Source organism: Trematomus bernacchii, unplaced genomic scaffold (genome assembly GCF_902827165.1).
Source record: "Trematomus bernacchii unplaced genomic scaffold, fTreBer1.1, whole genome shotgun sequence".
In the NCBI taxonomy this organism is placed as follows: domain Eukaryota; kingdom Metazoa; phylum Chordata; class Actinopteri; order Perciformes; family Nototheniidae; genus Trematomus; species Trematomus bernacchii.
The window spans coordinates 1,113,026-1,401,383 of record NW_022987709.1 but is presented as its reverse complement, the minus strand read 5'-3'; the positions used below and the strand labels follow the sequence as shown (position 1 = coordinate 1,401,383).

The 288,358-nt window shown below is 41.5% G+C and overlaps 1 protein-coding gene across 7 annotated transcripts; it reads right to left on the bottom strand.

Annotated features, from left to right (window-relative positions):
* Nucleotides 1–110,478: 110,478 nt before the first annotated feature.
* lpp (LIM domain containing preferred translocation partner in lipoma) lies at nucleotides 110,479–279,639 on the bottom strand. Of its 7 annotated transcripts, XM_034140864.1 has the most exons (13): nucleotides 279,522–279,634; nucleotides 276,371–276,443; nucleotides 272,778–272,845; nucleotides 252,840–252,879; nucleotides 220,482–220,666; nucleotides 204,207–204,310; nucleotides 200,379–200,501; nucleotides 174,240–174,836; nucleotides 154,540–154,636; nucleotides 137,872–138,041; nucleotides 118,870–119,048; nucleotides 115,447–115,567; nucleotides 110,479–114,350 (listed from the first exon to the last, which is right to left on the bottom strand). In XM_034140864.1, the coding sequence occupies exons 5-13, from the start codon at nucleotides 220,660–220,662 to the stop codon at nucleotides 114,222–114,224; spliced, it is 1,701 nt and encodes a 566-aa protein (XP_033996755.1). In that variant the 5' UTR covers nucleotides 220,663–220,666; nucleotides 252,840–252,879; nucleotides 272,778–272,845; nucleotides 276,371–276,443; nucleotides 279,522–279,634; the 3' UTR covers nucleotides 110,479–114,221. The 7 variants fall into 7 exon arrangements, with proteins under 7 accessions (XP_033996755.1, XP_033996754.1, XP_033996759.1 ...); XM_034140863.1 differs by lacking the exon at nucleotides 272,778–272,845; XM_034140868.1 differs by lacking the exons at nucleotides 272,778–272,845; nucleotides 276,371–276,443.
* Nucleotides 279,640–288,358: the final 8,719 nt, after the last annotated feature.

Below are 288,358 nucleotides of genomic sequence, written 5' to 3'. Positions count from 1 at the left end.
ACCTATGGATCCAATAAATATTATTATGAATATAGTTAGATTCCACCTTCATGATTATGGATCTGTGAGTGAATTGTTTTCTAACACGACCCTTTTATTTATATTAGGTCTTAAAGTTGTTGCATAAATTAGGGCGTGGTCACATTGAGTGACAGCTCTGTCAGGTGACTGCTGCTGTTAGCTTTTTGTCTCTCTGCTAGCTGCTCCGTCCGTGAAGCTACAGGGACTCTGCCTGGTCAGTTCATCCAGGGAACACAACTTGATCCCGGCCGTGTTTGTTTGTTCTTCATGCTTATATATCGGACTATTGTGACTCGCTCTGCGGTTAAAACAGACGGTGCATGAATGCCGTTTTGCGGTAAGTGAAATTCGAGTACTTTATTTATGTGTTTATGATTTTAATCAGCTACGTAATGAATGTTAAGGCTTGCGTTAGCGTGTAAGCGAGTGGTAGCTACATCGGTGCTAACGATGCTAATCGTATCCTCCAAGTTAACTTAAAACCATAGACTGTATATATAAAGGTTAAAATGAAATAGACAAGTGTTAAGCGTTAAGTGAGATAGTACTGTAGAACAAAAGGCTTCTGTTTGAGGTTGATAAAATAAGGTCATCCTTGTAACTTAGAGAGATATTTTATTATGTAGGTAGGAACTGTATGCATCGCTAAGGTTAATTTAAATTGGCTATGCACAAGTATGTAGACAAGCTAACGTCGAAGTAGTGTATGTGAAATCAACCTCACAATAAGATGTGTGTATATTACAATTATTAATGTCATATTTCAAGATGATTACTTAGATATTACAATATGGTTGGTTGAGCTGGAGTTCATTATTGAGCTTACACATTAACGTCACAGTCATCTGAAGAACGAACCCAAACGTTGTTGTTTTTATTAATTGCATTACCAAATTGGTATCAAATAAACAGTAAGCATTGGTAACACAACTTCCAAAGTTACAGTAAAATAAAAAGGAACCTGACTCGGACAATACACAATCCAACATGTTCAACAGAAGAGAATAAGTTATATTGTTTGTACACATGGTTCTTTACATATATATCTGTTTGTTTAAAGTTTCCAGGTGATGCAGACAGGATGGACCAGAGACTGAGAGACAGAACTGGACTCCTCACAGCAGTGAACTTCAGCACAGGTACAAATACTCTTTTTTCATACTGTACAAAGAATCAAGAAAGATATTGGTTTAAATAAATGAAGTATTGACTTTAATACACTGATATACATTCCATTAAACAATACTAAATACTAGATCACCTACACATCAGTGAAGTTGAGGGGTTTTTCCATGCAAAGGGTTACATGTTAACAAGTTAACTAATTTAAGGTATTGAAGGCAAAGCTATTAGTGACAACTGCTATTTATCTCTCAATATTGTCTGTAAAAAACGTGGTAAAAGTTATGATTTCAGTGAGAGAACAGAGCAAGCTTCTACAGTTGCACTAAGTTTTGATAACAGTTAAATATTATTTTGATAATAAAATATATTTCAATGTTGATGAATGTCATACTGTTCATTCATAATCTGATTGTCTTTGTAGCTCACTGTTGAAATAAAATAAAACATTACAATTACAAAATAATTATATCTACAGCCCCTACTGACAGACAAGGCCTGTGCAGTTGGTATCAGCTATGCCCAGCATGGGCTCCTCCATCAGGCCTGGTCCTCTTCTCAGTCCTCTCCAAACCAACAGACTGGACGTCCATCACACGGAGGTTTCTCCCTGAAGTCTCTGCAGCTCTCTGGACACCACGCTGTCTCAATCCGTCCACACTGAATATGAGTGGGGGAAAATGAAAATAATAAATGCTTTAGACAATAAGAAATATAAAGTTGACTGTTGAGTTGCTCAGTTTTTTTAGATTGTCAATACTATTACTGTATAACTAATATCTCAGGTTAAGAGGCACCTTCAAATAAAGATTGGTCTTTAAATACATTTTGTCTTTTGAATTGTTTGTCTAAAGTCAAGGATCTAGAACTGGTACTTGTAGTTTTAATGATACAGTCTGGTTATAATGCTGTTTGGAGGAGGCCTCACAGGTAAGAGCACTAACTAGCTATCATCACATCAAGGTTCAAGGTTCAAGGTTCTTTATTGTCAATCTGACATAGCTACAGAGTAATTATGCAGTTGAAAATCTTATGTCACAGGCTTCTCCAACAATGCAACATAATAACATAACATAATAACAATAAGAGCATGAGCAATACAAAAATAATAATAGTTATAAAAATGAAATAAAGTTATGATGTGGAATAGTGCAGTATGAGTCTATATACAAGTTATTGGAATGATATATATATATATTAGGTATTAGATACATACTACTGAGTAGCAGATGAATGTTTGATGTTGTTTCAACAGTTCAATTTTTTAACAGTCTCACTGCCCGCGGGAAGAAACTGTCTCAGAATCTTCTTGTCCTTGCCAGGATGCTGCGGTAACGTCTGCCAGACGGCAACAGAAAGAACAGTTTGTGGCTGGGGTGATGGGGGTCTTTGATAATCCATAGTGATTTCTTCCTGAGCCGCTGGGAGTAAAGGTCCTCCATGGATGGCAGCTCCGTCCTGGTGATGTGCTGTGCAGTTTTCACCACCCTCTGTAAAGCCTTACGATCGAGGTCGGTGCAGCTGCCGTACCAGGCCGTCATGCTGCCAGTGAGGATACTCTCTATCGTGCACCTGTAGAAGTTGCAGAGTATCCTGGAATCCATTTTGAACCTCCTCAACCTGCGGAGGAAGAAGAGCCGCTGTCGAGCTTTCTTGGTGATGGTGGTGGTGTGAAGAGACCATGTCAGGTCCTCAGTGATGTGGACCCCAAGGAACCTGAAGCTTTTGACTCTCTCCACCGTAGTCCCATTGATGGCGATGGGGGCGTGTCCCTCTCCCTGCTGCTTCCTGTAGTCCACAATCAGCTCCTTTGTTTTGCTGATGTTGAGATGGAGGTTGTTTTCCTGGCACCAAGATGTCAGGTTTTCGACCTCCTCTCTGTACGCCGTCTCGTCATCGTCTGTGATCTGGCCGATGACGGTCGTGTCATCAGCAAACTTCGCGATGGTGTTGGAGCTGTGTGTGGCCACGCAGTCGTGGGTGAACAGGGAGTAGAGGAGAGGGCTGAGCATGCAGCCTTGAGGGGCACCGGTGTTGAGAATCAGGGTGGAGGATGTGATATTTCCCACCCGCACTGCCTGGGGTCTGCCCGTCAGGAAGTTCAGGATCCAGTCACAGAGGGCGCTGTTGAGCCCGAGGTCTCTGAGCTTGATGGCCAGCTTGGAGGGCACAATGGTGTTGAATGCTGAACTGTAGTCAATGAACAGCATTCTCACATATGTGTTCCTGTTCTTCGGGTCCAGGTGTGAGAGGGCAGTGTGGAGGGTGAGGGCTATGGCGTCGTCTGTGGACCTGTTTGCTCTGTAGGCAAACTGCAGGGGGTCCAGAGATTCAGGGAGGGAGGAGGTGATGAATAATTTGACTAACCGCTCAAAGCACTTCATTATGATGGAGGTGAGTGCTACTGGGCGGTAGTCGTTGGGGCAGGTGATGATTGTCTTTTTGGGGACAGGAGTGATGGTGGAGTGTTTAAAACATGTGGGGACTACAGACTGCAGCAGGGACCTGTTGAAGATGTCTGTGAACACCTCTGCCAGCTGAACTGCACACACCCTGAGAACACGGCCAGGGATGCCATCAGGTCCAGGAGCCTTGTGTGGGTTAACCCTTTTAAAGGATTTACACACATCTGCCCTATTTAAAACAAAAGGGCAGTGTAGCTCCTGGTCCCTCTGTACCTCCACAGCCTGGCTGCTCTCAAAGCGTGCAAAAAAACTGTTTAGCTCATCTGGGAGAGATGCGCACGCAGACACTCCCGTAGCACACCCCGCTGCTCCTTTGTAGTCAGTCATTGTCCTTAGTCCCGCCCACATATTCCTAGTGTTACAGCCTTTGAAGTCAGATTCCACCTTGTCTTTGTACTGTCTCTTTGCATTTTTAATTGCTCTCCGGAGATCATACCTAGACTTCCTGTACTCCTCCAAATCTCCCGCTGTGTGCGCGAGAGTGCGCGCTTTCAGTTTGCCGCGCACCTCACCGTTTACCCAGGGCTTTTGATTTGGGAATGTCCGTACAGAAACCTTCGGTACCACGTCATCGATGCATTTCCCAATGTAGCAGATGACAGTGTCCGTGTGTGTGTTGATGTTATTGTCCTCAAACACACTCCAATCCGTAGATGCAAAGCAATCCTGCAGTGCCTCATCTGACTCCACGCTCCATCGTTGTACTGTCCTTGTTATCGGTCTGTCCCTTTTAAGTTTCTGCTTGTACGCAGGCAACAACAGTAGTGAGATATGGTCTGATTTGCCGAAGGGAGGGCGAGGGAGAGCCTTATATCCATTCCGGAAAGGGGAATAAACATGGTCCAGTATGTTTCCCCCGCGCGTCGGGAAGTTGATGTGTTGGTAATATTTTGGCAAAACCTTCTTCATGTTGGCGGTGTTGAAATCTCCGGCCACAACGAACGCCGCATCTGGCCGTGAAGTCTCATGTACCTTAGCTTAACTTAAATGTATTAAACGTATAATTAAGTGATAGCAAAATATAAATAACTAATGTCATGCAAACATATTAATATGTGCTTGATTCCAGTGTTGCATTTAGCACAATTGCATACAAACGTCAAGGGATTTTAAGATTCTGAAGTCTTCGTTCAAAATAGAAAATAGCATGGATAATTTACAAAGGCTTTAAAAACACAGCAGGAGCTCAAGACAATTATAAAACTTGTCATTTTTTCAGTACAGTTCAATTGGTTTTATTTTCATAAACGGTTATCAACCGTTAGTGCCAAAGCAGTAGGCTATAATATATTAATTACTGCTGTATAGACTACAACCACTACTTGTTTAGCTAGCATAAATTCAACAAAGCCAGCGTTAGCTGGCTAACTGACGTTATTTTGCCGCTAAACTGCACGATATAAAACGGTGGTCTTCATAGCGGATTTCATCCTCAATCACAATAATAGGGCAAAATGTACCGTTGATTGACGCGCCATGTCAGCGGACTGGTAGCGACACGGACCGTTGGTCCCGCAGTCATCTGGTTCGACCTGACCAGAGCCGTATAATAGAAGAGTTACGACATCTCCGTTCACTCCAATGGACCAGTTTTTTTACAGCAATGGCGGATCGTGGAGCCGTCAATAGTTCCCCGGAAGTTAGCTTGCCGCTGACTTCCGGGGGACTATTGACGATCTGTGGCTGGCAGCGCAGTAGAGTTGCAGCGTTCGTGATGGACTTTTAAAGGTAAGAAGACGTTTAAAGATTTATATTGCGGATATTATCAGCACATCTGAGTCAAATTAACATGTGTATTAAAGGATGTTAGTGGATTATCCCATAATCTACTGATTTAGGGAACGTTTACAGATAACAGATTAGGCTAGGATACCGGATAAAGTTAGCAACACACGTGAACCATGAACAGCCTATTAATCCGTTCTCCTAATGTTATTTCATCCAACGTTGTGGAATTAGAGAAAAAGGGCTTCAAAAGGTGATTTTTTTGTGGGGTGGAGGAATATAATATTAGTTAAATATAACATTGGGGTACGTGTGATTGTAATGAGTGGAGGTGGAGAAATTATGATCTCCATTTTGGAGTAGGCCTACAAGCTACAAGAGTGCATATTTGAGACTTCCAAACGGTAAACAAAAACGTAACTTATGGGTGAGTGTTTTTAGTGTATTCTGTTGATTATTACCTGTCTGTATGATGTTGCAGCTCAGCTGATTTTGAAATGATGGCAAAGGGAGAGTGAAAACACAAGGTACATTTAATACTACTGTATTATATAAGTAAGCATACTAAACATGTATTCTATCACTGTATTATATAAGTAATCTTGTTAGTGTATATTAGTAACCTACTGTATGGCAGGTGGAGGGGCAGTGATGTTACAGGTGGAGGAGCAGGGATGTTACAGGTGGAGGAGCAGGGATGTTGGCTGGGTGCTGGCAGGTGGAGGGGCAGTGATGTTACAGGTGGAGGAGCAGGGATGTTACAGGTGGAGGAGCAGGGATGTTGGCTGGGTGCTGGCAGGTGGAGGGGCAGTGATGTTACAGGTGGAGGGGCAGTGATGTTACAGGTGGAGGAGCAGGGATGTTGGCTGGGTGCTGGCAGGTGGAGGGGCAGTGATGTTACAGGTGGAGGAGCAGGGATGTTGGCTGGGTGCTGGCAGGTGGAGGGGCAGTGATGTTACAGGTGGAGGGGCAGATTCAAATTCATATCACATCCATTACTGATGCCATTTGTCATACTTTGTTAAACTCACAAATAATAAAGTTCCATAATTTCAGTTGGAAACAAAGACCACACCTTATCTCCCCAAGGCAATTTCCCATCCAATAGGTGTGCTATATAGTATGGAATGCCATTTAAGCCAAAATTAAATAAATACATAAATAATTAAATAAATACATATATAGATAAATATGCCTATGAAATACATTCTGAAATAAATAAATGAGGCAATAAATATGTATACATGTACATTTAAATACACATTTATTTATTTCATGGGACTTTTATTTCATGACACATTTATTTATTTCAAGAGACTTTTATTTCATAATGAGACATTTATTTATTTCAAGAGACTGTTATTTCATAATGACACATTTATTTATTTCAAGAAACTTTTATTTCATAATGACACATTGATTTATTTCAAGGAACTTGTATTTCATAATGACACATTTATTTATTTCAGGGGACTTGTATTTCATAATGACACATTTCCATTTCTTATATGCAAATGAACGGGGCGTGGTTAGCTCACAGATCCAGACCAAAGCAACAGCACCGCAACACTGACTCAATAGGCTTGTTTCACACTCAGCCTGATTTAGCTCTGGTTCTTCCTGTTTCAGCCGCAGCGGAGCCGACTCTAAACACCGAACACCGGTTCTTAGCTGACCCCACTTGGCTGCCCGGCAAGAACCAAGAACCACGCTCACGTCGGAAGGGGGCGAGATTAACCTGAGCCATAATAACAGTTTATGGCGAGTACTGTTGGAGCAGAACACTTATTGTGGTGGCTGATAGCCACCCCCTCTGCTACGCGCCGTTCGTTGGATGAGGCTGAAATCTCTATTAAAATAAAGAAAGGAATTGAAAACACCGGAATCAAAAGTTATCACAAATTATCTGAGTTTACTTCTGGTAGGAAACCAAACACATATACAAGTTATACAGAGTACTCCGGACTTCAGGTCTGTGATGCGATGCGGACACAGATGTCAGGACCAACCACTCACATACAAGTTATACAGAGTACTCCGGACTTCAGGTTTGTGATGCGATGCGGACACAGATGTCAGGACCAACCAACTCACCAAACCAAAAAGCATTTTTACATACAAAAACATCAGTATTCATATCTATTTTTGGGGCGGAGATGGGTCGACTCTTCCTTCCCATTTTCCTCCCAAGCGAATCAGAGAGTCCGTGAGGAGGAGCTGTGTAAGCTGATCACCTCCCCCAAGTGTCCTGACTGGCTGGATTCACTTCTGGTCGGGTTCAATAGTTCTTCACCAGAACTTGAAATTCCAAAGTTCCATAAGGTCAAAAGTCAATCTTTATCTCTGCCTCGATCTTAACTCCATCAGGGGATGGAGTTAAGATCGAGGCAGAGATAAAGAAGGGTCCTATGGGAGTTTTTCACATAAAGTATCCCTTTTCAGACATTTAAACTTTTCTGCACCTATTTAATGAGGTCTTTAACGACTTAAAAAACAACATCTGTTCTTAGGGGTGATAAGGAGCGGTGTAATGTTGTCTTTAACGACCTTAATGACGACATCTGCTTTTAGGGGTGAAACAGGCAAGGTGTGTGTATGACACAGAATCTCTGGGTCAGTGAGTTGTAAGAGAGAATATCCTTTCTATATATATGATTACCCAAAACCGTTGTGATTACCTATAACAGTTGTGATTACTTAAAACAGTTCAAACAATACATGTTCACTAAAATACAATTCAAAATAATACATGTTTACTTCAATACAGTGTAGAATCATATCTTTTTACTTCAGTACGGAAAATGAAAGTAACAAGCAGTAGCGCTGAGCAAAGTGACTAGAACGCAACCACACACTTATAAACAAACACACTTTATAAAGTCAGGCAACACTAACCAGGCTTAGTGTGATTCTGTTTATTTGTATCTTACTTTGACCATCCGTTCGCTGTCATTGATCATTGTGGAGAGCAGGCAGAAGTTTTGTTTTGTATTATTATAGCAGCTATCAGATGGAATCAATACATGGGCTGTACAGGTTGTCATGTCCGAGTCCGACTATCACGTATAATCATAATGAAAAGGTCAAATGTGCCTGTAGAAAACGGCTTAAGCCACAATAGGATAGCAACAAGTAGTCAAGATAGTCAGTTTAGCTTCGGTTGCTGTTGCATAACTGCGGTCAACTCAGCCGTCTCTCGCGTTCGCTTGGTCAAATCAGCAGCTATTCATTTTTGAGTGCGCAATTAATAGCGCCTTTACGGTAATCGCTGTACAAGAGTAAAATAATGCATGTTTTTTTCTGCTTTATTAGTGCGAATGCTGTTTACAGCATTCCACTATAGTACTTCAAATCTTTATTCTTCCCCTTAATATTATTATTATTTCAGCCAATACTTTGGCACTCCATAACTTCAGCTTATTTTCAGCTACAGAAACCATTCAAATATGAAACTATTCAGCCTGTTCAGGAATCGATGGGAAACCTTCAACTTTTAAAAAATATTTTATACTTTTTGAAATATTCAGCTTTTTAAACTCTTTTTTTAACATGTAAGTCAATGGGAGATGCCTTCAAATCCTCTTTCCCTACACCTTGCGCCAAATGCTACTCCTTCCACATACTTTCAGCTAGACACTTCATTCCAACTTTATAATGATCACAAGACCTTCAGCTATTCAAAATTGACTTTTATTTTTGATATCTTTTACGGTTTTTGACTTATCAACGTTTGAGTTTTGGTAAATGTACAGGCTGTTTTAGATTTTAGAGTGCGTGACATCATCACTTAGGCGCCGTTTACACGAGGAGAAAACTGCTTGTATCTGCATAGTTTCGCGTGCGTATAGCCCTATTATTTACACGAGGCCGATAGAAACTGACCCCACAAACAATAACGGGTCCCAAGGTGGATAGATTTGCAAACGAAACGCTCTGGGGGGTCAACCGAGTCCGTGTAATCACCTCTATACGAATATTTCCTGAAAACATTGCGATAGCCCCACCTCTCCCCACCTCTCCTGCTTACTGCTGTAGCAACTATCAAAAATAGCTGTGTTAATTAAACGCACAAGGGGTTCTTGAATGAAATAATATTATAAAAGGCAAACCAGAATTGTTAACGCCCAATATACTCCTTAAACAAAATAAACAGAGTCAGATTTCATGCATTGATCCATTATATTGACAAAGGTGCGATCTCACCCGGTGTTTGTAGAGAATATCTCTCTTTCTGAGCCGTCCTCTCCACAGAGACGTGCTTCTGGTCGATGCAATATCCACAGATTCGGTTTCTTTCAGTTTCAGTTTCAGTTTCGGGGCTTAAACAGAAGGGTAGCCATGGCAACATTGCAGCGGGCTGCTCGGGTTGCTCTTCTTTGCGGCTTTTGGTGTATTTTGGCGGAAGTTACAGCGCCACTTACAGTCCCAGCATATGTACTACAGCGTTTCCAGCGGCCTCGTTTGAACAGACACGTTAAATGAAACAAATGCATGTGAACGGAAGACTTTTTTGAATACGCATACTGTGCATAAACGCAAACGGTCCCGTGTGAGCGGGGCCTTAGAGTGTAGAGGGTCTTAAAGATCTTCGGAAAAAATATTTTAAAACTGCTCTCAGAGCCAAAATATACAATCTGTTCAAATAATTTCAAAAGATTTCAGGAGCATTATTAGTCTGGCCTGCTCAATTGCCTTCATCATATCAAACGGACATACCGTTCTGGCCCAATAGTGATCAGAGTGACAAAAAGTCCACCTAGCTCCCAATAGACTCCCATGTTAAATATTTCCGGAACTTTCTTCAGAACAGAGAGAAGTACACTTTAGACAAACTGCTCCCATCTCCACATTTTACACACAAAACCAAAAAAAACAACATACAGATGAAGCGTCTTATTTTGGACAGTTTAAAATGCGAGGGTCGTGATCGGTTCGTGCACGTTCCGTGATGGCCGGCCGGCCCCCAGTCTGACTTGATACCGCCCCTGTGATAAATAAATTTAATTATTGTGAAGCCAGCTGCAATGGATCATTGATCCACCAGGGGGTGCAGTGGGGTTCCACACTGGAGTCATGTGTGGAGTCTTGTACAGTATGTCTGGTACTAATGTATAGCGGATCTTTGTTAAGATCCATATGTCACGGATAGGATCATAGTCTGTGCTAAATAAGACATGTAATCATTTACAAAACATCACCATGTTGTTATTTAACAAAATAATGTTGTTTAGTCGAAAAAAACGAACAGTAGCCGGCTCTCGATTTTTAATCCTAATTTAATCGTTTATGTTCGCCGAATTGACATGAAATCACTGACAAATATGAATATACTGTATTCAACTTCATTAAAATGTTATTAACGTAGGGTAAGATCTCCGCAGGTCTCCCTTGTAAAAGAGATCGTTGATCTCAATGGGATTTTTAACCTGGATAAATAAAGGCTACAAAACAAACAAAACAAAACAACGTGCCTAAACTCAGTAATTCACTAAAAATTACTGATCCCTGGGTGTTATTTTTCCCCATAATGACCTAGTCGCTGCAAATTATCCCGCTTATTACATGGCCACATTCTCAACAAAGTAACGACATGACTCCCAATATTAATTAAAATGCTTTTATGGATTTAGAAAATATTTTTATTGATTTAAAAAATAGTTGTATGTATTGATTTAAATTTACATGCATCCGCTAAGAAAAATAGTCCGTTGTTACCGTTTTTTAAACAGTCAGAATGAAACGGCAGCTCTCAGCTGTGTGTTTACACTCCTAATGGCCCATCACAGCTCTCTCCCCCCCTGATCTTTCTTTTCCAACAGTTAAGTTAACTGTAGGTTACTCTGAGTGACAAGCTTACAGTTAGTGAAGTAACACTTTTTTTTTGTGAGTCACGACCTCGCTGTTTCATTCTAACATAACGCTCCAAATATGACTGTTTCCACTCGGACTTCAATACAGCAACACCATTGTTTGGTTTCCATGGTAGCGTGTCTCTTTAGTAGCGTGCACTCCTTTCCTGTAAATTACAGGTCCAGCCAGGCAAAACAGTAATATGAAATATGAACGTTAGTTTTTAACTGAAATGATCAAATAAAGTCAAAATGTCACAGTGTTTACAAACATTGACCATACCGTTCACCAGCCCCCACCCCACTATGTTGAGTATAGCCTACTCTTTGTTTAAAACGAATTGGCCATCGGAATGTGTGTGTCCCAACCCCCCCCCTGTGATATCTCTTCTCCAGCAGTCTGTAGTTTGTGTTCGCAGATCATCACCCTTAGCTATTTCAATTACCTCTCAAACAACCTAAACTAGTTATAAATGTTTATTTTAAATAAAGTATGTTTCTTCACATGTTAGGTCTATATTGAAGGTTCATTGAAAGTAAAGCTTACTTTGGTTCTTGTGCTCTAGTTCTTCAAGGAATCTTACTTGAGAATGTTATGTTTCCTCTGACTGCTTATGCCAAAAGCAACGACAAATTATCTGTTTTAAATACCTTTTTAGACCGTAAACTTTAGAATGAAATGTAATACTGGTTAGTTTTTTGTGTTCATACTGACAGAAGAAGAAATAAATTAAGTATGAATGAGAATAAGACTTATGTAATGTATTGACATTTGATCAGTATAAATGTATTACTAACTTTATCCACTGTGGTACCGAAGCTTGGATCACCGCCAAAGACATGGCCGAGGGCAGCTGGCAGCTTTCAATATTTTTCATGTGCGATTCTAACGCTTTCAGAAAGTGAAACATACAGCATCATTTGAGAAAAATAAATCAAAATAAGCGTTATAAATGAACCCTGACTACTTGTGTTTAGGACTCACTGTATTTTGGTACTCTCTAGGTCTGTGGGCCAAATCCGGCCCCCGACTTCATTTGATTTGGCCTGCAAGAGCTTCAAAACATATAATATGTTTATTATACGGTTTCATGCCACTTTACAGAAGCACAATGTCCATAAACTACATGTACCACAATGCATCTTGTGACATGCGCACTGAAGAGACTTGCAATTATTTGAAATTATTTGCCCTAAACTTCTGCTCTCAGACATAGTTAATTATGAAGTTATTACCTTATCCGATAATAATCCAATGCAGAGGCAATAATGTTATATAAAACATTATTTATATATATAGTCTTAAAGTTACAACCCTTTGAGTGCAACCTTAATGCTGATGTGGCCCGCGATGAAATTGAGTTTGACACCCCCTGCTCCAGGTAATGGAAATGTGAACATGGAGGTGTAAAGATGCGGTTGCAGGTCAACACAAGACAACACATTAACTATTTAAATGGTCATAAGACATACACTGAGCACTTCCTTGGCATCAAGGTAATCACTAGAGAGAATACATTTGTGGAATAATAATCTTTTCTAATACTGTGGACATGAAATAGAAATTGAGGAGCTACATTCCTGGAATATGTGTACTGAGTCATGCTTTGTTGCGAACACAACAGTGGGGAGCCTTTGTTGCAGTCGCCTCAAAAGACAGAAAAGAGGGAGCCATGCGCCAGTCTTTGAAGCTGTCAATCTCTTCTGTCAAAGACCATTGCAAGACTATTTATGTTTGGATTCTCACTTGAGGAATCTTAACCTGAGCCACAATAAATTGTCTATAAATAGATTCCCAACATCTCAGTTGTATTAAAAATGAATAAGGCCATCTTCACGAAAAGTTCAAAAGCAGCCCCTTGCCATTCTGTCTAATGTTATCTCTGTGCTTTTGCTGTGCTGTCCCTCCTAACCAAACTCGGGGTGTGTGTGTGTGTGTGTGTGTGTGTGTGTGTGTCTTTATGACTCAGAATATGAATAAATTGGGATTTGATATGGGGGGGGGTTCTGTTAGAAGGTGCGGCGGGGGAGGGGGGAGAGAGTTAGACGCTCGTGAATTGTCAACGGGGGGGGCCTCTCTGCACGGAGGAGCCGCGGAGAAGTGAATCACAGTGCTATTTTAAAGTAAATTCAACACATATCGACCCTAAATATAGCATATATTAAGAACGAGAAAGTGTTAACATCGTTTTTTGTAAACATATGACCAATGTGCGAGGGTGATGACATCAGAGCATCGTCCTATGGGCTTAGCCCCGGACAGGTACAACAGGTATTCACTCAGAGGGGGGTAGTTAACCATTTACATGTCAAAAAGCAACATACAGTAGGCGGGTGGGGGATGGTGAACGTTTACATTTCTCTACAGAATACATTTAATTTAAGGGGAGCAGTTACTGAGAAGTATATAATGAGAACTGCTACCAATGGTGGCCTATTTAGTTTATTAAGAAATACATATTTGTAGCTTTTTTTTTATCTGCAGTAGGAAATGCAGAGAGTAGCGACAGGGCTGGTCCAACCTGATCTGTAAAGTGATCTAACTAAGTGCTATTCATTTCTTGATGGGGAAGTGCAGTGTAAATGGGGGGCTTATATGCATTTGAAAAGCAATATAAATCACACAGTTCGTATACAATAGGCATTAAAAGCACCATTGATAACCATTGCCCTTCTCCTATTCAAACCAAAAGAGAAAATGCAGATATTACACTCTGAAAAGAAAGGGTAGACATATCTGTACTCTTAGTGCCAAGTAGCTAAGCTATTCATTCGCAGAAATGTAAAGTGATCTATCTAAGTTCTATTCATATTCTTGACGGGAAGAGTTAGTATACAATAGAGTTAGAGTTAGTATACTTTAAAAGCCTTCTCCAAATCAAACCAAGATATCTTGGGTATTCACTCAGAGGGGGGTCGGTGAACCGGGCAGAGTTTTTTCGCCGGTCAACGTGTGTGAAAGTTTAAAGTTCAATCTTCCTTATTGAGCTTTATAACAAATGAATAACGACTATATATTATATAAAACTATATATTGAGCTTTAAAACAAATGAATAACGAATGAATAACGACTATATATTATAGGAAATGAATAACGACTATATATTATAATAAAACTATATATTATTATAAAACTACATATATAGTTATATAATAAAACGACTATATATTATAATAAAATAAACACCGGCTGTTGTTATGCCTGCTGTAACGTTTACTTACTCCGTTCTCCGCTTAAGTAATTATGCCGTTACAAGCTTCATAGTTGTATTTATCATCTAAATTTGCCGAAACAAGTTTAATATTCTGAAAGCCAAGACTTTGTTTATTTGAAATCAGATGAAAACAAACTGTAACGGACCCATGTTATTCATATTCCGAGTCATAAAGACTTTATTTAAAATAAACATTTATAACTAGTTTAGGTTGTTTGAGAGGTACAGCTACCATTCTTTAATTAGATGTTTGATAAGTGCAGATCACATAGTAAAACACGTACACAGATACATTATTTTGTATTTTTATTAAATTCGACAATGTCAATTTCACTTTCCACTATGTCCACCGTTGTTTTTCACAACCAATGGCAGAACTTTATTGAGGCCTGTAATTAGTCAACTACAGGTCTCTTGGGTCAGTCTTTTTCTTCCAAAAAGCTTGTGACAAGATGTTATTGCTCTTGGGGCATTAAAAACAAGATTTTAACTTTAGTTTTTTATATAATATCTGCATTTTCTATTGTGAAAAACTAAGTCTTAGTTATTTAATATATAGCGCCATCTCCTGGTTAAACCCTGAAATTGGAGAATAGTGGGAGGGCCTAACATTCCTGGATACTGGTCTTTGGCAGGTCTTAGGCAGGTAACTGGCTGGCAGTAGGCAGGAAGCTGTATGCTGGCGTCCAAAATAAGAGGCTCCATCTGTATATCAGTTCATTGGGGTTCCCTGATGCTCACGGTCTGGTCATTTTTTGATAGGAGCCATAGTTTTTGAACAGGTGACAAAATTGTCAGATTTTTTTATTTTTTTTTATTTAACCTTTATTTAACCAGATAAAAAACATTGAGATATAATCCTCAATGCATTCTTAATGGGACTCAGTGCTGCAGTTGGTAAATCGTCATAAGTCGTCACCATGGTAACCTTTCATCTCTGGGTTTACACACACAGGTGTTTGTAAACATTCATTAACTACTACTTACATTTCATATCTTTATTTAACTCCTTGAGCCTAATTTCAGCTGCAGGAACCATTCAAATATCAAACTATTCAGCCTTTTCAGCACATGATGGGGAAACTTTCAACTTTTTCAAAATATGTTATACTTTTTAAAACATTCAGCTTTTTAAGTCTTTTTTTAACATGGAAGTCATTGCAATGCATTTGAGCTGTAACAATTCACACACACACTCACACTCACACTCACACTCTCTCTCTCACAGACAGACAGACACACACTCTCTCTCTCTCTCTCTCTCTCTCACACACACACACACACACACACACACTCTCCCTCTCTCTCACAGACACATCAAGAGAAGAGAGAGAGGGCGATCAAGAGAAGTGAGAGAGGGTGATAGAAGAGTGAAAGGTTGATCAAGAGAAGAGAGAGGGCGATCAAGAGGAGAGAGAGAGAGGGCGATCCAGAGAAGAGAGAGAGAGGGCGATCAAGAGAAGAGAGGGCGATCAAGAGGAGAGAGAGAGGGCGATCAAGAGAAGAGAGAGGGCGATCAAGAGAAGAGAGAGAGGGCGAGCAAGAGAAGAGAGAGAGGGCGATCAAGAGAAGAGAGAGAGGGCGAGAAGAGAGAAGAGAGAGAGGGCGATCAAGAGAAGAGAGAGAGAAGAGAGAGAGGGCGATAGAAGATTGAGAGGGTGATCAAGAGAAGAGAGAGGGCGATCAAGAGAAGATAGAGAGTAATGTAACCTCCTAATGTAATGTATAACTCCTATGAAAATGTTCAAAAAGTGCTCAAACTTCACATGTGTGCTAACAGTCCAGCCGTGAAGACATCTACGGGACAGTTTTGAGATTTCTTCAAATGCTGTTGCCATGGCAACACAATGCTCACCATGAAACACGGTTTTCTCATAACTTCAGTGAAAATGCTCGAAATGGCCCAAAACTTCACAGGTTTGGTAATGATGCAGCCATCAACACATCTAAGCGTATTATGGGGTGTCATCAAATGCCGTTGCCATGGCGACAGATAATTCACCATCAAGTTAGTTCAAAAGTTTGTAGTTCAAATATTATGCTGCTTTCCCAAGCCTTTTTACTTTCTTTTCTCATCTTAAAGGGCCCATGTCATGGCCATTTCCACTGATCATAATTACATTGTTGAGGTATACTAAAATAGATTTATACTCTGCAATTTTCCAAACTCACATTGGTTTCGCATACAGCATCTCTGTCAAGCATGTGTATTCAGCAGTATTCACTTTCTCCACTAAACGACTCGTTGGAGCTCTTGCCCCCCCCTCCCTGTGAGCCTAGTGTGCTCCGATTGGTCAGCTCGGCCACTCTGTTCTGATTAGTCAACCACCAGAGAGGCTGCGCCCATGTCTAAACGGCTGCTCTCAGCCGAACATCAGTCTTATCATGCCGTCGGTACAGCCGTATATTTTATACGCCAACTAACCGAACTGAACCTACAACTGTTGTTATAGAAGAGTGTGACGGCCCCAGGGCCTTTGTGCAGGTGTGTTGCAGGGCTTACGGTGGGGTGGAGCTGAAGAGGGTAATCAGCGCGATCACGGACACCTCCGTAGCCGGTGCTATTAATCCCAGCGGCCCGGAGTCTCTCTCCAAAGCGGCTGCAGAAGGACGAAATGAGCGACCCTCTCCCCTCGACCACCTATCTCTGCATTTACCACAATAAATGTGCCGTGGTTTTGTAAACTCGTGTATGTCTCCTTGCCTTTGCGTTGTGGCCTACGAGCCGGTCGTAACAAAGAGTAAGTTATTTTTACCTGTAATAAACTACTACTGTTTGATGAGAAATCAAATCATGGTTTGCTATATATGAATTCAGGGAAGAAAGGATAGGCCTACTAAGTATTTCCATTAAACTTTATTTTTAGAAATGTACAAAATGAACATAAATATACATATATACACACGGTATATCATCCATTCCTCCTCGCATCTTGCCTGCGCACAGCCGGTGCGGTGCGGTGCGGTGCCTTTTAGCACGAGGCCTCAGTAGTAGTAGAAGTCCCGTCCCCGTCATGGAATGTCCGCCAGGATCTGGCTGGACGAAATCAAATGCAAATCACAAAATATTAGAGAAACTTAGTTGTTTTAGATTCGTTAGTAGTAGTTGTGTAATGAACAGCTTGCCTGCTAATATGCTAACCTAGCTTTGTTTACCTTGGTAGCTAACACGATATGAACGTTAGCTTGGAGGAAAGGCAACTATAATGCAGTGTAATAAAACTACTATGAACAAAAGCTAGTGGTTCATATTAGGCTAGCAATAACGTGTTTATAATTGCAATCGTATACGGGTATTCCAACCCTGTCTCCTAGAAATTACGTTCCCACAAAACTAAACTGCATTCTCAAATACGTTTTGCAAGAAACGTATTTCCTTCCACGTTACGTTTGTTATGAACATATCTTAAATACGTTTATTTTCTACATATCTTCTAGAAACCTATTTTCTCTCACATGACGTTTGTTATGAACGTATCTTAAATACGTTTGCTTTCTACCTATATTTGCCATTTCTTTTCTAGCTTATAATAATGATAATAGTCATTTATTAATATCATTTTAGAGCAAACTTATTTTCGCGCTGGCTGGCGGCTGACTTTTCAGTTGACCAAATCCGTTATTATGCTGGTTAATGGTTAATAATCACAATATTGTTTGTAGTCGTTTCATACAGCATTCTCAATTACGTTTAATTTTGTCCCACGTTACGTTTGTTCTGAACATATCTTAAATACGTTTATTTTCTACATATCTTCTAGAAACCTATTTTCTCTCACATGACGTTTGTTATGAACGTATCTTAAATACGTTTGCTTTCTACCTATATTTGACATTTCTTTTCTAGCTTATAATAATGATAATAGTAATTTATTAATATCATTTTAGAGCACACATTTGAAATCGACGATCGGGCTTGATATCCTATGGTTAAATTAAAATCAGTAGGCGAGGCTGTAATTTCGCCAGCTGCGAGGCAGAGTTTTAACATGCCAAAAAGCTGCTGTGTCGTTTATTGCACCTCAAACACCTCAAACTTCCTCTAAGGACAGCAGAAGAGCTCTGTGGCTTCAGGCTTGATCGCCGTTCAAATGACAGCGTTGGTTTCCCCAAAAGTGGGTGGGGCTGTGACGTAGATTTTACTCTCATCTATTATTCAAAACCATTCTATTTAATCCAAACGTAAATTACATGCCAGTGTTTTATCTTTTTATTAAGCGATTTGTTTATGTTGTTTAACTCATAGATATATATAAACATATGTTTTTATATATATCTATGGTTTAACTGGGAATGTTTTCACATTGAACCGGAAGTACGTCACTTCACTTTGTCTTCTTCGTCCCTTTTACGTTCCAGACAATGCATGGCTCAGCGTAACAGACTGAACAGCGACCCCAGGTGTGTCTACATTGGAATTACATCTTCATTACTGAAGGAAAAATACTTTACCTTGTGTTTGTTAACTGGGTTTTTAATGCAGTTGGCTTTTCTTAATGGTTACAATATTGCTATGAGTTACAGTATATATCTGAAGCAAATTATGTTTCTGAAGATGTGTAGTCAATTCCACCCTTCAATGTAGCATAAATGTGAACTCTCATTACAGGAACAATACCGGAAACAGACGTAGGAAAGATCCTCAGCTCGCTGATTGGATGTTTTAGCCGCAATGCACGTTGGGATATGGTGTTTATGCGATGTGAAATCCGAAAACATTAAAAAAAAAAATAATAATACTTTATTCTGAGTGTTCTTGCTTTTCTCTTTGAAAGTCATCACATAACGGCATTGTAATACACGGTTCGGCTACATTAAATATTACACATCTGCCATAGTTCTTTATTTATAGAGCCCTGATGAGAAGACTTCTGGACTGAAGTTCTGGAAGAACTGCCGCCGAAACTGAATACGTCACGTGGATCATAAATATATCAACAATTAAACAACATCTTACATTTCTTTTCACAAAATACGTCTCCTTGCAGTATCAATACTAATACGGCTGACTTTTATATTTGATCCAATTGGTAGATGGGTTATATTTACACCATAACGGTGCACAGCTGATAGAAAAGGACTTGTAGTTTTTAAAGATATTACTGATTTTCTTTGAATATAAGAATGTAAATACTGAGTTGAGAGAATAGTCAGGGGATTTGGGTGATGGGAGACACATCTATGGAATCACAATTTCAATAGCTTACCATTAAATGACGGATATACCTTTCTGTCTGTGATGTTTTACAAAATAGATATTAATGTGTAGAAGTAAACATGAGAAATAATATAGCAATATCCTGTACAATTATGTAAAAACATGAATAAAACTACACATCTTCAGATGTTATACATACATAAGTGTCCTACACTAATAATACAAAGTTATTATTAGTATACTGTGTGTACCTTGTGTGCACCGCCTAGTGGTTAAAGCACGTTATTTAATCATTTTTGTTGAATAATGTTATTTTTGTTGAATAATGTTATTTGATGAATAAAATATTAAGAGTACATACTTTCATAGGGGGAAAGTAGAAGGTCAATGATAGAAATATAGAATATAAAAAATCAAGAAGATACTGTAAGTGATCTCTACAATAAAACAGTTTAGTGCCTGATGTACAAAGATATTAATATGAGGATGTGCAAAACAGACAAACTAATTAACCTTTATTAACACATTAAAGAATACTTTAGGTTTTCTTTCAAATAAGAAAAAAGCTTTGGGGGTATCTATCTACAGATAAATATTAAGCCTGACAAAGTACTTAGCGTCTAATATATTGCTTTCCTGCAATGTTAACTGTGTTGAAGCACTTATTTTAACTGATATTATATATATATTAATTATACTCTTATGTATGTAGATAGTATAAGACATGTGCAGAATTTGAGTTTAATGGTGGAGGAATACACACATATTGATAGATGTCTTGTAATGCACTGTTGAGGAACCTGTGACCCAAGTTTTTCATTAATTGCATAACTTCAACATCGTGGTGTATATGATATGTCAATAAACCTTAGAAAATCTTGAAAGGGATGTGCAAAATAGTTATTATATACAGTTTTTAATTAACTATTAGTAGAGAATAACGAGTAATGAATATACTTTATAGAGATCTGCAGATAAATGTTTAGTCTTCTCAAGCACCAACTAATATCTCTCCTGATTGTTGGCACTTGACAATCACCTTTCCCTGAATTTTACTCAGGTGTAACTAAAGTCTGCTTTAAGGGTTGTTTATATTTCACATCATTAATCAGAATCTGCAAAGTAACTAAAATAAATGTAGTGGAGTAAAAATACCAGGTTAACCTCTGAATTGTAGTGGAGTAGAATTCCAAAGTAACAATGAGCTGGCATGTGGGTATATATTAATGCTTCCCATTATGGACACAAGCGATTTTCACCCATTTATTAATTACATGTTTTACATTTGTACACACCAATTTGTTTCCTATCCTCTAAACATCCAGGGCTGTACACAGTTTAATACAATCAACTTCTAATTTTGGGAAAAACGAAAACGTCTTTTAAAACTACAATTCCCAGTAGAGACGGCATAGAACATGCGAAACACAATAGCCAGCATTTGTAGTTCTGGGGGGGGCGTTCGAGTCCAGTTTTGGAAAGTCTGCCGTGGTTTCGTTCCATTTCAAAGAGCTGTTTGGCGCTCGGCGTAACCTTGGCGCACTGCCACTCCAACATCCAATCCCAGAGCTTGAAGATTAATCACGGGGTTTGTCAACGGGACTGTAGTCCCAAACGATAGCTGGGGATTATGGGTAGTGTAGTGTCTTCGGCCATCCTAAATTCGGATTTTTTTTCGGATTTCATATCGCATTAACACCATATCCCGACGTGCATTGCGGCTAAAACATCCAATCAGCGAGCTGAGGATCTTTCCTACGTCACTTTACAGCCCTGCCCACTTTTGGGGAAACCAGCTGTCATTTGAACGGCGATCAGCCTGAAGCCACAGAGCTCTTCTGTTGTATACTGTCCTTTCTTCTTAGAGGAAGTACAGAAACACGTAACTCTGGATTTGTTTTAATGTTTGAGGTGCAATAAACGACACAGCAGCTTTTTGGCATGTTAAAACTATTATTTTCTGCCTCGCAGCTGGCGAAATTACAGCCTCGCCTACTGATTTTAATTTAACCATAGGATATCAAGACCGATCGTCGATTTCAAATGTGTGCTCTAAAATGATATTTATAAATGACTATTATCATTATTATAAGCTAGAAAAGAAATGTCAAAGATAGGTAGAAAGCAAACGTATTTAAGATATGTTCAGAACAAACGTAACGTGGGACAAAAGACGTTTCTTGTTAAACGTAATTGAGAATGCTGTATGAAACGACTACAAACAATATTGTGATTATTAACCATTAACCAGCATAATAACGGATTTGGTCAACTGAAAAGTCAGCCGCCAGCCAGCGCGAAAATAAGTTTGCTCTAAAATGATATTAATAAATGACTATTATCAATATTATAAGCTAGAAAAGAAATGGCAAATATAGGTAGAAAGCAAACGTATTTAAGATACGTTCATAACAAACGTCATGTGAGAGAAAATAGGTTTCTAGAAGATATGTAGAAAATAAACGTATTTAAGATATGTTCATAACAAACGTAACGTGGAAAGAAATACGTTTCTTGCAAAACGTATTTGAGAATGCAGTTTAGTTTTGTGGGAACGTAATTTCTAGGAGACAGGGTTGGGTATTCTGCTACCATACAATGTAACTTGCATGAATACATTGTTTTGCGCTAGCATACAGCTAGCCTCGTTAGCTACATGCAGTATATGTACTGTCACAATGTACGGTAAATCACCCGGAGTATACTGTATGAGTATTCCGTGTGTGTGACTGCAGACATTCTCCTGCCATGACAAACATGTAAGGCCATCTGCTGACATTGTAGTTGATATATTTAAACGCTAGCAACGTAGCATCACAAAAATGTTTTTCCGACCAAAACTAGCTCTAGCTCCGTGTGTTAGATCGGTTGCATACACGCTACGCCAGCTATAATGTAATTACATTTCGCGACTGACCGCACGGCAAATCACCCGGAGTATACTGTCAATAGGTATTTTGTGTGTGAATGCAGACATTCTCCTGCTATGAGATACATGTATGCAAGGCCATCTGCTGATATTAGAGTTGATATATGGAAACTCTAGCAACTTAGTTAGCACAGTTAGCACTGTGTCAATGGCTTAGCAGTCCAACACAGTTTACACATTTAAACAGTCTTGTTTGATAAATACACAAATAACAATGCAAACTTACAGGTTGTATACCCAGATCTTCCCCTGCTCCAAACGGTCCAAACAAGCTGTGCATATCCGGCCTCAAACTGGGCAATGTTTTGGAAGCTTTCGTCTGTGAAATGCCGGTTCTTCGAACCTCTGGAGGAGGAACACGCCGCTGCTGGTGTGGCCATAGCTCTTCGGGATTGGTCCATTTCGTTCCGGGTACCGCATGACATCAGGCGGTACCCGGAAGAATCAAATGGGCAGTGACGTATCTCCAATGAGGCGTTTTGGGGAGGTATTTTCTGTGTTAGAGTTTTACTCGCTGCAGGGTGTACTTTGAGGGTTTTGACTCTGCACACCGTTTACATGCATAAAAACCTTCATAACACACAAGGGGACGGGTAATAACCGGAAAAGCATGACATGGGAGCTTTAATACAAATTCATTCACTACTACTTACATCTGATATTTAACTCCTTCAGCCTATTTTCAGCTGCAGAAACCATTCAACTATTACATTATTCAGCTATTTCAGGACATCAAGGCTATACATGTTGTTGTTTATACCTTTTTTTAAACCTTTTCTTTTAAATATTAAGCTTTTTCTGCATTTTTGTAGCTATAGCAGCTACCATTCAGCTAATAACATATTCAGCTTTTTCTGCATTTTCAGCTAAATTCAGCCACAAATGTTCACAGTTTACAGCATTCGCACGCATTTTCTGCAGGAAATGCATTTTCTAGTTTGCAATACAAGTCATTTGTACCATAAGTTCTTAATAAAACTGACACTGTTTGACTCAGTCCTAGTTTGACTGCTACAATAAAATGAAGTAGGCTACTTTTACTGTGTACTTTTTGGGTAATACTCTCTCAAAGTCCCTGAGAACAAACTCATGCCACTTCTGCTATATTTGATGAGATAAAATGATTTGTATCCATAAGTTCTTAATAAAATTGGTAGTGTTGGACTCAGTACTTGTTAGACTACTACCACAAATACAATGAAGTGGCCTACTTTTATTGTGTACTTGTTGAGTAATACTCTGTCAAACTCCCTTCCAGAGTACAATCATGCATGTTTTTAGCTATCTTTGATGAGAGATAAAATGATATTTTGCCATAAGTTCTTAATACAATTGGGACTGTTGGACTCAGTACTACTTGGACTACTCCCACAAGTACAATAAAGTATTTTTACTGTGTACTTCTTGAGTAATCCTTTGTCAAACTCCCCTCCTGAGTACAATAATTAATGTATTCTGCTATATTTGATGAGGGATAAAATGATTTTTTGCAACAAGTTCTACATGAAATTGATACTGTTGGAGTCAGTACTACTTGGACTACTCCCACAAGTACAATCAAGTGTTTGAGTAATCCCCTGTCAAACTCCCCTCCTGAGTAGAATAATGCATGTTTTCTGCTATATTTAATAAGCGTTAAAAGCGTTCACAATACTGGGAGGCTGTGGCTCAGTGGGTAGTGTGCTGGACTTTGAATCAGGGGAGGACACTTCACCCCAAATTGCTCCTGTGGGGATTGTCCACAGTACTGAATACTGGACTAGTAAGTCGCTTTGGATAAAAGCGACATGTAATGTAATGTCATGTAATGTACAGATAATGTTAGACAGAGTATTTTAAGAGGATAAGGTAGACCGATGACATCAACACTAGAACCACTAGATCAGTACTCCAGCAGCAGCATTGTTACCCCTTGGAAAGTCTTTAGAGACTATCCTGGATAGCTGTTCACAACCTTCCTTCAGCACAGTGACACACCCCTGTCACTCTTGTTGGCCTCTTATGATGCTGCTAAAGTCCTTCTACTGCACCTTTTGACTCCAATACAGGCATTTGTATATGTTTGGAGAAATTACACAATAAATGGCCCAGATGTGCACATCGAAATCTTGTAGTGCAGGAAGAAATACACACTGGCTAAGCCTGCAGGTGATATCGGCTTTGTTTTGCAATATTTATTCAAAGGTCACTTCTTATTTAAATAAATACCTGAAATATAGATATTATCTCTTATCAAAGATAGCAGAATACATGAAAGAATGTACTCAGGACAGGAGTTTGACCTAGTATTACTCAAAAAGTACACAGTAAAAGTACTTGATTGTACTTGTGGTAGTAGTCCAAGTAGTACTGAGTCCAACAGTAGGCTATCAATTTAACTAAGAACTTTTGGCAAAATACCATTTTATCTCTCATCAAAGATAGCTAAAAACATGCATTATTGTACTCGGGAAGGGAGTTTGACAGAGTATTACTCAAAAAGTACACAATAAAAGTAGGCCTACTTCATTGTATTTGTGGTAGTAGTCTAACAAGTACTGAGTCCAACACTACCAATTTTATTAAGAACTTATGGCTAAAAATTATTTTATCTCTCATCAAATATAGCAGAAGTGGCATGATGTTGTTCTCAGGAGGGGACTTTGAGAGAGTATTACCCAAAAAGTACACAGTAAAAGTAGCCTACTTCATTTTATTGTAGCAGTCAAACTAGGACTGAGTCAAACAGTGTCAGTTTTATTAAGAACTTAAGGTACAAATGACTTGTATTGCAAATAAAGCAGAACAAAACATGCATTATTTTACTCTTGTACAGCGATTACCGTAAAGGCGCTATTAATTGCGCACTCAAAAATGAATAGCTGCTGATTTGACCAAGCGAACGCGAGAGACGGCTGAGTTGACCGCAGTTATGCAACAGCAACCGAAGCTAAATTGACTATCATGACTACTTGTTGCTATCCTATTGTGGCATAAGCCGTTTTCTACAGGCACATTTGACCTTTTCATTATGATTCTACTTGTGATAGTCGGACATGACAACCTGTGCAGCCCATGTATTGATTCCATCTGATAGCTGCTATAATACAAAACAAAACTTCTGCCTGCTCTCCACAATGATCAATGACAGTGAACGGATGGTCAAAGTAAGGTACAAATAAACAGAATCACACTAAGCCTGGTTAGTGTTGCCTGACTTTATAAAGTGTGTTTTTTTATAAGTGTGTGGTTGCGTTCTAGTCACTTTGCTCAGCGCTACTGCTTGTTACAACTTTCATTTTCCGTACTCGCCATAAACTGTTATTATGGCTCAGGTTAATCTCGCCCCCTTCCGACGTGAGCGTGGTTCTTGGTTCTTGCCGGGCAGCCAAGTGGGGTCAGCTAAGAACCGGTGTTCGGTGTTTAGAGCCGGCTCCGCTGTGGCTGAAACAGGAAGAACCAGAGCTAAATCAGGCTGAGTGTGAAACAAGAGCTATTGAGTCAGTGTTGCGGTGCTGTTGCTTTGGTCTGGATCTGTGAGCTAACCACGCCCCGTTCATTTGCATATAAGAAATGGAAATGTGTCATTATGAAATACAAGTCCCCTGAAATAAATAAATGTGTCATTATGAAATACAAGTCCCCTGAAATAAATAAATGTGTCATTATGAAATACAAGTCTCTTGAAATAAATAAATGTGTCATTATGAAATAAAAGTCTCTTGAAATAAATAAATGTCTCATTATGAAATAAAAGTCTCTTGAAATAAATAAATGTGTCATTATGAAATAAAAGTCCCATGAAATAAATAAATGTGTATTTAAATGTACATGTATACATATTTATTGCCTCATTTATTTATTTCAGAATTTATTTCATAGGCATATTTATATATATGTATTTATTTAATTATTTATGTATTTATTTAATTTAGGCTTAAATGGCATTCCATAATATAGGTGTGTTTAACCCTTTCTCCTGTCTGTGTCTCCCTCTTTCAGCACAAGAACCAGAGGGGGATTCAATAGAGCCTGAATACCTGCACTGAGACCCTCACCCTGCACCCTGAGTCTCAACTCTCAGAGTTTTTCAAGCCTTTCCCTGTTATTTGTATTAAACCAAACATTAAGCTTCCCAATGGTGTGGTCTTCGTTTTGTGAAAAAGTGCAAATGCAGTGTTTGAATATGATTACCTCACATATTTTGTTGCGGCTGTCTGTTTTGATTGGCTCAAGTCAGCAGGAGCAATTTAACAGCCATTTTTCTCTCCTCTCTGTGTCAGTGGGGAAGCCGTACATTCTGATTCTTACTCCTTTTTCGGAGCGATTGGATCATCCCCAGGCAGCACAGCAAACCATGGTGGAGACTATATGCCAGGACAACACGGAGGAAAAGGCACAGACAAACTGCATGACATGCTATTCAATGTTTATTGAATTCCATGTATTTACAATGGATGTTCCTAAAACAACACTTTTAACGTCATAATCATGTTGCTGCTAGTCCATTGATAGTCACCTGTTGGTCTCCTGTCCTTTCTGAAAGTCATAAAGATGACATTAGTCATTTAGATTACTTATGTCCTCAAGTACCATGGGATTACTGAAACCACCATGAATTTAAAAAATGGTAGAAATTAATCTAATCTAAATTTTGAAGCATTCCTTGCCATCCCCTCTCTCTAAATATATCAATAAACATTAGGAAGTGATGCTCCTGACTACCATACCTGTTTAAGAAGATAATATTTGTTTTAAATAATTCAAAGCAATACACAACAGCAACAGGCTCTTTAACCAAGGCAACAGCCTAACATGTATAGTAAACTAGCTGTTCACACTATTCCTAATATTACCCATAAATATTAGCAGATTCTATTTATTTTTTAAAACATATTGATGTAAATACATACACATATCGGTATGTTGTATAAATATTGCAAATCAAGACCTTTATTCACTACTTATTACCAAAAATCGTAGTTCTATCTCCGGTAATCCAACCCAGTCTCACGGCATTTCGTGTTATAGTCACGAAATTAATTTAATCTATTGATTCGTGTTCACCAACACGTTTTTCGCATTTTTTTCGTGTCACACAGAACGATTTTAAAAGCAATGTATTTCTATTGGTAGTATGTTTCGTGCCCGCACCACGTCTTTTTGTCCGATTGGGTCTTGGAATACCAGAAGCTGTGTGGTTCATAAAAACATATTCTTACTCAATATCTTACCCTAAGCCTAACCCTATCCATTTTATTTTTAATTGTATAACGTCTGAGTTTTTTTGCCGTCCGCGAGGAAAAGAAATGGGGCTCAGAGCCTCAGAATACTGAGATCTGTATTTTTTGTCATCTTTTTTTCCTTCTAATTTGTTATTATTTGGTGCAGGCACGAAACATACTACCAATATAAATACATTGCTTCTAAAATCGTTCTGTGTCAGAATACTGACATCTGTATTTTTTTTAATCTGTGTTTGCTTCTAATTTGTTATTATTTACATTGCTTTTAAAATCGTTCTGTGTGACACGAAAAAAATGGCGAAACCGTGTTGGTGAACACGAATCAATAGATTCATTTCGTGACTATAACACGAAATGCCGTGAGACTGTGTTGGGTAATCATGCATTCATATGTCCCGCCACGAACTTCCGGGGAACTATTGACTCTCCCTGAACCACGTGACGATCAAGCATTTTGGACTTCCGCTGTCGTAACTCTTCTATCTATATGGCGCTGGACCTGACTATGGCTGTTTCGTTGTGATAGCTCCGCCCCTTCGCTCCAACCCCCCTCCCTCCCCCACATCTACAGGTGAAAATTACTTTTGCGACACATTCATCGCAAGAAGTGTAGCAAAAGTCAAGGCCGCAGATTTGTCGACTTATACTGCCACAGAGCAGATTCGTGAAGTTGTAATGACTGATTTGAGAGGTTGTAATAACCAAGTTGCAGTTGTAATGGAAAATATATTTTAAAAATATATATTTTTCTGCAAGTGAACATTTCATCACTAAGTTAATTTTTTTTCTACAAGCTACAAAACTTTTTTTTTTCTTCTGTGACTTCAAATGTGGTTCACAGATACGTGGATATTTTATACAAGTGTAAATGTATGCACACAAGCTCAGATTTCTGTTCTGCAAGTGCTCACATCAGGTTTTACACGCTCTCGCATTTTGCACCATATCTACCTTCATAAAAATCTCTCCGCCCGGGACGAGAGGGCGAATCCCGCCTCCTCCCTGTATAATGCACAGATCACTACGTTTTCTAATAAGAATGAGGTTGATCTGTGTTGAAGTAAAAAGATATGATTCTACACTGTATTGAAGTAAACATGTATTGTTTGAACTGTTTTAGGTAATCACAAACGGGTTTTGATAATCACTTAGAAAAGAATGTTATTCTCACTTTCAAGCTCACTGACCCAGAGATTCTGTGTCATAAACACACCTTGCCTGTATCACCCCTAAAAGCCAGATGTTGTTTTTAAGTCGTTAAAGACATCATTAAATAGGTGAAGGAAAGTTTAAATGTCTGAAGGAGAATAGTTTATGGGAGGCCCCCATGGGAAGGGAATGTGGGGTAGATAGGGTGGAGATAAACGTTGACTTTTGACCTGGTGTAACTTAGGATCTCACATGCTGGTCAGACCTCTGATTGAACCCGGCCAGAAGCGAATCCAGCCAGTCAGGACACTTGGGGGAGGTAATCAGCTTACACAGCTCCTCCTCACGGACTCTCTGATTCGCTTGGGAGGAAAATGGGAAGGAAGAGTCGACTGATCTCCGCCCCAAAAATAGATACGAATACTGATGTTTTTGAGTGTAAAAATGCTTTTTGGTTTGGTGAGTTGGTTTGATCCCGATATCTGTGTCCGCATCGCATCACAAACCTGAAGTCACTTTCATCTCGTTTGATGAGTTGGTTTGATCCCGTCGCATTTATCTGCATCGCATCACAAACCTGAAAGCCCGGAGTGCTCGAGTACTCTGTATAACTTGTATATGTGTTTGGTTTCCTACTAGAAGTAAACTCAGATAATTTGTTATAACTTTGATTCCGGTGTTTTCAATTCCTTTCTTAATTTAATAGAGATCCAGCCTCATCCAACGAACGGCGCGTAGCAGAGGTGTTCTGCTCCAACAGTGTCCAAATCTAAGTGTCTTTTGTTTCCACAAATGCTACACACAATGTTAACCGTACAAATTCCCCATTCGCTGCCCCAGCTGTAGCTCCTGTAAAGGAGGTGGCTAGTGGGCATGCGCAGAAGAGAGGGATGAACCGCAGGGAGTGCTATCTAAAGGAAAGCGCTATGCGGGGTACAGGGACATTATGGCCGGCGTATTGCTGTCAGAGAACACACTACGAGCAAAGACTCCAGTTAATGCAGTTTACCGTAGTGGTAAAGGCTGCATTATGGCGGAGCCCGCACTCACACAAGAGCGCGTGGCGGTGCGTTCAGGGACCTTAGTAAAAACACACTACGCCTATTAGGGCTGTGCATCTTGAAGTAAAAAGATATGATTCTAAACTGTATTGAAGTGAACATGTATTGTTTGAACTGTTTTAAGTAATCCCATATATAATGTCTTCTCACTTACAACTCACTGACACAGAGATCCTGTTTCACACACACACAGCTCCTTTTCACCAGAGCGCACACACATGTTCTTTTCAAGGTTCTTTATGGGCATCATTATATCTGTGTACAAGGTTTAATTGTATGAGAAAGAATAGTTTATGTGAAAAATCCCATGGGAAAGTAAGGGAGTGGATATCGGGGCAGAGATAAGATTGACTTTGACCTTGTGAAACTTTAGAATCTTACATTCTGGTCAGAACTCTGATTCGCTGTATTGAACCCGACCAGAAGTGAATCCAACCAGTAAAAACACCTGGGGGATGTGAGCAGCTCACACAGCTCCTCCCCACGGACTCTCTAATTCGCTTCGGAGTAAAATGGGAAGGAAAAAGTGAACACATCTCCGCCCCAAAATATGGATATGAATACTGTTGTTTTTGTATGTAAAATGCTTCTGGTTTGTTGAAGGCTGGTCTAGAGACGTGTAAACCGCATCCCAAACCTGAAGTCTGTACTTCTCGTTTCCTGAAGGCTGGTCTGTCTACCTGTAAACCGCATCACAAGCCTGAAGTCCGGAGTACTCTGTAAAACTAGTATACGTGTTCTATTTCCTACCAGTAAACTCAGATAATTGTTAGAACTTTTGATTCCGGTGTTTTCAATTCCTTTCTTTATTAAATAGAGATCAGCCTCATTCAACGAACGGCGCGCAGCAGAGGGGGGGCTCTCAGCCACCCAGATAGGTGTTCTGATCCAACAATCTTCACTGGTCTAACGATTCGATTCAATTCGATATCTCGATGCATCACGATGCATCACGATTCATACCAATGCGTTGCATCCTCAATTTTCTATATTACTGCACATGGCTTATTTTTCATTAATGCATACATGCAGTAAATACATATGAACTCTCTTTTTATTATTTAGAAAGTGCTTCAGAAATCAATAACATAAATGTCTTGACATTAATTTATAAACCAAAATAAATTAATTGTATAGGTCTAGCCTCCCTATATCTGTGTGTGAAGTTGTTCCATCCTCAAAAACAAAAAACTAATGCTTCTGCAGTCTAGCTGCAGCTTCTAGCAACGATCTTCTGTTAAAAAAAGGACACTGAATGTCCTGAATGTGGCATCACACACAGGACTTGAGTCTGAACACAGCAGACAACAGGAGTAGTTACAATAGCATATACAAACAAAAATACTGCATGTGGGTGCACACTTACATTCTCTGTCTTACTGTTACATAAATCCCATGCATGTATGAGATTCATTATATCTCAATCAGTGATTAAGTGAATAATAAAGTTTCTATCGGGTCACTATCAGCCTGTCACTCATTATTTTCAGGGAGGGGGCGGGGTTTGGAGGAACGGAGAGGAGACGGTGATTGCGGAAGCTTTTTTCCTCCTGCCTTCACAAACTTTACACACGTATATATCGTCTGAAAATTGCTAGAGGACATTCATACTCTGCTATCCAAGACTTAATTAAATCCACCAAAAACCTGAATATGATTGTAACGCGATTATTTTTGAAAACATAAATCCTTGTGTCTCTGAGCCGCAGCGACACGGAGTGATTCAGAGCGGGTCCTTCTGCTGTTGGTTCTGGACTGGTGTTCTTGTGTTGGTGGATAAAGCAGACTGCTCCGTGTTTGGTGTGCTGTGCCGCTGTCACGTCTGTTCCCTGATCTCTGCGTCACCGACCGATTTGATATTAAAGTGACAGAAAAAAAAACGTTATAGTAAAGCTGCGGCCGGAAAATCAGGAAGCAACGTTACTACGCTATAATCGATTATCTTCCGTCACTGCATCGATACCGAATTGTCCACGTCCGCATCGCAATGCATCGTAGAAACGATTATTTTCAACACCCCTAACGCCTATAGAGAACCGCAGTGACGCATCCTAAAACCCGGAATAAGTTAGCATTTTTACCACGTGTCTGAAAAACGATGGTTGTTAACATGTGGCTGAATAGGACTACAGAAGTTGTCCAGGCCGTTTTACGTCATTACACCGAACACGTAAAACACTCGCTAAGTTTGTTTGCCCTGTTCTGCTTGAAAGCAAGTACCTGCCTCCTGCAAACTGTTCAAAGAAACGCTTCAACTTGTACCATTTAGAATCTGTATGTTTGAATATGGATCTTAAGTTGGCGTGACGTTGAAGCAGCGACTGTAGTTCGTTTATAGCATAACGTTAGCATTTTGCTTCTGGCGACTAGATTTATGATTCGAAAATTATAAAAGTAGGGTAGACATGTGGATATTATCCGGCTGAACAAAACGTGATCCGTCTCTTAAATGTGTGTCAACCACAGACCTTATTTTCCAAAATCCTATGGAGAAATTGCATTGCTTTTTTGACGAAGGAACCGGAAGGACTTTACATCCGGGTTTTAGGACGCGTCACTGCGGTTCTCTATAAAGACTCTGATTAATGCTGTTTACCGTAGTGGTGAGAACAGCATTATGGTGGTGCGCGCGCTCACACAAGAGCGTGAGGCGGTGCGTTCAGGTACCTCAGTAAATAATCGGCCCTTTCTGTGTCCACCCTCCATGGGCAAATCTTCCATTCATGGGGAGTTTTGCGGCGGAACGGGTCACCAGAGAGTATCACAGCTTCATAGCTGCGGCCCCACAGCTGACAATGTTATGGGGAATGGAAACTCAGCTGTTGCTAATAAGGTGGATGGACAGGATGCTGAAAAGGGGCTATTCACTCCAGTTTTGCAGCGTCCCACCTCCTTTTATGGGCATGCGAGAGGTAAATCGGTCTTCCCAGGAGGAGATGGGTTTCCTCTCAGCAGAGATTCAGGCTCTGGTGCAGAAACAGGCTGTGTCTGTTGTGCATCCTCAGCACAGAGAGAAGGGTCTTTATTCCATGTACAGGGGGACAGGGGAATTCAGACCTATTCTAGATCTCCGCAGCCTGAATCGCCACATTTCCTGCAGGAAATTCCGCATGTTAACTATGAAACAGTTACTGGGGCTTGTGCAGCCAGGCGATTGGTTCACCACCATCGACCTGAAAGACGCGTACTTTCATGTAGAAATTGCTCCAGAGCACAGAAAGTATCTGCGTTTTGCCTTCCAGGGAATAGCCTACGAGTACAACAGGCAGCCGTTCGGCTATTCCCTATCTCAACGCACATTCAACAAATGTGTGGCCACAGCGCTTCAACCGCTGCGCGCCCACGGCATGAGTTTTCTTTTACCTAGACAACCTCATAGTCATGGCTGGGTCCCGGGAACAGGCAATGTTTTGCACAGCACGATTGATCACACACCTAACCAAATTAGGCTTTGCGATCAATTGGAAAAAGAGCACCCCCATACCTCACCAACAGGCGTTGTATTTGGGAGTGGTGCTCGATGCAGACGCGCTACGCGCCACCCTGTCAGAGAGCAGACGTGCGTCCCTTCTCTGGGCGGTGCACAGGCTGCGACAGGGGGGATTGTCTGACAGCGTTATTCAGTCTATCCAAGCAGCTAGAGCTGGATCCACCACAGGCTGTTACAGGACAAAGTGGATAGGATTCCAGCGATGGTGTGAGGAGCGGAGAATAGAGCCCCTATCTTGTGAGCAGAGTTGGGTGTAACGCGTTACAAAGTAACGCGTTACTGTAATAATATTACTTTTGTCGGTAACGGAGTAGTGTAACGCGTTACTTTTATAATTTAGTAATCACACTACAGTTACTAACATTGCCCCGACACGCGTTACTTCGTTACTTTTATAAAATCAGTCATAATCACACTGACAGACAAGAGGGGTTTCCGCCGCAGGTTTATATGTACGTAATCTGCGCGACTTGCGCGTCCACATCTCCACGTGCAGTGCTGCATAAACATGGCTGAGTCAGCGATAACTTTCGAGGGGTGGAGGTATGCCCATTATTTTGAGTTCGTCCGAAGAATAGACAGGAATGTGACGGTGAGGTGCAAACTGTGTCCAGGCCAGAAGCTGTTATCCACTGCTGTAAACACCACGTCAAACCTCAACAAACACCTGCAAAGAACACATGCTAAGGTGAAGCTAATAGCTAAGGACCGGACCCCCGAACCCAGAGTGAGGATGTTGTGAGTCGCCGCCGCCGACTCTGAAGCGGCACAAAGTAGAATTTGGAGGACCGGTAACCAAAGCAGAGATGGACAGGCTTGTAGCATCCTTCATAGTAGAGGTAATGTTGCCCATTTGCACAGTGGAATCACCATCGCATCGTTCAGAGATATACTGCGCAAAATACAGATAGCAGGAGACAGAGGACAGCCATGGTCAGAGCTATCTGGATCAGTCTTATGCGACAATGGAAACTGAACTAAAGAGAACATTTGAAACTTTAGCAGTCTGCGTGATCTGCCTGTAGGGAGGGGCTGGCCGGCCCTGCGAGTAAAGTAACGAGTAAAGTAACGAGTAAAGTAACGAGTTACTTTATGTAGAGAGTAACGAAGTAGTGTAATATATTACTTTTTTTTAAAGTAATATGTAATATATTACTTTTTTTTAGTAACGACCCCATCTCTGCTTGTGAGTTAGGCTCTATTTTATCCTTCTTACAGTTACTGGTGGACAGAGGGCTTGCGCATTCAACAGTGAAAGTGTATGCAGCAGCCATCTCGTCCTGCCATGAGGGATTTGGCGGCAGGTCAGCCTTTAGTCAACCACTGATGTCGCGGTTTTTACAGGGGGTCAGGAGGCTGCGCCCAGTAGTGCACGCCTCCACCCCGCAGTGGGACCTGCCGCTGGTGCTTGAGGCTCTGGTCTCAGAACCATTTGAGCCTCTGGAGTTCTCCTCTCTAAAAGCATTGTTGTGGAAAACAGCTTTGCTTCTTGCCTTAACGTCAGCCAAAAGAGTGTCCGAGTTAACCGCTCTGTCGGTGCACCCGAGCTGTTTACTGATTCGGGGTGACCGGAGCGGCGCGACACTCAGACCGAACGCCTCCTTTGTGCCCAAGAGCCTAAGGAGTGCGTTCAGGTCGAGGGCTATTCAGTTAGGGGGTTTTAGTCTTCCCCCCCATGGTGGGACCAGGGAAGCTTAACTGCACCTCCTCTGCCCGGTGCGTGCGCTAGCATGTTATGTGGAGCGCACGGCTGCCCTTAGACGCACCGAACAGCTGTTCGTGTGCTTCGGGGGCGGGGTGATCGGGAAAGCTCTGTCCAAGAAACGCCTGGCAGGCTGGCTCTGCGAGTGCATTGCACATGCCTACGGACAGGCAGGGAGAGCTTGCCCCACGGGGATTCGTGCGCACTCCACACGGGCTGTAGCTGTGTCAACAGCCTTATTCAACGGTGTGAGTGTGGAGGATATATGCACTCTCCCTGTGATCCTTAGGGACTCAGAGAGGTATGTGCACAGTGAGCCCATACAGGGCTGGGGATTCTCCCCATCTGCCTATGGGCGGAGGGGCCCCCAGCACTGTTTTTTGAGCACACTTTCTGCGAGGTAAGCGCAGCAGAGTCAAGTCAAAGTCAAAGTCAGCTTTATTGTCAAGAATTCTACATGTTGTACATCCACAAATCTCGAAATATCGTTTCCCGCAGTCCTACAGTGTGACATATATACATCAAACAAAAAACAAAAAGGGCCTAGATAACCGGGGTATACAGTTTAAAATGTTAATAATATAATTTAAGTGTTCAAAGTACTGTTTCAGTGCAGTAGCAGCGGAGATGGGCAGAAAAGTGAGTTAGGGGGGTTAGAGTCCAGGACCATTTGGGGCAGGGGAGAAAGGTGGGAGGCAGGGTGGAGAGTTCAGGGAGAGATGTCAGAGAGGGGGAGAGAGGGAGGGAGGGGAGAGAGTTCAGCATCCTGACCGCCTGGTGGAGGAAGCTGTTGCCCAGCCTGGAGGTGCGCGAGCTGAGGCTGAGGAACCTTCTTCCTGAAGGCAGGAGGCTGCAGAGGCTGTTGGAGGGGTGGGTGGAGTCACCCACAATGCTGAGTGCTTTGCGGGTGGGGCGGGTGTTGTATATGTCCTGTAGTGAGGGGAGTGAGGCACCGATGATCCTCTGGGCAGAGTTCACTATGCGCTGCAGGCTCTTGCGGTCGGCGGCGGTGCAGCTTCCGAACCACAGCGTGATGCAGCTGCTGAGGATGCTCTCGGTGGCGCCTCGGTAGAAGGACAGCATGATGGGGGGTGATGCTCCGGCTTGCTTGAGCTTCCGGATGAAGTACAGGCGCTGCTGGGCTTTCCTCGCTAGTGCGGTGGTGTTGTTTTTTTTTTAAACTTTATTTTAAATTATTAGGGCAGTACATTATATACAAGTTACATCAATAATACACACATCACACTAAGTATAAATATATAAATAACATAAGGAGAGCACGTTTTACTTATGAGGCTCAGTTAGGTCACAGACTCAAGACGCCCCATGGCAGAGTCTGGGATTTGTCCAGGATCTTTTTTCTCCTTAGTTCAGTAAGTATCTGTTTCACTATGGTGTTACTGCCGATTACTGTCTGGTTCAGTATCATTTTATACCTTGTTTTCCACATTTTCATACATGCGATACAAATTATCATCTGAAAAAGTTCCCTCTGCTTTATGCCCATCCCCTCATCTAGAATACAAAACATAATTGAGGCATATCTTACATTGAATACTAAACCGATGCCCCGCAGGAGCGACCACACCTCCTCGGCTCTGTAGCAGTCCATGAGGAGGTGCTGTAAGGTCTCGTCTTCCTCACAGTTAATCATGGGGCATGTTTTAGTTTTGACATAACAGCTCCATGAGACCACAGCTCTGACCGCAAGTCTGTTGGCAGATATCAGCCACCTCACGTCTCTCATGCTCTCCGACAATTGTTTACATTTGATTAATTTTAAAACTTCGTTGCCTTCGACAGGTGTGAGGTTTTTATACATTACATTACCTCCATATTTAAAATCGTTTACTATTTTAAAAATTACTCTATTCGGGAGTCCGATCCAATCAATCGCTAAATGCTTGAGTTCCGTTGTGAAGTCCCCGTACACTAGTTTATAATAGGGTCCGTTTATAGCGCGGCCTCTTCTCTTGTTCCATCCCATTCTTCCCTCTTCAACCCAAGGTGCTTTCCTGTGAATTGCAGCAGAGATGTTTTTTACAAAGGTAATCTGTAGTTTAATGCCCAGGTCTACGGCTCCCAGGCCTCCATATTCCCTACTTTTAAACAATAAATTCCGTTTTGCAACCTCCCTGGTTGTACCCCACACCAAATTGACGCACTGTTTGTTTAATTGCATAATTATTTGGGTAGGTGGGGGGAAAATGTTTGCCAGAAAAAGGATCTTGCTAAGAATGAAAGATTTGATTATATTTATTCTTGATTTATAATTTGTATTTTTATTCTCCCATTGTTTAACTTGTTCTTTGACTTCACTTAGTTTGTTCTCCCAATTGAGTTCGGCACAATTGTCGCTACAAATAGTTATTCCTAGTATTTTAATTTCTTTTTTCACTTGAATGTTTATGTCGCATTTGGCATCGTCGGTGCCGATCCAAACACCTTCAGTTTTGTTGTGGTTTAATTTAGCTCCTGATGCCAATTCGTATAAGTTTAGGTGGTTTGTTAAAACATCCATTTCCTGTTGGTTTTTTATAATAACAGTGACATCGTCTGCATAGGCGATGGCAGTTATCTTGGGCGCATGGCCAACTGGTGTTCCTGATATTAACCTGTCGTTGTTTATTATTTTAATTAATGGACTTATGGCTAGCACGTACAGAGCTGCGCTTAAAGGGCAGCCCCAGGGGCGTTGCCTGGACCTGAAAACATTCGGGGCTTAGCCCACAGTGGCGGCGGCACTACAGTGGTATTTTTCACTGCAACACTCCCCACACGCACACACACAGTACACCCGCGACTGTTACAATGAAGGCTCGATAATCAGCTCACGGCATATAGGCAGGGGTAAAGTGCTCTTTTTTATGAGTGGGGGGCTCACCTCCTCTAGGGGGTCCGGGGGGATGCTCCCCCGGGAAGATTTATTTTTAAATATTGAAGTTAAATGCATCAATCTGGTGCACTTTGAGAGCAAAATGAAGAGATCTATGGATACCTCTCTCAACACCCATATGAAGCAGAACTGTAAACAGATGTACTTTTTCTTTATGGATATTTTACTAATCACTCCCCTTTTAAACTCTATTCTTGTTTTACTGCCATATAGTATTTCATAACTGTTTTTCCTTTATTCTCTTTTTTTTAATAACTATAATGATCATATGAATGTGTGCCACGGAAATAATCTTTTGAATAATTTGTGACCAAACCGTTTGAGACCCACTGAGATAACTTAGACTAAAGTTATGTATCTAAACACTCAGAGAGTCCTTTAGCTCACCTGAGTCTCTCAGTCTGAGAGGAGAGGACTCTCCTCCAGCTTCTTGTGGAACAAACAGCTCCTTATGTCCGTTAGTGCAGCTAGCTAACCAGATGCTAACAACACGGTCCATGCTGACACCGGTCTCTCCCTCCCCCTCTCTCCCTCTCTCCCCCTCTCCCCCTCTCTCTCTCTCTCACATGCGCTATTGCCACACACACACACAGAGCCGAGCTTGAATGACACAAGCACACGTTTATTTCCATGCAACTCTCTGATTGGTCTGGTGTCATGCCTCTGTTGCATTCACTGAACACGGGAAATTACAGTGCTGCCGTCCTCTCTTGTGTCATGATGAGGTTCACGTAAAACACGGTTAATGTATTATATTATTGAGGGAGAATTGTCCGGGGCTACAGAAAAAACATTCGGGGCTAAAGCCCCGGATGCCCAGGCCAGGCGACGCCACTGGGCAGCCCTGTTTAACCCCTCTTTCAACATTAAATGCATTTGTTAACACACCGTTTACATTTACACAAACACAAGATTTAAAATACAGACACTTAATCATGTTTATGAAGGCTTCAGGAAATCCGTAGGCCTTCATCACCGACCATAAGTAATCTCTGGATAAATAGTCGAAGGCTTTTTTTTTATCAAGTCCAATAATAAAAAAAACTTTTTCTTCTTTTGGTTTATTTATGATTTCTCTTAAAATTGATAAGTTGTCCCACATAAGGCGACCTTTTATAGCACATGTTTGCTCTTTATCTATTATTTTATCTAATATATCTGTTAATCTATTCATTATTATTTTTGCTAGTATCTTATAATCAGTATTCATAATAGTTAAATGTCTGTAATTATCTATATCAGTTTCATCGTTTTTTATATATAGTAGAGACAAGACACCTTCATAAAATGAGTCACCCATACAACCACTGCTGAGACCTTCATTAAACATAGAGGTCAGTAAGTTTAAAACATCATCAGATAATAATTGATAAAACTCAGTGGGCAGGCCATCAGGACCGGGGCTCTTACCGACATTCAGCTCTTTCACCGCCTGGATCACCTCGTCTTTTCTAATTTCACCGAGAAGGAAATCAAATTCTTGGATGTTGTACGGAGGGATTATTCCCAACAGAATTTCAACACAGTCCGTTTCAATGTCTATTTTTTTATATGCTTCAGAACATGAATCTCTTATCACTTCCCGTTTCTGTTTTTCATTATACACAATACAACCTTCTTGATTTTTTATACATTTGATGAATTTACTTTGGATTTTCTTTTGGTTGGTTTTAATGGCTTGAGCCAAGTTGCCTCTTTGATCTATTTCAGATGTATGTATATTATATGATTCCTGGTTTAATTGATCAATTTCAGTTTTTAATTTAGATATATTTTCTTTTACCGTTTTAGTTTTAACTTTCATCTGCTTTAAATGAATGTATTGTTTGATTAATGATTCATATTTAATATTTTTTGCTTTATTGAGTTCCCTACATTTAAATTTGAAAAAACATTTTAACCTACTTTTTAATGTTTCCCATAATTTGATGTCAGAGTTTGTTAAGCATCTCAATTGTATCATTTTTTGTATTTCCAGTTTTAATTCTGTTGAAACACAAGTATTTTTTAGGCACTGTGTGTTCAGTTTCCAGAAGCCTCTAGTGGAAGGGGCTCCGGAGGACAACGACGTTTGGACCAAAAGATGATCCGAAAAGTCACTAAAAATGGTTTTATAGGTTGTAACAGAGAAGTGATTAGATACATACATCCTGTCTATACGAGTTTTTGTCGTTTTATCGTATCTCGTAAAATCTATTCCTGCGGGGTTAAGTGAGCGACAGACATCGATGAGGCCTGCATCGCTGCAGATTTCTTTCAGCAGTTTTCCTTCCGCCCTCAGTTTAAAAACAGCTGTACTACACCTATCTATATCTTCCGTTACTGTATTCAAATCTCCACCTAATATAATTTTATAACCCACTGTTAAAATTTCTCTAAGTTTTCTAAATATTTGTAACTTATTTGTTGCGTCAGGGGCAGTATAAATATTAATAAGTCGATATTTTTCATTTTTATAAAAACAATCCACCATAAGCAGCCTTCCTGGAATTATGTCCCTTCTTCTAATAATAGTAATGTCCCTTTCCTTGAAGAAAATGCCAACTCCATCAGCTCTGCTATCTCCGATGGAGATAATACATTCTCCTTTGTGCCACATTTTACATACATCGTCAACATCCCCGGTGGTATTCAGTCTAAGTTCCTGCGTAAAGAGGAAATCATAGTTAGTGTCCAATAAATATTTCATTTTCCTCTCTCGAAAGTTCTTAGACTGAATACCACGTACATTCCAAGTAGCGACGTTTATGAAGCTCATGTTGGTTTTATATTGTCTCTAAATTAGCCCGTTTTTCTATTTCGTTCAAGTTTCTGCTTGCAGGTCTCTTTTTTTTAGAGACCTCAAACGGGGCTTCCCTCTGAGCCTCACTCGGGGGGTCTGGATAATCCGGAGTCGGTGAAAAAGACCCCGAGTGACTCTCAGGGGGCGAGTAGAGGGGCATGTTGACTCGCTGTCCAGCTGTAAGGCTGTCAGGGCTAGAGTCAGATCCTGGGCTTTCGCTCACACTCTCATAGTATTTATCATCTTCAATCTCACTGTTAGAGCTGTACTCACTCTCTACATCACTGTCAATGGTTAGTTTGCCTTCACCTGACAGGGGTGGAGAGTCGTCTTCAGGAGATGTTTTTCCAGGTGAGGTCATCAGTGATGGTCACACCAAGGAATTTGGTGCTGGTCACCTGCGTCACAGCAGCGCCGTTGATGGTCAGGGGGAGAGGGGGTCAACGGTGGGTTCTCCTGAAGTCAACAACTATCTCCTTTGTTTTCTCCAGGTTGAGGAAGAGGTTGTTGTTTTGGCACCACAGGGCCAGCTGGTTCACTTCCTTCCTGTAGTTAGTCTCATCGTTGTTGCTGATGAGACCCACCACAGTAGTGTCGTCTGCAAACTTCACGATGTGGTTGGTGCTGAAGATGGGTTTGCAGTCGTGGGTCAGCAGAGTGAAGAGAAGGGGGCTGAGCACACATCCTTGGGGGGCCCCCGTGCTCAGTATGAGGGTGTCTGAGGTGTTATTGTTGACCCGTACAGCTTATGGTCTCTCTGTGAGGAAGACCAGTTGCAGAGAGAGGGGCTGAGGCCCAGGTCTGTAAGTTTTTGTACAAGCTGCTGGGGGATGATGGTGTTGAATGCTGAGCTGAAGTCTATGAATAGCATTCTGACATATGGGTCCTTAGTCTTAGTCTTAGCCTTAGTGTTAGTGTCCAGGTGTGTGAGGGCTGGGTGGAGAGCGGAGGAGATTGCATCCTCTGTGGACCGTTTAGCTCGGTAGGCAAACTGAAACGGGTCCAGCGATGGGGGGAGGGTGGATTTGATGTGCTTCAGAGTGTGCTCTGTCAGCCGCAGCCCAGACTTCTCCACGGTCACAACCGGGTTAAAGGAGAATGTGGGGCAGCAGCTGCTGACCAGAAAAGCCGGTGCATATGGGTCAGTAGGCATCTGACCCCCTCCCCGGACGTAATGCGCCTTCACCTTTCCCGGGCCCTCTGAGGTCCCGGGATGGGCGAGGTGCGCACTGGCCCATTACGGGGCGGATGGGGTAGCCCTCCACACTTTAGTCCACACACACTCTGCACGGGGTCAGTGTTTGAGTGTGGGGCATGGGCACTTGCACTCTCCCTGTGATCCTTAGGGACTCAGAGAGGCAGGTGCACAGTGAGCCCATACAGGGCTGGGGATTCTCCCCATCTGCCTATGGGCGGAGGGGGGGGGCCCCCAGCACTGTTTTTTGAGCACACTTTCTGCGAGGTAAGCGCAGCTGAGTGTGCTCTGTCAGCCGCAGCCCAGACTTCTCCACGGTCACAACCGGGTTAAAGGAGAAGGTGGGGCAGCAGCTGCTGACCAGAAAAGCCGGTCAGGGGCAGTAGGGTGGAATGATGTTGTTGGACGACAGTGCGCGTATACATCAGGGCTCCACCCACTGTACCCATGAAGTCCAGTAGAGGGCGGAGCCTGTGAGAGATATAACGCTGGGTTACGTAACCCTTGTTATATTAACACAGGCGGAGCCCTCTACTCAGGGCACTGTCTGTCCTATATCGCTCGCTGAAGAGAGGTGTAGGATGATAGTTAGGAGGCGAGGCCTCTTTTTATACGGTGAGATGCGCGCGCATTCAGGTAGGCCCGCCTACCTGAATGGTAGGCGGGCTGCGTCTATAGAAATCTCAGTAGGTGAATGCTTGCATAGAGGGTAGTACCCATAGAGTCCAGTAGAGGGCTCCGCCTGTGTTAATATAACAAGGGTTACAATACGTAACCCAGCGTTTCCAGCTATTTTCCAAAATCCTATGGAGAAATCCCATTGACTCTGAGACGAGGGAACCAGTAGTGGTAAAATGCTAACTCACTTCCGGGTTTTAGGACTCGTCACGGCACCACTCTATACCAGGGTTCATGTCCTGTGTTAAGTCAAGGTTTATTTATTAGTAATAGCCACTTCTAGTTTCATAGAATGCACAGGAACTAACTGTTTAATATATCATACGAAAGTTGAATGAGAATATGTTGCTATGTGTAAAGTGAAAGGGCTCGCTTAAACCGATGATCCAACAGAGAATGATTACCTGACCTTACAGTTTCCTAAAACTTTACGGAGTGTTTTAGCATCTTTCAGCTTTGGTTCTCTTCCCAACAATTCACTGTTTTGGTTCACTCTTATTGCTTTCTAAGTGTAAAGGCCCTGACACACCAGGCCGTATTCGGCCGTCTTCGGTTGTCTGGCGACAACGCGTTCCTTGTCGCCCATAGTCAATTTGGTGTGTCCTGAACCCTCGGCCGTGACACGCCTTATTTGGCCTTTCACGGTCGACACACGGCCGATTCAACATGTTGAATCGGCCAAAATACGGACACAAGCTATCGGGCCAAGAAACCACTCTGATCAGCTGTTCAGCTAGCAAATGAGAAGCGAAACGGAAGGGAGGGACGTAAACAAACGATTTAAAAAGGCACAGGACAGCAGCTAAACCCCAGCAGGTGATACTTAAAAGACATCAAACATAGCCCTTAAATGTCCTCTCTTACCTCCCACACATAGCAGGGACATCTCTGATATCGGCGGGAGCGTCCCCGGCTGTCCTCTGCTGAGAGCTCCGTGATTTGTTTGATCAAGTCCGGTTTTTCATCTCATCGGTTTATTTGTCAGTATAAAGTTGCAGGATTAGTCTCAAGTACCTCAACATTGTCCTTAAGTACAGTGTCTAAGTAAATGAGATACTGTCTACTGCTGTTCATTTACCTATTGTGAGTCGCCTCGGATAAAAGCATCACATGGAAATGTAAATTTAGCAAGAAGTGGCCATTATTACATTACATACATTACTACATTGCTGACTCAATAAACTACACACCCGCCAGAACACTGCGATCATCAGATGCAGGTCTATTAACTGTGATTTTATAGTATGTCTGCACTTTATGTGCTCATTTCATCATTCATGTATTTTTATATTCTAAAACATGTTTTCGATGGACGAGAGTGAAAATGGAACGCACACGCTATTTGTTTGTTTATATCAGTCTGTTCTTCTTCTCTGTCTTCCGGTTGTTGCCTATTTTGAATGATGAATACACACTACCGCCGCCTGCTGGTAAGGAGAGTTATTGCCACTCACGCATGCGCAGTTCGTACGTGCTCGGCTGAAGTCTTTGCGGTGTGTTCCAGTGCGACACATGGCCAAGACGCAGGAGAACTCGTCGATGGAACTGTCGGTGTCGGCGAGTTCTCTGGTGACTGCCTGGTGTGTCAGGGCCTTAAGAGGCAGCTGCTTTTAACAAGAAAAAGCACTCAAAACACAATGTGCACTACCTCCACGGCTCCAACAGCACACAGACAAAATAATCACCCTGTAGCTTGTGAACATTAAGCAACTTCACTCAGGAGTTGGTGGAGGCTAAAGCATAGTAGAGAGCGAATATAGGATTAACATTCCTCCGTTGGCAAGAATCGTGACTTCATGATTAAATTGGTCCACATTTTTAAGTGTAAATAGACAAATGTCTGTTGTTTTCTAAAACAACTTTTAAGGTTCACTGTTGGTATTAATTAGCAATGTTCACAACATTCAGTACTCATTGAGCCAAATCCTACACATTTTTGTAAAGCAAGAAAATGCTGCCTGGTCTGCAAACACTACTTACCGTACACTGTCTTAACCTACTAGCCCATCATAATATCCTGATTACTTGGAGACTTACCTTTCTTAAGTGCAAGATGTTTAAATATATTTATGTTTTGTTTAAAACAAGCTGAACATCTGCTTATTTCCAGAGAATAATGATACCTTTTGTATCCAATTTCCTGTATTCAACACTACGGAAACCAGGGGTCACTAAAAAGTGACGCACACAGCTGGGACCTGAGTGCTTGGTGACGTTCAAGATATAAAGTTGGCCAACTGTCACTAAAAAGGTACCCAAAATGTTTTATGGTCTTATTTTAACAATGTGATCACATGACTCCTTCTGATGTTACTGCAGATCTGCTGTTAGCTAACGTAGCTAACCTAGTCATTTCAGATATAGGCCTACTGACAAACACTTACAGTTAAGAGACAGACTAACTCTGCAACAGAGACAGTTGTCCAGCTTTATAATCCTGAACGTCAACCAGCCCTTCCTTTGCATGTGTTTTGGCGCTTTTGTGTTTTTATACTTGCATAGTTTATGAAAGTGCAGCATGTTTCTTCTAATGTAAGTGTTTTGGACAGTTGTAGCACGTTTGCCCCTGTCAGTCACACCCCTGCCTCCTGTCTCAGTGCTAAGCTAAGATAAGTAGGCTATTAGAAGTACAAGCATTTACAAAAAAAACTAAAATAACTCCTTCAATGTCTTGTGAAGGTGCTATATCCATTTAGGATGTTTATGAGTTTCTGTTATAATGTTTCTGAAAGAAGCATTTTTTGTGAAATAAATCAAGTAATCTTTTCTGCCTGCTGGGATACTTTTATTTGTATATAACTTGGAAAAATGACATAAATATATTACATTCGAAATCTATTTCAGAATCAAGTGTATTGCCAGGTAGGTTTACACATACAAGGAATTTGCTTTGGTTTCTGATGGTGCGAACATGAACAATCTAAGAAATAAGTTGCAATAGTAGGTAAAAACAACTGAATACATTTAAATATACAAAGAACCTTAAAAGCTAAAAAAACAAATCAGATCCCCCTCTCCGCAGAGCGGATGACACGCTGCAGCCTTCCCTTATCCTTGGCTGTAGCTGCAGCATACCAGATGGTGATGGAAGAGGTGAGGATGGACTCCATGATGGAGGTGTAGAAGTTCACTATCATCGTCTTTGGCAATATCACAAATGTTACATTTGTCTCAGTGGACTTTACCGTTTGTACAGAATATGAATACGACACCCTCTGTCCTTAGACCCTCACACCGGACAAGGAAACCCTCCCAAAGAAACCCCCCAGTTTATGGGCAAAAACGGAAGAAACCTCGAGGAGAGAAACAGAGGAGGATCCATCTCCCAGGACGGACAAACGTGAAATAGATGTTGTGTGTAAATTAAAAAGATAATACATTTACAATATATGTAGTCCAAATGCTTGAAAAAGCATGTGTCTACTCCCTGTTCACTCACGACTGCGTGGCCACACACAGGGCTAGCCTAAGAGCAGATACTTTTTCGATAAAAAATGTAAGAAATGTATCACAGAGAGTAGTCGATGGCACAATTGGAGAAGCATCACAGGGATTAATGATCGAGTTGAGGACATTAAAAAGAACCTGAGGTTTATGGCTGTTTTTGGAGATTAACAGAGAAATGTGCTCTGTTTTGGCTGCTTTGACTGCCGTCTGGTAGTCGGAAAGGCAAGCACGAAGGATTTCTAAGGAGACATGGAGTTTATCCTTTTTCCATTTTCTCTCTGCAGGTGCTTCTAAGAGCGCGAGTACTGTCATTAGGCGCGTTCACACCAAGTACTTTGCCGTATTTAGTGCCGACACTCAGTGCCCCGGCACTTATTACCCCAGGGCATTTAGTACAGATCGCGTTCACACCGGAGTACTTTTCCCTGAGGGAAGATTACGCAAATGAGCCGCTGACGTCACTTCGTCTTCTTCTGCTTTGGGTTTACTGGCAGGCCGCAAACAACTTCACGGCGTATACTGCCACCCGGAGTCCCCGGCCGGAAGTCCCTGGAGTTGGGGACTGGCTTCAGTAGAAGCTGCTGGGACTCCCAGCAGCTTCTACTGAAGCCTTCAGAGTAAATCACCAGAACGCCGACACCTCCTCATCTCCACCGCTCCCATGTTTTATAAGTTAGTCTCTCTCCGTTTGTGCACTGGGCGAATGCTAATGCTAATAATGCTAATGCCAGGATAATAAAATGGCGGCTCTACAAAACATTTCACAGTTGTACGGGGCGTGGTTTGCAATTCGCCCAGCCAACCAGAACTGGGGCACTTTATTCCCCCAGGAAAGTACCATCTCTCAGCAGGCACTAAAAATGGGGGTAAAAGTTCCCGAGATTAAGTGCTCTTTTTGGTGTGAACGCGACATAAGGGGTACTAATGGAACTAAACGCGAAAAGTACGGTGAAAAGTACTCCGGTGTGAACGCGGCTATTGAGCCACGGCTCTGAGAGAACTTTGGTGCGTCTAAGCGTAAAAGGAGCAACGGAATCCAGTATTAGTGTACATGTCGAGTCAAACATGGAGATAAGCTCATCCGCACTAAGAGCACAGTTCACTTCTAATTTACAGATTGGAGAAGTATTAAAAACATCTGAAAACTGTGAGGCAGTCAAGGGGTTAATCGAACGCAGACGACGCGTAGGGGCACGTGATTCGACTCCTGCGGAAGGGATCGAGGTTGTAAACAGAACCGGTAAATGGTCTGAGATACGCGTTGCTGCACAGATTTCATCCACAGATACAGACAGTCCAAACGATAATACTAAATCTAAAGTGTGTCCTTTATCGTGTGTTGGGCCAGCCACGGACTGAACGAGACCAAAAGAATCAAGGAGATTTAAAAAGTCCCTAACCAGAGGTTTGGACTCGCAGCACACATGGACATTGAAGTCTCCGCAAATCAAAACACGATCATATTTCACCATGATCCCGGACAGAAAGTCAGAAAAGTCAGTGATGAAATCCTTATTGCACTTTGGCGGACGATACACGACTGCACAGAGCACAGGCGAGGCCGGGTTCAGTTCAAAAAGCTGCAACTCAAAGCTAGCATAGCTAGTTACAGGGTGAAGCAATCGGCATTGGAGGCTAGCTCTAAACGCTGATGCTATGCCCCCACCATGGCCGGTGGCACGGGGGGAGCTGAAGAAAGTACAGTCAGGAGGAAGAAGTTCAGAGAACGGTGTATACTCGCCAGCGTGGACCCAGGTCTCCGTCAGGAACATCAAATCCAGATCACGAGAGGTGAAGAAGTCATTTAGCAGGAACGTCTTGTTTGCTATTGACCTAGCATTTAGCAAAGCCATGCAAAGTTTTCTCTCCGGGCTAGCCGAAGGTGTAGGGGTTAAATGCAGAGAACAAATGTCACTGTGTGCTGTGTGCTCTGCATGTGTGACCATTAAAGAGGGTTTCATCCCTCCCAATTCTATAGTAGGTGGGTTCGAAACCCGAGCCCGCCAAAGTTTTCAGGCAATGTCTTCCCCTCTATCTCTCAATTTAACACCCTCTCTGGATTAAAGGCACTCTTTAAAAAAGATTAAAATAAAAAAAATAAAAGTAGATTACTTTTTAACATTATACTCCAAGGGCCAGTAAATATCACCCCGGGGCCGTATTTGGCCCGCGGGCCGCCAATTGAATAGCCCTGGTGTAGTGCGTCTTAGCGGACGAAGATGTGCGTGTTGAACGCCGCGCGGGCCGGGAGCAGTCAGTCGGGCAGGGGGAGCTGCCAGCGGGCCCAGCAGAGGCCGCAACTCCGGAAAGACAGGGCGAATCCACCGAACCCTCAGATGGCGTGCAGCGGGAGGGCCATGACATCTGATGCGTGGATAAGTCCCAGAAGAAGCCGTCAGGTGTGCTTTTTGATGGACAAGCGCACCACCACGCTTTCCCCGTTGTCTAAAGCGCTTTCGGTGAGGCAGGATGCAGGGCAACCGGCGCAGGTAGGTGGGAATATCCGACAGTAAAGGGGGGGAGTCGATTTACGGTTGCCAGATGTAGGTTTGGGCAGCAGTATAAACTCCAGTGAGGGTCTGAGGTAGAGGAGAGCTTGGCGATCATAGACGAGCAGAGCAGAGACATTTTGAGAACAAGCAGGATAGCTAAAGGCAGAGAGCTGAGGGAGCATGCCGACACAGGCGCCATCTTGAAATCTGAATGACTTTGTATACTGCAGGGTAGCTTGTGAATTTACTCCAGGTGGAACTAAAGTCTGATTTAACACTTGATTATATTTCACATCATTCATCCACATCTGTAAAGTAACTAAAGGTATTAAATACATGTAGTGGAGGAAAAGTACACCATTTACCTCTGAACTGTAGAGGAGAAGAAGAACAAAGTATCTCAAAGTTGTACCCAAGTATAGTACTTGTTGAGTTTATGAACTTAGTTACTTTACACCAGTGGCTATACAGATAGAAAGACTAAGCCTTGCACAGAGGCATGAAAATACATTTTCAAAATGCTCAACAGTGCTGCCAAAATTATAAACTGACTGCTACACAATTCAAATAAATGCTTTTATACATTTCTATTAGATGTGACTCTTTAGCGTTTCTGTTATTATTAACTGCTGCTTTAGTTGTTCTGACTGCTAAAATCCTCTGTTATTCCTCGTTTTAAAGCCGATATTCCGTGGGGTCGGGGGGCTCGGGCCTCAGATCCTTGTCACCTTTTTCATACCTGATGAATTTGCATCCCTGTTATCTATTATCTAATACAGTATATCATTCCAATAACTTGTATATAGACTCGTATTGCACTATTCCACTTTTTTTTTCTCACTTTTTAAAAACTATTTTTCTTTTTGTATTACATATTATATAGTATATTTTAATATTGTTTTAATATTGTCTGCTTATCTGTATTATTGTGTTGCATTGTTGGAGAAGCCTGTGACCTAAGAACGACATAATTACTCTGTAGCTTTGTTAGTTTGACAATAAAGAGCCTTGAACCTTGAAGAAGATGAATCCAGGAGGATGTCAACAATCCTGTGGTAGCCATCAGAGAAGTAGTATGGTGAGAATCAGGCAGGACCACAGTGACAGGCTCAGGATCCAGGACTCAGGAACCAGGTGCTGATGGTCCGGAGGTCAGAGACGTGTTTCCCCAGCCTCACGTGCTGCTTCCTGTCAGACAGGAAGTCTGTGATCCACCTGCAGGTGGAGTCGGGCACGTCCAGCTGGGAGAGCTTGTCCTCTCTCAAATCAAATCAAGGTTTATTTATAAAGCACATTTAAAAGCGATTTTTGGTCGGGCCAAAGTGCTGTACATGTAATAACTACAATCACATAAAAACACATTTCTATAATCAGGGGTGCACATAACTGGTACGCAGGTACGCATGCGCGGCAACAATCTGAAATGCGTAACGTCACTTGTGTCACAACGCGCCTTTGCGTACCTGATAGGTCATCAAAACAAAACACATATTTCGCCTACACATGAGTAAATTATTAGACATGTCCAAAAAAAACAAAGACATTAAGCAGCCACTTTGCCGTTTCGCTCCCTGCTAAAATCTTCAGACTTTCTATGACTGATTGAACTGGGTGCTGGCCGTGCCGCGCAGGACATAACCGACGGACCTGTGAAGCTTCACAGGAGGCAGAGGCTTAGATCACTGGACGACAGAGTTGGTCGCCGTGTGCACAGACGGAGCTGCTGTTAACGTCGGTGTGTACAACAGAATTGTACCAAAACTACGTCAACTGGCTGCGGTGGGAGACTCCCCTGTGCACATTCTGTGCCCCGCGCACACACTGGAGAACTGCGCAAAATCAGCTGATCACAACGTTCACGCTCTGTGGTCAAGCTGCTGCAGTTTTATTTACAACAAAGTGGAGTAAAACACACAGCTGCAAACTTACTCAGGCTGTTAATGGAAGAGTTTGAAATCAGACAGAGGTGGAAGAAGTGTTACTCAAGTAAAATTAGAAAAGTATTATCATCAAAATCTAGTTAAAGTAGCGACAGTAAAAGTAGTCATTTTGCAGATTGGTCCATTTCATAATAATGTATATGATATGTTTTATAATTATTGATCATTAAAGTGTTTACAAATTAGTTTGAATGACTTTGTATACTGCAAGGTAGCTTGTGGATTTACTCCAGGTGGAACTAAAGTCTGATTTAACACTTGATTATATTTTCACATCATTCATCCACATCTGTAAAGTAACTAAAGGTATTAAATAAATGTAGTGGAAGAAAAGTACATGATTTACCTCTGAACTGTAGTGGAGTAGAAGTACAAAGTAGCATAAAATAGAAATACTCAAGTAAACTACAAGTATCTTAAATTGTACCTAAGTACAGTACTTGAATAAGTGTACTTTGTTACTTCCCACCTCTGAAATCAGATATGACTTCAAGTCATGTGATAATTTCTTAGTATGTGATCCTTCAACTTGGCCTCAGGAAATGCAAGGACTTCACAGTTTTGGCAACAAGTTTTGGAGAAAGCAAATCGGCGGCTTACAAAGAGACAGGGAGGTGCATCTTCATCATCTTCATCATCTAGCATGCAAGAAGTGTAAATAGAGGACAGTGAAGGAGACACTGAGGAGGACAGTGAGGAAGACTGCACTTATTAACACCACGCTTCATGTGGGGTGAGTACCAAACGCTGTCTCCTGGTACTCATCTGAGTAACTCACTCAAAAAGTTATGTGCACACCTGTCTATAATCACAATAAAAGACAATAAATTACAACAGATATTTAAAAAGAAAACACAGGGAAAAGTCAGGAGTCGTGCTCCGCTCTGACTAAAAGGCCAGGGAGAAGAAGTGTGTTTTAAGAGTAGATTTAAAAACCCCTAGGGTCTGGGCCGACCTCACATGCAGCTTTAACATACACACAAACATGGCCAGGGGCATCCACCCTTCAACTGCAATATTCTTGGTGGATGGAAGTAATTCAATTAAGCTCCAGCATGTTTGTGTTTGTTTATCCATATCCCAACAAAGCCTGATTAAACTCTCCTGAGATATCACACAGGATCAGCAGATGTTGCATCGACCTCTGTGACCCTGTGTGTGTGTGTGTGTGTGTGTGTGTGTGTGTGTGTGTGTGTGTGTGTGTGTGTGTGTGTGTGTGTGTGTGTGTGTGTGTGTGTGTGTTGGCCTGCTGAGGCGTAGCAACACTGGCAGCTTCTGTTTCCCCTGCTTGCCCTGTGAGTAATGCTCAGACCGGAGTGCGGGGGCTGGGCCATGCGGGGTTCATTAACTCAGCTGAAGCCTGATGAGCTGGAAAACTCCTAACCTTCAATGTTTTAGCCCAACAAAAGCTCCACGGAGGACTTCTATTTGGCCCAGCATGGCAAATTGATTGAGTTTATGTTAACAGCTTTTTCATTTTTGACAATACATACACAGATTATTCAAAAACAAGCCAAAAACAAATATGCATTGTTGTCAGAGCATCAGTATTAGTGCCATGATTTGGATATTATGCCATAACTCTATGAGCTGACGTGACATGAAAATAGTATTTCTAATATACTCGTATAAAGACAACACTTTAAATGTTCTGTTGCAAAAAACAGACACATTTATTGTTTTTGGTCCAGGTACAAGACATATCCAGAGTGAATCCATCTGAAGTTAACTTTTGCATAATAACTGAACTACACTTAATTCTTTCAGACATCTTTGTGCATCTTGGGACCGGTGTGTTGTCTTGATTTGACAATGATGTGGCGTGGGAGAGCTGCACAAACTGACCGTGAGCTGACCGCAGTGTTTACTGCCCAGAGGCTCCACTTCCAGATGACTGCAGACAACTGTTCCACTTGACCTTGGTGGGTATGACCGGCAGGCCCAGACCTGACCCGACTGCTCCGGTTCACAGGGACGTGTGAGGTCAATGATGGAGAGATTCAGGACAGTCTGCTGGGTGCCTGCTGAGCCTGAAAGTTATAGTACATTCTTATATCAGTGTGACTTGTGGCTGTCCTTTCTCAAAGATAAATGGTTCAAGGTCATGACCCTCTTCGTCCAGACCCGAGACAGTTTTACATGAATGGTTTGTGGTTCATTGCTAGCATTTGGGGTTACTAGATGATGAGATGATATGTTTGGCAAACTGGCAAGGCACTGAAATTGTAAAAGTTTTAAAAAGTTTGTTTAAAGGGGAAGTTAAACATTTCGACATTCTGCTTATTTTCTTGCTTGTTGAGAGTTTGATCAGAAGATTTATACCGTCTCATGTCGTCTGTTAATTGAAAACTGGACGTGTTAGATAGAACAACGAGCCGGTGAGTATTAAGATGGGGACTGCCAATTGTTACAAAGACACATTGCTCCAAAACTGCAATAGTTTGTAAAAGCTCATATAGGCCTGTCATACGGAATACTAAATGAGCGGTGGTGGCGAAGTCCATAGGGACTTGGCTTGGGAACCAGTTCAAGTCCCCAAAAGCCCAAGTGCTACCGAGGTGTCCCTGAGCAAGGCACCGTTCCCTACACTGCTCCCCCGGTGCCGTACATATGGCGGCCCACTGCTCCTAACACTAGGATGGGTCAAATGCAGAATGTAAATGTCCCCTCTGTGGGACGATTAAGGGTATATAAACATTTAATAAAATAAAATAATAAAAGCCCACTGCTCTGAAAGTCAATCCTGGAGTTCGAGTCAAGTCACGGCCGGCCTGCGTACTTCCCATACTTCTTAACATGCTGCACAATTGACCAGATTATTATACTTACAAAATGAAATCCTTAAATCTTAAGGAAGACTTTGGTTTGGGATGATATTAAACTTGAATTTAATATTTCACTTTTTAGGTGCGTCGTTCCCTACACTGCTCCCCGAGCGCCATACATAATGGCAGCCCTCTGCTCCTAACTCTAGGATGGGTCGAATGCAGAGACTGGGGCGGCTTTGGCTCGGTCTGTAAGGACTCGGTCTGTAGGGACTCTGTCTGTAGGGACTCGGTCTGTAGGGACTCGGTCTGTTGGGACTCGGTCTGTTGGGACTCGGTCTGTTGGGACTCGGTCTGTTGGGACTCGGTCTGTTGGGACTCGGTCTGTTGGGACTCGGTCTGTTGGGACTCGGTCTGTTGGGACTTGGTCTTTGAACCGAAGGTTCGCCAGTTCACGTCCTAATATACCGGACCAAAACAAAATAAATACAGAGTGTGGATTGGTTGCTGGAGAGGTGACAGTTCGTCTCCTGGGCCCTGCAGAGGTGCGCTTGAGCAAGTCACCGAAACTCCAACTGCTCCCTGGCGCCGACGAGATTGGCAGCTAACTGTAAAAACTGTATTGCAGACATGTCAAAGGTCTGGCTGGCCCGCGGTCAGATTTAATACAGTCCTATAATGTATTATTTATGGCCCGCTAGCACTGTCAAACAGAATACATCTTTAAAGTGTAATTTATCCTTTCACCGTATGGCGGCAGCACACACTCTAAGCCAGGGGTGCCCAACCTTTTTTGAACCAAGAGCTACTTTTAAAGTTGCCAGTCTGCCGAGATCTACCAGTCCAAATAGAGAGGGGGGGGGGGGGGGGGGGGTGCTAGCGAACTGTCAACTAGGGGGGAGCCTCGCTGCGGGGAAACGCCGAAATCTGTCGGTGCAACTTCAATGATGCCTTTTAAAAACATAAAAAATTAAGGGCGGTGACGGCTGTTCTCTGATTCTACAGATGGCCAGTCCGCGGAGGGTGGAAAATACATACCGGAAGTAAAAAAAGATGTGCAACGGTAAACAAAACTTAAAATATTAAATGAAACAATCTCATCTCTTAAAATTCACAACTTATTATGAATTAAACATTCACAAACTTATAATTATGTATTCACATGTTTAACTCTGTTACATATGCATGCAACGAACAGAAGAGCGTAGGGCAGAATTAGGAGGGAATTCCGTCTCGTAGCGTGTGTGCACCGTTTTAAAATGCCGCTCTATATTACCCTTCTTCGGTAAAGCCACGCTCACATTGCAGATGAGACAGATGGACTTTGAATTGGAATAAACTAAAAAATAATCATCCTCCCACTCGGAGTGAAAATGATATATTTTGGGCTTTTTTGCTTCTGCCATAATTGCGGTCTTGTGTGTGTGCGGACTGTCACTCCTGTTGACACGGACAACGTCAGCTAACTAGTGCCCACTGCCCACCAGCCACGCCCCGACACATGGGGTCACGCCGGCCAATCACAAAGCTTTGATGCGTTCAAGTGCATTATTCTGGCACAAGAAGATTATGTTATAGGACATTAACGATAAAACTGAATATTGTTGTTCTATTTTTAGACGTCGATCGCGATCGACTGGTTGGGCAACCCTGCTCGTTTTGCGCCGTCCCGTTCAAATGACAATCACATTTCCGGGGGAGGGGTTACAAGGCTCGCGTCTTGTGCTGCATTCACTTGCACTCGGACATGTTTGTCAATGTTTTGACTGAACTTTGTTACTGTTCACATATAAGTAAACATTACGTTTGAATGATTTAGTGAGCTGGTGTAATTTTTTTCAAACCACAAACCGCATGTTGGCTATTTCAGCACCATGCGCTGTCCACCTACTTATTGATCCACTATCAGCGTCAGTGCACCCCGCTGCCAGATTGTGCCTGTGCTGTGTGTCATTCACTCTCAACATGGATAAAAGTACAATAAGCATTCTTCAGGTGTAGGTAGATTCTCTATTCGGACATTATAGCCTATATGTGCGACTGTCGGTCCGATATTGTAAAAAAACGGAGCAGACTTTTTATTTGCCCTGTGTTTGTGGGCGTATGACGTGGATCGAACTTATTTTATTTCTTTTAGTCAATTTATTGAACATGTCAGAAACAAAACATACAACAATAATAATAATATATATATATTCTTTTTTTTTCTCACTTATAATAATAATTATAACAAAGTACAAAAAAAATAAAATACAAACAAAAAAAATAAAAATAATTCTCAAATAGTCTCTGTCATGTTCAACAGGGGCAAGAAGAAGCTTAAAAAAAACGTTTCTGGTCCTAGCATACATTTTCCTTATAAATAAAATATTAGGTGATCGTCATCAGCGACGTGTTTGTCTTCAGCGACATGTTTTAACTTATGTTGGGTTGTAACCAACTGGACTCCTTGCTAAAGCGGATTGAACTGTATATATTGACTCTTTTCACCACACACACTGCACACACACTGATCTTACATGTCTGGTTTCTCCCCATGAAATATATCTGACCAAAATGGAAATTGATTTGTGATTTAATTTGTATTGCATTTCGGTGATAGAGGAGATATTTCCCAAATTAATTAATTTGTGTATGGTTTGACTGAACAATTTATTTTGAATATTTTAGATTATTTGTCAGACCTGATTCTGACTGGCACCCCACTTCAGGGGGTCAAACCCGCTACAAAGTTCAAGGTATTCCATATAATCTGTTCAATGTTATCTGACAGAAATGTTTTTTTAGAGATGTTCACGTCTGCCTTAGTGGCTTATATTTAGTTATATTGCCATTTGAAAAATAAACACAATTGTGAAAAAGGAAATTGTTATTTAACAGTGTATTCGTATTTTACTCTTATGTTTAAAAAATGTCAGGAGGGACTTTTTGCCCCCGGGCATATTCACATTATCAAATCTGGCCCTCTTTGAAAAAAGACACCCCTGCTGTGTAGAGTGTAAAACTATGTGTACTAAAAATGCATGTGCATGTTTGCACCTACCTGTGTACTGTGTGGTTAAACTATGTATGTAAAAACTGAATAAATAAATCATCTTCTTATCTCCTTATGTAACAGCTTTTCTATATACTTAAAACTAAATATAGAAAAAAGGCTGTTTGTTTTTGTTCAAATATGAGCTTTCAGTCCAACAGGACATTATTCGCACCAATAGGAAAGCATGCAACGGGGAGAATAAAAAGCTTGGCTCAGTCTAGAGTTCAAAAGGACACCGGCACCTCAGGTCAGGTGGCTCACAGAAACAGTCATAACATCTAGGTTTTTTTTCTTCTTTAGTTTGTTTACAAATTCTACATTCCTTCATTTATTTCAAATGAAATGACCATGCAGTGAATGTGGGACAGTGTCTAGGAACACCGATGTCAGCTGAGGCCCCCCAGCAAGGTTAATTCAGCCCAGGCTGGCCCTGATACTGCAGCGTCAACTCGAGACTGATTGTTCCAGCAGAGCTATGTCAGAGAACAGACAGTTACAAAATAGTATTTTGAAAATGTTTACATAGTTCCAGCTGAAACCTAGCAACAGTAAAGTTGGAAAAGCTTGAAAATAGGCTTAGCAGGAACTGTGTAAACACGTGGGTAATAATAGATGGCATGTTATTAAATCATAACAGCAGAATGGGGTATACATGCAGCTCAAACAAGTATTTCGCGACAAATTCCTTCCCCATGCCCCACATTTAAGAATGCAAAGTTTTTCCCTCACGGCCAAAAACCTCAAGTGATCCTCATGAGTTCAGTTATGGTGCAAATATCACACAGGGCTGAGAGCTGTGTGAGTGTGCTTCAGCCAAGAGGGAGAGGGGGTGCAGCCACTGAGGGGCAGTGTTGTTCCAGTGATGACAACCCCAGCAGAACAGAGTGGACCACAGGGAGCACACTCATGTTACATGTGTGATTACAAGATGTTTAACATGGATCCACTCTCCAGCCAAACTGTTGATATTGATCCTAACACTACAGCTCACTGTGCATTTGTGTCAATATGCCTTCACTGTCTTTCCTCCCTCTCTGCCATCCTGATTCTGTCTCATCTTCATCACATCACCTCTGACTGTAAAGCAGACAAGCCCTCCTGGCAGATGTCATTACCAATCCAAACTGTTCTCTTTGAAAAAGTGTCACGCGGGACTGACTGCTCCCACTTGGCCCATCACTGAAATAGGAGGCACCAATATCTGATAATTCATGATAAATATTGTGATGTTTCTGAGTCATCTGAGGAGCACTTTAGCCTTGAGCTCAGAGTGAGACTGGCACTGAGAAATCACTAGGAAACGATTGCTTTGATATGTGCTACTAACAGGAGGATGAAAGCCAAATCTGAGTTGATGAATTAAGGGTGGCAAGTAACACATTTATTCTTAACTGCTGCCTTTGAGCAAGGCATTCTGTATTGGGCTTTATTAGTGTCCTGCCACGCTCTTTACATAACCTCAGCTCTATGGGAAACGTGAATGCAATACAAGCATCATATTATTTAACATTTACTCCTCAAACGACAGAAATGTGAGGTTTACCAGATATCACAGGGTTTTCCTCGAGGTGAGGAATATAGGTAGAGATTCCTGGAAACATACCACCTCTGCCACTAGAAGAATGAAGGTTTTAGACTGTGGAGATGATGAAACAATAGGCGCGTTCACACCAAATACTTTTCCCACAATAGTTCATGAGAACTCAGTTCATGAGAACTCTTTTAGTTCTGATGAACTAAAGCAGATCGCGTTCACACCGAAATGAGTTCCTGGGGGTGGATTAGGCAAATGAAGCCGCTGACGTCACTTCTTCTTCTTCTGCTTTGGGTTTACTGGCAGGCCGCAAACAACTTCACGGCGAGTACAGTAGGTGGCGGTATGCACCTTAAAGTTGCAATCCGCCAAAAAACCGAGAGAAGAAGAAGAACCTCCCGCGTATACTGCCACGCCCACCTGCTGTATATGAGGCGTCTGTTTACCTTCCGACCTCAGACATGAGCTTCGTCTGAGTTATTTAAGCAAACACAAATACAGATCGTCGACCAGTCAAATGCAATAGCAATGCTGATTCGGAAGCGAAGGCGGTTAAGAAGGATTGACAAAAGGATTGGACGACGACATGCACGCGCTATGGATTGCGTAACCTGTGTGAAATGAATAAACTGTGCCAGGTGTGTCGTATGCACACTAAATAGGCTCAGCAGTTAACACACCTTTATTATATATCCTCCTGAGAGCAACTGCATCCGTCTGCCATGAACCCTACAGAAACCTACGTGTTAGTTTTGGCCCATAGTGGCCTCCATTTGTGTCGTGTAAAATGGGGGAAATAAAAAGTTAGCAAATCCCCATGTCCTCCTCAGAGGACATTCATAAAAACATTTAGTTTTAGGTCAAATAATTATTACACTGCTCTGAAACTCACTACACTAACTCCTAAGATGTTCCCTTACTGTAATCAATTAAAATATTGAACTGACAACACTGGTAATTACAAACTTAACCATTTCTCTTTCTATAAATAGTGCTTGTGTTGATGGACGCCATTTTGAAATACAATGAAATTATCTTTTTCAAAGCCACATATTTGGGGTGGGACACAATAAATAAAGCTTCGCCAGTTTATAACCGATGAAACATGATGGTATCAGAATAATCACTTACATGTGATGTATAGGATGCTACACAGGTCACTGTAAAGATAAAGTGTCAGAGGAGAAATAAGCAAGATGCAGGATCTGTTGAATCGCCATGTAGGTTCTCTTTTATTGCACACTCAAGACAATATCAATAACGGCATCACGCTGTCCCAGGTGTGTTGTATGCATGTAAATACAAGTTAAAAGTTTTAATGTAAATAGAAGTTAACATTTTCAATATAAAAGAAAGTGTCAGTAGTATCAAAACAATATAATAAGAGTGGCAATATATATATAATAACAATATACAATAGCTCAGCAGCAGACACACCTTAGTGCAAAGTGAAGTGTCAGTATTAATAACAGTGGCATATATATAATCCCAATAATACAAAATTAACTGTCCCAGGTGTAGGCAATTTGGGGTGAAGTGTCTTGCCCAGGGACACAACGACATGCTGACTGCAGTAGGGTTTGAACCTGTGCCACACGCCTCCGAACAAGTCATTGTACAGTTTATCAACGACGACAATTTTTTTCATTTTTAAGGCCTGTTGGATTTAATCAGCTCGCTTAGCACTGCCAGAAGCCCAGCCTGAAAGGTATTTTGTTGCTCCACCTGGCGCGCCGACACCTCCACCTGGCACGCCGCCGAGTCAGCATGGCGCGGCATCACCATGAGCAGCTGGTCGTCCGATTCCTGGGCCTTGTGTGAATGCAGCAGCCGTTCGTCGTGCATCTCCTTGGCACGCAGGTCCTCATTCTCCTTGCTGACCATGGCACGGCAGTCCTCCATCGCCATTATGGTGTCAAGGAAGTTGTCACCACAGTTTGCACCTCACCGTCACATTCCTGTCTATTCTTCAGACGAACTCAAAATAATGGGCATACCTCCACCCCTCGAAAGTTATCGCTGACTCTGCCATGTTTATGCAGCACTGCACGTGGAAATGTGGACGCGCAAGTCACGCAGATTACGTACATATAAACCTGCGGCGGAAACCCCTCTTGTCTGTCAGTGTGATTATGACTGATTTTATAAAAGTAACGAAGTAACGCGTGTCGGGGCAATGTTAGTAACTGTAGTGTGATTACTGAATTATAAAAGTAACGAAGTAACGCGTGTCGGGGCAATGTTAGTAACTGTAGTGTGATTACTGAATTATAAAAGTAACGCGTTACACTACTCCGTTACCGACAAAAGTAATATTATTACAGTAACGCGTTACTTTGTAACGCGTTACACCCAACTCTGGCCATAGCTGCTTTCACTAAAGTAATCTCTTCGTTGGTGCGCTGCGCTGAGATTTTAATGCGAGCAAATAAAATGGCGGCTTCACAAAAGTTTTTGGGAGTTTTACAGGGCGTGGTTTGCATTCCGCCCAGCCAATCAGACATATGAACCTTTTTCTGAAAATCGGGTAAAAATGGTTCTGATGAACTAATTTAGTTCCTGGGGCTTTTTGGTGTGAACGCAAATATATCGTAGTTCTGAACTATTGTGGGAAAAGTACTCCGGTGTGAACGCGCCAAATGGGCCCCTGGGAAGAGACATGCAGAAGGCCCCACCACCTCAGGAGCAGGACACAGACTTTAAAGGGTTTAGAAATGTAAAGTGGACCTATCATGCTATATTTAAATGATATATTGTAGGGCTATACCTATATAAGGTATATTTATACGTTTCTGTTTTCAAAATACCAAACGGATCATGCATTTTAGCCATGCCTCATTTCGCTCTATGTGCTGTCTACGGGTCTGATTCTGCTGACCACGCCCCCCTGCAGGAGAGGGGAGACGTGCTCTGATCAGCTGCTGGGCTGTCAGAAGAGCATAGGCGGATTTTGCGGGGGGGGCATTGCCCCCCCTAGTGGCTGAAATATGTTATAGCATTATTACGTCGAAAACTGTTCCAATACAAATATTTCGTTTGCAAGTGCCACCTCTTTCTTTAAGCATCAGCAACATTTCACCTTATTTTGATGTCAAAGTTAAACTTCAGGCCTTCATTTCTTAATGTTTCCTTTCTTTGCCTGAGGTGAAGCAGCCATTCAGGAATTCCTGCAAACAATGCTCCACCTCTACTTAGTGGAAGTTCACAGATTTGTCATGCAATGCCTGTAGGAATACAGTGCATTTTCTGCTCCGCTGCAAAATCCCTTTCTGCTCCACTGACATTCTCTTGCCGTGTGTTGGGGCAGTGCACAGCCTCATATGATTTATTGAGTTTGATCGCAATATGAGCAGCAATTCATTGCTGCCCCCGCCATAATTAACACTGTATAATCCTGAAACAAACCTAATTTGTATTTTTCATCCTTGCGTTCCTTCCTGAATAAATAGGGTTTTCTGCTCAGATTTAGTTCCAACATATGCCACTTCATGCTCTGTTTGGTTGACAAACTTTTTTGCGCAATTGTGGAACATTAATCCTGTAAGGTGCATGTGAGGATGTTGTCTCTGGAACGCCTCCATCACATCATCGCCCACAGTGTCACTTCTAACACAGGAGAAGGCAGCAAACACTTCCCTTTCAAGTTGTTCCTATCAGAATGAAAGGAGAGACAGAAACCGGGAAAATGAGGAGGAATTACAACAAGGTAGCTACGCAAGGTAGCCACGCAAGGCAGCGGGACTTGAGATGATGAAACAGAAGCCCACTTTAGAACAGAGAGCCCAAGTTTATAAAAGCCAATCCAGGAGGCAAAGCACCCCACCACCCATCCCCCCCTCAGTCACTCCCTGCCCTCACTCTGCCTCTCATCTCCACCGGGAGGTGAACTTTGAATCCAGATAAATAGTTCACCCCATTTACTGGCAAGATGAACACATTCATTCCTCTGCATATTTGTTTTCAGTGAGACGTTTCATCCAGAATTTGTGCCTTTGCTTGTTTGTGAAAAGGGGTTTGCAATGGCTACTAAAAATAGCTCCATTGACCCACTTTTTAATAGGACTCACTGGCATTGTTGAAAGGGATAGATCGGATCACACAAGACCTATAATAGAAACATCAAGTCATCCTCTTCTCAGTATAATGTTGAGGAGACAATGACATCACCTGCAGCATGTTTTCCTGCTATGTAAAGTCAGCAAGGCTCTGGTTTCATTTGGTTTGCTACAAAGGTCATTCTTCAGTGTGGTCTCTCCACTGTCAATCATCTTTAAACACAGATATGACTGCCTTGCAAAGTAGCTGTTATTAAAGGCAGCTACCATTGGGCTGTGGAAAAGACCATTTTAATACAGATTGACGTCCAGCAGTGGCTCAGTCAGTAGGGGCTTGGACTGGGAGCTGTAGGGTCGCCGGTTCAAGTCCCCGACCAGACCTAAAATATGGAGTGTGGACTGCTACTTGGAGAGGTCCCAGTTCACCTCCTGCACTGCCGTGGTGCCCATGAGCAAGGCACCGGACACCCCTCTTCCCCCCTCACTCCCATTGCTCCCCGGGCGCTGTACAATAGCTGCCCACTGCTCCTAGTACTAGACTCCCGGTACTAGGATGGGTTAAATGCAGAGAACAAATTTCACTGTGTGTGCTGTGTGCTCTGCATGTGTGACCATTAAAGAGGGTTTCATCCCTCTCTATTCTATTCTATTCTACCAAGGAAATGCTTTTAGTTTCTTTTGTCTGTTTGTCTGCAGGTTTATGGGAAACTCCTGGCCGATTTTCATGAAACTTGATGAGAGGTTGAAGCCTGGGACAAAAAAGGAGCCATTACATGTTGGAGCAAAACCACATAACAAGGTAGATCCAGGCAGAGCGTCATGCTCTCAGAGCGGCCTGGTTCTGCTCTTCTTTTCTATCAGTTAACCACAGGCATGATTCAGGGGGTTCGTAGAAATATTGTTGAGGAGCTTAACTATAAAAAAAAAAAGATTTCTATGTTTGTCCAAATATTTGTGTAATGGAGAGAAACATCAATCTAATAAAAGAAACTAGCTGTCATAAACACTTAACACTAGGAACCAGGCTGGAGCGTTGAGCAAGAATGAGGCGTGAGGACACAAGGAGAGTGCATGAAAAAGAGTTAGCAAGCTAGCAGAGAAGTCTACACCCCTGAAGAATAGTGAGCAATAAAGGGATAAACAGGTGAAAGCATGTTGGTTGATATTTGCTAAAAGTAATTAATACATAGTTAAAGAAAATAGCTAAAAGTATTGGGTGTTAGCTAAAAGTAAAAACTTTGTTTGAATACTAAGCTCAAAGTATAAGAGAGCTATGTAAATCAAACCGACACAAGCTGATAGACAAATGCTTGGTGTACTTTCTGTTATTCTTAACGGTTGATGTCGTGCTAACTTGTCGAAACACTGAATATTGAGTAGTACAAAAATAAAATACTTACTTTTGTGATGTCACTTATCACCCATGATATCAAGCTGAAAAGAAAACATTTGTAAAATGAACATGTTGGAGATCAGATGATCTGACGGTACCGCTGAGCCTCAGGGATTCACTTCACAGGTCAGTGACCGGCACATCCAGGAGAGTCCTGATTTATTTATTTTGATTGTCTTTGAGCTCTACTCTGGTGGTGCAACAAATTAAAAAGAACAACAGGGAGCTGGGAAATATTCCAAAAGAAATCAAGGCATGTAGATGACAAACAAAAAGGCTATCAAATCCTTAATTTGCACTTTAACATGAACACAGGAGATGCGTCTTCTCTTCCTACATGCTGTAGAACGTATATGCTGTTTTATTAAGATCTGCTAAATCCACATCACTTTGTACTCTTGAATGGATGTGCAGTAATAAAGACATTCTGAACAAAACATTTTCTCCAAAGTGAGCGGCAAGTCATCTAATGGAAGCGATGATAAGCGTAAAATCCTGGACAACTCCCCTGACACCTTCTTGTAGATCTGAATCCAGACAGTGCGCTCTGAAGTGCTGCACTTTGATGGGAGAAAAAAAGATGCCTGCTCCTATGGCAACAGAAAATCAGTTAAATGAAGACAAACAGGAGGCCTCTGAACCTCCACCTACGCGCGCACTAAAAAACACAACCTCCTTTCACAAATCCATCACTGCGGTAACTTTGTAGACTCGCTGAATGCTACGAGCCATTAGCATTCAGCGAGTCTGCACCGTTTAAATAGGTCACGACTGGGAATAATTGTATTAACTGCTGTAAATAGAAATAAACAGGGGAAAGTGAAGAGCAGTAATGGCTTGTCAGGATCTTTTTTGAGGATTTCCCAGAAAATAGCAGAGAGGTCTTGAGGGAGGCACTCAGTGTCACAATTTGGCTTTTTTTTAAAAACCTGCTATCTCCTTAAGAAAGGCCAATTATGAACACAGAGACGGGAGAGCAAAAAAAAATTATATTTAAGACTAGAAGCTTACACCTGATAAAATTCTTCAGAAATGAGTTTCAATGGTGTTCGTTTATATCTGAAAAACACAGATAATATGACTTTGGAGCTTTTATTCTACTTTAGCCTATCTCTGAACAATTACACTGGATGCATTAAACAATGATTAACGCCATGTTATTCAGAGTGGGACATTAGGAGAATATGAACTGAAAAATGTAGCTGTTTCAGTCAAGGTCTTTTTTTCTTCTGCTTCCTCCCTGAATGTTCTGTCTGGTCTTGAGACACAATGCCAAGAACAAGCTGTTCCCTGAGTGGCCCACAAAGATGTGCAGCAGAGGCTGGTGCAGTGAAAACAGCAGGAAGTGGATCAATTCTTCAATCAGCCAAAAGGACTCAGCTGGTCAGATGCACACAATTAAATCAGACACGCTCTTCAGTAATATCCTCAGGTCCTCCGTGTTTTCTAGTAGTAGTTGCCTTTGATTTCCTGGTTTTGTCTCAAAACAGATTTCTTTACCCCTTCACTTGGGAGCTACATTTTCTGGACAGCAAATTCTTAATGTTTGCTGGTCAAGCTGCGTTACGGTCCTGTGTGTCCTGATTACTTGTGTAATCAAGGGTTTTGGTCAAAGGTAAAGCATTGCCTTGTGTCTATTTCCTGAGGTGCAAGTCCGCAGATGGAGTTGTCGGTCCTTTGTCTCCTTTAAACATCTAATTTAATATAAATAACAATATTTAAACAGACCACCTCGCCACATTGGACATCACATATTTTCTTTGACTAATTTAAAGGTCCCATGTCATGGCCATTTCTACTGATCATAATTCCATTGTTGAGGTCTACTAGAATAGATTTACATTGTGCAATGTTCCAAACTCACATTGGTTTCTCATACAGCATCTCTGTATAGTATGTGTATTCACTCTCTGTCCTAAACGGCTTGTTGGAACTCCTGCCCCCCCCCCTCCCTATGAGCCAACTGTGCTCTGATGTGTGTTTATGTGTTACAATGGCGTTTGTTAGTAACCAGAAAATGACACCAGTAATGACAAACAGATGAGAATGCTGCGTGGGGTCTGGGTGCCGTGTTAGCGGGACGTTGCAGGGCTCGCTGCTGGAGCGGACAGTGTGAGCTGGATTACTGGTGTCGTTTCCTGGTTGCTGCGTGGGGTCTGCGAGACAGCAAGACACCACGGAGCTTAGTCTGAGCACACACACACACACACCCACAGACTGAGTGTGTGTGCGGAGCACCGCGGCTGAGAAAAGATAAGGCTGAGTGAGTGTGTGTGCGTGCGGAGCTCCGCGGATTGGTCCATTTGGACCAATTGGTCCATTTGGTCTAATGACGTCAACCTTCCCCGGAAGAAGAAAATGGAAAAAGAAAAATCTCCAACGAGGCGTTCTGGGGCAGCACAGACAGGTATTTTCTGTTTTAGAGTTTTACTCGCTACAGGGTGTACTTTGAGGGTTTGTGACTTTGCAGACCCTTTACATGCAGAAAAAGCGACATAACACACAAGGGGTTAAAAGTTCAGTATTATAAAATGCAGATTAAAACTTGTTCAGCTTCCCCAGTCGACACACCTAAGTCCCACGATTGAAGGCTGGCTCTGACAAGGAGAGAATAACTAGAAGGATTATAATATCACACATATAGTTAAATAGTTAAAAGTGATTCTTCTGGCCAACTGCTGAGGGTTTCCCCAAAATCACAATATCACCACGTGTAGCTGCATTCAATTAACACTCACTGCAAATCACCCATATACCTATCTGCATGCAAAAAGTGCCCAGCAAACCACATGCTCCACTCCACAGTATGGCCAGGATCGTCACTGAAGAAGGATAAACACAGAGACAGTATTAGACCTTGTGGGACAGGGTGGGTCGTTACAAGGAGGGTGCTGTAGCTTTAAAGACTTAATCACTAGTTTGTACACAATACAACAAACTAGTCTATAAGCAAAACATAGAAGGCAGGCAAATCAATACTTAGGCAACAAATAGCCTTTAGGCATGGTAAAATACAGCTAAAACCTAAGATAAAGAAAAGGAAAGGCAAAAAAGTAGCAAACTAATCCTAAAATAAATGGAGAAAGGAGATTAGAAATTGTATAAAGACTTATACAATTTAATCTCCTACCTCTGGTCGCCCCTACCCCTGATGCAAACGCATCCACTCAAATATCACCTCACTGGACACCTCCGCAGCGGTGATTCTCTACACAGTCTCTGCTGGGGCTGTCAAGAAGCCTGGCGTTTACAGGCCACATGTTAACATTTTAGTGGTACACTGAATGTTACAAGTCCTAACAGCAGCTTCACATACCTCGTATAGGGGGAATACACGCCTATCAGCCAGACAACGATGACCGGAACAAGAACACACTCGTAATAGTCACAGCTGATTTGGGTGAGGTGTCAGTGGGCATTTAAAGTGTAGCGGGAGATGCTGAACTACGTACAGCTGCGGCGTTTTCCTTATATGGAAAGGCCAGCTGACTAAAGAAGGGGGGGGTGTGTGTCTTAAAGGGGCAGTGGCGGCCCAGCAACGTGAAAAAATGATCTGACAGCTAATCCAGAAAACAGTAGCGCCGGCTACATATGTGAGCATTCACCTACTGAGATATCTATAAACGTAGCCGGCCCCTTGGGGCGGGCCTACCTGAATGCGTGCGCAAACCCACCGTATAAAAGGCGGCCGCGCCTCCTGACTGTCATCCTACACCCTCTTCAGCGAGCGGCATAGGACAGACAGGGCCCCAAGTAGAGGACTCCGCCTGTGCTTATATAACTAGGGTTACAATACGTAACCCCCCGTTATATCTTACACAGGCTCCGCCCTCTACTGGACTCTATGGGTACAGTGGGTGGAGCCCTGATGCATAAACGCCTTGCCATCCAACAACATCGACCCATCACACTGCCCCTGACCGGCTTTTGGTTAACAGCCACTGCACCTCTTCTCCTCCGGCTGTGACCTCGTGAAGAGTGTGGATGAGAAGGAGCCAGACATGTCCAAGAGATAAAACCTTATGAAGGGGCCTGGTGTGGACCAAGACGCCGCCGTGCATATGTCCTCCACACTCACGCCGTTGAATAAGGCTGTTGAAACAGCCATACCCCGTGTAGAGTGTGCACGGACCCCCGTGGGGAAGGCTCTCCCCGCCTGTCCGTAGGCATGTGAAATGCACTCGCAGAGCCATCCTGCCAGGTGTTTCTTGGACAGAGCTTTACCGGCCACACCACCCCCAAAGCACACAAACAGCTGTTCAGTGCACCTAAAGGCAGCCGTGCGCTCCACATAACATGCTAGCGCGGGCACCGGGCAGAGGAGGTGCAATTTAGCCTCCTTGGCCCCAATATGGGGTGGAAGATTAAAGCCACCTAACTGAATAGCCCTTGACCTGAACGAACTCCTTAGGCTCTTGGGAACAAAGGAGGGGTTCGGTCTGAGTGTCGCCCCACTACGGTCACCCTGGATCAACAAGCAACTTGGGTGCACCGACAGAGCGGTCAGCTCGGACACTCTCTTGGCTGAAGTCAAGGCAAGTAGCAACGCTGTCTTCCATGACAGTGCTTTCAGGGAGGAGAGCTCCAGAGCCTCGAACACCAACGGCAGGTCCCATTGCGGGGGAGGAGGCGTGCACTACTGGGCGCTGCCTCCTGACCCCCTGCAAAAACCGCGACATAAGCGGCTGACTGAAGGCTGACCTGCCGCCAAATCCCTCATGGCAGGACGAAATGGCTGCTCCATTCACTTTAACTGTGGAATGAGCAAGCCCCCTGTCCACCAGTAACTGTAAGTAGGACAGAATAGAGCCCAACGTACAAGATAGGGGCTCTAGATTCCGCTCTTCACACCATCGCTGGAATCCCAACCACTTTGGCCTGTAACAGGCTGTGGTGGATCCTGCTCTTGCTGCCTGGATAGTCTGAATAACTTTGTCAGACAATCCCCCCTGTCTCAGCCTGTCCCTCTCAGGAGCCAAGCCTGGAGAAGCACCTGCTTCCTGAGTCATCGCCCCCCAGAACTGAGGAATCGCCCAGGGCTGACCCACCATCATCTGTGTCACCTCTGCGAACCACGGTGCCCCGCGGCGATCTGGGGCCACTAGGATGACTGACAGACGTTCTCATCTCACCCTCCCCAGGAGGGGGAAAATGAGGCGCAGCGGTGGAAAGGCGTAGAGCAGCTTTCTTGGCCATAGCTCGTGTGCAAACGCGTTCACCCTCAAGGGCGCCGAGCCATGGAAAACCACAGGGTACATTGGCTGTTGCGCCGGCTGGCGAACAGGTCCACCTCCGCTCTCCCGAACTGGGCCCAGATCTGCTTCACCACCTCCGGGTGAAGCACCCACTCGCCTGGCAGTCGGCCCCCCTGTTCTCCAGTCCCGGGATGTGGAGGGCTCTCAGAGACAACACAATCTCTGAAGCCCACAACCACAGTTTCTCCGCTGTGGTCAACAAGGCGGCGGAGCGGACTCCGCCCTGCCTGTTGATCGGTTGTCGCTCCTCACCAGCACGTTTGCCCTGTATTAAGGGTTTGAAATGCTGGAGGACCAACACTACTGCCCACAGCTCTAGAAGGTTGCTGTGCCGCGTCTCTGTCAGAGACCAGCGACCACCTATAGCTCTCTCTAGGCAGGTCCCCCCCCCATCGTGTCACGGATGCGTCTGTGAACACCGTGATGTAGGAGGTCAGTCGCCCCAGTGGAGTTCCCCTCCGGAGATGCTCTGGGGACCCCCAGTATCGGAGGTTGCCCCCCACTGAGGGGGGGGATGGTCACCAGACGTTGTTTGTGCCTCTTGGGATCTAAACGAAGGCCGGCAAACCACCTCTGCAGGCGGTGCATATGCAGCAACCCCAGCGGCACCACAAAGTAAGCAGCCGCCATGAGACCCAGAGTCTGCATGATCAAGTTTCAAATCAAATCAAGTTTTATTTATATAGCACATTTTTAAACGATTTTTGGTCGAGCCAAAGTGCTGTACATATAATAATTACCTTACAGTAAGGACACTTTACAGCAAATACAACAGCACAGTTTGTGCAGAATATCAGTATGAGAAAAACGACACCCTCTGTCCTTAGACCCTCACATCGTACAAGGAAAAACTTCTGGAGAAAAAACCCACAGTTTAAGGGGAAAAATGGGAGAAACCTCAGGGAGAGCAGCAGAGGAGGGATCCCTCTCCCAGGACGGACAGACGTGCAATAGATGCCGTGTGTAAGAGATAATACATTTTACAGCGTAGGCAGAACGAATGTTTGGAAATGGTTGTGTCTATAATAAGAAGATGAATCCACGAAGATGTCAAGAACAATCCTGTGGGGAAGCAGCATGACGAGACCCAGGCAGGACCGCAGAGACAGGCCCAGCCACGACCCGAAGTCTACGACTTAATCCAGAACTCAGGATAGAGGATCCAGGGCACAGGACCACAGCAAGAGGATCAGCCTCGACTCCGGATCCCGGCGTAGATATAGACACAAAAAAAAAGACACAGACAGGCACACGCAGGGAGCAAGGTCCCCGGGGCCTTAGTTGGAATTGGTGAGAGGTAAGGAGGTATGCAGTGACTACGGCATAACACTCCCCGGCTGGAATAAGCCCCTCTGCAAACCTGTTTCCCTCTAATAAAACCTCGTGAGGTCATAGAGGGAAAAGGTTTTGGATGAAGAGAAAATAGAAAGAGTAGTAATAACCTTAGTTTTAAATATAAGATCCAAGTTTTTAGGATTTAAGTGAAAGAGCAAGAACCAAAATGTAGGTGAAGAGGCACAGCGTATCTGCGTCAAAGAACTCTCATTAGGTTATTTTATCAACTATAAGCTTTATCAAAAGGAAGGTCTTAAGCGTACTCTTAAAACGGATAGGCTGTCTGCCGCCCGAACACAAACTGGAAGCTAATTCCACAAAAGTTGAGCTTGATAAGAAAAGGCTAGAAGGCCAGAGAGAAGAAGTGAGTTTTAAGTGTTGATTTAAAAACCCCTAATGTCTGGGCCGACCTCACGTGGAGGGTCAGAGTGTTCCAGAGCCTAGGGCTCTGGAACTCTGACTTCGCAGTCACTCTGACTGCGAATGCTCGGTGCCCTCGGGTTTTGAGCCTGGTCTTGGGCACTATCAGCAGCAGCTGGTCAGCCGACCTTAAAGGGCCCATGTCATGCTTTACCGGTTATTACCCGTCCCCTTGTGTGTTATGAAGGTTTTTATGCATGTAAACGGTCTGCAGAGTCAAAAACCCTCAAAGTACACCCTGTAGGGAGTAAAACTCGAACACAGAAAAGACCTCCCCAAAACGCCTCGTTGGAGATTTCTCATGTTCTTCCTGGGCATCGTGACGTCTGGATACCCAGTAGCCATGCCCAGAGCTATGACGCACCCTCTGCCAGCCAAGCATATATACTGTTGGAATCTCAGGTTCAGTTCAAAACAGTGCTAACTGGGCTAACGAAGTTGCTAGCGTTTACATATCAACTACAATGACAGCAGATGGCCTTACATGTTTCTCATAGCAGGAGAATGTCTGCATTCACACACAAAATACTCATAGACAGTATACTCCGGGTGATTTACCCTACGGTCAGTACATTATAGTTGGCGTTCCTAACCGAGCTACCGTTCATAGCGTGTATGCTACCGAGATAAATAACGACGCTACCGAGAGGTAGACATGCTAGGCGAAAACATTGTTTTCATGCCAGCTACAATGAATGACCGAACGTAGCAGACTACCCGTATAAGATTGCAATTGTAAACACGTTCTTCCTAGCCTAATATGAACCACTAGCTTTTGTTCATAGTGGTTTTATTACACAGAACAAGCCATTGACACAGTGCTAACTGGGCTAACGAAGTTTACATATATCAACTACAATGTCAGCAGATGGCCTTACATGTTTCTCATAGCAGGAGAATGTCTGCATTCACACACAAAATACTCATAGACAGTATACTCCGGGTGATTTACCGTACGGTCAGTCGCAAAACTTAATTACATTATAGTTGGCTTTCCTAGCATGTATGCTACAAAGCTAAACAACAAGGCTACCTATAGCTAGACATGCTAGGAAAAACATAGTTTTTATGCAAGCTAAAAAGAATGACCGACACGTAGCAGACTACCGTATAAGATTGCAATTGTAAACACGTTATTGCTAGCCTAATATGAACCACTAGCTTTTGTTCATAGTAGGTTGGCATATTACACTGAACAACTAGCAAACGTAGGTTAGCTTATACAAAAACTGATGCTCCGCTCAGAGCCGAAAAAACACTTTGTTAGACATGGGCGGAGCCTCTCTGGTGGTTGACTAATCAGAACAGAGTGGCCGAGCTGACAAATCGGAGCACACTGGGCTCACAGGGAGGGGGGGGGGGCAGGAGCTCAAACAAGCCGTTTAGGGCAGAGAGTGAATACCGGTGAATACACATACTTTACAGAGATGCTGTATGCGAAACCAATGTGAGTTTGGAAAATTGCACGGTATAAATCTATTTTAGTATACCTCAACAATGGAATTATGATCAGTGGAAATGGCCATGACATGGGACCTTTAAGGCTCTGGCTGGGGTGTAGCGATGGAGGAGTTTGGCTATATAGGCCGGAGCCAGCCCATTTAGGGCTTTGAAAACAAATAAAAGGAGTTTAAAATCAATTCTGAACCGAACTGGAAGCCAGTGTAGTGAGGCCAGAATTGGGGTGATGTGGTCACGCTTTTTATGGCTAGTGAGAAGACGTGCAGCTGCGTTCTGAACTAGCTGCAGGTGTCTAATTGATGCCTGGTCCATACCCACATACAGAGCATTGCAGTAATCCAGTCTCGAGATAACAAAGGCGTTAATAACCCTTTCTAGGTCTTTAAAAGATAAAAACGACTTGGTCTTGGCCAATAATTTTGAAAAAGCAGGTCTTGACTACGGTGCTGACCTGCTTATCACATTTAAAAGCGCTAGTGAAGGTCACTCCAAGGTTCGTGACAGAGGGGAGGATGTTTTTATTGAGGGAGCCCAGAATATCAACCGGAGAGGCTGGAGGTTGGGGTCCAAAAAAGATGACCTCAGTCTTGCTCTCGTTGAGGTTGAGGAAGTTTTGGCTCAGCCAGGATTTGATCTCTGTTAAGCAGTCCATCAGCTGCTGTAGTGAGTTGACATTTGGATTGAGAGGCAGATAGATCTGTACATCATCAGCGTAACAATGGAAGGGGATATTGTGTTTTGTGAGAATTGAGCCTAGGGGCAGTATGTACAGTAGAAAAAGGATGGGGTCCAGGATCGAACCTTGGGGAACCCCACAGGTAAGAGGGGCTTTAGCAGAGGAGAAGGTACCTAGCTGCACTGAGAAGCTACGGTCTGTCAGGTAGGACCTGAACCATGCAAGGGCAGAGCCTGTGATGCCTGCGGACTGTTCAAGCCGTGACAACAGGATGCTATGGTCCACAGTGTCAAAGGCAGCTGTCAGGTCTAACAGCACCAAGACAGCTGGGCTACTTGAGTCGGCGGCCAGGAGCAGATCATTAAAAACTCTTAAAAGGGCTGTTTCAGTACTGTGCATAGGTTTGAAGCCAGACTGAAACTTTTCGTGGATGCCATGCGTGGTTAACCTGTTAAGCTGCCAGCGGGCCCAGCAGAGGCCGCAACTCCGGAAAGACAGGGCGAATCCACCGATCCCTCAGATGGCGTGCAGCGGGAGGGCCATGGCATCTGATGCGTGGATAAGTCCCAGAAAAAGCCGTCAGGTGTGCTTTTTGATGGACAAGCGCACCAGCACGCTTTCCCCGTCGTCTAAAGCGCTTTCGGTGAGGCAGGATGCAGTGCAACCGGCGCAGGTAGGTGGGAATATCCGACAGTAGAGGGGGGGGAGTCGATTTACGGTTGCCAGATGTAGGTTTGGGCAGCAGTATAAACTCCAGTGAGGGTCTGAGGTGGAGGAGAGCTTGGCGATCATAGACGAGCAGAGCAGAGACATTTTGACATACATAGAACAAAAGCAGGATAGCTAAAGGCAGAGAGCTGAGGGAGCGGCATGCCGACACAGGCGCCATCTTGTTTCTTTGACGGTCAAAGCTGTCACCGTTGCCCCCTGTCGCAGTCTGCAAACTGCCTGAAGCAGGGATGCCTGTCTGCCCTCTGACAGGGTGGCACCAGAGCCCTATAATAGAAGAGTTGCGACATCTACGTTTACAGATAACAGATTAGGCTAGGATACCGGATAAAGTTAGCAACACACGTTAACCATGATCAGCCTTTTAATTGTAAATTCCGTTCTCTTAATGTCATTTCGTCCAACGTTGTGGAATTAGAGAAAAGGGGCTTCTAAACGTGATTTTATGCGGGGTGGAGGGAGTTAAATATTAGTGAAATATAACATTGGGGCGTGTGTTTGTAGTGGGTGGAGGTGGTGAAATGAGGATATCCATTTTGGAGTTCAAGCTAGTATATTATAGTTAACGTTACATAATAATAAGGAAGAGAGCAATTTTTGTGATAAATCGCAATAATACATCTATTGATATGGATTTAGAGTGCATATTTGAGACTTCTAAACAGTAAACAAAAAGGTAATTTATGAGTGAGTGTTTTTAGCAGAGCCATATTATGTCCTTGTGATTCTGTTGATTATTACCTGTCTGTATTATGTTGCAGCTCAGCTGATTTTGGATTGATGGCAAAGGGAGAGGGACTTAAGTGAGAGTGAAAACACAAGGTAAGTTTAAAATAGGTCAGCAATTTCCCATCCTATAGGTCAGGGGTGCCCAACCTTTTTTGAACCGAGAGCTACTTTTAAAGTTGCCAGTCTGCCGAGATCTACCAGTCCAAATAGAGAGGCGTAGCCATTACTGACAGCCTACTACCAGGTAAATACACACTTCTACTTGTATAAAACTGACCTTTGTACGATTAATACTTCATAAAATACTGCAGATCCTTTATCTTACCTCTTTCTAATCTACACACATACAAGTATTTAACTGAAGTTACACAACAGTGTTGTTGATACAGAGTTGGAGTTTATTCACACGTCACATACTACAGTGGGTAATGTTTTCAAGAAACATTGAACAGTGCTGCCACATATGATACAGGAAAAAAAGAAAAGACTCTGAACCCTTTCTTCGCCATTATATAAAAATAGTGTTGTTACAAAAGTATAAATTAGGCTTACTAATAAGACAACTCAGATCTGAAGCTACACAGGAATCTGCTGCAAAAGTGCAATAAAAGACAAAATTAATAGAATCAAACCCTTTTTTTGTTGAATTTTAGTAGAGTATAAAAAGAAATGCCTTTTAAAATAGGATGCAAGCAACACTAGTTTCTTAACCTGAATTGATAATAGACTATAATCAATTTAAGTTTGCATTCTTATACCATTTTGTACAATAATTATAATGAATAAGTTCAAACAAACTAAAACTTACAGCTGATTAATAACGGTATCTAACTTGAGTTTTTATTATATCAAAAACCTGTTGAAATGTGTTATTTTTACTGTCCCCAAAAAGCGCGTCGGCAGCCTCCAGGAATGCTTCTTTCACAACTTCGCCGTCTTTGAAAGACTTCATGTGTTTCGCAAGAACGTGACTGACACGATAAGATGCTATTGTAGCAGCCTTGCTCTTGTTGTTGGGCCTGGTGAAAATGGACTGCTGTGCATTTAGCTGTCCTTTCAGGTCCCTCACCTTTTGTGACCGTAGGGCAGAATTACGGCCCCTACACACGGCGGCGTGCGTTGACGCTTCAACGCTTCTGCCCATTCACTTTGAATGGGGTGACGTCACGATTCGCCGAACTGCATTCTGGGAGCAAAGCGTAGCTTTTCTCGCGGTGCTCGCTGCAAAAGTAGAGCAATGTTCTACTTTTGAAGCTGAGGCGGAGGCGTCAGCCAATCAAATCCCGCGTATGCAAATCTGACAGTTCAAGCGTTAGTAGCCAATCAAACCGTGTGTATGCTGGGAGAGCCAGACCGCAGTTCATTTCCTCATATGCCAAAAAATTGAGGAGAAAATAATCGTAGCGGTAGGGAATCACCCGGTGCTTTCAGTCCCTGTTCACCTACCGGGATACAAACCGGAGGAGCCAGGCATGGAGGGAGGTGGCAGAGACAGTGGGTGAAACTGGTAGGTTTTCGCCTGTTTGGGGAGTTTATATCCAGTGTACTTCGTTTGAATGGACAGCAGGCATAGACAGTATATTTAGCCACCATGCAATGTTGCATAAAATAGCACTATAGACATTAATTAAAAATCGCTTTTTAGACATTAATGTCTATGGTGAGATTCATACACGGGAGCCTTTTTAAAGCCTTTTTACCCCGCTGCAAACAGAACCCCCCCCCCCCCTTCCCATCACAAACTTTACACAGACCCCCCCTTCCAATTATCAACTCCTGTCTTGTTTCTGCAAACTCTTGTGTCCTGCAGCAGCTAAACGTTTTGCAAGCCCCCGTTCGTTTAGTACCTAAAATAATAGACATCGCTTTTTCCAGCTGACAAACCCGACTTTCTGGTCACTTCTTCAATTTTCCAGCCCTTGGGGAGAGACACGGGAGATTCATGTGATTGGTTGTTGCTCGCGTTGCTCGCGTAAACTCCCCAAGCTCAAGACACGCCCACCGCCAAGCGGCAACGCACGCCGCCGTGTGTAGGCTGCGTTAGGAGGGAATTCCGTCTCGTATCGTTTGTACACTGTTTTGAAATGCCGCTCCTAAATTACCATTCTTCGATAAAGCCACGCTCGCATTGCAGATGAGACAGATGGACTTTGAATTGGAATAGATACAAAAATAATCATCCTCCCACTCGGAGTGAAAATTATATATTATGGGCTTTTTTGCTTCTGCCATAATTGCGGTCTTGTGTGTGTGTGCGGCCCATATATACAGTCTATAGGCGCGTTCGCACCAAGTACTTTCCCCACAATAGTTCATGAGAATTCTTTTAGTTCTCATGAACTAAAGCAGATCGCGTTCACACCAAAATGAGTTCCTGGGGGTGGATTAGACAAATGAAGCCGCTGACATCACTTCTTCTGCTTTGGGTTTCCTGGCAGGCCGCAAACAACTTCACGGCGAGTACAGTAGGTGGCGGTATGCACCTTAAAGTTGCAATCCGCCAAAAAACCGAGAGAAGAAGAAGAAGAAAAACCTCCCGCGTTTACTGCCACGCCCACCTGCTGTATATGAGGCGTCTGTTTACCTTCCGACCTCAGACATGAGCTTCGTCTGAGTTATTTAAGCAAACACAAATACAGATCGTCGACCAGTCAAATGCAATAGCAATGCTGATTCGGAGGCGACGGCGGTTAAGAAGGATTGACAAAAGGATTGGACAACGACATGCACGCGCTATGGATTGCGTAACGTGTGTGAAATGAATAAACTGTGCCAGGTGTGTCGTATGCACACTAAATAGGCTCAGCAGCTAACAGACCTTTATTATATATCCTCCTGAGAGCAACTGCATCCGTCTGCCATGAACCCTACAGAAACCTACGTGTTAGTTTTGGCCCATAGTGGCCTCCATTTGTGTCGTGCAAAATGGGGGAAATCAAAAGTTAGCAAATCCCCATGTCATGTTCATAAAAACATTTAGTTTTAGGTCAAATAATTATTACACTGCTCTGAAACTCACTACACTAACTCCTAAGATGTTCCCTTACTATAATTAATTAAAGATATTGAACTCACAACACTGGTAATAACAAACCTGAAAGCCACAATAAATAAAGCTTCGCCAGTTTATAACCGATGAAACATGATGGTATCAGAATAATCACTTACATGTGATGTATAGGATGCTACACAGGTCACTGTAAAGATAAAGTGTCAGAGGAGAAATAAGCAAGCTTAGTTACATGAAATGTAATGAAAAATGTAAGATACAGGCTCCGTTTAATCGCCATGTAGGTTCTCTTTTATTGCACACTCAAGACAATATCAATAACAGCATCACAGTACTGAGACTGCCCTCATTAAAATCACTAATGACCTCCTCATCGCATCTGATTCTGGCCTCATCAGTATTCTCATCCTCCTGGACCTCTCCGCTGCCTTTGACACAATATCCCATAGCATCCTCCTCAGCCGCCTGTCAGACTACCTTGGCCTCAGTCACACAGCTCTTACCTGGTTCGAGTCCTACCTCTCTAACAGGACTCACTCAGTTTCCATCAGTGACTGCAGTTCGCCTCTGGCCCCAGTTAACCAAGGTGTACCTCAAGGCTCTGTGCTTGGACCCCTCCTATTCACCATCTACATGCTCCCACTTGGTCAAATCATCCGCCAACATGGTCTCAGCTTCCACTCGTATGCCGATGACACACAGCTCTATTTCTGCACCAAACCGTCCACACAGCTCCCACCTCTTTCCCTTGTCAACTGCCTCCAGGACATCAAAAACTGGATGTCATCAAACCTGCTAAAAATAAACAGCAACAAAACTGAGCTCATCATTGTGGCTCCCAAGGCGCAGCTCCAGAAGGTTGGTGACCTGCTTCTCACCATTGACGGCTGCTCCATCTCCCCATCCACTGAAGTCTGCAACCTGGGAGTCATCCTGGACTCCACCCTCTCTTTCCAGGCGCATATCAAACCCATTACCAAATCTGCCTTCTACCATCTCAAAAACATTGCCAGACTCCGCCCCTCACTCTCTGACTCTGTGGCAGAAACACTCATACACGCCTTCATCACATCCCGTCTGGACTACTGCAATGGAGTCCTGTCCGGGGTTCCCAGCAAAACCCTGGCCAGGCTCCAATATGTCCAGAACTCTGCCGCCAGGCTTCCCACCGCACTAAGCCATGGCAACATATCACCCCCACCCTCATCCACCTCCACTGGCTGCCGGTCAAGTCCTGGATTCACTATAAAACACTCCTCCTCACGTACAAGTCCCTCCATACCCTCGCCCCCCAGTACTTAACAGACCTCCTACATCCCTACACCCCTTCTCGGAGTCTGCGGTCCTCCGACACGGGCCTGCTCTCCATCCCCCGCTCTCGCCTTCGTACTGTGGGTGACAGGGCGTTCAGTGTTGCGGCCCCCACCCTCTGGAATGCACTTCCTCCTGAGATCCGGAACGCTGCCTCACTGGACATCTTCAAATCCTCACTAAAAACGCACCTGTTCACCATGGCCTTCGGACCCTAGTCCTTTCCTGGTCCCCTGGCTTCCTTTATTTTATTTTATTTTGTTCTTGTTTTGTTCGCTCCTCATTGTCTGTTTTGTTTTGTCTGTCCACCATGTACAGCGACCTTGGGTCCCGTGAAAGGCGCTTTATATATTCCATTTATTATTATTATTATTATTATTATCACGCTGTCCCAGAGGCCTGTACTATGAAGCCGGATTTTCCTAACCTGGATATGTTTGAGTTAGCCGGTTGGCCCAATCCAAAACATACGCGCTCTGGCTAAACTGTACTACGACGCTGGTTATCAAGTGGATCGCTCAAGCCAGCCGTGTCCTATCTAGTTAGGTGCGCGTTCACATGAAAGGGGTGGTATTTGGAGCATTCGACCAATCTCAAACATGGACAAGCGTACTGACAGCGCAGCGTCATACTTCCTGAATGAAAAGTGAACTTTAATATTAGTCAAATATGAAGAAGTTAAACTTTAAACATCCATGACTTAAACACTTTATCCAGGATAAAAGCCACATAGCTGCACCTGCAAGGTGAATACAGCTGGTAAAAGAAAAAGTGTTTGAATGCGTACATTAACAGGTTTATGATATCACTGCCCCGTCTAAGACACGATCTGACTTTAATTACATTTGACTCGAGTGTTTCGTCAACTTAATGTGTTGCTTAAAATAATACTTCTGCATACAGTATGTGACACTGTGAGTGTTGCACGGCCAGATACGGCTCAAGAAGCTGACTCAAATAAGGAAATATATGATACATTATGATGTGATATGATATGAATGATAATGGGACACATCGACGTCTGCACTCACAGTGCCGCGGACTGTACTTAATGTTACTCTGATCCGGTTACTTATGTCGTGGCAGATATTTAAGTAAGCTTTCTTAACGCTAATGTTATAATAGTCAGATTGCTCTGAAGATAGGAGGGGATATTCTATTAATTTTCACGTTCACACAGTCAGTTGATTTTTGCCGGCCGTCTTTCCTGCAACGGCAGTTTTTCTGTATTTCCTCTATCCTGTAATATGACTTGATAGCTTTAAACTCCGCACACGGAGCTCTGATTGGTCAGCAGGCGGTGCTTTCACTGAGTTGATCTCTTAGCCTGCAACCTAACCTCCTCCCGAGGAGGTTAGCCGCTCAGCATAAGTTACCATGGAGATCTAGCCCGCTAAAAAGAGAACCAGCGTCGTAGGACCGGAAAGCCCGAGTTTTCCCTGAAGTCAGCCGGCTAAGCGAAAATCCGGCTTCGTAGTACAGGCCTCTGGTGTGTCGTATGCATGTAAATAGAAGTTAACATTTTCAATATAAAATAAAGTGTGAGACGAAAGTATCAAAACATATATATATATAATAACAATAGGTAGGCTCAGCAGCAGACACACCTTAGTGCAAAGTGAAGTGTCAGTATTAATAACAGTGGCATATATATAATCACAATAATACAAAATTAACTGTCCCAGGTGTAGGCAATTTGGGGTGAAGTGTCTTGCCCAGGGACACAACGACATGCTGACTGCAGTGGGGTTTGAACCTGTGCTCTCCTGATCCGAACACCAACGCACCAGACCACTTCACCACACGCCTCCCAACAAGTCATTGTACAGTTTAACAACGACGACAAGTTTTTCTTCATTTTTTTATTGAAGGCCTGTTGGATTTAATCACCTCGCTTAGCACTGCCAGAAGCCCAGCCTGAAAGGTATTTTGTTCCTCCACCTGGCGCGCCGCCGAGTCAGCATGGCGCGGCATCACCATGAGTAGCTGGTCGTCCGATTCCTGGGCCTTGTGTGAATGCAGCAGCCGTTCTTCGTGCATCTCCTTGGCACGCAGGTCCTCATTCTCCTTGCTGACCATGGCACGGCAGTCCTCCATCGCCATGATGGTGTCAAGGAAGCTGTCATCCCGTGCCCGCTTTCCTAAGGAGAAATAAGCAAGATACAAGATCAGTTTAATCACCTAGTAGGTTGTCAACAGAGACAACATTGGACATGGTGCAGGCAGGGACAGTGTACAAAATGCAGGTGTAAAGTAGAAGATAAGATAGGATCAAATAATATCAAATAAAAAATAAATATCAAAGTGCCCTTATTTATTGTTTTGTGCTTAATATATGCTTGAACTTTGTTTTATAGGGATTAGTGGACATCAGTTAGATGCGTAACCTTCAAGGCTAGAGTAGTTACAGTGTAAGTGGATTGACATCTAACATAACATGGCTGAGTACAATTATAACAATCAATAAAAAAAAGGAAAAATAAATTGAATTTCAATTACATTTTTACTTAAATGTGCAAAATATTAGAACATCAGTCTTTGTGGCATGCAGGTAATCAACTGTTTAAGCTTTTACCATTAACATGTAGAATGAATGTTGCAAATGACACATGAAATTATAGCAACTACAATGTATTGTTAGAGGTAGCATTATGTCCAGCTAGCATGCTAATTGCTATCGTTTTATTATCGTTTTATCCTGGAGGGAAAAGCTAACTAGTTTCCAATCCAGAGTGAAACACCTCGCCTGAAACACACGATTAGTGCCATGAGTTAGTGAAGCAAATTACAGAACATTGCACACTTATTCACAAGTCAAAACGTGTTCATAGCGGGCACGGCTGAGAATAGCTAGCTAGCTAGCTAGATGTTGTTAGCCAGCTTGGACCTATGATAGCCAGTTCTAGCATGGCGAGCTCGATCTACTGAGCAAATAAAAGTACATCTAAGACCAGTATTGTGCAGATTAAAACAGTGCAGTGCATGTATTTTATTTTACCTTCGTTGTCGTCCCGACATGACTTTGCCAGGTCTGCTAACTTTGCTGAGCCTGTTGGAGTAGAATACCTCTGCTACGCGCCGTTCGTTGGATGAGGCTGGATCTCTATTAAATTAAGAAAGGAATTGAAAACACCGGAATCAAAGTTATAACAAATTATCTGAGTTTACTTCTAGTAGGAAACCAAACACATATACAAGTTATACAGAGTACTCGAGTACTCCGGACTTTTAGATTTGTGATGCGATGCGGATAAATGCGTCAGGACCCGCCAACTCATCAAACCAAAAAGAAATTGGACTTCAGGTTTGTGATGCGATACGGACACAGTTCTCAGGACCTGCCACTCACCAAACCCAAAAGCAATTTTACACACACAAACATCAGTATTTCTATCTACTTTTGGGGCGGAGATTTGTCGAGTCTTCCTTCCCATTTTTCTCCCAAGCGAATTAGAGAACCCCTGGGGAGGAGCTGTTTAAACTGACCACCTCCTCCAAGTGTCCTGATTGGCTGGATTCGCTTCTGGCCGAGGTCAATCAGAGTTTCGAACAGAGTGAGACCCCAAACCACACTAGGTCAAAAGTCAATGTTTATCTTTACCTTATCTTACTCTACATTCCTTCCCAGGGGATATTTTCACCTAAACCATTCTCCCACAGACATTTAAACTTTTCCTCACCTATTTAACGATGTGTCTTTAACGACTTGAAAACAACATCTGTTCTTAGGGATGATAAGAAGCAATGTAATGTTGTCTTTAACGACCTTAATGACGACATCTGCTTTTAGGGGTGAGCCCAGGCCAGGTTGGTGTATGAAACACAGAATCTCTGAGTCAGTGAGTTTGAAAGTGAGAATAACATTCCTATTCTATATATAATTACCCAAACCGTTGTGATTACATAAAACAGTTCAAACAATACATGTTTACTTCAATACAGTGTAGAATCATATCTTCTTACTTCAAGCCACGGAAACTGCATTCAGTAGAAGCTTCTAAATGCGGCGCTTCGCGTCCTCCGAGTAAATCGCCAGAAGCGCCGACACATCCTCATCACTCCACCGCTCCGATGATTTATTTAGTGTTGCCATAATAACTGCTTTCACAAAAGTAATCTACTCGTTGGTGCGCTGTGCTGAGCTTAATGCGAGCAAATACAATGGCGGCCTTCAAAATAAATTCTAGAGCTTCACGGGGCGTGGTTTGCATTCCGCACAGCCAATCAGACGTATGAACTTTTTTCTCCCACGAAAGTCCCTGCTCTCTAGCAGGTACTGAAAACGGGGTAAAAATGGTTCTGATGAACTAATTTAGTTCCTGGGGCTTTTTGGTGTGAACGCAAATATATCGTAGTTCTGATGAACTATTGTGGGAAAAGTACTCCGGTGTGAACGCGCTATATGGTGCGGACTGTCACTCCTGTTGACACGGACAACGTCAGCAAAATAGTGCCCACTGCCCACCAGCCACGCCCCGACACATGAGGTCACGCCGGCCAATCACAAAGCTTTGATGCGTTCAAGTGCATTATTCTGGCACAGGAAGATTATGTTATAGGACATTAACGATAAAACAGAATATTGTTGTTCTATTTTTAGACACATCTCGCGATCGACTGTGAATCTCCCCGCGATCCACCTGCTATAGGTTGTTATATAGATGTATCTAACCCATTCTCCTGTCTTTGTCTCCCTCTTTCAGCACAAGAACCCCAGGGGGATTCAATGGAGCCTGAAGACCTGCAATAGCCGCTTTCACACCAAGTACTTTGCTGTACTTAGTGCCCAGCACTTAGTGCCAGCACTTAGTACCCCATGGAACTAAGTACATATCGCGTTCACACCGGAATAAGTTCCCTGAGGGAAGATTACGCAAATGAAGCCGCTGACGTCACTTCTTCTTCTTTGGCAGGCCGCAAACCACTTCACGGCGTATACTGCCACCCGAAGTCCCCGGCCGGAAGTCCCCGGAATTGGGGACTGGCTTCAGTAGAAGCTGCTGGGACTCCCAGCAGCTTCTACTGAAGCCTTCCGAGTAAATCGCCAGAACGCCGACACCTCCTCATCACTCCACCGCTCCCATGTTTTTTTTTGTGTTGCCATAAGTTATTCTCTTTCCGTTGGTGCGCGGGGCTAATGCTAATAATGCTAATGCCAGCAAATACAATGGCGGCTTCACAAAACTTTTCAGAGTTTTACGGGGCGTGGTTTGCAATTCGCCCAGCCAATCGAAATTGGTACTTTTTTCTCCGCAGGATAGTACCACCTCTCTAGCAGGCACTAAAAATGGGGGTAAAAGTTCTCGGAACTAAGTACTCTTTTTGGTGTGAACGCAAAATTCCAGGCACTAACGGAACTAAACGGGAAAAGTACGGGTAAAAGTATTCCGGTGTGAACGCGCCTAATGAGACCCTCACCCTGAGCCTGAGTCTCAACTCCCAGAGTTGTGCAAGCCTCTCCCTGTTCTTTATTTTTATTAAACAGACATTAAGCTTCTCAATGGTGTGGTCTTCGTTTTATGAAAAATATAATGACCTCACATATTTTGTTGCTGTTGTTGTCTTTTGTGATAGTTAAATTGCTCCTGCTGACTTGAGCCAGCCATTCTTTCCTCCTCTCTGTGTCAGTGGGGAAACTTTAATTTTTTTTAAATAATCATCATTTAAAATCACGATTTTCATTTAAAATCGATTAATCGTTCAGCCCTACTATCTATGTATATTTTCTACTTTTTTTAATGCTATTTTATTTCTATTTAAGATGTTTACATTTTCGATTGTTTAATTCTAGTCTTTTAACTGTCTAATGTACAATGCCTTGTCTTTTGCTGCTGAAATGCAAACATTTCCCCAATTGGTATCAATAAAGTACTTCTTATCTTATCTTAATCCTCTAATATTAGCTAATTTTACTTAAAAAAAACAAAAAGCATATTGATGTACTGTAGCTACATACACATATCGATATGTTGTATAAATATTGCAAATCGCCCGGCTGCCCTACTTCCAGTAATTGGTTTACATATGGAACTTTTCCAGGCAATATATATGGATTTTAACCTGCTTTATTTGGGCGTGGACCTCTCCTCCTCTCGGGGGGTCTGGGGGCATACAACCCCGGGAAGATTTTTTTTTAAATGTTGAAGTGAAATGCATCAATCTGGTGCACTTTGAGCACAACATGAATTGATGGATACAGCTCTCAACACTCAGATGAAAGGGAGCTGTATACTTTTCAATAATCCAAACATCTTTAGAATATGATCACAACCAATAACAAATCATTTAAACTGGTTTATTCCTATCTTATGTTACAGTTAGCATTCTTTCTTTCTATTTATGCATATTTTTACTAATCACTCCCCTTTTAAACTGTTTTTTTTTATTTTTACTGTCCTATAGTACACATTGGAATGATTTCTTACTTTATTTTTTACAACCAGGCTATATTAAATAGATAAAGGTGTGCTCTCTCGCTCTCTCTCTGTCTCTGTCTCTCTCTCGGTCTCTGTCTGTCTCTCTCTGTCTCGCTCGCTCACAGAGGCTGTGTGCTCCTCCGTGGCGATGACGGCTTGCGCTAAAAAATAATAATAAACATAGACCTATTTGTAAAGTGGGGGGACACAAACGGGATTTCGAAAAGTGTCATGGTTAAACTCCTTATGAAGTGGTGAGGTGCCGCTCCACATTGCTTTTCTTCCCGACTGCAACGCTGTTGTGTGTGTGTGTGTGTTTTTGTGTGTGTGTGTGTGTGTGTGTGTGTGTGTGTGTGTGTGTGTGTGTGTGTGTGTGTGTGTGTGTGTGTGTGTGTGTGTGTGTGTGTGTGTGTGTGTGTGTGTGAGCGGGCTCGGATTGGCCATCGGGAGATTCGGGACTTTTCCAGGTGGGCTGCTGCTTTCGGTGGGCCGCTGGCCGTGGACTTTCACAGCGCCGGTACCGCCGCCGCAAACACCCGCCGTTGTGAGAATTAATTAAAAACATTTTTTTATTTTTAAATCTCCCGTTCATCACGTCCACTCGCGACCCACCTATCACATCTCTGCGCCCCACACTTTGAGAAACGCTGGTTTAGGGGAACCTGCAAGCAGCTGTGGAGTCGCAGCTAAGAAGCTGTAGCACTCTCTGGCGGCCCACTCCGCCACCAAACCTTCCATAAAAGGAAGATTGGCTCATGGGGGGCTGACACAGAAAGGGCAGATTTTCTACAGAGGTCCTTGAACGCACCGCCGCACGCCCTCGGGGGGCCGTGCGCCCCGTCATAACGCCGTCTTCACACAGACGGTGAAATGCATCAATCGGAGCTAGGAGAGGTGTGTTTTCTGCAACACGCCGGCCATAATGTCCCTGCACCGGCACAGCGCTTTGACAGCACTTCCTGCGGTTAATCACACTCACATGCGCGCGCCCACTGGCTGCCTCCTTTACTGGAGTTACAACTGGGGCGGCGAGTGGGGAATTATGTCTCATAATGGGTGCCCAATTAACATCGTATGAAACGGATCTTGCCGATTTCAACAAGACATTATGGGGAAATTTGGAATTGTGGAGAGAGATGACTTTACTCTGGGATGAATGCAATCATTTTTATTGAATGCATTTTTCACACACACATCACTCTAGAACTAGGGTTACACTACGTAACCCACCGTTCTTGCAACAGGGCCTGCATTTCTACCCACTGACACAGAAAGGGCAGATTTTCTACAGAGGTCCTTGAACGCACCGCGGCACGCTCTCGTGGGGCCGCGGCTCTGTCATAATGCCGTCTCTTTGAAACGGACATTATGGGGAAATGTGGAATTGTGGAGAGAGATGACTACCCCTAGATTCCACCGGGGCCGTCTGCGTCGCGTTACGGCCGCGTTACGGCTGCCCGGCGCCTCTGCAACGCGTCGCGTCTAAAAATAGACTTGAATCCTATTTTGAGCGGAGCCCAGCGCCGAGACGCTTCTGGGACGCTTCTGAGCCGTAACGCGGCGCGTCTGGTGGAATAGCACCCATTGACTAGAGTGGCCGCGATCTTTGCGAACGCCGCGGCGCAGCCGTAACGCGGCCGTAACGCGGCCGTAACGCGACGCAGACGGACCCGGTGGAATCTAGGGGTCAGAATAGGATGCACGTCTATTTTCGACGCGACGCGAGGCGTTGCAGAGGCACCGGGCAGGAAGTGGAACGGTCAGAGCATCCGGCCCATTCCCAAAATAAACTAACATTTTGCAGACCCTATCCCTCTGTAGTCTTTCAAGTAGGAGGAGAAATGCCAGCGTTCTCCTCCGGTTTACAGGCACTGTGTAAATTATATATATAGAATAATTATGATGATGAATGCATTTTTTTACCACTAAAATACAGCAACACATCTTTGATTCATGTCGTTTATAACTGGAATATTACAATTATTATTAACTTTGTCTGTAGAAAGTAGCCTGTCCAGGAAATATGCCCAAATCAACAAAAACTGCGAGCCGGCAGGCAAGACGCTCCGCTTCTGAAATGCTTCTGAAACGCGCCCGGTAGGGTATGACGCCGGAGGAGGCTGGACCAAAACCGCGGCGCAGCCGTGACGCGACGCAGACAGACCCGGTGGAATCGAGGGGTTACTCTGGGATACATGCAATCGCTTTTACTGAATGCATTTTTCACACACACATCACTCTAGAACTAGGGTTACAATACATAACCCACCGTTCTTCTGCGGAGGTACCTGAACGCACCGCGGCCACTCTCCCGGGGCCGCGCGCCCTCGTATTAACGCTGTGTTTCACATTCAACGGTGAAATGCATTAATCGGAGCTATTATACCAGGCAAAGTGTGTTTTCTGACAACAGCACGCCGGCAATAGCGTCTCTTGAACTTTGACAGCACTTTCTGCGGAAGCAGCATACGCCAAACTGCGACAACTCCTCATCCACGTGACCAAGGAAATCGATCCAAAGAGCCCTTCCGTAAACACGGGGGCTCCCCGGAGATCATCACGGTCTTTTTGGAAAGTGCCATGCGGCGTGATCCCCCAGGGATGTCACACGGCAAGCAGCGGCGGCCACACCGCAGTCGCACTGTCACGCGGCAGCTGTGAAGAGGCTCTCTGCCCAGCCTGCTGGCTGCTGTGAGCAGATGGGCGCTCCGCCGCCATGGTCATTACCTAGGGGGAAGTACAGACCTGGGCGATGGACTTCCATGGACGCCGGACCCGGAAGTGCCCGACAACGAGAAGTCCTCGTCATCCTCCTCCCCGGCAAACGGAGTCATCCTCCCCGCTGGAATGGCGAGCGTGAATGGCACCGCCTCGGCCATATCCTGGTCCCCCAAACACTCGAAGCAGAGGTGGTGGGGATCGGCGCCCGCTATTAAGCCAGGGCACGAAGGACAGACCCGGGTCTCCAGAAGTGGCGACTCCATGAAGGTATGATAACTCTTTCTTCTTCTTTCAAACGTTTTACTTTCAATGCTTCAGTTGTTTCTCGCTCGCTGAAGAGAAAAGGATGACAGTCAGGAGGCGTGGCCGCCTTTTATACGGTGGGATTGCGCACGCATTCAGGTAGGCCCGCCCCGAGGGGCCGGCTACGTTTATAGATATCTCAGTAGGTGAATGCTCGCATAGTATGGTTAAGAGGTAGTACCCATATGCCCCTTTCACACCAACGCATTTTCAGGGCCGGCTCGGAGCTAGAGCCTGAAAAGTACCGGTTTTTCCTCTTCACACCGCAGCGGCGCCGCCTCTTAGCTCCGGAATCCGGTTCGTTTCCAGCTCCAAAAAATTGTCGGTCTAGAAGCAATATTCCGGATCTAAGAGGCGGCGCCGCTTACGTCTCTCTTACGTCGAGGCGTGCAGGAAACTAAACCCACCTCCCCTGAACATGGGTCGACTGAAGAGTCTCGTCATGCCTGCCTACAAGCAGTAGTGCTGAGCAAAGTAACTAGAAGGCAACCACACACTTATAAAAAAAAACACACTCTATAAAGTCAGGCAACACTAACCAGGCTTCGTGTGATTCTGTTTATTTGTACCTTACTTTGACCATCCGTTCACTGTTATTGATCATTGTGGAGAGCAGGCAGACGTTTTTGTTTTGTATTATAGCAGCTATCGGATGGAATCAATACATGGGCTGCACAGGTTGCGGCTTATGCCACAATAGGATAGCAATAGCAAGTAGTCAGTTTAGCTTCGGTTTCTATGCTAGCATCACCCATTTTATACCAGAGAAACTTTCATAACAGCGTTGTGATGCCAAACAGCGTCAATTCAGACTGACACACATTCACTTAAGGGGAACTGGGGATATGTATCAGCTGCTTGTGTGACAGTCAGACAGTGAATACTTTAGAGCCGTGTGAGCTAACCCGGAGCTAACGGGAGAATAAACTCCCGTGGAAGAGCAGCCAGCACTGCAGCGGTCGGTAAATGCCGCTGAAACACATTAATAAACAATGAACCACGGCACTCTGGAGAAAAGTATAAAGTTGGAGAAGTCGTTATTTAATTTAATCTGGCTTCGTATGATTAAAAGCAACACGATCATCGACCCGACGCAGTCCCCCGTTGTTGTTGTTGTTGTTGTTGTTGTTGTTGTTGTAGTGAGCGCCATAACGCCGTTGGGGAGCAAATCAGCGATGTAAACGGTGACGTCATGACGTAGCAGCGGCAGCACCAGTCGGGCTCTGGGCGGTGTGAACAAAACGGGGGCTGAAAAGGGAAACTGGAGCTGAACCAGAAAAGCTCTAGCACGGAGCTAGAACGGGAAAAGCGCTGGTGTGAAAGCCGCAATAGAGTCCAGTAGAGGGCGGAGCCTGTGTAAGATATAACCAGAAAAGCATATGATGGGACCTTTAACCTGTTACGCACCGCCCCCCCGATACCGGGCGGATAAACGCGTCATTTGCAGGAAACAACGTCTAAGGAATCTTAATATTTAATAAACTATGAATGTTTTATATCCATGTAACGGGAAGAAACTCAGCTAACTGATCTTTTTAATTTTTTTTTCCCAAAAAAAACCCCACAATGCTAACACTCAGCCTCTGAATTAGCCACGAGCGAAAAAATGTAACCTATCTCTGCACCTAAACTCACTCCTAACTCCCTTATTACTTATCCTAGATGCACAGCCAACCCCTCGATTAGCATCTCCTGGAGACACAGAATCTGGGGGTGCCCACCTCAACACTCAGTGATAAACATTTGCGACGCTATAAACAAAAGCGTACATCATAACATGTGGAGCTAGGTAGCTAGAAACGCTAACATGGCTTACCTTGGTCAAAACTGGTCTTCAATGGCATTAAAACGATGCTGCAGTGAATCCATAGGTTCATCCAATGTGTCTGTGTCCTCTTTGAAATGATTTCTGATAATCCATAAGCAATAAAACTGCTTTTTCGTTTCCAAATGTCAGAGCGAGAGATCGGTCCACTCTGCTGCAAAATTACATGCGCGAAGCCTCCACCTCTTCTCTTCACAACGTGTGTGTGGGGGCCTCCCCCTTCGATTCTATTGGCTCTAACGGTCAGAAAGAGGTGTCAACCATCAAAATCGACCAAAGGGGGCCAGAGATATGGAGAAAAAAAAACATTTTCACCCAAATCACCTCAGAGGTGGGGTGGTTTTGGCTAAACCTCTCTTAAAAAGGTCAAATGTCACTTGTTTTGCATCAATCTTGATACAGGGTACTTATTATATGTTGTACTTTGGATTCCTAAAGCTTTTAGTCTACTAACCCATCATCCAAGGGTAGTTTTCACTATCTGTAAAAAAGAATTTTTGGACAGACACTATAATTTACAGTTTTTTACTATGTAAAATCTGAAATTTCTTTAAAATGAAAAACATCTATATTGATTCTGACACTTCTACATCCAACTCACAGATGTAACCTTGCTTTGATAAAAGGAATTATTCATATAACCCTTTTAGAAGTTAAGTTGTAGTCATTTGTTTTGGGCATGTCATTTTCGAGCCTGAAACATGAAAAACAGGCTTGGTGCTTAACAGGTTAATAAAAATATGCCAGGAACGACTAGTATTTTGACAGTCTTACAGGAATTTGAACATGTATGTAACAAACCCATGACTAAGTTTGGTTCAAATACTGCATGACAGTGATTTAAATGCAAAGAAATGTATTTCCTGGGTTTGTCTCAAACTGATTTCTTTACTCTTCCACTTGGGAGCTACATTTTCTCGAGAGCACATTCTTAATGTTTGCTGGTTACGCTCTCTGGCTGGCGAGAGCAAGGTATTCTTTAAATGTTTGAACAGATGGCTCCCAAGAAGTCTGGAGGTAAAAATAAAAACATGTGCGTGAGTCTTGAGAGCTCAGAATGCCATCTATTCTTCATCCCTTATCTCCTCTGGGATCCCGGCCTGGGGGCTGATGGTTTTGGAAGCACATGCACACTTGGCCAAAAACAACAGCCAACCGGTAATATATCATTTTGAGGTCGCCTACAGTATGAAAGCATTCCACTATAAGAACTGTTGGATGCAAAAAGCATGACTTAAAAATGTCTCTCTTTCTCATATCCCAAATCGTCAGGCTGCCCAAACTCTGCCCCGGAGAAAAACATTTGACAGAAACTAAACATAGATCCCTCCCATTTTTCCATGTTTGCCTGGGGAACATGCAAGATGAAGACACAGTGTGAAGGGTGCCATGTATAAAACATCAGCAGATTGTGAGAGAGAGGTGAGCACTGCGCACTGCCTTGGAGGAAAGACTAAATAGAAAGTGATTTATGACCCCTAACCTTTTAACCTGAAGATTTTGAGATGTGACTGTATATTTCAAACAAAAGAGATGTCAGTTGTCTTCCATCCTAATGTTCTCTCTGCTTCTTTCTCCTAAAAGAAGAAACAGTACATTAGTTATCACAGCAGAACCTCTTATGTACAGCCAGCACATCATGTTAGCAGATAGACAAGCTCCTAGTTCTATTGAATCTATGAGGAGGGTTTTTTAATGCAAATGTGGAATAACATAGGAATGACATTTGTGAATTCCATGTTAGGATGGATTTTTTCCATTAACTGTTTCTGTGAGTAGCAACAGAACATTATCTGCATTGTTGGAATGCCACGTCAAGCCTTTGCCACTCAAAGGATATGAGATAAGAGAGCCGACAGCTACACAGGAAAACACATTACTATTTCAGTTGGCGTTGCTGCTTCCGTGCAGATCTGCTACCATTTTGAGTCATCCCGTTCTCCCGCTCTTAATTGTTAATGATTTACGCAAATGCGAGCCGGCATCGCTAACACTTTCCCTCGGAAGGTGCCTCATTTCCAAGATGTAAATCTGAGGGTAATCCACAAATTAGGTTTCTGCTCGGAGCGTGCTTGGATACTGTGAGAATGGGAGATCGTGCCAGCAGCATGAGTGTGCTGTCTACCATGTAAACCTGAACCACTGACTAGATCTTAAAAAGGAATTTGTTTATGTAATTCAGAAAAATACACCACTGAATGGAGTGCATGTGAAACACTCATGGCCAGTGAGGGATGAGGAGGCTAATGCTAAAAACATGGAAATAATGGTTATCCTCAGAAGGGCTTATTAAAATGTAAGAATTTGGTGGGGGAAGGGATCTTCTTATGTGACATATCTGAAGGAATTCTTCTTCGGTGGCTGCTAATTCCAGGATATAGTCATCAACATACCGTCAAACAACTTACATGAAGGCCTACACCTGAGGCTTAATGTCTAAAACCCTTTTTAGGAACATAGAGCTACATTTTATGCAGCCTGCAAAACTACTACTACTAATCAAGGCCGCCCCTCCCTACACGCAGATCACGCAGACTGCGTGGGGCCTCATCTTGCGGAGGGTACCTCATTTTATGCGCAAATGCGGCACAATTTTGCGATCCACAGTTTCCCGGCTGTGAGGCTCCGGCGCTAACAGCTCACGAGCATGCTCCACTAGCTAAAGGATTCAGTGAGTTTCACGTTGTACATGATGATGATGTCGTGTCAGAAGCGTATGCAGTGAAAACACACCGTGTGTTTACTAGGTAGTTGCTAGTTTTGGGTCTTAGTGAGTTGGATTAGAAAAAGTGTTAGTTTAGCTAGTTGGCAGAAATACTGAAATCACTTCCTTTACTCTAGGAACAAAACTTTAGATCCTGATTTCAGATGTCAGTTTTTAAACACTGCACCAACACAGGAGAGCTGTCTTATAATTTACAGACTCTCCTCAGCTGGCCACAGCGTCTTCTTCACTGTAATTACCTGGAATAAAGACAGTCAAAAAGCAACAGGTTGCTAGGAGACTGTTGCAGAAAGAGCCCAAGGAAGGCAGTAATGCTGACGTTTAGCTATCACAAGGCAAGAACATGAGAATGGTGTATCATGTATTTCATGCCATTGATTAGATATGTCTAAAAAGTGACATTATAGATATAAATCTAACAACATTCATAAATATTTGAAGATCAAAATCAAATTGAAATTAATATTGAAGGATGCTGTGTGGTACTATCATCAGATGCTTGACTCACTGTTGCCATGCTATAAACAACACTCAACCCTGTGCTCCTAATATAAAGTGTTGTTACCGATGCATAAAGATGGATTACGTTCCCTGAATTCTGGGATGAATCTAAAATGCGCCTCAGACACACTGACTGTGGCTGCAGACAACACACACATCCTCATATTGGAAATAGCAGGAGATTTTCCACTAATCCACCAGTCGTGTGTGCGTTCCTTTAGCTCAAATGTGTGCAGATGGACTTAGGCCTTGAAGTTAGAATTCTAGAAGAATGTTGGTTTTGGAAATAGATAATTACTTGCATTTATATTCTTGTGTTCTTTTTAGACTGGCATGTTACAAGCATTGGCTGTGTTTGTATGTCATGCACAGCTCTAGGTGTTACACCAGTAGAGTATCTCGTATACTGTCAATTGTCTTTTGTTAGTGCACGTTGCCTAATGTTATTTCTGGGTGTCTTACAGTAGCCTATAGGTATCCAATCCTGTTCAGGTGTCATCAACACTTGATGCCTGACAAGTCAAGCGCACAAGATGTATGGTATTTTGGTGAAGAATGGAAACGTAATGTATTAAAGAAACATGTTAATTTTCTCCTTGATTTAAGCCCTGTGTGCTTCAAACATGATCACTCATTTGGTGAGACCCACAGTGTCAAAGTCTGGTCACATAATGTACAAGAGTGGATCCAGATCAGGTGATTTTGCAGCACTCAGCTGAGAGGGAGCGCTGCAGGGCTGCTGTTGTGTTCCTGTGAGAAGAAAGGAGTCTCAGAAGGATGTCTTAATGGAATGATGGTGAACGAAACAAGTAGGATTAACTTTTTAAGACAGCAGCTTTGCAACAGTGAGGGTGTCATTACTTTACTGACAAGTGGTCTGAATATCTCAAATGGCCTGTATTCAGGTGATGGTTGCCATGGCTGCATTTACTTTACTGCTTCCAGGAATCTGTTCATCTCCTGGGAAACGTGATATTTTAATACATTCACAAAATACCACACTTTCATTTTAACTTTTTTCTTTTTTAGCTATCACACAAACAGGTTATAACATGAGTTTTAGACATGCATAAAGGCGTTTTGTTTATCCTTTGGAAGAACCATGCAATCTGTATCCACCTGCTTCCATTCGGTGTGCTAAGCTAAGCTAACTGGCAGATGGCTTTAGTTTGTAATGCACAGACACGTGAGAGATATCAATCTTCTCATCCAACTCAGCACAAAGGTACATTTCCTAAAATGTCAAACTATTTAATTAGCTTTAAGAAATGATTGCTGCTATGGTAAAAAAAAAGAAAAGCCAACTCAGATGATAAAAATGAGATTACATGTTTAAACTGAGACATTTGTGACATAGTTCCCAAGTGTTGTGAGAGGGGGAACAAGAACATGTAATCAAGACATGAATTATGCATTCAAATGATCTCTAAGAAGGCTTTCATTATGGGCAATACATGTACAACTGGCAATGTCACTTTGTTAGAGGAACCACCATATGATGTTCTAATTCCTGAGAGAACAATCATAATCCCAAATACTTCTTTTAAAATAAAGGATAACACAAATAAGATATCATATAAACATATGAATATACAAAGTAAAATGTCCAATAAAGCTCAAATAAAAATAAAAATAAGAACATAGTTTAATGGCAGCATATTGACACAGAGTGCTCTGAGAGAGGAGTTGAAGAACATCTTCTCCACAGACTCAGAGTCAGTGCCGTCTGCTGTAGTGAATCTTCCAATCAAATATCAGAGAGCACAAACGGCCGTTCATTAAGTAGTGATGCATTCATGGCTACTAAACTCTGCCATGTAGACATAATCAATTATGTTGAGTGCTCCAAAAGAGCAGAAGAGCAAGGAGATAAAGACAGAGTCAATCATATCCTATGCAATGGACAAAGCATTGTAAGAACAAGCATGCTGTGTCTGTCATTGATTGAGCCAATTTCTTGCTTTTTGTTGCTTTTTTATAATTGCACTGAACCACATTTTTCTACAACTCTTTTAAAAAGAACCAACAAAAAACATGTGCACAATTTGAATTAGCAGCTGTTTTCTGTGGCAGTAGCAATGTGCTAACACTTCTTCACTTAATCCACTCTGTGAAGTGAATGGACTCGGTCATGAGAGCACACAAAACCTGTGACATTCAGCTGTTTATACACAAATGTTGAAGTGGTAATCCATAAAATCCCCCCCACAAATCCCCTTAATCACAGCTGGCTGATCCTGAACAAAAACACTGAATCACTCACTCAAAGCGTTTGATAAAGTGGAGGCCTCAGCCTGACAGAGGGTGCAGGTTAATGGAGCGGCTTAGCACTGTTTACTGTAACTGTGAAGCACAGCTGAATCATCAAAGTACTGTAACACGTCAGATCTTTGTGTCATATACATGTATGTTGTGTATAAGTCATGTTGTGTTATTGTAATGTCACTATATAAGCCAGGGGTGTCCAATTATTTTTTTAAGAGGGCCAGATTTGATATTGTGAATATGCCCGTGAGCCAATAGTCCCTTCTGACATTTTTTAAACATAAAAGTAACATACAAATACACTGTTAAATAACCATTTATATTGTCACAATTATCTTTATTTTTCAAATGGCAAAATAACTAAATACAAGCCACTCAGGATTGCGTGAACAACTCACAATAAAAACACAATTCTGCCTTTCATTCATATCTGGAGAGTCAGATAATATTCAACAGACTATATGGAATACCTTAAACTTTGTAGCGGGTTTGACCTGTTTTAATGTCAGAATCAGGTCGAACAAAAAGTAACAGAAATTGTTCAGTCAAACCATACACAAATGATTTAATTCTGGAAATATCACCGAAATGCAATACAAATGAAATCACAAATCAATTTCCATTTTGGTCAGATATATTTCATGGGGGAAAACCAGACATGTAAGATGAGTGTGTGTGCAGCGTGTGTGTGGTGAAAAGAGTCAATATATACAGTTCAATCCGCTTTAGCAAGGAGTCTTGCATCCACCCAAATCAAAAGAAAACAGGAAATACCAAAAACCAGCGTCTTCAACAGAAAATGCAAATTGTGGCATGTGAAAGGCCACAATTTGTGTGGCCCTTGGAGTGGGACGGATAGAGCAGCAGTGATAATATGCCCTGTGTAGCACACATCACACAGAGGGCCATCCCACAGCTCTCTGTGACAGAAGGGTTATTTATGCGTTAGCTAAGTGTCGGAAATGTGTTGGACTTACATGCCAATAACTGAGAAATCCTGTTATGTGCTACTATGTGATTTCCCTGCCCAGTTTGTCATATGTTTCTTCATTTCAAAACCACACATGTCTTTTTATTATCTCCCCCCCCAAAATACAAGTCAATACTAATATTTTACACGTGATAAATCATGATTAATAACAGATTCTTATTGTAATAAACGCGATTATTTTTTTTAGCTGATTGACAGCACATATATAGATGTACCACTAGTCTACATTTCCTCCCACTCTACAAAAGTGAAATCTAAATATCCCTGAAAGTGTCACAGTCTGCAGTCTCTCTGTATGTCCACTCTCCTGCCCTCCCCTGGTCTCAGCTACCTGGTAATGGCGCTTGATGAATAATCAGGGGATGCAGTAATCGTTCATTCTGTAGAGAAATATGAAACATTTCACCTACTACCATGAGACATTTCCCTGAATACTAGAACATGATCAACTCATGGTGGTGTCAGAGGAAAAGTCAGAAAAGCACCAAAGTTATTACAATAAATCATCTGGGAACCCTGAATCTCTGTACTGAATTATGCAAGAAGTTTTCCTATTTTCATATTTCATAGATACGTGAAATCTTTAAGCTGCATGTGGTGCTATAGAGAAGTTAGAGAACACCATAGTAGGAAAGGCATCATGAACATGTGCTCCACCTTTAAAAGTTCCATCTAACATCTGTTCAAACTAAATCTAAGTATGTGGTGGAATGAGCTGCCTAGAGCTACGCCAACACTCCATACTATATAACTGATGCAAACTGGAAACTTGTTGTTATGAGTTGTGCATCCGGCCAAGAAAATGTAAATACATGGAGAAGGCACAGACGACAGCATGTGAACTTTCTGACAGAGCAGAAGTGCAGAAGTTCAGGCGTCTCCAGTCCCTTCTCCACTAATTCAAGCCAAACAGGCTGGAGTTGAGTGCATTAGTTTAGAGTGTCTGGGCAAACAGTGATGGGGGAAGGAGGGGCGACAAGTTTGATGTGAATCATTTATCACTGATGTTTCCACTGCCTTTGTTCTGGGTCCAAAGGATTCATTTTTTTTACTTTTGTGGCTTGACTTATTATGTGTGATCAAAAAAAAAGTCCTGCGATTAAGAAAATAATTATTCTTTCATTATTTGTTTTAGAATTGAGGCCACATGGTTACAGCCCTTTCTCTCTACCCATCACCCTCTGCTTTAAATAATTCAAACCATGCAGATGTGACTCTGGTGTTCCAATGACTACACACTCATCAAAGTTGTTGAATCATTCATGGTTTCAAACATTTACTTTTGTAAAAGTGGACATTATTAAGCCTAACTGGAAACAACAGATGGATCCAGTAAGACAGTAAGTTACACTTATTAATTCTTAATCTGTCTCACAAGACTCTGTGTTTAATGCTGTGGTGAAAGTAGTGCATCCAAACCAGAAATGCTATCCTTATGCAACCTTCTTGCAAAGATGTTGTATCTGTTGTATTTGTAAAGAGTAAAGACTGTGGAGCTGGCATTTGAGATAATTCTTAGAACTGATTATCACATGAGTGATGAGTTAAGAGAGAAATGTAAATGCACAATACAAAATCTGTTGTGATGTTGCAAGAAGCACCTTTTTTAATCATAATCTGGGTTAACATTTGAACTCTGAAATCTTTATAACTCTATCTGAATTCTGCACTTTAGAGATACTTCAGGGACCTCAAACTAACTGCCACTAAAAACTCATGAGCTGAGAACATTTGCAAAATTTGAATATTACAACGTCTTCTTAAGAATAAAAATGAATCTTATCAGAGATAGTGTGAGGTTTAGATGCTGATGGCCAAATCTAAATCAGTTCAGGTATGATTGACCGGAATAAGCACCGGCTGTCTATGGATTCTTTAGCAGGGGAACTTCTGTAATTGCCGCAGGCTACATGATAACATTGAGAAGCTCAATTAAAAAGAAAGTAAATAAATTTAGATTTTATCTAAATAAATATCCAAAGTTTGTTTAGGGTTAGGGAAACGTTTGTGTTGTCAAACGTCCCAGTAGGCTACCTGCTAACAGGCTGACAGCACGTTACCTTCCAGCACCTGAACTCCATGTGGTCATCGGGGATGCATAGAGAGAAGTGGATACAGCTTTCAATATCTATCAGCTTTCACCTGTCAGATTCATAACCAGTTTATAATCAGAAATGATTTAAAGAAGCTCTGGACAGAGGCAGAGGAGTGTGGTTTTGGAATGAATGAATAGAAGAATGGTCAAAGGATCTTAACAACTTGCCACAGATCACTGTTACTGATGTTGGCGCGTATCTGCTGTTTGAAGTTCGTGCCTAGACCTGTCGCAGATTTTAAAAATGGTTCATCTTTGGAGGATGCTGTCTAATTTACAATCGGGTGGGAACACAACCGTAAACTCTACAGCCTCAATGATATTAAATTACTGGGACAAAGGCAAGATAGCTAATGTTGTGCTAACAGAATGCTAACAACTGGTGGTTTATACATCATTAATCTAGTCAGCATGTCGTTGTGTTCCTGAAGACGCTTCACCCCAGATTGCTCCTGTGGGGATTGCCCTCAGAACTGAGTGTATGTAAGTCGCTTTGGATAAAAGCGTCTAACTATGGCAGTTTAACAAGTGTTCACCATCCCTGTTTCAATCAGTGGATCAGTTAGCATTCATTATTTCATCCTGATGGCTGCAGCTGGCTCTTTAGTAGATGATGCTCACAGGAGTGCAAGCTGTTACTCCAACACACGCTGGACAACAGTTTTAATGAATGTTACTCTTCTTTATGTATTTTGTCTTTAGGTATTTCCACAACAAATGGTATCGTATTGTGTAACAGAAGCTCTAAGCTGCAAGTGATCTCGGATCAGGGGAGATCAGGGGAGCACAGGTTCAAACCCCACTGCAGTCAGCATGTCGTTGTGTCCCTGAGACACTTCACCCCAAATTGCTCCTGTGGTGATTCTCCACAGTATTGAGTATGTAAGTCGCTTTGGATAAAAGCGTCTAACAAGTAACATGTAATAATAATAATAATAAAAGTGACATTTTATTCTGATGATCCAATTTCTAATCTGATAAAAAAAAGTATTTTCTTATACTTTTAGAAAAAGCCTGAAAATAGTATTGGAGCAATTCATCTTCTAAATATTTTTTTTTAATATATGTAATTCAGGTGAAGTACATATAATAAGACATGACAGTAATCTTAACTCGCTAAAGCACACTAATGCATAAAAGCAGCTCACAACTTCAAAACCATCATATTTAAATGATATTAAATGACTGGGACAAAGGCAAGATAGCTAATGTTGTGCTAACAGAATGCTAACAACTGGTGGTTTATACATCATTAATCTACAGTTAGTGTTTGTAATCTCATGTCCTGTGTAGTTTGTGTTTGTTTCAGAATTCTTCTTGACACTTGCAGTGAACAGAGGCTGACACCGGCCCAGTCTGCCTCTCTGCTGATGTTGGCTGCGTCCCACTCCTAACTCCCCCTGTTGTAAAAGAATAGAACGTAATCCCATGAACCTTTATTTTCTTTAGTTTGATGGTTGTGGGATTGGCTGTGTTCAACAGCATAACAGTGCTTACCACCTATGTTTAAAAGGTTTGAATTGGAAGCATAGTACTACTTCGCTGGCCGTACAGGTTAGTCATCAGGCTGGTACCCTTCAAAGATGGCGGACTTGCTGTTGATGACGTCACATTACCGTTCACTATAGAGAGTAAAATAATAGAGTCTAATATAATGATCAATAGTAGTAAAAATGATTAGCTATAAGTAACATTAAACCGTTGAAACTGTTTTGCTTATAAACAATTAGCCAAAAGCAATAGATAAACAGTTGTTACAGTTAACTGCTAGCAACTGTTCAGTTTTTGGACTGTTGAAAATATACCACCTATGTTGAAAATATCAAGAGCCAAAAAACAATATTAGCTGTAAATTGAGGATAAAACCATTCGATAGGTTTCCATAATGTGTCACAGGAAGAGGACATGCTGCACACAGACACGCTCCCCTCCTGCAGTCAGAATGCAACTTTGACCAAACTGACCTGAAAGTTGACAGTACAATAGCTTGAAAAGATTTTGGTGACAGTATCCTTCTAATGTTACATATATCCACTTTAAAATGACGGGTGGTGTTGAAGGGGGATTAGTTTCCTCTGGTAGGGGGTCAATCAGACAAATGTAATAGGTAACGAGTTGTCCAACCATATTAATAGGATATTACCCCATTTAAAATGGTTCTTGTTTGCACTATGATATAACAGCTACATTCCTGTTTGTGAAAAAGCAGTCTTGTTCACATTATTCACCATTAAAAATGTATCCGTGGAGGTTCAGGTATAATTGATCGCACTCAACAATCCCACCAACTGTCAAGGAAACGAGAAAGTGGTATTCACTTTGCGACTACTGTTCTAGCATTCAGATACCTTCAGCTGGTTTAATCTGCCGGCCTGCTTTAGTGTGAGAATGAGAGATGAAGGTGAAACACAAGGTTTTGCATTAAATCCAGGGACGACTCTCTGCCTCTTACCCTTAGGTCAAGAGGTGACAGCTCAAAGAGCCTTAAATCATGAGAACTGCTTTACCTTTCAGTGGAGCTGCAGAGACGCACCTACACTAAGTCAGTAAAGTCTGAGGATTTATCCGGCTCTGAACCCCCCCTGTGCTGCATATAAATCAGCTGTGGATGCTGTGTGAGCCTGACAGTCAGGATGTGGCAAGAGGGGTTGTGGAGAGACACAGGGCAACCATCAGCTGTATTGCCCTTTAACAGTGTAAAACATATATCAAGTAAAAGAAACAAATAGCCCAGGATCAAACCTCTGACATCATGCGGGAGTTCAAAGTAATTATGATGAAATCCTCTCGTAGCCACAGTTTCAAACTACATTATTTACCTACACTGTGTGGTGTGAATGTGTGTGCTTCGTTAAGCCTTGGGTTGGACGGATCAGAATAATTCCGTTTTATTTCCATTAACATTACGAGATAAGGATATCTGCTGCATTCATTTTGTGTTCAAATAATTGGATTATACAGACCAGGAAACATTCTTGTGAATGTCAAAAAAAAAGTAGGAACAACATGAAAACATGTTGTTTAAACACACTGAGCAATCAAATACACACATTGACTTCTGCAGAGGTGTGTGCTCTGTGCCATTGTGCTTCATTTGGGATCACATGTTCGCCATCTTTGTTCTTCCAGTGGCTTGTTGTTGTGTTTCTACAGAGCATACATTAGAGGTATTTAATATCAGATGTGTATTCAATAAGTCATTTTAGCTGTGGGAGTGTGTTACATGATTCCTCTGTGAGCATTAGTAAGTGATACTGGAGCGTCTCTATAGGATCTCAGTGATGACAGGAGACATATTATCAGCATTGTGTAACATATAGGAGACTGTGGCTCAGTGGACTAGTGCGTTGATCAGGGATCAGGGAGCACTGGTTCAATCCCCCCTGCAGTCAGCATGTCGTTATGTTCCTGAAGACACTTCACCCCAGATTGCTCCTGTGGGGATTGCCCTCAGAACTGAGTGTATGTAAGTCGCTTTGGATAAAAGCGTCTAACTATGGCAGTTTAACAAGTGTTCACCATCCCTGTTTCAATCAGTGGATCAGTTAGCACTCATTATTTCATCCTGATGGCTGCAGCTGGCTCTTTAGTAGATGATGCTCACAGGAGTGCAAGCTGTTACTCCAACACACGCTGGACAACAGTTTTAATGAATGTTACTCTTCTTTATGTATTTTGTCTTTAGGTATTTCCACAACAAATGGTATCGTATTGTGTAACAGAAGCTCTAAGCTGCAAGTGACATTTTATTCTGATGATCCAATTTCTAATCTGATAAAAAAAAGTATTTTCTTATAATTTTAGAAAAAGCCTGAAAATAGTATTGGAGCAATTAATCTTCTAAATACATCTTTTTAATATATGTAATTCAGGTGAAGTACATAAACATTGATATGTTTATAATAAGACATGACAGTAATCTTAACTTGCTAACGCACACTAATGCATAAAAGCAGCTCACAACTTCAAAACCATCATATTTAAATGATCATGGCTGTAGGAGCCATTTTATGGGTGTTGTTGGTGTCTCAGTTTACTTTATTTATATGTATAGTGCAATGCTATTTTGAACACTTGGTGGCGGGGTTTAGCTGCACCGGGTGTATAAAAGGGGTCATAGGTGACAGGAGAGGAAGAGGACACAGGAGGAAAGAGCATACCGATTCCACCAGCCCGGCAGATGCTAACCACAACTATTGACTGTAATTAAACCTTGGTATGTAAACGCTAAATAAAACATCAATAGGCGCGTTCACACCGCAGTACTTTTCCCACTTTAGTTCCGATATAGTTCCGAAATGTCGCGTTCACACCAAAAAGAGCCGGAACTCAAATGATTTCATGAGAACCTTTTTACCCCCTTTTCCGTCAGTTTTCCGTCCCTGCTAGAAAGCAGGGACTTTCGTGGGAGAAAAAGGTTCCTATGTCTGATTGGCTGGGCGGATTGCAAACCACGCCCCGTAAAACTCCCAAAAGGTTTTATGAAGCCGCCATTTTATTATCCTCGCATTAGCATTATTAGCATTAGCATTAGCCCAGTGCAGAAACGCAGAGAGACTAACTTATGGCAACACAAAAGAAAACATGGGAGCGGTAGAGATGAGGAGGTGTCGGCGTTCTGGCGATTTACTCTGAAGGCTTCAGTAGAAGCTGCTGGGAGTCCCAGCAGCTTCTACTGAAGCCAGTCCCCGGAGTTGGGGACTGGCTTCAGTAGAAGCCAGTCCCCAACTCCGGGGACTTCCGGTCGGGGACTTTGGGTGGCAGTATACGCCGTGAAGTTGTTTGCGGCCTGCCAGTAAACCCAAAGCAGAAGAAGAAGAAGTGACGTCAGCGGCTTCATTTGCCTAATCCTCCCCCAGGGACTTATTCCGGTGTGAACGTGATCTGTACTTAGTTCATGAGAACTAAAGAGTTCTGATGAACTAAGTTCTGATGAACCTTTGTGGGAAAAGTACTGCGGTGTGAAAGCGCCTCTTATAAACTGCACCAAAGGACCGGAAATTCATCTGTTTGTGTCTGCGTCTGGATCACTCTCCAACCCTCCTGTGAAGTAATGGCAAAAGGATATAGGACATTGGAACATTAAAATTGCCATTATAATGGTAACACTTTCATTTACAGTACACCTGTTTCATATATGAAATGCTTTTAAGTCATAAAAACAGGAGAGAAACCTTTAGATCAGACTCTGGACAAAGCATCTGTAGTTTGTATTCTATTTTTCAGGTTTGAAAGTTCAGGATGCATGAACCCTTTATAAAGTAAATACGCTGTCAAATGTGATCCTAACTTTAGATTTGGAGCATCACTAATTCATAGTTGGCACATTCAAACAAAACAAAAGTTAAAAGGTAAGAAAAGGTTTGTTCTTATACAGATGTACTGTAACAACACATGTGTTCCCTCTGATCTGACAAGTTTGCACAAAGAAGTCTCTGGAACTTTAAGGAACACATCTGTAACAGTCCAGTCTGAATTACAGTTCCTGAAGTTATTCCAGGTGGCGCTGTAGGTAAGGCCTGGGTGGCAGGAGGATTTGTTCAGTTTTACGTGACAAGCTAACAGTCGAGCTAGCGGATGTATGAAGCTGTGTTAAGCAGAGCAGTGTGTTGAGCTACATGTTAAAGAGAGCATGCTACCCAGTCTCACGGCATTTCGTGTTATAGTCACAAAATCTATTGATTCGTGTTCACCAACACGATTTTAAAAGCAATGTATTTCTATTGGTAGTATGTTTCGTGCCTGCACCACGTCTTTTTGTCCGGTCGGGTCTTAGAATACCAGAAGCTGTGTGGTTCATAAAAACATTTTCTTACTCAATATCTTACCCTAAGCCTAACCCTATCCCTTTTTATTTTAAATGGTATAATGTCGGAGTTTTTTTGCCGTCCGCGAGGAAAAGAAATGGGGCTCAGAGCCTCAGAATACTGACATCTGTATTTTTTGTCATCTTTTTTCCTTCTAATTTGATATTATTTTGTGCAGGCACGAAACATACTACCAATAGAAATACATTGCTTCTAAAATCGTTCTGTGTCAGAATACTTAAATCTGTATTTTTTTGTATCTGTTTTTCCTTCTAATTTGTTATTATTTACATTGAAAACTGCAGTCATTAAACCGCTCTTAAAAAATAATAATCTAGATGCTTCAGTAATGAACAATTACAGGCCCATATCAAACCTGCCATTTCTAGGTAAAATCATTGAAAAAGTTGTTTTTCAACAGTTGAGTAATTAATTGCATTTAAATAACTGTTTGGATGTGTTCCAGTCAGGCTTTCGTCCAAACCACAGCACTGAGACTGCTCTTGTAAAGGTCTTCAATGACATCCACTTAAGCACAGACAGTGGCAGAACTTCAGTGTTAGTATTATTAGATCTCAGTGCTGCATTTGACACTGTTGACCACAACATATTACTAGACCGACTAGAAAACTGGGTGGGACTTTCGGAAACAGTTCTAAATTGGTTTGAATCCTACTTAAAGGACAGAAAAAACGTTGTTTCTATAGGTAAATACACATCTGAGTTGACAAATAAGACATGTGGGGTTCCTCAAGGCTCCATCTTGGGGCCTCTTCTCTTTAACATCTACATGCTACCACTGGCTCAGATAATGAAAAACAACAAAATAAGTTACCATAGCTATGCGGATGACACACACATTTACGTAACCATTTCACCAGGAGACTATGCTCCAATTCAAACACTGAGCAAGTGCATTGAACAAATCAATGACTGGATGTGTCAGAACTTTCTCCAATTAAACAAAGATAAAACTGAGGTAATGGTTTTTGGAGCCAAGGCAGAACGTATAAAAGTTAGCGCTGAGCTTCAGTCTGCAATGTTCAAAACAACAGATGAAGCCAGAAACCTAGGTGTAGTCATGGACTCTGACCTGAGTTTCAACAGTCACATTAAAACAGTTACTAAGTCAGCATACTATCACCTAAAGAACATATATAGGATTAAAAGACTAATGTCACAGCAGGATTTGAAAAAACTTGTCCATGCTTTTATCTTCAGTAGACTCGACTACTGTAATGGTGTCTTGACAGGTCTCACTAAAAAATCCATTAGAAAGCTGCAGCTGATTCAGAACGCTACTGCTCGAGTCCTCACTGACACTAAGAAAGTGGATCAGTCCAGTTCTGAAGTCTTTACACTGGCTTCCTGTGTGTCAAATAATAGATTTCAAAATACTGCTGCTGGTTTATAAAGCATCGAATGGTTTAGGCCCAAAATACATTTCTGACCTACTGCTAAATTATGAACCATCCAGAACTCTCAGGTCTTCTGGGACTGGTCAGCTTTCTGTCCCCAGAGTCAGAACTAAACATGGAGAAGTTCAGTTATTGTGCTCCAAATATCTGGAACAAACTACCAGGAACCTGCAGGTTCGCTGCAACTCTTACTACTTTTAAACCCAGGCTGAAGACTCTTCTTTTTGCCGCTGCTTTTAATTGAACTATTCACATCTTAAACTGCACTGTAACTTTTATCCATGTATTTTTTCTTTTAGTGTTTATTTTATTATCTTTGCTTTTTAATGACTGATTTTAAATGCCATTTTCTTAATGTCTTTCATTTTTTGTAAAGCACTTTGAATTGCCTTGTGTTGAAAGGTGCTATATCAATAAACTTGCCTTGCCTTGCATTGCTTTTAAAATCGTTCTGTGTGACACGAAAAAAATGGCGAAATCGTGTTGGTGAACACAAATCAATAGATTAATTTCGTGACTATAACACGAAATGCCGTGAGACTGGGTTGCTTCCTTCACATTGAAGCTAACATGTTTATCATGTACACTTCCTTGAGTTAGCATGCTAACTCAGCCATGCCACCAGCGACGTTAAATACTCACACTGCTCTTCATATTGAAGGTACGTTTTGTTAAGGTTCAAGGCTTTTATTGGTCATCATGCGTACATAGCTACAGTGTAGTTATGACGATGAAAATCTTAGGTCTCAGGCTCCTCCAACAGCGCAACACAATAAAACTGAAAAACAGAAAAAATAGTGCAAGTAAATACAAAAAGAAAAATAGTAAAATAGTGCAATAAGAGTCTATATACAAGTGATTGGAATATGATATATTAGATAAATAATTTGTAAGTAGCAGCCAGATGATTGTTATGGATGTTCTTTACAGAGTTCAGGTGTTTAATAGTCTTATGGCCTGTGGGATGAAACGGTCCCTGAGTCTGGTGGTTTTAGTCCTGATGCTGCGGTACCGCCTGCCAGACGGCAGCAGACAGAACAGTTTGTGGCTGGGGTGATGGGGGTCTTTGATAATCCTGAGGGCTTTCTTCCTGAGCCGCTGGGAGTAGAGGTCCTCCATGGATGGCAGCTCCGTCCTGGTGATGTGCTGTGCAGTTTTCAGAGTCTTACGGTTGAGGGCGGTGCAGCTGCCATACCAGGCCGTGATGCAGCCAGTCAGGATCCTCTCTATGGTGCACCTGTAGAAGGTCAGGGTCCTCTCTATGGTGCACCTGTAGAAGGTCAGGATGCTCTCTATGGTGCACCTGTAGAAGGTCAGGATCCTCTCTATGGTGCACCTGTAGAAGGTCAGGATACTCTCTATGGTGCACCTGTAGAAGGTCAGGGTCCTCTCTATGGTGCACCTGTAGAAGGTCAGGATGCTCTCTATGGTGCACCTGTAGAAGGTCAGGATCCTCTCTATGGTGCACCTTTAGAAGGTCAGGATACTCTCTATGGTGCACCTGTAGAAGGTCAGGGTCCTCTCTATGGTGCACCTGTAGAAGGTCAGGATACTCTCTATGGTGCACCTGTAGAAGGTCAGGATCCTCTCTATGGTGCACCTGTAGAAGGTCAGGATGCTCTCTATGGTGCACCTGTAGAAGGTCAGGATGCTCTCTATGGTGCACCTGTAGAAGGTCAGGATGCTCTCTATGGTGCACCTGTAGAAGGTCAGGATGCTCTCTATGGTGCACCTGTAGAAGGTCAGGACGCTCTCTATGGTGCACCTGTAGAAGGTCAGGATGCTCTCTATCACCTGTAGAAGGTCAGGATGCTCTCTATGGTGCACCTGTAGAAGGTCAGGATGCTCTCTATGGTGCACCTGTAGAAGGTCAGGATGCTCTCTATGGTGCACCTGTAGAAGGTCAGGATGCTCTCTATCACCTGTAGAAGGTCAGGATGCTCTCTATGGTGCACCTGTAGAAGGTCAGGATGCTCTCTATGGTGCACCTGTAGAAGGTCAGGATGCTCTCTATGGTGCACCTGTAGAAGGTCAGGATGCTCTCTATGGTGCACCTGTAGAAGGTCAGGATCCTCTCTATGGTGCACCTGTAGAAGGTCAGGATGCTCTCTATGGTGCACCTGTAGAAGGTCAGGATGCTCTCTATCACCTGTAGAAGGTCAGGATGCTCTCTATGGTGCACCTGTAGAAGGTCAGGATGCTTTCTATGGTGCACCTGTAGAAGGTCAGGATGCTCTCTATGGTGCACCTGTAGAAGGTCAGGATCCTCTCTATGGTGCACCTGTAGGAGGTCAGGATGCTCTCTATGGTGCACCTGTAGAAGGTCAGGATGCTCTCTATGGTGCACCTGTAGAAGGTCAGGATGCTCTCTATGGTGCACCTGTAGAAGGTCAGGATGCTCTCTATGGTGCACCTGTAGAAGGTCAGGATGCTCTCTTTGGTGCACCTGTAGAAAGTCAGGATGCTCTCTTTGGTGATGGTGTTTGTGTGAAGAGTCCATGTCAGGTCCTCAGTGATGTGGACACAGAGGAACCTGAAGCTACTGACTCTCTCCACCGTAGTCCCATTGATGGCGATGGGGGCGTGTCCCTCTCTCTGCTGCTTACTGTAATCCACAATCAGCTCCTTTGTTTTGCTGATGTTGAGATGGAGGTTATTATCCTGGCACCAAGATGTCAGGGTTTCGACCTCCTCTCTGTACGCCGTCTCGTCATCGTCTGTGATCAGGCCGATGACGGTCGTGTTAACTTGACGCACATAATTTTACTTTTGAAAATATAAACTGTACAAAATGCAGATTTAAAGATTCTAAAACTGGACACATTTGAGGATTCAGTTTTTTATTTAAAGTAAATTAGTTTCAATCTATTGCATATGTTATAATGCAGACATAAAAAAGGAAAGTGTTCAGTTCAGTATAATAGTGATTTCATTGTCATTCTTTACATGAACAACATGCTTCAAACATTATCTAACCAACAAATCATTGTGTTTTTATTAAATAACTAGTTGAACATTTTAATGCAAGAAAAAAGGTTTGGTCTATATTCATTATAGAAGTAGATTATGTTTTCGTTTTGTCGGCAGGATAATATAAAAACTACTCGCTTGATTTCCATTAAACTTGGTAAAAGGGTGTAGCGTGGGCCAAGGAAGAACAGATTTGATTTGAGGCATTAGCACATTATGTTTTATTCTCTGAGTAAAGAGGGCCCTTTAGTAATACATGTTGATGGACTAACAGGCTAAAAACAGTCTGCAGTTCAGTAGCTCCGCTAGCAGAAATTCAGAGGGAACACTTGTTTGACAGAGTGATCCCCAGAGGTAGGATTAACATTTTAAATGATTGTAGTTATTTTAGACACTATGCTCAATGGATAATGACACTTCAAATTTCTCATTGCAAATAGGTGATGCCACTTTGAGCATTAGGGTGTAAGGAGAAGTATGGCTTTTGAGTGACCTCTACATGAGTCACTTTTTACTGAATCAGAAATGTTCACATAGGAAGTATCACAAACATTTAGTCATAAAGACGGGCATCCTTGAACTCTGTGGGCAGCTCGGATGCTCACACAACAAGTAAAGGCACTAAAGAAGCTTTCATAAAAGGTACACATTGGAATGGTTTGGATTTGTGTCTCAGAGTGATCTGTCTCAGTTCTTCCGAGAGCAACACTGACTCAGTGATTACATCACTGCCTTCAGCCAACTCAAGGACGCACAAAATCAATGCTCTTGATGCAAATGCACAGTGGGAATTAACTTTAAAGCTAATAACATTAAGCTGGGAGCGCTGCGATGTCGGCCCACATTGTAATGTTATGTAAATCTGACCATATGACAGCTTCATTTAAATGGGAGTGTGCCAGATTATGCACAATAGTGGCCCATTTTGCTCCCTCGTGCTCATCCCTGCAACCCGGTAAATAGCTCAGCCACTCATTCTAATAAAAAGACAACAAATAAATACAAACATTCAACAAATTTAGAAGCAGGGCCCTGGAGACTCGACGCTGGAATATTATGCAGAGGAAGAAATTGGAGAGTACACAATGTTGGCTGGAGGGCCCATCAGTCAATTTGTTGGTAAACACCAGATTTATGTTCAGTAAGTCCTCGGCTAAACTGCTGAAGGGCTCCTCTCTCCCTGTGTGTGTGACACACACACACACACACACCCACACACACACACACACGCCTCCAGCATATTTTGAAAAAAATGACTAGGAAATCTTGATGTTGCTTCTAGCAGAGTACTAGGGTGTGAGAATACGCTGTACTCTGAGGATTAGGCACTGTACTGTAAGCATCAGGTCGGCCATAGTTAAATATTTGTGTTTGATTTTGAATTCCATCCAACAGCGCTGGTGCTGATTGTTTTTTCCGACAAACAAAAGTGTTCCTTGTTTTGTCCACAGACATTATTTGCGCGCTATAACATTTCAGAAGGCTGTTTTAATTTAGCAATCTGCAGGGGAGAACATGCTCAGTGACTTACTGCTGATATGCAGCACACAAGTAAAGATGATTAAGTTAAGCTGGCCTTTGGAAGGCAACAGTAGGAAAAAAAACTTTCAGGAGGTCTTTAAATTATTCTAACAACTCCATCAGGCTGATCCCAGCAGTAAGCATACTTGAGTGCATTTGCTGAACATGGCCACAAGAAGAGGAGAGTGCACACTGTGTGTCTGTGTAATTAAAGCGTCGTCCCAGAGCGGTGTAGGATTTCTATTAAGCAGGTGATTCTCCTGTATAGAGTGTTTGGGGAGCCGCAGCCTGACAGGGGCAATGAATGGAGGTGTGTGAGCGCGGGGCGTTCACTGCCACTGAAGGGCTTTTAAATGACTGTTGAAGAGAGGGAAGCAGCCATGGGTTACTTGTTGGGAATAAATCCCTCTCATCTGCAGGTAGGCCGCTCTGGAGGTCACATCGAGGTTTCAGGGAAGCAGGAGGGGAAGTCAGAGAGAAGGAGGCGGATTACCTTGGCATTTCTGTAACTTGATGCACATCAAGTTACAGAAATGAACCAGCCACAAGGGGAGGGGCTGGACACATACAGGGCAGGGCTAAATAAGAAAGGGATGCGTTTTTAATATGCTCTCACATAATTGTATAAATATACTGCAAAAGACAGAAAAAGTACATAGAGACATGACGCTACTGCAAAGGCTTTATTGAAGAAAGAAAAAAGAAACACCAGTTGACTACAGGCCCCTTCCAATGACCCCCAACAGATGCTTCACCAACACCACAGGGTCCAGCTTCTCATTCAGACTCTGCTGCTGCAGCCTCACACCGCGGCTGAAACATCTTCAACTTCGGTAAAGAGTCATGGCACCATCTTTGAGGGAGGCAACATATGGAGCACACAGCAACAGTATGGTGACTGCACAGACACGGGCAGAAACAAAGACCGTAGACCACCCAAATACATCAAACTAAATAAAAAAAACAGTACGGTCTTTATACTTCTTTAAGTCAGATGTGTTCACAGACTGTCCATAATAATATACTGTAGCAACAGGAGAGTTTAAAACAGCTTTTATGGCACATGAGGTTTAACTCTGTGAACGAGTACACTTTGTACAAACATGCTAATAAGCCAATAATAAAATATATAACAATAAAAAAATGTCTAAAACACGAGAGTGCTGCCCCCTACAGTTTCCCAGCTAGCTGTTAACAGCCTGCCTGCCGTGATAATTCTCCGTGGGTTTGACCTGATGAGTGACATACATTTCCATCACACATTTGAGTGTGCGGCTTTAGAACAACGTCACATCCTTTACCAAGCCACAGCTCTTTCATCTGGACTTTAACACAGCACAGGGTGTTGTTAGCATGTGCTGCTAACAACACTTCTGATTGGTCCAACGTTAAATAAGAATTGTATATAAGCACTACTGCATGGCTTTTGTTCACCTGAATGTTTAGTCACTCCGAAATCTTTATTGTGACACACCTAACCCTGTGTGATTACCCCAGCCCGTCAGGAGGGGCGCTGTCAATGCTAACTGAGCCGGATCCCCAGCCTCTCCCTGAGCGCTGAAAACCAACAAACAAATGTGACATCATGTTATAAAGAAGGTCTTCTTGACCTTTGTTGCCTAACAACCAGTCCCCATCATATGGCTTACTGAGTCAGCTGCCAAACATCCAACCTCATGGCTCTGTACCTGAAAAAGAAAACCTGAAAAAAGTGTTTTCTGTACTAGAGAATATCTTTGTCCTCAAACTAATTATAGTAATCTATTTTAATAACTAGTTATATGAGATAAAAGGTGTTATAACAAGCCTTTAAGATCCATTACAATGCACTGGTGAGTTGCACTGAGTTCAGTTCGCCCAGCCTTGGATGGTGAAACAGTGTTTTCATCCTCATGTAGAAGATGTGTCCTGGCAAAGGTCTGATGAATGTTTATTTATGAATTATTTATATTATTGGGCTTATTAGCAAAGTTATGCACAGAGTGTAACCGTGGGTAAAACATGGCTCACAAAGCTTTGTAACCAGAGTAACTGATTACAGTACACATACATGTTGGTATAACCATCTGCTATCCTAATGGCACTAAACAGATAACACGACAACACATCTGTTATCGGGGCTGAGGAACACTGTAAACCAACAGCAGACCTTAATACTACTCAGATGTTGTTGTTTAAAGGCACCCTGTGGAGTTTTCCTGTAAACACCCAAATGCAAACAAAATGACTGAATTTCCTTTGTAAATAAACATTTGCAGAGTTGACTGTTTGCACACTTTAGCTGTTACCTTCCGTTACATGTTAACAGCTAACCTGTAGTCCTCTGCCTTTGCTGCTCCTTTTCAAACATGGCTTTCACCAACTGAGGATCAGTGGAGTAGCAACAAACCATTTCTAAATGTTTGCATCAGATCACCCCCGATCTGAGAGCCTGCAGCCAGGAACAGATTACAACACAATGTCTAAACCAAGACCCTGAGACCTAAAGAGACACAACATGTCCACACACTAACCCGTGTTTTCAAAGAGACGTTTTTGAGTTTGTTTGTTTTGAGTGTATTTTTAAATTGTTGTGACTATGTGTCTTTTTTTTGCCCGCTTGCGTCTGTGCTAAGTGATACACACAGTCACTTCCTGCAGAGGTTCTCAGGGCTGCACATTATGTTGTTCTTCATCGGTTATTCTGTGAAAAACTCATTGTTAAAATGAGACTGCACTCGGCCAGGCCTTTGCTCAATGAGAACCTAATCATGAAAACATGGTTCCACAGCTAGCGGTGAAAACTCCACAGGGTTCCTTTAACTCACAAACATCACATTGCTCTAGTAATTAAAAAAGTAACTATCAAATCAAACAGTGCTTGTCAAACGACTGACTCTTGGATGGAAAAAATAATAAAATCACTTTGTGGGAAACAAATGTCATGGTCCCTTCTTCGCCCATTACCTTTACACACACTAAATATAAAAGACAAGTGTCACTGGTACGACAACACGGACACACAGCACAGTGACACAAAGTCACACAGTACCCTATTAAAGCATCATTATACTGTAAGGACACTTGTGCTTTAATCTGTACAGGTAAAATATTTCCTTATTCATAAAATGTCTTATAAAGTGTCGATGCAATTAACATCAAAAATTGCATAGCCATTCCTAATCAGTTATTTCTATCAGACTTACAAAACAATCACTAATGTAATCTATGTCATGTCAATGAGAGAAAAAGTGACATCATTCTCTGCTCAAAAACCATATCATAAAACTCAGATAATAGGCCCTTTCTATTTGAATGGAATGCCCTGATTGTACTGTTCAGGCCAACAGAAAATAATAAAACATAACAGCAAGTTCAATTAGAAAGTCAAAGATGTATGTTTGTTAAAAAGGGAATGGCACTCAGCTGCTGCCTACTGAGGGTTTGTCTTTGACACACACTACTATGAGGATGACTGTGGTCCCGTTATGTTTCAAATAGTTGCACACAGAATATGTACACAGTGAATACGGCAGTTTAGATTCTTTGGTGTTCAGTTAAGTGTTTTGAAGTAATAAGCTCCTGTGATAATATGTTCCCTATTAGTGTACCGTATGTCTGTGAGACAAACACTAGAATGAAAAAAATGCTCTGACCAAAAAATGCTCCTAAATACTGATAAAGCTACAGTCATACACATATCTGCACCTGTCATCCATGTCACATGTTGGAGTCAGACTCCCTTCAGATCCAAAGAACCCATCGGCAGGACATTTAAATACATACGCACTCGGGTGAGGACATGCTGGAGGATTATGATACAAGATAATAACACTGAGTGAAGATATATTGTTTTACTGTTAACTGCTTCGTTTAAAGATTTGAGATTTTGGGAAATATTCGTTTTTTCTTTTGAGAGTCAGAACAGAAGATTGAAGTCGCTTTTTTATATGCACGCTGAGCACATGTGGACATATTAAACTGAGTTTAGCATAAAGAGTGGAACCAGTGAACCAGGGGAACATAGAGTTTTGGTGAGTAAAAACATTTTTAAGGAACTTAAAAAGTGAATTTTTATTTCACCTGTTCTTACGTCATAAACACAGAAGAGATAAATATCTAGATCTGAATAGGATTTTTCTTTGGCAGCAGGCTATCTGTATCACGGTTTTATTCTTGTCTGAACGCCTGCTGTATATCGTATAAAACATAGTGACATAGTGCATCAGATCAAAACCATTTCCCAAAATCTCGAACCACTCCTTAACACAGTTAAACATCTCACAGCCTCTCCTGCTGTGATGTACCGAGTCAATAGATACATGTGATGCTATGTACTGAGGGTGTGTGTGTGTGCTGAGGAATGCAAGCTTCTGTGGATGGGTACGTTTGTGAGAGAGCGAGCGGTGTGTGTTATCACAGGGGGGGGTGTTCAGAGGTCGGTGGTGGCCTTGGCGGTCAGGTCCTGGATGCGGCTGCTGTTACAGTTCTTGCAGAGGACGTGTCCGTCCAGAGGGTAGCAGCCCTGGTTGTCCCCCTCTGACAGCAGAGAGCCACAGTCCTGCAGGACACACACACACACACACACACACACACACACACACACACACACACACACACACACACACACACACACACACACACACACACACACACACACACACACACACACACACACACACACACACACACACACACACACACACACACACACACACACACACACACACACACACACACACACACACACACACACACACACACACACACTCATTATGCACGCTCACAGCTGAGACACAGTCCCTCTCTCTGTGCTCACACCCTAAATGAGACATTTAGTGCGTTTAAACCCAGCCAGTGTGTTTCAGGAGGCTCTCTGTGAGGCGGGACCAGAGTTTAGTTTCTACCAGCTGCTGATTCTCGAATATAACTTACGTAAAGTTATGAAATAGACGATATAAATATATGATAAATAATCTCTGAGATTAAAAAGTTATAAATTCACAGGGAAAAAACTGAAGGAACCACGTCGCTTAAATGTTCAAGGTTGTTATCTAGCTGTGCTCTGATTCCACCAATACAAATATCACAGACAGACCTGTGGAGGTGACTGTCTGCTGATGGTTACCTGGCAGAGCCCACAGAAGCTTTAGAGATGAGAGAAGGGGAAATGTTTCTCTGCTAAAGCAGTGTGTGCCAAACAGAGAAATATACACACACTTCTTTTTACATAATTCTTTCTCGATGGCTGTGCGCACGCACGCACGCACGCACGCACGCACGCACGCGCGCACACTCTGAGAATTACAAATGCATCTACTCATGTCTCCGTGGTGACGAGATGCCTCTGTTGGTGCTGAACTAATCTGCTCTGCTTTCCTTTGACCTTTGTGTCTGCCAGGCTCTGTACACACACGGCTCTTTGACAACGTGACACGTTACTTCTCTTTTCGCCAGCACGTCGTGTCGCAGCGCCGCTTATCAGCCAGCGCTGCTGACAGAGTGCTTACTGTGTGAGCCTGAACTTTGCAGAGGAGAGATGGAGGGAGGATTCAGACCTGGCTGCAAAGGTGACCCGGGAGACGAGCACGATATGCATCCAGACCATAATGACTGTCGACTACAGAGCTCAAACAGAGCTCACACACAGAACACACCTCGCAGCGGTAACACTGCACGTGGAAGTCTCGGTCCAGGGCCACGATCCGGACGGTCTCCTCCTGGCCCGGCGCCGGCATGATGGGCTCAGAGCACACACAGCAGCGCGGAGCAAACTTCCTGCAACACACAAGCAGGAAGAACAGGACTGAGCTCACAAATGTCATTTATAATAACTTATCATATTGATGCTGTTTGAGACTGTGCACACACAGCTAACGATGCTTTTATTATTGATTAGTCAGCCTGATACTCTCTTGAGTAATCGGTTACAACTGATGGGTACATATTACTTGACAAAAGAGAGCAGCAGAACTAACTAGAGAATGCAATTCCTGAAGAAATTGCTAGTGGGAATGCTTTATGCTGAAAAGCTGACGCTAAACTGCTATGCTGAAATGTAATGTGTAAGAAGAAAGTGAAGAATTTAGATTTAAATGATACATGAACACTGGGGGCTTGAATGTGTGATGAGAGAAGAAAAGAAAGTAAAAAGGCTTGGAAAAGCAGCAGAATATTTGAACTGCAAACTTTTGAACTAACTTGATGGCGAATGATCTGTCGCCATGGCAACAGCATTTGATGACACCCCATAATACGCTTAGATGCGTTGATGGCTGCATCGTTACCAAACCTGTGAAGTTTTGGGCCGTTTGGAACATTGTGTGTGTGTGTGAGAGAGAGAGAGAGAGAGAGAGAGAGAGAGAGAGAGAGAGAGAGAGAGAGAGAGAGAGAGAGAGAGAGAGAGAGAATGAAATGAACAGTTAGAACTGACTCTTGATCGCCCTCTCTCTCTTCTCTTAAACGGCATATGATGACACCCCATAATTGACGTAGAGCTGTTGAGGGCACGACCATTAACCATTATCTGAAGTCTGCTGCTCTGAGCATGTCAGTTGGAGTGATGACATCATCGTGTTCCATTACACAGGTGTTTATAGTTGAGCTAACGAGCTCTGTAGAGATCAAAGGTTTCATTGTTCTGAATGAGAGATGAACCTCTTACATGTGAACGTTTTGTGAACGATAACAGATATCTGTGAAATTTCAAAACGTGAAGCATGTCAAGGAAGTTGAGTATCTGAAGTGTAATTTTTGTGTACTTTCGGGTTAATAATGTGGCCTTTTTGGCAGTTTAAGAAAGGTGTGCGGCTGCTGCTGTGAGGAAATATCAGGCTGAAATTACAATGGGTTTTAATGGAGACATGTTGAACGTTTTTGTCACTTCATGCCCTCAAGAGGCATTTTGTTTAATTATTTTGCTTAATTATTTGTCATTTTTCAAGCTACGAGATGTTTTCCTACGTTTGTCATGAAAAATTATGTCTCAGGAATGTAGGGTTTGGGAATTATGTCAGTTTTAAAAAAAGATATGAAGGCAAATTTCAAGATTTCCTACCCTCTAGCTGTGACATCACGCACTCTGCCTTAACGAGCTGCGCAATGTTAAAGTTAAAATGTTAAAAATGTGATGAATTATGGGATGTATCTCTGGAATAATGAAAGTTATGAATGATAAAAGTAATAGCCTGCGATTCCCGACCGAGCTGAACATTTTGATGTTTGAACGGAGTTTCTGCGATGTTGAATGTGGGAGGAGAAGAGGGCCAAAATAAGTCGGTGGAATAATAAACTTTTTGTCCGTAGCATAACATATAGTTGGAATCAGCATTCCCACTAAATAATACGTTACTGCTGTAGTAAAGAAGCTATTGCCTTTCTTGTCAAATAATCAACTCCATCTACACAATGGAGAAAATGACTTGAACTTATTCCACTTTAAAAGTTGTAATGATACATTCTGGGATACACAGAGGTGTTAAAATGATTTGGATTTAGCTTTATGTTCTGGCAAAAAATACTACTATCAACCATCATATGTTATATATGTTTAATCTTTGGATGTCTAAAAACGTTAATGTATGGAGGAGTTAACAAGTAAATTAATCAAAGTTATAATGAAATAAATAAACATACATTGTTGTATTGTTGATTACGTAATGACTGTTCAGGTTTATCTTGTGACCCCTATAAGTATGGTACCACTGGCCAACCAATCGGTTAAAGCAGGGTCTCAGCTCTTCACACCAGAGTAAACATAGCACAAATGATTAACACCAATATTGCCCACACATGATTAAAGAGGTTTTCAAACAAAGGCACAGCCTGTGCATGTTTCTCTGTTTCATTATGCATGCACCTCACCACTAGAGGCTAAACTGTCTCTCCTCTGAAACGCTGCATATAAATGGTGTATTTGAGGAAAAGCTAAACATAGTAGGACCTTTACAAATACCAGAAGTGACTTTGAAATGAGTATGTGTGGGAATGCCTTCAGCAGGAAGAGGTGTGTCTAACAATAGGATCAGAGAGGATATGAAAGCAGGCTCAGACCTCAGGTCAGCTGACTGACGGCTGTGGACTCTACCTGAGACATTGACTGCATGCTGGGAATCAGGAAGTGAAGGAGCTTTGAGAAACCACAGTACAGTATTCTCAGAGCGAGATTATTCCTCGACACAAAGAGGCGCGCGGCTCAGGTCACACCTGTCATGTGGAATTAAACGACGGCCCAGTGCAGCTCCTCTAAAGCGAAAAGCTGAGCACTCACACCAAGAGCCCGCTGTTTACTTCTGTTTCCCTTCTGGTCACTGACTAAAGCAACATTTCTGGGAAGGTTAGGGTTATGCAATGGGTGGAGTGAGACACAATGACAGGAATTTACTATTACATTCATGTTAGCCACATCTTATAAGGTCATTGTGCTTGTGGCATTGCTGGCAATATTTCCCTGAAAAGAAAGCCCCATGATGTGATATCTAACTGAATGTGTCAGTAAGTAAATGATTTAAAAGCATTAGTTGATTTGGAATTGAGTTCTTAAGTAAAAGCATTCTTGTTGATATTTGTTGTTGTTGTACTTTTTAGTGCTGCATTTGATATTGAGGTTATCCAAAGGTCATGGAAATGTATCAGGTTACATTACTTTAGATTGTGATACTTAGGTTCAAACACACATCATATTTTATTGTAATGATTAGATTAGAGTTATTGTCCCCTGGGGGAAATTCCTGTACACAATAAATATATAATATATATAAACAACAACAATAACACAGACAACAACAGACAGCGCCACACTATATATAAATACATATTCAAAGGAACCCTCCAAACCAGTATTTTTGTTTTAAATGTATTGGACTGGTAGGGTACAGACTATTATCTTTTCCTGTCAACATGTATATATTTAACTTTTTAGTTTGGTATTTTTTTCTGTTAGGAGATGTTTATATTTTAAGTTTGTTTATTTTCTACTTTTCATATTTTCACATTTTGTGCAATGCCTTGTTTTAACATGCTGATGTGACATAAAAACTGGCCAATGTGGGAGTAAATCTTATCTTATCTGAACTACGTACTTGTGGAAGTCCTCGATGCAGTGGATGTGGTTGGAGGCGTCCACGGTGAAGGGCACTCCGTCCAGGCTGCGGCTGCACACCACGCAGGTGAAGCAGTGGGGGTGGTACGCCTTCCCCGTGGCCCGCAGGATGCGCTCCATGATGGGCTTACTGCAGATGGTGCAGGTCTCAAGGGTGTTCTGCACACACACACACACACACACACACACACACACACACACACACACACACACACACACACACACACACACACACACACACACACACACACACACACACACACACACACACACACACACACACACACACACACACACACACACACACACACACACACACACACACACACACACACACACACACACACACACACACACACACACACACACACACACACACACACACACACACACACCAACACACCACACACACACACACACACACATTACACAACACATCTCATGATGAATGTAATGGATCACTTACAATGAGCACTTGTCTGCTGATAGAGTTGAACCAGCACGATAACCGAAGAAAAGTTTTTCTGCATTTCCTGAAGTTTTGTGCCTTTGAACTTCCTGTTGCCAGTGTTTCACTTCAGGGGGCACAGCTACCATTCTCTCCCGTGCTACATATAAATCCACGCCCAGGACCTTTGGCTCTGCTGTCCTCAAATACCTCTGTATCTGAAGGAATCTGATTAGCACTCCTCTGGAAACACAAACACGCTCATTTCTCAGTGGCCCTCGCCCACACTTCATCCTCCCATATGCAAGAATGAGAGCAGTAAATATTTCCACTTTGTGATGACTGCAGGTTTTCTGCAGCCAGGCGACTGGGCAAGCGGCCTGGGGGGAGGGACGTGGTGGCCGCCTGCCTCTGACTTATCTGTGGCATCTCTCTTCCTTATATCTGCCGGGAGACGCCGTTTGTTATTTCAATATTTCATAAATAACGACCGCCTCTCTAAACAGCAATGCAATTACTGGGGATGGATATATCATGTGAGGGTGATCAATGTGCGGCCTGAGAGAGCTGATGGGCCTCGCTGCCTCTCGCTCAGGCATTTCCTGGATCTCTGTGTCTCTCTGCCCCCCGCCCCCCTCTCTGCGCTTGGCTGGGCTAAACAGTGCACGGTTCAGCTGCTCCATTGGTAGCAGAGCTGCTCAGTGTTTCCAAACACAGCTCGGGGTGTGTAGCAACACTGCGCTGCGTCATCGGCTGCCTCCAGAGTTTCAGATGACACTTGTGTGACCGCTCGGCTGAGGTGAACCCCCCCCCAGTCTGGCTGCCGAGCACGTGCACTGACATTTATAGTCGCTATGCTAATGAGCACAGCAGCTCAACAGGACGGGGTTCAGTGTCCCTGACATACCTCCATGTGGTGACTCCTCACAGCACTGATCCTGGGTCAGGCTAAGAGGGCAACATGAGACAGGCTGATGTATGACTCCAGGCTGTAGAAAAAGGTGGTTTGAAAAATGGCCGTTTCTTCAAAGCACTCCTGGAGAGGCATTATTTCCTGAAAAGCAATTTGTGCAGACAAGCTCTGCATTCTGATTCCTCTCTCTTTTTTTCTCCCCTCCAAGAAGGTAATAGAAATAAACATTATTCCCAGGGCAACATTTGTGTATAAACAATGTCCATATCGCAATCCTGCTCGATCCTGGAAGTGGAATGAAGCTTTTAATGAGCTCGCTGCACTAAGCCCCAGAGGTTTGACACACACACACACACACACACACACACACACACACACACACACACACACACACACACACACACACACACACACACACACACACACACACACACACACACACACACACACACACACACACACACACACACACACACACACACACACACACACACACACACACACACACACACACACACACACACACACACACACACACACACACACACACACACACACACACACACAGAGAGAGGTAGAGAGAGAGAATATGAGACGTGAGAATGAGAGTGGGGTACCGGCCCAAACAGCACTAAACCGTCCTCAACTCTTCCTCATCTGTCTACAATCCCACTTCCTTATTCTCATCTGCCCTTCATGTGGGAATACCTTGCCCTTGTTTAGCTTAACTAGAGCATATGATTTCACAGCACACAGTTCCTCCGGGCCATTGTAATGAGTACAGTACTCAAAAGACAAAATTCCTCTCTTTTTCTCCGATGGTAAGATTCTATGACCTCAATTCATTCATTCTGCTCAGCTTCTATTGTGTTTGTATTCACTCGTGACTGCTTTTATTTGGTGTAACCTAACATTTAGCATGCCTGTTACACAAATCTAATTTCAAAACAAAAAATGTACACGTCTTCTGCTCTGTGTTTGGGTCCGACCTCCACAGATGGTTCAGGATATTCTGCATGAATCACTTCATGCCCTTTCTGTCAGACACCCAGGTCCTCTGCAGTTTGCCACTAGAGGGCTGTATATGTCTGCGGATGTCCGGGTTTTGCTTCTCCCCTGACTAAATGTGATGTATTCAAGCATATGTACCCCCCCCACCCCCCCTTCCCCTCTGCCTCATACATTTCTCTAAGTGTTTGCCCAGAAGGCTAAACAAATGTCTAGGCAGATGAGGTAAAAGTGAATCTGGGTCAGACAGCCTCTTGCTGAACTGAGGGGTGAGTAGAGTGCGTTAAAGTCAATTGTGGCCCCCTTTCTTCAAAAAAAGTGATATGATGATCTCACAAAGAGCAGCGCAGTCCGGCACAGCTCCCCACTATTTAGCAACAATTTACCTGTCAGAGGGCTGAGTGAGCATGTGGGGGGGGGGGGGGGGTCCCCATGTGCTGGGAGACACCGGCCTGACAGCGTGAGACAGAGAGGAAAACCTCTCACATCACTAACTCTCATTCTGATGTCAATGGAGTGAGATCATTTAATTTATGTCTGTTTTCAATCCACTTGAATTCATTTGTTATTTCATTAGATCAAATGACACTGCCTTAGAGTGACTTTCATTTTAAACAAGATAAGTACAACTAAAAACCAGTAAAAGATATTACTGAGAATGTCTATGCTAGTATTTGAACACACACCCATTAGTTGACTAAATGACATGAGACAAGAAGAAGGCCGACAGCTCTGAAGATCATTTTCTTCATTCATTGATTATTCTCACAGAGCCTGTAATATGCAGTTTCCTGTATTCCCCCAGGACAGACATTACACAGTAGCCAATGCAGGAAGAAACAGCGATACAACATGTCCACATTTATACTAACCAGCGAGAAAAACCATATGAATAGGATAAACACAGGCACATTTAGTCACTTCCCACTTGACGATTAAAACAAGCTTGAAAACCATGTTGCAAATAAAGAATGCCCAATGAGGCCAGCTCATTTTAAGGTGAATAAACAATAAGTCAGACTCAAGAGATTTTTTAAATTGCTTCGTGTTACTGGTAAGTTGCATTGTAATTATGTTTCATGCTATTTGTAACCTTTCACAAGGCAAAGCCAAACACATTAGTCATATCAAAAACAATGCATGCAAACTCCTCATTATTATTGATGATATTTCATATTTGGCAAATGTTTAAGTTTATAATATACATACATTCATCACTGGTTCACACATAATAGGGTCCAGGATTCATCCCCAATATTTAAAATCTTCCAGAGGATTCAGCTACAGGTGCAACAAAGCTGGAACAAAGACTATTGTCCATGTTTTCAGATGAAACAGTTGGAATCTGCTGTGGCATATTGTTAAGTTGAAGCTGTTTACCATCTCTTCGGACCGTATCAACACACATTTCACACCTATCTGCTCTTTTTGTCTTCACATGGCAAAGTGGAGCTGACAGGAGGGAGGCAGGAGTTCAGAGGGACCGCACGCGATTTATGACCTGGCAGTCAGAGCGGGCCAAATGTACAGATGATCTGATTCAGTGTGTGTGTGTGTGTGAATGTGCTGGTCAGTGCCAGGCCATGCTGTGTGGATTAACTCCACACTACTGAAGGCAGCACGGTGATTTCTAACAAAGCGGGTTCAAAGGGAAGGCCCGCTCGCTGCTGCTGTGTTTGCGTTTCTCTGGACAGGAACACACACTGTGGAGAGTCAAATCCCTGCCTGACTGCTTCCTGAGGGAAGGAGTCTGCTGACCTAATGAACCTTGACAAGCAGCATGTCGCCTTTTTATCACTTAATATGGCTCATTCAAGCAAGACAACAGAAATAATCTTGCCAACAAATACATAACTAGAAGGGCACTCTGAGAGCGCAGAGCGCCACCAAGGCCCTTTGCATATGGGAAAATAATAAGCACATCCGCCCTGTGTTTTGAATCTGCTTCAAAACGTAATGAGTTCTTCCTTGGCCAATGCTGCACAATATGACCAAGTATTAGGAAGAAAACAGGCCAACAGCTTTTTCCATACTTAACAAACCAACCAACAAACATACAAACAAACTAACAAAGAAACCAGGAGTTCAATCTGTTCTGAAGTAGTGTATCTCTCAACAGGAAGTACTATCGAACACCCACATCAGGAAGAAGTATTGAATAATGGAGATGAAGAAATTGTGACTCATAGGTAGTTGATACTAAATAGAAAGTTACAAACTGCATGGGTCATCAAACATAAAGTCGCAATATACTGCAGTTTTTTTAAAGATATGTTTGACCAGAGAGGGCCTTTATTGAGAGACACAGTTTTGAATGGGGGGAGACCGGGTGGGCAATGCCGGAACATTCTGCAAGCCGGATTCTGCATATGGTCCGCCAGCTTTAACCACCAACTTTAATAATATTTAGTTTAGCCAAAGTTGTGAATACCTGGTGCTTTGATTGGCACCACCTTCAAACCGGCTGATCCCTTTTTAGTGGGTGGAGTAATGACACCGCTGACCACTGATTGGCAAAAGAGATGAACATCGCAGAGGAAGTATTTATTTTAATGTTATTTGATTGAATTGCATTTAAATTGAAAGGTGTTCCTGTTATTTTGTCCATGCAATAAAACACTTTACACCTGCTGCCCATCCAAAAAAAACCACTTACAGTAAGATGGCTGTAATGCACTAGAGATTTTAAATGTTATTTGAAAGTCATCTATTTATTTACAAAGCCATCCAATGCACCACTCCCTTACAACTCCACAAGTAGTAGAGTATGTGTGTGAGTTACCTCACTCACAGCTGACTTGGCATCAGCTTCAGTCCATGCATATTTAAAAAGCACAATTGGCTGCCCGCATGCCAGTGTTTACAGAGGCTCTTGCTGCTGTGTGGATCCTAATGCAGACCCCAACCTAGTCTTTCTGTCACAGTGGTATTTGTTGAAGGGAGACTGCAGCTTTTTTGAGGTGGGGTTGTTAGCGGTTGTAAACCAAAATCAGTGTCTTACCTAAAGTACACGGTACAGGCAGAGAAGTAAAACACTGTACTGCTGTAGACAGGGGGGGCAGTAACATGTTATTATTATTCAAATATTTGTATTGATTTTCCACATATAACAAACAGCAGCGCTCAACATTCAAAAATACAGTACACACAGAAAGTATACAAAATACCAATTGACATCCAGAAGAGATACAACATGTGTATATAGAAAATAAACATAAACATAAATTATTAAATTAAAAACTACATGGTTAAATAGCCAAAAGTAAAAAGTAAAACATAAATGAATAAAAAACAATGTGGGGGGGGGGGGGGGTTGGCTACGTTGTTTTAATGTTAGAGAATTCGTTCTCAAAGTAGGACAGAAATGGTTGCCAGACCTTATAGTACTTTGCGATAGAGCCCGGGGTAGTGTGCTTTAGCTGCTCAAGTTTAAGATGGGACATTACTTCCTCTACCCAGCGCTTGTGAGACGGCGGTGCAGCCTTCTTCCAGTATCAGATGTCTAGCAAGTAGGGTAGAGAATGCCACAGCCTCAGCCTGATCAATTGTTATTCGTGTCTCCTGTGTGACCACGCCAAATAATGCAGTCAATGGGTTAGCATCCACAGCCGTGTTACACATGTACGAAAAGGGTTTCAATATACCAGTCCAAAAAGGGGCCAGTTTTGGACAGAGCCAAAACATGTGACTTAGGCTGGCCGGGTCCCGACTGCACCTGATGCAGGTTGGGTCTAAACCTGGGTAAAATCTGGCCAGTTTACTTGCAGATAGATGTAACCTATGCAAAACCTTAAATTGTAGCAGCCTATGTCTAATGCACATTGAGGATGAGTGGACAAACCGAATTGCTGCCTGCCAAATAGTATCTGATATAGTTATTCCCAGCTCTTCCTCCCATTGCCTCATTAAGTGATTAAGCGACGGAGCGGGGACCCTCTGAATATTGTCATATAATACAGACACCAGACCCCTGTCATAGGGATCCATATTTAAACAGTCATTAATCCAGGTACTCTGTGGGGCTGCTAGAGAGAAGTGGGTCCTGACATAACTACGTATCTGCAGATATCTGAAGAAACATGAAATCTTTAACTGCTCAAAAGAAATAAAGTGTCCATTTTTAAAAAGATCTTTAACACACCTAATCCCTCTCCCATGCCATAACCCCAAAGATGGATCAGTGAGAGATGGAGAGAAATTTACATTTGCCAGAATTGGGGAAGCAATAAGTGCCTGTTTGTGTTGAGTCCATATCTTTAGAGAGCCTTGGATGACTGGGTTATTCGTCCAGTAGTTTTTACTCAAGGGTAGTGGAGCGCAAAGTAAAGAGCCAAGTGACACTGGATTACTTGAATGCTGCTCCATTACAGACCAAACTGGGGAGTTGTCCGTCACATCAACCCAAAACATCAGCTTGTGGATGTTGGCAGCCCAATAGTAATACAAATAATTGGGTAAGGACAAACCACCCTCCCCCTTTGGCCTTTCCAAATACTCTTTCCTAATTCGAGGTACAGCTTTATTCCAAATAAAAGTGGAAGTGTATTCATTTAATTCCCTAAAGAAGGATTTAGGGATGAAGATTGGGATTGCCTGAAACAGAAATAAGAACCTGGGCATGATCGTCATTTTAACAGAATGAACCCTGCCAGCTAGTGACAGGGGGGGGGGGTCGACCATCTCTCCATGTCCAGTTTAGCCTTACCAAGCACTATTTTAAAATGATTGTCCATCAGATCTTTGTAAGTGACACAGACACCTAGGTATGTAAAGCTGTCCTTACACACAGAGAAAGGGAAGTTCTGAAATGACATTTGACGTGCTTTATCATTTATGGGGAATAGAACATTTTTACTCAGGTTCAATTTATAGCCCGACACCCGGCCAAACTCGGCGATAAGTTCCAAGGCAATAGGTATAGTGGCATGGGGATCCGAAAGAGAAAGAAGAAGATCATCCGCATAGAGCGACAGTTTATGCAATTCTCCCCCCGTTGCACTCCAATTAGACTGGCGGTCTCTTAACATTATTGCCAGGGGCTCTATAGCAATATCGAATATCTGGGGGCTCAGTGGACAACCTTGTCGTGTCCCACGGAAAAGTGGGAAATAATGAGATATTATCCCATTAGTTCGAATTGAAGCTTTAGGCGCTGTATAAAGGATCTTCATCAGCCAACAAAAAGTAGGGCCGAAGCCGAACTTCTCGAGCGCAGTGAACAGGTAATTGTATTCAATCCTATCAAACGCCTTCTGTGCATCCAAGGATATAATAAGTTCAGGTTCGACATTGTTGGGCTGGTAGATAACATTGAACACACGGCGGAGGTTACTTGATAGTTGTCTACCCACAATGAAACCAGTCTGATCTGGATGTATCAAGTGAGGCATCATTTTCTCAAGCCCCCCTGCTAGGACCTTGGTTCGAATGTTATAGTCGCAACATAAAAGACTAATGGGGCGATATGATTCACACAACTACGGATCTTTATTCTTTTGAGTAATAGTGAGATAGAGGCCTGCGTCATAGTTGGGGGAAGAGCCTTCCTAACCAGGACCTCCTCGAATACCTTTACTAATAGCGGCAGTATAGTTTAGGGGCAAACTTCTTAAAACAGTCACTTGGATAACCATCAGGGCCTGGTGCTTTTCCAGGCTTCATTCTTTTCATTGCGTTGTCTATCTCTGTTAAAGTTATATTTCTCTCCAGTCCAGATTTGTCTGATTCATCCAAGGAGGGCATTTACATTTGACTAAAGAAGTCATCTACATAAGGCTAATGCCTTGCTACTTGCCCCCGAGGTGCACAGATTCTCATAGAAAGACTGGAACTGGGCATTCATGTTTTTTTGGTCTGTGACAATATTACCTTGCTCATCTTTTCTTGCAGATATAAAAGCTGCTGCTGACTGTTTCAGTTGATGGCACTAAAGCTTGCTGGCACGCTCCCCATGTTCGTAGAAATTAAAGCGTGATTTTAAATGAAGATCTACAGCGTCCCTATTGGACAGAGAATCAAAATCTGTCTGAAGCGAAATTCTCTCCTTGTAAAGATTCTCCGAAGGCGATACTGAATGTAATCGGTCAATCACTTTAATCCTATCAATCAATTCTGTGGCTCCTTTGGATTTCCTTTTAGTTTCACCAGCGTTATAAGATATCACTTGCCCCCTTACATATAGGCAGCAACATGTTCATGTTTAAAAGGCCCACCTAGAAAATCAATATCAGTTTAAGTGTATGCTATATTTAAATTGTATTCCATATCAGAAAGCCCTTTCCAACAGGGTACGGTCTGAACTACCCCTTTAATGTCAGAGAAATTAAGCAAATCTATTCCATCACAGGAAAAGAGAGCTTCTCTGGGACACCTTATTGTGATCAGAGTTAAAGAGGAAACATTTGCTTTCCACTTTCTTTAGCCCCATCATGTTGTTCTCGGCCTGCAAACAATGCCAGAATTCAGCTTTGATTGAAGGCAGTTGGGTTCTCATTTGTAGCCTTTATTTAACCAGGTTAAAATATCCCATTGAGATCAACGATCTCTTTTTCAAGGGAGACCTGCGGATTTAAATCTTCACACATCAGCGAAGGGATTGAGGGAGCCCCCCCCTCTGATCTGTGGTCTGCTCAGGCCGCCGAAGTGTGTGTAACTCTGTTTGTGTGTTTCACTTCAGCGGCTCATGATCATCTTTCCCACCATATCCTACGAAGGTTAACAAGTGAGAAACCCCCTGCCATTTCCCCTCCCTTTGGCCCCTCTCCCCCACCACCCCAACATGATCCCCTCCCCAGCTCCTTGACATTCAACTCAATGTTATTTGACATATCAGTGATGGATCCACCCTGCCTGTGCATCTGTCTGTGCAGAGTGTAAGCATGATTTGCACATTGTGGAGCACATACAGATATATAAACATGACCTGACTCCTTTATAATTCCTGTCATATTTACCCTGTTATGTAAATCACCCACTCGCTCTTCTTTTGCTGCCTGGATGCAGAAGACTGAGGTGTGTGTTTACGTGTGTGTGTGAGGGAGCATGTCATGCCACGGAGAGCGATTCTCTTAATGGTTTGGTAACTCGTGAGGATCAGTGACCTTGAAACTATCAGCTGTATAATTCACACACGGAGCGTTTGTGACACTCATCTGTGCACACGCCAGTCAGTGAGTGTGTCTGTCTGTGTGATACATTCACACCGGGTATGGATGACCTGCATCCTGTCAGAGCCTCAGTCCTGATTTGTTTTTAACATTTTGTTTTTATCTCTGCCTGGACGCGTCCTGAGCAGCTTCCGCCTGCAGGTTTCCACACACGAGTTTCAACAAAGTAACAACAACTGCACGTGTCAAATGAGATTTAAATATTCATCCGTTCCGTTACGCTCAGTTGTGTCACAGATTGTTCCAACACAGTTCTTATTTTAGCTGAGTGATAATATCAGGCTGTAACCAGCGAGAGGGGACGGGGCGACACGCAGGCCAGGCCTGGCTCAGGCCTTTCTTTAAGGAATACAAGGTGGCAGTGGGGACCCTCTCCCTCTCTGCAGCTCAGGAAGCGGCCGGCCTGTCTGCCTCTCTGCCTTAAATTCAGCTCTGCAGCAGAATGTGACCCCTCTGGACTTTCGGCAATGTCTCCTGCTCTGGTTACAGAGAGAAACTGACAAAGACCCCGGCAGTAGTTCTCTCATGCCATGAGTTAGAGTGACATTGTGGTGGGTCAGCACTGGGTCACGGATATATTTCTCCTGCTCGCTCCTGGGGGTGGGGATGTGCTTAGACAAAAAGCATGAGGGAGAATTAGAGGGCCCGGTGTTTGTATTCCTCTATCTTCTCTTGTCCAAACAGTGTCTTCTAAGTTCATTGACTTGCTGGTAATGGATAGGACTGCTGCATTTCCTGTAGTTCGGATCACTAACAATAAATAATGACCTGCTAGAGTTTCGGGGGCTCACGCCCACTGTACAGCGGGATTATACACACATATAATTGTCTTGCCAAGACTGGAGACGTACTAAGATGTGAAATGCTATTCATGCAAGTGCTATCTAATTGGCTCACTCCTTTGAGGAATTAGACCGAGTTAATCACGTCTGAATATACAGAACTCAATTAGAACTCTGCAAGCTAATGCAGACAGCCATGAATATTTGATGACGAAGTCAGCAGAGAGCCGGGTCGCTGCTGTGTTGGTAAGTACAGCAGGAGTGTGTTTACCTGCCGCTCCGCAGACATGCAGAGCCAACAGTGAGCTGCAGCGGCACAGCGGCCAGCATGTGGGGGCCCTGGACCCCCCCACGCTAGCTGCAAGCCTCTGGATCTGACTACCTGGATATCCATCACAGAGAGAGACAGGTGTGTGGGTGGTGTGCAGTCATTTCTAATTTGAGCCTTATTACTGTGAAGCAGCAGCACTAACCTCATGTGTTCCATGTTGTGCTTGTTTACATCTCTGTGACTGGATGTATTGTATGGTGTATCCCCTCTCTCAATAACATCAAGGGCTTCAGGGGAGTTCTTGGGGATATCCCCAATTGTTAGGTGGGAGCGGGGTCTGCTATGATGTGCTGTGGAGGACATCCATCACCAGGGGCCCCGATACAGCTGGCACCATGCCTGTGGTCTCTGGGGACCGCCCTTTGGAAATGTGCCCTTACTTTCTTAATTCATTTGGTGCAGTTGAAATCAATTGTAAACTCAAATACAGGACGGACACACACACACACACACACACACACACACACACACACACACACACACACACACACACACACACACACACACACACACACACACACACACACACACACACACACACACACACACACACACACACACACACACACACACACACACACACACACACACACACACACACACACACACACACACACACACACACACACACACACACACACACACACACACACACACACACACACACACACACACACACACGTTTGAAAGCCATAAAAGAATGCATGTTGAATGGCTTTCCAAGACAGACCCACAGACTCACTGTGAGCTCATCAGGCCATCATGCAGGTCTCCTGGTGACGGGCAGGTCAGGGCTGTGTGTGCAGCTCGCTCTTTACAATAGCACAATGGAACATCTTTGGAAAAGTGTAGCCAATGAGACCAAAGCCCATTTATTTTAAATAACAGAGCCATAGTAGAACAGCAGATAATGAACGTAATTACATTCAAGCAACTTGGCGTCCGTGACCTTGGTGGTCTCTGAAATTATGTCAAAAGAAGAAGAAATAGATTAGGGTTTTTGTGTGGGCAAGTCGCTATCTCTTTATTACTGCTTTTTCAATATGAAGCTCCGCTCCTGGCATGACCTTGTGTTACTGAAATCAGGCTCATTACAGAACACTTAAATTGGCCTGCTCTTTGGATGATCTACATTCACAGCAAGTGCTGGTATAAACAGTAAAAGTGGGGATTTGATTCTGCTTCAAACAGGAAGCCGAGAATTGTCCACAACCCCTTTGCCACTGGCTGGTGTCAGAAAGCAGACTGAATGGATCTGTTTACTGTATGCTCTACACAAAGCAGGCGCAGCGTAAGAGCCTGTTCAAGTCAGTTAACTGGGCAAAACCAGCAGCAATGTGTAAGAACCAGTAACAATGCACATAGGGATGACATCAAATGTGCTTAAGGACAGTCGGCATGGTAAGCAATTAACCTCAGTGACACTGTATTCCTCTGCTGGACTTCTTCAAAGAGAGAGCTATCAGTACAGGAAGAGTCCCTGTGTCCCTCTGCTCTCTTAACTAATATGCTCTCGTGGTTAAAGCAGACTTCCGTAAGTGAAAGGAAACGGAGAATTACTCTTCATTTCTCAGACCATGATTTCAAAAAGATGTGCTGACATTTTGGCTTGAATTGAATTGTGTTATGACTGCTGGAACATAATGACTTCATTTGCTTCACTTTCTTTTTGTGTCAAGTTGTGAAAAATTAGCCTATAAAAACTGCCATGGTCCTTTTAGTTTAGTGAATATATATATATATATATATATATATATATATATATATAAAATATATTTATTTTTTGTAGATGAATGTTAAAAAGGCAAAAAAACACAGCAAATATGCAAGAGGTTAGTCAAGATGATGGTACGTTGGGAAAAGGCTTTCTTTGACCATCCTTTTTCTTTTTAAAATGTCATTCGCACCTATTTAGAAAATCTTTATTGCCTCTATAGATAGATGTTTTTTTAAACATGCTTGTTTATGTTTGAATACATAAATAGCAGGCAAGATCTCCGACATACATTTAATGAATTCTTTAATTTATCTTCAGACGTTTTGTTTTCCATTTCAAGGTTCTTAATGTCACTAGCATTAGGTCATGTTAGCTTAGCATAAACAGACAACTAATACAGCTCTGACATTGCTGAAGCCAAGTGAACGGTGAGCAGTGAGCCTCCCTTTTTCCAGGGAGAAAAAATGGGATTACATGAAGCAGTGTTTCCTGTGACTCCCTGAACGGATCCAGCGACATGACTGTCTTTGACACTAACAACTACAATTACAATACAGAGAAAGGTCAAACAGAAGTACCATTAATAGCATTAAAAATGAATGTTATATCACGATAATCTAAAATAATTTACCTAGCCTTTTTGTCATTATGACAACAGACCTGAGAAACCGCCAGAAACACTGGTCCAAGAGAAAATACAGCACATACAAACACACTCACCACAACCTGCAGATTTTGCTCTTGTTGTTGAAAACTACATTTCATTTCACCTTGCAGATAAGACAAACCGGCAGCAGCCATAGGCCAACAACTCACATCTTTTTCAAAAGACATTTGGTGATTTTTAAGAAAAAGCATATGGATATGAATAGCTTCAGTTCCTATCAGAAAGGGCTTTCCTACAGCATGGTAAATCAGTTTAAATGATTTTAAATAAAGCAATACATTTGAATTGATATAGATTTTTTGTAGGCGTCTTCAATATGTTTTAGTGCTGCCACCATCCACAGCAGAACATGACTTGGCCTCCGTGCTAGTTCTTTTGTCTGCTTGATCCACCATCTACTGTAGGTAATACTCTGACTATGGATATGTAGCTAACACAACCCCACCTCAAACAATATGAACTATCCCTTTAATATGCATTTAACTGTAAGATGACTAAATCAATGAACATCTTCAAAGGTTTACAGCAGGGCTATTCAATTAGTTTGGAATGGGGGCCGGTTGATGAAAATGATCCAAAGCAAGGGGCCGGGAAAAAGATGGCTTGAAATATGATCAATCATATTAAGAGCTTCAGATACAGTAAATACTACAACAGCATAGTGGAGTGCATATATTGTGTTTAATTCAATCAAACAACATAGCCCCAAGGCCTTTATAGATCTAAATGGCAAGTTCAGAACTCAGTAGGCCTACATGTGAAGCTAATTTAACCATCAACATAATTTCATTTGATTTCATTTAGGTGAAATGATCTAATCATTCACGCAGAGATGCAATAAATGACAGGAGTTGTCACTACAGTAGCTAGTAGGTGGGTTCGAAACCCTAGCCCGCCGAAGTTTTCAGGCAATGTCTTCCCCCCTATCTCTCAATTTAACACCCTCTCTGGAATAAAGGCACTCTGGCACAAAAAATTATCTTAAATGATCTTAAAAAAAATAAAAAGTAGATTACTTTTTAACATTATACTCAAAGGGCCAGTAAATATCACCCCGGGGCCGGATTTGGCCCGCGGGCCGCCAATTGAATAGCCCTGGTTTACAGTATTTTAAACCAAACATACTGCCATGGTAGATCTGATTACATTATTGGATGTCCAGTTATGAGAGCCCTGCTAAGACCCCGGCTGCAGGGTAACACTGTTGTTATAAGGTCCAGCCCCACTGCTTTCCTCTCATATTTGTGCATTTCCAGATGCACTGTGATTAATTGTTAGAGAAAACACACAGTCAGCGATACTTGTCAATCTGCTGGAAAATGCTTCACATGAGAGCTTTCTTGGAAAACACTTAGTGGCACTAAAACTCAAAACTGCCGTCTCTCAGTGACACTGATGGACTGCTCGCACACACACAAATACTTGAAATCTAATCATGTGTGCAAACATGGAATGAGGGAAGCTGTGGGACACCTCAGGCAGAGACACATCAGACAAGAAAAAAAATAAAAGCCCAATGGCAACCCGATGTTGTCACATTAACACGATTACAGTACACCCCATGCAAAACGAGACATTAATTGAACGTCTGTTCAGTTTATCAACCTGGTTGTGTATTCAAATAGACAGCGATAAGTCCTCTTTGGAGGAAAGCCATGGCAGTGCCAGGGACAAAGGCGGATCACTGGCCTGGTGTCTGTGGGCCGGCGGTGTGACTGAGGTTGTTGAGGCACAGAGATAGCAGCTTGTAAAATCAGGAAGTAGCTGGGCGATGATAACAGATGTGGGAGAGTTCCTGCACATTACTAAAAGGAATTAACGATATCTACACAAACAGTTTGAATGAGGCAAATCACCCAGCGGAAGAGATGGATGTCGCTAACACAAATGTGGCTATTGTTCCACAGAATATGCAAAGTCTGAGCCTAGATAAGGGGGCTGCTGATCGCCTACTTTGATACATGGCAGAAACTTTATTGGATGGCAATCAGCTTGCCGTGCAAAATGTATTCCTGCAATTCCTGGCCAAGGGATTAATGGATATTTGCATACTATTACACCAATTTTACACACAGTGAGTTTCCTCAGGCCCCTGCAAGATAGATATATGTCATACTTTCTGTACATATGGGATCAATACAAACTATGCAAAATGAGTTCATACACATAACTGTTCCACTTTCTACAGTTGAATATAACCCTGTGTGTTTGTGATCTCAGCAGAGGAGATGAATCAGAGTGTGTGGCCCCTGAACATCCTATACAACAAGATAAACATCAGAATAAAGTTTCCTTTAAACAAAAACGAAAAAGACAAGTAAACGATGCTACGAGTCTTGGTTATTTTGGTAAATTGGATTACAATTTTAATATGATTTATTTTTTAATGTAACATTATGTAATATATTATTCAGTTATTTATGGAGCTATTTCTTCAATCTCCTTTGTACAGTCATTCTAAGCATTTGAGCTACTTTGGCTAAAGGGTTTTATAGAATGTTTGGATGCTGCACCATAGCTCTGTGGAAGAATATTTACATATGTATCTTTACATATAGCATATGGTTGTTTGCTGACATAATATTTTCAAAGCATAATTTGAGAAAAAATACAGAAGCATTTTAGATACCTGTAACACATGCAGTCTGAATTTAAAGGCAACTTCATGGATCAAGTTAAGATAGGAATAGGGCAGGTTGAGAACACAATCTGAATCTACAGTAAAATAAATACACATTCATTTTCATTTGCTCAGAGAGATTCCTAGACTGACTGACCCGGAGGTTAACGTGAAGTTTTCTCTTCCTCTTTGGGTTTTAACATTTCCCTTCAGAGACTCAACTCTCACGTTCATTCTCTAATCTTACAGAGGCGTATGACCCTGAGGATGGGAATAAAAGAAGAAGAAATTACTTTCATTAAGAAATTCAGATTTCCCCCATCCTTTTGATCTTGTGCCAGAAGAACATTTATGCTGATGAAATGCATAAATAAGGTTCCTAAATTATCCCGTTCCTCTTTAGCGCATGTATCAGAGTTGGAGAACTTCCAGACAAGACAACTACAATCACAGAGAGTGCCTCTGAAAAGGGAAGATTTAGAAGATGTCCTGCCACTGCTTTAAACGTCATGTAGCTCAACTCCAGACTTCACTGCACATTCATCCATTTCCTGCAAGCCATGTGAAGGAAATATTTATGTTTGTGTTAATGTGCTGTGTCAGGAGAATCAAGGATATCAGTGTGTTTTTAAATGTATTTCTTTAGGAACAATAATTATCATTCCATTTTCATTTCATAAAAAGCAAATACTGTATATATCAGTAGTAATATATAAATGGCCCTGGTCTTCAAGATGTATCTTCTATCAAAAACAATGCCCTCACCTTTTCATTAGCTAGCATGCTACAAAGGTTTAGACAGAGGGTGTTTCTCAATCGCGAGTAAAGCTGCTTCAGAGCCACTATTTCAAGCATACTACGTCATCGAGTGCCGCCGAAGTACTGTTCCAATCTCCAGCATACTTGGAAATCTACCGAGCCCGGCGTACTCCGTTTGGAGAAATATCGAGGCTGCACATGAGTAGACTCCGCGGTCTTAAAATCCCCACAATGCTTTGCGCACGGACCAATTTCCCCAAATCTGTGGCGGAAGATGTAAGGCGGGGCCTCTCATATGACGCACACCTGCACACTTGCTAGCGTGTTCCTCTCTTTGTTTTCCAAATGCCAGGAAGTATTCTTGACTCGCTTCTGAAGCAAGATGCTCGGCAGACATGTGCTACCAAGCAAGCGTACTCGACATTGAGAAACACCCACAGACCCATCATCTCGATGTAAAGAGTCTTAACTAGAATCTGCATAGTGGAACAATTTGTGGTCTTTGGCAAACTATTGCCTGACAACATGTCTAAGGGCGTTTATGTGCCGCAGGCTGAAGAAAAAGTGTTGTCTTACAAAAGCTACAGCAATGAAGATACAAAACAAATACTCGAAAAGTCAGATCCTGAGTTTTGCACTTCTGTACAGTATGCTTTAGCAACACAAATAACATTGTTGGAGAAGTGCATTGTTAAACTGTAAGTGCACTAAGTTAGCGCAGAACTGCGCTAAGAACAATGCGTGTACCCGCCCAGTGAGTCCAAAATGAAATAGGTTTGTCTTTGGCTCGTGCCACACCCTTCCATCAATCTACATCGACATCAGTCCAGTAGTTCTTTTATAACCCTGCTGACAAAACAACAATCAAACCAACAAATCAAAAACTGATCAAATTCGATGCACAACCAGAGATCTGTTTTATTGAATTTTTTGTTTTAAAAATCTGTTGCCTACATTGCCCACAGTGCAACTCAGCAACTTGAAACTGCTGGCCTCAAGCAGAGATGAGGAGGGGTGGAGTCAGAAAAGAGTGATATACCAGATCACTTCTTTCTCACTCCTGCAGATCTTTTTCATTTTTCACAATTCCTTTTGTTTTACAAATCGCGTCCATTAATCTGATACACATAGCTCTTAATGAGAAGGAAAGCTGAATACATAACACAGCTATTTCCCTTCTCAGTTTCCAGAAATGACCTACAAACTTACCCACACTATTGCTGGCAAAAGAAAAACCTGGACCACGTCATTTCCAGGAACTGGACATAGGCTGAACCTTAGTCGAATGAAACTGAATGAGGCAAACACTTCTGCACTGAACGGTTTCCTGGTGGCTTTGCGAGATGACGTGTCTTTCCTGACAAGATTGTGAAAGATGAGATGAGACAGAACCCTCTGTTTAATGTCATCCGCAAAGTAAGGTACACTGTGTTACATTCTAACATGATTTTAATAAGTGCATTTAAACCACAACTGAGTGCTTATCAGCTGGAACTGGAGATAGCTATGGATCAGCTCACTGAAAGATGTGCGAGTGAAAACAATATAATCATCATCTAATTCACCAAGGAAGAGATGTGTGAAATTCCTCCATTGTAAAAAGACAACGATGACATCGCTGATATCATTATTGAGCGAGAGAATATTAATAATCTAGCAGGTTGTGTGTGGCAGGAAGAAAAGGTAGTGGGTAGCCAAGAAACATCTGAAGATGAGCTACTACTATCATGCTCTGCTAGCTAACAGGAGTAACAGGTGTCTACAACCTGCATTCATTGATTTTTGCCACAAAAAAAACAACAATATTCACCACACAATGACATGTTATAGGCTTTGTGTCTGACATTAATAAATATGATATGCTTAATGTAGCTGGTAGAGCTGAGGCAGAAGTGGCACAGTACTAATTTTATTTTATTCGATAGGGCCCCTGCTAATTTAAATATATTTGAATATACCCCAAAGAAAATGTGCTTATATGTTTAGGCACTTTGATTGGGCCTGGTACTGAATGGAGCGGAGGAGGGGGGGGGGCAGCAGGGCCAGATTACTGTTGAGTTCTCTGACTATAGAGAGGCTCACCCAGCCCTAGTCAGTAGCTTGCTGGCTAGCACCTACTGGTACTGAGCCAATAATACAAGTCTGCTAACAGATTCAAGAGCTAACCTTTTGATATCAAACAAACGGCACTGAACACTTTAAGAGACTGAGCTTGTTTCATTATCTTCAGCATATTCTCATGTAATTCAACAGTATTGGTCATTATAAGTTGAATAACTTCAAAACATCCCTTTCAGGGGAAGACACCATGAAATAAAGTTGAATTAAGTGACCAAAAACTAAACAAAGGGAAAGAAAAAGAGGAAATGAAGATATGTGTGGCGAGGGTTTGGAGCCTGCCGGGCATTGATGATGAAATGTAGTTGTCTGAGGTAAAAATATGTGAACATTCCAGCACAGAGCTACCAACATGCCCGTTCTGATATCATAAAGTGCTTACTTGCAACATGAGACATGAGTAACTAGAGTTAGCCCAAACTATGTGGTGAGGCAGAACAAAAAGTGACTTACAATATAGCAAGGCTCACAGTACGCCTTCTTCTCCACAGCGTAGAAAGGCTTGCCGCGCAGCTTGCTGCTGCAGGTCATGCAGACGAAGCAGTCCACATGGAAGACCTGGTCCATGGCGGTGCAGCCGGTGCCCTCACCCACCACGTTGTCCCCACAGCTGGCACAGCGCCCTGGGCACAGCAAGAGGAGGGGAGGCTGAGAACATGTTCAGTAGAAAACCACAGATATTTGAGGTCAGATAACATCCGTCAGGAAACCAACAGTCACATCCCACTCACTGGAAACACATCGAGCTGCAAACACATGATCACACCATGGATACTGTTATGAGCTGGAGAGTGAGACTGTTTACCAGGCCTGTCAGACACAATGATCCTATAATCAGCTAGTGATGATACAGGGCATCCTGCAGTGTGCAGAGAATCTCTGTCAGGACAGTGATACAACCAGGTCAAAAATATATATTATCTTAAAAATGTTTTGTTTACTGAATAGTTTCATGATACTGATAAGAGAGTATATATATAATATAATATATACGTATATAATATGGCTTTAAAAAAAATCACGCAGTGTCTTAATTGAACCTGAATAGTTTTTGTGAAACCGAAACCTGGGCCTGGATCAGGGCAGCAGTTATTGGCCTAAGACAATTAAAAACTATAGGGTACTAGCGTAACCCTGGTTCTCAGAGTAACATGAGTCATAAGCATCAATCTCATTACGCCAATCCTGATTGGCTGGTGATCTTGAAGACCATGTCAGCAAATCGACCCACCCTTAAAGTAGCTTGCGCTACGACGCAGCATCATTCCAAATAAGCACCTCTTCTCGCTTTGCCTCAGCAAGAAGGGCTTTCTGGTGAGATATCTCACTCATGTTACTCTGAGAGCCGGGGTTACGCTAGTAACCTATAGTGCTCATTCATAACATTCGTTCCGATGTCTCACTATGGGATATGGAGACTCCCGTACTGCCAGCGATGCTTATTTCGAAAAACCACCAGTACTCAATAGGAAGAACTCTGTCCCACGCGGACCCTGAGCCCAGCACTGCATGGGCCACGCTTGGAGCAGACACATCCAATCTGTAAAAACGGACGAAGTGAGCGGTGAAGACCAGCTCGCTGCCGCACAAATGTCCTGGATGGAAACCCCCTTAACCAAAGCCCAGGACGTAGCCAGGCCACGAGTAGAATGAGCACGCAGACCCTATAGGCCAGAGCTGTCCCTCCCACAATCCAGTGGGAGAGCCGCTGCCTGGTAACAGTGGGACAATTGCTGGACTTCATGCCAATAAAACAGCCATTAAGGCCTTTTTTTATCCGCAAACTTCCAAGCATATCCGAGATCTTATTTTTTGTTAAAATTATTAACCTTTAAAACAAAAATGCTGATCACAAGTACTGGAAAGGAAATGTTTAGGATTTTTACGCAAAAATGGGAATGGGCTAAATGATTTTAAACATAGTTATCGATGACCTTTCTGCTGGTTAATCTGTGTTAATCCTGTTACCTGCTGCTGTTCATGTCTGTCAGACAGGCTCCTTGCATCCACTGCTGTGTTCCAAACACTTGGAGCTATCCCTTTAAATGCTTCACTTCCTGATGTCAGTGCATAATCTTTATTTCTATTTCAAAGGCTGGATAAAGAAGGATTAAATACTATAATTATGCCACATTAAAGAAACCATACACATCACCAAAGTGTGACATGGGCGATATCTATTAAAAAAAAATCAGGCTTTAAATGATAAAAAAAGGAAACTTTAAGCTTTTGTCAAAGGGGCACGAGTGAACTGATACTGTTGCGCCAGAAAGAGCCTGATTGCATATTGCGGGACATGGCATTTGGATATCTTTAATTGAGTTGCAGATATCTTTAATTGAGTTTAAGATGTCCTCGACTCAATGCAAGTTATCTTCAACCAAATTAATAACACTGTCAATTTAATTAATGGTATCTTACAATAACAGGGTTTAAAAAGATATCTGAGAATGTTTTATTTTTTACACATCTGAGGACAGATGCAATCTCTCAGAGGAAGCATGATACAGTATATTTAATTAATTCAAGTTTAGTTGTATGGATCTTTTCTTGTTCCTTTTTTGCTTCATCTAAAGGCTGATTTGGGCGATGATTGACACTGTATGTTCTGAACAGAGCGGTTCAAGCGTGTTACAGACAGTGGATAGACACTAACCGGGGGAGATAGAGTATCTGATGCTCGCATTTTCACAGTTCCACTCGCTGTTCTCCTATCGAAAAATTCAAACGGAGAGTAAAGCGGAATCTGTCTCAGGTATCAGCACAACTTTTGGAAGTCATATGTTGTTGAGATCAAATATCTGCTTGACTGCGTGGCCTGCTTAATGGTATTCTAATCTCAGATAACTCATTATCAGCCTCAGTGAAAAAAAAGTTTAACATATGATTGGATGCACAACTTTTCCCTGGCAACAGATCCTTATGGAAACGCTGATATTTGTGCCTCTATCATGAGGCGACTCATCGTTTATTGACTGGGGACACAATCACAAACAGAGGGCTGACAGATCACTGCTGAAGACATTTAGCTGCTAACGGTTTGACTTCTTATCACAGCAGCATTTTGTTCGTTAATTTAGCAACTGCTGACATCCAGAGAGAAAGCCTGCTATTGGTTTCATCTGCTCCCACAGCTCTATCCACACCTCAATTATGGCTGCGTTACCTACTGTACAGGGAGGCAGATTAAACAAACTAGTGAAGGCATGTCTCCGGGGGACATGTGGGTGTCAGTGGAATCACAAGCAGGGTAATCACTTCAGAGAGCCAGAGGGGGAGAGAAAGGGAGAGAGCGAGCGAGAAACGGAGCGCCGAGCCTGTTAGTGGCTTCAGATCACAGGCCATCTTCAGTGAGTGGATGAGAATGCCAAACATGTCCCACAGGGCTCCCACTTTAAATAGCGAGAAGGAAACCTCTCGGAAATCCTTTTCCTTTTGGCAGTCTGTGATCGGAGGGCCCTCAGGAGCTATTTGTGAGCGACTGTCTTAGCCCAACACACACACACACACACACACACACACACACACACACACACACACACACACACACACACACACACACACACACACACACACACACACACACACACACACACACACACACACACACACACACACACACACACACACACACACACACCACACACACACACACACACACACACACACACACACACACACACACACACACACACACACACACACACACACACACACACACACACACACACCTCTTTGCAGCAGACATGCCACACATGTAGACGGGTATATACAAACACACACACGTATCATATAGTGTGTGCAGACATGTCGTGCCAGGCTGCGTGCCTCAGCAGCCCACACTGAATCCACAGGGAACAAAGAGCAGGGCCTACTGTAAGCCTCTATCATACAAAGTTGAAAGGATGTAAACAGAGTACATAATGAATAAGACACATGGTTACATGACACTGCCATTACTATGGATTCATTCATTCATCTTTTAGACAACAAAACATACATAAAATGTAATATAATTGATACATTCAGACAGCATTCAGTCCAAAATGTTAATTATAATATTTAAGCTGTAAATAGAGTTTTTTTGCCTTTTTGCTTTAAGAATAATTGACAATTTATTCTGTCATTTACCTAATCCATTAAATCAACTACAAGTATCTGCTTTGATCTCTCCAGTTTGACAGAAAATAAAAAAGTTATTTTAATCGCACGTCCCGGCTCACTCTCCCATCATGCCAAGCATTTTTATGAATGTGATTATTGACTTCAATGGAGATGTGGAGCGTATACAGTAAGTTACTTTTATGATGAACAATGTCTGCAACTAATTATAATCAATGAATGTGTTCATTATTTCCCTAAACCGTCATTAATGAAATGTGGGGCACAAAATCTCAGAGCCAAAGGTGAAGTGGTCAAAATATTTAAAATAAAGGAGATCTAAGAAGGATCAAGCACCAAAGCTCTTCTAAATTGACAGAACCTTTGCGTAAAGAATGACCTGAACATATCCAAATGATGGCTGATGGATTAAGCTCCATTTTCAGTCGATTTGTTTTTCAAATATTTGATTCATAGAGTACTGAAAAAAGTTCATTACAATTTCCATGAGCCAAAGGTCATCCTTCAAAGTGCTTGTTTTGACTGACCAAAGATATTCAATTCACACTGATATAAACATAGATAAGAGGCTCATTATTGTATTTGTAAGAGGAGAACTTGTGAATGTTGGAAATGTTTGCTGATAATTACCTAAATTGTTAACCTTGTAAAGCCCAAAAATAGAAAAACATTAGAATTAATTTTTTTTAACTAAATATGTACATGTTCTAGACATTGTAATAATCACAATAACATTTATTTGAGGCATTTAACTTACTTGAATCTGACAAATCCAGTCCAATAAAACAAAGAGATGTTGCTCGTCTGAAGATTCTGAAGTTTTGTGAGTGTATGGCCAGAGGGCAGGACCTATAAACACATGTACTAACCAATAGCATTGTGAGGCTGAACAAAAGGACCTTTTGACTATGTAAATGTAGTCTTTAAAAAAACAAAACATTTACTGACTTTTTTAGGATAGCTTAAAGTAATGTTGTAAAATTACAACAGTGGGCCTTACAGGGTTAATAATTGACTAACCAAATTGTTGTCCTGGTACTACTTTGTTGACATCCACTTCACATATTAAGACTCAGGCTTTCCCACTTGAGCAAAACAAATTCAACATTGTGTTTCATGAAATATACCACAGAACATTCAGCTCCAAAGCATCCTTCTGCTCTCTTTCATTCTGAGGTGAGAACATTATTCAACAAAGTGTACAAATGTAAAGCTTTTCAGGGCGTCTGGAACTTTCTTCCTCTGACACTCTTACAGTATAAAAGACAATGTTTTACAATGCTTCACATCAATTATTTCACACGTCTGTGTCGGAAGTGAGCATTTTCAATTTTGGAGACACTACTTCAATTGACTTCTTGAATAATACAGGACAGCAATTGAAACATCGTATTTACCCCCGTGGAGATGATCGCAAATACTTTCAAACTATTTCAGCTGGGCATAAAGGAATCATGAAAGGCCTCGCCGCTCCCCAGCGTCCCTTTGCGCAGGGAATGAAACCAGAGTCTTAATATCAAAACTTCAAATAGTTCCTGTAGAACTAATGCAATGGTGACGGGGCGGGAGGGGGAGTTCATTTACACTTTACTCACTTTCTTTCCTTTCATTCCTCAAGCCTCAGAAGTGTCTCTCCTCTGTTACATCGAAAGTCAAAAGAAGGACTGAAGAGAAAAATCTTTTCTTCTTTTCTTTTTAAAGAAGCACATTCCCTGTGAGCTAGAGAGGCTGAGAATGGTTAGACAATTTAATTGGATAAAAGGAAAAGATTAAAGGGGCCCTGACTCTGTTCCATAAATAATTGATTTCTAATGTATTTGTAGTGGCAGTGAGACGCTGTTGTTTGGGAATGGGGGATGTTGAGTGGCAGAACGCTTCAGATTTCCCTCAGTCTGTGCCTTCTTTGTTTTTTCACGCCGTGATATTGAAGCAGCATGAAAGGCAGAGAGGGAGCATACTTGCAGCTCAATTTGATCTTACATCGTCAGAAATCAAAGATCGTGCATGTAAAGAAGATCGCAAGGAACTTTTTTGTGGGAGACCAAAACTTTTCACACTATGTTACTAAAGAATACAATGCTGCTGGTGCAACCCTTGCAAACCCCAAAGGCAAAGCCAGCAACTGTAGCTCGTATCTAAAACTAATAAAAGAACCACAAAATCCATTTTGGGACTTCCACTAAAGTTTTGTTCTTGTATTAAAAATATCTGATAGATATGGTGGTAAGAACACATTCCACGACTGCATGCTGTGGTCCAAACGCACTGGAACAACAGTGGTTCAAAAGAACTAATAGAGATGCCGCTATAACTAATTATCTTGCTCTACTTCACATTTTTATTAGGTGTAATTAAGTTTCCACCTGCTAATGCAGCTTTAATTTATTGTGACACGTTACAAAAGATGGGCCAAACAAAGGTACAAAGTTGTGATACATTTTTCACACTTAATTAAAGACATAAACAATAGGTCAGCGCGTGGTTAACAGCAGAAAATAGACTCAGTGGAACACGTTTGGAGTGTAACTGCCAGCTACTGAAGTGCCACAGGCCGAGTTGTGTGCCGTTTCATCTCTTTCCCCTCTAGGTTAATCTACTTTGTTGCTTCAGATGGCCGTCCGTGCAGCCTGACAACGCGCTGGCCTTCAGTCGCCTCAGCATGACAAGAGAAATAGCTGTCGTCGCTGCATTTCAATCTGGGAAAATGCCTCGTTCCTAACCCCTGCCTTTAATCTCATTCCCAATGTCAGCAAACAGCGATTTGCAGAACTGCTGCGGACACGGTGGAGGAGGAGGAGAGCGAGCCGCTGCCACTGAGCATTACACTGAGCATCACTGCCGTCAGGCCGGGGGCCGCACGGGGGGGCCAGGGTAGCTTACATGTTTGGGAAGCAGGTTGGCAGGAGCGACATGGAGGGGAGCGAGTGGGGCTCAATGGGGTGAGAGAGAGGGAGAGAGAGAGAGAGGAACAGGTGAGTGTGTGCGCTGCACAATATGTGGGCAAGCTGCGAGTTCAAAGACGTCTGTTTGTTTGTACGCTATTTATCCGTGCGCACCCGTGTGTGCTGGAAACTGTGTCTGTGTTTGCGTGCATGAACATGCGGACGTCTACTCATTCCTGAGGTCAAACGCTCACTCACAAATGAAATCTAGCAACGTGAGTGCCCGGGAGCCTCAGCTGGGCTCGCACGGCAGCTGATCTTGCAAGCCTCAGTGGAGCTGTCTCAACGAGGCAGGATAGCAAGCGCCGAGCCTGGGGGGGAGGAAGGGAGGGGAGGAGGAGGGAAAGGGAGGGGGGGTGGATCACCTCACATGAACTGCAGCCAAAAGTGGGCTTCTGTCGCCGAGGAGAGAAGCCCCATGCTGGCACTGTGCATCAGCTGAGAAACTAGAAAGCAGCACAGCGAGGTCAGCTGGGACGGATAATGAGAGGACACAAATGGCAGAGAGGACCCATAAACTATGCTGCAGAAACATGTTTTATGGAACTGCTCCCGCTGCCCAAAACAGAAATGGATATGACGAAGTACTGAAAACAAAATGTGTGATCAATTACAAGATGATGACATTGCAAAAAACTGCTTGGATCTAATTCATAAAAGAACAGTATTCTAAAGGGTTTAAACAGAAAGAGCAGGAGATTTTTGTAGAATTTCTTCATTTTGATACATTTGTAGATTTACCATCAACATTATTTACATGAGAAAGAGGGGTCTTGGAAGTCAAATCGGCAGCCTCACACTGACATACATACTGCGTTTCTCTTATAAAGGCAGCTATGATGGATCATCCGAGGCTATTGTGTTGTATAATCTGCTGTTTTGCATTGGTACATTATAATACACTGTAGGAGGTATAGTGATGCATAGGATTTAGACGAGTTGCCATGTCACCAGACCGCCTCACATGACGCCCCTGCCCCTGGGTGGTTGCTGACCTCCTTCCAGCAGCATTATGCTCCTCTGTCTCATTGCGGAGGCTTCAACATACACAGAGTAGAGCAACGAAGACAAACTCTTACATAGGGGTGTAACGGTTCACATAATTCACGGTTCGGTACGTACCTCAGTTTGGGGGTCACCGTTCGGTACAACAAGAAAAAGCAAAACAAAAGTCCCAGATGCATAATTCCAGGTTTGTTGTTATTTATTTTTGAACAGTAGTGCAAGTTTCAGTTTAAAAATAAGGAACTCTAACATTTTGAATAATGAACTGTATTACACAGCTAAAAACAAACCACAAGCAGTACCACACACACTCAGATGGCCATAGTATCTATAATGGCTGATGTCAAACAAAAAGGTTTCACCAAGCTGTAAAACTAAAAAGAATGTCTTGAAAATATTACAAAATAAATAATAAGAAGGTGTTTCAAGGGCACATAGCTGTTGAAATATATATGCCAATAGCTTCCGTCATTTATTTTGGTCTCTCGGCTTTCATGTCTATTGGCTTCTTAAAAACAGCGGGGAGAAGCTGTTGAACTGCTGTTGTCTTTTGCCGGGCTCCGGTGATTGGCAAATCTGGGTGATGCCTTCTGATATGATTCAGCATGTTTGGCGTGTGTTAGCATACCGCACCGCTGTCGAACAACGCCGACACACCGTCCTCGTCCGATCCACCACTCGCACTCCATCGTTAGCAGGTGGGTTCTAGCTCCTGTGTGTTATCTGAAATCGCCATACTAACTTTTCTTCTTCTTGTATTTTGTTCGTTTTGTTGTTGTGTTTCTTCTTGTTCTTCATTTGTTGTTTAAGGGCGGCTGGCAAACAGCTTTTAGGCACAATACCGCCCCCTGGATTATATATAGTGTAATGGATACTGAGTGACAGACTTTTCTCCCACTCGTTAAAAAAGGCGTATTCGTCGTGTGACTGCATGTGCCGAACCGTGACGTCCGAACCTTGACGGTACGGGACGAATACGGATACCGTTACACCCCTACAGGCTCTGCAAACTAAAGGGCCTTTGAGGCAGATGACTGTGGCAAGGAAGGAAAAGGACATCTATTTCATTGCTTTTTTTCTATTTTTATGAAAGCAAAATTAAGTACATGTAATTGTGCAATGTAATTACTTCTTGCTCTTTGTATTTAAAGGTATAATACGTTACATTTTCACATTAGAAATGTCTAAAAAAGGCCAAAGCTATTAGGACTATGTGGTTGAGTTGTTTACTAACATTATCCTAAATGTAATCTGTTATTTTAATCAGGGAAACGGTGCGTTTCATTTGGTGGCCTTTGTGCAAGTGTCTGACAGAAGCTGTCATAATCCAGTTTAGGACACAGTTGTGGATTCTACAGCAATGGATGCTACCAAACTCAATCTAATGTTATTGTTTTGTACATTTCAGTACATCTGAAATTGCAATGTATTTACTGTATTATTATTTGTAAACACCTAAAATCATGTCACTAATATCATGTTGTTGTTTTTAACATTTTGGTTTGGTTTGTTACTGCAGCAACCTTGGTTTCACACTAAAGTACTGAGATGAATAGAGTGAATGTGTATGTTTACACAGCAGCCAGACAAACAGTCAGTCAAATGAAATGTCAACGATGGTGTGCCTCGTGCAGCGTGCTGTTGTGGAGAAAAGCTCCAATGTGAAGCAGGAAGTGAACTGTTCACACTGAGGCAATGAGATGAAATAAGAGTAATGAACAGTGACAATGGTCATCCAACACGTACGACAAACACATACCTGTAGGCATGATGGGTAATGGTTATTAGAATCCTCGGTGGGCATGGTGGTCCCGCCACAAACAACTACATTAAACTACTGTAGAGGTGTTTGAAGGATGTAAATATGTTGAGAGGATTTAGCTGAAAAAACACCGACAATAGATAGAATCAAATACTGGGTGTGAATAAATGAAAATCCTAAGGAATAAAACTTTTAAGCCCCCCCTTTTTTACAATTTAATGTAAAGTAGTTCAAACTGCATTAATGTACGAAGGTGTCTATACATCTAAATGTGTTATCATATTGTACCTGCATATTTGCAAGACCCTTTGATTTTCTCTGAGTTTACACACGGAACGAAGATGACTTTAAAGGTACACCTTCACACTAAATAGAAACAGTGAGCTGTTTTTGGGGAGATGGTTGGCCAAAGGCATTCAGAGACTGTGGAGGTGGAGTGTGTGTGGGGGGGGGGGCGTCTTTTTAAACCAGCAGAAAGGTTTCACTCTGACACACATCCCACTTGTTATGACATGTAGAGGCACATCTAAAAGCAAACTCCTGAGAGGTTGCTGAGGGCGACCTCAGTAATATGCTAATGAACTCCACCAGAGTATCTTAGACAATGCACAAAGCTGTCTAAACTGGAAGCCTATTAATACATTAAGTTATGATGCTCAGATGTGTTGTAAAGAAACATAAGAAGCTCCACAACAGCGCACTCTGTGAACCTAAACTTTTTCTGACCCAATTACCTCGGCTGATCTGTACTCTCCGGCCTGCGCTGCCATTTGGATCTCTTCCAAGATTCCTCATGAACATTTCATGTGAGGTGTCTTATAAATTATGAGGATTCCTCCAGCTGACATTATGAGGGAGAATGGCAAAGCCTGCCTTTTCTTCTTTGGCTCTTATCATAAAACAAAGGCTAGCTCAAACAGCAGGAAAGGCTTTCCGACAGCTCAGGGTCCTGAGCGCAGTACAGTATGCCCAAATGATCTCGTTTCCAATGAATATCTCTCTACTATCTGATCAAAACATTACAAAAACATTTATGCCAATGCTCACCGTAAAATCCCATCAATATTGATCAGATATTAACATTTCACATCTTCTTAATTCTATACAGTGGAATACTGAGAGTCTGGGAATGCATGAAGGAATTCTTAACTTGTCATTTTGTTTTAAAGGAGGAGATAAAAACAGGTTCTCTGCGGCAGTGTGAACTACACTGCATAAGTATCATCATAGCTAATTGTAAATAATGCAAAGCATCTCATCCTTTCAATTATTCAGCTTTATGTCCTGGTTTTGGTTGACAGGAATGTAGCGATGACAAAATGTTGTAAGTTCCTTCGATGCACAAATGCCAAAGCATGTGTACTGCGAGCTGAGTAGCTGTGTCTTATTAGATTTCCACAAACACAGTACACCTACGCACAACCTAAGTGGATTAAATATGACGGATGATGACATTTGGAGAAAAGGCTCTTTCAGATTACTCAAATCTAATCTGGAACTCTAAATCAGGACTAATCAGTTGCTTTTCAAAGAAGCTTCAATCATAGGAGGAATGTTTGGCTTGCAAACTGGGTTTCTTGCAAGACAAGCCGTTCTTTTATAGCGCATCATTTTCAGGTTTTTACAGTTTGAGGTGTCGCCTGTTTGGCCACAAAAAAGACTTGGATTCTGTAAAAACGGTTCTGATGGTGAAGTCAATAAAACTCTATTTTCTAATGTAATTTACTTGCCCTAAATTAATTAATGTGCGTTTAAATAAGTAACACTTAAGTAACAATGAGAACATTTTTTAAGAACTCATTCATTTATAAATTAATAGTCACATTTTATGAACTTTCTTATAAATACGTTTTGGAAAACTTCATAAAAATGCTTTTGTCAACGCCACGGTCATGACACGCCCTCAAACGAGAATACCGCGGTGCGAGAATTCCTGTTCCTCTTTGCAGCGATTCATCGGCAGCTGCACATGTGCTTGCTTCTGAACTACTTCAAATAATCGTAAAACAACCTGAGTTACTAATTACTGCTTTTTAACTAGCAAGTGTTATTGACTTTTCTTGTATCCACTGTTTCGAATGGAACATCGTCATTTTAATGCATGCAGCGCCATTACTGCTGTTAAAGTTACACTCAGCCCTGTCGTGCTCATGTAGTCTTATTATTTCGCGCAAATGGTGTTGGGCAAAGTTTGCATCAAGTGCTTACCGACACAATTCTGTTAAAAGTGGTTAAGTTAAGAGTACGTATTAAGAATCAACTCCGCAAACTGTTCCCCTATGCCGCTCTAAGCGTTGGCCCGGGCACCGTGATGCGGCCGCGGGGCTCAGAGGCTCTCCTGCCGTGCATGTTGTGCGATAAAATACCTCCGTTAAAACTATTCCCTACTACTTTATAACCCAGCGGTTATGTAAGAGTAAGTTACTAATGCGCCTATTTGATATTAATTCCTCTATATGTATTTCACCGTTTGTTTTACTGTGAGCAATGAATTATCTTTCTACAATCTTAGTGTACCCAATTTAAACTCATAGTCTGCAGTTACAGCATCGAGTTGTTGTTATACAAAATGAAGTGCAAACTATATTTTTCATGCTTTTGCAACGCTATAGATGCATCTGCATCTGCAGGAGAGAACGTTAGCTCTCTTCAGTTAAGGTGCATTCAGGCGCAATTCAGTAAAAGTGTGTATTGGTCGAGGAGGCATTTATAACGTCAGCAGGATGTGTTCAATGTAGTACAGTAAAATGCAGTCTTTAGCGAGAAATATCAATAAATACAGTTGTATTAAGGAGATGTTTTACTACAACATAAAGTAGATATTAGACAGTATGCAAACGAGATAAAGGAGTGTATATTGAAGTAATTAGGATCTGCTGTGTAGAGAATCATGGAATTGTACTGGTATCTACCAATACCATCCTTAATAAATGCCATCCTTATAAATGTATATAAATACAATACCGTTTTAAATTATACTTATATTTTAATTATGTTTGATTCTATTAATTGAATTAAAGATGTTTTAATGAATTCTACTGAAATGATTGTTACATTGTCATCATGTAACTATTTTGTTCTTTCATTTGCCTCCCCAGAAAACAGTCACACCTCCTCTTGAAGACATTTTGCCTCCTGCTATGGACTTCAGGTTCACATTAGATAAGCCCTTGAGTGTGTCAGAGTTGTTGTTTCAGAGGTTAATTCAAGACGTGTTATGTTTACATACTAATATAATGAGCATCAGGTAAACGTACCCATTTCTATTTTTTGAATCACAGATGGGATGGAGATGTAAACTATGCAGCACTAGTGTCACCACTCAAAGTGATATTTTAAAACATTATCGACTCCATCATGGAACCTTTGGACAGAAACGTGCCTTGCCCTGCATTCATGTAGACTGGCCTGCGCTCTCACTTATCAAGATAAAAGTTGAAATAATCGTCTGTTCTTTTTATTCTAGGACCCATGTGCCACTTTATGTAAATCTCTGAGCATGAGGTGGGGTTAAAAAGAAGTAGTTGGACATGTTATGAACTATATCAATATCATGACTATTTGGTTCATTTTCTTGCAAACCAGCCTTTTTGTTGATGGCTTGAACCCCTTGTAATGCATGTGAATAGCACCTCTGTTACCGTCTGTTAACAGCTAATGTAAACTGGCTCGTTATGTTTTCAAGACGGATTTGATTTTTGTTGTTGAGGAAAACACATGGTGTGTCCTGATTTGTACTCAATTTAGTGTTTTATTTGTATTTACAGGGAACAGCAGAGGTCGAAGTGCACCAGGCTCGTGATGCACAGCATGAAGTGATACGTTGCCCAAGAGCCAGATGCAGTTATAACCATCAAGTAATAACCATGTGTCTCCATGTATGTTAATGAGTTGTGCTTTTAAACAAACTTGTTACTGTTTTATGAAAACTGTTTTGAAATAATCACATTTTAATGAAATGTATTGTATATGTCCATAACGTTCCCTTTTTTAAATCAGTTTAGTCTGCAATGTTTCAATGCTATCAAATATTTAAAGGGTTGGATTGAAATCAGGAAGAGTTTGTCGTATATAGGTTCCGGCAACTCAATTGTGTTTTATAATTTACTTTATTTATTCTTGTCTTATGTGGTTCTTAGCAGATTGTTATTTGCATTGGTTACACTTCATATCTTGGCTTTTAATTGTAGGCTCAACTCGTCTTTTGACATGCAGAAAACAATCACATTAGTGAGTTTACCCAACTCCTATAATTGCTTGGAAACACTCGACACATTCTTTATAAGTTTTAGCAAAGCAACACGTTCTTGAGTAGAGGAAAACTAAAAAAGTACGTTTCACCAACTCAAAAAATGCAAAAGTTGACTAAACTCTTAAAATTGCTTGGAATCACTTGACACATTTATTTTTATTTTTACCAAAGCAACAGTTTTTACAGTGTGGGACTGGCGTAATTTGCTTCACTGAAGTTAATAATGTTGCGTAACTCAACAAAAAAGTTTCCTTGTGATATCATAACGTTGATTCAATTCAATTAACCCCCACTGGACCAAGGAAAACTCACTATAGTTGATTCAGATTAGAAGCTCATCAAAGAAATTAGTGGCACCAATAAATCCTTTGCTTTAGGAAGACAACGATCCAGTCCAGAGATCGCAGCCCCACTTTGATTCATCTTGTTCATTATTAGCCTTAGGGTTTCAACAACTGCTAGCCCTTTTCCCCTTGTACCCCGCAAAAGAAAGAGTCTTGTGTGCTATTAGATTCTTTGTAATTACAAAAGACTCGTGATCTGGGACTGATTATCCCTCAGCCCTGGATATACAGTAAAGAACACAGCGGACTGAAGTTAATTTGAACGTTACCGTGGTGCTATATGTATATTTTCCTCAGCGGGGGAGGACAGGGGCTCTGAGGGTTTGCAGAGCGGCATGTGATTGTGCTTGAACTCGCTCCTAATGAGTCCCTGCAGTCACCTCAGTCAGAGGCTCAGCCCCTTCCTCTCTGTCAGTGAATTCAGCTGTTGCCTTGTTTAACCACAAGATGACCCCCCCTCCCACTCCGGTAACATCCAGCCGCTGTCAGCTAGGGATGCACACGCTATCCCTAACTTGTTCTGGCTACCTCAGCTCACATATGACCCATTTCTCAACTCCCTTGTCCTTGCTTCACTTGCCTTGAGCCACTCAGCCTTATAGCTCCAGCAGCTGCATGTATGGCAGAGCACAGAGTTCAGGCCGGGCTGCACCGCACACACACTCACCTAAAAATGAGGCCAACCAGGCTTTGAGGGGCCATTCCTCTGTAAAATGACTACACTTTGCTTAAGCCATCAGATCCATTTGACCTATGTCTAATGTGGACCAATTAAGGTCTTTACATCAGCGCGACCAACGTGGAGCCGAATATCCCTTAACACCAGTTAAATACATGTCCCTGTGGCTATAATACACCTACACATGCTATCATGGTGTGCTGGGCGATTATGTGCTGATATAAAGCCTGCTGCAAAGTCCTATTGAATGCATTGAGTGAGGTATCTAATGGGCATGGGAATTAATTCCAGGGCAAAGGGGATTAAAGGCTAGAGCAGAGCTGTGCAGAGGGATGGCACTCGCTGGCAGCAGAGGGTACAGAGGGCGGAAAAACACAAATGAAATATGCATGGACCGAATCCTTTTGCTTCTGAATCATATTTTGCGCAATAGTATTGAAATTGGTATTTTGTTTCATCCTGGCAGTTTTATATATTTTTAAATTAGGGTAAAATTAAATCAAGGGCTGCAGAGAAGGAACACGGTCAGAGTAGTACTGTAAAAAATACCTCTGGACAATCAAACAAGATACAGAGTTTTATCAAATCAGGATGTTTCATCTGTCCAAAGCCTTTATCTCTCTTTCTCATTAAACCCCGAGCAGGAGTCGTGTCTCATCCTTTGATCCCACTGATATCATTTTGAGACTCTACCTTGAGGACTGCTTCCCAGACTGCTTGATATGCACCTGTAAACCAACAGATACGAGGCTCCAAGAATACGAGGTGAACCTCCTGGTATCACACACACCTGCACTGTACTGTAGCCATTCTCTAAAAACACTATTCTTGTGAGACAAAACTAACCTAATACTGTAGGTCACTAGGTGGGCTAATCGAGGAAACCTTTGCTCACTCTTATTGTGTTAACCCTATCCCACATTGTTTTATTACTAAACGTGGCATGGGTTTGGGTTTGGAGCACAACCATTAGTTTTGGACACATTTTTAGATCACCTCTATTGTGCAGCTTCACTTATTTGCAATGTATATACCGCTTTATAATTATTATTATTATTACTGGCTGCTATCTCTTAGTTAAACAATTCAACTACTGTAATGAATCTGTAAATACCTGTGCAATATATTATTTTACTTGTACAACTGTTACCTGGCTGCTATGAGACTTCAAACAGGCTACACTTATTTAAAAAGAAATCTGTTGTCCACCTGGATGTGTACTGTTGTAAATTGTAATTTCAATTTGTATCTTTAATATTTGATTGATGCCTCTTTGTCCCTTTACTTTTGCTGTAACAATGTAAATGTCCCCTCTGTGGGACTGAAAAAAAGGTATTCTGATTCTGATGTCACAGTGAAATGAGACAGGAGTCCGTTACAATAGTCCAGGCCTGAGGTAATGAAACAATGTATCGGCTTCTAAGATTGAATACATCTTAAAGGACACTTCAATTAGCTTTTTTTCCTCTTTGGTTTCCTTTTCCTATTTTCTCTCTGTAAGCTTTTGATTTGGGGTTTAACAATATGTCTATTTTCCCTTTTTATAAAAGGAAAATATACCTTTTTACTTTTCCATAAATGTTCTGATGAATGTTCTGAAAATGTTATGTTTATTCAAAACCCAAAACGTTGAAAAGGACAGGACAAAATGTACATGTGTAAAGACTAATGGGATCATTTCAGCCACATGGCTGCTCTCACCTGGGCACGATGAAGAGACTGCTGTGTCGGAGGCTAGGGAGACCTTATAGCAGTGTAAACAGTGTGATGATGAAAAGATGCTGTCTGAACTTGAATGTATATCTTTGATTAGTAATTGCAGAGCTCGTAGGCTGTGTTTAAGTCAGCAGTTTTGTTTGATGTTATGATGATTTCATTTGTCTAACTGGCTAAAATGCTCCTCAGTAGAAAAAAGAAGCTACCCTGAAAACAAAGCTGCTAAATGATATTCAGCTGTGACATGTCCAAAAGCCTAATGCTGACCAAGTGTGTGTGAGATGAACCATCTTTCTTACCAAAATATTCCTCAGACGGTGGGTGGTCCATGTCGAACAGCATCTTCTTGGTCAGGCGCTCCAGCTCATCCTCAGGGTGGGCCATGTGAGCGCTGCCCTGGGGGGTGGGGGGTTTAGCAGAGTTGTGATTTACAAAAGCCAAGCAAGACAATCAAGAACATTTCAGTCGTCTCTACTTATTTCCACCTCACTGATGAATGTCACCTGTGTTTAAAATGTGCGAGGATATCTCGCTTATCAAAAATATGCTCAGGTCGAACTTAAAGATTCACAAAAAGCCTGACTTCAATAAATCAGAATAAGCACTCTCTGAAGGTCAAACAGAACACATTGAGTGTAATTAAAATGCAGTAGATGGGCTTCAGTCTGCCCCCCCCCCCCCCTCTGAGATACCTGACCCTGGCTCAGGCCCCAGTGGTGTGCAGCCCAGAAGGCTGTGCATGTCCTTCTGTGAAATACAAGCATGTGGAAAAACTGTGACCCTGAATAATCCTTGTGTTTTGGAAAAATAATGATAAGGGAAGGAAAAGAGAAGGACAACATTAGAGGGAAACGACTTTTAAGTCGGGTACATTTGGGTGATAGGTCAGGAGATATTTATTCAGTCACACAGAAGAGTTGAGGTGCTGTGGAGGCCTAGTCTGAGAGGATCTGAAGGATGACATAACTCTGTGAAGACGCCACTTCCTTCTTATCATGCAGTCTGTGACATCTGCCTGCTGTGTGTCTGTATGGGGCTGACGTCTTGCTCCTGACATTTTCTGCCAATCATCCGCAGAGCCATAGAATAAAGCCCCCCCCATTCCCCCATGTCCCCCAGCCCTGGCTCACGGCGCAACCCGTCACAGGTGTGTGTCCTTTGCAGACACCCCAGAGGCCTGAACCTGGCTCTCTCCGTGCTGCGCGGCTCAGCGTCTTCAGAAATCAGTGTCACTCCGTTGACCTTCCCTATATCTGCGGCCGACAGGATCTTTACAGTAGATTTGATTTTCAATATTGTGACACGGCCGGATCTGAGCTGACCTTTGTGGTCTTCCTAATTGTGACATCTGGGAGCCGTTAGCGAGCGCTCTCTGCTTTACTGTGTCGCATAAAGCAATCCGATCATCAATAGGAAATTGAGTGAAGAAATGTTTTTGTGTTGCCTGAAAGAGTAATTACTCCCGGCATTATTGATGACTGCATTTACATGCAACAGTATAATAATAAAAGCAATAACAAATGTGTTAACTTTTTTTTTAAACCAAAGTTACAAAGTGCTTCACATATAGGCTTACATGCAAACATAGAAATATAAGAATACAGGCAGAAGCAGGATTTATAACAAGAGCAGAGAGAGGACAGCTTCTTCTGTTCTCATGCAGCGCCTTGCATGCCATATAGATCCTACAGCTTAAGGCAAGTCAAACTGTTTAAGACTTTATTGATTCCACTCGGAATAAAACGTATAAAACTTTACGATAACCAACATTTAAGGAACAGTTTAGTTCAAATGTTATGTAACACTCAACATTTCCGCCATGTCGCTGCTTGCTGTCAGACGGTTTATCTCCAAACAACAAACACCATCTGAGTGTCGCTGGATCCGCTAACCTCATCTGCAGGAAAATCATGCCAATCAATCAATAATAAAAAAACATAGATGGTATTATTTCGTTTTGCAAGGTTAGAAAAAAAACGATTTTAGAAAACTCTTTCTTAGCAAGACTTTTCAAAGATATATGTGAGACATTTTAATATCAATTAAGGCCTTAGTATTCAATGTATGAAGGTTTGCAGTAGGAGATTTCTGCGTATAGGTTGATTTGTGCAATGTTTCCCAGCTGAAAGAAACAATACTGAATATCTATGAATTTCAAGCTGAAATGATACGGAGATTATTAAAAGGCCGTCTTGATGTTACATGGCACAGGTCAGTCACCACCTGAGTATATGACTGACCTCCTTAGTAAACCAATCTGATCATGAGGAAGGATTGGAAAGGAAAGAGTGTGAAGTTGGTGTAATCTTAACAATACATGAACAGTGGTAAGGCAAATATACAGCAGGTTTCTGATGGAGTTTATTTCCAGAGACAAGGAGAGAGGCTGAGCTCTGATCACTGTGTATCATGAGAGAAGTTTGTGATGCATGACGTTTGGCTGATAATGGAAACCCAAACAGAAGGCCTCATTAACCCTGAGGGATCGACACTTTCAACGTGCAAATCTTTCTGCCACACTGAAATCAGCTGCACCGAGAGTCTCAGCCGATTAAACATGAAGAGGCAGGACCAGGAGGATCAGGACCAGATACAAGCATTCAGTGAATGGATATTGTCGCCTCAGATTACATGGCTTTTTTTAACTGAACTAATACACAATGGTCAATAGAGGGGATTTATTCTAATACAAGAACCTGAAGAAAAGACAAGTCTGTATAATGTTCACAGACTTTAAAGAGGCGCTCTTGTTGTCAACAACCTGCTCATTATTCCCGTGTTGTTACTTTGAGACAGTGAAGAGGACGATTTAACACTGTTAATCTTTGCTCCACATCAAAAGCAAATTGAAGAGGGAACGAAATGCTGCTATTACCAGAAACAGACTTTTGAGTTTAAGCTTCATTTATAGCTTATCCACTCTTTGACACCCCGCAGCAATGCACTGCCAGAGAGTTTAAAGCACCTTGTTAGGGAGTCTTTTGTGACAGCACGGAATAATCTTTCACTTGAATAAGAGAAAGAAATTGCTTCCCTGCATGCTTTATGATTGCTTCGCAGTTCCTGTTCATCTTTTCAGCGGCAACAATAGAAACCATACAGCAGCTATACGTGCTGCTGCAGACACGATTTTTCAGTTACGTCTGGCTCTGCTCAGTAAATTGTTTTCCTACGCCCTCAGGACACTCAGCTGCTATTTCATTGAAGTTAGTACTTAAATTCAGTGTCGGCCGGGTTAAGAGCTGCACCTATTTTCCACTGTTTCCTCAGTATGACGGGCTTAGAGTTCCAGGTCATCTGCCATCTGCTTTATAATGGCACATTGGTTGTAATACTCCTTGAAGGCATCCCGATAGACCATCAAATGCCAGCCTTGACAAAACTGTGGTTAAATGCCAGACCACTCACAATCAGAAACAACTACAGCGTGTGTTGTGCAGCCTGATGCAGCCTGATGCAGCCTGATGCAGCCTGATGCAGCCTGATGCAGCCTGATGCAGCCTGATGCAGCCTGATGCAGCCTGATGCAGCTTGATGCAGCCTGATGCAGCTTGATGCAGCCTGATGCAGCCTGACAGAGAGTGGGAGCTGATCACTGCCCACTGCCACATCCAGCAATACAGCTGGGTGCCCCACCCACTGTGGAATTGGCATTGTGTCAGAACTGATTAAGTGAGAGGTGGAGTGGGGGGGCTGGATGCACGCTCTCACCTGACAGCACAGTTTCCCGCTAAGAACAAACCTCCGGCCCTGAGTTTTCCCTGAGTGAATGAGAGAGACAACTGCTCTCCTCACATCTACACCTCTGCTGTGGAGCTGCAACACAACATGGAGCTGTCTGCATACCACCAACTGGGATTAGAGCTGTAGGATCAATCACAGCCAAGCTCTGCTTGTGGCAACATAAAAGTTATTTATCAAAAAAAACATTTTTGCTGAGACCAAAAAACACTTAGCATGTTGAAAACAGGAACATGTCATGACTCATTTAGCTCGTTCACACCGGAGTACTTTTCCCACAATAGTTAATCAGAACTACGATATATTTGCGTTCACACCAAAAAGCCCCAGGAACTAAATTAGTTCAAATCTGACCCGCTTTTCAGTCCCTGCTAGAGAGCAGGGACAAACGTGGGAGAAAATAGTTCGTACGTCTGATTGGCTGTGCGGAATGCAAACCACGCCCGTTTGACTCTGAATTTTTTTTTTTAAGCGGCCATTGTATTTGCTTGCTTCGGGCAGCGCACCCGAAGAGATTACTTTTGTGAAAGCAGTTATTATAGCAAAACTAAATAAATCATCGGAGCGGTGGAGTGATGAGGATGTGTCTGCGCTTCTGGCGATTTACTCGGAGGACGCGAAGCGCCGCATTCAGAAGCTTCTACTGAATGCAGTTTCCGTGGCTCAGCAAAGTTAGCAGACCTGGCAAAGTCATGTCGGGACGACTACGAAGGTAAAATAAAATACATGCACTGCACTGTTTTAATCTGCACAATACTGGTCTTAGATATACTTTTATTTGCTCAGTAGATCGAGCTAGCCATGCTAGAACTGGCTATCATAGCTCCAAGCTGGCTAACAACATCTAGCTAGCTAGCTTGAATAAGTGTGCAATGTTCTGTAATTTGCTTCACTAACTCATGGCACTAATCGTGTGTTTCAGGCGAGGTGTTTCTCTCTGGATTGGAAACTAGTTAGCTTTCCACTCCGGGATAAATGCTAATATAACGTTAGCAATTAGCATGCTAGCTGGACATAATGCCTCTAACAATACATTGTAGTTGCTATAATTTCATGTGTCATTTGCAACATTCATTCTACATGTTAATGGTAAAAGCTTAAACAGTTGATTACCTGCATGCCACAAAGACTGATGTTCTAATATTTTTGCACATTTAAGTAAAAATGTAATTGAAATTCAATTTATTTTTCCTTTTTTTTATTGATTGTTATAATTGTACTCAGCCATGTTATGTTAGATGTCAATCCACTTACACTGTAACTACTCTGGCCTTGAAAGAAGGTTACACATCTAACTGATGTCCACTAATCCCTATAAAACAAAGTTCAAGCATACATTAAGCACAAAACAATAAATAAGGGCACTTTGATATTTATTTTTTATTTGATATTATTTTATCCTATCTTATCTTCTACTTTACACCTGCATTTTGTACACTGTCCCTGCCTGCACCATGTCCAATGTTGTCTCTGTTGACAACCTACTAGGTGATTAAACTGATCTTGTATCTTGCTTATTTCTCCTTAGGAAAGCGGGCACGGGATGACAGCTTCCTTGACACCATCATGGCGATGGACCGCCGTGCCATGGTCAGCAAGGAGAATGAGGACCTGCGTGACAAGGAGATGCACGACGAACGGCTGCTGCATTCACACAAGGCCCAGGAATCGGACAACCAGCTGCTCATGGTGATGCCGCGCCATGCTGACTCGGCGGCGTGCCAGGTGGAGCAACAAAATACCTTTCAGGCTGGGCTTCTGGCAGTGCTAAGCGAGCTGATTAAATCCAACAGGCCTTCAATAAAAAAATAAAGAAAAACTTGTCGTCGTTGATAAACTGTACAATGACTTGTTGGGAGGCGTGTGGTGCAGTGATCTGGTGCGTTGGTGTTTGGATCAGGGGAGCACAGGTTCAAACCCCACTGCAGTCAGCATGTCGTTGTGTCCCTGGGCAAGACACTTCACCCCAAATTGCCTACACCTGGGACAGTTCATTTTGTATTATTGTGATTATATATATGCCACTGTTATTAATACTGACACTTCACTTTGCACTAAGGTGTGTCTGCTGCTGAGCCTACCTATTGTTATTATTATATATATATATATATGTTTTGATACTACTGACACTTTATTTGATATTGAAAATGTTAACTTCTATTTACATTAAAACTTTAAACTTGTATTTACATGCATACGACACACCTGGGACAGCGTGATGCTGTTATTGATATTGTCTTGAGTGTGCAATAAAAGAGAACCTACATGGCGATTAAACGGAGCCTGTATCTTACATTTTTCATTACATTTCATGTAACTAAGCTTGCTTATTTCTCCTCTGACACTTTATCTTTACAGTGACCTGTGTAGCATCCTATACATCACATGTAAGTGATTATTCTGATACCATCATGTTTCATCGGTTATAAACTGGCGAAGCTTTATTTATTGTGGCTTTCAAAAAGATAATTTCATTGTATTTCAAAATGGCGTCCAACACAAGCACTATTTATTTATAGAAAGAGAAATGGTTAAGTTTGTTATTACCAGTGTTGTGAGTTCAATATTTTTAATTAATTATAGTAAGGGAACATCTTAGGAGTTAGTGTAGTGAGTTTCAGAGCAGTGTAATAATTATTTGACCTAAAACTAAATGTTTTTATGAACATGACATGGGGATTTGCTAACTTTTGATTTCCCTCATTTTACACGACACAAATGGAGGCCACTATGGGCCAAAACTAACACGTAGGTTTCTGTAGGGTTCATGGCAGACGGATGCAGTTGCTCTCAGGAGGATATATAATAAAGGTGTGTTAGCTGCTGAGCCTATTTAGTGTGCATACGACACACCTGGCACAGTTTATTCATTTCACACGTAGCGTAGCGCGTGCATGTCGTCGTCCAATCCTTTTGTCAATCCTTCTTAACCGCCTTCGCTTCCGAATCAGCATTGCTATTGCATTTGACTGGTCGACGATCTGTATTTGTGTTTGCTTAAATAACTCAGACGAAGCTCATGTCTGAGGTCGGAAGGTAAACAGACGCCATATACAGCAGGTGGGCGCGGCAGTATACGTGGGAGGTTTTTTGGCGGATTGCAACTTTAAGGTGCATACCGCCACCTACTGTACTCGCCGTGAAGTTATTTGCGGCCTGCCAGTAAACCCAAAGCAGAAGAAGAAGAAGTGACGTCAGCGGCTCATTTGCCTAATCCACCCCCAGGAACTCATTTTGGTGTGAACGTGATCTGCTTTAGTTCATCAGAACTAAAAGAGCTCTCATGAACTAAAGTTCTCATGAATTATTGTGGGAAAAGTACTTGGTGTGAACGCGCCTATTGACTTTAAGTGTAACTGTTGTTTTGTAGATTGAGCTCTTCATGTGATAACGTTGCACCGGCATTTTATTAAGAAATATCTTAACAGTTTTATAGTATAAAGTGTAACATGTGAAGTGCTGCCAGAGCTGGAAGGAAATGAGACTTCCGACTGTCTGACAAACATTGGCCGATATTTTTACAACAGCTCTAATAAGATCCTTTGTCCTGTTCTGTGCTGTCTGTCCACAGCTAATCTTTCATAACACTGGGCCCACCAGCCTATTCTTTTGTGATCACTTTTGACTGTACAATCAAGGACCTGTCATGGTTGCAGTTATTCACAACCTTTGAAAGAAGTAGCAAAGGTATGCGTTGCCCTCGACTAGGATAAAGACAACCTCACTAGTCTGCTGCCAAATCCTGGCCTTTAGAGGCTCATGAAGTCTGCTCGCATTTTTAAGCAGAGCCTCTGTAGATTCATTATATACTGATATGTTATTATGCACCTAATTTAGGCACAACACAAAATAAATAAATCTTGTTTTTTTGTTCTCTACTTTCTATTTTGGTTCAGAAGGATGTCATCATCTGTTGGTCAGCTTTTTAACCGAGGGGAGGTTAAAAATGGTTAGGCTTGACCAATAATGGCCGTAGTAATTATAACAGGAGAAAAGGAGGAAGCCAGTTCACACAAAAAAAGAGCAACAAAGTCTGGGTGGGGGGGGGCCCAGGGTGGAGGGCCAGACAGTCACCAGGGGATCTCTTTGTGTGTGTCCCGTGTGACAAAAGCTCAACAATGGCAACAGCTATTTCATTATTTCTTTAGACAAGGAGAAGGAGAATAACTCCGATTTCGTTTGAACTTTTGAGGAACTGGGAGCTGTATCCTCATATTCAGGCCGGTACTTTTTGTGCTAATACAATGAAAGCCAGTGCATAAACAGCCCTATCCACTGAGCTGAGAGTGAGACCCAGAAGAGGGAAGCTTCGGGTTTCCTTCATACGCAATGTAACACCTTAAACCAAGAGCAATTGTCTTACCTTTTACAATAGCTTCACATTTTTCTGCGCGATCGGCACAAACTAAAGAAAGACATAATCACTCACAGACATATTTATTCACAGATTAAATGATGATGGACTGAACAAACAAAATGCTCCTCAGTGTCAGTGGAGCTGCAGCTTTAAGTCGGGCTTTAAGAAAAGCTTAACTCAGCTCTCACTCACATCCTGACTCTTTGTCTCCCTAAATCACAACGTTGTCATTTAAAGTGGACACAGAGCCTTTTGAAAAGGAAATGGCTTATTAAAATAATAGTATTAATAACAACAAATGGACCATAGCATTAATAGTTAGGGTTCATGAGGGATTGGATTTAGTTTGCGATTGGGATATCTGAAAAAGCATTTGTTGCAGCAACACTAAACGAGTGATTACAGCAGCTTAGGCCACTCTGTTTGAGGAAAACAATGAAGGGATTTCTGGATCAGTCACACGATCCTTTCACTGAGTAAGTGTGTGTTTGCATGTGCGTTTGTGTTTTTTCTTTTTGGGGGGGGGGGGGGGGGGGGGGGGGGGGGGGGGTAGTATGCCGTGTGTGTGGAATCAAACATATGGGTTAAACACTTTAAGCTTTGTTAAAACATAATTTTTTTAAAAGAGCAGTTTAGAGTGGATGGCTTTATTTTATTCCACACTGCAGAGACACATCTTTAACACAGCTTTGAGCCGGTGTTTGTGTCGGTGTGAAACAGCAGCTCATTGCTGACTTTCAGAAGCAGGAGTTATGGGTCCATGATAATAAAAGTACGGCGCTGTTTGGATCACACAGATGATGTCAGGATGTTGCTCTCAGCAGTGGGCACTGGAGGTTCAAATAAAAACCCTCGCCTGGACATAAATAAGGTTTTTAAGGGGAAATGTTCTTTGTCATTTTTCTGGCAGCTGCATGTTTAATTGAAGAATGTGTTAAGTTTGTGAAGGAATCACATGTTAGTGTCCTTATGTAATCCAGTGGATGAATTTGCTGCTTGCGATGTTAAACAGGTTATGAGTAATCTGTAATGCATTGAGAAGAATCATCACAGCGCTGTATTCAGCTCAAGGCCACCTTCTGAGGAGGCACAGATAAAGTATACATTCTCTCCAAACAAAATAGGTCATGCTGTTTCAGCTCCAATTAAATGCTGAGAAAAAAAATAACAAGTCAACTGTAGAGCAGCTGTGTACAGAGCAGCCGACGATAATTACAAATTTACCAATTCCATAATTGACATTTTCCACAGCCATTCAAATCTTTGCTGTACACTGATTTCATATAAAAAGGATGATGAATTTCAGAGTGTTCGTAGGAATGTAATGTATGTAGAGGGGCCTTTCAGTGTTTGTAAGATTGTAATGTGCGTGTGTAAAAAACTAGGTCATCTGTTCGGAACTGACACATCCCCCTGCAAACAGATATTTGAAAATCTGAGAGTGTAGAGAGGGGAGCCACAAGCAATGTGAAAAAAAATAAAAACACAACAACAACAAATGGCTGCACAAATCGTCGGGATGGAGATAAAACTTATTTGGCGTCTATTGTATACCACTACAATCATGAATGTAGCAAACAGCAGAGTTCACAGGATGCAGGTCTGCCTGCATGGTTTTTGGAGAGGCATGGTTTTCCTGCTGTTTCCTCATGTGGTAGCATGGGTCTAAATTAAAACGCATGTGGTGGACATAATGAAGATTCTTACAGGTTATGTATTCAAATCCATGTATTGGCGACCTGCACTTCCTTTTCTAACACAGTGTTGTCTTTCTTCTGTGTAATTTGGCCTCCTAACAATCCATGATATATCCTTCTGCTTTCCACCCTAACAACCACATGGTTTATCTGAATGACATCCTGAAGGATATGTGTGGACCACTGAAACGCTGGAGCCAACAAAACACAGAGCCTGACCCGACAGAGAAATGTTTAGAAAGTGCACACGTTTCATGCTCTCTGAGCCAGGGGCGGATAATACGAGTGCTTTGTGAACAGGGGAGGATGTTAGAGGGCGGAGAGGTTCAGGCACAGACTGTGAAAACTTGTGAGCTGTTAGAAGTGAGATCAGGTCCAGAAGGAGCCAGCAGGGGCTGCTGTTTCTGCAGGTGGTTGCTTTTGTACTTGACTATTAAACAGTATAGTATAGTGATGTAGATTGTACCTAGAGGGCAAACTGCACATTCTATACACCAGCACAGGCAGAGTCACTCAGATCCCCTTTCTCCCTGCAACACTCAGTCCTGCACCTCTATAGAAACAGCAGTCATGGTTTTAACGTCATTAATCTTGAAAAAAGAAAAACGTAATTTATTTGATTATCTATTCAATAAAATCAATGCTGTAATGTACATAAAAAAGGAGGCTCCAGATGCTACACATATTGAAATATTATATGTTTAGAACCTCTCTCATCCTCTGCTCTGGGAAGGTGTCTCGAAGTGTCACACATTTTTGTCATGTGACTGTTTGTGTCGTTCATAGTTTACCAAGTGCGCCAAGGAGCTCAGGAAATGTTTTAAACACCTGGTTAGTGCAAATGGATCCTTTTCAGCACCATTTTAATGGAGACATGCCGAATAAAGTTATTTAAAAAAAATATATATATACTACTATATCACATATATATATCACTACTTTCTAGCTTAGTTTCGGTTACTTTTCCTGACGGAAGGGTTCATCGCAGATCATGGATAATTTCACTTTATATAGTTTCTGGTTTTGATCAGTGGTGTAATTGCAAAGGTTTTTTTTTTTTTAAAGCAAACATGCCTTTAAAGTTGGTGGGTTGCTTCAGAGGGTTTCAACCGTTTCAACATGATGTTTAACTCCTTTCACACTATCACAAAAAGGTTCAAACACCGACACATCTGCATGTTTACATGTGTCAAATATAGGAGCACATTTAAAACTGCACATAAAGTTGGGACTGCAGGATACAATCTGCATCACTTCACTGCAGGCCTCCAGGAGGAACTGAAAACAAGAAAAGAAACAAACTGCTGGGACATTTCAGATGGCCGGCTCACTGAGCTGCAGTGACAGCTATCGATCCCAGCAGTTATTTAGCAGCCATGCTGTTGGGCTCAGAGCAGCCGAGAGAGGAGGCTGGCAGGGCCTATTATTTATGAACACTTATGTGACAAACACTTGTGATCTACTGAGGGGTCACCACGGACTGTACCAACCAGCCAATCAACACACAAACAACTAAACTAACAGAGAGAACACAGCTGGCTATTTCTGAGTAAAACAGATAGGAATGTAGAACAAGCAAAAGGCAGCATGAGTTAATGGAAGTGCTGACCTAGTCTTCATTTCATTCCAAATCAACACACCTTTTACGTGTTCATAATATCTATAATAATAATTACAGGTTTAGCTCTACGCATTCAAACTATTTGGTGGTCGTATGTTTTGTGTGGGGTTTTTAGTGTGTGTGTGTCTGTTTGAGGTCAACAGTTAAAATGTTGAGAGAATCCAGTGAAATGCAAAATCTGTAAATTAGTCAACTTTCTTTACTCTTATCTTATATCTCTTCCAATCCAGAGACGTTTACCCTCATTAACACAAAGATGGTCATAACCTCCTTAAATAACCACTTGGGCATTTTCAAACTGTAAGATAGTCAACCGTATTGTAGGAATCATTGCTTATTATCAATGAATATGAATAAATAACAATTCAAATAATTATTAAAATACATACATACTAGTAAGGTGTTGTAAAGGCAGGGCTCTCTTAAGTGAACTGCAACTGTGTTCAGTAACTCCAAGTGTCCTCTGTAAAGGCCAGCAGCATGACCCTGTGCTTCTCCAAACTGCCAGAATTGTTGGAAATGATGTGGCGTCAGTAGACTCCATAATGTTAAATAATATGTTGAATTTAGTTTAGAGAGTCCAGAAACAGTTTTCGGGTTTCAAATATCTAATAATAAATATAATTAAGGATTTACTCCTCTCTAACAGTTGGAAAACAAAACATTTACTAGTATTATTTTTGATGTATTAAGCAGTCCTCAAAATGGATTTACAATAAAAGCTTTCTATCAATCTGCTTTGAACACTTTTAGTTTTTCTCGTGACATTCAACTTACCTGAAACACGATGACATCATAAACCTGAATCAATACTAAGCCTCAGTCACCCTTAATGGCCCAGTCTGTCTGTTGCCTCTGACATGTGTTTAAGGCTGCCTTTACACGGGAACGTTTGCGTTTATGCACAGTATGCGTTTTCAAAAAAGTCTTCCGTTCACATGCATTCGTTTCATTTAACGTGTCTGTTCAAACGAGACCGCTGGACACGCTGTAGTACATATGCCGGGACTGTAAGTGGCGCTGTAACTTCCGCCACAAAATACACCAAAAGCAGCGAAGAAGACTCCGGAGCAGCCCCGCAGCAATGTTGCCATGGCTACCCTTCTGTTTATGCCCCGTGGTGGATTTAGCAACATGTAGTAGTTCATGTAATTCTCCATGTCCACTTGTTGCTGATGGTTGTGGTAGAGGAGCTGTAGATGTTGTACTAACATCTGTAGCATGGTCAGTAGCAGTAGCACTAGCAGTAGCTACTGACAGTAGCTACTGGCCATGCTACAGCAGTGAGCAGCAGAGGCGGGGAGAGGTGGGGCTATCGTTATTTTTTCAGGAGATATTCGTATAGAGGCGATTACACGGACTCGTTTGACCCCCCAGAGAGTTTCGTTTGCAAATCTATCCACCTTGGGACCCGTTATCGTTTGTGGGGTCCGTTTCTATCGGCCTCGTGTAAATAATAGGGCTATACGCAAGAGAAACTATGCAGATACAAGCCGTTTCGTTCTCGTGTAAATGTGGCCTAAGCCTCAGGCACCTTCATCAGGAAGCTTTGGATGTGTTGGCACGAGACAGTGAAACTTAAGGACATACTGACCTCAATAATCAGGTCAACACACTGACCTTTAGTACATCAAACATCCAGCAACCGGAGCCTGTGTGGACCTCCACCAGACACCGTGTCATCCAGCAACCTGTTGTAGGCCCAGCACTATATACAGCCGTGTGTACATGCTGCAGGCATCCAGCTGATCCCTGCACAGTGTGACCTGCTTAGAGCCGTGCTGACTTCTGACCAGAGGACAGCAGTGTGTGCTGCATGGCAACAAGGTGAAGCAGTGACTGACATGAGCCGAACCCTACCCTGAATCATCCTGACAAGTAGTACTTTACCAACAACTCTGATGTTCTGCTTGGTCAAATTATTGTTTTTGTGAAGAGTCTGGTGGCTTTGAACAGAGATGCGTATACAGCTTCAGCTTCAGGAGGGTTTGTGTTTAACTGGAATGACCCCCTGCTGTGGGTTTCATCACACCGTTTCACAACATATGCTGAAGATTTAAAAAAAAAGGTGGAGCCATACCCTATACATTAAGTGAGGTTTATAGTCCAACAACTTAAAGGTACCCTGTTGAGTTGATCACTTCTAGTAACTCCACTAGGAACTGTTTGAACGGGTTGGTCCTGGTTTCATTTGTTTTAGTGCGAAGCCCCAAGGATGAACGAACATGAGGGGGCTTTTCTCTTGTCTGGATGAGCCAAGAAACACATCCGTTTGCCAGCAAGGGCAGGGAATACTGGTAGAAAGTCAACATAAATATGAACAATATATATATATATACTACTATAATATATATATATATATATTATATATATAATATATGTATATATTATATATATATATATATATATATATATACACACACAGTGAATGTAAACAAACATTTTGTTACAATGAAAGCTCTACAGTGTATCTTCAAATCACTGAAACGCACATTATACATTTGATTTCCAATGTCACTTCACTTTACTTAAAGACAATAGTGCAAAGCACCTGTTATTTGTCTACTTTATACAATCTCAGAACAAAGACTCTGCTGAGGGCAGAGCAGCTCAACGATGTCATTGGAGAATACATACTTAGATATGAGTAGGTGGGCTTCTTCCAAATAATGACTTCCATGGAATATGTTCTGATCATATTTTCAGGTTCATCACTATATTATACACACACACACACACACACACACACACACACACACACACACACACACACACACACACACACACACACACACACACACACACACACACACACACACACACACACACACACACACACACACACACACACACACACACACACACACACACACACACACACACACACACACACACTAACATAGTGGCATGTGAATGGCACATAAACAAATGTGTTGAGGTGCACAGAGACATTTTAAAAGGATGCTTTTTATAGTTTAGTAAAAATAGAAAGCAGCTGTAAGGAATTGTAAAGAAGTAATTCTTTATTTTTCATGTAGCCAGAGGGATATTTAGTATATAAGAAGAAAGAAAAACACATACAGAAGTCTGTGGATGTGCTTTTATTCTAATGGTTCAGTGGTGCTGTGAAATAAATGAAAATGTATGGAGAATGGATTTATATCAGTCCATTTCTTTGAACCAATTTCCTATAGGTATTTATTTTTATTTTTAAAAGGCAACTACAAAACATTTGTCAATCAATTTGTCTATCAATACATACCCATTGTGTTTGTTTTGTGTAGAACAAAGGGCAATTTGTTTCAAGGTGCATCTACAAACAGAAAAGATCACAGGGCTGCAGATAACACGTCTTCATCTTGTCAAAGCCCTGGGCTCTCACTTTGTAGTTCCACGTGGTAACCCTGCACCGAGCACACCCTCTGGTTCTCTGGAGTAGAGCTGGTAACCCTGCACCGAGCACACCCTCTGGTTCTCTGGAGCAGAGCTGGTAACCCTGCACCGAGCACACCCTCTGGTTCTCTGGAGTAGAGCTGGTAACCCTGCACCGAGCACACCCTCTGGTACTCTGGAGTAGAGCTGGTAACCCTGCACCGAGCACACCCTCTGGTTCTCTGGAGTAGAGCTGGTAACCCTGCACCGAGCACACCCTCTGGTACTCTGGAGTAGAGCTGGTAACCCTGCACCGAGCACACCCTCTGGTTCTCTGGAGTAGAGCTGGTAACCCTGCACCGAGCACACCCTCTGGTACTCTGGAGTAGAGCTGGTAACCCTGCACCGAGCACACCCTCTGGTTCTCTGGAGTAGAGCTGGTAACCCTGCACCGAGCACACCCTCTGGTTCTCTGGAGCAGAGCTGGTAACCCTGCACCGAGCACACCCTCTGGTTCTCTGGAGCAGAGCTGGTAACCCTGCATCCCGTCAGAGGCTTTTTAAAGAGCTGCTCATAGCTCTTAAGTGCAGGGCAGCTGGGGTCAGTCACCTGAGGAGAATGCCCCACGTATGATGTAAACACAGCAGGTGTCCACACCTGATCCTCTTTCCAGGCATGCATGTAAATACCTCTAACAGAAACAACTGCCCTTTGGACTGTGATATGCAGTCACTGTAGAAAAGATTATTCTGAATGGTAGTCTCCACGTAGAAAAAGAAAACCACAAGTAGGAGTCATTCCCCCCAGGGGTCTGTCATGGGTCCCCCTACCCCTTGCAAATGCAACACTCTATTATAGGGCATATCTTCCAGTGGCTTACAGTACTGATTTAATTTAATATGAACAATATGTACAAAGGTATGCCCCAATACAGCCTGGTACTACTTGAGTCGTACGTTCAAGGTTCAAGGCTTTTATTTGTCATACGTCTTGCCTTGATGATGCTGATAAATGGAGGTCTAAAAATGTCCTGCCCTTGAATGACTCCAAATGATAGATCCTTATCGTAACCCTTCCTGGTGTCATGGGTAGGATTATTAACAGTCTCTGGTTTAGTATGGGTTCCTAATCTCATCATTTCTGACTACGAGCCTGTAAACTCACAGCTGGTTTTTGGTGTTCAGGTGACTTAAAAGTTATATTTGAGTATTTTGTTAAACCTTAAAAATGTATGTTTTAATTGCTATCATCATAATAATTGTATTATTAATATTTTAGATTTTATACAAATAACAGGACATAGACTGAAGTTGTATTTATTTAGCCAGACACAATATGCTTTTGTTGATTTTGGTTGATCTGCACAAACATCAAGAAGCATGTTGGCGTTTTGATCATGAAAGTTATTAAATGAGCCGTAGCAAGGAGCTGGTGTCTATATTGCACTACAGTTGAATGTGTTAAAATATGAATGGACTGCATTTATTTAGTGCTTCTCCAGTCAGTGCGACCCCTCACAGCACTTTGACATCTACATCAGCATTCACTCATTCACACACATTCATGCAGAGGCAGAGGCAAGTTCACCTGCCCGAGGAAATGAACATTCACACACATTCATGCACCAGTCTTTGCCATGTTGACTGCAGCGATCAGCTGGGATTGAACCCCCAACCTTATGATTGGAAGACGACCACACTACCTCACAGTCACAGCTGCAGTGGTTAATGCAGTGTTTATTGGAATAGATTTTCACAGGTGGTTCGAAATGCATTGTTTTTTAAGTGAAATTCTTGTTTCAGTTTTACAATGTTTTAGAAGACAAATGACTTTATGCTCAATGCCATGCCACATGTTCACACATGATCTTTTGGACACATCCTGATGGCACCATATGCAAATGTTCTTGCGGGTCAAAAGGCGAAGTGGCCAGGACTGGAAGGCAGAGAAATGTCAGATATTTAAACATGTTTGACAGTTGAAACCATCATTGACCTTCGAGGGGGCTTTAACTGGCAGCAGGGATTGAGCAGTGCAAAAATAATCCTCCCCTGTCAAACGTCACTCAAACTCAGCATAACACAAGTCATCATCCAGCTTAGTTTCCCTCCAATTTTAGGATAGGCGGAGAGACTCGTGGAAATTGGTATGTTAACCGGCAGCCATGAAATCTGTGAATTTGTTGGACTACAATAGAGATCAAACAGAGCTGGATTTGGGTAATTAAGCATCCTTGAAGCCTGTTGATGTGAAAAGCTGTTCTTACACCTCCATTCTACAGGAGTAAGGACATGTTGGGGGACTGGTTGCTAGGTGGCAGGGGTGACAAGGGGTAAGGGGGGGAGGCAGAGCAGGCAAGCTAATCAGAACAAGTCTAGATCATAGAATATCATCCAAGGACTTCTTGTTGGACTTCGATTGACACTGACCTTCTATGAATACCCTTAATTATGTGGGATGATCTCTTGAATAAAGTCCTCAATCAAAGTCACAGACCCCCTACTAAGAGTAGTAGAAGTCTTGGGTGTTATATAAAATAAACATGAACTCTGTGACTGGAGATGGACAAATATGTAAATAGCTCCTTTAATTGACTATGTTTTGCTTTATTTACACAACAGATGAAAGGCACATCCACTTCTTTTAAGTGGATGTATCACCATGTGTGAGGGGTTATGAACGTGTCACGACACCGGGTCAAGCAGAGTGATGATCACAAAGGCAAAGTTGACATTTTGCTTTCAGTCTAATCTTGCTTTTATAGTGTCTGGCTTAATTTGGCATTAAAGAGCTGCTGTCCTGGATAGAAATAAACAACAAGTCAGATTAGAGCTAAGGTTTGGATACAAAAGATGTACGGGGGGGGGGGGGGGGAGTCAAACATGATGTGACACCACAGTCAGTCTCCAGCAGGCTGAATGTGTGCCGAGCATTGAGTTTCCCAACATGTTTTCAAAGCATTCAGATAAAGCACAGGGGAGGCAGGCATGGAGCCCATTACCCTGCTACAGTATATCCTTGGGAAAGAAAGACAAATATATATAGCTTACACGCTATATCTGTAAAATGTGTGATTTGCTTTTATCTGAAATCAAAGAGATGCTCACAAATCTATTAAACGCCACCTTTTGTTTTTTAATAATGCATCATCCTGGGACCAAAGCGAGCTTTTCAAGCAAAATGTAGACTTTTGTTCTGAACAAATATAATTAGATTTATTTTGAAGATACTCTGTGCAATGTTGAAGCTAATTTGTATTTAGTAAAGTACAGTCCTTGATGAGATATTCCCAGAGGCTGGGAGACCCAGTTTGTATTTTCAACCAGCATAACATCCTTGAATTAAAGAAAACTCAAGGGCCTTGCACTTTCCAGAGATTGTCGACGGCAGAACGTATTGAGATTAGAACGGATGTCTCTGTGGCATTGACTGCTCTTTTCTGAGAGATGACAGTACTTTGTAATTCTTCCCAGTCATGTACATTTCTATAAAAAGGTTTAACGTCGTTCAATGCATTTGAAGGCTTGAGGCCAGGCCTATGACAGTCTCATTCTGCTCTTGACATGATTAAATGTAATGCCTTTTAAACTTATTATAAATATGTTTAGTGGGTATTTTATTAAATGTGATTCATTGGTACACCTACGAAAGGGTTTGAAAATGGACGATGAAACAAAAATGATACCAGACAGAGGTAGACAGAAGCCAGGTTTCAATCCAAATGTATCTCAAATATTAACAATGAAATGTAGTTCTTATATATTTTTGTATTATATCATACAACTGCAGAAGAAGAGAGCGCACCAAAATGCCGTTATTAAAAGAGAGCAGTCAAACCTCCAGCAATGAAAAGCAATAGAGAAAACATATGTATTTTAATGTCCAAATGATGTGCATAAAAAAAGGTAGATAACATGTTGAGTCCGCTGTAGTTAACCCTCCTGAACATCTTAGTGAGCGCTTTGAAAACACTGTCTCCGGCTGACTTCATGTTTTAACAAGGAACCTCTAAAGGGGTCTTAAATACAGTGGGCACTTTGACATCCACATTGATAGAAGACCTGCAGACATTGATACAGCTGCATGTCTCAGGCAGTCAAATCATCATTTGCTCTTACAGAAGCAACTTTGGCTTCTTAGCTTGCTCACACCTTTGATAGATTGTGACATTTGGACATATTCCATATTTACAGAATTAAAGGAAAATTCAAACTAACTGCAAGTAATAGGGTTAGGTTTAAAATGCTAAGTGGGTACATGTATACAGTACACATACATATGAGCAGCTGTTTATGAGACAAATGAAATTGGACAGTGTAAACCCCCAACAGAGAAGTCTTTCAAAAATTCATAAAGGTTCAAAACGGTTTATTGTGCTCATCTCAAAGGACGATGGCAAGCAGCTCCTCATTGCATGGCCATAGTATGCTGCACATATGTATGCATACTGCACACACAAAGAGATCAGACCATACTGCACACTTGCAATACACCCTCCCCCACCTGCACACACACAAACACAGATCTCTATTTGATCTAATAGTCTATGACAAATGACGTGCCATACTTGGCCACACAGCTTGAAAACCTCATGTTTTCAGTCTCATACTGTGACCACCTCTGCTTTGAAACGTTATAAACAGGTGGACTGATGAAGTGATTTCAGTGGTGCTGATGTTGTACTAAAGTAAACCAAAGCTTTTTATTTACCTTCAAATTCTACATACTCAAACTATCAACTAAAGGACTTGAGTAGTGAATGAAGGACAGAGTTTTGCATAAAAGTGTCTGAAATGAGTTGTCTTCCCATGGTGTCTGGGCTCAGTCTTTCAGTTAGAGGAGCTGAAATATCCCAGAGAGGTTTGAAGACCGCTACGCTTTCTATTTAACGAGAGCAGGTTGAGGTGGTTCAAGTACCCAATCTGGACGGCTCACACACTCCTCCCTGTGGAGGCATTCCAGGGATATCCAATTGGAAAGAAGCCCCAGGGCTACACTAGAAAAAGCTGGAGGGATTAACTATCCAAACTGCCCTGTGAACGCCTCGAGGTTCTCCAGTAGGAGCTGAGAGCCAATGTCGCCATTTTTGAGAATGGAAAGTAGCCCAAAAATATAAAAAAAGGACGCCAGAATAAAAGAGGGAAGGTTGAATATGGTTGACTGTTGCCTAAAACTCTAAATATGTTTTATGTGGGATGAAAATGTTCTTACCTTTGGTGGAACAGCTGGTCCAGCAGTGTAGGGAGCCAGGCTTGGTGGAACATCTGTGATGTAGGTCTTTCTGGGGTCTGGTGGTTGGTATGCTTGGGCGGGGGCAGGCTCAGCTCTCCTGGAGCTTAAGCCACCTACTTGGTGAACTCCTGGATGGTGCTGATCTTGATACGCACCCTGGGCCATCTGGGAGAAGCCAGGCTGTGGTGGTCCATAGGCAAAGTCAGGGCCTTTGGGCTGGGCAGGCATGTACTGCACCTGTGCAGGGCTGCGAATGGGTTGCTGGCCGAAATGGTGCCCTATCGGGGCCTGATGCTGGGGGCCGGGCTGGGCGGACCTCATCTGGACATTGAAGGTGGGCTGGCTCGGAGTGGAGGCTGTGGCGTAGGAGGCTGGGACCGGCTGAGGAGCTGTTTGGATTTGAGGCTTGGTCACCGGGCTGGCAGAAGAAGGGAGGGTAGACGAGCCGCCCCCTGGTGCCTGAGGTTTGGGTGTAGATTTCTTGGTGGCAGTCAGAGGTGGCTGGGTTGGAATGACCATACGCTTGTAACCAGTCACTGGAGCGTTGGGGGTGGAGGGTGCAGACGGGACAGAGTTCTGAAACACAGCACAAGAGTTTGGCTCTGGTTAAACAAACAGCCGGAGGACTACATTTCATGAAAAACACATCGCACTGTCTGGGCTGGAAATAAACATCTACGTACAACTAATCTAAAGAAAAACCTTTAAAATGCTAATGTCAGCATGTCAATAGGCTCACAAGGTAATTCCAAAGATGTTACGATGTTCATCATCACATGTAATCTGTATAATATTGGCTAATAAGGAATAAATACAAAGCATTGCTGAGGCTGATGGGAATGTTATTAGTTGTACAGATATTTGGTGATAAAGTATGGAAGATCTTCAAATGTTGACCTGATGATGATCCTTGATGAAAGTCAACGATCACCAAAGTAATAACAATTCATTATTGTGTGTCTCGAAATACATGACAATCCTTCCAAACATCTTTGAGAAAATCTCACTGAAAAGCATGAATGTCCTGTACTTGTACTTTCATAGAATCCAATCGTGTGGTTAGTTTCAGCCCGACAGCTCAACAGTGTCATCCCTGGAGCCATGCTGCTAGCATTGATGAAAGCACAACAGGACCAACTGAAAACAGTTGTATTGAACCGCTATTTACTGATACAGTGGTTTACGCTCAAATGATTATTCACCCTGCCGCCCCAGAGCCAATTACAAGGCTACCTCGATAGCAGATGCTCTACACCAACCACAAGAGCTCATAATCTATGGCTAATAAAGCCAGAGAGGAAGGGATAAATTGTTTGGTAGAGGACGCCATGACAGCAGATTGGCAATGGCACTTGACACTTGTGCTGACTCCAGCTGCTTGGACGGGAAGGATGTTAAATCACTGAGATTTGTGGCGCTGGTGTTCCTGGGAAGAGATGGCTGTAAAGCAGCAACACAAGCTACTGCAGGGATTATCACCATCTGAACAACTGTGGCATTTTGATCCAATGTTCAATGGTTACATTTGATGCAAAGGCCAAACTAATACAGGATACAGCAGCGAGTGTCTCACAGAATAACAACGTTTCACTCTGATGTCAGAGGCTTCTACCCTAAGTGTCTCTCATGTAAGTAATAATTGTTTTTCACCACCACTACATATCGGTGTCAGACGTTCAGCCAGTCTAAAAAGGGTCTTTCATTAACCTTGGATGGCCTTATTAGGTTACTGCCTGAAGCTAAACAAGCTGAGTCAATTACTAAATTTACAGCACTTCGGGAACAAAAGTGAACACTTGTAGTCTTTAGACCTTTTGCAACTCAGTTTGATGGGGTGTCTTCTAAATTGGGGCAGAGCAACAATTTCAATTGATTTCCCTTAAAGGTTGATCAAAGCATGCTGCACAGCATTGCCCCATATAACGGTGTTTTTCTGCACTGCTGCACTACATTACGAGACACTAAGAGACACTTTACTTTTAATTGAATCAGTAGAAAAGTATGAAGCAAAATTCTGTGATCCTCATAATGTGTTGAGATAAAAAAAAATCTGAGTATTGGTTGGAGGTGCATGCATCAACTTTGTCTAAATCCCATCTAATCAAAGTCAGAGGGGAGCCCTAAGGGACCATTCAAAGCTCCAGAAAATATGCTCTGCTCTCACTCCAGTTCCTGTCTCAGTGATTAATGCTGATGTTAATTTGAAAAAGTGTGTCTGTCTGCATATGTATGGAAAATCTCCTCGATGCCCTTCAGGAAGTAAAATTACTTAATTTAAACGTTTCATGGGTTTTAAATACTCTAGATTATTAATTTATCTTTAAGGCCTTAAAACCTACAGTAGCATTTAGTTAGCAAAGCAGTGGAAATGCAAATTGGCCCCTGAAAATAATTACACTGTCATGGTACATTTTCCACAAATTACATAAAGAGAATAGATTCACGCCTTTCTGAGGGTGATGAAACTAATAAATAACTAAATGTCTATATTATGGCAGGAACCTGAAACTATAACGGTTTAACAAGATCCTTATCATAATCAAACAATAACAAGATTTTCACATTATTTTGACAGATTTTTTATACCAAATTCAAAATCTTTACTAAATATCTTTTATTTGGTTATAACACACAACATACTTTTCCCTCATCTTAATTTAAAAACTTGGTATGTTGTTAAAAAAAAGTGTTTATACTTATTTGTGTTGGTTTTACAACTAAGATCTATTTGGCACGCACAAATATATAAAATCATATCCCAATTTATTTCCACTGATAGTTGATGCAATGTCCGCTTGTGAACCCAGTTTGTGTCTGGAGGTCCGAGCTCAGATAGAGCATCATACAGCGGGGGGGTCTCTAACCCCCGCTCCACACACACACACACTTTTAGAAAAGTTTTCCCTAATGCCTTCAGTGAAGTGAGCCCTCACTCTACACTGTAATTCAGACTGACTTTGCAAACAACTTAAGTGTGAAATTTCACAGAGCCTCTGAAGAAAGCCTTTTGACACATTAAAACAGATTAGGAGAGACTATACAGGCCTTAGGGGGCCGGAGTAAAACTGTTAACTTTGCATTTCAAACCACAAGGGTGGGGGGATTTTTTAAGCAAGCTTGGGGAAAACCCCTTAAGAGGAAGAAGTTCTGCATCTTTTCAGAGTCATCTCAGACCTTGGATATTCTTCACTCAACTTGATCCTGAATACAAAGCGGATCCTCTCCACTGTTAGCTCCACTGTCCAATGGCATCGCTCTATTTCAGCAGCTTGCACTCTGAGCGTAGGAGAATTCACAGTCAACACTAAAGCGTTCCCCAATCTTCCTCCATTTTTAGTTTTAGTCACCTCCTGTCTGCACAATCAGGCACAATAGTCACATTTAACAATCCATCAGCCTAGTGCAATTGAGGGTATCAATTTGCTTCCTAAAATAGTTGGAGATAAGGCACATTAAATATGATTAAGCAATGTCTCTGAGGCACATGGCGAGACCTCTAGCTGTTTCAACTATCTCTCCATTTGCAGATAAAGTGTGTTATACACACACTGTCTATCTTATATCGGCTTCTTTTTTTGGCTGCTTAAAGTGATAGCTGCATGACGACCCCCGTCTCTACAAGGGAATATTCCAACACTGTTTCATCAACAACATATACTGTATTAAAGCTATGGTTTACTTTATTACATTATAATTAGAAAAACTGCCACATTGACTGGTTTTATTAATCTCAAATAAATATATAGGATGTTTACTTTTCTTAAGCTTATTCAATATTTTTTTTAACATTTCGAAATTGGATTGCAGCGCACAACAAACACTAACACATTACAACAAAACAATTAAAGAGACATTTTAGGAAGGTGTATTTCGTAGGGCTGTTAGCATTATTGTGAATTGTTAAGTACATTTGACAGCATGCACAACTACAGTATCTGCAGATGCATTCCCATCCATCTGTGTGAATGTCCATTATTCATTTGTGCAAAAGATAAAGAAATTGGAAATGCTGGATATTTGAAAAGGTTAAATATAGTTTTCCATTCTATCACTTTACAATGGCTCATTGTTTTTTTGTTTGTGATGCACTATACAGAAAATGAATACACACTTATAATACAGAGTGAGATATGAATACACAGGCACTCTTTTCAGTTTTACCACCAACCATAAACACCATCAAGTTGAACATTAGGTCCATGTTTTGAAATGTATATTGTTATGTAATCTGCAAAAAACTGGGTTTCAGTAAAAAAGTATGTAATATTCCTAGTATGATGTAACAACATCATATAAAGTAGGGCGTGTTACTCACTGATGCAACTAAAACGATTTTTTTTCTGGGCTTCTGGGTGGAGAAGAGAAAAAGTCCCCGGGAGTCACCGATGGTGGCGTTTCCGCAGGGCTATTTCAACAGAAGAGGGAAATGTGTGTTTTGTGGCTCTCACACAGCACAAACTAATAGTTGCATTCACTTCCTGCAGTTCTACAGGCCGTCTCTCTCAGCACTGACTCACCCCTGTAATGAGCTCTTTTTCATGCACTTGTTGTGACCCGTTGTGCTCCAGGAGGTGAAATACTGCACAGCAGAAAATGTCCATCGCTTACAGTGTGTCGATATGATCAATCCCAGAGACTGGAAACTCTAACTGTTCTCTCTGAGGCTATCTGTGTGTGTGTGTGTGTGTGTGTGTGTGTGTGTGTGTGTGTGTGTGTGTGTGTGTGTGTGTGTGTGTGTGTGTGTGTGTGTGTGTGTGTGTGTGTGTGTGTGTGTGTGTGTGTGTGTGTGTGTGTGTGTGTGTGTGTGTGTGTGTGCAATGACAGCTTATGATGCTAAGCCTTTTAGCATTGTTGCTAGGCCTTCATGGTGTACAGAGGCAGGTTATATGGACTGTCACAGCTTCTTGGCTCACACTACATTTGTCATTGGTTCACCCTGTTAATAAGAGACAAAGGGGTGATACTGTGCGGTTTATTTGACTAACAAACATTGACGGAACACACTGAGCGCCCGCAGGCGTGCTTCTCTCCACAGTTGGTTGCCCCTGTCAAAACTCAGAACCTGCTGCCAGATTGACCTTAAGGTCAACGGGTGCCAACGGCTCTGTAGCAATATTTATGCTTTCATGCATCAACAATGCAATCAAAGAGAAAATCAGCGTAATAAACAAACAGAAAGGAAAAGTTAAACGCCACTGAGCCCTGTCATCACAGAGCTGGAGTGTCAACTTGACGCAGTCCTGGCAGCTCCAGGATATAAGCTGCAGCAACACACACTCGTGGCGTCAGAGCCCTGAAGAGTTCAAATATCCATTGCAAAAAATAGCTGCCTTCGGCTTTGACCTTTTATGAGGAATACAAGAGGCTGGTTAGCATACCACTGCCATGCCTGGGACAGCAGCAGGAGCCATGGTTCCTCAGCTGACTGTCAATATGGAAGAGAAATCTACTTTTTAAACACTGACCTTTGTGTGCACTGGAAATCAAATGACAAAGCAGCAGTGATAACTTGAATGTGCATTATAACATGTGTTTTGTCTTAAAGGTGGGGTAGGTAATTCACTTCAGAAACGCTTGTTATATTCCATGGAATGCTCTTAACATCCCGATAGCAATAAATATATTAAATGCTTTGACAATAAATACATAAAAAAAATTCATCTGTGGAAGCCGTGGTGCTGTAAAAAGCACGACCAATAATTTTAGCCGGCCCGGCTAAAATACAGATGTAGCACTCCAGATAGGACTCCAGCTTACCTAAAACCAGCATCTGGGAATGTTAAGCCCTCCCACTATTTTCCAAGAGGGCGTTGCCAGATTTTCAATTTCAGGATTTAACCAGGAGATGGCGCTTCATTCACAAATACAGAAAGACAACTTTTCATGGACTTTCAGTTTTGTTTAGAAGAGCATTTGAACACATCAATATTTTAGATCAAATAAAGTATATCTAATCTTGTAATTCAATAATATATAGTCTTTATATATTAAATAATCATAATAATAATGTAAATGTTTACATTACACTTCTTTATTTGTCATGCGGTCTACCTACGCTGTAAAATGTATTATCTCTTCGATTTACACACGGCATCTATTGCACTTCTGTCCATCCTGGGAGAGGGATCCCTCCTCTTTTGCTCTCCCCGAGGTTTCTCCCATTTTTCCCTTTGAAATGTGGGTTTTTCTCTGGAAGTGAGGGTCTAAGGACAGAGGGTGTCGTTTTCTCATACTGATATTCTGAACAAACTGTGCTGTTGTATTTGCTGTAAAGTGTCTTTACTGTAGGGTATTTTTATTATATGTACAAAATCGTTTAAAAATGTGCTATATAAATAAAACTTGATTTGATTTGATGCTCATACTTTTACCTTTACAATCGTTTGCTTTAATATGCAGTATATTTTTTGTATATTTTTGTGTTTGCTTCCTCCTGCTCCCTTTCGGACACATACTGTATGATTTATTATTAATATTAATATGAAGATATTATTAAGATAAGATAAGATGTTACTTTATTGATTGAACATTTTAGTTTAGAATGTGCTATCCCACGGTAATTCAGAAGGCTCACAGGTCACATTCCGACCATTATTTAAAACAATAGGTGCTTTCATAATAATGATGAGAAACTATGAAATAAGAAATGAATCAAATTAAAAAGTAATTATCATATCATATATTATATAGTGTATTGTATTATTAAGTAATATCATTCATTAACCCCATTATAGCAGATGCCACATTGAATGGATGAACACATTTATGCATCAATAATTACAACAGAGTATTTCTAAATACAAGCTGTAAAAATACTTATATGTATTTAATACTAATAACATAATGATTCATTTCAGATGATAATACTTTTCAGTGTCTGTCTCATGCAGCAGCTGATCCAGTAATGAGTGACCCGGCCGACAGTAAAAATAAACATTTATAACTAGTTTAGGTAGTTTGAGAGGTAATTAAAATAGCTAAGGGTGATGATCTGACTTGAAGTGTGTGTTTTGCTCCTCCCGCTGCATCACAGCATATACTGTGTATATCACCATTCTTTAATTAAATGTTTGATAAGTGCATGCAGATCACAGTAAAGTCCCCTGGTTTGTGACAAGATGTGAAGTCAACAGATAGTCACTCAGAGGGGGGTACTATTTCTTTTCAAATGCATATAGGCTATGCCATCCCATTACATGTAGGCTACACTGCTATTCCCGTGAATAATTTGAATTTGAATGGGATGGGGAGACGTGTGTGATTAAAAATGAGTTGCCAAACTAAGGTGCCGTTTACACGAGGAGAAAACTGCTTGTATCTGCATAGTTTCGCGTGCGTATAGCCCTATTATTTACACGAGGCCGATAGAAACTGACCCCACAAACGATAACGGGTCCCAAGGTGGATAGATTTGCAAACGAAACGCTCTGGGGGGTCAACCGAGTCCGTGTAATCACCTCTATACGAATATTTCCTGAAAAAATAGCGAAAAAAAAAAAAAATAGCACCTCTCCTGCTCATTGCTGTAGCAACTATCAAAAATAGCTGTGTTAATTAAACGCACAAGGGGTTCTTGAATGAAATAATATTATAAAAGGCAAACCAGAATAGTTAACGCCCAATATACTCCTTAAACAAAATAAACAGAGTCAGATTTCATGCATTGATCCATTATATTGACAAAGGAGGATCTCACCCGGTGTTTGTAGAGAATATCTCTCTTTTCTGAGCGGGTCCTCTCCACGGAGACGTCGGTCGATGCAATATCCACAGATTCGGTTTCTTTCAGTTAACTTCCCCGTAGCATTTATCCATATGCTGAGGAAATTACTATATCCCGCTGAATACCAGCAATCACCACACACACTTCCTCCTGTCAGTAGCTACTGCTAGTGCTACTGCTACTGACCATGCTACAGATATTAGTGCAAAAATATACAGCTCCTCTACCACAACCATCAGCAACAAGTGGACATGGAGAATTACATGAACTACATGTTGCTAAATACACGGCGGGGCATGAACAGAAGGGTAGCCATGGCAACATTGCGGCGGGGGCTGCTGGGGCTGCTCTTCTTCGCTGCTTTTGGTGTATTTTGGCGGAAGTTACAGCGCCACTTACAGTCCCGGCATATGTACTACAGCGTTTCCAGCGGCCTCGTTTGAACAGACACGTTAAATGAAACAAATGCATGTGAACGGAAGACTTTTTTGAATACGCATACTGTGCATAAACGCAAACGGTCCCGTGTGAGCGGGCCTTAAGACTTAGGCCACATTTACACGAGAACGAAACGGCTTGTATCTGCATAGTTTCTCTTACGTATAGCCCTATTATTTACACGAGGCCGTAACAAACGGACCCCACAAACGATAACGGGTCCCAAGGTGGATAGATTTGCAAACGAAACTCTCTGGGGGGTCAAACGAGTCCGTGTAATCGCCTCTATACGAATATTTCCTGAAAAAATAATGATAGCCCCACCTCTCCCCGCCTCTGCTGCTCACTGCTGTAGCATGGCCAGTAGCTACTGTCAGTAGCTACTGCTAGTGCTACTGCTACTGACCATGCTACAGATGTTAGTACAACATCTACGGCTCGACCATGCTATAGATGTTAGTGCAAAATATACAGCTCCTCTACCACAACCATCAGCAACAAGTGGACATGGAGAATTACATGAACTACTACATGTTGCTAAATCCACCGCGGGGCATAAACAGAAGGGTAGCCATGGCAACATTGCTCCGGGCTGCTCCGGGGTCTTCTTCGCTGCTTTTGGTGTATTTTGTGGCGGAAGTTACAGCGCCACTTACAGTCCCGGCATATGTACTACAGCGTTTCCAGCGGTCTTGTTTGAACAGACACGTTAAATGAAACGAATGCATGTGAACGGAAGACTTTTTTGAAAACGCATACTGTGCATAAACGCAAACGTTCCCGTGTAAAAGCAGCCTTAGTTTTTCAAAAGAGAAAATGGAGATATTACACTCAGAAAAGAAATGGTAGACATATCAGTACTCTTAGTGCCAAGTTGTCTCAGACAAGAGAGAAAGAGAATTCACTGCTCTAAACAAAGTCAAAAATCAACATACAGTAGGGGGGTGGGGGATGGTGAACGGTATGGTCAATGTTTGTAAACACAATCCCCAGGATGTGTCCTAATCAAACCAAAAGAGAAAATGCAGATATTACACTCAGAAAAGAAATGGTAGACATATCAGTACTCTTAGTGCCAAGTTGTCTCAGACAATCTGCATTTCCTAATGTGGGACAGTTCTGTGCAAAATGTGGGACACTGAAAAGTCTATGTTAAAAAGCCTCAGTCACCTTAATTCATGTAATAAAAACATCTCAGGTCAGTAACAATGAAAGCTAAATGTGCAATACCATGTTCAGCTATGTTACTATTTATAATGTTATTGTTGTTACAACAGAAGATGTTTTTCTTTATATTATATGAAGTTAAATGCATCAATCTGTGACACTTTTATTTTGTAAGATAGCAAGGGGGGGGCATATTGTGATAACCAGGCCTGTCATAAAATGCACCCCCCCCCAAAAGAGGTTTCTATTAATCCCACCCTCAAGCATTTTTTAGGGTATAGTTGTAGGACTAGTACCAATGAATGGAGCAAGTTTCATGAATGTGACACTTTTATTATGTAAGATAGCAAGGGGTGCATAACGTGGCAAAAATATGCTGACAAAGACTATGTAACATTTGTAAACATATATTTTGATTATTATATGACAAATATGTAAAATGAAACAATACATTTTAAAGCACGTGTATAGAGACAGGACGTAACAATAATACACAAAACACAAACCTACAGACTGCTGGAGAAGAGATATCACAGGGGGGGGTGGGACACACACATTCCGATGGCCAATTCGTTTTAAACAAAGAGTATACTCAACATAGGCCTACAGCCTTACTTTAATTCAGTCAGAAGATGTAGTTTTGCTTATCCTTACAGGTAGCGTGGAGAGTAAGAAGAGAAGAAACACTTTAGAAAGATATGTGAAAGGATAGAAGTGTAATGGTAATTATATAATTACAGAGCCTGTCAATTTATACATTGACGAAAACAATGTGACTGTTAACCCAAGTGTATCTAATAATGTACTATCTATTTTTAAATATCAGAGAGGAAGAACAGAATGAGAAGGGAAAAACCGGAATAAAGATAAAGAAGCAAAGAGATTGTACAATAGTGAGAAAGACAAGACAAGTTAAGAAAAGGGAGAAAGTTTGGAGGGGAAGAAAAAGTTAACAGATTCCACCTAGACCAGGTGGAATTTGTGTCTCTGTCCATTGATGCATCCAATCATGGACATGTAAAGCTGCTACAAGATATTGTAAGATAAATGATAGCACATCAGTGGAAACAAAACTACTCGATTTTGTTGAACTCAAAGGAGAAACAGGAGAGGAAATTGCAGCTGAGGTCCTGGTGGTTATCCAAAAATTCAACAAACAGTTTGATCTCTTTGTCCCAGTGTGTCTGACAGTTGTGTCTCTCTGATCACTTACCATGGTATTGAAATCAGATTTTCTGAAAGGTTTAATTAATTAGTTAGTTACCATTTATAGTAATTAGTTAGTACACATCAGTTTATTACAGCAGTTAAAATGTTCGAATTACATTGAACCAGAATTGTCCCCCGTTTTTCTTTAACAGTAAAGAAAATTGGATATGTTAATGATATATTGACCGCAAAACTCAAAATGTCCCCGGTTTTCATTTTGAAAATCTGGTCACCTTAGCATAGGGGGGTGGGGGCTGGTGAACGGTATGGTCAATGTTTGTAAACACTGTGACATTTTGACTTTATTTGATAATTTCAGTTAAAAACTAACGTTCATATTTCTCTTTTTGAGAAGAGCAATATGAATATGTTAGTGGCTGACCCAGCCCCATGGTCTGTCACAGTAGTGCGGGAAAGAGAAGTGCACTGTTTTGCCTGGCTGGACCTGTAATTTACAGGAAAGGAGTGCGCGCTACTAAAGAGACGCGCTACCATGGAAACCAAACAATGGTGTAGCTGTATTGAAGTCTGAGTGGAATCAGTAGCATTTGGAGCGTTATGTTAGAATGAAACAGCCAGGTCGTGACTCACAAAAAAAAAGTGTTACTTCACTAACTGTAAGCTTGTCACTCAGAGTAACCTACAGTTAACTTAACTGCTGGAGAAGAAAGATCAGGGGGGGGGGGGAGAGAGCTGTGGCTGATGGGCCATTAGGTGTGTAAACACACAGCTGAGAGCTGCCGTTTCATTCAGACTGTTTAAAAAACGGTAACAACGGACTATTTTTCTTAGCGGATGCATGTCAATTTAAATCAATACATACAACTATTTTTTAAATCAATAAAAATATTTTCTAAATCCATAAAAGCATTTCAATTAATATTGGGAGTCATGTCGTTACTTTGTTGAGAATGTGGCCATGTAATAAGCGGGATAATTTGCAGCGACTTGGTCATTATGGGGAAAATAACACCCGTCAGGCTGATCAAGATCCCTCCGCTACGCGTCGGGATCCTGATCTGCCTGACAAGGCTCCATTCAAATATAAATATTTCGTGAATTACTGAGTTTAGGCACGTTAATAACGTTGAATACAGAATATTCATATTTGTCAGTGATTTCATGTCAATTCGGCGAACATAAACATAAATGATCGTGGTGAAGATGATGATTAAATTAGGATTAAAAATCGAGAGCCGGCTGCATTTCCTCTCGTTCGTTTTTTTCGACTAAACAACATTATTTTGTTAAATAACAACATGGTGATGTTTTGTAAATGATTACATGTCTCTTATTTAGCACAGACTATGATCCTATCCGTGACATATGGATCTTAACAAAGATCCGCTATACAGTAGTACCAGACATACTGTACATCCAGTTTACTGTATCAAAGTTGATTTCACATGAGCTCCAGTGTGGAACCCCACTGCACCCCCTGGTGGATCAATGATCCATTGCAGCTGGCTTCACAATAATTACATTTATTTATCACGGGGGCGGTCTCAAGTGAAACTGGAGGTTGTCTCTTGATCGCAGGCAGTTCACGGGCAGACCCCGTGCCGGCCACGGCCCTCGCGTTTCGAACTGTCCTAAATGAGGTGCGACATCTGTAACTGGATGGCCTACCTGCCTGTCAGCCTTCCATCTCGTGCACAAACTTATCTCGTGCCCTCATTGGTCATGTGCGCGTTCATGTGTGTTGGAGGAGGGGCTCTGTAAGGTAGTCTGAAGGAAGGGACAGATTTTTTTCGGCTGCGTACTTTCAAATTCAAGCGCACTCGAGCTGGTTTCTCGAGCTAAAATAACTGGATGGCCTACCTGCCTGTCAGCCTTCCATCTGTGCACAAACTTATCTCGTGCCCTCATTGGTCATGTGCGCGTTCGTGTGTGTTGGAGGCGGGGCTCTATAAGGAAGTGGCAGATTTTCTCCGGTCGTGTATTTTCAAATTCTAGCGATCTCGAGCTGGTTTCTCCAAAATTACCTACCCCACCTTTAAGAGAAGCTTAAATCAGAGTGTCTCAGTTGAGAGTGAGTCAAAACACGTGAAGACCATTCAAGTCAAAACAACAGGACGGCAACACACATGGACAAAGTAAAAAGAGCTCCTAAAAAACAAGGGCACTATGGCCCTATGAGGTATGAATGCATTTAAATGGGTTTTTTTTATGTAAAGTTTATCTCACGACAACAATAACATGCTATTTCCTCAAATGAAGATGATTAAGAGCCTGGAAACCTGTGATGTCAAACACAATACAGGATAACTATCCATAATCATGCAGCATTATAAACAAATAGAGTGCTAACTGTAAGTGAAACTCGGTTACCATCAGTAGAAATTAGAAACCTACATCGAAAATAACATTGACATTTATAATATTGCAAATTTCAAAATAATCAACCTTGGAGTTGCCTTGCTCAAAAGTATGTTCGCTGAGTTTCCTTCATAATACCGCTCTATGCTCTTTATAGACTTTTTCTTTTTTTATCAAAGGACGTTTATGAGGGAGGAACACTGAAATAATGAAAGCATATCAGTGCAAACAGACTTTAATAGAGTCAGACAGAGAAGAAGTTAACAGCATCTGAAAAACGTTCAGAATAATCCTGTGCAGCATCATCCTGTATCCATTTACGGTCTACGAACTCAACTGCTTTTGCTAAACAAGGTATTTATATTAGTCCAATGACACCAGCCCAACAGAAGCGGCCTTTATTCTAAGCTAAGCTAATTAGCTACATATTTAGCCAACTGATAAGAGAATGGTTTCAATATTTTCATCCTTCAACAAGAATTCAAATGTATTTCCCAAAATGCCAAACTATTCTTTCAATCTGATTCAACAATAATGACATAATAGTATTTTGTTTTGGTTCTTTGTGCCAGGTATTACCAGCTATCTACAATGTTGTAATGTGTACAAGATAGTCCATTTGTTTTTGCCCAATAAGAACTGGCTTTCCCAGTTATAGCAGCTTTTATTTAAACACAATTTGAATGATTCTACGTGACATGAAATATGTTGATTCAATGGTTATCCACGTGTTTATAAAAAAAACTCTGAACCCCCCCCCCCCCCATAGAGGCAGAGTTGAAATGTAAGAGATGATGTGCTCCTGAAGGCATGTAGAATTGAAATGGAGGCCATCCCTTGAGATGCCTCCAGATTTTGAGCCCCATAAGGGGGGCAGAAGAAAGGTCACAGCCCTAACACTCTCTTAGGGAGCTGAGACACAGCCAGGGTGGTCCGCAGTCTGCACTCCCTGCCACCAATCAGCAGACGCCATTATCAGTGGGAGCCGTGGGATTGAGCAGCCTATCATTTTGCCATGTTGTGACAGCGAGTGCCATCCACAGTGCCATGCCTGCTAAGAGGGGGGGTGTCATGGCAGGGCTTGACTGGCACTGAGTGATGGGAGCCTCCTCAGGGCGCTCTTTGGGAAGGGTCCATCTCAGCAGCATTCCAAGCACTTGGCTTCAGCTCAACTGTCAGCAGACTGCTGTAATGCCCATTAGTTTTGTGTGGACATGAAAACTTATCCCACAGACATCTTCTCTGATACAGAGAAGAGTGAGACACTTTAGTTCACTTGCCTTTTTTACTGTTTGAGTAGAAAGCAAACCAAGGGGAAGAAGCTCTGAATGTTCCAACTCATCTGCTATTGGTCAGATGACGATTAAGCAACGGACAATATTTTAGTGGTTCCAGTGTAGCAAGATTATATACAGATAACAGATATTGGATCAAAACATTAAACCAAGTTGGAAATGAAACATGACATTTACGCCCTTATTGTTTCAATGTTTAATGCAGACAAAAGGTGCAAACTAAAAGCGAAATTGTCGATTGCCAAGATTCAGCAAGTGCGTTCCGCCCCTTTTTTCTCCGTTGTCTCCGACTGTTTACATGCATGCAACTGAGGCTTTCTAAAACGTGTTTGCCCTTTACTTTTCTGACTACAAACGCACTACTAATGGAAGCGAGAACACTCCCAGACCAAAGTCTTGTCCTGTTGCCTTCAGATTCTGCATTCACATGCAGTCTATATATAGAGATCAAAAGAAAGCAAGCTAACTGGAGGTTTGCAAACACAAAGATCTTCCATTTGGGTCCTTTGATGCAAGAGTTTCTTGACCTCTTTGTTCGAAAAGGACAAATGGCAAAACAGTAGGGACCCACTGCAAAAAGATATGACCCCACTCCACACTATCAAACCAAAGTCAAGTCCCAAGCCAGGTTACAAATACTACCAACCGAGTGAAACCATGTGTTCTCTCACTACATCACAATCTAAAAACACATTGACTGCAGAGTTTAATAATGGAAACATGAACTCTGAAGTCCATGTCACACGGTCACAACCTTTTCCATCACAGGCACTAAAGAGCTTAACAACCTGCTTCATTGGATTTTCTAGAAAGCATAAACAAATGCACACCTTATTGAAACCTTATTGACATTGAAACAAACAAAGACACGGCTCCAGTGCACTTCGCTGACGTTCTGTAATGACACTCAGGCTGGTAAGTTTAGGGAGCTCAGGCTTTCAATATTTTATTCACAATGCTGCACATTATTGTTACACAGTGTTTGGATGAATCAGGACCAGAGACCAACTTAGATCTCATCAAACAGGACTGAATCAGATCAGAAGGAGGTTTTAATGGAGGCAGTGCATTAGAGTTGAATTGGGATGAAGATGTCATGGCTTCATGTGGAACTAAATGGTTACCTCATGGGTATTACAGTGGATAACTAGTAAAGAGTCAGCTTCTGTGGAAACGTTTCTATTCAACAAATACACTGCATGATAATAGTTTCAGTGACCATAGTAATATAATACAAAAAGACTAGACAAAATAAAAAATGTCATACCTGGAAAACAAAGAAAATGTGCTTTTTCTCTGTGCTTATCAGCAGAATATGAATGCTTTAAAAGGGGTGTCAAACTCAAATACACAGTGGGCCAGCATTTAAAAATCAGTACTAGTCGAGGGCCGGACTGGTTCAATGTTTATTGCAAAACTTATTGAAATAACTTATTGCACATATTAAACCTGGAACTAACAAGCTTAAATAATTGCCTATTATTAAAGCTTTAAAATTAAATGTAAAATAAATGAAAAATCAGTTGCATTCATTTCTTATGGCTCTATCTGCAGCTTTTCCGGAGTCATTTCTTATGATTACATTTTTCCACAGGCCAACAACAGCTTAAAAAAACAATTTCCTTCAAAGAAAAAAACAAACATGCCCTGTTGTCGCAAGAAACAAAGTGCAAAAAGGAACCTCAGTTTGCTGCTCTGTGATGCACACTAGTTTAAGCCAGATACTTGGCATCTCATCTTGGGTGCAAGTTCATCAATGTTTGGGCTCAGGCTCTGAGCTGAGGAAACCCTCAGGATGGAGTGAAGTTGTGCGTGCAATATACCGGCGGGCCAGATCTAATAGTAATTAGAAATGATCCTGCGGGCCGAAATTAAATCCACCACGGATTTGGCCCGCGGGCCTTGAGTTTGACATGTATGCTTTATAGCCACCTGCTTCAAGCACTTTGCCAAAACTATCAATCTTTGCAATATCAAGATGTGTGTGCAAATCTAACCTACAAATAAAGAAACAAATTAGATGTGAAAAACGTTTTGTGGGTTTGATTCAGAGGTGGGATAAGTACTCAGATCTTGTACTTCAGTAAAAGTACTCAGATCTTGTACTTTATTAAAAGTAGAAGTACTCAGATGTTGTACTTGAGTAAAAGTAGAAGTACCAGAGTGTAGGAATACTCTGTTACAGTAAAAGTCCTGCATTATCATCAAAATATAGTTAAAGTAGCGACAGAAAAGTAGTCATTGTGCAGATTGGTCCATTTCAGAATAATATATATGATATGTTTTATAATTATTGATCATTAAAGGTATGGTAGGTAATTCACTTCAGAAACACTTTTTGTTATATTCCATGGAATCCCGATAGCAATGAATACATGAAATCCATAAAAAATGTCATCTGTGGAAGCTGTAGCGCTGTAAAAAGCACAACCAATCATCTGAGCCGGCCCGGGTAAAATAACTGGATGGCCTACCTGCCTGTCAGCCTAACATCTCGTGCACAAACTTATCTCGTGCCCTCATTGGTCATGTGCGCGTTCGTGTGTGTTGGAGGAGGGGCTCTGTAAGGAAGTCTGAAGGAAGGGGCAGATTTTTTTCGATGGTGTACTTTCAAATTGGAGGGGGCGGGGGGGGGGGGGGGGGGTCGGTGTGTAGCAGGCTGCAGCAGCAGTCTGCACTCTGCGCTGCTGGCTTCCTCCAAGTTTACAGTAAAACAAACTGGTGGTGTGATCAATGGTCATTTACAATTATTAATACTATTACTATTATTAGCATTAGTCTATATTTTGGTTGAAACCAAACCAGGAAAAAAAAGAAAAACATAAATATTAATAAAAAAATATATAAATAAAATCGAATTTTAAAAATAATCTTCGATTATGGAGACTGTAACGAATATTCAAATAATCGAATAATCGCTGGCATCCCTAACATGTAGTGGAGTAAAAGTACACCATTTACCTCTGAACTGTAGAGGAGAAGAAGAACAAAGTAGCAGAAAATGGAAATACTCAATTAAAGTGCAAGTATCTAAAAATTGTACTGAAGGACAGTACTTGAGTAAATCTACTTAGTTACTTCCTACCTCTGGTTTAATGATTACTCACAATGTACAATATAAAGGCCACATGTTGATGAGCAGGAGGGCTGGGGATGTGTTTGACTTCTAGACACAGACATCATGACTTTGGACCTGCAGCAAATCTCCCCCCCTGTACATTTCACAACAGTCAGTGAATCAGTGGAATTCTACAACAAAACCCTGAGTACTGTCCTGGATCTCCACGCCCCACTGAAAACGCGAACAGTCAGCTTCTCCGGCTCAGCCCCCTGGTTCACTTCAGAGTTGCGTAGCATGAAGGCAGCTGGGCGTGTACTCGAGCGGCGTCTCGCACGATCTGGACTCACTGTTCACAGATTAGCCTATCAGGAACATCAAAAAACCTATTCAAAGTCACTCAAAAAAGCACGGACACAATTCTACTCCGACATCATCAGTAAAAATCCTGGAAATTCCAAGCAGCTTTTCTCTACTGTTGATCATTTCCTCAAGCCACAAACTCCCTCACACATCGACACTACAGAAGAGCAGTGCAATAACTTTGTTGCTTTCTTCAGGACAAAAGTTGCCACTATTCGCTCTCTTCTCTCCACCCCCTGCGCTGTGTCTGTCCCTACTGTCAACCCACAGCCTGGGACTTTCCAACCGCTCTGTTGCTTCACGGAGATCTCTCAGCAAGAGGTTGAGGACATCATCCGCAGGATGAAACCCCCCACCTGCACACTAGACCCTCTACCCACAGCCCTTGTCAAATCCAACATCTCTGCTATAAGTCCCATGATCACCGACGTCATCAACAGCTCACTCAAGGCTGGTCATGCTCCATCTGCTCTTAAAACTGCCGTCATCAGACCCCTTCTCAAAAAACCCACCCTAGACCCAGACGTCCTTGGTAACTACAGGCCCATCTCCAACCTCCCATTTCTAGCCAAGGTGCTAGAAAAAGTAGTGGCCACCCAGCTTCAGGACCATCTCCAACTAAACGGCCTCTTTGAGAAATTCCAGTCCGGTTTCCGTTCCGCCCACAGCACTGAAACAGCTCTGGTCAGGGTCACAAACGACCTGCTGATGGCGGCTGACACTGGTTCCCCATCTCTCCTCATCCTCCTGGATCTGACTGCAGCATTCAACACTGTCGACCATAACATCCTCCTTCAGCGCCTCCAATACACCATCGCATGGAATATCATTCCATGCTGGCTGATGACACGCAGCTATATATAAAGACAGACCCTATCCCACATGCATCGTCACTGTCACCATCATCGTCACCGTTCCCATCAACATCCCTTAACACCTGCATTGAGGAGATAAAGGCTTGGATGCGAGAAAACTTCCTGCAGCTTAATAGCTCCAAAACAGAGGCTATTTTAGTTGGCACACCAAACCAGGTCCAGTCATCCCCCATAACCCACATCACCTTCTCTGGCCAAAACATACCTCTCTCCACAGCAGTTACCAACCTGGGTGTAAGATTTGACCGACATCTGACCTTTGACACCCACATCAAACACCTGTGCAAAACCTCCTTCTACCACCTCAGGAACATTGCAAAACTCCTGTCAGATGCAGAACAACTGGTCCATGCCTTCGTTTCCTCAAGGCTTGACTATTGTAACGCTCTCCTCATCGGGACTCCTAGCGGGAGCCTTCAGAAGCTCCAATATGTACAGAACAGTGCCGCTAGGATCCTGATGAGGGTGAGAAAGTACAACCACATCACACCCGTCCTTTATTCCCTCCACTGGCTTCCTGTCCCAGAATCAAATACAAGATCTCACTACTGACCCATCAATGCATCCACAGGAATGCTCCTTCATACCTAAAAGAACTACTCACATCACAAACCTCCACACGCAACCTCCGTTCCACAACAAACCATCTGCTTCGCTCCCCGAGGACCAAACTCCGCACAATGGGGGATCGGGCTTTCTGTACAGCTGCTCCTCACCTGTGGAATTCCCTCCCAGACCACCTGAGGACTCCACAGACCACAGACGCCTTTCAGAAAGGCCTAAAAACCTTTCTTTTAAAAAAAGCTTTTGATTAAACTTTTGTTTGTTTCTTACGCCTGCTGTAGCACTTTGGGATTGCTTTTAGCAATGAAAGGTGCTTTATAAATACAATTTATTATTATTATTATTAGAGTCCACAGAGCTGGGTGTGATGAGAGGTCAGTGCCTGCTGCTGCTCAGCTCCTGATGAGATATTATGACTCTCATCTGGCTCCTTGTTAGCCCCCCCCAACAGATGTGATGTGCTCAGACAGGCTGCGCTGCGTGTTAGAGGGCTGGTTGGGCGCAGACTGCAGTGGAGCAGGATTCAGCATGAACAGGCTCTCTGTTGTTTCCTCCAATCAACAGGCTGACGACAGGAAGCCTTATTCAAATCTTAGAAGGGGATCTTAGGCATTTGATAAAGGGACACAAATATATGGATCAGAGCCAACCTGAGTTTACCAGGTGAACACTCAGCTGATCCCCTCTTGTTCAAAGTGCAGTAATCAGTAAAGATGATTTGTGTTCAACCCATACTTTCATATATTTTTTCAACTCATTTATATTGGTAGGGATTCAAAATAAGGTGTATGATCTGTTTTGTGATGACTCTCATTGACTCAGCAGTGGAACAAATACATCCCCGTAATTCAATTATTCATATGATACTTTAACACTAGAACCGCCAACGGGTCAATTTAACCCGCAGCTTGTAGCCTTTATTTAACCAGGTTAAAAATCCCATTGAGATCAACGATCTCTTTTTCAAGGGAGACCTGCGGTAAAATGATTGTTTTTTGATTGTATGTAACTTTTTTTCAATAAAATATTCAAGTCTCCCAGTCCGTGACTTTTCCTGAAAGTGTGTTATGTAGCACCCTCTGTTGTTAAAAATGGTCAATATGAAGTCAGATTGAAAAAAAATCGCCAAAAGAAATGCCATTTATACCTATATCCGCCAGCGGGTCATATTTACCTCATAGAAAATGCAGCGTAAACATGACGTGTTGCTATAGCAACGCCTTTTGTCTACTGCGGTTCCTTATAGATAGAGAGATAAATAAAATAAATAAATTGATTGATTGATTGATTGATTGAGATAGATTGAGAGAGAGATAGATAGATAGAGATAGAGAGATTTGTACCTAAACAAAACACAAGTCTAACACCAAGCGTTTAAATCAGCACTGGTAGCGATATTTTATACTTCATGCTATCTGCACAAACTATATCATATGAAAAGCTGAGAGTCCACAGATTCTATTGGTATAAATTCCATCCCTGTGCGATCAAAACTCACTGTTCTGTATGATAAATAAAAGAACATTGTACCTTGAAAATCAATAGCGGGTACATTTGACCCGTTGGTGACCTAATTTACTTCATTCTACTCAAACAACCCTTATAACAATATCATGTAATGTAAAATAAATAACATCAGTAATATTGCATGTGCTGCTGCAGGTGCTAAGCTTTCTGTCTTTATCACGGCTGAAACATGTTGCTAAAACACCTCCAGATTGTTCAAGTAAAGAAGTCAGCTGGTAATGAATGTAACACACCTGAATAAATCGCCTGGAGAAATGGGAATGGGACTGCGTCATGATTGAAGCTACAAAAGCATAGACCTATGTGGTGTAAATGAGCCGAAGTGAAAACATAAACAAATGTCTAATCATATTCATGACATCCTGCCCACTCAGATTCAGGCATGTTGGATTTATATCTGGTATGACAAGAGAAAAAACACAGAGCTCTCAGAACAAAGTGCATTGTCTTTCTAATCAAGGCTGGCTTCATTTTTGCTATCGCAGGATGAAGCAAACAAACTGTAACACAAACTCAGATAACTGTGTCAAATAACAAATGGCGTCTAAGATAGAAGTGGAAAGAGAACAAATGGGAATTATATAATGATCACATTTCATTACCCACTGTTATGCCACAGAGAATACCAACTAAAGCAAACAAAATTGTTTTGATGTCTGTGAAGCATCAGTGCCGGCTGAATGTCTGCAGGAATGCTGCTTACATTTTTATGAATGAGCAGCAACGTCCACTGCAATTTCATCTGGGAGGTGGGTGCACATAAGGTCCCCCTGCTGATTCCAAATGTAACATTGGGGGGGGGGGGGGACTTTTCCCGCGCAGGGTGGCTTATTGATTTTGGAGAGCTGGCTGTAATTGATTGCATGCAGAAAGCTGTAAATCGAGATAAGTTGTTACTCTTTGCTTCTACATGCAGAAGACTCCTGTGCAGCAGTTGGGACAACGCTGGAAACCTGAGCCACAACACAGACTGTGGTGAGGAGGAGAAGAAAGCTTTGAGAGAGCAGAGCACGGCTGACAGGAGCAGCTGGGGAGGGGAAGAGGTCAACCTGAGTTAATCAGCTAGAATCAGCATCAGCTGAGAAGAGGGAAACGGGGTGTGTGTGTGTGTGTGTGTGTGTGTGTGTGTGTGTGTGTGTGTGTGTGTGTGTGTGTGTGTGTGTGTGTGTGTGTGTGTGTGTGTGTGTGTGTGTGTGTGTGTGTGTGTGTGTGTGTGTGTGTGTGTGTGTGTTGCTTGTAATAGAAACATCTCAAATGGAAAACAACTCTCTCCCTGTGCAAAAAAGCTCCCTCACACACAGGGACGGTGAAAGGGCATCATGGCAGCGCACAGATGCTGCCTTATAGACTGCAGAAACAGGGTTAAGTCAACAAAATGTCTGATACATAACATTTCATGATTTATACATGACATGGCATGTATGTGTACTCTGCTGAGACACAGGTGGCGTGGCCTCTCGCCAGCACCTCAGGAAGTTGCAGCAGGTTGTGTTAAAAATAAAGGCGCTGTGCGTGACCCTGGCAGGTAAAAGCACCACGACGCCATACATTAGTCAGTGTGACTGTTTGCAGGATGGGCTCTCACCCAGCTGTACAGGTGCACATCAATTTTTCAAGTCGTGTTGACAAAAGCTTTCAGACTCCTGCTCGGACGTATACTGCACGTTTTTGACCCAACAAAGGTGTGCACTTATACTATATTTTATTTAAGGAAAAGATGGCATGTGTTTCAGCAGCTGCTAGTCCAACATCCTAAAAAGTGTTTGTAACTCTGTGCCATGTGAATATGCAACTTTTGTGCAATGTATACTTGCGTATGTGTGTATTACGTTCTCATGTCAAGTTAAGAAAACAAATGAAATGATTACAGATGCCTTAATATTCTATAATTCTATTGTTTATAATACGAAGTTTATTCATTAGAACAGTAGTAGACACTCAAAATAGAATTTATTGTCGAAGGCATTCGCTCGTGAATCAGAATCATTACATAGGTCTGTCTTTGTTTCCGGAGAGCATGAAACATGGGCAAATGTCTGAGGTCCCTCCCTTTGACTCTTGTTGGACAACCAAAGCGGCTCTGTGGTTTCATTTACTTGATTTACTGTCAGATTACAACCATGACAAAAATACACCTTGCACCACAAAGTGTATTCCCTCCAAACCAGTGAAATATCACATTTCAGGTTTCATCAAAATTGACTGGAAACACGACTATCAACACACAGAAGTGTGAACAGGAAAATGTATTGAGTGCCGGACTATTTATTGGTTTCCCTAAGAAACAGTTAGTGACATAGCCCCCTGTCAAACAGAGCCTTGTTGTTTTTACACAAATGAAATGAACAAAACGGAGGTGTTGAGTAGTGAGCATTAAAAGGTGAGGGTGGGTGGATTTTGGTAACTTTGAACAGTCTTTCTGGTTTCCCATGTTTCCAGTTAGTTTGGATCAGTGAATGCATCACACTGTGACAACAGAGCAGCAGAAGCATCAGTGTGACTGTGGCTCCTGACCCTGAACAGTTCTCTCTGCACAGTAGCTGCTCTATGCACACTGCCAACATTATAATACGTCTGAATTCTACCAAAAACTGTTAAACGTCTGTTTGGTTGGTCAGAAAGACATTTCCCTATATTTACGGGCACATAATCTTATGTTATTACAGTTTGGCATTTAACACCGGCACCCATCAACACAGGGACCCACCACAACACTAAGCAAAGGAATCACAACGGCATATTTCACCTTCTTGTCTCCAATGTGTATCATTTCAGAACCACATGGTTCATTTCTTTCCACTGTGTATCCGTTATGTTTCCACTGTGTGGTGCAATCATTTCTTCTCTGTGTGTGGTGCACCCATTTCACTCCCTCTGACCAGGGAGCCAGGAGTCACTAGTCTAAAGGAGGGAACCACTCTGTCTGTCCATGTCATGCTGCACACTTCCCCCAAAGTACTGTGTTTCAAGTGTCATTTTGCACATCTACAAATCTAATCTGTGTCCTCAACTAGTGTGAAAATAAGTGTTTATGCACAAATGGGCTATACAAGTACTAATCTGTTCCTATTCATTCATCTATTTTGCACTCTAAGTTGCTCTTTTATGATTTTTTTGTCGGTATTTTTCAGAATCAGAATGAGAAACAGGTTTATTGCCAAGTAGGTTAACACATACGAGGAATTTGTCTTGGTGTTTTTGGTGCAGACATAAACATACATAAAAATAAAACAAAAATGAAAACACTTATAAAAAACTTTTTAAGAAAACTATAATAACGTTTAAAATATAGCAATATTTACATCGAATATGGTTGAAATATAGGTATACCGTAGAGAAAATAAATAGGAATCAAATATGTGCAGTTACAATGTGCAGAGTTCAGAGGGATGTGCAGGACCGACAGCATTAGGATGAACAAGATATCCTTTACATTGTGTGAAATGCATAAAGTCTATAGAGGGGCTGAGGGTCAGGAGGGGGGGTCCCGGGCCCTTAATGAGGCCGGCAGGGGAGGGGAAGAAACTGTTCAGGTGGGGGGGTTAACAGGTGGTGTCCAGGGTAGGAGGGGTTACTGTCTTTATCAATATTTTTCATTACTTCCATTTTATTCTTTAGTAAATCTCTGGAATTACTGAAAAAGACAGTTTACTGTCACTTTTGATATACCTTGTACTCTGCCCAGATATTTTGGAATGAAATATTTATGAAATATTCAAAAAGTGCTATAAAAGCAGTTTTTCCAGCTGTTGGTTCTGGCTACATATTAACCATACAGATGTGAGACTTTACCAATCTTCTCTGGGAAGAAAACTAAAATATATTAAATATATCAAACTATGACTTAAAAAACTTAAAGGGGACCCCTCATGCAAAATGCACTTTTGTACGTCTTTTATACATGAATATGTGTCCCCGGTGTTCCAGGGAACTCACCAAGTGTCAGAAAACACAACCCTCTCTATTTTCCTCCATACCCAAATCTCTAAAAAAGGGGCTGCAACGGATCTGATAAAAACTGATCCAGATTTGAACACTGTCCTGACGTCAGGACGGTGGCGCTACGGCTATTGGGCCAACTCCACCAATCAGGAGGAGACAGCCACGGCCATTGCCGTTCGAAAGCGCTGGAGACGCTGTAGTACATATGCCAGGCCAGTAGATGGTGCTGTTCTCACAGAATCAACCCTTGCAAAAACAGAGCTAACATTTTTCAAATTGAGCAAAATGAGGCATGGCTAAAATGCATGATCTGTTTGGTATTTTGAAAAAGAAAAAGTATAAATATGCCTCATATAGGTATGGTCCTACACTATATTATTCAAATATAGCATGATAGGTCCACTTTAAAGAAAAAAAAAAGTGCTACTGAAGCAGATAGAAAATACTTGAGATGAAGGTCAGAATGACATAATAGGGATGTAAATATGTACATCTTGCATGAGGGCACAAACCCTCATCTGTAGCTAAATGAAAAGCTCTGTCAATAATTGATCATCCTAACCCTGTTTTCAGTCTTACGTATGCATCGTTTCATAAACAAATAAAACAGACAACATGTAGACATGGTAACTAAACAGTAAATAAGCCGCAGAATAAAAGCTGGAAAATAAGAATATTTAAAGTACACTAGCGATGCCCTCCCAGAGAACAACCTTTCAGGTATTACATTATTACTCGAACATTTCACTAGAGATATGATCTGCATGTTATAAAACCTCCGAGCCTTCCAACTCCAAACACAAGTGGTTCGTTCTTTTATCTGCCTGTCCTACATTTATTGTATGTCAGATGATTTAGACTGCCCAAGGCTTTGATTTTTTGAAGTTGCTCTTAATATCATTTAATATCAACTAATGATTTAGGTCAAGACTCATTTTGACACTAGTGCAAAACATGTTTAAAAGATGCAACTTACGGTCTGTTTGCTCCAGGAACCTGCTTTGCTACGGTTAATCATTTAGTTTAAATCCACAAACAAAATCCAACCAATGTGTACTTTCTGGGTGAGCTGAGAGTATCATCCCTCCCATAGGTGTCGTGAATTTAGAAGAATTCTCTGTACTCTCACAAAAGGACCAGTAAAACGGTGTAAAACACCTTTACTGACCAGGCACAGCTCTGAATGAAGTTGTAGGGGTTTTCCAGCTGACGTGGCAAAGCACACGCAGCACCTAGATTGAGTTCTCTTTACAATTTCCCCCCCACTAACTAGACTAATAGTCTAGTGAAAAACTTTGCTCGACTGAGGCTTTTTCAGCCAACTAACGTTTAGTCGACTATTTGGGGGGAGCCCTACTGCAGTTCCTTGAGTGGCCACTTGGGGCTGGCTCTGAGTCGCTCTCCATACACCCCAGTGCATGTTGCTTACCAAACTAGATAGCTAGCAAAAGCCTTAGCTGGTAACCTAGCATTATCATGCTAACAGTACCAGGCCTCGCAATCCTCTTATGGATATATGGTCGCTTGTTGCTAAAAAAAAAAGAAGCAACAAATTGGCCTGTTGACGTCACAGTGAGTACATCAACTTCTCAAATACAGTTTCTGATTTGCATGGTGTAAAAGTGTGTTGGCTCATACCTGAGCCACCCGGGGCTTGTAGGGCGAGCTGCTCTCCAGGTCTGCCAGGATGCTGGTGAGGGAGTCGATCTCCGCGTCCAGGCTGGAGCGTCTCTCCTGCAGGGTCTTCTCTGGTCCTTTCACCTGTGGGCAGACATGTAAGTTCAGAACAGTGAGCAGCCAACTTAGCAAAGAGCCTGTAACAACACAAAGTTATGTCTTTGTCTAGCTGCAGTCAGAAGTTAAGGGGAAATAATCATCAATGACGAGTAATTCTGACTCTGCTCCGAGACATTCTCTCCCTTCCTACACTTTGGATTTCAGTTTCCGAGTTCATTCTCACCTTGACCCGAGACAATCCTTTTGAAAGCCACACATCAATAGCAGAGACTTCTCTCTACGAGAAACGCGGTGAGAACTGAGAAGCAATGTATTGTCTGTAAGACAACTTTCATAAAGCGGTGCACTCTTCACCTCCTACTTTTCAGCGCGCTTGGATTTACAGTAGTTCATTGTTCATGCATTATTCATCGAAATCACATCAGGCAGTATCTCAAACAAAAAGGTCATTTTCTTTTTTAGAATTAAAGTCTGTTTCCATATTTTAAACATGTACCACATAAAAGATGATAAGAATGGTTCTGATTTTTTTTTATCAGAGGAAGCGCCAGTCAGAGTATCTGCTCAGCAGTCTGAGACCTCACTCATTTATTTATCTACATCCTTTCAGTTTCACCTCAACCAAAACACAACTTCAACATGGAATAAAATACACAAAATATAACAAAACTGTTGTAGAATAATCTGGAAAGTAGCTAAAAATGATTTGACCGTTAGTGGCACTGGAGTTTCTACTAAATTCCCGGGAATTTCTCTATGGAATGACAGAGTCTTCTGAACTATGCTGCAACTGTAAGAAGACTTCTTGCAATTGCCTGCGGGGGCTTTTTGAGTTGGCTGGATCAGTGACTGCTTCTTATTCTAATGTTATGTGTTTGGATTACCTGTCACAATCTATTACAGGCATTACAGGGCTTGCCTCCATTTGGAGCAGAGCTGCTGCTGGAAAACATCTAAGGCAATCATGAGCGGGGGTAAACAAAGCAAAACACTAATGGCTTGTCTCAAATCAACAAAAGAAAAAATAGGCAAACTTATCTAACAGGGATAACGAGGAGGATGAAAGGAAACATTGCAGTCTTTATGATGCGTTAGAATTTGCCGTGTAGGGCTTCATAATGTGGACAACAGCCACGATGAGAAGGAGCTGCTTTTGTTTCCTCTCTCCTGATAAAGGTTTCAGAGTTAACATGTCATATCCAGACCTCTCTCAGTCAGGGTGATAAACACAACAGACTACTGCTGCCTCCTTCTGAGGAAATAACATTGAAATCACTGATTTATTCACTCAGTGTACAGTATATCATGTCTGTGCTGAGGCACAGAGAAAAAGATACAAAGACATTTTGAATGATATCTATCCCTTTTTTTTCTGAACAACGCCTGCAGTGGAAGGGTTCTGCTCTGGCTTAAACACACATAATCAAGATACCAGCAGTGTATTAAGGAATTAAGCTGCATGGCCAGTTTGATTCTACAGCCAATGTGACAGGAGACAAATACGTACAGATAAAAAGCATAAAGAACCTTTAAAACTAATTTAACACTTTATTTCTAATGTATTTTCAGGCCTCAGATATCTTTGACTTCTTCTGTCAATACTGCTTAGAATATGTGTGTGTGTGTGTGTGTGTGTGTGTGTGTGTGTGTGTGTGTGTGTGTGTGTGTGTGTGTGTGTGTGTGTGTGTGTGTGTGTGTGTGTGTACCTCAGACTAATACTAAGATGAGTCTACAGTTAGCCCTGGACAGTTGTTCTTTTTAAAGCCAGTGAATTGAATCATCCATAAAAAGTTCATATGTTTTTCTAGCATAATATTTGGTTGTGTTCAGTAGCCAGTAGCGCTGTAAATATGAAATACAAATAGCTGCAGAACTATGAGATCCAAATGGACCTCTTTAATTGATCCTGGGCCAGATGTGACTGATCCATGTTGAATTTACAGAAAATTATAAATCTGTAACAGCACAAACTCACAGTAACACAGTCTGTAACAGCACAAACTCACAGTAACACAGTCTGTAACAGCACAAACTCACAGTAACACAGTCTGTAACAGCACAAACTCACAGTAACAGTCTGTAACAGCACAAACTCACAGTAACACAGTCTGTAACAGCACAAACTCACAGTAACACAGTCTGTAACAGCACAAACTCACAGTAACAGTCTGTAACAGCACAAACTCACAGTAACACAGTCTGTAACAGCACAAACTCACAGTAACAGTCTGTAACAGCACAAACTCACAGTAACAGTCTGTAACAGCACAAACTCACAGTAACACAGTCTGTAACAGCACACACTCACAGTAACACAGTCTGTAACAGCACAAACTCACAGTAACACAGTCTGTAACAGCACAAACTCACAGTAACACAGTCTGTAACAGCACAAACTCACAGTAACACAGTCTGTAACAGCACACACTCACAGTAACACAGTCTGTAACAGCACAAACTCACAGTAACACAGTCTGTAACATCACACACTCTCAGTAACACAGTCTGTAACAGCACAAACTCACAGTAACACAGTCTGTAACAGCACACACTCACAGTAACACAGTCTGTAACAGCACAAACTCACAGTAACACAGTCTGTAACAGCACACACTCTCAGTAACACAGTCTGTAACAGCACAAACTCACAGTAACACAGTCTGTAACAGCACACACTCTCAGTAACACAGTCTGTAACAGCACAAACTCACAGTAACACAGTCTGTAACAGCACACACTCTCAGTAACACAGTCTGTAACAGCACAAACTCACAGTAACAGTCTGTAACAGCACAAACTCACAGTAACACAGTCTGTAACAGCACAAACTCACAGTAACACAGTCTGTAACAGCACAAACTCACAGTAACACAGTCTGTAACAGCACAAACTCACAGTAACACAGTCTGTAACACACAAACTTTTAGAACATTCTATTTAAACCGTGCACAAGCCAGAACGTAATATTGTTGCATTATATGAAGTACGTTTTGTTGATGCCTTATCACAATCACAACTGCTCGTGTGTCTCTTTCCCTATGCTCAGACCACTCTAATGTGTTTAGGGATAGCAGCTTTTACTTGCTTTGTACTTTTGAGAAATAATTGTGTAACTTATATAACTTACTTTCGGCATAACACCACAAGAGGTGCATACTGTTCATTGCCAGGATGCAGGCTTATACTGTCTATGTACAGTATACAGATGTTTGGGAAGAGCGGTGAATTTACATGCGCTGCATAACTAATTTATAGTACGTAACATTCCGTCTCCAAACTAACAAAGGAAGCATTCATTTAGGATGAGAAAACGGTCAGATCAGACGATGGGCTTGAAGAGGGGACATTGGACAAAGGAATGTTAAGCACTTGGAGGATTTCACAGCAGAGGTGAAGTGCTGAGGGTGTCAGTGAGCCGGCAGAGGACAAAGATCCCGGGAGGACAAATGCCTGAGGGCATTATGAGCTCCACCAATAGGTGTCAGCCTTCCATCCTCCCTGCATAGAACTCTCACAGCTGAGGATGTTTGAGGGTCCCTGGGTTCCTGTGGCCCCCGGCAGCATCTGGAGCCGGACTCTGCTGCTTGGCTGGAACTCAAATGGACGGACAGTTTGTCTGGACTCGTGTATGAACTCAGTGCAGAGCTCGGGGCTCTTTGCTTTCTGCGCCGACTCTTCCAAAGTTTCTCACAAACCAAGAGAATGAAATGCAACAACACGTTCTCTCACCTGATAGTCGCACGAGTTCATCACTGGTGGAGGAGGGAAGGAACCGGAGGGGGGAGAGAAACCGGTCGACTCTTCTGCAGGTGGTGGAGGGGGGGGGTAGTCCGCTGGGATGGACACACACAAACAAAAGACACACGCAGAAACAAAAAGGGCTTATTAAATACTTCCTCTTTTACACTACATTCAAACTGTCAAATATATAATAAATAATAATAAAACACAGACATATTATGCAATACAACTTAATGTTATCATTTGATTTACAATCTCATGAACTGGACAGGAAATAAAAAATAAAAAAGTCTTTTCATTAGAAAAAACAAAACAACATGGTATAAATGAAGGGAACAAAATGAGAAATGGGAATAATATAAACTCTTTGAGTAACACCAAGGAGACGTGACTGGACAGTAAACAGTTGACAAGCTGTAGATCACACAGTTAACTGAGGTTACTGTCTATAAATAGTGTGTATGAACAGATGCTGATGTGTGGAGAACTGCGTAAGATGCTGTGAAGTTATTAACCCTGCCCTTTGTTATTTGTGTAAGTTTCAACAAATTCAGAACAAGTTTCTATTAGATCTGTCGGTATGAAGTAAGATAGAATAGCTACAAATGCTGTTATGTTACATTCATTCATTAAATCAATATGTTTGTATTAGCAATGGGTTAAAAGGACCTCAAATATAAAAGGGTTCACTCATGGTGAGGAACAAATGTTTTGTTGCAGGTTTAAGAATACGTTTGATTATGTTTAATAGTGTATGTGAACACATTTCATACTGTATCATTTACCAATAATATGAACATTTGCGTGAGTTGTATGGATGTCTCAAACGGAGTTGAATGCATGTTATGGCTGTGATGTATTATCTTGCTCAGGGCAATAAAGTGAAGTGGATGTAGGAGTGAAGTGAACCTGCATTCTTTCTAACCGCCAGCAGTGGGCGGCTGCACTGGTTTCCAAGAAGTTCTCTTCAATAAAGCCTGATGTGTATTTTTTAAATGATGGTCGCATATAGAGTTAAATAGACGATAGAGCAGCGTTTGCTTCAGAGCATGGCTACCTTGTGTTTTACTGAATTCTACCACTGCTGGCTCCAGTTTGTGTGCGCAGCTTAGCCCTTTGAGTTATCAGGTATCAGCTCATGGAAGTGGGATTTGTGTACATTTTGGTCGCCTAAAAACGACTTGTGAGCGTTCAGCTGTACTGAGCTAGTCTCACTCTTGCTTTCACTTCTGGTTTAAAATTAGTAATAAGAATTTCCCAATTTGGGATGAATAAAGTATCTATCTATCTACCAAAAAAACATAGGTTGTAAAAGAGCAAAACGCCTAACTCTAAAACAGTTATCAACAAACCACTGAGTGCCGTCATGGTGACTATGGCCACTTCTTTTACACACTCTCTAAATCTAAGAGTGCTCACTGTAACAGTGACTCTCAGCTCCTGCTCACCCCCATTCCAGTGATCATTATGATATGAGACCATTTTTAAGAAACTCTGAAGTTACTCCGAGTTCAAAATGTAAACACTTAATTAACATATACATTTTTCTCATTAAGTTGTGCGAAAAATATACTGATATATTTAAACCGGTGTCTTTACCAAATGCTGACAACACAGGATTGTTCATCATCATTTCTTTGACCTGTTCAAGGGGTTAAAGAGTTATTACAAAAGACAGAAGGAACATTAAAGACAATGAAATGGAGCCTCATCATCATCCCACGACACACCTAATCGTAGCACTTTGGTTAACTAAGAAGAACTCATCTGAAGTAAGCATGTGTCTCTTTTGGCGGAGATTGGAAATGTAAATGTTGTTACAAATGGGTTAGACAAGGTGTTTGTTCTGCCAAAGGAGAAACAAGCCAAATGTGTAGTTAAAGTCCACTAATCCAAGGATTTGATCCAACCACATGTTTCAGACAGGATAAGGAGCAACGTGCCAAATTAAATTCAGATTTGGCTTCTCTTGGCACTCGACTTAAGACTGCATCATTTGACCATGTACATCTAAGTACCAAACCAGACATGAGCTCTGCAAATTGAAGGCTTTTTATGAGACGTAATGGGAATTTGTTCCAATGCTAAGACTTTGATGAGTCCTGTTCAGAAATTCCATTTGCTTTGCATGGCTTTTATCTGTTTTCATTAGAATCTAATTGATGTCATCAATGTAGTTTATCCAAGGCTGCTGACCAAATTAATTAAGCGTGGTTTCACTTGCCTCAACAAAACAGCAAGAAAAATAAGAAAAGGAGACAGAAAGATAATGCAGCGTGGGTCAAATTGGACACATGTCTGCGTCTTGAGCATTACAACATTTGAGAAAGTGTGAGCATTGCATTAAATATTCCCTCTGGGTGCTTGAGGGCCTCCGTGTGAATTGTTTATATAATCACCTTGTGACCTCCGCTAAAACTCCCGAGTGTAACAGCTCCTCTAAACCTCTGGGAGAGGAAACAGAAATATGCTGCTCTACAACAAAGCTCTCCCTCCCTCCACTCCGGCACACATTCTTTTTGCCAGAATATAAGTCACGTGTAACTACTGGCTTACAGAGAATTAAAACATTTCGTTCATGTACGCTTCTCTCGAACATCAAACATGTTTCTCATTTCAGGAAACACAAGAGTTGTACATGCTACAGAGATGCATGTTTTATTGAGAAGGGTTCTGCTGGTGGAAGAGTGCAAAGTGAGACTTGCCGCTGGATCAGGGGGGGAAGCTGAAAGAATCCTTCTGCTTCTTTTTCACAGCAACCTTATTCTTATAGTATCTGTAATCATGCCAGTCATTTAGGAGGGGAATGTGTTCATGTAAAACGACTAGAGCTGTGTGTACTTCCTGTAATCCTTCCAAGCAAAACCATTTTCTTGATAAACGCCTGCACTCAACCTTGAAGATGTTTTGGCTGACTCAGGGTCAGAAAAGAAACAGAAGCCAGCATTTAGAATTCTTCTATATCAGGAATGATCCGGCTTTGAGAGGCAGAAGTAAAGAGTTAGGCGATAAACAAAGGCACCTTCTGAGCAGAATCCTTCTCTGCGTGATGCCTTTAATGTGCCCCATCACCTCAGTTGAGGCTTGTGCTAAACAAAGACCTTATTTCAGGCATTTGACGGAAAACCCAATCAAAAAGATTGAATATTAGTAGTGGGGATACAATGTGCTTAATGTTATTCATAGACGCGTACAGACTGGTCTGAAAGGAGAAGAATGACATGAAGAGAAATAAGCCAATAGGAAGGAAAATAATTACAAATAGCCTGAACTTTCCAAACCTTGGTGGTTGCGTGATGAAATGAGTGAAAATCTGACCAAAAGTTATATTTAAAATATATATAAATAAATATACAATTTGCATGAAATGTCTGCTTCTTTGTCCCCACTTCTCTTTCTTTTACCGGCATACATTCTGTACAAATCAAATGTGACTTCCCTTTCAACCACAAAGAGCACTATAATAACTGGAGGACACACTTCTCAAAAAAAGGAAGTCACATCTTTTAAACTGTAAAGATCTGTATGAACTGGAAATGATTACTTTCATTCACAGGTTTTGTTATTTCTGTCATTTTCCCCCCAAACTAACCGCTAGATCCCTCACTGGCTTCCCAACAGTAAACAGACAAATGACTTTCTTGAAAAAGATGTCAAACCCACAGGTCCGTGGCGCAGTCCAGGGAACGTTATCCCCTCTGCGTCAGCCAACCTTTTCCATTGTTCTAATGAATCTAAACAGGGTGGGAGCTGTTCGATTTCTGCTGTGCAGGTCTGACCGAGCTGACAGCCTCTCGTCATGTCAGAGCCGTGAGCGGGAGGAGAGGGAGGAAAGGGAGGAAAGGGAGGAGAGAGAGGAGAGAGGAGAGAGGGAGGAGAGGGAGAGAGGGAGGAGAGAGAGGAGAGAGGAGAGAGGAGGAGAGGGAGGAGAGGGAGGAGAGGAGGAGAGGGAGGAGAGGGAGGAGAGGGAGGAGAGGAGTCTCTTTCTCTCTTCTTTCTTTTTTCTTCTTTCTTTCGTTCTCTTTCTTCTCTGTCTCGCTCTTATCGCTTCTTATGCGCATCGATCTCGAGCCTCTGTGCTGTGAATGAAGCCGGCTCCATTTGTGACAATGGGGAGTTGATAGCTCCAAGTGAGCGCTAATGAGAGAAGCAGCAGGAAGACCTACTTAATAGGACAACTTCCCCTGTCTTTATTGAGCAATTACTTTTAAGTAGCTGCTTTTTGAACAAGGAATCCTAATCAGTGATTAAAGTTATTTGAGAGGCCATAAGAGGTATAATTGGTTATCGGGATCCGGAGTATTGTTAAGGGGGAGATAAAAGGGGTGGAGACGGATCCAGCTGTGACACTAGGACTAATATTAAACTTTGTTTTTCAAGTAAGGGACACATTTGTAAACACTTCAAGTATATGCCTAATGCCTGACAGAACAGTAAAGAACAGAGACAAACCAGGAGAATAGTTCTTTGTAGGAATAAAAAAGGATTAGTATATATTCTGTGGGGGCTGAAGGTTGAGCATATGTTTACAGATTTACATATGTACAATAATATCAGAGTTACACGTGTGCAAGCGCTGGCCATCTGCTCTTTAACGACTTAGGACAAAGCCCAGCACATTATGCATCCAACAATTCACAGAAGGGTTGGAAATAGCGGAGAGATAAACTGAAGAGACCTCAAACACAGGGGGACTTCTTTCCCCATCAAAAACAAAACACACCATGTTTGACTGTCTGTTTGGGCGCACAAAACATGTTGATTTATATCTGAGAGCTTGGTGTTAGTGTTCACACACAGCGAGCCAGGACCCAGTCAGGACATTATTCACTACATGAACCCTGACATCTAAATAGCTCTTTCTTTGATTTTAGCACAAACCTAAGATGTCGCACAGAGCCAGGAGATGGGGAGGAAAACATCTCTTAGATTAAAGTACTAAATTGTACGAGCTATCAGTCAATGTTAAGATGTGTCTGATTATTGATTTGTTTTCCAGCTACAATAAAAGCATTGGAATAAGAGACATAGGTAACATGGTATATACTTCTCGTGAATATAATCCCATTATCAATTTGTATTTTATACATAACGTGCACATGTTCCCGCTGTGGGACTCATTTGATGTGGTCTTAGTGAACACCTTATGTTCAAACCCTGATGTAGTCATACGTGTGTTAATCCATCTCTCGCTCTCCCCAAGCTCCATACCAACCGCTTACCGCAAGATGTCTAACTTTGCAAAAAGAAGCAATATTGCTCAATAACAAAACACCATTTGTCCGAGCATTTTTCAGAAATGTTATTTAATCAGAACAGAAGAGTTCTTTCTTTTTAATTCTCCGAAGAATATCTTTGTTGTTTTTCTCGCAAATGTACAACTTCAATCTCTGAGAAAATGTAAGTTTTGTTTCCTCATAAATTGTATAACTTTAAATTGTTAATGCTGGGTTTTTCCTCGGAATACCCCCCCTGACCTGGGTACTTTTTTGTTTTATACCTACAACGGCCCTAATACCTTTGAATCAAAAGGTATCTGTAATAAAAGAAAAGAGAATGTGAGAAGTGGCGTCTCTTAATTCAGTAGCTGAAAAGCTGTAATCCCCTGCAGACAGAATGTCCTGTGTGTTGCGTGCTTTATCTCCACACTCCCTTCCAAATGCTCTGTGGCAGAGGCTGAGAGGGAGCACATTGTTTTGACATAATTATGGAGCCGTTTCATTCCATCTTCCGCTGCAGAAGAGCAGCTGAGCCCTGCTCTTAATTAGCATGATATGTATAGAGGAGTGATTTATGATTTCATTTGGTTTGGGGATGGAAGGGAGGGATTTGAGGTCTTTGGAGATATACTTGTTTTAAGTGTAAAGGAGAAAACCCAAATTGGCTCCTGCTACTCTGAGGAGTATTCCCACGGGAGCAGACATTCAGATCAGGAACAATACACGGATTATGTTTCTGTATGAAAGAAAGCAACAAACACAGAGAATAGGTGAATGTTTGAGAGTCAGAGTTGCTCTTTTTTATCTTAAAGCTTGAAACGTCAAATGGGCCAAAAATGAGTGCCTCAAAAGGTGGTGTGAGGAAGAGTAAAAGGTGTGAATCATCAAAAGGTGGTGTGAGGAAGAGTAAAAGGTGTGAATCATCAAAAGGTGGTGTGAGGAAGAGTAAAAGGTGTGAATCCTCAAAAGGTGGTGTGAGGAAGAGTAAAAGGTGTGAATCATCAAAAGGTGGTGTGAGGAAGAGTAAAAGGTGTGAATCATCAAAAGGTGGTGTGAGGAAGAGTAAAAGGTGTGAATCATCAAAAGGTGGTGTGAGGAAGAGTAAAAGGTGTGAATCATCAAAAGGTGGTGTGAGGAAGAGTAAAAGGTGTGAATCCTCAAAAGGTGGTGTGAGGAAGAGTAAAAGGTGTGAATCATCAAAAGGTGGTGTGAGGAAGAGTAAAAGGTGTGAATCATCAAAAGGTGGTGTGAGGAAGAGTAAAAGGTGTGAATCATCAAAGGTGGTGTGAGGAAGAGTAAAAGGTGTGAATCATCAAAAGGTGGTGTGAGGAAGAGTAAAAGGTGTGAATCCTCAAAAGGTGGTGTGAGGAAGAGTAAAGGTGTGAATCCTCAAAAGGTGGTGTGAGGAAGAGTAAAAGGTGTGAATCCTCAAAAGGTGGTGTGAGGAAGAGTAAAAGGTGTGAATCCTCAAAAGGTGGTGTGAGGAAGAGTAAAAGGTGTGAATCCTCAAAAGGTGGTGTGAGGAAGAGTAAAAGGTGTGAATCCTCAAAAGGTGGAGAGCTGTCACACAAACAGATCACTGGATCACATCAGTTCTTAGGTGTCCTTGTCTCTTTTACTGAGAACCCTTCTAATGGGCTTGTTATATGTAAATACCTTAAAAAGCTAAATAAATAGAATGACCTAATAATGTGAAACACGATATATGATTTCATATATACAGTAGAGCCAGGAGACTTGGGACTAGAAGCTTGTGTTGCACATATTGTTATTGGTGACGAGCAATGTCACTGCAAAAAGTTGATGGTCATTTTGCACGTGTCACCATTATGTTTTTTATAAATATAAGTACAACAGCTCATAACATATTTTGGTAAATGCTTTTAAAACACTTTTTTAATTACGAATGAGATTTTGAGTTCCTTTTCAAAGGAAACGACAGGGCTCAGGAAGAAGAGTTATAACTTCACACTGTACCTTTATATTTCATTTAATATGCCATTATTGTACACTAAATGTAAATAAAATCCTACTTTTATATTGTGTTTGTGTATTTAGCACTTCAAATGTGTTATTTGTCAGATAGTTTACACATTATTATCTTCACAATCAACATTTATATGTTCACCCTTTTAGTTCTGTGTTATCTTCCATTTTGAGATGTTTATATTGTATAATTGTTTATTTTCTACTATTTTTTTATTTCTAATTATGTGCAATACTTTGTTTTACATATTGCCGCAACAAAAACAATTCCCAATTTGGGATCAATGAAGTATATTGTATCTTATCTTATTAAGAACTGTGGTTCTGTTGTGGTAGGATAATATGAACTCCAATGCCCAGACATCCAGTCCACTAAAACCTGACTGCAGACTAAGAACAGGACAAGGATGGCTTAACACGATAACAACTAAAACAGATCAATAACATAGGAATAATACTTTATTTTTAAAAAAGCAAAAAAACAACAACTAAGTATCCACCTTAAGACAGCAGTTTCAGAGTGCATATGTTTTATATAGGATGTGTTCTGTCTTGTCTCATGATCATACTCAAACCTCATCTGATGGCAGAGCAGTTCTTTTGAGAAGAAGCTGCTTATTCCAGTGAAACCCTTCTTCTTTTTTTAATCGTACTCAACATAGAAACTTTCTTTGATTATGTTTGAAAGAACAGACAGGATATGAAGAAAAATATTTTCACAATACTCTGACCCTTCTGGATGGAGCTGACATTTTGAGGAAGTGAAACATCTTGTTCTGGCTGCATAAGAACTAACGACACACATGAGACAATGCCAACATGAAGTTGTACACTGTGAAAAAACGAATTGTCATGAGAACAAAGAAAAGTTTAAAGTGAAGATGAAAAGAATCCCATAGTTCACTTGTGGAGACGCACGCTGCAGACACAACACGTCGTGAAGGTGTGTGTTGGCTCTGTGTTGGCTCTGTGTTGGCTCTCAGCGGGCCTGTGGGCTCTACAGGGACTCACACACTCATTGGTGGATTTCCTGTCAATTCTCCTGGTGACACCCATGAGGGACTCTGACATAACAACCGGTAGTCAGTTTGCTTCTGGCCACTCAAGCAGGGAGGAATAAAAACAGCTTATGCACATGGTCGACACTTTTGAACTGCTCTGAGCAAACAATTAGCGGGTCTCTGGCAACTTGGCGTGAAAAGTTTGGATCAAAAACAGCACTTCACAGAGGTTTCCAACTTCCACTATCTCACCAGAAAACCTCAGCCCTCATAACCAACAGCAGCATCTTACTGCTTTGGAAAAGAAATCTGACATTAAATAATAAGTAATAGATTTGAGACAATATGAGAAGCTGCTAAAGTCACGCAAGGATGGGTTTTTACCCTTTTTGTTCAGATCACAGGTCTTTACATTTACTTACAGTAAATAATAAAAAATAAAGCATTCAAACACGACTGGATATTTCTAAACACATTGCATTAATAGCAAAAATGAAGTGTTTTAATGGAACTACTGAGCAATATACAGTAACAATATCAATACATATTATATTTATGTTGTGAATTGAGACTTAGATTTCTGATATTGTATTTTGGCACAAGTGTTGTCTTTTCCTAGTTTTAAAGGCTGCATTGTAATAAAGTGATGTATATTTGATTTCTCCTTAAACCAGTCATTATATTCACATTGCTAATCCTTATTCATCAAAAATCTCATTGTGTAAATATTTTATGAAAGCACCAATAGTTAGTCACCATTCAATATTGTTGCAATATTGATATTCTGGTAGAGGTAAAAAACATGATATCAGATTTTCTCCATATTCCTCAGCCCTTAGTGCAAGGCCTGGAGGTCTCTCAACAATATTGATTCGAATGCTGTGTACATAAAGAGGGCAAAATAAAATCAGAAGACGTCAGTGGCTTCACGCCCAGCCTCCTGCTCTGTGCGTAGTTAACACTGAAGTCTAGTAAGAGAATACTTAATAACGAGTTGATCTATGCACACAGCTGCACTCCACTCCAACCCATTGGCACATGTGCAACACATTTTACCCAGGATACATTTCTGCAGCTTTCAGTCAAAACCTAAAAGAGTCTCAAGGTAAAATGGAAGCTATTAGCATAAATACGCTTGTGAAGTCTCTTTGTTTACAAGAGACTTTAAAAAGGCCATTTTATACCACAATGCATCTGTGCACCTGTTGCCTCCTCCGTCTGCCAATAACTCAAAGGCTTTTTGAACTATTCTAAGCTTGCCAGCGTACGATAAACAACGCGCTGGTGTCAATACTGTTGCAGCCAAACTGAACCGATGAGTCTCAGCAAGATACTGTGTGTTCGGAGGTCTGTTGCACTGCCTCGCATTTCCTCGCTTATTTGTGATGTGTGTCCACCTAGCTGCAGAGTCTCGAAGAGCTGTTACTGGTCTGATCACACACACATCACATTCATATCAGTGAACGTTTATAAAGGGTTACACAAATGTTTTGTAAAAGTAAAATTGAAGCACTTTTTAAGGGTGTTAAAGTAACACAGCTCACGCTTGTCCAGCACTTTAGAGCTGTGTTAAGTTACATACTTGTAACCAGTTATAGGTGGCCAAAGTATACTGTATACCTATCATTTGACATCACCATATATTATGTATATACTGTAAAAAGGACACTATTCAGCCAGTTAGTGATTGATTATGAAAGTTGCAAATACAATCAAGCACTTTAAATCTTGATTTTTCTCTTGAAATTCAAGTGTTTTTAATGATCTGCATCCTCAAAACCCTATTTCCAACTATTCAGAGTAAAGTTCCATATGTTGCATAAGAAGGTGCATAAAGGAGAGGAATGCTGACCTGTCTGTGCAAAAAGCAATCAGACCTGACCTCCCTGCAGTCCGTGTCCCATAGAGATCAGCTTAAAGCCTCACATCTGATCTGTTGTAAGGAAGTCTGAGCGAAGGGTCACTTCCTCCTGCTGGGGCTTTAATCAGAACAAGTTCTCCCTGAAACATGTGAGGGCCGGGCTCTGTCTGAGCACCGCCCCGCTCTTTGTCCGCTCCGTAAACACGGCCCAGACGCTCACGCCGGTCCCCGGCAGACAAAAGGGACAGCGAGGCGCCGTGCCAAATTGACTTGTCCCTAATTTTTATGCTAATCCGCAATTTTCCATCAGACAGTCCCCACATTTGATATAAAAGATATTAAATAAATAAAAAAAGGAGACCCAGATAAGCTGTTCATAAAGACGTCTTATCCTTTGACAAGTGGAGATGTCTGCAGATGGCTTTACATATGTGTGCGTGTTCAAAATGCACATATGTCGACTCATTATTAAATGTTAATGTAAAAATGCTGTTGTGGTAACCTTTTGCCTTTTTAATTTTTAATACAACATGCTGCATTCTTTAGATATTAGAAATAAGATCATGTTAAATAAAAAATGTATCAGTTTGTGTTTCTTGAATATTTCCCATTTGAATCAACATTATAGATGACCACAACTGAATCTCTCCAAAAATGATATTCTAAGCTTTTCCAACTTTATGTAATTACTGTCATAGAACAGTGTAAAAGATAAAACAGAGAAAGTGGGGTTAACAGTTCCCACTGAGGTCATGAGATATTAACAGAGTGACTGTGGCATGAATTCATACATTTACATTGTTTTTATGTTACAACATAATCTACATATGTCTCCCCTCCCGCTTTATTAATCCTCTTAGCACCCAGACAATGATTAATTGTGGATAAAATACTTTGGATTAAATATTTTTGTATTAAAATGTAAAATAACAAGTCTTTAATGATGCCACAAATCATCAATGGGGAAACATTATTTATTTTGTATTTGCAGATATAAATCATCAGTGAACATGGAGGTACAGAGGTAAAGAGCCGCGATCCATTTTTTATTTTATTCTATGACAATAGAGAAGAAGCTAATGTCACCAAATGATTGTGTAATCAATAGTAAACAGTTGTGTCACATCTATCTGCAGTATGCTGGCAGAGTGTTTACAGCAGAGCCAAACCACACATGACCCCCCCCCCCCCCCCCCCCTTTTGGAGGTGTGCAGAGCTCTCAAAGGAGCCGTCTAAGAACTTTTTTTAAACAAGAGTAACATCTGGATCAGCAGACAGGTCACTGCTGGCTGCATTTCATAACCGTTTCCTTGTTTTGGTAATGTAGGGCTCTCTGGGGGGTTTGAGGCTTTGAGTTTTGGAAAATGTCTTACATTACAAAACATACTGCATACCGGGGGGGTGGGGTATTCATTAATGTGATCAAATCAAATATAAAACCAAAGCTATTTGCCACTGTCAGGGCAATAACATTTGATCTAGTTGGTTATAGAAGTTCCCCTCAGAGTCCAGAGATAAGAAAACTTTGCATTTGTTCCAAATAACTCTGGTTCTATCAACTCCTCCGTCTGAAGAGATGTTAAGTGTCCATGTCAGGGTTCAGTACCAGTCCACAAAATGCTCTCATTGGTTGAGAGGCGTGATGACGCCCACCCTAAGCCAATACTGATCAACATCCCCCCCCCCCTCCTGTCTGTATGTGTATTCAGAGCCAAAATAATAATAATAAATAAGTAAATAAAAAATGCGTTAATGCGCGATAAAATAATTGTTAATGAATGAATGCGTTAACGTAATAATAATGCGTTAACTTGCCCAGCCCTAATATATATATATATATACAAACATACATAGATATGTATACTTATAAGTATTCTACGTTATTTTCAATCATCTCAGCCTCAGATTAAACTTTGTATGATTATAATTCCACACTGTAACCCTGTTGCAATAGAAAAAAACAACTAATTAAATACAGTAAGTTACACGTAGAAACTATCAGTAAATGTGTTCATTGCATAATATCTTGTGGCACTAGAACCTTTTTTAGGAAAAACAAACCCTCAATTCCCAGGGGCCTAAAAGAGCCAAGCATGCAAGGCTTCCTGGACTCACACATGCTAACCACAGTCCTGCTCTGTATGTGTATGACAAGTTAGGCATGCAACAAGGCCTCTGTCACAATGCTAATATGTGACTGTAATTATGAAGCAAATGTGCAAAGAATGCAAGGCCTTTAACCTCCACTCTAAACGTGCACAGAGGCAAAGAAAGGAGCGTGATTACAGCCCACTAACAAAATACTGATGTGTATCCATCAGAGGACCAGCTGCCAACTAAATTCACACACCATCGATCCGTACTCAAAGGATAATTAACCAGAATCTTTTTGTTCAGTCAGAGCACACCTTAACAATCCAATGTACTTATAGAAACAATGGCCACAACATAAAAAAAAGATCTGTGTTGCAATGAACAATAATTACAGTAGGGATGGATGAAGCAGTGTGACCGTGATCAGCATCATTAGGTATGATACGATTCTGTTCTCCAGCCCTCTTCTTTAGTCACATTTGATATCAATGAGCTTTTTAGGATTGTATAAATACATCAAATGATTGCTCTATAGTAATGCTAAACAGCTCTGCTATGTAGTCAAATAATATTTACATGTGATGTGTATTACTTGAACTAATACCATAATATTCTTCAATAATTGTGTTTGAAAGAGTTGCTTTTAAACTGAAATATTAAGACATATAAAGCTGGTGTTTTACCCACAATCAATACAAGACACGAGCACTCAGGTCAAGGTGTCAGGTCAATGTGTTCCTGACGGAGAGCTGCACACTTCATTGTTCAGAGAAATAACTCAGTTAAGAAGAAGTGGAACATGATTGGGGACTGAAACCAAAGATGGAGAAAAAGTCAGATGTTTGTAATGAAAGAGATTTTGGACAGTCTGGACCCGGTCTGATCAGGCAGAACAGTGAAGACGACAGTCCTCAGCTGCCTTCAGGAGCGTATTTAAAGCAGCTCTGCGCTAACGGTCTGCACTATTTTTTACATGCGAGCCGCATTGATAGGACAAAGTCAATAGGAGAGCCACTTATACCGCAAAGTATAAAAAGCTGCATACAGTTATAATAAGCATGTCTGCTTATTAATCTGTCATCCCACCCAGAACATACAATATGCAATGCAGCCAACCAATACTATAATGTCAAGCGTCTTTGAGCACTCGGAAAAGCGCTATATAAAATAAATGCATTATTATTATTATTAATAAGCAGGGGTGCACATAACTTTCTTATGCCCCTTTCACACCAACGCGGTTCCAGGGCCGGTTCGGAGCTAGAGCCTGATAAGCACCGGTTTTTCCTGTTCACACCGCAGCGGAGCCGGCTCTAAGCACCGAAAACCGGTGCTTACCAAGCACCAACATTTTTTCGCTCTAGAAGCAAGAACCGCATACGTCACGCTTACGTCGGAGGGGGGCGAGATTAACCTGAGCTAACAGTTAAAGGCGAGTACGGCAAATAAAAGTTGTAACAAGCAGTAGTGCTGAGCAAAGTGACTAGAATGCAATCACACACTTAGAAAACAAAAACACACTTTATAAAGTCAGGCAACACTAACCAGGCTTCGTGTGATTCTGTTTATTTGTACCTTACTTTGACCATCCGTTCACTGTTATTGATCATTGTGGAGACAGACGTTTTGTTTTGTATTATAGCAGCTATCGGATGGAATCAATACATGGGCTGCACAGGTTGTCATGTCCGACTATCACAAGTAGAATCATAATGAAAAATAAGCCGGTAAAATGTGCCTGTAGAAAACGGCTTATGCCACAATAGGATAGCAACAACAAGTAGTCAAGATAGTCAGTTTAGCTTCGGTTGCTATGCTAACATCACCCATTTTATACCAGAGAAACTTTCATAACAGCGTTGTGATGCCAAACAGCGTCAATTCAGACTGACACACATTCACTTAAGGGGAACTGGGGATATGTATCAGCTGCTTGTGTGACAGTCAGACAGTGAATACTTTACAGCGGCCGCTGCTGTGAGCTAACCCGGAGCTAACGGGAGAATAAACTCCGGTGCACGAGCAGCACTCGGTAAATGCCGCTGAAACACATTAATAAACAATGAACCACGGCACTCTGGAGAAAAGTATAAGGTTGGAGAAGTCGTTATTTAATTTAATCTGGCTTCGTATGATTAAAAGCAACACGATCATCGACCCGACGCAGTCCCCCATTGTTGTTGTTGTGAGCGCCGTTGGGGAGAAAATCAGCGACGTAAACGGTGACGTCATGACGCAGCCGCGGCAGCACCAGTCGGGCTCTGGGCGGTGTGAACAAAACGGGGGCTGAAAAGAAAAAACGGTTCCGAACCAGAAGAGCACAAGAGGAGCTAGAACGGGAACCGCGTATGTGTGAAAAGGGCATTAGTGAGTTACTCAGATGAGTACCAGGAGACGGCGTTTGGTACTCACCCTACACGAAGCGTGGTGTTAATAAGTGCAGTCTTCCTCACTGTCCTCCTCAGTGTCTCCTTCACTGTCCTCTATTTCCACTTCTTGCATGGTAGATGATGAAGATGATGAAGATGCACCTCCCTGTCTCTTTTTAAGCCTCCCATTTGCTGTCTCAAAAACGTGTTGCCAAAACTGTGAAGTCCTTGCATTTCCTGAGGCCAAGTTGAAGGATCAAATACTAAGAAATGATCACATGACTTGAAGTCATATCTGATTTCAGAGGAGGGAAGTAACTAAGTACAGTTATTCAAGTACTGTACTTAGGTACAATTTTGAGATACTTGTACTTTACTTGAGTATTTCTATTTTATGTTACTTGTACTTATACTCCACTACAATTCAGAGGTACATGGTGTTCTTTTACTCCACTTATGTTATATCTTTACTTACTTCACAGATGTGGATGAATGATGTGAAATATAATCAAGTGTTAAATCAAACTTTAGTTCCACCTGGAGTAAATTCACAAGCTACCCTGCAGTATACAAAGTCATTCAAACTAGCTGCACCTTTACCAGCTTTGAGAATACTTTAATGATCAATCATTATAAAACATATATATTATTCTGAAATGGACCAATCTGCACAATCACTACTTTTACTGTCACTACTTTAACTATATTTTGATGATCATACTTTTCTACTTTTACTTGAGTAACATTTTGAAAGCAGGACTTTTACTTTAACAGAGTATTCCTACACAAGATCTAAGTACTTCTTCCACCTCTGTCTGATTTCAAACTCATCCATTAACACCCTAAGTTTGCAGCTGTGGTTTTTGCTCCACCTTGTTGTAGATAAAACTGCAGCAGCTTGACCACAGAACGTGAACGTTGCGATCAGCTGATTTTGCGCAGTGTGCGCGTGCACAGAATGTGCACAGGGGAGTCTCCCACCGCAGCCAGTTGGCGTAGTTTTGGCACAATTCTGTTGTACACACAGACGTTAACAGCAGCCCCGTCTGTGCACACGGCACCAACTCTGTCGTCCAGTGATCTAAGCCTGCCTCCTGTAAAGCTTCACAGGTCCGTCGGTTATGACCTGCGCGGCTCGGCCAGCACCCAGTTCAATCAGTCCAAGAACGTTCGAAGATTTATTGCAGGGAGCAAAACGCCAAAGTGGCTGCTTAAATGTATTTTAGATTTTTATTTTTTGGACATGTCTAATAGTTTACTCCACTGAGTGTTGACAAGAAACACGTGTAGACGAAATATGTGTTTTGTTTTGATTACCTATCAGGTAAGCAAAGGCGCTTAGTGACACATTTGACGTTACGCATTTCAGATGTTTGCCGCACATGCGTACCTGCGTTATGTGCACCCCTGTCTATCACCCCTTTATTTAGCCTACTGTCATGCGAGCCACCAATTAAAGCTTGGCGAAGCATGAGGCTCGCGAGCCGCGCAATGAGGAGCCCTGCTCTGGAGAGAGCCGCTCAAAGTTCTAATTATTTAAACTTTGCCCTCGATTTCCTTCGACCTTTCGACATGTAACCAATCAGATGACAACTGTATGGAGCACGCAAACAGGGGAGGTAACCATATAAACAAAACTAGCTAGCTAGCTAACAAACGTATCATGTGAAGACTGCTTTAAGATTAACTCCAGCTAGTGGAGATAGTGATTGAGTGGTTTCTCCTGGTGTTACCTGCAGGGTCCGAGTGGGTGGGCTCCCCCGCATGTTTGTAAGGGTTGAACTTGGGCTTAGGTGCGACCACAGGGGCACATTTCTTCGGTGCTTGCTGCTGGGAGATGGAGATGCTCGCACTGCCCAGAGTAGTCTCCATCCTGGCAGCCACCTGTCCCGTCTGGTCATCATTGTTCCACATGGTTCTGATGAAGAAAGACCAAAGTTAATAAAATTGGAGCTGGGACTTGTGAAGTCAAGAACGACATGATGTCAACAAGGAGTCTCTAAGGACCTTAGAGCCAATGTCAGAAGTGAGCAAACTTCACTACGGATCACAGTAAGATGAACCAATGCCAGAGCATGAAAGAATCCAGCACCAAACTATTAACACAACAACATCAATCTTGTAGAATGTTCATTCTAGAGGCTAAAATGATCCGTTTCCTTAAGGACAGGAGCACCAGTGATGTTAGGGTTATGGAAGTAAGAAGCCTGGACAAAAGTCAAACTGAAGCAGTCCTTACAACAGCAATAGTTTAACTACAATTTCCTAAAATCATCACTTTTAATAAAGCAAAACGAATATATGTTTTATTGCATTAGAATATATATGTTGTATAGCATTAGAATATTTATGTTGTATAGCATTAGAATATATATGTTGTATCGCATTGATTTGAATATAAACAAAAAAGGTTTTTCAAATCAATGCTATACAACAGACAACTGAGCAGCTAAACTGCTAAACAAAGTTGCCACATGCTAACATTAACAGTGTCCAGGTAGTGTGGGGGGTTACGGTTGTTTGTAGGCTAGGCAAACTAATCCTAAAAATAATGATGCTGCATGGGTAATTTAGTTCCTTCAGACGCTGTGCCTAATGGTGCGTTCACACCGGACGCGATGCGAATATTCGCTTCGCTCTAATCGCTCTTATCGCATCGCTCTAAACGCTCGAGTTTCACCGCGGCTGTCAGCTGTGTTTACTCGCATCATTCAAACAAGACTCGCTGGCCAGTTGGCTAGAACAACAACAACAACAAAATGAACATATTTTACCGTGATTTAATTGTAATACACGTTTCAAAATGATGCCGAAGTAACAACATACTGATACCGGTTAGTAAAAACCATGAATTAATGCTTTGACAAGTGTGCAGGCGAAAAACCTTTTAAAATACGTGTTTTCTGAATGGAGATCGGATCGATTAGGCTAAGCTAACATTGTATATGCTCCGTCCACACTCACAACAACGGCCTACAGACATAAATAAACCAGCGACTGTATTCGCCATGACACAGAAAGTCTGTGGTTTGTTCATGTTGAACTTTTGTCTAGTTTCTGAACAGATATGAGGAGCTGTGAGCTCTGAGTGCTAACAGCTAACGGCTGATGTTTTGGTTTTATGGTTCAACGTCAGGCTGTGATCCTCAGCGCTGAATGGCTACCGTGAGATCGCGTCACGCGAATTTGACGCTCAAGTTGAAAAAATTGAACTCGAGCGTTTGTCACGGCTCCCTTCAATCGCCTCAATCGCGCCGCGGCATTCGCATCAACCGCTTCATGCGCGCCGTTGGAGCGAATTCGCGTCTGGCCACTTTACATGTAATCGCGCCGCCCCCTAAAATCGTATCGCGTCCGGTGTGAACACACCACAAGACGCTGAATCCCAGTGGCTACAGGGACTTCTATTGCACACTTTACTTCAACCTATGTTTATACAAATATTTATTGATTTTATTCTAATATGGCGCAACTGTGACGAAGCGCCATTTCCCTCTGGGATTTATAAAGTATTTTTGATTGATTGATTAAAGAATAGTTTTTGACATACGCAAGTTAAAGGGGACCTATCATGCAAAATGCACTTTTGTACGTCTTTTATACATGAATATGTGTCCCCGGTGTTCCAGGGAACTCACCAAGTGTCAGAAAACACAACCCTCTCTATTTTCCTCCATATCCAAATCTCTAAAAACGGGGCTGCAACGGATCTGATAAAAACTGATCCAGATTTGAAATTTCTCTGACGTCAGGAACGAGGAGCTCCGCCTATATGGCCAACTCTCTACCTATCAGGGGAATGTGGGGTTGGGCCACGGCCGGCCATTGCCGCTCGAAAGCGCTGGAGACGCTGTAGTGCATATGCCAGGCCTGTAAGTGGCGCTGTAGTCTGCCACAAAAGCAGCGAAGAAGACTTCCCGCCCATAGTTACCATGGTTACCCTTCTGTTTATTCTCCGCTGTGGCTCTTTTTCTCCCTCCCCGAGGCAAGCGTTTGCTCCTGCTGCTTTAATTCAATGCAATCCCTCCCCGTCGAGGCAAGCACTGTAATTCTCTCCGGTTAGTCCACCAGCAGATGACAAACACCCACCTCTCCGCCTCTTCCAAGGGACGAGGGGACCGTACGGCAGAGTTTCAGTTAGATTTTTTTTCGCCGGTCAACATGTCCGTTAAAGTTTAAATCTTCCGGACAAAATTAGAAAAGTGCCGGTCAAAGGTCTTCTTTGTTATTTATTGAGCTTTAAAACAAATGAATAATGACTCTATATAATAATATAAGAATAAAACACGGAGGGCGGAGATCTCTTTTTCTCCCCCTCTTCTGACAGCCCAGCAGCTGATCTCAAAGCACGCTCCCCTCTCCTGCAGGGGGGCGTGGTCAGCTGCAGCTCACAGAATCAGCCCCCTGCAAAAACAGGGCTGGAAAGAGCAAATAGAGCAAAATGAGGCATGGCTAAAATGCAGGATCTGTTTGAAAAAAAAACTATATTTATATACTTTATATAGGTATGGCCCTACAATATATTGTTCAAATATAGCATGATAGGGCCACTTTAAGTCTACTTATGTGACATAAATCAAATATGTGAATCCACTTTACATACATATTTTAAAACTCACCTATTATACTATATTTGAACAATATATTATAGGGCCACATCTATACAAAACATGTCTCTGAAGTGTTTTGCTCAAAATACCAAAACAGATCACCCAAAATACCCCTCTATTTCAGCCCTGTTACTAAAGTGCTGATTCTGGGTCTGGCCCTTTAAATGTAACCGAGCTGCTGCTGGCCACGCCCCTTTGGAGCTGCTGCTGACCACGCCCCTTTGGAGCGTCCGCATGCAAGCAGTGAGCTCTGTGAAGAGAAGGCTGTCAACCAGCAGAAACTCAGCTAAACGCTGCCGTGATTAAACGCCATATCATGTTCCAAACCACATCAAGCATTATTTCTGAAACGGTATGGAGCTCAAACTCTTTCTCTCTCGCGGGTTTACCACAAGGTCAGTACCTTTTACATCTGGCTTCTTTACACATACTCTCTCCAGTACAGCGTTAGCTCTGAGTGTTAGCAATGCTTGCTAATGTAAACAAAGACCATATTACTTCCCAAACACGACGGGCATTGTTTCTGATAGCGAGTTTCTCATAGGGTCGTGGGTGTAAAGCCAGCCCACATTTTAGTAATGTCGTCATGATGCAGCAAATCTGGATCAGCTCCGTTGTACCCCTGTTTTTAGAGATGTGGGTAAGGCGGAAAAGAGATAGGGTTTTGTTTTCTGACACTTTGTGAGTCTCCTTACACACCGGGGACACATATTTATGTATCAAATACATCAAAAAGGGCATTTTGCATGATAGGGGACCTTTACATAATTAAAGAGTTTTCAAACCAGTGTCCTATAGGTGCAAGAGTCCTAGCTGAATGTATTTCTCCCTGTAGCTGACACGTATTTTATGATCAAAAATATTTTTATTGTGTTTCGACAATGCATAAACAGTGTTTGTCATTTAGAGATGGAAAGCAAAATATATGCATACAAATGAGACAGTGGTCTGTACTGATTGTATGTACAAAGAGAAAAAAGAATTAGAAAGAACACAAACACACAATAACAACGACTAAAGTAATCCCCTACATTCACTGCCAGTGAGCCTCATACACACGATTTCTCATACACACGATTTCTCATACACACGATTTCTCATACACACGATTATTTACCAGGAACATTGTTAGATGAATATATATGTGTGTAATACATATGCACAAACATGCAGCAAATACCTATACTCATACACATCTACTGTAAACATACACACATACATACATACATATATACATATTACAGATACTGCAGATAGGCTATACCAATAGCAGATCGTTTTACAGAGTGTGGAATGCATTAAAAAAAGGTTCCCAGGCTTCCTGAAATGTCCTGTTTGAATATAAAAGTGAATATCTGATCTTTTCAAGTTTCATGTCAACCACTGTGAATGAGTGCTGACCCGTATTTTAAACAACACCTGCAGCCTTGCTAGCAGATCTGTGTGGCTGTACTTTACACATCATTGTTTTAGATAGCATGCTAACATTCTCAATTTCCTTACATGCTGATGTTTAGCAGGTATGTTTACAATGAGACTTTAGCATCTTAGTATGCTAACATTTGCTAGTTGGCATTAGAATGAAAAATAGGCCTATATCTGAGGCTGATGGGATGTCTTTAATTATGCAGATATGAAAAGGATAGCAGCTCAATAGAGAAGTTACCAGCAGCTTTTAGTTATTTAACTGCCGGCACTACACTGTATAATCAGGTCATATAAATCCAATTGTTAAAACCTCATTTGGCCTTGTTTTGTTACAGTGAACTGTTTACAGTGTACAACACTACACATGTGACACCTAGTTTCTGAGTATTACTAAGGACACGTGCATACCCTCTCTCCATAATGATATGTGTAAGAACTATTGAGTCAGATTATTAAAGCAGCTAGTATGGTAAAAAACAAGGTAATACACACATTGTTCTGACATGCATCCATGTGTCTAATTTAATAAAGAAACAAAGTGTCAAAGAGGAAATGAAATCACTTTGAACTCAGAAGCTTTTTTGACTTGCATCCGTTCTTGCAATGCCTACACCAGAACAACAGATCAAAAAAGTGAAACAAAGAGCTGTGAAAACAACAAAGTCTCTTCAAACCAGAAAGACTTCATAACAGAAAAGCATTCATAAATGACCCTTCAGTGTTGTTACAGCTGTCAAAAAAGATCAATCAGTGTCCATAAGAGATTTACAGAGGGATTCATTCATTTTCTCATTATTTATTTACAATTAATTGATTCACGTTTGTTGTTTCTTAAGGTGGGGGACACTTGAATTGAAGTTATCACATCAATATCTAGCTAATATAAATATCTAATCAATATAATGACTTGTGTTATTTTCTATTTGGACTTGTGGTGGTCTTAATACAGTTACAGTGGAACCAGAGGGAGAGACTTTGCCGTGGCTGAGGACACAAACATCCAGTATTTCACCATCGCATTCTGAAATCACTTGAAATATTTGAACTATTTATACGGCGCGCTTTTTCCCATCATTCTTTTTGTTTGTGTTTGTTGTGCTGTGTTGTGATGTTTGTTGCTGTTTATTATCCTCAGTCTGACTGATACAGGGTTTACATTCTTTCTCCGGAGCACCGGAGAAAAGAGCCCACGCACAATCATCTTTTAATATCTGCTCAAATCCCTGCTCCTCCTGCCGCCTGAATGCCTCTTACTTTTGATATTTTTCCTGCTCTTAATGCTGCGATTCAGACACGCACTGATGTCTCACACCCACCTGTCCTTTCAATGCAAATGCTTTCATTTCTCAACGCTCAGATGGCTAACAAAATAAAAGATGAATTAAAAAGGAGAAATGATCTTAGAATGTGTGAGTAATACACGACATGTTGAATGGTTCATGTGTGTTTCGGTGTGTGGTTACATTTGTTTTGACATGATAGCAAATAGTTCTCAGTGGGGTGTCACTTCATGCATAGTGAGCCCAACAGTGTACATTAAACCCACTAAAATCACTTTGGCTGTTATTTAAAGTGAGCTACCTTCATTATTATTTATGAGCCATTTTGGAAAAACAAATCTGATAAACACCTCATATACTTATCACTTTATTCAAAGATTTCTTATTGCTTTTTCTCTATTTTAACTTCTCTCAATCTGAATCCGAAGTCTACGTTCTATTGGAGAAATGGTCTAACAAATATTGCTAACGGTTTAGAAACAGGATCAAGGACGCTATTTCTGAAAAGAAATGTTTTGGATTTGTATTTATGGAATGTTTTCACTTTGTAGCACCATAATCACCTCCATTGTGCTGAGAGGCAGACATCTCAATGAGGTATCACTGGAAATCACCACCCTCAAATAAAAACAAAATGATAACCACAAAGATAATAATAACATTTGAATATTTCAATATACTTATGTATAATAAGACAATAGCTTAAGGCTGATGTTATAAGTCAATTTCTCAATATATCAAACATATCCTGACAATTTGCCATCACCCTTTTGAAATCATGAGACATAAGTGGAAATACAAAAGTGACTGTGGTCGCATTTCAAAGGTGGACTCTATAAACCCTACTCAGCAGAGTAGTTGAGGCTCTAAAAGATGTACGGGAATGTGCCTCATCTCTAACAGCACATATAGTTTCAGCTTTGTCTTTTGACACTTCCCATGTGTTTTCACCAAAACCCTGTGCATCCTGTAGGACTTAGTTCCAGCATTAACGTTGTTTTCTCTCTCTGCGGAATAGTGGAAAAGTGTATATATATGTATTGCTTTTTTAAATTATTTGTGTTTAGTTTTAATGCCATGCTCTTTGCATTCTGGTTTTACTTGTTGTTCAAAGATAACATTTGGTAAATGGCGGAAGCAAACAAGAGAGTAATGTGATGCGTCTCCATTTTCACACAGCCTATTTAATACCACTGGTGAATGAAAGGACTTTTTTAGTGACCAGGACATCTTGTAGAATCAAAATCCATTTAGTCTATGATCAAATTCAAGCCTCATTTTTTTTAAATGAGGCTTGATACATTATCTTTATAAACCACACAACCATGGAGAGAGAGATTGACTGAAAATAGGCCTTATAAAAATCCTTTCTATGTCAATTTTGCCTTTCATATTGGAATGAAACACTTTAGGACTGGAGAAACTGTGAAGGGTATAGTTGTGATTCATGTCAAGGATTAAATGATTGTATCAAGTCGGCGCAGTCATGTGACTGGTGAGGGTCTCATCGTGCTGAGGTCTTTCTTTGCATCCTGTTAGATCCATCTGTACACACAATCACCTTGTTTAGATGTCTTCATAATGTACTGTATGTGTTTGCTCCTTCCCTTCGCATGTTAGACCTGCTGGAGCTTAAATGTACCATTAACCCTTTATTTGGTTACATTAACCATTCAACAGTGAATTTAACTTAGATTTGTAATATCACCATTGCTCTCTTTCACTTGATTTTGAATTATTTGTTCATATTTATTTTTTGTTTCAATTATACTTTTTGTTGTATTGACCTAAAATGTATTATCATTATCTCTCAATTTAATACAATCCATAGAAGCTTTATTGGCCATATGTAAAAATGCAGTATTGCCAAAGCACACTGTACAAGGTGGTACAACAGTTTAAACATTAAACAACCATTCACAATATCATGTTATTCAAAATGTAGGAAAGAAGCTGAACGTAACTGATGGATATACTCAAAGGATGTTTGATTTGATTTTGGGGAAATATATCGTTTGGGACGGCTGGAGTTTTGTGCGTACTGTCACAAAGGGCCTCTCTGTGTCCACAGCTGGCAGAACTTCACACTGGTTCTGTGTGTCACTGTGCAGGTACACACACTGCTGTCTCCTCAGGGGCAGTGCTGCATTTCTCTTTGCTTTTGTGTGTGTTTCAGATGGTGATGTAGTTCTGTTTCTGGTGTTCTATAATGCGGTTGAGTCTGACTGATGTGTGGTCAGAGAGTGGACTCAGGAGCAGCACATTGTGTGGAGAGAGGTCTGAGAGCTCTTCGCTTTATTAACTTTGACTTCGTCTTCCGTAATCTCCCGCTACTTAATCAGCTAAATAATGCATTTGCTTACCGCTCTTCTGTTTCAGCTTTGATGTGTTCAGCGATAAAAACTGAAAGTCCCTCCCTTGTGCAACATGAGAAGACGAGAAGCATGCATAAGCACAACCGAATGATAGGAGTGAGCCATGTGGCACAGGTCAAAAGTGCACCAACAGTGGCAGTATTAAAGCCTTATGAAGGGAAAGTGAATGGTGATTGTCAGGACAGTTAGAAGATGACTCACAGAAGCTGACACTGTGTGAAACAGTTTGCTTCACGGGGCACGGCAGGCTTCTCACAGCTGTTCTTTTACAGCTGTCATTGAGGAACTGCTGCAGGTGTTTCTGCTGCATTCATCTTTCATATCCACCAAGAAAACTATCAAACAAAACCATCCAAAGAGGACCACAGAGAGTACAGAACTCCAGCAGAAATGGCAGGGTTCACTGTTCTACTTGTTTTGGGGAAAGCATGACATGCTTTCTAGCAAAGCGTTCCTGTGGCTGGCAGAGTGAATCACACGGAAACACAGAACTACAGGATCTGATCTTTGAAATCAAGCTGCAGTAGCTTTACAATCGCTTTCTTTTGCCTTTAGTGTCTTTACCCTGAAAAGTATTTTGTTAAAGATGTTACATGAATGTAACAGATCAACTGAGCATTTCAGTCAAAGTATTCAATCTTAAGCTAGTTCCTACAACAGCTGGGGAATGTCAAAATACTTTATTCAAACAGGAGTTAATAATGCATTCGTTAGGGACTATTTTCGGCGGTGGATTAATACACATTAAGTGCTTCAGTGAGTATACAAAGAGGCAGCATGGTGGCCCATTGTGTTGTTTTTGTAATAGTTTGAAGTAAAAACAGGTAAAAACAGTTCAATAAGTCGTGACTTCATGTTTAACGAACCAAGAGCATCCTGTCCACTGCTGGTGTTTGATTTCTGTTTTACATTTGGAACCATTAACTCCAATGGTAGCTTACTGAACACTACAAAAACTGCAAATAAAAAAATGCATTTGTGTGTGTGATTTTACAAGCCTTTATATGACATATTTGTATGTTCCAAAATACTGTATACACTCCAACATCTCTTGAAGTCTACAGGTCAATAAAGATTGAAAGGGCAGTAATGCTGCTCCTCTCCACACTGTGCCCTGTCCCATGAGTGGACTTTGGTTAAAGCTACACAGCCCTTGGTTCACTAGGCACCGATCAAAACATCAAACAGACACTGCAGGGATGAATATGGAGATACACTTTGGCTGGCAGATTTGTTCATACCAAACAGAGGGGTGGGAGGCATCTGGGATTAGCACTCACGGTTTGTGACGCAACGTGCGGAGGGTCGGCCATGCGGATGAAAAGGCTTTAAAAATTAAAGGTTCCCATCTGCAAGAGGGGCTGCCGAGGCTTCCAGCACGGAGGGCCGGTTGAATGAATGAACAGGTTAATGCCACATTACACAAACAAGAGCTCGCTCCACGCGCTCCGCTGTTTGGAGACGGGAAAGAGCAAAGAGTTCAAGTGGTCATTATGGATCGAGAAATGTTTTTGTGCGGGAGGGTAAATATTTGAAAGTGCCGGAAGTCTGATACCATGTGATGTGTTGACATATTAATAAAAGCAAAGGGCTGTTTTGGACCTCTTTCAAGTGTTGAAAGTTTAATGCTGGAAGAGCAACGACAGTGTCAGGTCAAACATCATGTTCTGAAACATAGCCACTGCAAACAGCACGTGGACATGAAAGAGATCATCACAACACACTTACTCCAGCTGATCTGAGCTTTCTATTTGGGTTATGGGTTCTTTTTCATTTATTTTAGGGCAATTTCATCAAGGGATGCACACACCAATAGAAATCAAGTGGTGCTGCTGCAACACACAAATCACAGTAAGCGCAATATTTGGTAAAGGCAAAATATCTGAGTGTATTTCAAATAGTGCTGCAGAGTATTCAAACAAATCCTTATTTGGTCCAGTTCTTCTAAAATCCCAACATAATCATATTATAATATTTTTCAATGATATTTAAAAAAATAATAAATGATCAGTCCCTCTGATACAGCAAATCATATCATCAAGATAATGGTGGAGGGTGTTTGTCCTATCATGCAGACCAAAATGACACCAGGAAGTCATTAAACAATGTAACACAGGTACAGTAACACTAACATGATCTGCTGAATGGATACTGTGGCCACAGTTCTTCAGCACACAATGACCTAGAAACAATCCAGTTGACAAATGTAGGATATGAATGCATGTGAATGTAAGAAAGTTAGCAAGAATGTTCTGCTTCATCCCTTTAAGACAGGAATGAGGTATTTACTTATCCCTATTAACATGTAGGGTCTGGATTAAATCAAGTAAAACACGAGAGTTAAGTCGCAACACAGTGAGAGGTCTTCGTAAGTCCCCAGAGGGATCAAAGAAAGAGGACAACTTAAAAGTGGTACACATACACACATGAATATTGCATATGTTACATCCCAACGAGGCATTGGATATGATCTTTTTTATGAATCAATCCTCCAGGAGAAACAGTGCCACAAAGCATTTGAAGAAGCCAATGCCTTCTTTATGAGAAACGCAGCCGTAATAAAACAAAGACATCTTTGGGTTTTTGAACATGTCTTTGGGCTGAATAATGCTTTAGAATAAAAACATTGAAATATAGAGATAGAGTATTGTGTAAGGTTACAACTGGCAATCATTTTCATTAATGAATAATAAAGGTGCCCAATATTTCATCAATTAAAAATGTACCCTTTGGAGTATAGGTCAGTTACAGAATGCGTCCAAAAGCTAGCATTCAGCTAGCAAAGATAATATGTATATATATATATACATATTATACACACCTGAATGAAGTCTTAAATAAATATAGAAACAATGCATGGTTTTAAATATCTTTAAAAAGAAATGGGCATTGAAAATGTTTTGAGGAAGTGAATGAATGACAGACCTCAAGGATAAATGCCATTTTATAGTTACACTAAATGGCTCCACAAGGCACCTAAAACGTCAGGAAATTGTCAAAAATAAATGACAACATTCAAGCATCCCAATGATATGACTTACAATGTCTTGTTCTGTCCAACTAATATAAAAAAAACACAGAAATTCAGTTTTAATCTGACAAAAGCGGTATATCCTCGCATTTGAGAAAGCTGCAGACAGAGGATTTGTTTGTCCTTTCTGCTTGAATAAAACTAAAATAACTTTTCAAATAAATGTGCAAAAAAGCTGCCATTCATTTTCTGTCTATTGACTAATCAATTAATAAACTTATGTTCTGTCATCTTGAGTTTTGTTGTAATCAATTCATAATGCATGGGGGTTTATTAAAGAGATTCTATTAACATGTGATTTAGCTCGTGAATGTCTTCTGCTGATCAGATGATACATTACAGGCATATATATTGAGTTTTTACCAACATATCTCAAGTGATTTCTGAGGAATCCTCCTTTGATGTACAGTAGCCAAATAAAGGAAATTGTCATTTGAGTTGTGGCGAAAATGTGTAGCGGAGACTTTCACTAAGAAGTGGAAGCAATGACACGACAATCCCAGAAGGGTCTGCCTTAAACGTGTCAAAAAGGTCTCGTGGGGTCATTTCAACTTCACCCCTAACACCAACAACCATCCATCCTGTCTCCACACTCCTGTCTCACCGCCAGCTCCATCTCTGCACACTGAACACAGAGCCGCCCTGACAACAGAGGTGAGAAAGCCAGCAGGCAAAAACACCTGTGTGTTTTGTCAAAGCAGAGCTCTGTGAAGAAGAGGGTCTCAATCACATCTCATCATGTCCACGAGCAGACGTGTGTGTGTGTGTGTGTGTGTGTGTGTGTGTGTGTGTGTGTGTGTGTGTGTGTGTGTGTGTGTGTGTGTGTGTGTGTGTGTGTGTGTGTGTGTGTGTGTGTGTGTGAGACTTCCCCAGAGAGGAGAGGACAAACTTGTTTTGTGGGTTGCAGCAACGGACATTAACGGTTACTCCTGTACTTGCACATCAGCGCTGACACAGTGTGATCTGGGTTTCATATCACCATCAAAAGCTATCTACAATTTGATGAGCACATTATCAGGTGCTCTAATAACTGTCACTGTAAATGATTCTCTCTTCTTTTACAGGAACAGTTCAACAATGTGTTTTACAGTCTGCCTGGCTCAGAGTCAGAGGAGCGCTCCATTTGCTTAAAGCCACAATATTTCAGACATAATTGCACAAGCAACTATCAGACAGCCAGTGTTGAAGCCTCTCATAATTAGGATCATTACAAAGACGGGTAAAAAGAAGGTTAATCAAATGATAAACATTGCAAATAAGGATTTGTTTTCCCCATTAGCTATTGTGGAGAACCCCAACCAGTTGATAAGCATTACAAATGAGATTTGGAACTTTGACTACTACAAAGAGCAAAAGCCCAAGCCCCACCCCCACATCCCCGAGCGAAGCAAAGGGAAACACAGCAGAGGATGACAGGTTAGAAATGAAAAGGTAGCTGCGCTGCTTTCATTTCACTTGACATCATGTGAATGCTTTTTCTACTCGAACACAGCTTCACAGTGAGAGTTCTTTCTGTACAACTTCATTACAGGAGCCATGTTGCATTGCCATTAAAAAGCAGAGATTTCAAAGTGCCATTTTCAGGTTTCTCTCTTTAAGGTAAATGGACTGCATTCAAATAGCACCTTCCGCCCTCCTGACAAGCTGCTGAACGATGTGCCTCTCACTCACACACGCAAACACCAATGGAGCGAGGTGCTGGTCGACCCAGCGGATATGGGCCAAATATTTAATCCAGATTAAACGCATAATGTCCATTGTCCAGTTATCTCGTGATTAATTGCAATCCCAATTTCTTTACATACGTTTTTTTATATTTTAGGTTTTCAATACTCTTATCAACATGGTAGTAAACAAACGTGATGGCTTCTAACAAAATGTGTTTTTGTTATTATTGCAACACTCCAAAACATAGAGAAATATGAGGTCATTCAATGGAAGGTAATCATAAGCAACAGCAGCAACAAACTAACCAATACATTTACTCAAGTAATGTCAAGTCCTTTCTGGAGCTGCTTGTACTTTAGCTGAGTGTTTTCATCATATGCTCTTTGAAACTTCTAACTTTAAGAAACCAATACTGCACTACAATTATCTGACAGCTTCAGTTACTTTACACATTCAGATTATTAGTCAATTCAAGAAATAGCATATCATTATTGGTTAGAATATCCAGCAGAGTATATAAAGTAAAGACTTTATCCAGTAGTTGATAATATACAGTATGATTCTGAATCGGGCCGTAATTATACTTTTTGTTAATAAATATATATATATATATATATATATATATATATATATATATATATATATATGTATATATATATATGTATATATAAAAACAAGTCAACATAGATGAAACACTTCCACATCTAGATGCAAAATGACAACCAAGAGATGCAAAATGCCAAGTAAATCCAAGTTGGACAGTAAAATATGAAAAAAAGTAAAAATGGACATTAAAGGTACGCAAAATGACCACCATAAAAAAATGACCATGAAGAATGAATGAAAATGACTACAGAGACACTAAGCAGCCACAACGTGATCTGAATGACAGCAGCAGCTGCTCCTTTTGTCTTTGTCTGTCTGGGATTAAGGGTTTTAACTGGCTACATCAAAGATGCATTTCAAAGTAATTAAACTGATGTTTTCTATCTTATCAGAACTTCCTTGTACATTTCTTACCTTTTGGTACCATAGGAGCCTGTACATAATGTGAAATCCTCCGGAAGGTAGAGGTCTTTATCTGTTCCACAGTCCCGGCTCTCTCTAAGTCATTGTGCTCACATTTCTCCAAACATGGAGTCTTTACGGGGAGCGTACGCTCACTAAACCTTTTTCAACCCTTTTTTGGGATGCCATTGTGTATTTGAGATTTTATCTGTGATAAACAAAAGATCTTTTACCATTATACACAATAAGAGGCTCAGAAAAAGTTGAAGGGTGAAAATACTAAAAAGATGTAATGTTTAATTATCTATCTACACTTCTTTTGTGCTCAAAAGTGTCCTCAATTAGAGCATAAAACACAATGACATTCCAGCATCACTGGGGCAGAATATGCCTCTTATTCCAATAGATAATGGCCATGAGTGTTAAAGTAACACCTGAAAACTTCCTAACCAGATCTGCAAGACTTTCTGAACAGCCGTTGAGTTTACTTGAGTGGTTGGCCTTTGCTCCCTAATGACAGAAGCGCAACTTTTTCGGTAAATATGTGAATGTGACTTTAATGCTGACTGACAGCTTGTATTGACTTGGGATGTATCAAATAGAATCGGATGGCTTGCATGACTGGAGTATGTGCTCCTTGATACTGCAAGTGGTAAGATGCGACGTCTCAGGAGTTTTATCTTATCTGTGTCTCAGGAGGTTAGTGACTGACAGCTGTATATATATCACAACACAACCATAACCATCTCCCGCATCCCTCTGTGGTAGATAGCAGACTTGAAAAAATAGATTTGCATCAACAATAAACAAAGAAAGGATCCGTAGATTTTGTATTTTCAGCAAATCAATAGCTAATGATAGAAGATGATCTAGCTTCACCTGATTAGAAAGAGTAATGCTCCAGAAACACACAGTGTAGGGATAGATGCCACCTATAGATGAACATTTTAACGCTAATGCAATATCACCACCATCGGCTGCATTACTCTTTCAAATGTTAAGATAGCATTTACAATTCAAATGAGGGCTTTTCATAGAGCAGTAAAAAGATGTTTAATAAATTGTCACACATTTCTTTTACAATATTCAACATTTTCAAGCTAAAATGGTCAATTCCTAACAAATGCCAGGAAACAGTTTGAGCGCACTGACAGGTCTGTTTAACTGTATCCCGCACAGAATGAGTGTCAGTAATAATGAGTTTGTGTAATACATATTAGCTTCTTACAATGAGTGGTGAGTGAGCGTTTCAGTGTTCAACTTATATCATAAATAAGAAGTTAGGATCTGTTTTTCCTAACTTGGCCTTTAATTATCACTTTAAAAAAATGGATTTATAGAAATACTTCAGATTTGCAGGATTTTAAAGGCTAAAATTCCAGATGTTAAAATCGATCTCAAAAACTTGATAGAATAAGCATTAAATAACTATTATAAAGCATAGTTAAATATAAACAACAAAATAAGTATTTTTTTTATTCTCATGTTTAAATTCCTGTTCAACAGACTTTTAAAAACAATATGAAAAGACAAAAAAAAGATCATCTCATGCTTCCTGTCCTGGCATACAGCCCTTCAGCTCATCAAAACACAGACTGTGCGTGATGAGAACATCCACACGCCCGGTGAGCCGCTGCAGGAGGACATTGGTCCTTGCCTCAAAAATGCCAAACAGTTGTGTTGTGCTTCTGATGGCTGCAAATGAAATCAAACTGTTAATCAAGAAGCTCCGGCGGTGGTGATGAGGGGCTCAGCTCTGGCCTGGAGCTACATGTCCCTCTCAGATAGGTAGCTGACATGTGCCTTTGGGTTGGAACTGGTTGGGGCAAAGTCAACAAAGTAAAGCTTCTCTGGGAGGGAACAACAGTGATGGAGATTGCCTTGAACAAATTAAACATTGCATCGAGCCATCATTAATTGGTCTCATCTGACAGGCATTGTCCTGGGGCCTCTTATCTCAGCAGAGGAAATGCTTATCATTCAACAGGGAGGCTTTTTTTGCTGAAGCTACCTGCATGGATAGGAGGGAGAATAAAGGACACACGTATGGTGCCATCTTCAACCTTGAAGTGATAATTGCTGCCTTTCATTTCTAAAATGAGCACTTGATGTTAAGAAGTGACTCTCACTGGGGTCTGCTGGTAGACTGATACTTTAGATGTGTGTTCACGGTGGTGTGAGCCGTTCAATTGGTGAAGAGGGAGAAGGCTATAGCAGGGCGTTTTAAGGCCACTCAGTGATAGAAGTCTAGGTAATAATGAAGTGTCTGGGCAACAGGGACAGACTGGAATTCCTATCCCATGAGAAAGTATGAACTGTGAGGACAGGTTCTAACGATGGACACATTTAATTATGATGCTGAACTCACAAACAAGTCAGTGAACGGTCGTCCAACACGTGCTGGTGAAGACTGGAGTGGTGGAATATGATAAAAGTGAAGCAAACGTGTAATTTAGGGGATCTAACTGTCAGCTGTGTGTGTCTTTATAATGGCATGTGTGTGGTGCAGGGGTTGTAAATCAGCTTTGAATACATGTTTATTTTAGTTGATGGTGATTGGGGTGGTTATCTCGCTGCTTTTTTTAAATCAGGTTTGAAATGCATATAGCATTGTTTCTGAAACATTATGGCCATGTACATGGTGGATCCCTCCTCAGTAGCTCACCCGAGGGTTGTTCCATGTTTTACCTCGTAGATTGTGGGGTTTCTTTTGGGACTTTTTCCGTGTGCTCTGCAAAGCAATAAGGACACAGGGTATCGTACTCTGCAAAGCAATAAGGACACAGGGTATCGTACTCTGCAAAGCAATAAGGACACAGGGTATCGTACTCTGCAAAGCAATAAGGACACAGGGTATCGTACTCTGTAAAGTCTGTAAAACCTCAGAGAGATGTACAATTTGTGATATTGGTTTATATCAATCAAATATAACCAGCGTTCTGATTGATTGTACAGTAAAGCTATTACAAAAAATAACTGAATCAATTAACAAGGAAGAAAATAAAACTATTCTTTACTACTTTCAGCTTTTCGAATAATAGCATTATTTTGGAAATTTGCATCATTACTTTTTGAATAAAGAAATTGCAATAAGGAGAAATCATCATGTTATTTGGAGCATCAAAAGGTCATTGATATTTAGACAGAAAAGAATAAGAGGGAGAATGAGGCGTTAGATTGCCCAGCGGTGACAAAGAACTTTAATATGCTGTTTATAGAGAACTGGGAAAAAGAGAGATTGTCAAGCTGCGATCACGTGCAGCCCGATTAGGATCAGCTCAGACTAACTCTGGTGTGTTTGCTCTTTCGGGGTCTTTGTAAAGGATAATGTAAAGGTTGTGTATGGAATTGTGTGGCGGATCATACCACCACACTAAAAGATGCTCAAAAAGTGGGATTTGGCACACATCTAAAATCCTTTAGGGAATTTAGATTGTTTGTTATCCGTGGTAACATGTATGCATATTTCTTCAATGAAGGGATTTTTTGTTGTGTTTTTTAACAAGATTTGAAAAAATAGTCATGTTATTCTGCGGAGGATTTCCCAAGTTCCTCATTAAATAAATGATTGTTTCAACGAGGCATGGTTACAGGAACTATCCCAACCGTCACCAGAAAACTCTTTCTTACAATAAAGCTCTAAGGCTCAACTTGGATGTCAACGTACGATCTCTCTGTAACCTGAACTCTAGCAGTTCCAAGGAATATGTGGGAAACCTCTGTGAAATTGTGGGGGCGGTTTTTCTTTTGTTCAGTTCTGCCCTTGTTGTATTTCTTAGAGTTGCAAGAGATCTGTCAGCTCCCATTTATGTCTCGAAACTCATTTAGATATGGACATGCATTTCTAAACCAAAAGAAGCACTTCTGAAATTGTATTAGGTGTTCTCCTGAAAATATATTCATAAAAGAAACATGTGCTAAGTATAGTTCAGTCCAATATTGGTTGCTCTAGCAACAGTTAGAGGTGTAACTTGTATTTGAGAGGATTACAATGTATGAAGTCCATGGCTAAGAAGTACATGTCATGCAGATACACCGACACGTTCTCCATTCAGCAGATTGGGTTTGGACTGTCTTGTTATATTAAAGTTACAAATATCCCACATTTGATTGTTGCACATTTTGTAAGCTACATTTAATGTTATAGAGCAATAATATCTTCAGGGGCTTTAAGGCTTTCTGAAATGCTGTTATTCCTAGCTAATGTAACATTAGGAAGAACACTCCATGCTGGATCATCTAAGGTTCATAAACTGATACAACACATGATAAACCATAAAGCTAGGTGAAAAGAACATTCTGCAGTGGTTGTAGAAAGATACGTCCTTAGCTAAATGCTTGCTGACCAGACGGAACACTAAACATAAAGTAACAGCTGCATAGCTAAATAACAGTGTTTACAAATGGAAGGCAAGACGTAAAAGCAGAAAGTCTCAGAAGGTATAATCCCTGTACAGTAGGAATGGTGGATTAGTGGATTTCTAGATTCCTCACAGTCTCTGCCATATGCTGCTGTAGCTACACCTTCACAGTCTCACTCAGCGGATCAATCCTTCAAAATAAACCTCATCGAGGGTCTTTCAAATAATACAACTCCTTCATTTACAGACCCTCTGTAAACTGTTATCAACCAAACATCAAATGAGACCGTGATCTAAGACACTTCAGTGGCCTTTAGTACTCTCTTCAAAAACTTTTGTCGATGAATTTTGGTGACAGTGAACGGAACTATTTCCCACCTTAGTGAGCCTGAGATTACCAAACCCTTTTCATATCACAGGTATTGAGCTGTTATTTTAATGTTGAACACAGCTTATCCTCCACGGCTACAATGAGCACTGCACATCTATCCTCTCATTCAAACTTCTATTGGGTTTTGGCTTTGGGACATAATCCCTTCCCCGGCTCGCTCACTGGCAAAGCCACATAGAATCAACTCATCAATAACACTTTGTTGACTGAATACAGATGACTTGCAGGAGAATCCCCTTAGCGCAGTGCGGGATGTAATGAATGAGTGTAAGCTCATGACAATTCATCCAAGCTTTTTTAAATACTTGAGCTATCATTTAAGCAATTGCAACAGACAAAGATTTTGCATTGCAATTGTATCCAAATCATTTGGGCTTGATCCCGCTGAAGGAAGCTGACTTCAAACCAGGGTTCTTTACCCCTTTGTCTTGACTTACAGGTAGTGCTCCATTTCTACCCTCCTCCTCAGGAGCAGAAGCCCGTTGGGTTGGCAGCCACGGTGCGCTTCATTTTCCCGCTCTATATTCTGCAGCGCTGGGCAGCAGGACCACAGATACATAACAATGAGGAGCTTTAGGTCCGGAACTTCATCATGTCACACTGAGCTGGAATTTCCTCATACTCTCGTTAGCACTCACAATACCAGTGGCTTAGCTCAATATAAAGACTCTCAGCGGCTAAGGGAGCTTTATTACAACACAACCTTCAGCCACAAAGAGCCTGACATTGATTAGTGTAGCACCAATACATGACTGGAATAACCTTATCTGGTACCAATGGGTTTGTTTTGGTTTTGGGTTTTGACCCTCTATTAGAGAATAACTTGGAGAAAGGGGGGATGACACGCGCAAAGAGACCGCGTCTGCCGCAGCAGGGACTGAGCCGGTGTACAAATAAGGAGCCACTCCCCACGCCCCTCTGAGAGAGATTTGGTTAAAAAGAACTCAAAGGTGCTCTAGGAGGAGATTCAGGTGATAAGGTGGGGGGGGGGGGGGGGGGGGGTGATTGGCTAATGGTTACACAAGACAAAAAAACCTTATGACATCATAAAGTGGCCAAAATCTGATCAGCTCATTTTCAGACAGGTTTTTATAGAAATGGATCAGCACAAAAAGAGAGAGAATCTTTGTTCCTGAAACTTTCAGAGTCTCTTTCCACAGAGGGGACACATGTTGATGAAGAAGAGACATGAAGAAGAGGGGACACATGTTGATGTAGAAGAGACATGAAGAAGAGGGGACACATGTTGATGTAGAAGAGACGTGAAGAAGAGGGGACACATGTTGATGTAGAAGAGACGTGAAGAAGAGGGGACACATGTTGATGTAGAAGAGACATGGAGAAGAGGGGACACATGTTGATGTAGAAGAGACATGAAGAAGAGGGGACACATGTTGATGTAGAAGAGACATGAAGAAGAGGGGACACATGTTGATGTAGAAGAGACATGAAGAAGAGGGGACACATGTTGATGTAGAAGAGACATGAAGAAGAGGGGACACATGTTGATGTAGAAGAGACATGAAGAAGAGGGGACACATGTTGATGTAGAAGAGACGTGAAGAAGAGGGGACACATGTTGATGTAGAAGAGACATGGAGAAGAGGGGACACATGTTGATGTAGAAGAGACATGAAGAAGAGGGGACACATGTTGATGTAGAAGAGACATGAAGAAGAGGGGACAGATGTTGATGTAGAAGAGACATGAAGAAGAGGGGACACATGTTGATGTAGAAGAGACATGAAGAAGAGGGGACACATGTTGATGTAGAAGAGACATGAAGAAGAGGGGACACATGTTGATGTAGAAGAGACATGAAGAAGAGGGGACACATGTTGATGTAGAAGAGACATGAAGAAGAGGGGACACATGTTGATGTAGAAGAGACATGAAGAAGAGGGGACACATGTTGATGTAGAAGAGACATGAAGAAGAGGGGACACATGTTGATGTAGAAGAGACATGAAGAAGAGGGGACACATGTTGATGTAGAAGAGACATGAAGAAGAGGGGACACATGTTGATGTAGAAGAGACATGAAGAAGAGGGGACACATGTTGATGTAGAAGAGACAGTGAAGAAGAGGGGACACATGTTGATGTAGAAGAGACATGAAGAAGAGGGGACACTGTTGATGTAGAAGAGACATGAAGAAGAGGGGACACATGTTGATGTAGAAGAGACATGAAGAAGAGGGGACACATGTTGATGTAGAAGAGACATGAAGAAGAGGGGACACATGTTGATGTAGAAGAGACATGAAGAAGAGGGGACACATGTTGATGTAGAAGAGACATGAAGAAGAGGGGACACATGTTGATGTAGAAGAGACATGAAGAAGAGGGGACACATGTTGATGTAGAAGAGACATGAAGAAGAGGGGGACACATGTTGATGTAGAAGAGACATGAAGAAGAGGGGACACATGTTGATGTAGAAGAGACATGAAGAAGAGGGGACACATGTTGATGTAGAAGAGACATAAAGAAGAGGGGGACACATGTTGATGTAGAAGAGACATGAAGAAGAGGGGGACACATGTTGATGTAGAAGAGACATGAAGAAGAGGGAACACATGTTGATGTAGAAGAGACATGAAGAATAGGGGACACATGTTGATTGTAGAAGAGACATGAAGAAGAGGGGACACATGTTGATGTAGAAGAGACATGAAGAAGAGGGAACACATGTTGATGTAGAAGAGACATAAAGAAGAGGGGACACATGTTGATGTAGAAGAGACATGAAGAAGAGGGGACACATGATGATGTAGAAGAGACATGAAGAAGAGGGGACACATGTTGATGTAGAAGAGACATGAAGAAGAGGGGACACATGTTGATGAAGAAGAGACATGAAGAAGAGGGGACACATGTTGATGTAGAAGAGACATGAAGAAGAGGGGACACATGTTGATGTAGAAGAGACATGAAGAAGAGGGGACACGTGTTGATGTAGAAGAGACATGAAGAAGAGGGGACACATGTTGATGTAGAAGAGACATGAGGAAGAGGGGACACATGTTGATGTAGAAGAGACATGAAGAAGAGGGGACACATGTTGATGTAGAAGAGACATGAAGAAGAGGGGACACATGTTGATGTAGAAGAGACATGAAGAAGAGGGGACACATGTTGATGTAGAAGAGACATGAAGAAGAGGGGACACATGTTGATGTAGAAGAGACATGAAGAAGAGGGGACACATGTTGATGTAGAAGAGACATGAAGAAGAGGGGACACATGTTGATGTAGAAGAGACATGAAGAAGAGGGGACACGTGTTGATGTAGAAGAGACATAAAGAAGAGGGGACACATGTTGATGTAGAAGAGACATGAAGAAGAGGGGACACATGTTGATGTAGAAGAGACATGAAGAAGAGGGGACACATGTTGATGTAGAAGAGACATGAAGAAGAGGGGACACGTGTTGATGTAGAAGAGACATGAAGAAGAGGGGACACATGTTGATGTAGAAGAGACATGAAGAAGAGGGGACACGTGTTGATGTAGAAGAGACATGAAGAAGAGGGGACACATGTTGATGTAGAAGAGACATGAAGAAGAGGGGACACATGTTGATGTAGAAGAGACATGAAGAAGAGGGGACACATGTTGATGTAGAAGAGACATGAAGAAGAGGGGACACATGATGATGTAGAAGAGACATGAAGAAGAGGGGACACATGTTGATGTAGAAGAGACATGAAGAAGAGGGGACACATGTTGATGAAGAAGAGACATGAAGAAGAGGGGACACATGTTGATGTAGAAGAGACATGAAGAAGAGGGGACACATGTTGATGTAGAAGAGACATGGAGAAGAGGGGACACATGTTGATGTAGAAGAGACATGAAGAAGAGGGGACACATGTTGATGAAGAAGAGACATAAAGAAGAGGGGACACATGTTGATGTAGAAGAGACATGAAGAAGAGGGGACACATGTTGATGTAGAAGAGACATGGAGAAGAGGGGACACATGTTGATGTAGAAGAGACATGAAGAAGAGGGGACACATGTTGATGAAGAAGAGACATGAAGAAGAGGGGACACATGTTGATGTAGAAGAGACATGGAGAAGAGGGGACACATGTTGATGTAGAAGAGACATGAAGAAGAGGGGACACATGTTGATGTAGAAGAGACATGAAGAAGAGGGGACACATGTTGATGTAGAAGAGACATGAAGAAGAGGGGACACATGTTGATGTAGAAGAGACATGAAGAAGAGGGGACACATGTTGATGTAGAAGAGACATGAGGAAGAGGATGTTGCCTAATAGTTTACTGTTACTAGAGGAGTAACAATGCAATTGAACATATCCAAGTGTAAGGAAATGTATAACGAAAGCGTAATCAGACAGTATGAAGATGTCAGGTTTCGCTGATGTTAGATTGTTGTGTTGAATTTTGATTGTGTTTTTGGTTTCATGTTTCTGTAAGTATTTTGAAGCAGTTGTGACTGACAGATCATTACTTTTTAGTATTAGTTTTTGAATAAGGGGAAGTTCAAATACATTTTTCATCTCACTGCTCCTTTCCATCATGGGCTACGAAAACTGCATAAAGTGTACATTTTTTAATAATAATTGCCATATGTGCAATAAACTAATAAATATGATAGTATCATAGCGATGGCCCTGAATCGTTTTGATATCAGCAAAAGCAGGTGCAGCAGATTGCCATTTCCTAGTGTATACAGAAAGACATAATACTTGTTTGTTGCTTAAAACTCACTTTGGTCAATAACATTTGCTTTATTTGTACAGTAAACAATGTGATTTGACTATTTAAATCCCAGAGAGATTCCCCTACACAGTAGATGAGGATTTGAGCTTTGGGATTTCTAACAGATCGCTTTGGCAAACATGTTGCACAGATGTTTTTTTAATGCCCAAACATTCTTGAAAGGCCTTGGTAGGAGAACAAAATAATTTAGGCTATTGTGTAAATCTGAAAATTGGACACCATGATTCATCCATGGCTCACTTCTTAAAATAAATCAGATGTTTTCCTGCTCCTGCAGAAAAACAAAGTGCTGAAATCCTGCTGACCAGGAGCATCTGTGCAGCATCAGTGGGCCGGGTTAAATAACGTGGCCAGTTGTTTGGAATCTTTTGTTAATCTTCCACTGCTCACACTGCAGCGCTGTGACCCTTGGTGACACCCAAAGAAGATTAATTGAAAAGCAAAGTTAAACTAGTTGTTATTGGAAGGATTTATGCTTAATTGACTGATAGCTATTGCTGTTTATGTGTCACTGCTGCTTAAAACTAAATCCAAACCCACTCACTGGTCCCTCTCAAGTTCCAGCCGGGGTATCTATGTCAGCTCTCTTAATCACTCTGGGGCTGAGTTAATCTGCCCATCTTAAGCACATCTTATTGACTTGTTTTAGGCTCCTCACTTTCCTTGTAGAAAGTGATCACAGCTCAGCAGAATGTCATCCTGTGCTCCATGTTCTTATGTAAAGCCACAGTCATTATTTTAAAATCATTCTCAGTGTGTAAATATCATAGCAACCATCAAACACATCTGCAGAGCGCTGAACAAAGGGTACAATAGCTCTCTCTTATGCCAGTTTAATACACCAATATTTTCCATTGCATGGTTACAGCCTGGCCCCGCTCAGGCAGCAGAGCCGCATCCATTCAATAAAATAGATTCACACTCGCAGTGTTGGCATTCTACGTGCCAGACTGTATGAAAACAAACTGAGGTAAACAAATATGCTGCACTGATTCAACTTTGCTTTTAATGTTATTCCAAGTCAGCCTAGAGTCAGTATCAGGGAAATAATCCATACAAAAGTGCAGAAATTCTCTAAACCAATACAAATAATGACACTTTTTTACACACAAATATGAAAATTCAGTGCAGGAAAAACTTGTTCTGTATGTGAGGGAGTAGATTATATTTGATATTTTATACTTTAGACCGTGGAAAGTATAAAGTGGAAACGTGCTAGCATAACCGTGGCGACTGAGGCTGACCAGAGCCCACGGCTTTAGCCAGGAATGTAGAGCCAATGAGGGTGTTTGGATCAGAAAGCACAAGAACTTACATTATCTCATGACTTTATATGTTATTTAAGTGCTATCCAAAGTGTTCTTCACACTACCAGGATAACATTCTGATGAAAAAATAATTATGAATTCATCTGAAAGTAATCAAACCTAAACTTATTAGGTGAAACATTACTGAAATTAGCTTTTATGTACTAAGTGAATTTTTAAATGTACAGTTCCCTCAGGTTGCTCAAATTACTAAAAGTGTTTAATTGTTTCTATAAACAACAACAACAAAACCTACCCATCTTTCGGAAAGAAATCCCTAGACTATTGTTTATTTCAGTAATGTAACCCAGCTCAGACCATTTGGGCTCGTACACCTCGACCCTCATAACTCACCGATTCTTATCTACTGGACTCGGCCAGACAGAAACTCTGGAGAGATGTGTAGCTTACGGGGAGAACAAAAGCAAGTATAATGAAATGAGGAAAAGGAGAAAGAGAAATATTAGCCCTGTGGTCTGTATGCCACGTGATGTTCATGACTCGCAGTATCATGCTGGTTCACACCTCAGATTGTTGATTGTATCTTGGAACATTGGCAAGAGAAGATCGGAACAAACCATAGAAATGTTCTGGTCTTTTTCCAAGAGCAATCAAAATGTAAAATTCTTCTAAAATAATAAAAAGGTAGCGGGAAACTTTTCTAAAGTAGCGTTGCTAAAGTTTATGAGTTCAGAAATGAATCTAGCTATTAGTAAGGACAATAATTGGTGTTTCCTCCCAGTCATTGAGATGTGCAACAGTATGTCACGAGCTCTTCATCGGCCCATGCTACATCCTTCCACCAAGTTTTATGGAAATTAGACAGGAAGCTTTTGTTTAATGCTGCCAATAACAAGACAACAGCTCAACCCTCAAAGAACAATGTTCACTTTAACATTTGTTGCAGTGGAACCAGCTATCCAATGCTTAAGTCACACATCACGTGGGTATATGTTCCACTTTGCAACGTTGCTAATATAGACAAAGACACAGCATAGCAGGGCATGTGGAAGGCAATAGAATGTAAAGGTTATGAACAGCCAGAAAAATGGTTCTGGCTTATGGTAGCGTCTGTAAAAAAGAAAGAAAATCAAACTGGGAGACCATTTAGAAGATGTTCTAAAAGTATTACCAATCAGAAATATCATTTTACAGGATAAATAAAGATGGCATGGCATTTTGCAAGTAAGCAAAACCAAACAAATGAGTATTTTGGAGGAGTTTCTCCATTGATTTTTCCTTTCAGTTCTGTAAGCGCTTTTAACACTAACATGCTGTTGAGATTATCCGCTTGGAGAAGAAAATGTGAGGGAACACGATAAATCAGAGTAAAGACTTAACTGTAACTAAAAGATGTTTACCTTAGTATTCAGGTATTACATTGGAAGCCAATATAAGGCTATTGAAACAAGTTGCCATTATATACATTTGACTGAGAGCCCAGCAAACACTGAAGACTTTGTCCACTCACATAACGCCCTTATCTTCCAAAATGAGTAAAGGAAAGCCGTTTGGCTACAGCTCTAGTCAAGCCCAACGAAGAGTTAAGTATTTTAAATTCTACAGCGAAGCTAAAGTGTTCTTGAAATTCAGCTGGCAGACTGCCTCGCTAGTCAACCGTCCATTTGATGTGTGCTTCAAGAATCTGGCCCAAACAGACAAACTGTGAGCCAGGAATCCAAACAAACAGTTGGAGAAGCGAAGAAGCATCCTCGGCATGTTCACTTCAAACCGTGGCTGCAGCGGAGCGTGTAAGGAGGTCTGCTTCAGTCCACTCTGAGAAACTCCTGCGTGGAGCTTCTGCCTGTCCTTTGTCACCTTGACAGTGTCATTGCTGCATGGAACACACTGCATTTGTGTTTCCTTCTCATCAATCAGACGTGCATGCAGTCTATGAGTTACTGTATGGGAGTACGGTTGGGGGTAAAAAGCATTCATTACTGTTCTCATTTCTCTTAGCTTACCTTCAAATATTTCTTAAGGGTTTTGGAGTTTCATACAGAACAACCACATTTTGAACTTGAATAAATAAACTGCTTTTTGATACCCTCTTGAATACAAAGAACTCTCCTTACATAACCATTCAAACGTCCAGAAATGTGTGGTGTTAATACAATTAAAAATATATATGTATTAATATGATACACAAATTTCATTGGACATACTGTATATTAACAAAGATATACTAGTGTAAATCTTAAATACACTAAAGAAAAAAGTATAGTATATATACTGTATATATATCATAAAGATTACAAATATAGTGATTGAGAGAGTACATCCAATGGTGCGTTTAACTGAATTATTTTAGCAATATTTAGCCGGTTAACTAAAACAACTCAGCAATTAAAATCTTAAAATCAGAAGTCTTCTAAAAGTTCTAACTCTGGCCTTCATTTTAGGAGGAAAAGTGAGTGCAGGGATGTAACGCCATTTTAAATGTTCCATTCAATTGTCAAACTATTATAGCCAAAATTCAGAAATAATACAACAAAGTATGCAGAGCATATCGTTTCGTGCAACTGAGGATGCTTTGTTAGAATTTTGGCATTTCAAAACACTTTTCTAAGGTGATACTTCAAAATGTGCTTAAAATATGTTTACAGAAACATGGCTATTGTTGCAATGAGGTCACAGAGGCTCAAACTCTGTTAATGATTCTTTGGTTGAAAGTAGTAAAAATAACTTCTTACTTAGAATGCAAATCTAAACATATGCCAATAAGACTGTAAGGGTAATCAAACATAGCCACTAAATAAACACGTGCTCCATAAGAACAGACTTTTGGACACCAATCGCTTCATAGAACAGTCTCACTGGGGGAGGGGGAGCTACGCTTCTTCAAGATGTTGTTTCAGAGGGTTGTGTCTAATAATACATATCAAGGCCACAGTTTTGCCGGTTTTTGCCTATTAAAATTAAGAACAGCTCTTTCGTCTGCCCTATATCTCAGGGCACAAGTAAGCTTATTATTACTAGAAGAATAAAAGTGTGTTAATGAAAGCCGGAGTGGGGAAGGAAGCGTCTTTGGACCACCTGTTCAACATTTTCATATTCAGAGAAGAAGAGCTCAGGTTCCCATATGAGCACCTTGCCATCTGTTTCAGAAATATATCAAATGTTGGTATGCAACCACTGTGCATGCTTTGCTAAACATAAGCACCTTAAAGCTCACTCATTTCGATGTCTGCATGTTATCAGAATCAGAATCAGAATACCTTTATTAGTCCCACAGAGGGGACATTTGCATCGTTACAGCAGGAAAGAGCCACAGACAGCTTAATGTTACCTATTTTAAAAAAAAATACTAAGTTATGTTATAATAAAAATATAATAAAAAAGAAAAGAAAAGAAAGTTAAAAAGAAAAAGTTACATACTTTTCAAAATACAAATCCTGTAACAGTTCTTAGGATTTAGCAGCCAGGTATATATTACACAGTTATTAATGGCATATGTATATAATGTATATATTGCACATATAGCACATATTGCACATAGTTTGATGGTATTTAACAGCAGCAAGTTACACAATTTACAAAATACAAAATACAACAAACACACCTTGTAACAGTTCTAAGGATTTACTGTAGCAGCCAGGTATAAATTACACAGTTATTAACGGCATATATATATTGCACATATAGCACATATTGCACATAGTTGATTGGTATTTAGCAGCAAGGGGTGTTATAGTCTGTGCTGTGGTGTGTGTGTGTGTGTGTGTGGGGGGGGGGGGGGGGGGGGGGTCTACTAGGGGCTGTGCTGGTTGTATAGTCTGACCGCTGCAGGAAGGAAGGACCTGTGGTATCTCTCCGTGTGACAGGTGGGGTGCAGCAGCCTGTCGCTGAAGGAGCTGCACAGTGAGGACAGGGTGTCCTGGAGGGGGTGGGACATATTGTCCAGCAGGGAGGATAGCTTGGCTGCCATTTTCCTGTCTCCCACCACCTCCACAGTGTCCAGAGGACTCCTGTCTCCCACCACCTCCACAGTGTCCAGAGGACTCCTGTCTCCCACCACCTCCACAGTGTCCAGAGGACTCCTGTCTCCCACCACCTCCACAGTGTCCAGAGGACTCCTGTCTCCCACCACCTCCACAGTGTCCAGAGGACTCCTGTCTCCCACCACCTCCACAGTGTCCAGAGGACTCCTGTCTCCCATCACCTCCACAGTGTCCAGAGGACTCCCCAGGACAGAGCTGGCCTTCCTTACCAGTCTGTTCAGTCTCTTCCTGTCAGCAGCCGAGATGCTGCTGCCCCAGCAGGCCACACCATAGAAAATGGCTGATGCCACAACAGAGTCGTAAAAAGTCTGAAGGAGTGCCCCCTGCCCCCCGAAAGACCTCAGTCTCCTCAGCAGAAAGAGTCTGCTCTGTCCCTTCTTGTACAGAGCAGCAGAATGATCAGTCCAGTCCAGTTTATTGTGTGAACATCGAGCACAAATCCACGTAGTTGTGAAGCGGTGCTTTGACAGATACGGACCGAACCTCCACTAAATATTCAATCCATAACTATGCTGCAGGCAACTTCAGCCGGACTGGTGGAACACTGGAGCGATGTGATTCATGTCCATCAGAGGAAGAGAGAGAAACTGGACAAAGCTCTGTTTGAACACAGAGCTTTTGTTTTTCATAACCAATGTAGTTGAAAACATCAAGAATTGATTATAGGAGCACTCTATGTGTCATTAAAACAACACTTTACGCAAAAAGATATAGCCAGAGGAATTTCAACTGTAAAACATTCTCATATTCAATAACTCAATGATACATTTTTCAATCATGTGCAAAATAAAAGAACTATGGAATCAAATAAAAGTGTGAAATAAAAGTATTTGTATATTGAATCATCATAATTACAGAAATACACAATTTCTTTTGTGCAACTGTTAAGCTGTTGCAGGGCCAGAATGCGTGTTCACATGTTCAATTCATGCTTCATGAAAAAATGGCGCCTGTAATGATGGCTGCCGTGTCTTTGGCTTCTCTACAATAATTTTTTCGTTTTATTTCAGTGTTTGTTAACATTTCAGTGTGTGCTTTTAACTTTGTCTGCAACATGCAAGCCTACCACACCAACTCTGCTATACAATATAGCAGAGAGGAACTTCTAGTTCAAAAACTGTGTTGACAGCAGTCTATCACCGAGAAAAGACAATGGGAAATCGCCATGGCTACCTGTCGTTGTGGCTGCTATACCTAAGCGGCGCAGGAGGAAGACAAAGCGGGGGTCCCGGGCCGGAGGGCTAGTGAGGCTGAGGAAACGGGAGAACTCAGGGAAAAGTAAGGGAGGTGGTGTGTGCTTTATGGTGAACAATAACTGGCGCTCGGATATGGGGGTTATTTCTCCAGACTGTTCTCCTCATTTAGAGCACCTCATGATCGGATGCCGGCCTTTTCATCTGCCAAGATAATTTACATTGGTTGTGCTTACAGCAGTGTATGTTCCGCCACACGCCGACAACAACACAGCACTGGACGAGCTGTACGGTGTGATCGACAGGACAGAGACTTCACGGCCAAAGGCGGCTTTCATTGTCGCCGGGGATTTTAACACCGCTAATATGAAGAAAGTCCTGCCGAAGTACTACCAACACATCAGCTGCCCGACGCGCGGGGGAAACATACTGGACCATGTTTATTCCCCTTTGCGACATGGATATAAGGCTCTCCCTCGCCCTCCTTTCGGCAAATCAGACCACATCTCACTGCTGCTGCTGCCTGCTTACAGGCAGAAACTCAAACGGGACGGACCGGTGACACGGACTATACAACGCTGGAGTGAGGAGTCAGACTCAGCTCTGCAGCACTGGTTTCAATCTATGGATTGGAGTGTGTTTGAGGACAACAATATCAACACACACCCGGACACGGTCATTTGCTACATTGGGAAATGCATCAATGACGTGGTACCGAAGGTTACTACTCAGGGTGTGTGCAGTTCAGCTGGCAGAGGTGTTCACAGACATCTTCAACAGGTCCCTGCTGCAGTCTGTAGTCCCCACATGCTTCAAACACTCCACCATCATTCCTGTCCCCAAAAAGACAATAACTACCAGCCTCAACGACTACCGCCCAGTAGCACTCACCTCCATCATAATGAAGTGCTTTGAGCGGTTAGTCAAATTATTCATCACCTCCTCCCTCCCTGAATCTCTGGACCCCCTGCAGTTTGCCTACAGAGCAAACAGGTCCACAGACGACGCCATAGCCCTCACCCTCCACACTGCCCTCTCACACCTGGACCCGAAGAACAGGAACACATATGTGAGAATGCTGTTCATTGACTACAGTTCAGCTTTCAACACCATTGTGCCCTCCAAACTACCCCCACATGTACTATGAAGTACTTACTGTGTACTTTTCCAATAATCCTCTGTCAATGTCCCCTCCTGAGAACAAGAATGCATGTTTCTCTGCTATTTTGAATAAGCGTTAAAAAACCTTTCTTCATGAGACTGATATTGTTGGACAGAGTATTTTAAGAGGATGGTTGATATCAGCAATACTTCCAGTCAGTACTCCGGCAGCAGCATTTTTACACCTTGGAAAGTCTTTAGGACCATTTGACCATTTAGTAAGGTAAAAAGCAAAAACGCCTCGCAGACGCTCTTCCGTTTACTTGTTCAATAAAGAAAAACAAATGGACCGTAGATACACGGGTTCATAACATTCATCCGTTTGCATCTTGCAATTTATTTATTTGAAATAGTTATCACTGTAATAAACAGTATTTAATTGTATTTTACTGTACAATATTGAATATTACATTCCGTTCTTGTATATATCTTATTCTATTACATGTGTATAGACTCCTGAATGTACTTGGTCACTTCCAACATTCTCTGCATGATTCAGCTTATTGTCATTATTTATTTTGCTGACATGTATATAGTTTACTTCATCTTCTGAATTACTTTACATTGGTCTGCAACATAATCTGCACAATTCTATTCTACTCTGTTTCTTCTTGCACTATTTTTATTTTTGTATTTGTTTTATTGTGTTATGTCTTATATAACTATGTTGCATTGTTGGAGGAGCTTGAGACTTCAGATTTTCATTGCCATTTCTACACTGTAGCTAGTGTGCATGTGATATTAAAGCCTTTGAATCTTGAATTTACAGTTCAATACAACAAAATATTTGAGATGGAACATATTATCTCAACATTTAAATCTGATGAAAATGGCTATAGTGTGATTGGTTTTACAAAACATTCTTTAAATAAGAACCAGAGTTAAGTTACCTTAAGCCTTCGATTTATTAAAAAAAGAGAAAACTTTAGATCCAAAATATGGAATGTTCTGGTTGAATGTCTGCATTGCACTGCAACATAAAGCTCTTAATGACCACTACTGACATTATATACCCTAGTTAATGTACTATTAAGATGATACATTTCAAATGAGATTATATTTAAGCATGAATCATCACACATTCACAGAGAAATAACTATTTCCAAGCAACCCATTAAAGTTGCACCACATGGCAGATTTTCCGCATGGTCAAAAAATGGGATCTAAAATATAATGCAAATTATTCAAAACATTTAAATCATTTTATTATCATTATATTAAGATATTTGGAGAAAAGTGTAGGAAAGAGGGAATGGTGGAAAGAAAATGTTTAGTGGATTCAGGATTACTCCCAACCAAGTCTTAGAGATGTTCATGTGAGATGTGGAAAAGACTGGGCCTAGGCGACGACACAGAGAAATATCTAGCTAGTAAGGATAATTCAACTTAAGGTCATTATATATATACTTATATTGTCTGCGAATAAGAAAAAGGTGGTGAATAATATGAATGAAAAGAAAAACAGGCAAGAGATTAGTTAATGGCACAAAGAAAGGAGGTGAAAACTAGGCTGAGCACTTACCCAAATTTGAAGTGATGGTGGGGACTTCAGGATCAGACACCTGGAAAGAAACACAACATAATTATACAGCTCAAATTCAATAAAAAAAGTCAAGTTTCCCTGAGAGACAATGATTTAGGGCAGAATGGATCCAGAACACTTTATTTACACTGCCCCCCCTTTGGTTGCCGCTGCTGCTCATCCTGCTGCCTCTCATTGTTTACTTTGAGAAAGTTAGCATTAAAGTGCAGCTCTAACTCCTAAAGTGAGATCCTAACTTCTGACTGCAGGGGATACATTCGGAAATGATAATTGTGAGTGAAATTTCTATTTCTGGTGTTGTGAATGTCCTACATTCTGTTTAGATACAGGTAAGGGTGGGGGTGGAATGATTTTTGTCTCCAGGGCCCGAAGATGTGTATTCCTCTTGCTGAGGAATTCTTTTGTTCTGATAAATTGACATTGTCAGTTTCCCACATTGCCACAGTGTGGCATATACTACAGGGAGCAGTGGTGGGAACACAGATACACGAGAGTGGCATCAGTCAATGTGACAGTTCTTGTTTTTTCTTTTCTTTTGAGGGAGGGGGGTCTATTTTTCTAAATCTGAACTTCCAAGTTGAGGGAGCAGGAAGAAACAGGAATGAATACACCTACACTCCCCTTCTCCCTTTAGAATGGCAAAAATCTCTTTGTACCCACACCATAATTAGTGGGTGGGCGCCAGTTTGGGATTGTTATCCATTCCTCCTTCACCATTTTTGAGTACGCAAGTATAATACAATGTTTTGGAGAATTTGCAACAGACAACTAAGTCCTTTCTAAACTTCCCTTCAGTTTCTTTACGCTGCGCTCATGTTAAGGAACAAGTATTTTTTGAATTGGCGTTCCTTGTTCTAGCATATGCTGCTTATTTTCCGAGGAGCTGTTTTCTCCAGTGAGTATCCGGCCTGGGAGGAAAGTAACCAGCAGCGGGGGGGCAGGGGACACGTCTCTCCGGGGACACCGTGTTGATGAACACCTTTTGTTTTGGCGTCTTTTCATGCAGTCTCATTCTGAGTCTATTCAAAATGCAGTTGTTGATGATTTCACCTCTCAAACTGTTATACTTTCAATTAGCAGTTTTAGTATTAAGCATATGAGACTGGTTTATATGTTACCACAGGTCGGGAACCTTTCTCTTTATTACTATATCTATTAAATGTGGAAATGTTAATGAATGAAACCTAAAAATAACCTAATGAAGTTTAAATGTTCTTCAGTTAATGTTTGTTGAGTAAAGAGAATGCATGAATAGAACTCAATAGCTTTATCAAAAGCTGCACAATATATATCTTTTTCTTTTTTTATTGTCATCACAGTGTCCACATTACACAGTAAACAGGTTTTAGACTGATATAGTATTGCCCTTTTTAGAGTTACATTTGTATCAGTAGAGTGCTCTACTTCTTCAACTACAATGTTCAATTTGTTTAAGAATGTACACAATCATTTCCTTTCATTATTTTATTCAAAAAGCACTTTGTTGTCTTTTATCAGCATGGTGAAAGCAGCAGAAAGGAGGAACTGAGTACAGTTTTATATTTACCATATATATCATATGTATTGTATGTTTGACTATAAAAGCTGTATCTTTCTAGTAAAGTTATAGAAGAATGAAAACATCAACATCAGCCCCCAACGAGTATCAGCATCACGGCCAGACTCCTTCTGGTTACCAAAACCCTCGAGCCACATATCCCCACAAAGTCCCAGAGAAAGAAGCAGTTAGCTGAGGACCTTATTAACTATAAAGAAATATGCCTTGCTTCCTGTATGCTTGTTTTCCCCTAAATTGAGCACGATTCCTATGCAGGTTGGATATTTTTTGTATATGCCTTCATTTACTCAGAGTAGATTTACTGAGAGCTAATATTTTCTTTGAGCATGCCTGGAACATGCAGTTCCACTCCTGCAGCCGTTCTCATACAGACAGCCTCTAACCACCACAGCCAGATTAACTGCCAAACACACTCCAGAAATCCACAGATTAAACCCAGTAATGTGAGTGTTACCAAACCAAACCAAAAAAAAACTGATATACAGCAGCATCAACATCTGACCAAAAGCTTTGATCTGTTCTCTCCCCTGAGAAGCGTATCCACTAAATGAGATTGATCTTAGGCATACAGTCTCTGAGCTACACAACCAAACACACACAGAGTGTTCTGCACATTGTGTGCTCAACATCTGGAGCGGGAGCAGACAGAGGAGTGTAAGACGGTGGTCTGGCCAGAAGGAATGTGTTCTCGCAGGTCAGATGGGCTCATGGTTTGTGTTTGTCTCTCAGTCTGAAGCCAGTCAGATGCAAACAGCAGTGAAAAACATTCTCACTTTGTTGACATCATCATTTAGAGGATTTTATGAATGTACAGTTATAACTATGTGGCTAATGTTTTGTAATATATTTGAACTTGAACCACAAGAGAATACATTTGTGTTCATCAAAAAGAACACAAATGTATAATAGTTTACTTTTTTTTTATTTTAATCGAGTTTTATTCAACAGCTTTAGATAATTTAACTCGCAAATATTTGTTTCTCACAAACACAAGTATACCAGGCAGTAACAAGAGTGGTGTTGTTGACTGAAATACTTTTTCACTGTACAAAATGTAAAAAGGCAGGTTCTTGAGATACGATGAGCATCTTTTTCTATGGTTTCCCCAATGTATAGACATTTATTAAGAGAGAACAATATCCCTGGAAAGTGTTAAAGGGTGTATCATGTCTGTAGGGATGGAAATGTAGGATCCATCAGTAATTTTCCAAATCCCTTTTTATAAATGTTGGAATGTTTTTCTGACAGTTGCAAAACTAATTTGTCATCACCTAAACTCTGCATTCAGAAAGATGACAACAGTGCTGCTTCTAATGTCCGTACAATTATTGTCATTTCTATTGAACATGTTCAAATCTCGCTCTGCATACACTTTGAAATATGTTGTGACATGAGGGTTTTATAACGTTCTGAAAACGTGTGGTCAAATAAATTGAGCCAATTTCAGTCAATGGCAAATCCATTATGGTAACTTAGGTTAAACTAGAAAATGCATTTCCTGCAGAAAATGCGTGCGAATGCTGTAAACTGTGTACATTTGTTGCTGAATTTAGCTGAAAATGCAGAAAAAGCTGAATATGTTATTAGCTGAATGGTAGCTGCTTGTAGCTACAGAGACCAAGTCAGTGTGTTGCTGAACTTAGCAGAGAAATGCAGAAAAGTGAAATGATTTGAATGAAATTGTTACAGCTCAAATGCATTGCAATGACTTTGTTAAAAACTTGAAAGTGAAATGTTAAACTGGAAGAGCAGGAAAAATAGTGAAGAAGCTTAATATTTAAAAGAAAAGGTTTAAAAAAAGGTATAAACAACAACATGTATAGCCTGGGAGTCCCAGCAGCTTCTACTGAAGCCTTCCGAGTAAATCGCCGGAACGCCGACACCTCCTCATCTCCACCGCTCCCATGTTTTATTTTGTGTTGCCATAAGTTAGTCTCTCTGCGTTTGTGCACTGGGCGAATGCTAATGCTAATAATGCTAATGCCAGGATAATAAAATGGCAGCTCTACAAAACATTTCAGAGTTGTACGGGGCGTGGTTTGCAATTTGCCCAGCCAATCAGAACTGGGGCACTTTTTTAAAGTAAATTCATATTGAACATAGTAAAAAAATGTAAATTATAGTGTCCGTCCATAAAAAAAACATTACTTACTGTATAGTGAAAACCACCCTTGAATGATGGGATAGTAGACTAAAAGCTTTAGGAATCCAAACTATAACATATAATAAGTACCCTGTATCAAGATTGATGCAAAACAAGAGACATTTGAGCTTTTTAGAGAGATTTAGAAAAAAAAAACACTTCTGGGGTCATTTGGGTGGATTTTCCATATCTCTGGAACCCATTGGTCGATTTTGATGATTGACACCTCTTTTGAACCATTAGAGCCAATACAATCGAGGGGAAGTTCCTAAAATCCATCTAAACATTACCATTGGTGAATAGAGTGATGCATGCCCAAAACCGGAAGCTGGGTTGTAGCTCTCGCACACATATGAAATCTCCGTTTTTGACAAAAATGGAATGATGGATTATCAGTAATAATTTCAAAGTGACACAGACACATTGGATTAACCTTCAGCAGCGTTTTTATCGTTTTAATGCCATTGAACACAACTTTTGATCAGAAAACAGCAAAGGTAAGACATATTTGCCATTTTGGCTCCGTAAAGCTACGTTGTGTGTGGTCTGGGTTTGCCTTCGCTGCCCTGAGTTTTGGTCGCACAGTGATGATACTTATACCTCTAGAATCTGTGGAATCTCAGCTTTAATCTGATATATTGTTTTTGCAGATTCGATAAGTAATACAATATTTCTACTGTGAGTTCTGTGCTAAGTGCGTTAGCATTTTTTCGCTCAGTGCTAATTCAGAGGCTTGGTAATACCCTTGTGTTTCGTTTCGGTAAAAATGGTTCATATCGTCAGTTAGCTGGGTTTCTTCCTGTTAAGTGGGTATGACACATTAATAGGTTGTTAAATGTTAAGAAGCCCTGAGACACAGTTTCGTGAAAAAAAAAAAAAAGAAGCTTAACAGGTTAAGAAGAGAAAAGAAAGTAAAAACGCTTTGAAAAGCATCAGAATATTTTAACTGCAAACTTTTGAACTAAAACCATACGTCACCAATAATGTATAGAAAAATGTGGAACATGTTGAAGTCAGTATGAAGTCTCCATCAGACAGAAAATAATAGGCTGAGACAGTCTTTAAACTCCAGTCTATGTGTTTGAGGTGACGACGTTATCAAACACCTGTGTGTGTGAGCCCAGAGATCAAAGGTTACCATGGAGATGTGCAGTGAAAGGAGAGCCTTTCTATTGTTCTGAATGAGAGATAAACCTCTTACATTTCTAACTATAGTTTAAAAACGGTAGCAGCTATCGGTAACATTTCAACGCATGGTGCATGTCAGGACCGTGAGGAGCGTCGGAGTCTGCTTTTTGTGCACTTTCGGGTCAATAATGTGGCATTTTTGGCAGATTTACTAAAGGTGTGCAGCTGGTGCTCTGATGAAAGATCAGGCTGAATTTACAACGGGCCTTAAAGAGCCTGTGACAGCCTCCCAAAAACTGTTGTGCAATGAAATATTGGGCTACTAGTAATCTCGAACTGTCAGCTTAAAAAATAAGGTGCGATACCGTTCCGATAAATATCAATAATTTCGAACATCGCGGGGAAATTCCTTCGACTCATTCTGAAGTTTTGGGGGAAGCCGGAAGTGACGTCAATGCGGGAATGCTTCACTGTGCGGCGAGAGAGCCAAACACGTATAAAGTGTGTTGTCATGCGTAGAAATTGTGAATTACTGAGTTTAGGCACGTTAATAACGTTTTAATGAAGTTGACTACAGTATATTCATATTTGTTAGTGCTTTTCATGTCAATTCGGCGAACATAAACATAAATGATCGTGGTGAAGATGATGATTAAATTAGGATTAAAAATCGGTAGTGAGAGCTGCTGAATTTCCTCCCGTCGGATGTGATATAAAAACAAACCGATTATTTTTGTAGTTGTAAACTCAAGTGGCTTAAACTACATTTATTAGTGCTTTCATGTCAATTCGGCGAACATATGATACATTAAATGATCGTGAGGATGATGATTACAAATCGTTTGTTTGAGCTGGTCTGCATTTCCTGATGAAAAAACAAACCGATGCTTTTTGTAGTTGTAGTACACCAACGTGGATTAAACGTGTGGTTTTTTTGCCACAATGTTGGGGAAATTAATGGATAAAATGCACGGATTATGATTTATGATCATGATTATTATTATTATTCCCACTCCGATCGGGACACTAGGTCCACCGTTTCCCCGCAGCGAGGCTCCCCCCGTTGACAGTTTACGTGGGCTGGGCTGGGTGCAGTGGCGGACTGGCCATCGGGACGAATCCCGATGGGCCGGTACCGAAGTGGGCCGGTCGGATAAGTCACTAGCACATCCCCCACTCCCCCCGTTGACAATTTACTAGCGGTACCGAAGTGGGCCAGTCGAGAGTCCCGGGCTGACTTTTAGTCCCAGTCCGCCACTGGCTACATGACCGTATTATCGCCCATATTGACGCACCTAATTCCTAAACTTCTAACAGATAAAACTGATTACTGTCCACTGCCATTATTTTAAAACAGAATCGTTATTTAGTCAAACTCCGTAAATAAAATAGTTTACAAACCATTCCATATTGTTCAAGCGTTGTAGATCGAGAGGTATCACATGATCGTCGGGCGGGTTGTCGTCTCCACTGTCCGACTCGGACTTCGTTTCATCCGATTCAGACTCAGAGGCATATGGTTCTAATCTGTAGGGCATATAGCCACTATCGTCTACGATGTCATGACTATCACTTTCCGATCCTTCAGCCTCATATGAGCTCTCAGACACGTTCAAAATTAAACTGTCATCGCTGTCTGAGCTTGCTGCTGTGTGCGCCATCGTGCGTTTGCATGCAGATGCTGGGATCCGGAACGGTGCGCTGGAGCTCTTGGCCCGCAATTACGTCACACATAATTTGGCGGGATTTGAAGAATCCCCGAGAAGATCCAGAATATGGTCAACATTGAAGGGGAGATTAATGGTTATCAAAGTACAAATATCCCAAATCAGTTCAGTAACGGTTTCAAGGGGACAATATTTACTAAAATTGATGGGTTTGGATGATGGGGGAAACCCGTGTCACAGGCTCTTTAATGGAGACCTGTTGAATATCTTTGTCACTTCATGCCCTCAAGAGGCATTTTGTAAAAATGTTTTGCTTAATTCTTTTATTTTTTTCAACGTAGTAGAGGTTTTCCTACGTTTTTCATGAAAAATGATGTCCAAGGAGTGTAGCGTTTGTGAATTATGGCAGGTTAAAAAAAAAAAACTATTTTCAGTCGTGTAGACAGAGGGAAAAAGACACAATGAGCTAAATACTCAAATTATCAGAGCCATTAAACATTCAGATGGAGCAATTTGCTATCAAACACAAGTGATCATCCAAGTACATTAGACCATTAACACATTTCTAAAGAGACACAATCTGTCAAAGACACTCATTTTAGGCCCTGTAAAGGTCTTTATTTATCGGGTGATGATGGACAGGCTTGAAAGAGACTGAAAAACAAATGAGCATGCGTCACACCCTTCTTCTAACCTTCATCTTCGTGTTCATGCTTCACTCTGCTATTTTTATGGGCTTAACGTGATGTGTTTGAGTTCTCATGATTTTCCTTTTTTACTAGAGCTGACCCAATCATTCCTGTGTGGACACATGCTTTCTAAGTGCTCCTACAATAGACAGCTTGATTTGGGCCTTATGTTTACCATCTGTAAAGGTAGACCAAACCAATAAAAAATACATATCCCTGAAAATACTGTGGCCTTTATCCTGGGCTCTATGGTGTATTTATAACCAGTCTTTCCAGCATGGCAGCAGAGTGGAAGGCATGTTCAGGTTGAATTAGTGCACGTTACCTTTCCTGAACTAGGTATAGTTCCGCTGGGCTTACAGGAAAGTGCCTGAGGGCTTATGAGAGTGCAGGAAATACCCTGCACAGGAAACGAAAGGCTCCTCTGATTTGTATCTGAGCTGCAACCCGCTCAGGAGCGCTTCACCTGGACTAGTTTAAAGGTGAGCAGGCTCCCAGACTGAGGGACTTTCAAAGCCCCAGTTTGACTCCTCTTGTAGATGTGAGTAATCATCAAGAGGAGTAGAATTTTCTGAATGACTGAATCATCCTGGAAGTTTCATCATCTACCAATACAATTTAAAAGGTGATTTTGTCTCTTTAAACAACTAAGCTCTTTTGACAGAACAATAATTTGACCTTGTAGAACACGCTGGTCTTCCACTTCGTCGACCGGTTAGTTGTTTTTTTTAATTACAATTTGAACTAGCCCTTTAGAACACCAAAGTCACACAATCACACTAACTAACTAACTGATCAACATAGCACTAAACCAGCAACAATTATTGTGCATAATCTCCCTGTTTCCTCTCCAGTTTCAGACACACACAGCCTCTGAGTGTCTCCCTCCCTAACCTCGCAGTGTTTTCTGGAAGTCTTCCCAGTGTGTCATTCCTCACCTGCCCACAGGTTGCCTCCACTGGGTCTCAGCTGACCCAGTTCCTGCCTGCCGGGCCTGTGCAGTCTCTGTATTGGTCCAGCGTCTCCTGGGCCTGCTGCTGTCACCACTTTGTTAACTCGATTACACCGCTATGCCTGCTGCAGACTGTTAGCCTGAACATCGAGCCTCTATAACCTTATATGACATAATTGTGTCTGCATTAGAGCACACCCAAAGTCCACCGTCACAGACCCTTTAGACTTTGACATTCATTTCTGATAAGTCTGTGAGGGCCTGCCGCTGTACTGCGCTGAACATGTCATGTCATTGAGAACTCTTTCCTTTAACATTTTGTGCCAATATGTACACTTTAGTTTGCAGTGCTTTAGTCATAATAATGGCAACAGAAAAGGCTCCGGGCAGGTATTTCCAAAGAAGTTAAACTTCTCATAAAGCATCTGCACCCTCCTGCTCTAAAGCATGAGGCTGTGTCAAAGTTCTCTGTTCATGGTGGACATCAAACAATACATCTGTAACTTTAATACACCAATATGTTCTATATCAATATGGCAAATGGCATTGTCAATGTATGATATTGCAGTCAATTCACAGATTATGACTGGTTAATGGTTACTACTATGGCTCAGCTTTCATTACAACAGTGTCATAAAGATGGGATTCACTATGCTTCAGCTGCATTTACCACACAAAAGCTCTATGGACTAGCAGATCTCACCACGAATACAGGAAATGTTGCATTAAAGAAAATATGCTTAAAGACACAGTGAAAAATAAAATTCATTTACAGGTTTTGGACATTGTTTTGATAGTTCAGGTATCTCGAATTTCTCGAAAAACATGCCTCTATTATCTGTTGAAATATAATTGTGATGCCTTTGGATCCAGCATTTAAGGACGTACAGAAACATAAATGGATCTAATCAAATGTGACTTGTCACATGGAACCACACCTAACCACTAGCTTGGGGGTTTTGAGATTTCACCTGTTTAAAACTCTGTTTTTATGACCAGAGAATGTGGTAGAGGCATGCTTTTTTTTCCTGGTCCGCTGACAACTGCACATACGCAATAATACTTATCCTGCAAATTGCAAAAGCAATGTATTGAATTATTAACATGAAGTTCAAAATATTTATGCATATTTATGTTATATGACTAAATTAGATGCAATTATCTCAGGATATAATGTTAGTGACACTTTTCTGTTTCAATTGTATTCTCTCCTTCTTGAACAGATTAATTGAAAATATGTTTATTTTGGAACTGATACTTGCACAGAAAGTCTGTTTTTCTGTTTTCAGCAAACAATCATCATGACAACGATGCTATCCCAACAACGAAGCTAAACAAACTGTAAGTACCACGAGAGATGCACAAAGGATAAAAACAAGCGCCCCCATACTTACATTAAAAAGGCTTTATGGTTGTCTGGACATAAGAGGAAATTAAATATTTACAATAAATGTTTTTATTGAGATATAGTTACTAAGTGTGGGGGGGGGGAAAGCTTTTTTTGTTTCTAAAAGCTTTTATCATTAGCAGGAAAACTAATGTAAAAAACACACAGCAGAGCAACGGGATAACAAGTGCTATCTCTGAAAGGTGGCAGGACACATCTAGGGCTTTGCTTTGTGTGCTTCTTCCTAAATTGATGCTTCTACAACAAATGAAACTTGGGACAGTGGAGGGATTTAAGAGATGAATGCATCTAATGTACTGGATCTGTCTGATATGAACACACGTAACCTCAAACCTGACACGTAAGGTTCCTCTCTGCCTCAGCTTAAAACTCACAGTATGCAACCTCAAACAAAATGCATGCAGCGAGCTCAAATAAAAAGCCAGCCGTCTTTAGAGTGTCAATGGAGAGTGGCTGCACTTTGTTACTTGATCCACAATGCACGCTACATCATATACAATTGGATAATCCATTAATGAAGTCGATTCTGGGGCAACTCCATTAAACCCAGATCATAACCTTTAACCTCCTGTGCATTTAGACACGACATGAGAATAGTGCAAGTAAATGCACATGTGGAGACATAAAGAAGCTTTTCTCTTTATGCTGTGACAAACCAACATGTATGTGGAAGTCCCCACCACCTCTGCCTATATACTTGTAATAGCATTAGCAGTGCATTAAAGTCTAAATCTTACTGTATTAGTGCTCTTAGTAGCACCATGAATACATGGATTCCATTTAGTTAAGTCTTGGCTTTTTACTTGTGTTTGTTTGTTTCCATATTCAGCTTGAAATCCAATTGAGGTTAATCAGTAAGAGCAACTGACTGACATCATATACAACTAGAGAATGCAATTCCTGAAGAAATTGCTAGTGGGAATGCTTTATGCTGAAAAGCTGATGCTAAACTGCTATGCTGAAATGTAATGTGTAAGAAGAAAGTGAATAATTCAGATTGAAATGATACATGAACACTGGGGGCTTGAATGTGTGATGAGTGAAGAAAATAAAGTAAAAAGGCTTGGAAAAGCAGCAGAATATTTGAACTGCAAACTTTTGAACTAACTTGATGGTGAATGATCTGTCGCCATGGCAACGGCATTTGATGACACCCCATAATACGCTTAGATGCGTTGATGGCTGCATCGTTACCAAACCTGTGAAGTTTTGGGCCGTTTGGAACATTTTCACTGAAGTTATGAGAAAACCGTGTTTCATGGCGAGCATTGTGTTGCCATGGCAACAGCATTTGAAGAAACCCCATAATTGACGTAGAGCTGTTGAGGGCTGGACCGGTGATATACAAGCGAAGTTTGGGGAACGATCGGACCGTTTCCATTGGACTTACAGCAACATCGTGCTTAATGGCGAGTGGTCTGTCACCATGGCAACGGCATTTGATGACACCCCATAATACGCTTAGATGCGTTGATGGCTGCATCGTTACCAAACCTGTGAAGTATTGGGTCGTTTGGAACATTTTCACTGAAGTTATGAAAAAACCGTGTTTCATGGCGAGCATTGTGTTGCCATGGCAACAGCATTTGAAGAAACCCCATAATTGACGTAGAGCTGTTGAGGGCTGGACCGGTGATATACAAGCGAAGTTTGGGGAACGATCGGACCGTTTCCATTGGACTTACAGCGACATCGTGCTTAATGGCGAGTGGTCTGTCACCATGGCAACGGCATTTGATGACACCCCATAATACGCTTAGATGCGTTGATGGCTGCATCGTTACCAAACCTGTTAAGTTTTGGGCCGTTTGAAGCATTTTCACTGAAGTTATGAGAAAACCGTGTTTCATGGCGAGCATTGTGTTGCCATGGCAACGGCATTTGAAGAAATCTCAAAACTGTCTCGTCGATGTCTTCACGGCTGGACTGTTAGCACACATGTGAATTTTGAGCACTTTTTGAACATTTTCATAGGAGTTAAAGGGATATCGTCTTTTATGGCGAGGGATGCGTTTCCATGGAAACGGCATATGGTGACATTTCAGATTTGGCGTAGAGCTGTTGAGGCATGGACCGGTGATATACAAGTGAAGATTGGGGGGACGATTGGACCGTGTCCATTGGACTTACAGCGACATCGTGTTTCATGGCGAGTGGTCTGTCGCCATGGCAACGGCATTTGATGACACCCCATAATACGCTTAGATGCGTTGATGGCTGCATCGTTACCAAACCTGTGAAGTTTTGGGCCGTTTGGAACATTGTGTGTGAGAGAGAGAGAGAGAGAGAGAGAGAGAGAGAGTGTGTGTGTGTGTCAGAGAGAGAGAGAGAGAGAGAGAGAGAGAGAGAGAGAGAGAGAGAGAGAGAGAGAGAGAGAGAGAGAGAGACTGTGTGTGAGAGAGAGACTGTGTGTGAGAGAGAGAGACTGTGTGTGAGAGAGAGAGACTGTGTGTGAGAGAGAGACTGTGTGTGAGAGAGAGAGAGTGTGTGTCTGTGTGAGAGAGAGAGAGAGAGAGAGAGAGAGAGTGTGTGTCTGTGAGAGAGAGAGTTAGTGAGAGAGAGAGAGAGAGAGTTTGTGAGAGAGAGAGAGAGAGAGAGAGAGAGAGAGAGAGAGAGAGAGAGAGTATGAAATGAACAGTTAGAACTGACTGCTGTCAGTTGGAGTGATGACATCATCGTGTTCCATTACACAGGTGTTTATAGTTGAGCTAACGAGCTCTGTAGAGATCAAAGGTTTGCATTGTTCTGAATGAGAGATAAACCTCTTACATGTGAACGTTTTGTGGAAGAACCATAACAGATATCTGTGAAATTTCAAAACGTGAAGCATGTCAAGGAAGTTGAGTATCTGAGGTGTCATTTTTGTGTACTTTCGGGTTAATAATGTGGCCTTTTTGGCAGTTTAACTAAAGGTGTGCGGCTGCTGCTGTGAGGAAATATCAGCCTGAAATTACAATGGGTTTTAATGGAGACATGTTGAACGTTTTTTGTCACTTCATGCCCTCAAGAGGCATTTTGTTTAATTATTTTTGCTTAATTATTTGTCATTTTTCAAGCTACGAGATGTTTTCCTACGTTTGTCATGAAAGATTATGTCTCAGGAATGTAGGGTTTGGGAATTATGGCAGTTTTAAAAAAAAATATGAAGGCAAATTTCAAGATTTCCTACCCTCTAGCTGTGACATCACGCACTCTAGTTAATGTTAAAATCTGAAGAAAGCCTCTTTACCAAGGTCTGAACAATGTTTAATATCTCTAAAAGTAAGAATCAGATTTAAAAGTTGTGTTACACGAATAATGTCAGAAAGATGTGTAACATTTTAAAGTTGGAATGAGGTTTCTGAGTGAAAGTATGAATGAACAGTTAGCAGTTGAAGTCGCATGAAGATTGTTCAAGTCTGAAGATTTTCTCCATTGACTTCAATGGTTAAAAATGTGATGAATTATGGGATGTATCTCTGGAATTATGAAAGTTATGAATAATCCAAATTATAGCCATTGATTCCCGACCGAGCTGAACGTTTTGATGTTTGAACGGAGTTTCTGCGATGTTGAATGCAGGAGGAGAAGAGGTGCAAAGTTCCGGCGGAATAATAATAATAATTTTGTTCGTAGAATAACATATAGTGGGAATGCTGTATCAGCATTCCCACTAAATCACATGAAAGATCAATCATTCATGTTCCACAACATCACCTGTCAACACTACTATGTTAGCTCTATTCATTACAATTACAACATTATTGTGAAAAATGAAACCTATTGCCAGTCAGAGTGAAATGGTAAATTGGTAAAGTTGTTACGGTTAATACAAAAAAGCAAAGGTACATTTCCATGGTAACATAATGAAAAAGCTTGTATTGCCTGACAAAACAACTCTGAACCGTAATTTAAAGAAACCTGTGAATCAACACATTTGTAAAGCTAGAATCAGAGAGCTTTTGGTGTTTTCAAAATGTATTTCAATGGTCAAGTTTAAAAGTTTTCAGATGGATTTCTGGTTGTTTTGACCAGAGATGTGCTATTGCACTCTTGTAAAATAGTCATTGAGCAAGAAAAAAGCTTAAAAATATAGAGCGGCAGCCCAAGTTATCACAGCTTTTAAGTTGAGAACACTAAAAAATTACATGTTTTCAATCAATTCTAATCCTTACATTTCTTTTAAAATTACATTATGAAAGTAAGACTTAAAGTGTTTCTGTTTACGCCTTCTTTCTAGACAGCACAGCTTTAATTTAAATGAACAGCCCAGGTGAGGAAAGCCTCATTTCAAAAGATATGATCTAGAGGTAAAATTCCTGAAACACAATCAATCCTAAAGTGCCCTTGTGTTAGCATGCACGGACAGGTGATTGTGAGGCTGAGTGACGTCCCTGTGTGCCAGAACAGAGGCACTGACTTCCAGCCAAGAGGATGATTTGGGTCAGTAGGTAATTGCATTCACAGACCACAGGGGACTTGTTGGCAATTAATCCTGCTAGTGAGCCACGTGAAATATGCCTGTGTACAGTGTGCCAGCCAACTGATAACTGCAGCCCTGTTACTACAGATCTTCAAAGAGTGATACAGGCACAATTCTGCTGCTATCACTTGCAGGTACACAGACACAATAAGAACAAAATGGTGCTGTGCCTGATGTAGCACAAAGTCAGAACTCTTTCTACTCAATTAAGCACAACCCTAACATCTCAAACACTAGCACAAAGCTTTTAAATCCTCCATGATCAGCTACCTAAAAGTGCTATCTTGAAACATGAGGTTTAACGAAACACTTCACCTGATTAACTGTCAGGAATGTCTCAAGCCTTTCCTTCTTTTGGTCAACAATAAATACTGATAATAAAAATGACTTTGATATCTACCAATGTTGGCATAAGAAAACTATGTATAAAGAGATTGTGTTTCAATTCATTTAAAGAAGCTTTAAACATCAAGTTTTGTACAATGTTGCTCATAGTTAGTGACCCTGTTCATTGCTTTTTGAAAAAACAGCAATTGTTTTGTGTTGTAACACTAACAGTTGTACACTAACATCATGCCTCCTGTTGTCATTCTAATCTGTTGATGTGGTTTGGAGTGAATATGTTTGGCATATGGCTCTATGTTGCCAACAACATGCTTCAGTCATTTGAGCGTCTTTAGAGGCTGGCAGCTGTCACTGCATGCCGAGCAAGTGCATCACACACATCGTGTCAAGTGTCCCCTTAGCCTCCAGCTTCTGCCTAATCTGAGATTCATCAGTTAGTGGATATCTGGTCCTAGATGATAGGGGACAGTACATGTCACTTTAGTCACACTATCACTGTCATTTTCACATTGTTACTACTGTTGTTTACTGGTAAATGTTGATGAACAGACAACAAACTGAATGTAAACAATGATGGGCCCTGGGGGGTGTCAACACTCGGTGCTGGACCCTTACCATCATTTCAGCTCAAAAGTTCTGGAATTGGTTTCTTGGCCATAGTTTACGCCCAATTGATCTTATCAGAAACGTAACTATTATTAATATAAATATTAGGACTGAAGATGGGAATTCTGGGAGATATAGTGGATAGAAAGAGAATAACATGCAAGAATCATAAACTAAACCTTCATTTGCTGTTAAATTCAATGACGCTACATCGGCTACTAAAGTAGAACAATACCCACAAATATATACGCCAAAGTTTCAGAAGATGAAAACTCCTTTAGAGATTTCCCGTTCAGCTTCTCTGCTCATCATACACATACATACGTCTCTCTGCTCATCATACACATACATACGTCTCTCTGCTCATCATACACATACATACGTCTCTCTGCTCATCATACACATACACACGTCTCTCTGCTCATCATACACATAAGTCTCTCTGCTCATCATACACATACACACGTCTCTCTGCTCATCATACACATACGTCTCTCTGCTCACCATACACATACGTCTCTCTGCTCATCAAACACATACATACGTCTCTCTGCTCATCAAACACATACATACGTCTCTCTGCTCATCATACACACGTCTCTCTGCTCATCATACACATACATACGTCTCTCTGCTCATCAAACACATACATACGTCTCTCTGCTCATCATACACATACACACGTCTCTCTGCTCACCATACACATACGTCTCTCTGCTCATCATACACATACGTCTCTCTGCTCATCATACACATACGTCTCTCTGCTCATCATACACATACATATGTCTCTCTGCTCATCATACACATGTCTCTCTGCTCATCATACACATACACACGTCTCTCTGCTCATCAAACACATACGTCTCTCTGCTCATCATACACATACGTCTCTCTGCTCATCATACACATACGTCTCTCTGCTCATCATACACATACACACGTCTCTCTGCTCATCATACACATACACACGTCTCTCTGCTCATCATACACACGTCTCTCTGCTCATCATACACATACACACGTCTCTCTGCTCATCAAACACATACACACGTCTCTCTGCTCATCATACACACGTCTCTCTGCTCATCATACACACGTCTCTCTGCTCATCATACACATACACACGTCTCTCTGCTCATCATACACATACACACGTCTCTCTGCTCATCAAACACATACACACGTCTCTCTGCTCATCATACACACGTCTCTCTGCTCATCATACACACGTCTCTCTGCTCATCATACACATACACACGTCTCTCTGCTCATCATACACACGTCTCTCTGCTCATCATACACATACACACGTCTCTCTGCTCATCATACACATACATATGTCTCTCTGCTCATCATACACATGTCTCTCTGCTCATCATACACACGTCTCTCTGCTCATCAAACACATACATACGTCTCTCTGCTCATCATACACATACATACGTCTCTCTGCTCATCAAACACATGCATACGTCTCTCTGCTCATCAAACACATGCATACGTCTCTCTGCTCATCAAACACATGCATACGTCTCTCTGCTCATCATACACACGTCTCTCTGCTCATCATACACATACACACGTCTCTCTGCTCATCATACACATACATACGTCTCTCTGCTCATCATACACACGTCTCTCTGCTCATCATACACACGTCTCTCTGCTCATCAAACACATGCATACGTCTCTCTGCTCATCAAACACATACATACGTCTCTCTGCTCATCAAACACATACACACGTCTCTCTGCTCATCATACACACGTCTCTCTGCTCATCAAACACATGCATACGTCTCTCTGCTCATCATACACATACATACGTCTCTCTGCTCATCAAACACATGCATACGTCTCTCTGCTCATCAAACACATGCATACGTCTCTCTGCTCATCATACACACGTCTCTCTGCTCATCATACACATACACACGTCTCTCTGCTCATCATACACATACACACGTCTCTCTGCTCATCATACACATACATATGTCTCTCTGCTCATCATACACATGTCTCTCTGCTCATCATACACATACACACGTCTCTCTGCTCATCAAACACATACATACGTCTCTCTGCTCATCATACACATACATACGTCTCTCTGCTCATCAAACACATACACACGTCTCTCTGCTCATCAAACACATACATACGTCTCTCTGCTCATCATACACACGTCTCTCTGCTCATCATACACACGTCTCTCTGCTCATCAAACACATGCATACGTCTCTCTGCTCATCAAACACATACATACGTCTCTCTGCTCATCAAACACATACACACGTCTCTCTGCTCATCATACACACGTCTCTCTGCTCATCAAACACATGCATACGTCTCTCTGCTCATCATACACATACATACGTCTCTCTGCTCATCAAACACATACATACGTCTCTCTGCTCATCAAACACATGCATACGTCTCTCTGCTCATCAAACACATGCATACGTCTCTCTGCTCATCATACACACGTCTCTCTGCTCATCATACACATACATACGTCTCTCTGCTCATCATACACATACATACGTCTCTCTGCTCATCATACACACGTCTCTCTGCTCATCATACACACGTCTCTCTGCTCATCAAACACATGCATACGTCTCTCTGCTCATCATACACATACACACGTCTCTCTGCTCATCACTTATGTTGGACATTGCCGTACAGAAGTCAAACATGCCAAAGGGATGGATATATGATATTGTTTTTATAAAAAGCTTCTTCAACTGGACAAAGCCTACTTCATTTGTTTCTTTAATTATAAAAAATATGAAAAATCTCGGACTTTATTTAAGGGGCATTCATTTGAATGCACCTTAAAACACATTCATAATTGTCCATACAAGTGCTCTGAAACTGTAGTACTATTTATTTTTCATAAATACCATATTTGAATGAATAACATCAAGCTTATTGAGAGATCTTCCCTTAACAAATGGCTACAGGCTGATGGAACAAACAGACTACAGAGTTCACTGACAGCAATACAGCATGTCATTAAGGAATCTTTTCATCTGATGCAATCAAAAGTGAATTCTTCAGACATAAGGTAAAGGAGGTCATGACATCATGCGGTGTGTGTGGAGATTCATTTAGTATTGGAACAGAGGTGAGATATTCAAACTCTGTCCACCGGCACACAGCCAGGTCAGCATTAACAAGAGGAACCGAGTCAAAGACATCCAATAATGTGTCGGGAGCGGTTGTTTTGTCATCACTATCAATGCCGACTACAAAAGAGGAACAAACTTAGATTGGGAGTCAATCCCAAATCGAGAACTATCGAGCAGACACTGACATATAAAAGAGTACATGAAGCTGTCATTGTTGCCAAATATGCTACCAGACAGTATTACATATTTAAAACCATTCTGCAAGTGTTTCATTCTAAAGTATCCAATCTGCCCTCTAAAACTCTCAACAGCATGGATGAAAGTAGCTGTTTAGAAGGCCTCATTAGTTCAAGAGTAATCTAGAGTTAAACACAAAAACAGAAAGTAATCAAACCCTTAATAAGAGAGATAATCTCCTCCACTTTAGCGTGGTTCTCCAGCTCCCCGCTGTAATTGCTCTTGTTAATCATGCCTTGATTTGTTGACGAGATTCATTAAGAAAACTTGTCTTGAAAACATCAAATCTCTCCCAATCTGGGGATGCAAACATCTTGAAATTAAGTGCAGTGAGAGCAGATTAAGTCGTTTTAAAAGCTATGGTCAGAGAGTGATGTAACCAGCGACCAGCGTCTGTCACTGCTTCTTAAACCAGTAGAGCCACTGAAATATCTCAAAACACTCTTGTTGATGGTGTTTTTGTTATAGTAAAATGTTGAATGAAGTGCTTTGAGTCAGCATTCACCCATTCATACAGAGGCTGCCTACAAGAGAGACTAAGGCCTAGGCTCCACGGGAACGAAAACGGGTTGTTTCCGCATATTTCTCATGCGTATAGCCCTTTAAGCTCGACGACGCCGTAACGGAAACTTAGAAACAGACCCTGCAAACGACAACGGGTCCAAAGGTGGATAGATCTGGGAACGGAGCACTCTGGGGGGTCCAACGGGGCCGTGTGGTCGCCTATACGGTCATCCGTTTCTGATAATGACGACGCAATAGCCCTGCCTCTCCCCACCTCTGCTGCTCACCCCCGCAAAAGTAAACTGCACACTGAATTCAGATTATTTATCTTTATCTCGATATGGACATAAACGCGAGTGAAGTCTAATCTGACAGGACGGAGACACGCAGCTCCTCCGGCTGTGATGCAGCGGGAGCAAGTCACACACTTCAAGTCAGATCATCACCCTTAGCTATTTTAATGACCTCTCAAACTACCTAAACTAGTTATAAATATGTTTATTTTTACTGTCGAGTCATCATTACTGGATCAGCTGCTGCATGAGACAGACACTGACGCTGTGAGAAGAGAGGAAAAAGAGAGGCTCCGTGTATTTTATTATTATTATTATATATCATTATATCGTCGTTATTCATTTGTTTTAAAGCTCAATAAATAACAATGAAGACCTTTGACCGGCACTTTGAAAGTTTAAATCTTCCGGACAAAATTATAACACACGTTGACCGGCGAAAAACTCTGCCCGGTTCCGTCGACCCCCACCAAGGAGAATAAACAGAAGTGCAGCCATGACAACCATTCTTCTTCGCTGCTTTTGTGGAGGAAGTTGCTGCTTTGGTGGAGGAAGTTACAGCGCCACGTACAGGCTCGGCATATGTACTGCAGCTTTTCCAGCGGTTGGATGTAAACGGAGCCGTCTCGTGGAGCTTGACACAATCCGGTGTATATTGCGTGTGGGCAGAAGCTTTTTTGCGTTTGCGTTTGCGTTACTCCGATGCGTTTTGCCGTATGCGTTCCCGTGGAGCCGGGGCCTAACACACACACTTTTGGCCATCTAGAGAAATGGGGTTCAGTATCTTACCCAAAAAAACTTCCAAGGTGTGGCAGCAGTGGCTCAGTCTGTAAACCGAAGTGTCGCGGCTTCGCGTCCTGATCAGACAAACAAACAAAAATACGGAGTGTTAGCTGGTAGCTGGAGAGGTGCCAGTTCACCGCCTGGACCACTGTCGAGGTGCCCTTGAGCAAGTCACCTAACAACGAAACTGCTCCCTGGCGCCGGCTAACTGGCAGCCTCTCTGCTCTGCCTGTCTGCATGTGGTTGCGTTTGTGCATGTATATCCTCCCTGTGTGTGAAATGTGTGTAAACACAACACAATTGAGAAAGAAATGTAATAAAGTATGTCTTATTCTTCTTATTCTGCAGGGGCTGGGGATCAAACCACCGCTCCAACCCTGAGCCACAGCCCCCCCATTGTTACATACAGTTGAGGCCTAAATGATTAGCCCCCCAGGAGTTATGGAACATTTTCATAAAATTCTTCCCAATGTTTCCAGCATTGATAAAACTTAATATAATCAAACATTCACCAGTGCTATTTAGTAGCTTTTGGTACATTTTGGAAAATAAAATAAGTTTTTAGGCTTGCTTTATATCAAATATAGTGAAAAATGGGTTGGTCAAAAATATTAGCCCCTAGGCCATTAATAGTCAATAGTGCACCCTTTCTGAGCCACAACTGACAACAACCTCTTAGAGTAGTTCTTTACTAGGTTGGCACAGGTCTCTTGAGGGATGTCGGCCCATTCTTCCATTGCAAAGTGTTTTTGTTTTAGCTTTTTGTATTTGGTGTAAATACTTATTATCCTTATATATTTATTTCTAACTACTTTGCAACTTGTTTATGTTTGCACTACCAGATACCAAAGCTAATTCCTACCTGGCAATAACCTTGATTCTGATTCTGATTGTGAAAATGTTATATAGTTTCACCTCAAATCTAACGAATACCAAAAAAGATAGGACGTTTTGCAGATACTTGGTCATAACCCAACTGGATAGACCGAAATGTTTACCTGAAGATGGCACTAGACAGAAAGTAAAGGTCATTGTTTTTACAATCAAGGGGAAATGAATACCCTTCCATCCAAAAGTGAACTGGTTCAGACGTAAAACCACAGATAATGTGGTTGTAGTTACTTTGAACATGTTCATCAGTCGTTGCAGGGTAAGCTTGGTGTTGATGCATGTTTCAAGTACATATTGGCATTAGTGGACGGTCCTGAAGACCTGTATTTCCAATATGAAAAGGAATGTAAATACAGCACAATAGCAGCTCCAAGTTCAGCCATATGAAAATTGTAAGGAAAAAATGCTTTACCTACAATTTCATAAACATATATTATTCAGTAATGACTGTGCAAGCATATACAATCCAGAATCCAATAAAACAATATGGGGAAAAAAGAACATTGACTTACACTGTACCAGTGTTCAGCCCCAAGGCTACATTCCCAGCATCATTTAGAGATACAAGTAAAGGATAATCACAGTGAAGTGAGCAGCCCCAGCCCTTAGAGCTAAGTCAAATCATTTACCTTTTCCCTCACCTACTGCCACGCCTGCCACTAAACGTTTGAAGTGTGAAAGTAAGAGCCAGGAGGAAGGTCAGACCTGTTGAGGTGTAGATATCAGTCCGAGTGGATGTTTGCAAAACCAGGATTCTTCAACGACCCGAGCTGCCCCCAACTCTCAAACACACACACATCTGCAGGAAAGCCTTCTGAGCTATTTCACTATTTCTATCCTACAATGTGTATTCAGTGTGTCCAGACACAACACATCTGTGTGCTTTCATCTTCAGCTCTGACCTGCTCATATTGCTGTGCAGTACAGAGTAAGTGTGACGTTGTATTTAAAAGATATCTGTCAAACAGTCAATATAAGTGACTTCCTCTTCCTTGCAGAGATGCACAGGAACATAATGTGTCTGTATTGTGTCTGCAATGACACAGCAATAGCATTTCCTGATCTGTCAAACAGGACAACTACTGACACAAGTTCCCCACAAGCAGCCTATACACACAGCTTTGGACAATGGAAAACCATACATTATGTTATGAATGCCATTTTTTACAGTAATAAGCTGCATTCTCTCACTGAAAAAAGACATGCTACAAACAAACAAAACTATTAAAACAAGAATGAAGCATAGTATGATACTCACAGAGTTTCTTTAGATTATTGAAGCAGAGAAAAGTGTTAGCTTCACTAAAGGAAGTCTCCTCTCAGCCCTTCAAGCCTTGTGCAGCTGAAATGACTCACATTCCCTCTCCCAACCTCTGTCAACCATCATGGAGGAGGTAAACATTTCCAAATATGGAGAAAAAATGAAGACAGTATTGGAGGGCAATATCAGTTTGGTTTGCTTTTAACTTGGAATGCCATACTCTGTGAGCCAGAGTCACTCCGCAGAGCCAGTTCTGTGGTGCATACCTTTCACTAGCAATAATACAGATGATTGTAGAGAACATTTCACCATCACTTTGTGTTCCGTGACCTAAGATGGGCAACACTGAGCCTGCCCAACAAGCTCCATTTTTAAAAGAATAACTATAAAAAATGTAGAGAAGTCAAGTTAGCCAATTCAAAAAATGTATGGAAATATAGACATAAGTGACTTTGTTGTTAATCAGGCGACCAGGGCCCGATTAGAAGGCAAAGATAGCCCATTTACTGTGAAAAGCTGTCCTGTCACACGGATTGTGTTCAAGTAATTAAGAAGGTATAATTAAAGTCTGATTACTCCCCATGCGCTCTGTGGGTCAGCCCAGATCACGATCATATTAACAGCTGCTTAGAGAGCACATTACACCTCCCTGCCTGCACTGGAACACTTTTCAAGGGCGACTTGGCTGGAGAATGCTCCTTTTCTCAAACTAGTATCTTAAAGGACTGCGTTCACACAACTGACATCTTTATACTGTATGTTCATAAAGTCTTTGCAATTATTTTTGTGGGTAAAGAGCACAATTCCAAATGACTTTCCCAAATTCCTTAAGTCCTAAAACGTGTACAAATCTCATGTAGCAGTGACAACTCAGTGGGGAACCCAAAGAAATTAAGTTAACTACTACATGTAAAGGTGATTTGTGGTAGAAGAGTGATTTGCAAAAATTCTGGAAAAGTTTTGAAGTGTATTAGAAGAGGCAGCAAAACAGGGTCACATGGCAATGCAAGAACCTTAAAAACACCTTGAATAACAGAGGTGTCATAACATTATTATTGTTTTATTGTAATTGCACTGTTGCACTGTTGAGGAACCTGTGACCTAAGTTTTTCATTCACTCCATAACTACACTGTAGTTGTGTATATGACAATACATCTTTGAATCTTGAATTGAAATGTGCTCCTTACAATGAGCTAAACCATATTAAATGCAATAAACTTAGCTAAACAGCTTACAGAGAAGCTTGATGACATCACATGCCATGTCTTTACTGGACGCTCATGCACACTTTTGAAGCTTCCATGTGCTGCCTCTTTGGTACTGTAGCAAATGTGTGATCGTTTTGAGAGGGATTTGACCCGGACTTGCCATATCCATATTTTCATCTCCTCAAACTACAACGCATGACTCTCCAAACACAACATGGAAGCACAAAAGCTATCTCACCTTTTCTCTTCTCTGGATGTAACGGAAATCCTGGAAGGCTGATGAAGTGATGCCCTTCACTGTGTGTTGAAATCTGTTGACATTGAGAAATAGTGACGAATCTGTATTACTCAAATAGATTATATAACTCCTATAAATCCTGCATGAACCTAAGTACGTTTTCCATTTAAATATGAGTCAGCTGTCACAGCCTGTAGGAGTCATTTGTCACTGCAGAGATACAGTTCAGGGGAAACACTGCTTGTTGTTTAGTGAACAGACTAAACTCAAATAATATTCATTATAAAGGGTATCTCTATCAGGAAAAGTACAAAGCAACATGAAAAGGTTCTGAAAAGGTTTAAAGTGAATATTAAATATTCAAGTGATATCTGTGTTCTAAACAAATAGAAACAATTGTTTTTATAAAAAGATTATTTCAATCCCTTAAACAAGTGTTTTTTTTTTTTAAATGTCATAACTGAATTCCGTGACACGTTGTTTCCTCTTCTGTTCTTTGCATTTCTATATATTTTATTTTTTGAATGTTACCGTTACAATAAAGTACAAAAATATTTTTAAAAAATGTCATGGGTGTTGTCCCACTCATATAGGTAAATCAAAGAGTAGAGTGAGGGAGGTGTCAATCAAGTAACCTGCTTGCAGTCCTGAGCACTGTGCACAGCTCCTCCGTGAAAGTACCAGCAACCACACATGAAGCTTCCTTTAGAGTATTACAAATATACTCTGCAGGAAAACACCCATCTACACTTTGAATTTAGTTTTAATTGTATTTATTATTATTATTATTATTATTATTATTATTATTATTATTATTATTATGCAGGTATCGTGACTTTTTTTTAAATCAACATAGATTCATGTAAAAGGAAAAGGTATGAGTTGCTAACGAGCCTGCCACATGTCACACCCTAACCTGAGAGCCCAGCAGGCCCCGACATGTCCACACTCCTATGTTGTCTCTGAAGTCTGGTGTCATTGTCTGCTTTTGTTTTTAGTCTTTTTTCTATGGTCAATGCATATTTTAGTGGAGGTTTATTCTTTACAAAATTATAAAACATTATTGTTTTATGCGGTCAAGAGATCTTACACTGTCAATAACTAACTTCATTTTGACTTAACACATGTATACAACATAGGGCTGTTGTTGAATAATTTCAGGAGAAAAAACTATACCTACTATACTGTGATAAAGTCACAGAATGTACAAGATCAATTTGGGAAAACTAGTGTTTTTTTTTTATTTTGGGGTGCAATTGGGGAAACAGGTTAGAATATTTTATGATACCAAGATGGAATATGATTTCATCCAGATGACCGGAGGAGTCTCTGAGGATTCTGGAAAAACCTTCAGAACAGTAGTTAGTGATGTTAAAGGACCCTGTAGCAAAGACTGTCAGGTATCTGCAGATGCAGAAGCAGTGCGTCTTGTCTTCATTTTTGGTACCAATAAACCATATTTACCAAGCTTATAGGGAACACTAGCTTCGGGTTATGGTAACACTTTCTGAAAGACCACCGTTTTCTCATTTCGCTCTACTCTTCAATTTGAGTCTGGTGAAACTGCTGTTCCTTCCAAAAAAGCACATCCTCATTAAAGTAACACAAACAGTTGAATGTCTTGACTAAACCTACCAGGGGGGCCCCGGCTCAAAGGCAGTTGATGCACTCATCTTTTAACTTTAACATCATCAACGCTGTCAAACGAGTTCTTTTTAACCAGAGATTTTAGAGACAGTTCCGTTTAATGTTGCCCGAGTCAGAAATGTGTCGGAGCGACGCAGATGTATTCGGTTTGATGACAGCACTCTTATGGGACCTTAGTGTTATTGATTTGAAATTCAACATCTAAGTCAAAGTATGAATTCAGTCTTTCAACCAAGACAGTGAGACTTATTTTTCACACTAGTGATATTTTATGGCAGAACAATACCTGTAGTCTAGACAGAGATTTTCATATATTGACATTGACAACGTTAAAGCTACAATAGGGAGGTTTTCAGTACTCATCTGTGTGTGTATGACCCTTGTAAAGCTTTAGAGGAGACATGCACAAAAAACCGTCACAATACTGCGGCATGATAGTTACATTCCATACTTATACACAATACTATACACACCTAATGAATGGGGTTTCATTTAAAATGTAGACTTTGTCCTTAAGAAAATTCCCAGATGATGTTATCAACAGGCTGAGACAGTCGAATGGATAAAATTACACTTATCTTAAGTGCAGTCACTTAATCCAGAACTGTCTGAGGTAACATGTTGCATTGTCAAGGGGCCAGCAGAGAGTATCTGACCAGGGTCTTGAGAAGTAAAAGAAGACTTGACATGGGGCCAGGCCTGAACTGTGTGGACATGTTAATGTCACTTCATGCCAATTATGTTTTCCTGGCTTGTCTTTTCATACAGACCAGGGTTAAAAGTATTCTAAGGCCTTCACTGTAAATTAGTCCTTTATGGGCCTGAACAAACGTATACGTGTGTGCAATGAATTATAATGTAAGTCGAATGGATACAGAAGTCCCAACAACTTTACAGAAACAACAGTATTCTCCAAGTTAATGATAGAGAGCGTCATAAAAACTACGTTAACAACGTGGCGAATCTGTGCTGCCGTAAACAAGTCCGCAAATATTATTTTGTTTAACGACGAAGCTAAAACTAGCAAACACTCAGGGAGCTAACTGTTATTCCTGTAATGGGACACTTGGTGAATGGATGCTTATGAGCCTGCTGAAGTGAAATATCAGCGACATATTTCTGCTCTCGTGTTTCTGCACTGACAGGCAGTCTTCCGCATTGCTCAGCGGCAGAGGGCTGAGAACAGACCCAACAGAGTCGCCTGAGTCCCGTTCCACAGGGTTTAAACTCAACCGGGCTGAGCCGGGCTGAGCCGGGCTGAGGACTAGCTAACCGACACGTTAACTTTGCTAGTCTCCTCATGTAACAGTAGTACAAGCCGAGGCTATCGTGTGAGTCCACGCCCTCACTGTGAACCCAGTCCAAGCTACAGTAAAAAGGCATATCATAGCCACAAGGCCGAACACATTAAAGACGAGCTACACCGGGTTATCACACACACATTAAACTTCACAGCCGACAGACGCATAAACATATGTTTAAAGTGCTCCAAAGTTGTGCTTACCTCGCTTTCTAGGGAATATTATAACAGAGGTTCCAATCCCACCCAAAAAGTGAAACTTCTTGATCCAAATTCTGGGAGAGTTGTAGGCAGTGACGTCACGCTCTGAAATTCCAGCCGCCTGCAGTGAGGAGAGGTTTGCCCATGTAAGGCAGCAGGCCGGCGGGAGAGTGTTTACACCGGGCCGACAACACGACAACAGGGGACATTATACTGGAAGTCCGCTTTTTTAGAAGCTAAACCCTGTGACTCTGTCTTAGTGCATATGATGGTAAAATCGTGCTGTTTGAAACATATCAGGAAATAATATATAAATTGTCAAAGTATCCACACCTGCACAATTGCATCCAATTAAATAGCAATACAATAGTATGGAGCACACACAGTAAAAGAAGAAACTTCAGCTTAAAGTACTTACACTTTACCCAATTATGTTATCAACACTTACCTGCCAGACGGAGTGTGGACTGCTACTTGGAGAGGTCCCAGTTCACCTCCTGGGCCCTGCCGACCGTGGTGCCCTTGAGCAAGGCACCGGATAACCCCCCCACTCCCATTGCTCCCCGGGCGCTGTACAATAGCTGCCCACTGCTCCTAGTACGAAGATGGGTTAAATGCAGAGGCCAAATGTCACTGTGTGTGCTGTGTGCTCTGCATGTGTGACCATTAAAGAGGGTTTCATCCCTCCGATTCTATTCTATTCTATTCTAATGAAAGTCAAATAATAAAATAAATATGGAATATAAAGGACTATATCTGTTCATCACATATTCTAATAGTTCATACTGTGAATATCATGTGTTGGTTTTTGTGATGTTTTAAAAAAAATCTACGTATTTTATTCGAATACATTTGATATTGTTTTTATATATTTATTATATTTCGTATTTATTCTCTTTTTTTGTCTACAGATATATGTATATCATTTTATAGTATTTTTAAAAAACATTTTATTGTAATTTTTCATTATCTCTTACTATGTTTATGTTATGCATCAATACACCAAAGCATATTCCTTGTACATGGGAACCTCCATGGAATAAACTGGATTATAACCCAGAAAAGACACCACCTGAAGAAGGCACACTCTTAACTACGAATATTCCACCTCATTTTAATTAGACTATTATTTTCAGCCAGAGTATATTCTTTTGTTGTGTCTTGCTGTATTTGTTTGGTTTTTATTAATAATATTACATGGATAGTTTAAGAATAGTTTTAAGAATTTGTGATTTGTTTTTTGTTTTCTTGATAATTGGACAAAGGAAGTTGGAAATGCAAGGTGCTGGCTACAAGAGTTGCTCAGCAAGTGTGTGAGGGTTGACAGAGCACATGCTTTAATTTGAACAGCAAACTCATTTGCTGTTATGTGTTGCATGCTGCAGCACTACCATCCACTGTCATGCATGTCTATCTTCTGGAACCTTTAGTAAGTGGACACTCCTTCGTTAACTAAATCCTGAATTTACTGGCTGCTTAGTTAATATTGAAACATCACTTGCCATATATTTACAGTAGTGAAGGTAATTCTGTCTTAAATGTTAGAATCACACAGCAAAACAAAAACAAAATGTTAACGCATTGAAGGCTAATGTGCCACAGTCTAAGTAAACTTTGAGGACATGCACTACCTCTATGACCAAAGAGCAAATTAAGCTAAGACAAAACACAAGGAAGTGATTCATTTATTCCCTGGTTTGTTTGTTTGTTTGTTTGTTTGAATGGTTTGAGTCATAGTGTTTTCCTCTACTTATGGTTTGAAAGCTTTCTTTGCATGCATGCCTTGCAAATTTGAAACACACCTAGTATCTTTCTTGTCAGTGTGAGTGTAGTGCAATGTATTTATATGAGTATGATGATATGGGCGGAAAGCATATCCACAAGACAGTAATACTTTAGTATTTAATGTTCATGTGCTTCTTAACGTTGGTTTGTTTATTTACTTTAAGTCATAATGTGGAAACAACATAATGTGTTTAGTGACAAAGCACATCATGGGTTGTCTCGGTAATGCTAATAAATACATTTTCAAACTTGCAAATAATAATTATAACCTAACACCATATTACAAATAAATGAGTACATGAATGAATACCTCTCCGACCATCAACCCAACATTGACTTTTGTACCACATGTTTCTGTGTAACGGGACTTGAAATCCAGTTGTGAGTAGATCCTTCATTTCCTTTAGCATTTCATTTCTTTATGGAACAATGGTTTCCATCCACATCAAAAAAGCAAACTCAAGCATTTGGTTGTCTGCATACTTACTCTCTCTTATTTGTACTTAGCACTGCATTGTGAACATGTCCTTGCCCTGTGCTTCTCCTGCTATGGCATGTCAGGATCTCTGCTGGGGAAAAGCTGTGAAAGCATCTTTAATCAATATTTTGTAACTAAAGGCATTTCACAATTTCTTTCTGTGAAATGTTCCCCTGATACCTATTTTTCAAACAACCGCTGAACTTGTTCCAGTTTATAATGATGGCGCTCAGTCATAACTTGAATTGAGTTGCCTCTGTTTTGTCAAAGCTTCTGATGCTCGATGCATGCGACACGCTGTCAGATGTCCAGCAGAGCACCTTCATACGGGCTTCACCTGGCCTCAGTGATCTGTGCCATGCAAACTAGGCAATTACAATGAGAGCTTGTGATTGCATGCAAATACAAAAACAGCTTTCTCACCCCTGATTGACATTTCTGTATCACAGTGTTGCCATTCATAACACTGGCATTGTGTGTGTCATGTATGTGTGCATGCAAATAAAACCAGATAGTGTTGCTTCTATCTCTGGGATGAATGATATCATTTATGACCAGTGTCTATGACTGGGTTTAATGAAAACATTTATGAGAATTGAAAACTGTCATTCTTTTTACATGCCACATGTAAAATAAACTATATATATAAATATATATAAAGCAAGCACTCTGAGCTTGTTTCTCTCTTTAACCTGCTAATTCTTCCTTTACTGCAACTGATTACATTTTGCTCCAAGCTGTGAATTCTTTTTTTACTGTGCATGAGGAAAGCATAAACAGCGCTTGCAGATCGAGCACGCTGATAAAAAAAACCAAACGATTTGAGCTATTTTAGTGTCTTACCCGTGCTTACCAAGTTCCAGGGCACACTGCAAAAAGGTAATCTAATTTGTAATGTGTGACAGCTTATTCGCAAATGTGTACACTGGCACATTTTTTTAATTGGCCCGCCAGTGATTCTTCTTCCGCTGATTTCACAAAGACACCCTGGAACAGTTTAGACGACACATGACATCGCCTGTGAACTCGAGTTATCAATCAAGCGCCAATTAACATGCTCGGCTAGAGGAAATCAAGGGCTCTTTGAAGTGCGGCAGTTAGCAGAGTAGCTACGCATATCATTGATATGATGGGCTCTCAATTTGATCCTCACTCTACCAAAACATACGAACTGAAATGTGCTCACAGGGTCCACCACAACAGATAATCCACTCTGGAGATACGCTTGATGTTGGATCTAACTTTAGGCTATTTAACATTTCATTACAAACGGTCAATTAAGAAGAGTCGGAGAAAACAACCTCGTTTTTCATATCTAAGTGTTTCATTTGTTCCATCGGATATCCTGTTTTTTTTGCTGGTTGTAACCATAGGTTGTAACATTGTCTTCTCCCCCACAACACTTCCTCTGTAGTAGGTAAACCTCAAACACGACACACAGCAGCTGCACCGTGCTGTGAACTTCCTCATGAAGGCACGTGTTTTTGCACCTACACGTCAAATAAGAAAACCAATTGTTTATTTAGTGCGGATCTTAGTTTCAAAGAAGGCCCAGTTTTCAGGTTACATCCTGACATATGAAGCCATGACGAGGGGAGAGGTGAAAGTGTCCTTTTGGTGTATGATTTGAATCATCGTCAGCAGGCAGACAAGTTCAGGTGCTTTGCACAAAAACAACACAGAGATCTTAGCAGAAAAAAATCACAAAAACAACAAATGTGGCAACTGTGTGTGCTCTGTTAATTAGAGCTGAGATAGCAGAGATTAGTCTTCAAGCACAGCCATATTACAGAAAGTCATGCCAAATAAGGAGAAACAAAAGTAGGAGAGAGGCAGACTCAGTACAAAAACAATGTCCCAAAGCTACTAATCAAACAACTCCCAATCTAGATGTAGACCTCAGATTACACTAATGAATTCTAATTATTGTGTTTCAGCATGTAAATATGTATTAAAATGGCAGACAGAGACAATCCCTGCCTACAGCAGAGGTTTGAGCAGTGATCTGTATGGTGAGCTTCATGCTGCTTCAAGTGTTTTTAAAGCAGGATTTAGTTGTTGTATCCTGAAATCAGATTGCTTTTAGTTGGGGCAAACATAGCCTTTACTTTTTCTTCAATGAAAATGATAAACTTTCTTATCTCTGAGAAAAGAAATTATCCAGCTGCCTCTGTTCCTCAGCAACAAGAATATTCTTAACAAGAGAGTAAGCACGCTGTCTGCTGGAGGTTATCAACCAAAAGCCTGGACATACAGCAATCATGACAGCATGGTTTCATTAAAGCAAATATTAAAATGAACCACTTTATCTTTCTAAACCAAATCTAGTAAATTAGCCCACCTTAAGTGGTTACTTTCAAAAGGTTTCATGTTTCTGTTTTGATATTTACTGTAGGAAGCCGATTGGATGCAAGGGGTCAACAATGTTTCTTGAAATAAAAAACAATTAGCATTTCTACGGTGTTAAATCTGTTTAAACCAGGCATTGTAAGAAGATTTGGAGATTTGAAGCTCGCAGTTTGTGCCGATGGACGCAGAATCTTCAGGCAGAGGACCAGATGTTGGTTTCAGAGCTTTCTGGTTCTCTTTTACAGTCCATATTGACCAACCACGTTTGAGCTATCTTTGGTTGCATGCATGTAAAGAGCAAAAGAGGCGTACATTATTGGTCAACATGCAATCTGAGAATAACCCATCTGCATTCATCTGACAAGGATTTATTTTTGTATTTATCTCTATAAACCGATACCTGCTCATGAATGCACATACGATAGGGACGTAGACAAACTCCAACTCCAACTGCATTCTCCTGTTTCAGGATGCAAATGTATAACAATGACCAGGACAACAAAAGACACCTCTTTGGTCCAGGTCCACAAACCTTTGCGACATCTTCCTTCCATGATACAACACTGTTAAAAAAAAGAGATATTTTATTGTATTAAGAAAAAATGTGGATCCCAGGACTAGCTTCTTGAGGAATAGAGGTATCCTGTGTATGTTCATGAAATGTGCACTAGAACAGAGCAGAGAGTTGCACAGCCACAGTCAAAGATCAACTCGTTTAAAAACCACTCCTGGCTCATCTTCTCTCGCCCAAACTAAGGCTTTGAATTCAGTGTATGGTGTGGACTTTGCTCAGGACGCGGAGATCCTTACTGCTGTCTGTTTGTTCTTATATCAGGGAAACAGAAGAGGAATTCATGCACACAGGCTAGAAAAATGAATACAAAATAATATTGAAGTAACTTAGAGATTGTTATCACCTTTAAAGGATAAGCAGGAGAACGCTAACAAGATGTCACCGTTTGTTTATCGTGTTTGGTTAGAAAGCCTGCAAAATGTGATATTTTCCTCCCAGCATCAAACATCATTAATTATTCACACACTGTTAGTTTACAGTAAAAGAATTGCAGAGGAAGTATGTAAAATCAAGTAATATGCTAAAATCTGAGACGATACTATACAAAACCCGAAGCATTATGTACTTTTTTTAAAGGCTTTGAGTGTAAATGATCTTTTCTTTTGAAAGACAACAGTTTGATTAACAAGAAATCAGCATGTAAAGTGTACATGTAAAAGGAAGCACATGCTAAGAAAGACCTTTCCAAATGAAGAGGCAGAAACAGCAGCTTGTTTTAGTGTTAATGGACTTTTTTTCTGTTTTCAAACATTATGTACAGCTTCCTCCCAGCAAGAGTGTCATGATCCTAGTGTTATGTCACGGTTTTAGTTTTGTCTGTCTTGTAATGGGTTTTATTTTGCAATTCTGTTCTCCCTGTCTCTCTTCCTGTGTTTTTCCTCCTGTGTCTGATTGTCTGATTGTGTTCACCTGTTGCCCTTGCGTTTCTGCCTCCCTTACCCAGCTGTGTCTTGTCCTGTGATTACCCCTCTTTGTATTTAGTCTTGTCTTCCCCTGTGCTCCATGTCGGTTCATTGTCTTTCCTGTCTCCCTCCATGTTGGCCACGGTCAGTTTTGGTGTTGTTGCTACCTTGTGCTACCTATGTGTTTCATGCCATGTTTTTGTTCATCAGCTTTTAAAATAAAGCTCGCTTTTTGTTTCTAGACCTTTTTACCTTTTTTTGTAGTCTGCATTTGGGTCCTACCTTTTTCCACGCATTCTAACAAAGAGTTTGTCAAAAAATGCATAGTGGGAAGTGGGGGCTTCTCAGCGCAGTGTGTGAGGATGTGGTGCTCTAGATAGGTAAGGACAGACAAGGGTCACGTCACCTCCAGAGGGCTCTTCTGCTACATCTCGCGTCCCAGATGCCCCCCCTCCACTCTTACCCCTCCTGTTGATTACCTTCAGTCCAGTTGGGATCCTTCTTTTTCAGCCACAGCCAGTCGTTGCTTCAGTCGACAGCCTCTGCACATCTTGACATCTTGTCGGGGGTATCTGTCCTCTTGACACTTCAGTTGGCTGGTGGTGGATGTGGCTACAAAGCCTCCACAGCCGACCTCCACCACTAGCACCCACATTTTCCAGCCCTGTTGTCCTGCCTCAGCAACAATATCTGAGTCCTTCAGCCATTTGCTGTTGTAAGGTTCATCAACTTCAGCTTCCCATGGTACAGTAAATTCCATGAAGTACAGGGAGTGTTGTCATGTTGAACTCATGATCAGATCTGGCCTGAGATTGGTTGCGGTGATCTCCGGTGGAAAGGTGAGCTTCTGCTCCAGGTCAACCTGCATTCACTAGCCCGAGCTGAGTCCAGGAGGTTTGATTCCCCTCTTACAGAACACTGATTTGGGATGTGTTCCGCTGAAACAAAGGCGATGTTTGAGCACCCAGATGTTGGTGGAGAGAGGACATTGGAGGTAGCTCTCCTTCCTTCCAGGATGATCATTAGTTTTCAGAGAAACTTGTTGTGCCTCCAGGTGTAGAGGTCTTGGACAGGTGGTCTTTGCAGCCAGTGAGGATATGCTGTAGAGCTGCGGTGTTTGGCAGAGAGGACATGATGGATCTTCTCCAGATCCAGTTTAGGTTCTTGGGGGTGGGAAGAACATCGTAGGTGGATCTGATGATGAAGCTAAGTCTGCCAAATTCCATCTCCCAACGATCCCTTAAAGGGCGGGTTTTCAATGCTCAACAGTTAATGCATCTAATTTGCATTTCTTTTTAGCAATTAAAAGATTACGATTAAATGGAAACACAACTGATGTGCTCTTAAGAAAGGCTTGTGTATGGATATTCTGTATTGTAAATGGACTGTATTTATATAGCGCTTTATCCAGTCTTTACAACCCCTCAAAGAGTTTACATTCACCCATTAACACCGCATTCACACAGAGCAATGGGATATTATGCTCAAGTAAGCTAACAATCACACACATTCACACACATTGCCCATCGGGAGCAGTTCGGGGTTCAGTTTCTTGGTCAAGGACACATCGACATGTTGACTGCAAGGACTGGGATCGAACCCACAACCTTGCGATGGAAGGACGACCGCACTACCTGGCAGCCACAGTTGTATTGAATGAATACATTTATAAAAATGGAGAAACAAGAGCATACAATTCCTTTGAACACTGATTTCTGATCCTTTGAACATTTGTTCTTACAGGTATGGACATTCAATAATGTGTTTGCTGAAGAAAGACAATCCTAGAATGTCTATGACAAAGCTGTCACTTTGGATCCTCTGGTGTATGTCTCTCTCAGAACTATATTTTCTCTTCAATCTATAAATGGCAGCTAATGCAAAGCATGAGATTTGGCACTTGTGACCTTTATTAGAGCTGATAGCTGCCGCCATGGATACCGGGGAGCCACATGTTGGCACAACAAAGTGTCGCAGTGCAGCTAGATCACAGATCTACAGGATTTCAGGTAAGTGAAAATGACTAGCAAGCATGATCCTTTTCTGACATGATAATGACCTGCAGCCAACAGCCTCACAAAGGTTATCACACACAGAGGACCAGGAAACGTTCCAGGGAACTGCACCAATGCAATACAGCAGTGTGGATATGGGAGGTTTCAAATCCAGGTGATGTCGACACAATTTATAGAATGATTGATTAATAATCCACAAATTAAAGGCTGCATCACTCACTGAGGGTTACGTTTCATTCAATGTTTTTCTTGGAAAATAAATTAGGTGTAAATTCCTCCGCAGACAGTCAGGGTCACCGTTTTTTCTTCCAGACTATTTATTTGCAGCCTGATATGAATAACTGCAAGGCATGCTTTAGAAAGCGAGTGATGCTGTGAATCTTATATTTACCAGGGAAAGGCCAACGGCAGAAATGTCTAAAGTCTATCTGGGCTTTAAACTTCATGAAATCCACTTTGCATCTAGAAGGTTGCAACAAAACTAAACGGTCCCTTTCTAAAGAATTTTGTTGATCCCTGTTTTGTTAATTTGATCCAGGCCGAAATTACATCAGATGACAGCATAATCCGACATCATTATCAACATCAAAATGTGCTTGGCGCGGCTTGCCGCTGTTTGGCCCCGGGGCCCGACGGCAGCACAGCCTCTGTAACGGGATGATATGGATTACACTTTCAAACCGACCTTGCCCCTCTCTAATTTTTTATGCCTGCCAGTCAAACAGAGCGTTGACCGG

What these genes read in the sequence shown, in the direction of transcription:
- lpp (XM_034140864.1), bottom strand. Translation starts at nt 220,662, where the DNA reads ATGTGGAACAATGATGACCAGACGGGACAGGTGGCTGCCAGGATGGAG. An exon ending in ACCGTCTGAGGAATATTTTG is followed by an intron (nt 138,042 to 154,539) that starts GTAAGAAAGATG and finishes TGCTGTGCCCAG; the next exon opens with GGCGCTGTGCCAGCTGTGGG. An exon ending in TGCATCGAGGACTTCCACAA is followed by an intron (nt 115,568 to 118,869) that starts GTACGTAGTTCA and finishes TGTGTGTTGCAG; the next exon opens with GAAGTTTGCTCCGCGCTGCT.